A 214,859-nucleotide genomic window follows, 5' to 3' on the forward strand; every position below is an offset into this window, starting at 1 on the left:
ACTGTAAAGTTGCCGTAACTTCAATTCTAAGCGTCGTATGAACAAAACAAGGCCTGTTTTAGAATTACAAAGAATAGGACTTTTTCATAAAAAATAAAGGAAATCCATCATTTCCCAAAATGATGTTTTCGACGTAGTCGGATACCTTAAGGAATTTGAAAGAGAAGGTTTTTTCTCAAAGATTTTCCACTTCCATCTATTTTACCTCCATTTTTTATAGCGTCACAAATAACATGGCGAGTAAGTACTGTACACAGCAAAGTTGCTTAACCTTCTCGAGAGTGCGGGGACTTCTTTGGCTAGGGGAACGTATCGAGGAGCACTTTGTGGGTTTGGAGAGGGTGCCGCAGGTCTCTTAAGTGATCTGTAAATGCACCACGGACTGCTTGAGCGAGCTGGAATTGCTCAGCAGATCGTTAAAGTAATCTAAAATGGATCGGGGGAATCACTTTAGTGTGATCCGTAAATGTTTCATTAGGTAGGAAGTGAAGGCGTCGCCCCGGGATCGGTAGGTGAAGAACCTGTTTCTGATGTTCTTGCCCGGATGATTCGAATCCGTGTACCTTGACGGTAACTAACTTTCTTAGTAGAAGACGAGCATCTTACCACGCACTCAAGCACAGTGGTCTTGAACTGTGCTGTAAGACGCAGTCGCTAAACCGATCTCAAACTGTGTAGCAGGTCGCTAAACGGATCTTAAACTGCGCCACGGGCTGCTTGAATTACCTGGAACTGCGCCGCAAATTGCTCAAATGATCTTATTCGAAGCCGTGGGTCACTAAGTAATACGTAAATGTGTTGTGGTTCCTTTACGTGATCTTTAAATTGTGCCACGGCCCACTTGAGAGACATGGAATTACGACATGAGCCGTTAAAGTTATCTAGAACCGGCATTCATAGTGATATATTTTTTTTTTAAATTACGTGATCCTCACGTATTCCCAAGGGATCAGCATGATCCGTCCAAGGAATTTGTTAGTGTTAGTAAACATCCATGCCCAGACCGGGATTCGAACCCAGACCTGCACAGTGAGAAGCTAGTTCCCTAACCACTCGACAGCTCGACTGCCAGACATTAAAATGTCCCGCCGCCAGGTCCGTCATTTAGGGGGCGGGGGCGGGGGGCGTTGCCCACCACCTCCGGCTTTTGAAAATACACTAAAAAATATATATATATACATACATTGAGTACATATCCTCCCCGGAAAAAGTTGAAATGAGGGCCCTGTCCGCCGCAGAGAGCATCACGCCTACATGGTAAAATCATCAAACATTACACTTCACTCACAGTTCGAAAGAAAAATATGTGGTAGATGGCAGCACTATACCAAACATTACACACACAAACAAGCTTCACGTTAGGTTCACAGCAAGGACACGCGCATTCCAACATCTACCAATTCCTTGGAAGTTCCGTAGAGGAATATGGACGAGGTACATGTGTGGTCTATATTCCGTTTCAGGTTAACTTTGCAGTGAAGGGGAAGCTACGAGGGAACCGCATCACTCGCTGCTATGGGAATGAAAGCCTCTTAACCAATTAGCCTCGGTAAGGTGTACGGCCGATTCTCACTAATCTCACTGAGAAAAATCCTTTTTACGAGTAACGTAATTGCACAGTTAAATTAGTAATAATTATGGAATGAAAAGCAAACAATTGCCGATACTTTCAGAAATTAAAGTGAGGTTTTTGAAATCATTTGTTTTGTTTTATGATTAAAAAGTGTTTTAAAATTTAGAAAAAATAGTTATCTTCTATCAGCGTGTCACTTACTCTTCATTGATGTGCCGTAAGTAACACTAAAAATTTTTATCATATATTTTATCAACAGTCATATTTTTCTGTAATATTTCCCTTCCCTCAAATGAAATTTATTTCCAAAAAAAAATATCCAAACACTATTATATGAAAGCAGCGTATAATTTTAAAATACTGTATATTAACGATGGCTCTCAAAAAAACTTGTTGATTTTTTAATTTTTTTTTCCAATTTATATGGAAAAAATTAATGTTAAATAACATTAAGAAGAAGCAGATCAACTAGTTTTCACGTGTAAATGCAGGAATAGCACCAAATAATAATAATACGGAATAATAATAATGATACGGACACGTTTAGAATATTTTTTACTCACTTTCCTTGCCGAAATTTCCGCCGCTCGGCCTTCCCCCTTCCCCCGAACGGTATACTTCGATGCCACTTGTTTTCACGGCAGTTTTAGTCTTTTGTTAGGGGCCGTTCAAGTATTACGTCATCATCGATGGGAGGGGGGGGGGGTTCCGATTTGCTGACTTTTGATGGTGGGGGGGGGATTTGGATAATGCTTACGTCATCAACCACCCTTTATGAAAATATGAAATATTCTTAATGGCATCTTACTCGGTGCGCCAAAAACTAGAAAAACCTTTCGATAGTTTGTGGGCACTTGAAGTAACAACCCCCACCTATTGTGCCGCAGGTAACTTGAGTGATGTAGAACCGCACTGGAGCCCCTTAAGTGCTTTAAAACTACGTCACTTATCACTCAAGCGATCCGTGACACATTTAGAGATCCTTTAAGTGTTCTGGAACTGTGTCCCGAGTCATTTGAGTGATCTGAAAATGTGCCACGGGCCGCTTAAATGTTCTGGAATTGTACCACGGGACACTTAAGCGATATGTAGATGTGCCGCTTAGTTCATTTTTTTTACAAAATTAGGTTCGGCCGCATCAGATAACCCCTCCGTGGCCATATTTGGTCCACGGGCCAACGGCCTTTATGCGATTTATCATTGTATGGTTTAAAGGGTGGGTCGCAATGAATTTATTAAAGATAAATTTTGAGTTCATAGCCTTCGAATAGCATTTAAATTAAAAGAAGTTGATTATAATAAAATATACAGGTATTTTCTTTCGGAATTTTGATTTAAAAAAAAAATTTTTTTTTGCATTAAAAAAAAAATTTTGATCGTGGGAGGGGGCACGAGAGCCTTCTACGCCCCCCCCCCGTGTACGTCTCTGATCCTACCAATATGGATTCAGAGGGTCAGAGCTGATGACGAAAGTTTGCTAACAAGGGGGGGGGGCTGTCAAAAATGGTTAAAAATTAGCTTACGTAATACTTGAACGGCCCCTATACGACTGATGTGCTGTATCAGGGTTATTACGGTTGATTCTTCTCGAGTTTTGTTTACAGCGAGTATTCAAAAACCAAAAAAATACAGTATTCAGGAATGGAAGACCAGAGAACTTTAGCGTGGCTATCTCTGCTGAAAATAAAGATACAACTGTCACATAAAAAAGATGAAAGCCCAAACCACTGTGGACCCCCCCCCCCCTCTCATTTATTTTATCTGAAGAGACACTAAAAGGCAAGGAGCATCGGGAGAAACAGGTGGGTGGAAGATGGCGTCCGTTCGTGTGAGTGGAAGTCGCGACTCGTGTCAACACTCTCCGTGATCGGAAACTAAAACTATCCCATAAACATGGCAAAAAAAAAAACAAATTAAAAAAAAGGAGGACCTAAAACCAAAACTTCTGCACCCATAGAGGGCCTCGTACAATAGTATCGGCACTGTCGTGGAAAAGAAACACTTCCTGTAATCTATGAGTGAATATCTGAACTCGCTGAAGCCTATTTTTTGGAGAAAATAAAACTGATTGAATGTTCGTGTTTATGTAAGCCTATAACTGCATGTAAAACTGAATGAAAAATTCTATCCTAATGGAAAATTCAACCAAATAAAGAAAAAATATATACTATATACAGTATAAAATTGTGTAACGGAAAAAACACGACAGTGATATTGGGAAAATTTCTAGGATATCGCGCCAGAATGTCGTTGCCGTTGCTATGGATTTTTGATAATGGCAACCAATATTTTTTGTAATTTAAAAAATTTAAACAAGTAAACATCGGTTCAAAACGATAATTTTTTCAGTATTTTTTTCAAAATCATAGAAAAAATTGAAATATTCTGTAGAAAGGATCATCGTAAACCTCCGATATATGGGAACTATATTTTGCAGCGAAGGAATACTCTCTCTACCTTTCTCTTCACTGTAAAGTTAACCTGAAACAGACTATAGCAGTGATACGCTGCAATGTGGATAAGCACTGTTTAACCAAACAGTAATGTGTGAACAATTAGCTCATTTTCACAGAATTAGGTTTGAGCTGGCGGGCCACATCCGACGACTTCGATGACCACAAGTGGCCTTTTGGTCCAATGTTAACATACAAATAGATAAAATTAACTAAAACCAACATCTACCTAATATAAAAGACAATTACTCAGGATTAATATGGTATTATATCAATTTAAAAGTGAAATTTACATGAAATTCTTGAACTGATACGATATCTCTTCCACTCGAGACATTTGCCATATCCACAGCTCTTAAACAGAATAATCATCAATATCTACATATCACCTTGGTTAATGGCGTGGAATTAAAACCCAAACGCCGTTCACAACGTAGAAGAAGCATTTGATCAATTCGATAACCAATTAGGCAGAATAGTAGGAACAAAAGAAAACAAAATCTATAAATCTCTATCAGATCTCTGATTCAACTAATCGTCCAAGAAAAAAAAATACTTCCTAAAACTACTTAGTTGGATCAATATTGAAGATAGTTGCTGAAAATCTACGCTGATTTTCCCCCCTTACTGAAAAAACATAGAATTCGATTAGAGAAAAGAGGAAACACATCCTTGGATAAATTCTTTCCCATCATCATCATGACCTAGGCTCTCTAATCAACGCAATTATCCTTCCTGATGAAACGGAATTAACCCCAACCATTTCCCAAAAACTCCTCCAGGAGAACAACATAGGGGGAGGGGGAGGGGGAAGATTGGGGCGGTACCAACCCCTTTTACACGAACGATTTGCAAGCAAAGCACAAAATTTTCCAGAAACACACAGAGGAACTATCAAGAGGGGAAAGAAAAAAAAAAGCACAGGGTGACGATTTCGTGTATCATTTCTCTATGGTGTGTGTCCGTATAATTGCCAGTTTATTCGCTCTTTGCGTTCCTGTACCCGGTACGTGAGGTCTGTACTTAATGGCCTCCTTGTTACGTGACATATCGTTCCAGCGAATGGCCTAGCATTTAATATTTCCCCTCGATGGAAGAGTCCAGGCTCTTTTATGCTCAGCTTTTCCAAAGAATACAATAAAAAAAAGAAAGATAACATGACTGTAAATTTTAAGGTTAATTCGCGTGAAAATCAGTGTTTCAAAAAGCAAAACGAAAGTAATTGCCGCTGAATTTCCACTAATGTATCTTCTTTTAATATACTCGATGAAATGGTCGCTGAAAACGGTGTTCTGCGCCCATAGGTTTTCGAAGAATAATTCGATATTTTAGCAGTTTTGGGAAATATAAAATAGCACATATATGTATATAAATTGAGTTTGAAATAACTGCTTAGTATTGTAACATCCGAACACTAGCAACTTCACGACCCTTGGCTCTATTTCGGATATAAAAATGCTTAATAAACATTACTTACCAACGAAATGTTTTGTGTGATATACGACCCGTCTCGGAAGCCCGTGCGACCCATAGGTTAAGAACCCCTGCCCTTGGGCTTCAAGTTTCACTCGCACAGTGCATATATGCAATATATACAGGTTGTTCTAAACTGTTTGCACAACCGATATCTCTGCAACTGGTGACTTTAGACATACTTTCAATTAAGAAAAAAGTTTTCAAGTAACGTCCGGGTACTTAAAATTTTCATATTTGTTTCAGGGGTCGTATATATATATATAAAAATAAAAAGTCATTTTTTATGCAGTTCTCCCCCCCCCCACCCCCCTTGCGCTAATCGTCCAATTAGTGAAATGAAAATGCGGCTCTGAAAAATCATTTGCAAAAAAATCCATATTTCAAATGCAATTTTATATATATATATATATATATATATATATATATATATATATCGAGATGTTCAATATATATATATATATATATATATATATATACAATCACTAAATTTTAGTACCCTTTTCAGTCTGTTGGCCGGTTCTCATTAGAAGAAAAATTGCCATTTATACGGACTGTGCACAAATGGTTTACTCACCATTCACATAGCAAAGCCTTTTTCCTGACAAATATTTTGGCAATTGCAGATTTTTTACTACTTTGAATTTTGTTTACGTTTCACAATTTGCGAACCACGCCTCCAATCATTTGCGGCAAATGCTGAAAACTCCATAACTCAAATACTGTATCTCCGTTAATACTGCATTAAAAAAATATTCCAATATGCAAAAAAATATGATTATCAAACTAATTATAGAAAATTAAGGTAATCTTGATGTTTTTACGAATCTCACTTAAACCACGGGCATTGCTGATTCAAGTTTGTACGCCCATGACCTGAACTTATTGTCTCTACCAGCTTTGAATGCTCTCCAGACTCGCCACAGAGAGCAACAGGCCTATAGCGATACAATTATTCAACAATTGCACTTCACTCATAGTTAGAAAAATTGATTTCAAATGGCAGCACACACTACACATAACAAAAATAACACAGAAACTAACTTCACATCAGGTTCACAACACTTACACGCACATCCCAGCATGCACCAATTCGTGAGAAGTTCCGCAGAGGAGTATGGACGAGGTGCATTTGTGGTTTAGTAGTAGTCGTGTGGACTGTATACTTCCATGCAGCTTTTTTTTCCCCCCGTCTGGCCATGCTGTATTGAAAGTGTAACAGAAAACTCCAATCTTCGTGGCTATGTGTATCATAGGGCAGGGGCACACACGGGCGGGAAGGACTCGTCTCTCCGCACAGGACGATAAAAAAATTAAATATTTTTCCAAAAAAGAATTGATCATGACTAATTTATGTAGAGTGTCAGATCAATATTAACTATTATTTTTGATCTACATCTCCACCACCTTTGGGATCATTATTACAAAAAATAAATGGAGTATCAAAAGAAAACTTTTTTTTTTTTTTTAATTTTTTTTAATTTGCTAATTTAAATGCTTTTAGAAGATTGATAACTAAAATTCTCTCTAGAAGACTAGAGGAGAGTAAATTTGTATTTATCCCCCCTCCAAACCTATTGTGACCCCCTCCAAAAGGCCGATCTTGCGTACGCCCCCTGCCGTAGGGCAATTTATTAAAAATTACCACCCGAACGATTATCTATTAAAGCATTACTTAAAAATTAACATAATGCAGCATTAATCTTGCGAAATTCCAAACTGGGTTCCCGTTTGACCATACATGTACAGACTATATATATATATATATATCGAATATTTGAATCGAGCTCTGTCTTTGGTACCCTGTCGTCAACCAGATTAAAATAATTTTTTTTTTATGTTTTTCCAAAATAACGGAAAAACAGAAATAGATGAGTATATAGATAAGTATTTAGAGCTCAAAGTGTGAAAGTAAATTCCGTTTTGAGTTCTAAAAGACAAATTACATCTGGTGTACCTCAAGGATCAGTACTTGGACCTATTTTATTCCTAATATATATATAAATGACCTGTGTAACTTTAATTTGAAAGGAAAAATCACTGCTTTTGCTGATGATTTAGCTCTTTGTTACTCTGAAAGCTCTTCAATTAACTTGAGGAATAACATGCAAAATGATCTTAACTCAATAAATATCTGGTTTAGAAATAATAATTTAAAATTAAATATAGATAAAACTAAATATATGTTATTTGGTTCTGGTACTTTCGATGATTTTGGTGTCCTAAAATATCATAGTATGACAGATGACTGTATCTCGGATTGTACGTGCATTTGTAAATAGAGTAGACACCTTTAAGTATCTAAGGATTTTTTTTAGATTCAAAACTATCCTGGAAAACACATATTAATTATTTGAGTGTAGAATTAAATCGGAACATTAGGAAATTTTATTTTATCAGGAATAAATGTTCCCAATCCATTTTAAAACTTCTTTATTTTGCGTTAGTAGAATCTAGATTGAGTTACGGCATTACATGTTGGGGTGGGACGTACTTCAGTAATCTTTCTTCACTTTTTGTCACACAGAAGTCCTTCATCCGTATCATTCTGAGTAAAAATAGACTCACGCATACATTTACACTTTTCAATCAATTAAAGCTACTCCCTCTGCAACATTTGTACGTTTATAAAAGTTTAAAAATGTTTTATAAAATAAGTGGCCATCTCAATCTGAAATTACATAAGTCTGGAATGCAATTTAGACGTCATACTATACAGGTACCAAGGCCAAATATTTTCCAAAAATTTTTCCTTTATTTAGCTCCCAAAATATTTAATTTACTTCCTCAGTTAATAAAAGAACAATCTTCATGTACATCTTTTTTTATCAATTTAAAATCTTGGTTGTTAACTAAAGAAGATTTAAATTATCTGTTTGATATTGTAATGTAATCTTCTTTTATCTGGCATACGCTGCTAGATGTCAAATTTTTTTGTTTATCAATTCCATTCCTGTTGCCACTTATCTCTTGGTGTTATATATATATGTGTGTTTTTTCTTTCTTTTTTTCTCTTGTTATTATTTATGCCGACAGATATGTATCGGATATTGTTTTGTGGGCTCACAAGCTTGCTTAGCCCCTAAATGTTTTGTAACTGTGTTTAAAAATCTTAAATAAAGGAAATTTGAAATTTGAAGATGAAAACAGCAACACAGATCATATGCACAGGACTGCCACTACAAATACATAACCTTTACATTTATAAGATATAACATGTACCAACGGGACCCGAATAAGACTTTTTACGACATTCCCGTAACAATGATGTAAACGTGATAAGGGGCCATTCAAGTATTACGTAAGCAAATTTTTAGCCATTTTTGACCCCCCCCCCCATCGACTCTGCCCCTCTGAGTCCAACTCATATTTTCATAAAGGGTGGTTGATGACGTAAGCATAATCCGAACCCCCCCCCTTCCCCCCTTGTCATCAAAAGTCAGCAAATCGCGTATATATTTCCCCCACACAATGTTTGTATTTTGTATATTTTCATCAAATCCATCGGAGCGAGTGAACTCAACCCAATAAAACTCATGCTGGCCTCTAGTCCGCTGGCTATGAAACCCATTGGCAAGTGTTAAGCCCATTGGCCTAAGTTAAGTGATATGACTCGCTCTCCGATGGATATTTTATATTTCATATTAACATTCTCATTCAATTTTTTTTTTGGTTTTTTTTTGTATCCTGTATATATAATATGGCAAGTGTAAGATGAGATGACATGGGGGGGCCCTTCTATTGCTTTTAAAACATGTCCCCATCCTAATATGTGTACATTCATCCGTCTTAACGAAACCCCGAAACTTTTCTTCAACTCCCAATCCCATCTCGTCTGAAATCACCTCAAAATTTGTTAATCGCGATGGAACCCAATATTATTGTCCGGGGAAAATGTGTCGTAAAAATTTTGTATGTTTTTTTTTTTTCTTTTTTCTTGATACAAAATAAAATGTACCGGACTCTGCTACGAAGCTGGGCCGGAAGAGGTCTCGGCAACGGGATAAGTCCGATTGCAAAGTTCATTCGTATTGGCGTTCAATCATTCATTCAGTCTTCGGTACCCCAGGTACGATAGGTTGATAAATGTTGGGGGGGGGGGGGAGAGGACACATTGAAGTTGTCGCATGATGAAAGTCAAAACGAGACCTTCGACTTTGCTCTAGTGTGACCAGGATCGTCTTAACGCACAGACCCACCTGGGCCAGAGGCTTTACGTGGCTAGACGAATTTTTGTGATGATGAGATTTCGTAATATGATTCTCATGAGTAAGTCCGTGAAATTGATACGGCAATGACTATATAATTTCCACACTGACTTCACACATGAGCCAACACCACCTATAGAACAAGGCCTTCGCACGAAGCTCGTGACTTCACAGAAGCAGGTCATTTCACCTATTGCCATTGGATATAGCAGGCCGACGCATGCGATATCTTTACCATTTTTTGCAATACTACATCCAATGGCAATAGGAGAAATGGCCTTCTTCACTGACATCACAAGCTTCGTGAAGAGGCCTTGTGCTATACGTGGTGTTGCATGTACACGACACACATCACTATATATATATATATACCACGATTTCTTGTTTTTTAAAAACTAGTTTGGGGCCCGCCAAAGATGTTGGCCAGAGGTGTCTGCTGTAGTATGTGGAGGGGCACGCTGTATATAGAGAAATAAAATTTCGTCCAGGTCAGGGAAGAAATTTTATTCCGCTGATCGTATGCCCAGTAAGTGTTAGAAATGAAATTTAGCTGCGTTTCAAAATTTTTAACTGGTAAAGCAGATGGGTATAAATGTTCTTTTGTGGGGCAAGAACGGTACCTGTTCTGTTTTTGGCCACTTCACAATTGTAGTCATAATCTCAAATAATTTGTAATTCAAGCAATACATAACTAATTGGCAATCATTCGATCGTCACAAGTAAAACATAACTTATGCTCTCTTCCCAACATTTCGAATATACGTTTTTACCTTCAAATTTTATCTAATATTAACTTAATGATAGATCAATCGAAATAAATAAAATTGTGCAAAAAATTAAACAACCATTTACGACAACATGTGAAATTCCGTTCAACAATTTCGGTTTCTAAAATGATTTAGAAAATTTTCAAATGGCATTTTCTACAAAAATTGCTTACGCAGAATTATCGGTATAAAATTCGCAAAATAATTCAATACCCAATGGGCATTGCAGTATAATTACAAAGTAATAGTGTCGACGCTCGTTATAACGACCCCATATTGTCCCATCGGAAAAGGACTTTACACTGGAACATCGTTATATCGAAAGGAAAAATTCGTTATATGAAAGCATTTGGGACTTATCCTACTGGTCGTTGGCCGGTATAACGTGGGATCGTTATAACGAGCGTTGACTGTGTTATTTGTAAAATAAATATTACTTTTGCTCCGTAATTCGAGGCTTCTTTATACAAATACAAATACAAATACACCAATCGTGAAAATAAAAAAGGATCGACGTTGCCTATCGGCTATTCTAAGGAAAATTTCCGGTCAGTTTTAATTTTTCCCGACAGACCATCGGTCAACTCATGTATAGACAATGATGCTGAAATCCAAACCATCGGTCTGGATTCCGCTGTGCGGTAGTGTGGGCATCGTGCCTGACTCTCATTGTGATGATCCAGGATCGTATCCCGTTGACGCGCAATAGGAAGGAGATTCTCAATAGGAAATTATTAAATCATATAACAATTAACTGATGTTTAATTCACATCTGTGTAAGGAGGATGATTCTACATGACCGTCCTCGTCTACAACAAGCACACACATATCTAGACAGAGTAAAAGGAGAAGAAAGAGAGGAACTCTCTATCTCTATCTCTCTCTCTCTCTCTCTCTCTCTCTGAAACTAAAACTAAAGAGGATCCTGAAACGTCGTCGGGGGAGAGAGGCCCCTTCTGGGTGTTCTATCCTTCATCCTCCCCGGTGTTTTGCAGCGAAGTCTTCAAAACAGCTTCGACCTAGTTCAAGACCAATCTTTCAGGAACTTTGAGTACCCGACTGAATCTGGATGTTGGTCCTGCGTCAACGGTGTTATCCATGGGAAGATCAGGATCTGAAAAAGAATTGTCACTACAAGAGAACAAATTAGAAGGTGCATTATCGTGCTTTTCCAATGGAAAAATACTTTGTATTGGACGCACAAATGTTCCGGATTGAGACTTCACTATGACAGTTCTTATTTTTCCATCTCTCCCCGGGATCAGTTGAGTGATTCTCGCCAAAGGCCAATCCATTCCTTTTTGGAATCGTCCCCAACAAGGACGACATCCCCAACTTTCAACTGCGTTGATGATAGTTTCTTCTTTCTTTAGTAGACCCAGATATTCTTACGAAACCGCTGTCGTAAATCGTTTGACACTTCTGTCGGTATCGGACTCCCTTTCTGAGGCTGGTAGCTTGGCACTTACTTTATCAACGTCTTGCACATCGTAAACCATGTTTTGGTTTAGAAACATCGCGGGTGTTATGAGGAGGGGGGGGGTCAAATCTTCAGTACTTTCCGACACATAAGGGGTCTTGAATTGATGACTGACTCACAGTCACACAACACTGTTGACAGCTCTTTTAGAGAAAGAACAGCTCTTCTCAAGGTTTGCCTGAGCAATTCAGTGTGCGTACTAGCCTTTCCCACCAGCCACCCCACCATGCTTCCGTGGGAGGATTGAATTTCCAGCTAATACGTTATGTGGAAGAGTATTTAGCTATTTTCTCCCAGTCTATAGTACTGAAACTATTGTCAGCACCCCGGAAGTTGGTATTATCGGAATATATCACCCGCTGCCTTCTCCTTGCTCTATGAATCGCCACAGTGACAGAAGGAAAGCATCCGTCGATAGAGCAGAAACTAATTCCAGATGTACAGTTTTATATATTGCGCATGTAAACAAAACTATCCAGGCCTTTTCCCCACTTCTTAACATACAAGGGTTGTGCCAAATGCACACCCACAACTTCGAATACCGAAGCATCCTGTACCATACATCATTGGCACTCCCTTTTAATGTTGAAGGAGAGGTTGAAGTGTGAAATTCGCACCCCCCCCCCCCCCCCAGATACGGAGTTTGGGTCACTAGGCCCCTTAATTGGAACCCTCAGGTTTCTCCTTAGTTGTGGCTCTGCCCAGCATAGTTTAAAACACACCTGTTCAAATCACTAAACAGGCAATGAGCAATGTCGACAGCTTGCTGCGACGCCCTTCACAACTGGCAGTGCTCCCTGAGAGCCGCGAAGCATGGTTTTGTGAAACACTGATGTAGTATTTTGGTTCTTTTCTTTTAGGCAACTTCTAAAGAACTGGATTCTATGCATTTCTGCTTTGCTTAGATATGAAAAACAAAACAAAAAAGGATTTTTCATGAAAATGAAAAATTGCGTTTTTTTTATTTAAAATCTTTTGGAGAACAGTAAACTCAAGATTTAAGCAACGACGATACGACGCAAATTACATGTATTTAATTATTAGGAAGAAAGAAAGAAACAAAGGAATCCTTTGTTTAATTCAGGCAAATTATCCAAAATTGTTTTCTATATATATGGACTACTCTGATTATAAATAATTTTAATAAAATCCAACATATCTCAATGCTCCTCCAAAAAATTCATTTTTCGATAAAAACATCATTTGGCGACCATTCGAAAGCATTGGCGTTGAATTAAAAAAGAAAATTGAATGAATGAGTGACTAGTAGGTGGCCTATTCTTTCACAAAGTTGCGGTAGTGATGACTTTCGGAGAAGTCTCTCCTCTCGCCATCATCTTTGTGCGAGGCATCAGATCATTGAACGACCAAAAGAGCAATATTTGTAGAGTGAGAGGGGTGGGGTCCTAGAGCGACCGAAAGAGTGCAAGAATGTGATTGACTAAAACAATGTGCAAGCATGTAAGTGAACAAAAAAAGGTGCAATCATGTAGGTTACTAAGAAAGTGTGCAAGCATGTAGGTGACCAAAAAAAACAAAACAAACGTGCAAGCATGTAGGTGACCAAGAAAATGCGCTATCATGTAAGTAAATAAGAAAGTTTGTAAGCATGTAGGTGACTGAGAAATTGTGCAAGCGGCGCAGAAAGTGGGCTTTGCGAGGGCGGCAAATTTGAGGAATGAGCGGTCAAGAAAATCAGACTAAAATTACAGAAGAGCTGCAAAATTCGTAATAACTCTACCTCACATGCGGCAAAACCGATAATCCAGCTTCTGATTATAAATAATTTTAATAAAAAATCCACGATATATATCTCAATGTTCCTCTATAAAATTAATTTTTTCGATTAAAAAACCATCATTTGGCGACCATTCGAAAGCGTTGGCGTTGAATTAAAAAAGAAAATTGAATGAATGAGTGACTAGAAGGGGGGGGGGAGAGGAGGGGGCCTATTCTTTCACACAGTTGCGGCAGTGATGACTCTCGGAGAAGTCTCTCTCTCTCTCGCCATCATCATCATCATCTTTGGCGCCAGGAGCACCAGAACCAGTGGCAAGAGATGCTCAGAGTGTTCCCGAACATCGCAGTGGCCACAGCTCGACGCGTTCCTTTTTAAAAATTGATTCCAAACAGTGGTTTTATTTTCCTCTCTTCTTCTTCTTCTTTCTCTCAATGTTCTTTCAACCAAGAAACTTACGCCGTCGCCGAACGGAGAAATTTCATCCCTTGAAATTTATATAAAATTGGGGGAAAAAGTAAATCGGTTTTTTTTTTTTCTTTTTCGGATGTATATTCGGATTTTTCGTTTATAATTATCACTTTGATTTTTTTTTTTGTTGATGGAATCTTACATTTTTTTGTGATTTATATGGTCTTTGATTGTTAATACTGTCAGTGTTGTGTGGAACCGACCGGTGAATTTTTGTTGTTTCGTCTATAAAATGAACCGCTTTTGGGAGATTTCGTGAACTTTTACGGAATATTAAAGATTTCTTGATGAGAATTTATTGGAATGGGTGAGTGAAATACTTTTTTTTTTTCCTTTGAATCAACTACAATTTAGAAATTTATTGATGAATTTTGTGAGGATTTATAAATTTTGTATTTTTCATGGTTATTATAATCATAATAAAAAAAAGATATATCTGTTCCGAAGTCGATGGTATATCTATTTATATTCGTTCGATGATTTTGAGTTTGGATAAATTATGGAATTCTACTATTTCGTAATTATCAGTCAATTCATAATTTTTTGTATGATTTATTTTCTGTATCTTCATGTATGGAAAATTTTTAATTTCGTTCTTCGATTTAATAGATATTTAATTTGTTTTTGTTTCATTAAATTTCGGTTTCCTTTTTGATTTTATAAATTTTAATCTCTTTTTGATTTGATGAAAGTTTAATTTGGTTTCGTTATAATAAATTTCAGTTTCTTGTTTGATTAATAAATTTTCAGTCCCTATTTTTCATTTATTAAATTTTAGTCCCTATTTTTCATTTATTAAATTTTAGTCCCTTTTTTTTATTTAATAAATGTTTAATTTGTTTTTGATTTAATAAATGTTTAATTTGTTTTTGATTTAATAAATGTTTAATTTGTTTTTGATTTAATAAATGTTTAATTTGTTTTTGATTTAATAAATGTTTAATTTGTTTTTGATTTAATAAATGTTTAATTTGTTTTTGATTTAATAAATGTTTAATTTGTTTTTGATTTAATAAATGTTTAATTTGTTTTTGATTTAATAAATGTTTAATTTGTTTTTGATTTAATAAATTTCAGTTTCTTGTTTGATTTTATAAATTTTGATCCCTTTTTGATTTAATAGAAGTTTAATTTAGTTTTGTTTTAATAAATTTCTGTTTTCTTCTTGATTTAATAGATGTTTAATTTTTTTTGGTTTAATAAATTTCAATTTCCTTTCGGTTTTAATAAATTTTACACCATTTTTTTTGATTTAATAGATGTTTAACTGCTTTGTTTTTTGTTTTAATAAATTTCAGTTTCTTTTTTGATTTGATAAATTCTTATTTCTTTCTTGATTTGATAACTTTGAACTTCTGTTTGTGATTGTATAAATTTCAGATTTATTTTTTGAACTAAATTTTCAATTTCTTTTTTTGACTGATTAATTACAACCTTTTTTTTATTGTATAATACACAAATTTTTTTTTTTTTTTGTGCAAAATTTTTTATTTTATTTTTGATTGTATCCATGTTGTTGATTTTCGGAATTATTTTTCAAAAAAAATCCTTCGTCTAATTAAGGTTTTAATCGAATTAATTTTTTTTCAATGGAATCTAAAAATTTACGTAATATGTTGATTTTTCTTCTATTTACCAAGTAGAAAATTCCAAAATATATTTGAATCAAATTCCCCACCACGGTTTCGTAAATATGTGTCAAATTTTTCGAGACATAGTTTTAGACATTACGTCATTGTGAGTTGATATATACGCTTTCAAGATCCACACTATTTCGAATCTTTCTTCTCAAATTTATTTCCACTTACTCCAATTTTTGTTAAATCCATTCTTGACGTACATCTGTCAAGAAAAAGAAAATTCCTAGCAGATAATTTATTGAATATCAGAACTATTCAAAGATAAAATTTTTCTCCATATATATATATATATATATTATAAGTAGTTAAACATTACGAATTCCAACATGTCGGGTTCAACTTCAATCGAAATTCAAATTTCGTGAGAATTCCCTCAAGGGAATGTAAAAGATTCCACGCGATCCTATTCAATGTAACACCGGCAATGACCTCAGAACTTGATCCGTAGGCGAATTATTCGATATCGATTCAAAATGATCAATGGAATGAGATTCTTTATTGGTTTTTCGTTTTACGTAACATGATTCGATTTTATGTAAGAGAGATCCGATCGGATTCGATCCAGGAAGTTTCCGATATCCTTTATATTTAGGAGATCAAATTAACAAATAACTTCCGTGCGAAATCATCTAAATTGATCGCATTTCCCCATGTCGATATTTCGTCAATATCTATCATGAAATCGTGTACGTGGGTAGCGGGTATTAAATGGTCAATGTCTATTACGAGAAAGTATGCAATATGCCCAAACTCGGTTACAGCAACCTCTTTTGTAACGACACTTCTGCTATAAGCAGAAGTAATACCTACCTATAAGGTAGGTATTTAGTGGTACAGACTAATGTAGTAGAGATATATCTCTGGTATGGTGTTGGATGTGTGTGGACCAGGCGAACTAACTGCTTGTATAAGAGAGAAGATGCGCATGCACCATTACTCTTGTATGTTCAGGAGATTACAAGGAATAAAACACGCGACAATTAAAAATAAAATGAATAATAAACACGCGATGCATGTATTTTCATTACATGGGCTACTTTCACCAACCAGAATGTCGGTGGTTAGGTTTGAGGAAGTGCCAGTCTGGTCCAACGTGGAATGGCACCAACCTGTCGTGTCGAAATTTAGAGATGAACGTTTCTCTGTTTACGGTGAAAATAATCATTGTGTTCGGGTGGCGTAATTACAATCGCCCTACATTCTTAGTAACACAAGAAGCATTAGCACGCCGGTGATTGGTTACTACGAGCAAGAAAGATTTAAAAAAACGTCACGGTGGGAGGAGCTATTGTCGAAACTGAATTTCGAAGTTCATTAACGAAAAATTAAAGCATTTTTTGATAAATCAATAAATGATAGCAAAAATTTTGGATAGTTTTAAGATGTATTCGAACACACATCCTTTGGTACGTCACTCCAGCGTTGTAGCCCACTGCTCCAACTTCGAATGTCGGATTCAGCTAAAATTAAATATATGTATTGTTAAACGTCGCCAGCAAAAATTTCACCAAGAGTGACGTAATGGTTCATCACTCATTTCGTCCAATCATGACGCGCTGAATTTCTACAATGTAGCTAGGAATGTAGGGTTTGTTTACAAGCGTGGGGAACTTCCTTGGTCAACGGCAGAATATGAACCCGTCTGTCCAATACGACGCATTTTCACCCTTTGGAAATATTAGAATCTGCATAGCCTTTTTTTGTTGGTTGAAGATTTGAGTTGCCATTAGGGGTCATTCAGGTATTTCGTCAGGAACGATGGAGGTGGGAAGGGGTTTCGGATTTGCTGACTTTTGATGATGAGGGGGTGGGGGTTCGGATGATGCTTACATCATCAACCACCCTTTATAGAAATATGAAATACTCTTAGTGGCATCCTACTCGGTGCGCCAAAAACGCGAAAAAACTTTCGCTAGTTTGGGGGCACTTGAACTAACGTTATTCGTAATGATAAATCCCCTACAGAGCCACTTTAGTGATCTCTACATGTTTCGAAACGCGCAACATGAAACGCATTCTTTGATGGCAATTGCTTGTATTGGTGTGTGTGTGTGTACTATCACCTCTTAAAGTGTTCCCCCATCTTTTCTGAATCACCCCGTATTATGATAATTACGACTCTATCATTATTAATTATAGTCATACACATATACTCATCTCACATATTTGTCAATTTTTCTTTTGGTAAATTACGTCTTAATTCATTGCAACTTACATTTAGTTCTTGATGTCCTGCCATTGGGGATTTCTAAGCAATTCAAGACTTTCAGCAACTTCACTTGATTTTGACTTTTTCTTTTTTTTTTTTTTGGCTTTAATCGACAACTTGACTTGCCTTTGGCAGTTTTTTCGGCTGTAATTGACAACTTTACTTGTCTGTGACAATTTTGTGGCGGTAACTTACTATACCTCGTATGATTTCCGATTTCCCGTATTTTTATGAAAGAAATATGCTTGGCCGGGTCATTTACTATGTTGTGTGTACTGGCACTTTTATACCGGAATTTACTTTTATACCCCATTGGTGGGCTGCATTTGGCCTGTGGGCTGGAGGTTGTGCACCTCTGTACTCTGTAGAGTCTTTTCTCTCAATGTGCCTTTTCAGATGATAACGTAACAGAACGGACCAAGCACGACCAGGCTCTGTCGCTCACGCGATATAAGCTCATTGCTCGGAGGGCGTGGTCGTGCTGAAGCAAATTCTGAAAAACAAGAAAGAATAAAAAATAATATGGGTCCCTATCATGTATGCGCATTCATATAAAATAACAAAAGAACATGTGTGAGGTGTCAAACATATTACGAAGAGAATTCGATTATACGATGAATTCTGAAGCCCCAATTTTAAGGGTACCTAGAGGACTTTAGGCAATATGCATTCAAATACGAAATTCAAAATAACATGTACTAGTATAAATAATGTATATATGTTACTGCCGAAGCTCGAAATTGGCCAATTCGTGACGGGGCCGGCCAGTTGTCAAAGTGGCTTGTAACCCCTGGCCAAAGTCCGATAACAAAAGACATGGTCAAATCGGCGTATTTTTTCATCATAATTATGTCCACGTTAATTACGGTCACCCATCAAACAGCAGCCACAATGCGGTAATCATTTTTTTTTCTCAGAAATTTGGTGGAAAAACTATAATTCTATATAATTATTTTTATAATTTTTTCTCTCAAATTTCACTTTTTTTTCTCTCTCTCTCTCTCTCGTCACATGGAGCTAATCCCCTACAGCTGCTGTATACAGACATGTAGCACATGCTGGCGATAAAGCAAAATGAATTTGGCTCCTACCGGGCTATCTTACATCAGCAGACCGAACTTCAGCTAGAGATCTCCGCCCACTTCGCGAAATGGCCTGTCAAAATCCGAATCATTTTGCAATTCGGACTTTGGCCAAATATCTTGGCCAATTCGCGAATTGGTCGCACTTCGGGCTTTGCCAGAAACATAATTATGCACAAAAGCGCAAGACTGTATAAAAAAAATAAGTTAAAATTAAAAATAAATTCCGGGCCGTGGCGTGGGACCTGAAGGACCCAGAGTCATGCATTCAGATATGACTTCAAAACGCACGTGCGACGTCAAGCATAACGAAAGTAATCAGGTTATACAAACAGTTGACGGGAACATTCGGGAACCTCTTTGACTATGTGCATTCCAATAGATGACAACAACATCCAACGATGATAACAACAACAACAACATCCAACGATGATAACAACAACAACAACATCCAACGATGATAACAACAACATTCAACGATGATAACAACAACAATATTCAACGATGATAACAACAACAATATTCAACGATGATAACAGCCACATTCAAAGATGATAACAGCCACATTCAAAGAAGATAACAGCCACATTCAAAGATGATAACAACAACACCCAAAGATGATAACAGACACATTCAAAGATGATAACAACAATAACATTCAAAAAGATGATAACAACAACCACATTCAGAGATGATAACAACAACCACATTCAGAGATGATAACAACAACAACACTCAAAGATGATAACAACAACAACATTAAACGATGATAACAACGACAGCATTCAAAGTTGATAACAATAATGCTGGATCAGAAATAGCATCGGCACACAACGGCACAAATAACGATACCATCGGTTCAATCGGTTTAAAAATCTACAACTGCTGAGAAACAAACAATAACGAAAATAAAAATGCAATATCAATTACAGTCTTACAGAGAATGCCGTGAATTTCATGGAATCAGTATTTATATGGTCCCTCTCGTGAAAGACAGAAAGAGATCTTTGTATTTGCGCAGTTTAAAGACAGACGTAGAGAAAGAGCTTCTCTCTCTCATTAGCGATCTTCTCTCTGTGTGATTTACAGAAGCTTTTAAACAAGAAACAAGAGGAGAGAAAATCCTTTCATTACAACTTTTTTTTTTTATTTCATCCTCATCCATTCCATTCGCTGTTCCAATTCTTTCTTCCATGCTGATTAAAGCGCGCGCCATATATATATCCACGCGTATATCTCTAATAACAGCTCATACAAAATCGCAAACCTCAGGCCACTCTTTCTCTCTCTCTCTGTCTCTCTTACTCATGGTCGAAATCCATGATAATGATAGTCCCGCGTATTGTTTGTATATGATAACTTTTAAGCATTGGGTACACATATACCGTGAACGTTTTTGGCTTTTATTCTCCGTCTGGGGGGAAGACGGGGGTACATTGTGCAAGAGAGCTCCCGTAATTAGGGCTTCCACGTAGACTGCGTATTCGCGATTGTGCCGGGTACAAAACCCTACTAATGAGCACATAACGATTAGTTTTGCTATCTCTCTCTCTCTTTCCTTTGGCTTTCCGATAGCATTTGGGATTACTTGCACCAATCTTCTTTTGCCTGTCTTTTGCTATTGCCGCAGCTCTTTCGCATTTGCCGAGAAAAGAATTCTAGGAATTTATGCGTAAATATTATCTGGCGTTTACTTCGTCGGAATTTGTCTTAATGGGATTCTCAGCAACTCTGTTAGAAAATTTGCCGGGTTAGGGGAAATTAATAAGCTGTCTTTTGTACTAAGACTCAAAAAAAGCTATTAATTAATGAAATATATTATGGTACATTATTTCTCATGTATCATTAGCCACCTGATGAGTTGTGCCATTTGTTTTTGAGTTGGTGAATTCGATGTCAGGACTGGTAAAGAATCTGCCGCGAGGATTTCATCAACCGTTTTTTCCACCGCAAACCTCAAGCCACTCTTTACTCGTGATCGAAATCCATGATAACGATAGTCCCGCGTATTGTTTGTACATGATAACTTTTAAGCATTGGGTACGCATACATCGCGAACGTTTTTGGTTTTTACTCTCTGTTCTAGAGGAAGGCGGAGGTACATTGTGCAAGATCTAACGTAATTAGGGCTTCTATTTAAACTGCGTATTCGATTGTGCCGGGTACAAAACACTACTAATGAGTAGACACCTCTTTCCTCTATCTTTCCGACAGAGTTTGGTTTGCCTGTCTTTTGATATTGCCGAAGCTCTTTCACATTTGCTGAGAAACGAATTGTAGGAATTCATGTGTAGTAAATATTTCTGGCATTTACTCCATCGTAATTTGTCTTAATGGAATTCTCAGAAACTCTGATAGAAAATTTGCTAGGTTAGGGGAAATTAATAAGCTATATTTTCAACTGAGACTCAAAAAAAAATTGCAATTTATGAAATACATTCTAGTGCATTATTTCTTGTGTATCGTTAGCCACCTGATGAGTTGTGTCATTTATTTTTTGAGTTTTGATTTGGAGTATTCAATGTCCTAGTGTGGTGAAAAGAGTCTTTCACGAGGATTTTTGTCCTGATTTTCCTGAAAATCGCGAATTTTAAGTTGAAAAACCGAAGATTTTTTTATGTGCATCGCATACTGGTACAATATATATAAACCCTCTCACCGTCATTGACGAGATATCTCGCTTTCTTAACCCTTAGACTACTAGCAGGTATTCAAAAATTGCTACTGGGTCAAAAACTGTTTGGAAACTAAATGTAACGTGTCTCAGTCAGAGAGCAAGATCAGTTTTCTTTCAGTCAAATTCTTTCGTGAATGTATGGCTTTTAAATTGAGTTGCTGTATTTTGATTATAAACTGAAGGGCCAAAAAAACTGGTACAGGCATGCGTATGCAAATGAAGAGATATGGAACCAATCAGAGTACGGCGCTGGGGTCGGCAACGCCTATATTGAACAAAAAGTGTCTGGCATAGTTGTTAGATCGGTTACTGCTGCTACAATGGCAGGTTATCGAGATTTAAGTAAGTTTGAACGTGGTGTTATATATTCGGCGCACGAGAGATGGGACATAGTATCTCCGAGGTAACGATGAAGTTTGGATTTTCACGTACAACCATTTCACGAGTGTACCGTGAATATCGGGAATCCGGTAAAAAATTAAATCTACGACATCGCTGCGGCCGGAAAAAGATCATGCAAGAACGAGACTGACGAGAATCATTAAACGTGACAGACGTGCAACCCTTCCGCAAATTCATCATCGATATGGGCTTTCGGAGCCGAAGGCCCACTCGTGTACCCTTGATGACTGCACGACACAAAGCTTTACGCCTCGCCTGGGCCCGACAACACCGACATTGGACTGTTGAGGACTGGAAACCCGTTGCCTGGTCTGACGAGTCTCGGTTCCAAGTGCTTCGAGCTGATGGACGTGTACGGGTATGGAGACAACCTCATGAATCCATGGACCCTACATGTCAACAGGGGACTGTTCAAGCTGGTGGAGGCTCTGTGATGGTATGGGGCGTGTGCAGTTGGCGTGATATGGGACCCCTGATACGTCTAGATACGACTCTGACAGGTGACAGGTACGTAAGCATCCTGTCTAATCACCTGCACCCATTCATGTCCATTGTGCATTCCGACGGACTTGGACAATTTCAGCAGGACAATGTGACACCCCACACGTCCAGAATTGGTACAAAGTGGCTCCAGGAACACTCTTCTGACTTTAGACACTTCCGCTGGCCACCTAAATCCCCAGACATGAACATTATTGAACATATCTGGAATGCCTTGCAACGTGCTGTTCAGAAGAGATCTCCACCCCCCCCCCCCTCTTACTCCTACGGATTTATGGACAGCCCTGCAGGATTCATGGTGTCAATTACCTCCAGCACTACTTCAGACATTAGTCGAGTCCATGCCACGTCGTGTTGCGGGCACTTTTGTGGGCTCGCGGGGGCCCTACACGATATTAGGCAGGTGTACAAGTTTTTCTGCCTTTCAGTGTATTTGCCATATATATTTTTTCTGCCACCTCGTTGATCAAAGCGCCCGGTGGAGCCTTTGCGTCTTTGTGTTTGTATTTAGGTATTTGTGGAATAAGTGCCTCCCTAGTGTGTCACACGTTCCTGCATTCTTTCGCACGCTTGGCATTGTACAACGCAGTCAAGACGCAATGGTTTGCTTATATAATCGCCACGTCATGATATACTACAGTACTTTGTTTTACGTTTCTCCGGAGTGAAAAGAACGAAATACGTTTTCAGTCAAGAGAAACGATGCTGATATCAAAACGTTCTCGCACTCGGATTCAAAACATCATCGTGAGGTACGAGGGCATTTTCCTATAAAAGTACTTATTTCTTTTAATAGATTGTGGGTGGAATTGAAGACTTCTTTTTCCTTTGCAATCTTCTGGCTGAGTCCTGTCTTTACTTCTTATCCTAGACCAGTGATTCCCAAAGTGGACGTTAACGTCCCCCCTTCCCGCTTGGGGGCAATGGAAAGTTTCGGGGGGCGGTAGAAGCTACGAGTGTAACAGAGGATCCTATGGGTTAGATTGCTTTGGGGGGGGGGCGATGGGAGAAAAAAATTTTCTGAAGAAGGGGGCGATGGGACAAAAAAGGTTCGGAAACTATGTCCTAGGGGCCATTAAAGTATTATGTTTGCAGATTTTCAGCCATTTTTGACCCCCCTTCCACCCCTTGTTAGAAAAAGTCAGAAAAACACTGACCCCCCCTCCCCTCCCTGTCAGCAAAATTTCGTCAGCAGCTTAGAATATTTCATATCTTCAAAAAGGGGTGGTTGATGACGTAAGCAACCTTCAAACCTCAAACCCCCCTTGTCATCAGAAGTCAGCAAATCCGAAACCCCCCCCCCCCCGATGCTGACGTAATACTTGAATGACCCCTAAGAGGAATGCCTTCGTTAAGTTCATATATACCAATTTGCCATGTTTCTCGCTTTGCGACTACCGTCATACATTCTCTCTTATGTCCCGTTCCCACGTTTGGATGAAGTTCCAGAAATGAGGCATGATGCCTATTGACCAATTAGAAGATAGCATCTCAATGAAAGTTGTACAAATCAGCGCTTTCCGAATTTTAATTCAAATCTCAGATTTCATTTGCGTGATTCGGTCTTTGTCAGACATTTTTGTACAATATAACGCAACTGAACGACATCAACCTTAAAGGGTCCGACGATTTTTCCAAGCACTTTCTTTGTTTTTCTGTGGTTCCCAACTTCAACGCGCAAGTGCGAGCCAATATCTCGCCGTTAAAAATTCTCGACACAGAGAGCAATAGGCCTACAACGCTGTAATTCATCAATCATTACACTTCACTCATGGTTAGAAAAAATGACGGCAGATGGCTGCACCACACATAACAAGCATTACACAGAAACAAACCTCATGTTTAGGTCCACAACACGTACCAATTCCGTAGAGGAATGTGTACGAGGTGCAATACGGTTACTAGTACTACTTTTAAGTTAGTAGAGCAGTCCATCGCCTTAACCACTCGGCCACCTCGTCAAGTTAGTAGAGCACTTTTATTATACAAAATGGTGCTGGAGCATTGTCGGAGATACGGGGGGGCGTGGGGGGCAATGCCCCCCCCAGCACCGAAGGTGGAGTCGACTGATGTAATGTATATATGTATATGTGAACTGACATCATCATCATCGTGCCCCCCCCCCCCCCAGGCTTCCAAGTCTATCTCCCCCTATGCACTCAGAATGGTTGAAAGAATAATGCATTTTGGGCTATCTATGACATTTCCTATGACAGAAGTCACTTCCTGGTCAAATTTTAAGCCTATTTAATGTGTGTACATTCATCTTAACTAAACCCCGTAACTTCTCCAACTCCCAATCCCATCTCGTCTGTAATCACCACAAAATTTGTTAATCGCGACAGTGCCCAATTGTCCGGGGAAAATATGTTGTAAAAATTTTCTATGTTTTTTTTTGTTTTGTTTTTGACACAAAATAAAGTGTTCCAGACTCTGCCATGAAGCTGGGCTGGAAGAGATCTCAGCAACGGGATAAGTCCAGTGGCAAAGTTCTGGCGTTCATTCATTCATTGTGTTCCTCCGTACCCTAATTTTGTGAAAGTGAACTAGCACGTCACTAAAGTGTGACCCGTGGTATACTTACAAATGACTTAAGCGGCCCATGGCACAGTTCCAAATCACATAAGCGTCCCGTGAAACAACTCCAGATCACTTAAGGTATCCGACTACGATGAAAACGTCATTTTGGAAGAAAATATGGATTTTCATTTTTTTTATTATTATTTTTTATAAAAGCCCTATTTGTTGTGATTCCAAAACGGGCCTTGTTTTGTTTATATCATGCTTAGAATCAAAGTTACCTTCACTTTAGTGTTGCGTTTTTACATATAAGTAATACGCGAATAAAGACTTTAAACGTGTTTTACGAAGAATGCTATTTTTGGCATTTTACTTGACTTTGTGACATGATTTGTAAAAATTGATGCATTGCATCCTTACGAAATTTTAATGTGATATTTTGCTATATATTGTTGAGGTTATGAACCAAAATCTAAGGTCTATCACATTAGTGTGATTATTATTATTAGTTATTTTTTGAATTAGTGTTTTATACACAAAATGTAGGATGAAATTTTAAAAAATGCACACGTACTAAAACATATTTTGGTGTAACTTATGAACATATCATGCAATCCTTTAAATTTTGGTTCATAACCCGCAACATTACTAGCTAAATGCACTGTGAAAATCACAAAGCATTTCATTAATAAAATATTTTGCAATCGTGTTTCGAATATCACATGAATTTTACCTAAAATTTGACGTAAAAACGACTTTTTCATAGAAAATATAACAGACAGACCAAAATTTGTCACTGTTTCCACCATTTCGAGACCCTTTCTATCAAAAAATGTATTTAAAGTTCACTCCAGAACCATTTTAAAGAAAAGTGACAAGAATGGTAGTCGGATACCTTAAACAAGAAACCCGCAACGAAGTTACAGATCACGTAAACAAGGGACCCGTGACGAAGTTACAGATCCCTTAATGGTCGGCGGCAAATTTATACAGCACTCAAGGGACCCGCAGCACATTTGTAAATCAATCGAGCCAACCGGCACATTTAAATACAGGCCACTTAATTGAACGGCACACGTTTACAGATCGCTTAAACGGCCCGCGACACATTTCCAAACGAATAAAATGGTCCGTACTCTCCTGCCGTAAGAGGTGTTCTCTGTTGGATGATAAGGATACGCAGTGCTCGCGGCTCGAGAAAGGTTGAGCACCCCCCACCCTTTCGCGAGTTGAAGTCCACCCACGTATTCAAAATTAACCTGGTTCTCGATTATTCTCCAATTTTTACATCTAGGAGAATATTCTCGCGTTCTCCGAGAATATTCTCCGTGCCTCTAAAGTCCTCAACTAATTCAACAAATTTCCCTTACTGGTTTATCATAATCTTATAAAACAACGTTGAAATTTTTTTTTGTTTCCTTTCCTATAAATTTCTCGATTGAATTTAATCGACTTGGAATTTTGAAGAAAAAAAACAAAAATTAAGAAAGTAGATAGAAGATGAAGTAAAAAAAAAATGAGAGAGAAAAGATTCATAGCACCCTGACAATTACTCATTTTGCTGCTCGATTAATTTGGATTCCAATCACATCTTCTCTCCTCTCGCATATCCTTCCTCATTTCTTACCTCATTTTCTTCATTCAGGGCCTGGCTAATTTTTTTGCTCCTCTCTCATTCACGTTTTCATTTTTCTATACTTTCATTTTTTTTTTTAGTAATAATAATAATAAGAAGAAAATAACTGATAAGGTGTTAGGAGAGAAAAAAAAAACGGATAAGAAAGGAATAGAAAGATTTTTTTTTTTTCACGCTCTCTCTCTCTAGGCATCATGGGAAAAAAATTATATTTGATTATGGTAATTTCTTTGAAGGAAACCCCTTAAGGAGATGATACAATAATGAAAGGATAACAGGAAAAAATGGGAGAGGGAGCGAGATAAGGAAAAGAAACAATAAGAATATATAATATTTATGGTGCGAAAAAAAAAAAACAGGAGATAAATTGAAAACAAGGAAACTTGTGAGATCCTGATATTTATTATAAAATTGTATCCGGATTTTTACTTAAAATATGAAAAGAAATTATTTCATGAAAATATTTATAGATTATAAAACATCGAAAATATTATCTGGTTTTTTAATAATATAATGTTACGGAAAATTTGATTAAAAAAAACCCGGTTATTATGCATAATCGTCATTTCGTATATTAAATTGCCGTGATGAGGTTTTTTTAGCTGGATGATCGTACTTGCAAGCGGAGTCTGAATCGGATATAGCGAACTCTGATCTGATGAATTTTTCGGAACCTCCCCGAAATCATTCCTATAATTAACTCCCGTTTGGTGAAATCGGAAATCCGACCTCGATATAACGAACTCCTGTTCAATAAATTTTACGATTGTACCTCGATACAACGAACTCATGTTTAATAAATTGAAAGATCGTACCTCGATATAACGAACGTTTAATAAATTTCACGATCGCACCTCGATACAACAAACGTTTAATAAATTTTATGATCGTACCTTGATATAACGAACTTCTGTTTGATAAATTTGACGATCGTACCTCGATATGACGAACTAACGATCGAACCCCGATATGACAAACTCCTGCTCAAAAAATTTTACGATCGTACCCTAATATAATACATTCTAATTTAACGACTTTTTTTCGTATTTATCAAATTCACCAATTACACTGTAGTACAATGATTCTCAACCTATGGTCCGCGACAATGGTATCGATGGTCCGCAAGCAGACTTGATGAAATTAATTCTAATAAAATTTAATTTTAAATGAATGAAAAATTATTTAACGTTTGTAATTGATGATAGTTCTTTTTTCTCCCATATATAATATAAATTACACCTTCATATTTGGGTTCAGCATACACCCTCGTGGAAAATGTCGGGAATTGCGATTCTGCGGGATGTGATAAATATGAGGTATCACTAAATTTAGTGATGTGATCACAGTAAATTTAGAGTAAAGATGCAATTTATTGCCTTAAATGCAATTCATTGCTTCAAATAAAATTTTCTAATTGGTGGTATAAATAGTAAACAATAATGTATTTCACGAGAGAAAAATATTCAAATGATCAGATGACCATAATTCATTGAGAAAAATGCGTTAAACGGCTAATCTTAAATAGGGGGAAAACCGCCAGAAAAGAATTCAACCGCCCTTGCGTGCGGAATCGACTCCATGTCTCACATGCCGAGTGAACTTCAAATGCCAAAAATATCTGAATCTTTCCTTAGAGCTGTTCATGGACAGTCAGACCTGAGATCAAACTCACGATTGCTGCCGCGAGATGGCGACCAATCAAAGGGTGACGTCACTATCCACTATATAAACAACCGTTCATCAACAGTGCTTTAGGCCGGGATTACACCATAAAAGTTTTCTAAAAGTTCTTTTATGGAACTTCAAAAATGCAACCAATACGCTTATCGGTGGCATTCGCTCGAATGTAACCGGTAAGCTTATTGGTTGCATTTTTCAAGTTTTATCAAAGCGCTTTTACAAAAACGTTTACACTGTAATGCCAGCCTTGTTTACAAATATCAACATCACAATGAAAATTTTCTGTGAGCACCTGTAAAGCCAGCATTACATTATAAAAGTTTGATAAAAGTTATTTTATAAAACTTTGAAAATGCAGCCAATAAGAGTATTGATTGCATTCGCGCGAAATATAGCCGGTACGCTTATTGGTTATATTTTTCAAGTTTTATAGAAGAACTTTTATATTGTAATCCCGGCCTAAAACAGGAAAATTCAGAAATGAGCTGTTAAATGATACACGATTGCTGTTACTGTTAAATGGTAAATCGATATGGGCGCGGTATCCCAGGTCGATAAGATGCTCACCTAAAGTACCAAAGGGTGTTTGGAGGTGTCGCGAGTTCGATACCCGGTTCGTCCTTGACAGAAACTTTCCTGACACAGGGGTGCGAAAAAAACCGCAGGAAAAAATTGCTACCGCAAGGAGTCCCTCATCGAGAGGTTAGCGCACTAACCCCTCTACGAGTATAAAAAACAAACCTGCCGTTCGGAATCGGAAATAAACTGTAGTTCCCGGTCTAATTATCCTTCGTGTGCAGAAAATGACCGTGGTGCGACAAAATTTATCAAATGGGACACCCAGCATTTTAGAGAACTCTCGTTTGCATATCCGATGATTTACAATCGCGCACCGACCTCTACCGACAAATATTCGTACCAAAACCTTTTTCGCCAACAGCATTCAAAAGTATGCAACCTTTATTTATTTATTTTTTTCTACGGCAGGGGATTACACTATGAAATTTTCATAAAAGTTCATTCATAAAACTAACCAATATAATGAACGGCGAGCAAATGCAACCGGTAACCTTATTGGTTACATCACTTCGTTACAACGAAATTTCGTTATAAAGAAACTCCATGTTTTTGCATTGTTCCCGTCTAAACTTATCTGGAGGATTAGAAAAGTCTTCGTTAAAACGAGATTTTCGCTATATCGGTATTCGTTAAAACGGGATTCGACTGTATATCGAAATTATTTCAAAATTAATAAATTATTTCATAATTATTGAAAGATATGATTTCGAGGTATATTGAGAAGAAAATAATTTTTCGGAATCATGCAAATAACTAATTCCAGAATTATCGAAACAAATAATTTCAGATTAAAATTAATCACCATTCAATCAGGAAATTATCCAGAATTATTGAAAAAATTATTTCAGAACTAATTAAAAAATTGGTATAATTAATGGATTAAATAATTTCATAGTGAACGAACGTCTCCAGTATTTTTGCCCCTATTTAACTCGGGGCCCCATTGGCCTTTTCTATTAAAATGTCGCTATGACGTGAGTAAGTGCTTATAAATGGATTCCCAACGATACTCGATATAACGATAAAAAATTCCTCTACAACGATATTTTTTCCTGTCTTGTTTGGAAATCTCTATATGTTACTGCCAAAGTCCGAAATTGGCCATTTCGCGCACGGGCCAATTTCATTAAATATTGACACTGCCAGTTCGAGAAGTGGCCGTGTGATCCCTGTCCAAAGTCTGATATCAAACGACAAGATTCGGGATCACAGTTAAGTTGGCGTATTTTTTCGGGATAATTATGTCCACGTTAGTTACGGCAACCCCTCAAACCGCAGTTATCAGTTTTTTCTCCAAAATTTTGCTGGAAAGATTATCATCATTATCATCAACCATTTTCAGTCCACTGCTGGATGAAGGTCTCCTCTAAATTTTTCCATTTTGCTCTGATGCTTGAAGCCGGGTTTTTCTTAGGAGCAGGTTACCTGCAACGTGTGCAGCGTGAAAACGCTGATTGGTGAAAAAACGTGAATTTCAAGTTTTTAACCAATCAGCGATTTCACGCTGAGCGCACCGTAGAAAACCTTTTCCTAGGAAAATCCGGCTTTAGCCATCCAGTTGACTCCAGCCACTTTCCTGATCTCGTCAATCCATCTTGCGTGGGGACGCCTTCTCGGACATTTAACACTACGGGGGGTACCAATCCAGAATACTTGTGGTCCATCTGTTGTCCTGTCTTCTTGCAATATATGTCCAGCCCATTTCCATTTCAAACGTTTAATTCTTTCCATGGTATCATTCATATACCTTTGTGTGGTTCCTTATCCAAATGATTCATTTTCTGTCTCTCCTTGTGATGCCTAACATACATCTTTCCATGCTCCTTTGTGTTGTCTGTAGCCTTTGTATCGAGTGTATTATTTGCTTGTGAGTGTCCATGTTTCCGCTCCATAAGTCAGTGCTGGTAGAACACACTGGTTAAAAACTTTTCTTTTCAGGCATAATGGCATGTGACTCTTCAGAATTACGCAGTTTTTGCCAAAAGTGCTCCGCCCAATCCTGATCCTTCTGTTTATTTCATTAATGATTCCGTTGTCCATGATAATTTCTTGTCCCAGGTATACATAGCTTTCTACTTCTTCGATCTCTGTGTTGTTGAGCAAGATTGTCCTCTGCAAGGGGTTGAACATAACTTTAGCATTTTGCAGATTCATTTTCAAGCCCACCTCAATACTTGCCTTCGTCAATTCTCGTATCATTTCTTCTAGTTCGTCTGGATTACTGCTGATAACAACAATGCGGTCTGCAAAACGCAAATTGTTGAGAAATTCTCCATTTATTTTGATTTTTTTTTCATCCCAATCCATTTTTCTGAATACTTCTTCTAAAACAGTGGTAAAGAGTTTCGGTGAGATAGTATCATCCTGTCTGACTCCTTTCCCGAGTTTAATCTTTGCTTTTCCTTTACCCAAACGAAGAATCGTTGCTTTGTCATATATTTTCTTGATGATATTGATGCAAGTCTTCTCTACCCCCAATTACATCTAGAGCTTTAACAACAGCAGATGTGAAGACAGAGTCAAACGCTTTCTCAAAATCAACCCTCTAAAAAGAAATATGAAAAGATTATATGTCTATAAATTATTTTTATAGTTTTTTCTATCAAATTTCACTTTTTTTCTCTCGTCACATGGAGCTAATCCAATACAGCTGCTATATATAGATATGTGTGTCACACGTTTTCGATTTAAAAAAGAAGGATTTAGCTCCTATCGGGCATTCTTACATCAGCACATCGAGCTTTGGCCAGTGGTTTTCCAGCCACTTCGCCAAAGAACGAATAATTTCAGCAATTCGGACTTTGGCCAAAATTCTTAGCCAATTCGCAAAGTGGCCGGCCCCATCGCGAATTGACCGCACTTCCTGCTTCACCAGTAACATACACACACTAAATTTAACTGCTGGCTCTACTTTTTTGTTGGTCCCCACAGAGTAACGCTATACCGAAATTTCACTCTACATACAATTTATTATAGATACCTCAGTATGAGCTGGTGTACCGCGGGACCCGGGGGAAATTTCAATTTGGCCGGCTATGCCTGCAAGGTTGAAGGCTTGGCAAAAAATACCGTTGTAGCGAGATTCCACCGTGAGTAATGCGACAAACTTATTTTCATTGGGTTGAAAAATTAAATTCGTAACATACATATAACTTTTCAAGTTAATTACAGAATCGCGCGACTGCACATAAATTTCACAATCTCTTGCGAAATTTCCTTTCCCATAAAGATTATTTTTTTTCCCACAAGTATATATAGAGAGGGAGCCAATTACTATAATAACTTTCTTAGTGGACGAGTTAAAGTTAATTAGTGATTTTTTTTTATTAAAAAATTTATAATGAGGATAATATCTTGAATTTTTCTTTCTTTTAGAAATGCATGCTTAATCACGTTCGTGTAGTGTAATTAAATTTTTCAGTAAATAGTTTTATTAATTAAGCATGATGTGGTTATGGAGTATGAGTTCGTGAAAATTTCATTTTATCTTCTATTTTGTAATTTTGAATCAATTTTTTTGATTTTCTTTTCAATTTCTCTCTCACAATATCTATTTATTAGGGGGGGGGGGGGCATTCAAGTATTACGTTGCAATCAATGGGGAGGGAGGGGGGCTCAGGGTTTGCTGACTTTCGATAACGGGGGAGGGGGTGCGAGAGCTCGAATGAGATGCTTACGTGATCAATTTGTGGGCACCTGAAATAACATCCTCCCTATTGATAAGTCCTCTATAGAGCTTTTTTTAGTGATCTCTAAATGTTCCGCGGATCCTTCAATGGATCTGAGAATGTGCCGCCCGTCACTCAGGTGCTTCGTAAATATGCCGCGGATCAATTAAGGGATCTGAAAATGTGCCGCGGGTAACTTGAGTGACGTAGAACTGCACTGGAGGCCGCTCAAGTGCTCTAAAGTTGTTCTGGAACTGCGTCGTGGGTGATGGTGATTGGTGAATGTGCCACGGGACTGCCTGAGTGTGACCTGAAAATCTGCCACGGGCCGATTAAATGCTCTGGAATTGTGCCACAGAACACTTGACCCATCAGTAAAAATATGCCGCTTATTTCATTTTTACAAAATTATGTTTGTGGTCACGGGCTCAAACATAATTTAATCTAAACATAATTTAATCTAAACATAATTTAATCTAAACATAATTTAATCTAAACATAATTTAATCTAAACATAATTTAATCTAAACATAATTTAATCTAAACATAATTTAATCTAAACATAATTAATCTAGTGACTCCGAGAGCCTCATTTGGCCCGCGGGCCATGAGGTTAACATGCATGATTTAGAAGCTTATTGTCAAGATTTATTTTTTCGAGTTAAAAAGAATTGAAATTTACGCTATTTTTATGTGTTTTCGATTCAAATTTATCGAATCTACACCTAAAAAAGTATTTCTATATACTGCATGTGCACATAAAATTCTCCCATGAAAAAAAATCTAAACAAAATGACACCGAAACTGATGTATTTTATGTCAGTCTTCCTGAATTTTCATCTCCCCAGGGTATGTTGTTTAGTCATGCTTTCCTTAAAGGATACGTTTTTTTAGTGGGAAACTGCCGAGATGTACAATACCTATACGTATACGGCTTCTGGCACATTCCTTGCAAGAAAGAACGAGAGAGAGAGAGAGAGAGAGAGAGAGAGCGGCTAAAATGTACTGTATGTGTCCTTACCGCTAGCCATATCACGTTACTGTTCCTCTTCCAGAAAGTTCCATATAAAAGTCAAAAATGGTGACAGATGCGGATCTAGCATACACACGCATGCATAGTCGAGATCGAGGAGGAATAACTCAGGTATGCAGTATGGCGTACTGTATGCATCCCGATGGATAGGAGGAGAGGAAGGGGAAAATGTATTCCTCGTCGCAGATGGCGTGAAACTTAAGTCGCATGCGGTGAACGTCATCTCTGTACTTTTTTCGCATTTCTCCTCATTGCTATGGACACTTTCCACAACGACTGGGAGCATAAAAATGTAAATGAGCTCCAGAAAAAAAAAAGGCGTCTTGGCATCAACGTTTGGAATCACGAATCGGCGTTGGAATAGTTAAGGGGAGAAACGGATTTCTAGGTCAAACGGAAAAGAATCGATAATCAACCAATGGTTACTTCGATATCGATTCGTCCTTTGGTCGGCAGAGGAGAGGAATGCAATCCACGACTTGGTGACTAAATCGGTTAGTAAGCGGCGTCGGGTCGCTAATCACGCGATTCTGTTTGGGTTCTAATTCGGAAAAGTTAAGCTCAGTTAATCGTTGCGACATCTATGAGGTAAGTGCAGTCGACCGACGGCTCATTATAACGAATCCCTTCGTTCCACGGATAACGGACGTTATATTGGACGTTTTAAAAATGAATCATGAAGTTTTACTTCCTCGGCATATTGCATATTGACGGAATATAAAAATGCTTCCATTTTGTTAGCTTCAACCCTTAGCAGTCCAGAGATTTTCCCTCTGCAGTTCGTTGCGTAACCTCAAAAAAAAGTTGAGGCTGCCGACCCGTCTCGAAGGATATACTGCATAATCTAATGAGGTCGCCTGGGCAAACTCGCTCCAAAAACCTAAAATTGGATGCTACTAGCACCAAAACTGCGAATTCACTCAGGGAGCAGCACCCATTCTAATACATGACTAGAAGTTTTCATTTCTAAAAAAGAAAAGCCGAGTTATACACTTGTTACACAACTCAATACCTCAGATACCATTATTATTACTTTTCACTTTGTCGCAATGCTGTGATGAAAATGTATCTCTGGCTGGGAAAAAATAAATAAAATTTAAATACACATAGAGTACAAAATGTACATTGTAGAGTCGACGCTCGTTATAACGACCGTGCATTTCTGCGACCGAAACATTATGACAGTGACTATGATAGGTCCAATGTTTTCTTATTCAACCAAAGTTGTTTTGAATCCAATGTAACGGCACACAAAGACCGTGGGATCCGATAAAACGTCGGAGTTCCACTCTGTTGCGATTTTTATTTTTTCGGCAAAGATATTAACAAAACCCGTGATTTTCGTTTGCCAGAATTATGTTTGACTTTGGATGTCGGAGAATTTAGTGCGTGAATGCAAATAATTACTATAATTTTATCGTAATTTTGTCACCTGATGCATTTTCATGGCACAAATGCTTAATTGTGCCATTTAAATCAAAACAAAAATAACATTTTCATTCCGTCCGAATTTGGAATTCTAAGCTAATTCTTTCTTGAAACTTATGACGACCCAATAAAACGTATGTTTTTTCGTGGAACGATGAGGGACGTTATGACTAACGTCGACTGTACATACGAAAATATTTTACATGGCAAAAAAACTGACATTTATTCTGGGCCACATGCAGGAAAGTTAATTTTCCTGTATATTAACTAAACCACGGACAAGGAATCAACCACGTGGGAAGTTGGGGTGAACCACTCTGAGATAAAATAAAACATAATGGTAAGAAAAGGGAGGGGATGAGAAACATCAACACAATCAATTGAACCGACTTTTGCTTTGGAATATGCTATTTCCAGTGATGGTGCTAATTACCTACCGGGGCGGCGCCCGAGTAGCGCAGTGGTAAGATGCTCGTCTTCTACTATGAAGATTACCGTCAAGGTCCACGGGTTCGAATCCGGGTATAGAACGTCTGAAGCAATATCTTTACCTACCGAGCCGCCTAGGGCGACCACCGATGGATGGAAACTTCATTCCCCACCTATCTCCACTGGTTGGAAATTGCCGTATGGCGATATCTGACCGGAGTTGGTGTGCGGTAAAGTAGTTATGTAACAAGCGGATTTTTTTCTCGTAGAAGTTGCAATGCTTCATCTTTCTTTAAGCGGTACATGTCTCGTACCTTTTTTTTTCCTCCAAGCAATTTGCCGCTTGGCAGTCGAGTGGTTAGGGAGCTAGACTCTGACTGTGTAGGTCGAACCCCGGTTCTGACATGGATATCTACTAACATTAAAATATTGTCTGGGATGTCTTGGGAATACGCGAGGATCACATTATTGGGGGGAAAAGGTCAAGGTCACACTCAACCATATTTTATCGGGATTCGATCAGATTTTGTCCATAGCTTTGCAAAAAAAATGGATGGGCTTATTTGCAGTCATTTGAATGCATTGACCTAGATTTAACTGCCGTCATATTTGATGAAAAAAATAACATGGAGGAAATGAGAAAATATCTGTCATACCGGTCGCTATAATGGAACGCTCGTTAAAATTTACGGTTGCTATAACGAGCATCGACTATATGAAGCTTACTCGCGAGCTTGTTCTTTTTTCGACGTTTCTAGTATTGATGTGAATCTTTGGGAATCGTGATGACCCTCACGAAGTCGTCATTCAATACTTGCTCATTGTCAGGGGAAATATTCAATTACCTTTGGCGTTGAATACTTGCTCTGGCCAGCGCTTATTTGTTTTCTCTCTTATCTGTCTTATTTTTTGAGTTACCTTTTTTTCCTCTTTTTTTTAGGATTTTAATGTACCTAAAAATTACGTCTTCGAGTTACTACCGCTTTTACTGAATGTCTATCTGCCTAATGGTGGCTATCATTAAAACTCTCTTGTTTCGAGCTGTCAACGGCAGGAGCTTTTCATCAGATATCCATGAAATTTGAGGAGTTTCCAACCCTCTCTGATCTGAACATTTTCGGAAAATTAAAAAAAAAAATTGTGTGCAGTGGAATCTCGTTTATACGACGTTGAATTGCCGGGTCAAAGCGTTGCATAGATGCGCCATTCACATAACTGAGATTTCTTTGAAAAATAACGCCCTTTCCCCCCCCCCCCCAACACACATATAAAACATTACAAAATTCAATGTGTTTAATTGCATCTGCCATTCTGCTTTAAAAATCCGTCAGCTGTGTCAAATCTCACAGGGCAGCATTCCGTGCCATGTTCTGGATATTTCAGCAGACTTACTTAGTTCAGCTGCAGAAAATGTGGCTTTGGGATTAGAGGACATTGTCCAAAATCAGGGGGGGGGGGCATATTGAGCACAAATTTGGTGTACCATATTTAATCATTTGTACGTGTAGGAATATATTCAGTGCTTATGTGTGTGTGCTCCAGAGCACCTAAAAAGCTATGGATTTTTGTGCCATTTTTTTATTTGATAAATGGCAAGTGCATCACTTGAATTATCTGCAGTACGAATTTTCTCCGATTTACAACGGCAATCTAGGCCTGAGAAAAAAACGGGACACTTTTGCAAAAAAGTCGGGACGGCTAGAAAAAGAAAGAAAACCGGGACTGTCCCGGGAAATACGGGACGTACGTTCACCCTAGTCCTCGATTGGTGAGGGACAATGCAAGGTTATGGTGTCGCAGGGAATTTTTCTCTAATAGGGTTGTTAATAAATGAAATAGCTTACCCCCGGAGGTAGTAAATTGTAACACAATTGACACGTTTAAAAAGAAATGCGATAAACATGTTGGGGTAAATCGAGAAGCTCTATCCATACTTAGAATAAGACAACCATAAGTATTCTTTATGGGCATTGTATAATATTTTATCACGTGTATATATTGTTTTTAATTTTTATTAATTGCATTTTTAATTGGGTTGCTGTATTTTTGAAATATATGACATCCATATTTTTTATGGGCATCTTTTTCTCAGCCACCTCGTTGGGCATTTTGCTGTTGTGGCGTTGTATGTGTAAATAAAAGCACGTGTGCGATGCCCGAAATGATTGGTTGAAGAACATTTCACCTTTCTTACTGTACAACACCGCCAAAAATATAGTCCTTTGTCGTTTGCCCATCATATATATCATAAAATACCTCATAATTTATATATATTTTTTAAATATTTATTCGGTGTTATTTTCAAAGTTATCTGGAAGACGGGAAAAAATACTTTTTTAAAGATCGGTCTAAGCATTTTTGCTGCTACGTCTCATTTATTATTATTGTTATTCCTATTCGCAAACAGATTTGGTATTATACACTTGTATACGCTTCTTCAAGAGTTCTTGCAAGAAAAAGAGCTTTCTTCTTTACCGTTTGACGACATAAATGAAATATGCTAGCCGGACCTACTTTTGAGTTGGATATTCATGCAATAACATTGATTTCAACTTTTAATTCATATCTTGTCAAGTATGAAAATTAATGTCTCCGTATTATCTTTTGATATTCAACTGCATGAATTCATATAGTTTAGGATGTTATAAAATTAATTATGGGCCCGTAAAGTACATCGGACAATTTTCACAGCTTTAACTAAGCATTTTTGGAAGCAGAAATAGGCAAATGGATAACTTGAAGTTCAAGGGCGGAATCGAAATACCTAGCGCCCATTAAAAAGAGAAAAAATATTTATTTATTTCTACTTTCACTTTAAATCTAGATTTGTTTCTTTGATGATTCGCGCAGGAAGGCACCGTATTGGTTAATTTAGACACGGTTTGTATGTCCCTCAAAGAAAGAGGGAGATACCACGTGATCCAAAAAGCCTCATTGAAGAAAACCCGGGCAGCGCCGAGTATTATTGCTAGTAACATATAAAGGTATTTTTTCCCAAAATTTCAATATCAAAAAAAATATTTTTTTTGCATTAAAAAAATAAATTTTGGATCGTGGAAAGGGGGGGGGCACGAGCCCCCCATTCCTCCCACCGGTGTAAGTCTCTGATCCCACCAATATGCGTTAGGATTCAGAGCTGATGATGAAATTTTGCTGACAAGGGGGAAGGGGTCAGATTTTTGCTGACCGGGGGTCAAAAATGGATAAAAATTCGCTCACGTAATACTTGAACGGCCCCTTTTTTATGGCACTCCTTGGGTTTTTTTTTTAAGAAAGAAATGGGGTAGGTGCAGCTCTGGTCCGTTCCGTAGATTTTTCGTGAAAACGTCGTCAAGAAATCATAATAACAAGTGTTTGAAATTAATATGTATTTCAAAAGACTTAATATGTATTATTATGAAAAAACTTCTCGACAGACACGAACACTTCATTTCGCAATTTACGGCTGACATTCGTTACGTGAAAGGTTCTGACAATCAGGTTGCGGACGCTCTCCCCCGAATAAATGCAATAAAATTTTCCAGCCAAATCGATTACGAAGCAATTGCTCTAGCCCACATGACCAATCTAGAGTTGCTCGAGTTGCAGACGAATTCCTCATTGCAACTTCAGAGAGAAGCTTCTCCTACCTTTAACTTCAGTTGAAGTTTTAGGAATTTCCGACGGAAGAGCCTGACCATATATGCCAAAGGACTTTCAACAACAAGTATTCAAGGTAACTCACTGACTCTCGCATCCAGGAATGAAAGCAATGCAACGACTCATCACTGAACGCTTCGTCTGGCCGTTGGTCAAGAAAGACTGTAAAACATGGATGACATCTTGCATACCATGTCAACGGACGAAAGTGCAGCGTCACACAGTCAGCCACTCCGGCACATTCTTGCTGCCGAACGCAAAGTTCGACCACGTACACATCGATATCATCGCACCACTTCCACCAAGCCAGGGCAACCGATCGCAATGACGATAACTGAAAGATTCACACGCTGGCCGGAAGTAGAGTCGTAGGTAACCGTTGCAAGATCTTTTGTGTCAACTTGGGATTCCCGATTCGGCGTACTTAGCAGAATCACCACCGACAGAGGTCGACAGTTCAAGGCGGAGTTATTCCAAGAATGGCGCAGCTGCTAGGAATACAAAAACTTCGTTTGACATCATTTCACTCTCAAAGCAACGGCCTAGCCGAGAACTTCAGAGCTGCCTTTAGTGGCCGATAGAAGTGCCAACTCACCGACCGATGGGTGGATGTCTTACCAATTGTTCTCCTTGGCGTCCGTTCAACCTGTCACATGTCCAGAACTACTCTATGGTACCTGCGGTTGCCAGCGGAGTTCTTGGTTCCGAGTACCGAGCAGCCCATCCACTAACATTCGTAGCACAACTAGCAAACACCATGAGTTCATACTGCGCCAGTTCCTACAGCTAACCGCAATAAACTCAAGGTCTTTATTCATCCAGCATTACAGACAACGACTCACGTGTTTTTGCGCGAGATGTCGTGGAGCCTCCGCTCCAGTGCACCTATGATGGCCCGTTTCAAGTCATGCAGCGGAAGCCCAAGTACCTCGTACTACGGAATAAAGGTAAGCACGAACGGTGTCTACACACCGACTAATGCCAGCATTATTTTTGCTGCAGAAAGATGTACTACCAGAAAACTCACAGCCAATCACAACGACCACTGAACGTACCACTCATAGTTGGAGAAGAGTCCGATTCTACAATCGCTATGGGTGGGGGAATATTGTGGGGTATGCCGTCAAGTAAAAACCCGACAGATGGCAGCACGGATGCTGGTAGATGAAAATAATAAAAAGTTCAAAGTTCTCTCTGTGGGGACACAATATATCTTTCGACACCACCAATCTACGAACGTTGATAGGAGTTCGTCTTCTACCGCGGAGTTCGCCATATACCATCGACGCCGTCGATAGTTTTTTTTTTTTTTTTCTGGCCTATGACAGTCACTGACGAAGCTGCGCATTATTCTTTTCTGACTCTCTTCAAATGGGGATAGACCCGGACTGTATAAATTCGGGAAAATGCATTCTACGCTGTATTTCCTCGCCAGTATGTCTCAAATTTTAAAAGTGTTGAAAATGGCCTAAGCATGAGGGTTAAATTAATGGGTGTAGTCTAAAATCAAAGCGATAGCAAAAGCATTAAGCTCTCCGCCCCTAAAGTCATACGCTGTGAATTGAAGCGATAGGGAGTTGGTCCAGGCCAACATAAATAGGATTACAGTATGGGCAAATGAATGGAGCACGACTTTCACAGTGGACAAGTGCATGGTCTCTCATTTTGGTTTCGGAACCAAATACGAGCTGAAAGTTGGAACTGTTCCGAATGCACATCTATGTCGGTAGCGATTTGACAATTCTCACTGAAGAGCGGCATCAGGTTTTCTGAACATTGTTCCGCTTATGTCAAACAAGAAAAAAAAAATAAATGGAATGCTCAGTTTTAATCTTAGAAAAGGTATCTCTCTCTCTGTCCCTCTTCGTGTTTTCCAAGAGTCTTCCTTCCACTTCAAGACTAAGTTCATCCTGGCCTAGACTGTACCGTACGGTTTTAAAGACCATATTTTCAGAAAGATATAGACTTGCAGGTGTGCAAAGAAGAGGCCATAGAATACTGCGGGTATCCATGACTTAAGCTAAACAGAAAGGGTTGACTCATTTAATGCGCTTTCTGTAGAATTAAGTAGGCGTTGTGCAGATATATGATTGAAGTATTTACGATTTTTTCAACAGGATCAATAGCATTGATTAGGAGTCATTCAAGTATTACGTCATCATCGGGGGGGGGGGGTTCCGATTTGCTGATTTTTGATGACAAGGGGGGAGGGGGGGTTTGGATAATGCCTATACGTCATCGACCGCCCTTTATGAAAATATGAGTTAGTATTCAGAGTGGCAGAGCTGATGATGAAATTTTGCTGACAAGTGGGGGGAGGGGGGTCATCGTTTTGCTGACTTTTGTTGACAATGAGGGAGGGGGTCAAAAATGGCTAAAAATTTGCTTACGTAAAACTTGAACGGCCCCTTATGAAATAATCTTAGACCGTAATTCAACCGCTTCCTCTCGGAGATAACAGTTTCAGTTACGGAATAATTCTAAGTTGTTGTGTCGCTGGATATTTTTTCCAACAGGGTTGCAAATGCACGGAATAGCAAACCTTCTGATATGTCATGAATTCCCCCAATCTTCATATCCAACATCCTATCCGAAATAATTGAGAAACTCATATCATGGGTTTTGGCTATCGTACAAGCGCTTTTGATTAGCTACGTTTGCTAATGGATACTGGTATACTTTTTCCTGGATTGGAATCGCTCCAAATTATATGAAGTAAATAGATATTTAAAAAAAAAAAATTGGATGAATCCAGTCATAATGAGCCTCAATTTTCAGTTCATACAATAACTTTAGATGGGAAAAAATATATATATTATTCACTTCGAAAATACATAAAAACGTAAAGCAAAAAAAATCACATTCTGAAAATTTTTATATTTTTGTGAAAAAAGAAAACTTCTTTTGTGTGCGTTCGTTTTGGCATTTTGTTTACACGGAGCGTCAGCTGCAGTTAATGGCTTTTAAGGATAGCGTTGAAAAGAGATCCGTATACGATTAATTTGGAAGAGAAGCCCCCTTTTTTTTTTCGGGAAACGATGTTAAAGCATCTTTTGGTCATTCTGTCTATCTCTCTCTGTCGTATATACGTATGTATTCAGATTGATTCTGTAGAATATAGAATAATAATAATAAATCTATTAACTTGAATTTTTATCGAGAAAAATCCGTTCCACACACACAAGAACATTCGACGTCCGCATTGATCGAGTCATTCAGTGAGTTTAATGACTTCGTATCGGGCATTTTTGAGCGTGTCATCGATTTGTTAATGAGTATCACTCTCCCGTTTCGACTCATAAAAAAATTCGATCGATGTACCTGCCTGAAACTATTTCCATACAATGCCTTTCAGATTTAAATGCACTTTTATTGTTGTGCTGCTGCTCCTTCAGCTTTTATTAGGAAGCCATCTTTTGTGCATCGTTATTTATGCCTATGCGTTGGATTTAAAATTGTCCCACTAGAAAGACATCTAGAGAGCAAGCATTGATCGCACAGTAGAACTTCGGTTAACGAGTAATCCTGTTGGCAAGCGATTCGTTTAACGAGTGATTCTTTTTTTTTTGCAAGTGATTCGGTTAACGAGTGAATCTGTTCACAAGCGATTCGTTTAATAAGTGATTCTCTTTGTAAGCGATTCGTTTAGCGAGTGATTCTTTTTACAAGTGATTCGACTAGGTATTTCGAACAATTTTTTTTTCGATATACGAGCGATAATTCGCATTTACGAGCTAAAAAGTGTACTCTGTTTATTTAGTTTCAACCACACACGTGCTGTAGTATTGTGGGTATTATTTTCCTGTCTACAGTCTAAGTCCAATTGTCCGATTTGCACAATATTAAAGAAGAAAGGGGAATGAAAGGGCTCAGTCCGAGGGTCAGATATGCGATATTTCTGCCGCTCGAGGAATTGACAAGTGAATATAAAGTGTGGTGACCATATGACCCGTATTTTACGGGACATTCTCGTAATTTTCGCCGTCTCGACATGTTTTTTATAAAATGTCCCGTTTTTTCTTTTATTTTCAACGAGGCTTACCTTAAAAATCGCGATTATTTTCTCATTACTTATAAATTAAGGCCTATGAAATAATTTTTCAGTTGCAATTGGCAATTTCACTTGCTTTCGATTTTTTTTTTTTTTTTTTTTTGCCTGTAAACGGCGCCTTACTTGCCTTTTACAATGTTTTTAGCTTAAATTGGCAACCTCCGATGATTCTTTGCTGTAGTTGCCTTAAGACAAGTGAAGTTGTGAATTACAACTTTACTTGCCGCCTTTGACACTGGTTTGGCTCATGGGCGGCGATACGGAGAGGCGTGGGCCCCCCCCCCCCCAATGTCCAAGGTAGAGTCGACTGATTTAATGTGTATATATATATATATATAAGAATTGACATCATCATCATCGTGCCCCCCCCCCAGCAATAATGGCCGCGCCCCCCCCCCAGACTTCCAAGTCTATCTCCACCTATGGTTTGGCTATTATTGGAATATTTACTTTCCCTTGAAATTTTGTTTTTGCCATAAGTTATGGCAACTTTACTGGTCTCGTCAACTTTTTTTTGGCGATATCCCGCATTTTCATGAGAGAAATATAGTCACCTAAGCTGTTCTGTTCTGTTCAAACCGAGCACAACTCAGGTCTATCGCCATAGGCAATTTACTACCTAGTAAGTTTTTTTTGCCGCTGCTCGCCGACTATTTTTAGGAAATATCTGAAAAAAATTTAAAGACGAAAAAAATATATATATATGTGTCATCAAAAAAGTATTTTCACAGAATTACTGAAAGAAATGATTTCAGAACAAATAATTTTAAATTTTGAAGGTCAAATTTAAAATTTTTCCACACCGAGCAGAATGACTTGATGTGGTGGCCCGAGGGAGCTTCATAGGCAGTTCGAATCGGGACCGGAATGTGTTACAGGTTGAAGGCCCACGAAATGCATTGCAATCAAATTCACACAATTTGCATCCTCATGTTTGCCAAAATGGCTGGAAATGCCAACAGACTTGGAATAACAAAAAAAAACTGTCTTTTTTTTTTATTGCCTCTTCCCTTCTTTCACACATTCACACATCCCACCTCACCCAGTGTGTCAAGCCCGTACACAATTCTGGTGGTCAATATGAAATATACTGGTTAGCGATAGATATGCACTGCTTACTGCATTGCTATTAGGTAAGAACGATAGATTTACTACAGCCCGAATCTCCAAATTATCTAGAAATGTTGAGGATGTTTTCCATTTTAATCTGTAGAAGCTAGATTTCAATTCGCAGCATCGGTCGGCACTGCGTCGATCACGCGACTGGCTTTTTTTGACGGTTTTTCTTTGAAAAATCCTCACAATCAGAGGTGCTGAAATGACCGGGCTACCCTATCCATCCCTATTCCATTTATAGCAGTGGCTACCCTAGCCCCCCGTGCTCGCAAGTATCGAATCACTCGCGTCGTTCTCCCCATGAGGACAGTCATCAACTCGATGGAACGTACAAGCCATGACTAAAATGGATAGCTGTACCCAATGACAAGGGAGAAAAAATTTCACGTGCGCCCAGTGGCACATAAGGGCTGCTACTACTACTAAACCAGACATGCACCTCGTCTATATTCCTCTTCGGAACTTCTAACGAATTGGTACATGTTGGAATGTGTGTATATGTATGGTGAACCTTACGTGAAGTTTGTTTCTGTGTAACGCTTGTTATATATGTGTATTGCTGTGCCATCTGCAATCGATTTTTTTTTTTAAATTATTGAGTTTTTTTCTCAACTCATACAGAGTGAAGTGTAATAAATGAATGATTGCAATGTGTTGTAGGCCTGTGTGTTGCTCTCTGCGGCGAGACTTTTTGACGGGGCAATCGGCTCGCATTCGCGCCTCGAAGTTGGGAACCGCAGAAAACCAACTTCAGCCGACCACCGCTGCGGCGATGGTGGGGTTTGAACCCGAGTGCGTAGTATTGAGGGGCACCAGTATCGATTGGTGAAGGACAATGCAAGGTTATGGTGTCGCAGGGAATTTTTCTCTAATAGGGTAGTTAATAAATGGAATAGCTTACCCCCGGAGGAGTAAATTGTAACACAATTGACACGTTTAAAAAGAAATACGATAAACATGTTGCGGTAAATCGAGAAGCTCTATCCATACTTTGTGAATTAGACAACCATAAATACATTATGGACATTGTATAATATTTTATCATGTGATAATTTTAGTTTTTAATTGCTGTATTTTTGAAATATATGACATCCATATTTTTATGGGCATCTTTTTCTCAGCCACCTCGTTGGGCATTTTGTCTGTTGTGGCGTTGTATTTGTATTTATTTGTATTGCATATTCATTAATTATTGGGGGGTGGGGGGTGTGGAAGGAATCTCAAACAGCTTCAAGCCTAGTTTCTGCCGCCTATACTCAGAACTGGCACTTATGAAAATATAAATTGTTGAGATTTTTCTTAGTTCTCTATCTAAACGATTGATTGTAATCCTACAAGACAAAATGTAAAATAATGTTGTGGTAGATATTTGGTGATGTCTTTGAGAAACACGGGTACAACTGAAACGACGACGTGACCGCTGAAAACATTGCTACCGCAGGGAGTCCCCCATCGAGGGATTAGTGTACCAATCTCTCGATGAGTATATAAAAACAAGCCTGCCTTTCGTAATCGGCAATAAACTGTAGGTCTTGGTCTAATTAGCCCTCGTGTGCAGAAAATGGCCGTGGTGCGACAAAAATGATCAAATGATTTGGTGATGTAACACACACGCGCAAAAGCCTACCAGAGCAAGTAGAGGTCTCCGACCTGTGTCGTTTTAACGCATGGCGTGTCCCGGAAGCCTCAAGAGTAAAGGGACCTCATAAAAATTTGAACTCGTTAAAATTTTAAGAGATTACTAAAGTAAATTGGTAGGCAGGCATTTTAAAAAAAATCAGGGTGCTCCCATAATGCTCTTAAGACGGCCCTGCCGCCAAAACTCCTGATTTGCAGCAACGCATGTCGTGATCGAATTACAAAACTTGTGTTTATTTGTGATAATGTCTCGACTTCAACTAACCTGACCTGAATTAAAGTCGGGGCCGATTCCCAGCCCTAAGGGAGGGCCGACTGTCAGCATAAAATCTGGCAGTGAAGGCCTGTGAAGACTTCAGTCTCAAGCTGAGATGAATGATGAGCGTAATTCACTTGTTCCGCGGCACAAATTTTTATGGCCGTTCTATCGGTCTTAGAAGTGTCTGTAATTAATTTAATTTACGGGCAATATCCAATCATAACACTTTACTTATAGTTCAAAAAATAGATCGCAGCATTATAGCAGCCATTACAGAGAAATAAACTACACGTTTGTTTCGCAATACATACACGCATATTCCAGCATGTACCAATTCGTTAGTAGTTCCGAAGAGCAATATGGACGAGGTGCATATATGTTTCAGTAGTTGTAGTACGAAAAGTTTCCCGTACAGTTTATGAATTCAGGCGGTAGACGTAGTCCTTCAAGAGCGACACCACAGAAAGTACTGTATCCGCTTTATTCATAGTAATACTGCTACTACTTAACATTACATGAACCTCGTACACATTCCGCTGAGGGCAGAGGGGTTCCCAAACTGCTTCTTCTACTCGCGGTGCCCCTTACCCCCCAATCAAGGCTTGCCCGTGGCACCCCTGACAAAGGATATGCCGCACACAGTTTTACTACCACAGTTATCAACCATCACTAACCTCCACGTCAGACTTTTCGTTATCTCCCTCACTGACTTCACTGATAGCCTTCAAAACTGCAGATTCCACACACAATCAAGAAACCATATCGCAGCAGTCATTCATCTATCACAGTGATTCCCAACGTGGGCGTTAACGCACTCTGGTGGGCGATAGATTGTTCCAAGGGGGCGGTAGAAGCTACGAGTATTAACGACGAGTAAGTATAACACACACACAACCGGGTTTTCACGCATCTTCAACGAAGACAGCTTGAGTTTTATTCTTCAAATCGACGATTAACATTAGCTTCCCAATTCGGAAATTAAATTACGGTAATTACGACTACAAATGAGAATATTTATTTCACATATAATTTGTCATGGGGTTTTTTTTAATTCACTACAATTTGAAGTGATGCTTCATTTTCCTCGATTAGTGACTTTTCTGCGATTTTTTTAGCATGAGTTGGCGACTTTTCTTACATTTTTGGCATCATTTTTAGCGATTATCGGCAATGTGTCGTATTTTTCCGTATTTCGAGGCCCAATTTCACGTATATTTTTCGAGCAAATTATGGTCAGCCTACTTCTCATCTATATTTCTTGGAATTCTCAAACTATTTCTCGAGAGACCCCTCTGCAGGCGCACTTCCTGCATCGTCATCTATCGGTGATATGTTGAACTAACTCTGCGATTTTGTGTTCGAAACTTCTGTTCTCCAATTAACAGGCATTTTTGTCGCTAACATTTTTTTTTCCGTAGACCCCTTTAGTGTTGTTATTGATTTTTCTGATACCCCTGTATAAATATTATCCCTTATATAGTTTCTATGCAATTCGCTCTCTCAAGGTTCTTACCAATTTCTCTCCCCACATTTCACACATCAACCATTACTAACTCTATCTCAGACTTATCTCCCTCACTGACTTCACTGGTTGGCTTCAGCTGCAGATTTCACACCATCGAGAAACTTAACTCGCAGCAATCATTCATCAAATCACACCGTAAGAAACCACTTAACTCGTGTACCCGAGCATGTTTTTCCAACAGGTTCAAGACATTTCCTCGCATCTCCATCATCACCACCAGCCACACGTTACGTAATCAAAATTAGTAGCTTAATTTAATGAAGTCTTGAGTTGTCTTCTACCTACAGATAAATTAGAAGAAAAAAAATCACTGATTAAAGAGTCTCGTGTCTTGGTTGCGGTTAGCTAAGCGTGAAGTCATTTGTCAAAGTCTCTTCTGTAGGGATTTTCAAGTGGGAAAGCCTTCGTAGGGAATTGGAAAAGCCCTTGGGGCATGGCCACCATTTTCCCGTTTCCTCCTGTTCTTCTTCTTCTGCCTCCATCTAGATTAAGTAACAAACTCAGTCCATTTCTGGAAATTCCCAGGCTATTCCTGGAGAGAGAGAGAGAATCTTCTCTAGGCTCATCCTGCTAATGCGCCAAGCCGTAATCAATGATCACATTCGGGAATACATTTCTCCATCTTCTCTCTCTCTCAGTGCGAATCGCCACCGAAAGTTTAATTACAAGGAAAAGGAGGAGCTCTTCAAGTTTTCGGCTCTAGAGGGAAGCAGATAAAAAAAAAGCCTAACCGGATAGAAATCAACAATGGAAGCATGGGGTACCTACCCATAGAAAAAAATGGCTCATCTACACTCCCGATGGCCGCTTTCCTCCCGTCTAGTGATGGATGGTTAATGTTGTTGAGAGGGACTCAAAAATAAATTATGGACGGAGAGATAGGTTTGGATCCCCCAATTTGTGGCAATCCTGATCTATGGCTGAATATACGAGATGGGCATGGAATTGATCCATTCGGAGCATTCTGTAGCTTTAGTCAATAGTTTGATCCAGCGTTTCTCAAGCTGTGGTCCGCAACGATGGCTCAAGTGGTCCGCAGGAAGACTTGATAAACTAATTTTATGGGTTCCTAACAAAATATTTGGCCCCTCATACTGAGGGTAACAATTTCAGATGGTGAAAAATACGGGAAATTGCTATCCTAAATATATATATATATATATATACTAATTGAACAAAAAAAAAGTTCAATTTTCAAAAACTTGCGAATTACTGCTGAAATTACTAAGGGAATAAAGCACCGTAAACAAACTTGTACTCACGGAAAAAACTTTCATCATGACGACGCCAAAATAAAAAGAAACGAAATAGGATGCTGCGTTTCAAAATGTGGCATACTTGCTAGGTAGTCTGAATGACGTTTATGCCAACCTGTACGGAGGCCTTCTATCTCTATGAGGTGCTGCTTAAATTCCATGCTATAAATATGCGCCAAACAAAAAAAAATCATTAAGAGCCTTAAGTTCCTAAGTGAAAATTGCTTGTCTTGATAAGTACCATTGCCTCTCTTGTTTTGGCGATACATAGCTCTGTGACCACCCTTGAAATATCACGCATTTATAATAAAGAACGCATTTACAATATGGCATGATTTTCTGAAACGTATCATACGACGTATTAGAATGTAAAATAAATATGTCTCTTCCATCATTCTATATCTGCTTTATACACATGTACCTATAAAAGTGCCTTTTATCGGTGTTTTTAATACTATATCTATTGCAGAATCTTTGAATGTGTATTTTGTATCGTGCAGTATTTAACTATTTGGTTAACCCTGTTGAATTTTCCCATACAGACATGCATTTTTATTAATGTGCAAGCGGATTATTCCGTTCCTTATTGCAATAGTACATTAAAACTACAGAAAAGCTCCGGATAAACCAATTTATTTCACATGCAACCCATGCAACACTTCCCACGCACCGGAGATCCTCCTAGCGTTAAATATTTCATAACGTTATTTTCGGAATGTATATTAGTGTCAAAAAATATATCCTTTCCCCCCACATTAATGTACACGATATATCCTCTATACTGACCACACAGTGATAAAAAAAGCAGCGCCTAGTGTTTGTTTCCGGAATCACTTTACCCTGGAAAAAAAACCGAATGCTATCACGTAGGGATAAATAAGAGACGACGAGAGCGGCTTTTGTAACAACCGCAACATTAAATAAATGGTCGATGGGGAAAATATATATATTTTTCCCCCTTTCTCTGTAAATTGTGAAACCTAGTACTCTTTAAAAAAATGTGAGAGACCCGGGGAGAGAGACTTATTGAATTTCATCGACGCCGTATTTGGGGTTGGTTTGTTTTTCCCCCTCCATTTTATTTTATATCATTTGTTTTTTCCCGCTCATAAAAGAAAATTTTCGCGGAATGAACTAGAAATTCCTCAAACCCTAATAAAAAATAATGCGATACTTTTTTTTTTGGGTGGAAGGGACATGCTTTTAGGTATTTAGATTATGATTCTGTGAAAAACTTACGCTATCTTCTTCTTCTACAAGGGCAATATACGATCTTAAAATACGCATAGTAAGAGTACTTGAGTCATACTCAGTTTTTGTCGTAAAACTTTGAGTATATTTTGATGAGATTCCCAACTATGTATGATATATGAGGATATAGTCCAGATTCCTATTACGTTGTAGGGCTGGACAAATCTCCAAAAATTTTCATGGCCTGTAACTTTATAATAATAATAGATGCCTGGATCAATATTTTACATGCACTGGATTTACTTACTTGGAAAAAATATTTAAAAACAAATAGATTTAATCGCATGAAATACATCGGAAGTTATTTAATTTTTTTTTCTAAATCGAAATTTTGGAAGAAATATTAAAGTTCCAAATGAAATAAGGTCACCAATCGAAAATTAGTCGAACAGCTAATTATAATTTTCTGCCCTGACACCACCTATAGAAGGCCTCCGCACGAAGCTCTTGACGTCTCACCTACTACTACTTCAACAAACACCAACTCTGGCCAGATCGCAATTTACTGCCATTAATGAGATGGGTTGGAAATGAAGGCGCTGTCTACCGGTGGTCTCGCCTCGAATTCGTTAGGGAGAAAACATCTTATCTATATCCTCCCTCGTGTCGAACCCGAGACCATGACAGCAACCTTCACGGTGGTAGACGAGCATCTTGCCACCACGCCACTCTGACATTGGGTATAGCAGGCCGACACATACGTCATCTTCACCCTTTTTTGTAGTATTTCCTGTGGCTATAAGTGAGATGGACTTCTTCAGTGACGTCACAAGCTTCGTGTGGAGGCCTTCTTCTTTCTATACGTGGAGTTGGTTGGCTTCGAGAAAGAAGTCACCAAGTTAGAATCCACCTCGTTTATAGAATCATGACAGATTCAGGGTACAGGACCAGACTTGGACAATCGCGGGTCTCGGATAGGCTAGATTATGCGACTGAGAAAACGGGAGAAGGAGCAATATAGACCGGGACATAATGCAAATTCACTGATAAAAACTGTGACATCTCGAAAAAAATTTTGTTTAGAGGGTATTATCATGTCTAATTGTAAAGCGATGCATAGAATTGCCTGTTGGCTCTTAAAGCCTAGGCCTTGTACAATTTTGTCCACTGTTCATCAACTTTTTTACTGCTTGCAGACCGCTGAAACTAAGTGAAAAGTTTAAAGGACCAGCGTAAATGGGAGAAATAATTCGCGAATCGGTGAAAAAAAAATGGAAGAAAATTTCTTAACCATCTGACTTATTATATTTCCATATTTTTATACTTTGCTATTTTGAATACTGTTTAAATAAGAGAAAACGCTTTAAGCAAACAACCCTGCCGCCACCTATCGAATGAAATCAAAACTGTCTGTCATAATTCTCAAAATTAAATGATTGTTGGTTTCAAACCGATGACTGGAATTAATGGGACACACCCTTTATCACAAGTATCATTAATTAAAGGTAATCAAGTATAAATTAATCAAGTATCACAATGTTATTCTCGTTATTGTTATTGAACTTTATAACTACAAAAAAGTAAAGTTTTAGAGAGTAAAGTTAAGTAGAAGTTTCTGAAAAAAATTTTAATTCATCTGCAATCTTCGACAGCTTTTATAGGAGTTTCGGATTCGCTTTCCGGAAAATGGAGGATCATTTGGAGTTGACTGAAACTTCAAGTAATCGGAAACTGTATTCGAATGCTCACATCGACTGAATGATACGATCGACATCTTCGACACAAGTGTAGGGATTATCAGCAAGGCGAGGAGATAAACTCACATATGACATATTCTGGACAGGAAAATGTCAAGAATGTGTTGGGTCTGGAATTTTTCTTTGCCCAATAGAGTCATCGGATTATAACCTTCTATTTCACGGCGTATGCTTGAATATACATGAACAAAAAACCAATTACAGCAGTATATTTTCTTAATTTTTTGGTATATAAGAAAGTGCATCTTTTAGCGTCATTTCAATGCATAATATTACTATACAGGGTGTCTTGTAAGTGCTAATGTGGCCTTTATCTCATCAACCGCCCGTCGTATAGGTATAGTTTCAATTTAACAAATGCTCAAAAGGCATTTAAAAATTATCATGTACCATTATTGGGAGTGAAAATACAGTGTGCCACAAAATAAAGAAACTAAATTTTAATATAGCCCTCTTTGTCCTCTAAATTAGAAACCGTTGTCTCGCTTCTTGACGTCAACAGAAAAATTCCTTGTTTCTAAGTGGACTGTTCGCTGCGATATTTGAATTCAAAAATCGGAGAAAAGTTATGAAAGAACAGCAAAAAAAACATTTATGCTGTTCCTCCCCCCCCCCCAAACTTTTTTTCGATTTTTGAATTTGAATATCTCGGCGAATATTGCACTTAATAACGATGAGTTTTTCTGTTGGCCTCAAGAGATACGGGGCAACATCTTTCTTATTAGAAGTTAGGGGGGACGCATAAAAATTTAGATTTTTTATTTTACGACACATTGTAATTTCAGGGTACAAGGTAATTTTTGCACGCTTTTTGATCATTTTTAAAATTAAAACTATACCTCAACGACGGACGCTTAGTGAGATGAAGGCCGCGTTACAGCAGGACACCCTGTATAAGGGATCATTCAAGTATTACGTCAGCATCGAGGAGGAGGGGGTTACGGATTTGCTGACTTTTGATGACGGGTGGGGGGAGGGGGTTTGAAGGTTGTTTACGTCATCAACCACCCCTTTTCGGAAGATATCAAATATTCTAAGTTGCTGACGAAATTTCGCTGACAGGAGGGGGGGGGAATCAGTGTTTTGCTGACGGGGGGGGGTGTCAAAAATGGCTGAAAATCTGCTTACGTAATACTTGAATGGACCCTAAATAAAATGCTTTTTTTTATTCTAGAGATTTTACGTGTTCACGGATTCATGAAATCGAACCGAAATGGATTGCGGATTAACCCAGTAGCTGCCACGATCCCCATTTGGGGATTTTGGAATTTTACGTGCTTTACGTTTACAACTTTTTGTGCATATATATATATATATATATATATATATAATTTATCCGGCCAAAAATTTCAAAAAAAAAAAAAAATTGGCAGTTAATGGGTTAAATTCAAGATAACAACTATTCACCATTGCTAAGGAAGATTTTATTTGTTCATAACATATTTTCCCAAACCATCGCCCCTCCCCTTTCTTCAGAATTTTTTTCTCCCGTCGCACCCCCCCCCCCCCACAACTCAAGCTGACCCATAGGATCCTATGTTATACCCATAGAGCTTCTAATCGACCCTCTCCTTAGACCATTCCATCGCCCACTTTTGGAAACACTCACGAAAACAGTACAGGGTTTAGAACATGTAAAGAGCCGTTCAAGTATTACGTCATCATCGATAGGGGGGGGGGAAGGGATTTCCGATTTGCTGACTTTTAATGACAAGGGGGTAGGGGGAGTTTGGATAATGCTTACGTCATCAACCACCCTTTATCAAAACATGAAATATTTTTTAATAGCATCTTACTCGGTACTCCCAAAACGAGAAAAACCTTTCGATAGTTTGTGGGCACTTGAAGTAACATCCCCCTATTTATATGTGCCCTACACAGCCACTCTAGTGATCTCTACATTTTTCGCGGATCCAAGTGATCTGAAAATGTGTCCGAGCCGCTTAAGTGCTCTGGAACTGTGCCACGCATCACTCAAGTGATCCGTAACCGCTGATCACTTAAATAGTCTGAGAATGTGCCGCGGGTAACATGAGTGATGTAGAACCGCACTGGGAACCATTTAAATGCTCTAAAACTACGTCGTCACATGTCACTCAAGGGATCTCTAAATGTGCCATGGATCGCTTAAGTGTTCTGGAACTGTGTCCCAGGTCATTTAAGTGATCTGAAAATGTGCCATGGGCCGCTTAAATGTATTGGAATCGTACCACGGGACACACTTAACCGATCTTTAAATGTGCCGCTTAGTTCATTTTTTTACAAAATTAGGTTTGAGGAGGGCAGGCCGCATCAGATAACCCCCTGGGCCATATTTGGTCCGCGGGCCAAGGCCTTTATGCGATTTATCATTATATAGCTTAGATAGGTGGGTCGCAATGAATTTATTAAAGATAAATATTTTGCGTTCATGGCCTTCAAATAACATTGAAATTAACAGAAATTGATTATAATAACATATAAAGGTATTCTCTTCCGAAATTTCAATTTAAAAAATTAATTTATTTGCATTGAAAAAATAAATTTCTGATCGTGGGAGGGGCACACGAGCCCTCCCCCACCCCCCATGAATCCCGTGTACGTCTCTGATCCCACCAATATGCGTTATGATTCAGAGGGGCAGAGCTGATGATGAAATTTTGCTGACAGGGGGGAGTCAGAGTTTTGCTGACAAGAGGGTCAAAAATGGCTAATAATTTGCTTACGTAATACTTGAACGGCCCCTAAAGTGTTCATATAGGATCATGCTGTTGTATGGATGTCAATTCCGAAAATCCGACTGATTCTATCTGTGTAGAAGAAAAAATTACAGATTTGTTTTGTTTTCAAATAAACCTCAAATGTGTTTTGGCTTCTTCTCCATAAAGGAAAATAAAATTAAAGAGTTCAGAAAAATACAAAATTACGTCTCATTAAGTACGGAGAAATCTTATGGTTCGGAATCGGATCTCACACACTTGGCTCTTTTCCTCAAAACAAGGGGGCGGTGGGCGCTCGATTAAGTGAGCCTGTGCCAAAGATTATCTCATTTCCACGAGAAGAATCCTAGAGATTGTTGAGACGTACAATTCAAAGTCCCTCAAGTCGTTCCGGGAGTGAAATATAGAAGAGGAATACCACTGCTTCTGGAGATTGGGGGAAGAACAAGCAAAACACACAAAGCTTACATAGACTCCCAACCGCTAGCCTTACCCTCCAATGGACTCGGAATTTAGGAAAAGAGCGATACATGGAATAGGGGGTTTTTAGGAAGGGGGAATGGGTCGCGCAAACTCACATGGAAGCAAAGAATGGAGAGGAGATCTTCTGGAGCTCAGTTCCCAGGGCATCTAGGGAAATAGTATATCCCCATGGTACTAGGGAGATTGGAGATGCACTGGGTCGTCGTGTGGGGGGGATCGAACGAAGGACGGATACAGGTTGTAGTAGGAGGGAAAAGTGTAGGGGGAATCGTGGAGCAAAGGGGGATTGTACGCGGTGCCAGGCGAGAAAGAATGCACTAATGTCCTAGAGATCGATAGGGTCTTTGATCCGTCTCCCGCTACTGCCATTTGGCACCGTGCCTCCCGATTCCCCATCTTCGTTTTTGGATGTCGCCTGTGGATCAGTCGCGGGTCGGTGGAGTTTTCAAGACATCCCGAGTGAATGTCTATATCAGTGAAAAAGTTTTTGGAAAGTTGGAAGAGAGAGGAGAGAGACCTTTTATCCTAATGCGTACTTGCCCCCCCCCCCCACGAAGTATCGATATCCGATTCAGTTCGATCAATTAGCATTATTATTAGGGCACCCTCCCTTGCATCAATGGGGGGGGACACTGCAAATTGAATTATTACCCACAACCCGAGAGGAACCGAATGTCAAATAATAATCAGGTATCGGCAAATTTCGCGTAATTATATTCGGCTTCTGTTCTGGGTTTCGTTGTATGACAATGTGATTGGTTCTCAAATTAGTTGATGTGACGGACGCCCCCCACGAGAGATTTTTACCAGAATATATTATTTCCCCTTCTCTCTCTCTCTCTCTCTCTCTAACTACACTTCCCCCCCCCCTATTTATGCCGATTTCATTCGATAAAAACCAATAATAATCGGCTCGTTTACCTTTCAAATTGCGTGGTTTTATGGAAATTCTGTGGGGTTTAGGCTCAAAAAAGTCGTTGCAGGGATGTTCAATCCTTAGAAGATCTGTAGATGCGCCTCGGGCCACTCAAATGATGTCTGAAACTGTGCCGCAGGTCACTGAAGTGATCCTTAATGCGTCACTGGAGTGATCTTTTGAAGTCTCTGGACACTTGAGGAATCTGGAATTGCGCCGCAGGTTGTTCGAGTGATCTGTAAATAAGCCGGGAATCACTCAACTGATCTGAAAATGTTTCGCAAGTTGTTCGAGTGGTCTGTAAATGCACCGTAGACCACTTGGGTGATCTGAAATGTGTAGCAGTTAACTCGAATGTTCTTTAGATGTGCGGCGAGCCACTTGAATGATCCGAAGCTATGCCGCAGGTTACGTTACTCAAGTGATCTGGGAATGTGAGATAGGTCACTCAAGTGATCTGGGAATGTGAGATAGGTCACTCAAGTGATCTGGGAATGTGAGATAGGTCACTCAAGTGATCTGGGAATATGAAGTGGGTCACTCAAGTGATCTGGGAATATGAAGTGGGTCACTCAAGTGTGATCTGGGATTATGAAGTGAGTCCCTCAAGTGTGTTGTGTGTGTGATCTGGGAATATGAAATAGGTCACTCAAGTGATCTGGGAATATGAAATAGGTCACTCAAGTGATCTGGGAATATGAAATGGGTCATTCAAGTGATCTTCAAACATACCGCGGGTCATATAAGTGATCTGAAATGTGGCGCACCCCACTTGAGAGATCTGGAACTGTGCCGTGGTTCACTTAAGTGATACATAAATATGCTGTGAGTAGCTTGAGTAATAGGAAACTGTACCACAGGTTACTCAAGCAATCTGTAAATATGAAAAGGGTCCATAGTGCCATCTGTAATTATACCGCGGTTCACGAAAGTGATCTGAAATGTAGTGCGGGCCGTGTTTGAGGAATCTAGAACTGTGGTGCTTGCCGCTTAAAGCGTGTGCTGTGTGCCGTGATTCGCTTCAGTGCTCTGTAAATGTGCCGCGGGTCACTTGAATTATCTGCGAATATGGCACGTGAATGTCATACATATGGGTAGTGCGGGCCACTTGAATGGTCTGGGACCGCACCGCGGGTCACTTAACTCATCTGAAACAGTACCGCGGCTCACTCAACTGATCTGGAAATGTTCCGCTGGTCAATTAACTAATCTGCGAATATTAAGTTATCTGAAAATGTTCCACCCACCGGTCATTTGTGTGATCTGGAACTCTGACGTGGGTCAGTCAAATGATCTTCAATTGTGCCATAAGCCATACAAATGACCTGAAATTGTGGCATAAGCCATACAAATGACCCGCAACTGTGCCGTAGGTTGATAAAGTGATCATTAAATATGCTGCGGGGTCACTCAAGTAATCTGAAAATCTGCCGCGGGCTTCTTGAGTGCTCTGGAACTGTGCCATGCTTCAATTAAGTGACTATGAATGTATTGCGGGACTCTTTGAGTGTGCCCCGTGTTGTGGTCTGTAAAAATGAGTCTGGCCACTTAAATGACCTGGAAATATATCACGTGCCACTGCACCGGGTCACTTAATTGATCTGGGAATTTGTCGCCCAATTCATTTTTACAAAACTATGCCTGAAGCCGCTGGCCACATCAGATGACTCCAAAGGCGACATTTTGACCCCGGGCCATGGGTTAAGCATATAGGGGAAAAAAAATACTCCTTTCAAGAGACGCATCTTCATATTGTCTTCTAAAACCACACTGTTTCCCCATCCCTTAATACTGATTTTTATTCAATAAAAATCTATAATAATCAGCTCATTTAGCTGTCAAATTCCGTATTTTTATGGAAATTCGGTGGTCTCTAGGCTCAAGGAAGTTTCTGTAGGGGAAAAAATTTCTGGTAGGGGCAAGGGACGCCTTCATCTAGATGAAGGGGGGAGGGAAAATGCTCAACGAAGCAAAAATGAAAATTCAGTGCGTGTGTGAGTTTTTCCCCATATAACACCCCAAACGCTTGAATGAGTCCTTAATACGTTTTTCCCTCAATTTTTTCCCCTCTATATGAACCGAACTTTATTTTTTTTTCCCCCAAGTCCGCCATTTTCATTCTCCTCATTCAATATACTACGTACAAGAGATGTGAGAGGCGTTCGTGCCTCATTAACCCTCCAGTGAAGTTAGAACGTATCATTGTGTGTTTCCCGAAACCCCCCCCCCCCCTCCACTAAGTTATGCGGACAAATTTCAAGCAATGAATGGCGAGGAATTTGCACATGAAGAGAACCAAAAAAAAAAAAATAAGAAAATTCCATATTCCTCCCCCCCCCTTCTTTTTATAAAAAATTTTCCGTGAAAGGGAAAACGTGGAGCCAAAGCGAAATTTTTAGGAAGGAGAATATAGAGAGAGAAGAGTGTGAGAATATCCTCTTATGGAAAGAGAAATTCCAGCAAGAGGTTATCCAGTAAAGAATTTTCAATGTGTCAAAAGCGGGCTGTTAAAACCCATTTTATTTATGTGTTACTGCCAAAGCCCGGCCGATTCGCGAATCGGCCAAGATTTTTAGCCAAATTCCGAATTGCAGGAATGATCCTCCGGGCTTTGGCCGGTCATTCCGCTTAGTGACCTGGAGATCCCTGGCCAAAGCTCGATAGGGACATTGCAGGTGAGTCACAAATCCAGCAACATCAGAGCGCAGCAGGTCCAGGTGTATACATGACACCCCTCGGTGGATCGCACGCATCTTTTAGTTCCGACCGATTGGATGGGCCGGATCGATGCACCCGGAATTTCAAAGCTCGTACCAGCACCACCTATCGACAGTTTTGGGTCTTGACCTTGTCAAAAAAAATCTCGTGACCTTGGCGATGCTAACCCTGCAAACCGTTTTTTATTTCGATTATTTTTACGGTTTTTACGCATTTTTAACATTTCTACGGACTTTTTGTCCACCTTGTATTACGCAAGTGACCCGCAGTACGGTTACAGATCCTCTATGTGATCCATTAAGTGTTTGCACGTCACTTGAGCGGATTTCGGCGCATTTCCAGACCACTTCATTGGCCCGTGGCACACTTTCAAATAACTTAAGTGACCTGCGATGCGTTTTCAACTCAATGAAGTGGCCCCGCACTCTCCAAAAGATTGCGAGCACCCTTGTCCTAACACAATCTACTCTATAATATAAAATCACAAACTCGAAAAGGGCTTGTTTCTATGCAACGGAAATCAGTTACGATTTCTAATTTAACGGTCAATTTTTCATTTAACTCCTAAACATATCGGGAAATGTTCGACCTATCGGGACCTAGTTTTGTGCATGTACCGAGAGGTATGTATATATATCACCAGTGCTCCCAACCCACGGGGTCCGGGTACCCAGAGCGAGGTGTTGGACAGATACCCTCATCCATGGGGAAGTTGACAATTTTGATTTCGAGAGGTCATTGATGAATCTCATTGTTTAGTTGCTTTTCATCGCGCATCTCGCTGTATTGTCTATCGTGGCGCATCCAATGTAACTAGTGGTGCATGCGTTGCGTATTGTGTAGGTGCTTTCATTATTGTGTGATGCACTGTTTATTTTGATGCACTGCTCATCGCGCTGTATTGTCTATCGTGGCGCATCCAATGTAACTAGTGGTGCATGCGTTGCGTATTGTGATGTACCATATACAGTGGTGCTTTCATTATTGTGTGCTGCACTGTTTATTTTGATGCACTGCTCATCGTGCTGTATTGCCTATCGTGGCGCATCCAATGTAACTAGTGATGTACCACATACAGTGGTGCTTTCATTATTGTGTGCAGCATTGCTCATTTTGGTGCACTGCTCATCGTGCCGTATTGTCTATCGCGGCGCATCCGATATGCATTGTGGTGCATCGTGTATTGTGCTGTATTGGTGATGGTACATTGCTTAGAGTGGGGAAATGGGAATTGAACAGACTATTTTGCAGGCACTCGCGCTGCCTGGGGAATATTTCGCTTGACGGGAGACAAAGACGATGTGACAAGTTGGTTAGGTTCATTGGAGGAGGTGGAGGGGGGGGGGGAGCGGATTGGAAGCCATAGTAAAAATGTAAATTGCATGACAAGTAATGCGTACATTCAAAATAAATTTGTTTGGGACAAAAAAGGAATAAATGGGATTTTGAAACAATGTAACATGTAAAAGACAGAGAGAACATTAGAATTAGTAGGAAAAATATACATTTTATATGTATTCCTTTTTTTTAATTTTAATTTCCGTGAAATAAATTTATCCAATTTTTCACTGGAAAAAAATCGATAATTTCTTTTTCGATTCGATAATTTTATTTCGTTATTAAACAAAAGCATGATAGCCAACCAACGTTGTATAATTTGTAATCTTCAAAGCTTAAATGGAGAAACGAACAAAAGCTACCGAGATAACTAATAGCAAGAGCTTTCCATATAAAAGTGAAAAAAAAAAACCATTCCATTATATATAAATAAAGTAAAAATATATTTTTTCTACAAAAACAAAACTTTTAAAATATAACTCATAAAACAATTCCTTCTTTTACCACTCGCCATGAAATTAATTCCCTATTTGCATGGAGAAAATAGTAATGCGTGTGCAAAATATGCATATCTTTTCTAAATTCACTCCAAATTCGAAAAATACACGAATACGTTTTTACATTTGAGGGGAAATGATAATAAAAGGGAATTGGAAAGGGAAATTATGTCTCCCGTATTAAAGAGAAATGCATATAGTCTTTAGAGATTGATGTTATTGTGCTATTTTGATAATGGAATATTATTAATAATGATATTTCCCGTTGTTTAGAAAATGAAATAGAAATGAAAACTTTCACTTCATTTTTTTTTTCTTATAAAATGGATGTTACATTCACGCGTTTTGCGTATTATATTATGTGATTTTGTATCAGTTTAATGTCGGTGAATATTCAGATTTCATCGTAATGTTGGTGAATATTTAAATTTTATTTCAATGAGGGTGAATTTTAAATAATACGAATATAATAGGATAAACGAAGAATGTCGTTTTCCGTCATTTCGTTGATTTTATTAACGACTATACCCCGACGTTAGTTTACGCCGATAGATGGGATGGAGGGATTGAATCCGTTTATGGATCATATGGCATCCATATCCAATGGAGTCGAGAGAGATAAGCCATCTACTACTATCGAATGACCGTCCCCTGGACTGTAATTGCAACCTGTACTCTAATCCGGCCCTCTAATATCTCGATCTCTTTCCGAAATTCCGCTTTATAATCCCGTTATCTCGTTGCGCTTCAATGTTATTATGACTTGCGACGTTTCGTTCCGTTTTCGTAAACAAATATTGAAGCCTGAAAGTCATAAAACCGAATGTTATTCAGTCGAAGTCGCTGTTGCTGTGCGGTTTTTAGCTAAAGTTGGTTTTCTGCGGTTTCTCAACTTCGAGTTGTGAATGCGAGATGGTCCCTCTTTTGGGGAAGTCTCCCGAAAAAAAGCAGGCGGACCTTCAGCATATTATCTTACGTGGGAAGAAAATTCAGGCATTTGTCATTTTTACTCCAAGATGTGGAAGTCAGGTGGCGGCACCAGCAAGAACACCACAAGACGGTGCTGCACAAAAGCAAATCACTGGAAATATGTAAATCAGTCATATTAATTCCTGGGTGTCCGTTTAATTGCTCATTTCTGGAATTTCCTGTTACTGACGCTTACATTGGGTTTTCATTGCGATGTTGACATTGGCCGATTGGGGGGGGGGGGGTTACTATTGGTGAAGTTGTTTTGCCTCAGCCACGAATCACCGGCTGAAGCTTTGCGAACGTTTCGGATAGATTGATTGATAGCAATCAATCATTTGCATCGCGGGGAACCGGGTTGAAACCCCACCGCAATGGTGGTCAACTGAAGTTGGTTTTTGCGGTTCCCAACTACGAATGCGAGCCGATCTCGCCGCAGAGAGCAACAGGTTTACAACGGTATAATTATTCATTCATTACACTTCACTTACTATGAGAAAAAAAACTCATAGTTTTAAAAAAAAACTGATTGCAGAGATGGCAGCATTACACATAACAAGCATTACGCAGAAACAAACTTCACACGGAGTGTTCACTATATATATATATACACACACACATTCCAATATGTACCAATTCGTTAGAAGTTCCGCAGAGGAATACGGACGAGGTGCATGTGTCTGGTTTGGTAGTAGTAGTGGTGCCCTCTATCAACAAAAATATTGAACTAAATTAGTTTCCAAAAAAGTATACCCTTCGTGAGAATAACTTTTTAGAAAACCACATTCTCAAATGCATGAATTCTTAAACTAAAGTGATTATTTAGGAATTTACGGGACACCCTGTACATTTTTTTTTAAATAAAAATCCCGTAGTTTTAACTATAACTTTATGGAATGTTTAATCCCAATTAATTAATCTAAAATCGTGAACCTTGCATGGTAGTACCAGGGTCCTAGCTCAGTGGTTATATATTGAAGACAATTTAGATTTTTTCTCGCTCTTTTGATGACATACGTACCCCAATATAGCGATGAGCGACTGAACAAGTCTTTCAATCACGGACTGCCTGTACTTTCAGTGAAATCGTATCGGAAGCGTTTTGTTGGAAGGATTTAAGTCTTTTGTACATTCGATACAAAAGATGAGGGGGGGTTTTCGGGTATAGCGAAAATTTTCCCAAAGCTCAATAGATAACGATTACAACCTTAACGTCAACGAAGAATAATGCACATGAATGAGACAATTCGGTTCTTTGTGAACGTACTTCAAAACCCGAATCGGACTACCATGTTTCACGAAACATCGGGACGCAACAGAGGAATATCGAGTGGCTCATTCGATATTTCTATACGCTTTTAAAATATTCCATCTCGTATTAAAACGCATGTAGAATATTCGAGATATTTCCTAGGGAATTCACAATGGGATTCTTAGATGTGTGTTATCGGGTAATCCGTGAATCTTCGAAAATTCTTGAAAATTTTCATACGAAATAATCACACACAAACCCGAAATACATTACAAAATTCAAATTATAACGTTATATCTTTTACGTAGTCGTGTATTTATTTCACTGATGTGTGCAGGGTGTGTATAAACAAATCTCTCCCCCCACCCCCAAATCATATTCAGATCTGTCCGCGACAACAACTACACTATACGGAATTGCCAAAATGTGCAAGTGCAAAATGTCATGTGTGTCTTTTCTTTTTAGAGAGTTTGGGCATTTTCTCGAATTTCTGTAAAAGTACAGGGCAAATCGTTCTGAAATTTCTCTCACGTGATCACTACGCTTGTATTTTACAATTTTCAGTGAAAATTTAGTCACGGGTACGTTTAGGAGACCGCGAAGAAATTGAGTAAGAAAAAAAAAAGGTTTCAGATCAGCCCTGTGTAATAAACAAGGCAAATTATCTATAACTTTGACAAAGTATTGCCCTATCTACGTGCAATACTTGTGTGCATTTTCACGGGAATAGCACGTATATGAATCACGAAGATATGAATGTTTTCTATCAAAATTCCAAGTTCCATCGCATGTTTTTTGCTTATAACATGCGTAGTTTTCAACCAATTTTTTTCCATGAAATTCACAGAAAATCTAGTTCTATACATAGGACACCACGTATAGAAATTTAGTATTTCGTAATTCCTTATTCAATGAGATATGAGTATTTTTTTTTTTTTTTTTTTTTTTTTTTTGCAGTGAATAATTGTTAATTGCGCATGAGCAAAAAATATCTATTTAATTTCTTTCATAATTTCGATGCCAGATAGGGGTCATTCAAGTATTACGTCAGCATCGGGGGGGGGGGGTTAAGATTTGCTGACTTTTGATGACAAGGGGTGGGGGGGTTTGGAGGTTGCTTACGTCATCAACCACCCCTTTTTGAAGATATGAATTATTCTAAGCTGCTAACGGGAGGGGGGGGGGTCAAAAATGGCTGAAAATCTGCTTACGTAGTAAGAAGTTTATCGCTTCCCATGTCTGGCTCATGCACAGCATTGTAGTGGAATAGCTGACCGGTGACTGTCCTAATAGCCATTGGTTAACATCATAGCTACAACAGGGCGAGATGAAAGCTGCCATGTTATTTTGATTGTATAACACGATAGATAAATGGACTGCAGACAATCATGACAGGTTATTTGAGGTATGCAAAAAAATCTCCAGAATTTGAGAGGATTTTTTTTTTTCAAATCGAGGCGGACTGACCGAATACAAAGCTTAAAATTTGAAAATTTTGAGGAAAAAAGTGCCGTTATTATGAAATGTATTTTAAATAATTCCATTCCATGTGGAAAATTTTTCAGTTTAGATATGATTATCCTGGCATTTCAACTAGCACTATTCTGCACATGCCAGCTAATTACACATTATAAGTATTCTATTGAATCGAACTCTAGCCTGCTAATGTTGATAGACCACAAATACTCTTCCCTTTGGCGTGATAATATCAAGTTAACTTGGCTCTAATAATAATTTTAAAATCTACTATCGAGACGGTAGATTGAGTGAGTGCAGCCAAGATTTTAGTTTTCGGACTTTAATATATATATCGCAGCTTTTAGTTACTTCTTCTTTTAATTAAAATGTCTTTTTAGTGCCTATTTTAGGCATTTTTAGTGCCTTTTGACCATTTTTAGTGCCTAAACTTCCGATCTCTAGTTATGACCATCAGTTTAGTTACACCCTGTATATTAACTTTCTGATGAATAAGTACTACTTTTTAGACATCTCAGAACAAGGAAAACCTAAATTATAGACATCTTGGGATTTCACACACCCCTACCATTAAAATTAGAGCTTGAAACGGTCTTCCTGAAACCAGAACAGATTTTTTTTTGTATCCTCCTTTACGGTACTCGAAAGAAATGTGGAGGGTATTTTTCTGTGACAGTGTATATGTGTATATTCGCTTTATCTAAACGTATGCACGTCTGGCGGGTGATTTATTTCCCAGTTCAAGAAGAGGGCAGGGAATTTATATATATACGGCATTTTTCCCTTTTATACTGTACAGACAAAGGATACAATGGGGGAAAAATCCGGGAGTAGGGGATATATAATGGACGCGTTTGGTGAGAGTGAGAGACAGGGTCTTTCAAAAGAAATATGTCAACGCTAAAGACTGATAGTCACTCTTTTCAAAACTGTGATATAAAACTAGAGTGTCTCGTATGGGGAGGAGGGAATAGTGAAATAGGTTGGAATTTGTTCTCATGGGCTCCCATATTCGGTATCGTATTCATTATATCGACGAAATATTCTCATTTTAAAATGGGAAAGTGTTATATTTTTGAGATTTTCAAACTACTGTTCTTGGGCCTTTGGAAGCCGAACGGGGTAAGTTTTCGATCCCGGTGTCTAAAGAACGCAAGCCATGTTAAAAAATGTCGTGCACACACACACATGTATATATATATATATATATATGCACATGTATATTGAGACGTGGTGGCTTCTATTTGGGTCAACTCTTCCGAATTCGTCCCATCAACATCGACACGCCCCATGCTCGACGTCACAATGACGAGGTTGATCTTTCCGCGTCTCCAGCGAAAGCATCAGTGGGTAGCGGTCATTCAAGGAGATCGTTTTGTCTCGTCGCTTGTCAAAAACATCACTGAAGATGTTCACCGCAGTAGTGGACGAAACTTCTGCTTCGAAAAAGCCTAGAACACGACGTAACAGCCCGAAAAGTATGGAATTCACTATTAACAAATACTTGTGGATGTTTGGCAGGCTGCATCAAGCCCCTGTGACTCCACACAAGTGATTCCAAGCGATAAGGGCTGAAAGGATGATAGTAGACCAGAAATATTTTTTTTTTGGATCCTCCTACCAAAGTACCGTTTTATATTATACGGTATTGTAAGTCGTCTTTAGTTTAATGATAATATAAACGAGAAAGTCCAATGTGAACTCGAAGTGACAAAAATTTCAGCACTAAACAACTGTCTCATGGCTAATTTAGTCCCTTCTTCAGTGGAAAAGTCTGTTATAACGCAGGCTATACTCAAACAAAAACACGTGGTTGAATGGAAACCGACTCCTGATGGTGATGGTAGAAAAATAGACTTGACTTGACTTAATAGTTATGATGATGATGATGATGATGATGATGATACGATTACGATAATTAGACGGATTGTATCGATGATGGAATGCAAGTAAGGGGCAATTTTATGAATTGGGTCCAACTATTGGAGAAATATGGAGTACACTGAAGTAATCATTAAACCAAAGTAAAATAATTTTTATGAATGCGAAGAGCAAAGAAATCTAAGTCGAGAGGTGAAGAGCCTTTAACAGATTCCGAAGTCCTTTTACAGATTCCAGTGGATTAATTAGGTCGGAATCTACAATTACTGCGGATGATTGCAAGCTGCTGAACAGAAATAATCTCTCGATTAGATTCTATTCCAGACATGCAAATCCGAATATTGATGCAATAACCCCTTCCCCCCTTTATACCAAATCTTTAGGGTCGAAATACTCCACTGAAATTTTCGCGACAACGTATTGTCTGGACTTGCGGCCATTAAGTGCGTCTAGACGGTTTCTTATTACATTTTATGATGGGTTTTATGCGTCTGGCTTACATATTATGTATGAGTGGTGATGCTCTTTTTTTTTTGCAGCACATCTTTTACGACGTCGAGTTTAATATTCTACGCTATGTATGCACCTGTGTTCTATAATATTCAAAATTATGTTGTTACCATAAAACTACCATTGAAACAAATTACATTACGTATATCTGCAATTTTCACTGAGAGAAAGGACTTTTTTTGCAGAAGTATGAAGACAGAGAATCCGCTTTCTGTGTTATTCCAATGGTTTTACCGTTCTAACAACATGATGCTGTATTTTCCACCGTATAATCCACGGGATTAAGGCGACTGACTACTTGCGGGGCGCTTTTTTGAAAACACTGTGATTTTCGCAAAGCAAGTGGGGTTCGAATCAAAATACTGTATGAAGTAAGGAAATTCAGTGAAATTTCTGAAAGATCTCTAAAACGTTTTGAGATATTTTAAATTATGTCCTCAAAATTGACTCATTTTCGCTTATATACTAGTGAGAAAAGCTTCAAGAGACTTCTAGCCTATTTTCGTGACATCTTTACACTTGTCTTGGCGCTATGACATCGCCAAAGCATCGCTGTAGCCAAAATTTCGCCATGATTGTCGTCTATTTGGAAAGATTTACAGAGAAAAATTCATTAATGATGATTTACAGGCAAAAAAATGACATAATACATGATAAATAATGACTATTTACTTAATTTTTCGTAACAATATTAACACTAAAATACAAAAAGTTCTTGGGCTGAGTGAAAATTTCGACTTGAACTGATTATTCGAGTTATGGGAGTTCGACTCATCACTAATTGACTGTATTTCATTGTCAAAATCGCAGTTTTAATCCAAATCCGATCCCGTCACTACTTTTCCTGAATTTTCATACGGTAGAAAATATTTGAATTATTCCACTCCACTATTTTACCGAAAGCATTATAAATAGCTCAATGAAAGAAAAAGGAGAAAAGCTATTACGGCCTCCATAATAAAAACACAATTCCAATTCCTTGATAACGTAAGTCAATGTATCTTCTTGTTCATTGATGACCTAATCCAAAAACACAACAGGACGGAAAATATCTAAAAAAAGAGTCACATCGGACCGGAAATCATCAACGGACCTATAATACCTCCCCCCACCCATCCCCACTCCAAACCAAAAAAAAAAAAGTCACACACAAAGGACGGGATCGTCGATCGATCAATCGATCGATCTTCTCTCCTGATCTCCCCGCCATACAACAACAACAATCCTTCCTCTTATAATAACCATCAACTTTTATTTCCAATACTTCCATTCTCCAAAAAAAGAGAGCCCAAATTACCTTCAGTCACTAATCCTTTCGGAAAAAAAGAGGGGGGGGGTGGAAGAGGAAATAAGCTGAACGTATATATACGTCCTTAAGTACCGAACAGGGAAGAAAATCCTATTGATCCAGGATTATTATTATATATATTTAGGGGGGGGGAGGGAAAAAAGGAAGAATTTTAATGGGGATTTTCTCAACTTTAATTCCCTATAAAATAAAAGGGGGATTTTCGAGAATACTCAAAGTCTTAAAATTAGCTTCCTTAGATACTCTTACAGAAGTTTGGTTCTTCCTTTTTAGGAGTTTTCATTGATTGAATTAACAAATTAATTAATTGGACATGTGTGACGTCATTTACCAAATGTTAAGAAACTAATAATGATTAATAATGTTTTCCTGTGTGTGTGTTGCTGTTTTTTTTTTTTTTTTTTTTTGGCTTTTACTATGATATTAATGGATCTAAAGGGAGGTTTTGAAGATGGATGGTTATAAACTTTGGAGCTACAAACCGAATGTCCTAGTTCTCTTGTGTACTTTTGTGTATGTTTGTGCTTGTGTGTTTGTATATATATATAAGAAAGTGGACGTTGAAAGACCATTTTTCTCCAGTGTCCATGTGTTTTTTTCTGGTTATTTTTTGTCTTTCTTGGAGAAGGTTTTATTTGTTGTCTTGACTTTGAGCTAATTAATGAAAGTGTTTGTTTTGGCAGTTGCTACAGCCGAGGGAATTTCTGTTGTTTTTGTTCGTATTTATATAAAGACAATTATTTTTTCCTGTTCTTTTATATGTAATTTGGTAATGTCTAACATGTGTGTATGTGTGTGTGTGGTTCTTTTTCCCGCGATTGGTTTCTAATGTTAGGATCTCCGATTTCTATCGTGATTAATGAGGTTTGAGTTGGAAAAGAATGTCACGCATCTGCTGTTCTGAACTCGGTTAATTTTTTTTGCGGTCGTGGTAACTGCACCATCTTTTGGATATTTATCGTATCAGATACTATGAAAGTGGTTTTTAAGCCTATAAATGTTTGCATTTCGAGATAAGTGATTGCCATTAAATCTTCTTGCGATTTTTCCATAGACTAGGTTTTGTAAGATGTACGATTATCTACCCTTCAACGCTCAATGTACAGACAGCAGAGGTTGACCATTTCTCATCGAAACTGAAGCAGGAAGTCACATCTAATCACAGCCCTCCCCCCCTCCCCAGTTCAGCATCATAATTATAATTCGAGCCCGGAAGTTCAGGAAAAATGTCATAAATGCCTTTTTTTTTTTTTTTTTTTTTATCTTCAAACTTATTATGTAAAAATTCCTTTTTTGTACTTTTCCTGCGTCAATGGATGAACTTTTCATGCCTGTTTCGACATTATTTCATGTTTATTCATAAATTTTAGAGGCCAAATTCTGTAGAATTGAGCATGAAGTCTTTAGCATTTTCGCAAATATGTTCGGAAGCTGAAAATAAATTTTGTTTTGAATCCCTCTTTCTGTTAGAGTGCAGACTCTTTTACTATTTGGAATCTGATTAGATGAAAAGCAATAGCCTTTTTTGATAAGAGAACCTTCTTTTCTTGAGTTAATTTGGGAGTTCTTTCGTTGATAACAATAGCACCCTCGCATTGATTGCAGCGATGGTGAGTAATGCAAAAGATATTATCATAGACCATCTATTAGAAATTTTAGCAGTAGAATATGGGAACGATCGTATCATCTCCAACTTCCATGGTATCCCCGCAAGACTTTTTTCAGAAGATCTTGTATACGTTCGTAGTACGTATGTAGTACTTGTAGATACGTATCATAGAAACGTATACCAATCTAACTCATTTATAGATTTTTCATTCGTAGAAACATCTTCGAACATTTTTGTAAGTGTTCGATCTTATTTTCGTTGCTGAAATTGAGAAAGATTTCCATGCAAGTAAAGTTGCACCAAGACGCGCAAGAAGGTGTTAAACACCCCAGTAGCTGCATTCATTTCAAATCTCATTTTGTATGGCCAGCAGCCTATTTTTTTCTGGATTGACAGTTTCTACTTGTTTTGCTCTGTGTTAGAGGAACCTCAGATTTCCGGACACTCAGTTAGCAGACACCATTCCTTAATGGACGCTTTTTCCAATCACGTGACATTGTATTTTACAACTGATAACCCCAGAAGCTACGGAAGTGTTAAGAAGCATAATTGATTTCGTTGGTGCTCAAAGAGTCGTGCTGAAAACCGCATCTTTCTTTCGTTAACACTTTAGCTGTTCTCATTTTTTTCGTAATTCCACACTCTAACAAGTTTGTTTGTGCACTACCCTTCCCCCCATTTCCCCCCTTTTCAATTCTATTGATTAGCGTCCTCTATAGTTCCAAAAAGAAAACTGAAAAAAAAAAATTTCTTCGCGCAGAAGGACGAGTATATTTCCGTCTAGTTTTGCGCAGCCAAAGGGTTAAATCTACTGGAACATTTTGCACAATGTGTAAGAACATACAATAAAAATTGCAATTTTTTTATTAATGTAATAGTTTTTATGATTATTTACGTTTTATTAATTTGCACCTATCTCAAACCGATCGAAGCTTTATTAACGGTCCTTTATGGCCCTTTGTGGTGGTCGAGTGTTTATAGTGACGGACTCGCGATGTGAGGATCCGGGTTCGAACCCCACAGTGGTGGTCGGCTGAAGTTGGTTTTCTGTGGTTCCCAACTTCAAGGCACAAATGCGAGCCGATCTCCCCGTTAAAAAGTCTCGCCACAGAGAGCAACAGCCCTACAACGATAAATCATTCAATCATAACACTTCACTCATAGTTAGAAAAACTGGTGGCAGATGGCAGCACTACACATAACAAGCATTACAGAGAAACAAAAAAACTTCACGTCAGGTTTCACTACACGTACACGCACATTCCCGCATGTACCGATTCGTTGGGGGTTCCGCGGGGGGGATGTGGGCGGGGTGCATGTGTGGTGTAGGTAGGGCCTCCAAAAAAAATGGCTCGGGGATCCACGATGTTCTTAAGTCAGCCACCTCGTTGGGCAATTCGCCTGTTGTGGCGTTGTATTTGTATTTGTGGTATGGGGGCTGATGAACAATCTGTTAAAGACAACCGTGCCCGTCTCCAGGAACACTTTCACCCCGTGAAGTCAAGCTCGCCCCCAAAAAGATAAACAAGCTCAAATATTTATGGTCTCTTATTATCTTGCACGGTAAAAGGGTTAAAGGCAATTAGACCTATTTAGGGTCTCATCCCCCTCTGTAGTCGAAGGGCTTATACATACCCTGTTAAACACACTGTACACAGCTGGGTTCGTATTTGAAGTCCCTGTCCTGGTTATTAGATCGAGCAACACACGACTCTGAGTAGTGCCAGTTTGATTACAAACACCCTGTACATTCACTAGTCGCAACAACGAGGGAAAAAAAACCCTTAATCAAAAAAAGTAATAATAATAAAATATTCACGGGTATAGCCAGGATGAGAGTCAATGGGGCAATTGAAAAGTGTTACGGTCCTGTTGCAGTCTAGGGGGCTGATAAAGACAACCGCGCTTGTGGAGATAAATTTCTTTTTGAGTGAGGCAATAGACAGAAGTAGATCATCTTCTATAACCATGCTCGCGTGCAGGGTATCTTTGCCCCCTTGAAGTGAAGCTCACCTCCACCAATGACAACCAAGCCCTCATTGATGATCTCGTGTTTATGTATGTACTACGCTTGTCCTTAGGGTCTCTTTGCCCCCGTGAAGCCAAGGGGGCTCACACCCCCTCCACCAAAGACAACCACCAGACCAACCGTGACCCCCCGCTCTGTCCCACTAGGGGATAGAAGCTGGTCTGTCTCAGGAGACGTAGGCCACGGTGGAAAAATCCAATGACATCCAAGACCAACAAACCACCGACACCAAGCCACAAGCCAACCAGCAGCAGGATCCCTCATACAACTTCACCCCCCCCCCCACACACACACACACACACACACACTTCCCCACTTGGTGTACATGAGATGATATATCAATAGAAAGATATGCGGGAACATGGACAGGTGCAGAGACGCACATCGCGTGCAGACAACGAGTGGGGCCCACGAAAACTAGTTATACAAGTTATATATTTATACATATATGGGCATGTAGACAGCAATGCAATTATGAAAAGATACAAAAGAATTGTGAATGATACATGGTGATCATACTGTAGATGCAACAAATACGTTGTACAAAATCAAAAATTAAAAAAAGAAGTCGTCTAAAAAGTCAAAAACATTTGATTTGTGCAAACAAAAATACAAATATTACGAAGGATTGACCGAACATCAATATACGCCAAAAAACTCAGTATACAAAATTCGGTCTAAAATTTGAGAATTACAATTGCTACATGATCACATTCAAATCACTTTCCAATAAAACTTTGAAAAATATTACTCGTGATACAACAACAGAACACTGACACAACGGAATGTTTTCAAATTAATGTATCGAAAGATGTTCGGAACAAGAATCATTTCGCAGAAGGTTGAAAGATCGAAAAAACGTAAATGTGGAAGAGAAACTCTGTATAAAAGATTCGGTTGACAATTCAGAAATGACATATTCGAACGAGAAAGGGTATGGGACCAAAAATAGAGTTGCCAGTGTTCATGACAAATCGCACAAGTATAGAGCACGTAAACGATGGAAATCGCCCGAATGTCAGTGTCCGTGTGGGTACCGACTGTTTATGACAAGAAATCTTCAGCAGAATTTGACGAGGAATCAGCATCCGGATCTGTCGGTTGACACCTCAGATATGTGGGAATTATGGAGCCATGATTGTCTTCAATGAAACGAACTAGTTTGGCAATTTGCTGACAGCAGGACTTCTTCTGAAGAAGATGTTGTCTCCAAAGAGTTTTGTTTGCCTCAGAGAATTTCCCAAAGTGAATTCTTTTGGTAAATTTGCACTCCGTGGTGTAATGTGTAACATTCCCTTCACCTCCGCGTTTACAGGTACTCTGGTCACGCTTACCAAATCGGTGAAGGTACGAGAGAAATGACCCGTGCTCTGTGAAGAAGTAGACCATTTCCCTAGTCCATCCGAGACATCGGAAGGCCACTGCTAGGACGATTTCGTGAACTTTTCTCTCGGAACGAACTGTAGCGTCTCAGTAATGTTGCCATCTAGAGGAGCTATTGAATAGCTCCTGCTTCAACAGCTTTTTGGCCCACGAAACTGGTGAAGGCAGTGAAACACCGATCTCTTCATTCTTTGGCCAGTCGATCTGCTGCCTCATTTCCCCAGTTTTGTGTGGATGTGCCTTGACCCATGATAGGGATATGTGGGAATGTTCAAAGCAAAACATACGAATATCCCTGGCCATGGAGTGGGATGACTGGGGTTTCAGAATAGATATAGCGAAGAAAGAGAGTCCGTATAGATGTTTTTGACTTCTCTTGTCCTGGCAGCATATTTAGTGGCCTCCCAGAGCGCCAGGAGCTCGGCCTGGAATATGCTATTGGAAATTGACATCTTTCTAGACCATTGAAATAGTTCTGTCTTGTCCCACCAAGAAAGCAGCAGCGGTACCGTCAACGGTTTTGAACCAGTCTGTGAAGATGTTCGTTCTTTGAGATGGTGGTCGTTCCTCCTTTTGGGTCAAAGAGATTTGATCTTGAATCGAATTTGCGGGATGATGAGCCCATCCAAAAACCTTAGATTGAAACTCTTCGGGTCGGAATATATTGCCATTGCCCAAGGTTATTGGCGTCTGTAGTCTGGTCAGTACAGCCCTCTTGGCCTCGAATCACCAAAGACAACCAAGCCCGAATTTATGATCTCTTATGTTCCTGTATGTTCAAAAGGCTCACACGCAATCCCCCCGCCCTCATTAAAGACAACTAGGCCGCCCGTATTTATTGTCTCTTATGCCCCTATTCCGTCCAGGGGCTTGTACAAACTCTCCTAAACACAACTGGACCGGTATTTAAAGTTCCTTACGCCCAATGTGCCGACTATTATATCGAACAACAGATGACGCTGAGTGAAACTGTTTAATTGCAAACACCTCGTACATTCATTCACTAGTTACAACAACAAGCAACCAAAAAAAAACAATCTCCCAATACCAATATAATGAGACAAGTAATGAGCAAGAAGTAATGAGACAAGAAGCGGTGTTGTATAATGTGATTTTTTAAATCATAAAACGATTCCCATAAATGATCGCGTAACCCACGCGCGCGAATGATTGAAACTCTGACGGATCACTAAATGAAGCATCCTACCCAACGGGATATTGGAGATTGAAGATTTTCGTCGATGATGCGAGCAGATGCTTCAGACCCAGATGAGATACCATTTCGTATACACCCCAATAAGCAAATCCACACGATCTGGTTGCAGTTAATACATGGTATTCATCTCGTGAAAATTAGTCGATTTCCCTCTCTCTCTCTCTCTTTCTCTCTATAATCCTCTCTTTTGACGGAGAGAGAGAGAGAGAGTGCGTATGAGAGATATTCCAATCTCTTGTTTGGGAACCGAATATAGTAACTACCACGCAGAGTGAGAAATTGCTTTTGATGGCAGTTTCGGGACGACAAGTCGAATCGGTTCAATTCACGAGTCGATATCTTCAACGTTCTCTCTCTCGTGTCTTTTCCCACGTCTCTGACTCTCTGAATGCTAATTTATGGTTCTTAGGTTTGAGGTGCATATGCATGTACACGCGTATGTATGTATAGTAATGAGTTCGACACGACGATCTGGCAGCAACGGCTCCCATGGAGGGGTGGAGGGCCTCTCTCATAACGCTTTCCTAAACCTCCACTCTGAGTCTCACGCTTCTCAGTAATAATTGGCAATCTGTGTTAGATTAATGCACCGGTGTCGTTCAATGATTGCTGTAATTATGGGATGGCGGTGATGATGACTGCGGAATCAACTGCCCGAGAGGGACACATACGTGCGTGCGTATACACGCATGCACACGTTAGTTTGGAGTCTCTGTGGAGTCCTTTCAATTATCATTGGCAACTGACTTTTCATAATTTTCCACTGGCCATTTTGTGAGTCAAACGATTAGTCAGTCGTCGCAGTCATCCCCTCCCCGTCTATGAATGGATGTTGAGTATTTAATTGAATCGATGCTTGGGGACGAGTGCGACATGAATCATCATGCGTGTGCGAATAAACATGTATATGTTCTCCTAAAATTTCATTTAGACTTCAATGAGAGAGATTTTAATGATTTTTAATGCCCTTTGGATATATATCACATTAACTATTTCCAGTGCCCATATCTATTCGGTGTTGTGTTTCGGTAAATGTGAAAATGGTTGTTATTGATGATAGGTAATTATGCATAATCACTAATCATCTCAGTAAGTTCGATAAATTTATCTCTTTTACCAGCGATTACGCATAATACCAGAGTTTTATTGGTAAAGTTGATAAATGCCAAAAAAATTATCACTATCGTCGGTGATTATACATAATACCCAAGCGTACCTGCTAAACTAACTATTAACTATTTCCATTGCCCCATATCTATTTGGTGTGGTGTTTCGGTAAATGTAATAGATCGGTATCTCGCTCAACAACACAGAGATAGAAGAAGTAGAAATCTATGTATACCTGGGACAAGAAATTCCCATGGACAACGGAATCATTAATGAAATAAACAGAAGGATCAGGATTGGGTGGAGCACTTCTGGCAAAAACTGGGTAATTCTGAAGAGTCACATGCCGTTACGGCTGAAAAGAAAAGTGTTTAACCAGTGTGTGCTACCAGCACTGACTTATGGAGCTGAAACATGGACACTCACAAGCAAGACGATACAAAGGCTTCAGACAACGCAAAGGAGCATGGGAAGATGTATGCTAAGCATCACAAGGAGAGACAGAAAATGAATCATTTGGATAAGGAACCACACAAAGGTGTATGATATCATGGAAAGAATTAAACGTCCAAAATGGAAATGGGCAGGACATACTGCAAGAAGACGGGACAACAGATGGACTACAAGTATTCTGGATTGGTACCCCCGTGGTGTTAAACGTCCAAGAAGGCGTCCACCCATGCAAAATGGATTGACGAGATCAGGAAAGTGGCTGGAATCAACTGGATGGCTAAAGTATCAGACAGAGCAAAATGGAAAAATTCAGAAGATCTTCATCCAGCAGATATGCTGATTAAAAATAATAAACATTGATAGTCATTTCACTAATTAACAATTGATAACTGTATTCAAGCAGGTATTTTCAATTGCCAGAATTTTCTGTGTAATCCACGATTTCAAGAGATGGCCTATGAAGGTTAATAGAGCAATGAGCAAATACGTTTGACTGAAGGGTATTGTAGCATGAGTGTATATAGAATTAACTACCGGCTGGACCAGAGGTGATGAAATTGTCGAGGGTAGTGATTCCTCTCAACGGATGTTTGTTTGTCTATATCGAACGCAGCATTGGATTTGTTGGTGTGATTCTTGAATAATACCACGACTGTGGCAAGATACTAAGTTGAATAACAACTGCTAAAACTTTTAACCGTGTATGCACCTCGTGCACATTTCTCTGCGGAATGTCGAACGAATCGGTACATACCTGAATTCGGGTTAAATAACGACTGCACAATCATTTTTCAAATCTTTTCTAGTGACCGGTAAACTTCAGTAGAGCAATAATTGACAAATACATGTGCAATAAGTAAATACCGTTTCCGCCAAAGGTGTGAAAGTACAATATTTGAGTTTTATTTTTCATATTTATGTTTTTACTGCATGCACACACGCACTCGCGCGCGTGATATTTGATATTCTTGTTTTGTTTTACGCATTATATTTTATCATACTGATGAACATATAGTCTACATTTTATGCATCTAAAGTATATACAGCAAAACACCACCCTTTACAAACACCGGCGGAACAAAAATTTCGTCCCTAAAAGAGGTTGTGACCGTTAATCAGGGATTTGAAATGCATACTTTATTAAAACAAGAAAAATTATTTTTTGTCCATTAAAGAGGTGTGACGTTAAGAGGGTTTGACTGAGTAAATTATTAGGATGAGGACCCTACAAGGGGAGAAATTGGATACCCGTGTAGTCAGGCCAATGGTGCCCTGCACATGAAGGAGAAAGAGTCCCGCGTGGACTGGCCACAGGGGCCCTGTACGTGAAGAAGACGAATAACTGTGTAGCCACGCCATAAGGGCCCTACACCACTACCTCCTATATACATATGTATATAGGAGGTAGTGCCTACACGCAATGCAATGAATTTCTGAGTCAAAGTATCTTTCAAATTTTGGTAAAAAGTTAGCCATGAATTTTCTTTCGCAAATTCCATGACTTTTGCGGGAACAGAATTTCGTGACTTTGATCGTATTCAGTTTCTTCATTCGTCAAACAAAATGAATTCAATGAAAATTAAATACGATTCGTAGAATTTTTCAGGCTTTTCTGATATTGGACAATTAGTTGTTCAGAGATGGCTTTTTAATGTAAAGGATAATATTGAAATAAGGAAGGCAGGGTCATGTATCCAGTGGTGTAGATGGTAGCATGCTTGCCCGGTATGCAAGAGGGCCTGGGTTTGAGTCCCGGCGCAGACGTGATGTCTTTTTTTTTTCGAGTTCACCTCAGCATAATATCCGGAAAATAACTGTTTCCTTGCAAATTGTTCATATATTGCTAATTTTAAAAGTCCGTGTACAGATCTCGCTTCTCAATATCTAGTAATTCAGTTTCAGCTGGTGCTAATGAAAAGCTTGTTTCACTTTTTTACATCATGAAACATGACTAGGAAGAGAGGGAAAAAAACGAATGAGAAAGTCTTAAAAAAAATAAATAAAGTTTATTCTTTTGCTCAAGCAATTTTAATACCATTCGACGATAACTATTTTGTAAAGCAGCAGATGGTATCAGTGAAAACTTCTGCAAAATTTTAAACTATTTTGTTACCACAAAGACTTTCACTGCAATTCTAATCTATGTTTTGAACCATGTCATCCTGATTCAACCCTTTGAAGAGCAATCGATCGATATAAAACAAATATTGCTGAAGTATTTGCTCTTCTCTTAACACAGTAGAACTTATTTGAAGTTCAATTAATTCAAAGTTCAAAGTCACTGAAAAAAGTTAGAATAATCCAATTAATCTATCCCAGATGTGCAAAATGAGTCGTCGTCGCCATTCATATAGGGTAATAATGATCATTTATTAAACTTTTATATGTTGCAAAATTGTTCCAAAAATTTTAATTATTTATAATTATAGATAGAACCGCTCACAACCCCGGACTGATGCAAAGCACCTTACTTCCGTTACCTCAAAAAGAGGCAGAGTTGCGTTGGAAAAGTTAGCAAAGAGTTATAGCGGTGGCTCTCCTTGCCCCATGGTCGCAAGTATCGAATCACTCGCGTCGTTCTCCCCATGAAAACAGTCATCAACTCGATGCAACGTACAAGCCATTTGACTAAAATGTATAGCTGAACCCAATGACTGGGAGAAAAATTGCACGTGCGCCCAGTGGCACATAAGGACCGGAGACCGCAGCCTGGGATTTCGAAAGAAGTGTGGAAAAGACTCGTGGAGCAAGTAAGAAAAAGTTGGCATGTTGAAGTGGAAGAGATTTGAGATGGTCTAAATACACAATGTATACAAAAAATATATACAGCGCCCCCACTGTGACGGGAAACGAAGAAACAGAACCTCCGTCCACACAGTGCTGGGCAGTTTTGTTTCCCTTTCCTTTAACGGAATATGCAATATACACACAGAGAGCGTCAACTGAGACGGTAATAATCAAACAGAGCCTCCGCTGACAATGACCAGCACTGGCATTTATAATTTTAATAATTGATCTTAGCTGCTGCATCGTTCCACTGTTCCGAAATCCGCATCAGTGTAGAATTTATTGGCCATGCTCAAAGTTGGTCTACGAAAACAGTTCATGATCATTCGTTACGAAATTGTTATCCACATTTTGTTTATCATTTTAATGCTATCAAGGGCGTATCCGACCTATTCTGTCAAATGAAAGGGTGTGACAGACGAACCCAAGTGGACCATTAAACAACCTACCGAACTTGCCTTATCTCGAAGCATTTTTGAGTTATGATGAAAAAAAATGTGTGAAGTCTGAAAAAAACCGGATTTGTGAAGTTTCCGAGAGACCTTCGCACAAAATAAGCACATTTTGGAGATCGCAGAAAAAAACCTACAAAGCCACGCCAATTTCACTGAAATATCTGCATTTAATAGCGAGCTACAGGCGCTGAAAAATTGGCGAAGTTCAAAATCGAGTTGCCAAAAATTTTCAATTGCCAATTTCGCAAACACCCTTCTAGCTGCAATCTGTCAACTTCGCCAAAAACCTGTCCATTACACCAGCTTTCGAAAGAGCTTCCAACAAACCAAATTAGTCATTAGTTCAGGATAAAATGTAATCGTTTGTTTTCAATACATCAGTGAAATATACTAAACTGATCTCTACATTACAGAGATCAGTTCTCTCTAACCTTAAAATGTTCAAAGCAAGAATTTGAAATCACAACCACTGTCTAGTAAACACTGAAGTCTGCCAATCTTGGATGAATAGTCCGTGGTGAATTGTAGTTACGGACGTATTGATGGTTGGATTTGATTGATGGTTTGGACCCATCGTATCTGAAACTAGGCGTATTAGTTTTAACCCCATTGTTCTTAACTTTTCGCAGCCGCGAACCCAAAATCAGCTTCGCATCCTGTGGGACTGTTTGTCTGTCGAAAGATTTCAGTGATGTATTTAAACATGGTCGGCGGGCCACGGCAAAAAGCGCCAAATGTTGCCTGCAGGCTTATACGTTGACGACCTCAGCTCTAAGCCCATACCTGATGCCAATTTCTTGTAAAATCACGCAGGTTGTTAGTTAAACATCAAAAATCCAAAGTATTTGACCCACTAACTTTTTAACCATAATCTGTTTGATGGAATTTCGGAAGTGGAATATCCCACACTGTATCGAGATAAGCTAAATTGACCATCGACTTATAATATCTAGAAATTGCAATCCATAACAAAATTTAAACGGTGTTTCCTTTTTTGATTTATTCTCATTTTTTGAGCAACTAGTTACTTTCTCTCGCACGTTTTCAAAAAAAAACTCTTATACTAGTAAACGAGGTGTGTATGTGTCTGCTTTGGTAGTATTAGAGCCACAGCCATTGCTCCTCAGCTATCTTCAGTGTTTTCAAACAAATGGGTTCGATCAATGGCACAGGGGGTCATTTACCCGGGGCAGATAGGTTTAACAATATCCATGAAGTGTTGTTTACCGGGTATAAAAAGGGCGGAGAGGACACTCAGGACGTTCTGAAAGCCAACTACCTACCTCACGTATCAAAACAGTATTTAACCACTTTAGGATCAAAGGATGTAATATTGCGTCCAAACGCTAGTGGAATGAAGTCAAGCAATTCACTCTGTTTTCTTTCCTGTCTCCTGATCATCACAAAGCTTTGTTGCAAACTTACAATTTTTTTCCTTTTGGTTATTTGTATACCCTGATAGTGATTTTTCCCTCATATATGACGTATCTTATAATAGTGAAGAACAGGTAGGGTGAATGTGAAAAGAAATCTAACTTTGTACCTATACATTCCCTTGCCCCTTTTTTACTCTTTCACTTGTTTTTTCCCTTCCCTTTGACTAACATGCGGTTAGGTTAGGACACAAGGTTACTATATTTATTGCCGATCGTCAAATACGGAGCATCCCAATTTCTTGCCAATTCACTTGTAAGCGAAGGGTTTAAGATTTTAGGGGAACGATTTTGTTTTCTCTTAAAAGTGAAAAAACTGCCAACATTTTAAGTAATTTTCTTATTCATCTTCTGAAAGCAAATCATTTCATCAACGAAATAAGTAATTAACTAAATTTATAACAATAATAACAACAACAACAAAAACAGAGGAAGCGATTATAAAAATTATACATAATTTTTTTTAGGGGAGCATTAATTATTATGTAAACTGCTCCTACGTGACTAATTTTCTAGATTAATTTCTTTTGCCTCGTATTAAGCTGCTTACAAGAGGCGGAGTAAGTTAATTGCACGAAGTCATAGTTAAATACTGTTCTAACGAGGCAGGACTTCGTTAAAAATTATGGTCGTAATTACAGAAATTTAATAGAAAGTCCTTTTAAAAACAAAAAAGGCCGAAGAAAAACTGCGTATTAAGATGCAAGAAGAAGTTGTTTTCCAAAGAAAGAAAACATATAAAAGCCGTTTTACTGTGGAAAGTTTTGTAATTAAAGCAACGCGGCTAGGAATTAGAAAATTCCACAACTTTCCATTAAAATCCCTCAGAGAAATTAATAACAACTAAACAAATTTTTATACAATAAAATCCGCCATTTTAATAACTGAATGGTTTTTTTTTAAAGTTAATGTTCAGTCGCATTCGCTTCTTCGGTATACTGAAATATGATGCAGGCGCGTATCTAAGTCGATGGGAGGGGAAATTACTCCCCCTTCCCATCGCCCCCCCCCCCGCGAATCGGCGCACGAGCCGAGGCAGACATCATCAGCTGTGAATAAAGCCTAGGAGAACATTTTCAGCTACGAATGGATCCGAAGCAGACACTATAAGCTGCAAATAAAACAGACATCTCCAGCTGCGAATGTAGCTGAGGCAGACATCTCCAGCTGCGAATGTAGCTGAGGCAGACATCTCCAGCTCCAAAAAATGGAGCTGAGGCAGGCATATTCAGCTTCGTATCGAGTGGAGACTCACATCATCAGCTGTGAGTGAAAACGAGAAAGATACAATCAGCAGCGAATGTAGTGGAGGCAGAAGCCGCATTAGGTCCGTATTTTACGGGACAGATAAATTTTTCCCCTCACATTTTTTTTGATTTTGGGAAGGACTTTTGTCCTCCCGGAATCCGCTCATAGTATGATGATTGTGTTAACAACTCCGGGTGTAATGCTTTGATTTTTCTTATATAGGAACTACTAAAATTTAGTGAATTAGATCCGTGTATTTCAAGCATATGCGAAGGGCAGATAAATTTGAGGGCTGCATCCCTTGAAGCGATCAATTCACTTATCTTCTGAAGTGAAATCTCACCCCACTAAGGCCTTATACCAAATTGGTTATGGAACCGTAGAAATTTGGATCCCTCACAGGCTGCTTCAGTGTTGGTACACCTATTTTAAACCCGCATGTGCTTCTTCCCGAATACAAAAGAAAACTGATTATTTCTTCATTTTCTCTAATTTTTCTGAGCCAGCGCTTCCTACACTTTAAAAACAGATTCAAACAAAAAAGCACACTTACTGGCTATCGTAAAATATGCCTAATTTGCACGGCTATACGCAAAAGTAATCGGGGAGAAAAAGCTTGTTTTCAGTAAGTCGACTCAAATTTAACATATAGATGACAGCACTGAATTCATACTCGACTTCAGATACGCAATCAGACTATTTAGGTACAAGCACTTGCAGCACAACTCATTTCACAAAGAAAGGATAGACAGGAATAGAAACAGATACACTGGAGTCTCGTTTATCCGACCTTCGCTTATCCGACGTCCCACTGCAAAAACAAAAAAAAACACCGCATCAATCGGCAACAACTGAAAGTTGTGAGCGTGAGTATATTCTATCTTTTGTTGCTCTCAACTGTACAATGGCGTGCCCGTCTACACTATGACTCATATCTCTGTCATTCACCCCCCCCCCCCCCACTGTCACATCTCACTATTCAGTGCAGTGCAGTTCATCATTGTATGCGGATCAGTTTATCATCGGTTACATGTGCGCATGTGTGTGTGTGTGTGTTAGTTTGACAAACGTGGTTGTGTTGTTTAAAAGTTTAAATTTAAGCAGGTAAAGGGCGATGAAAAGAAAGTTGTAAAACATAACATAGTTTGACGTTTAATAGGCTTTTTCTTAACCTCCCTATTATCCGACATATTCGCTTATCCGATGTTCTGCAGGCCCATTTACAGTGGTGACCATTTGGTGGAGTGATACAAAATCGGGTCGCAATCCATAGCTTACGATCCCCTGGCTGACTATAGAGACCATTACTGACTTCTCTAATTGAAGAAAACTAAATATGCATTCAAAATCCGGTCGTATTAATTAACAATAAATCATATGTGGGGAAACCTCATCACAAAGCATTTGGGATCGAAAATCGGTCAAGAATTTTCATGCCTTTGAGTCATTTATAAAAGATTACAGTTCGGAATAGTTGGAGATTTCTTTTCAATGACTTTGACATTTCCCAGGCCAAAAAAACAATTGATAAAAAAAAAATGAAAGCAAAATTTCCGAATTTCTTTCGTTTTGTTAAATGTTGCTACAGCCAATAAAGGAAAAAGGGGGCAAAGAAATCTCAGTGTTTTTCGGGAAGGAGGAGAAAGGAAAACAAAGCATCCCGAAGAAAGGTCCCCGGCAATTGATGAATCGTGATACGAAGGGTATTTTCTAAAAGCGCTGAAACAAAAAAGTAAATGAAATTCTTTCACGTGAGAAAAGAAACGGTTAAGAAATTTTCTTTACGTCATCCATCATATTCTTAGGACTTTCTTTCCCACTCTTTTGCCATTTTTTTTCAAGGATTTTCGCTTCGTACAGTTTACTTCTGAGAGATAGGAGCTGATTTAGCTCTTCTTTGATACCAAGGATCGTAAATAGAGACATCACGGCACACACACACACCGCCATCAGTAGACACTATTCTCTTAGATTTTGAGATGACTAAAAATTGTTGACAGCACTTTTGACTTTATAAGACCCGTTTTCCTCCTTCTCCTTTCATTTTCTTTTCGGCTTTCTGTCGTTGAGATGAATCATTTCTTTCTCCTTTTACTTTGTCAATGGTCATAAAGCCATCATCGGATACATACAGAATATAAATTCGAAAAGTCCCGAAACGTTTTCAAAGTCATTTCTAGGTGGAAGAAAATCAGGTTTTTTTTTTACTCTAAAATAAATCTTGAAAAAATCACACCAGAAATTTTGAAAGATTTTTGAACGTACGTTTCAAGTTTATTTTGAATGTTCATGTTGTTCTCCTCGATGGATATTGAAACGAAAAGAATAAGGTTCTTAAATTGCATATAGAGATTTGCTAGTGATGGAATTTGTAAAGGTGGAGTAGAAAAAGATCAAGTGGTGAAGAAATTGTAGATTACGCACGTGGGTGTTATGCTCTGTCCGACCGTTCTTCGACCCGTGCTCTGGGCGGCCAAGGGAAATCTCGTCGTGCTCTGAGCGACCAAATTCTTCTTCATTCTTTACTCGGAAGAATTTTTTCTAGGGATATTTCTTCCATAATAGAGAAATCTTGTGGTATGCAAACTCGAGAATTTTTCTCTATACAGTATTTAGATACTCCTTCCCACTGTGCATCAAAAGCAGAATGTTCGCAGTTCAACTCTTAATTTAGTTTTTTTTTTTGGATACCAGAATGTAAGTGAAGACTCCACATTAAGGCAGTACTATCTTTAGGCATATGCAAGTGCCACGCGACACACCGTTGGAAATTACTGACCAAATTAGTATTTTTAATGCAATGCTAAAGATGTCCCGCGACACATCCATCTGCTTAATCTCATGGCACCATGACATGTAGCCGCACACTGTTTTGAAATCCCTGTGCTGGACGCTTATTGGCTATAATTAGTTGGATGTCTCCGTTAAAACGACTACTCGCCGTACATGCATCTCGTACACATTCTTGTACGGAATTTCTGACGGATTGGGGCATACCGGAATATGCGTACATGTGTTGTGAACCTAACGTGAAGTCCTGGATAGTGCTGCCATCTGCCATTAATTTTTATAACTATGATTGAATAATTTTACCGTTGTTAAAGAAGAATAATTTTTGAAAGATGAATTTTGAAAAAATCTTTAAAAGGCACAAATTTTTAAAAATGAAAAAGTGAATGTAAATTTCAAACAAAATCAATTTTCAATCAAATTTCAAATTAAAAAAAAATAAATTCATAAAAAAAGCAAGCAAATTAAAATTCACAAAAAAAAAAGCAAAGTGAAATTCACAATAAAGATGCGTATTGAAAATTCACAAAAAAAGGAATTTAGAAAATTCATAAAAGGAAAATTTTAATCACAAAAAAAAGAAGCAAATCAAAAACCAACAAAAAAAAAACAAAGTTAACGAAAATACACATCTTTATTGTGTAAAATTTACAACAAAGATGCATATTGAAAATTCACAAAAATGAAATTAGAAAATTTACAAAAATGAAATTAGAAAATTCACAAAAATGAAATTAGAAAATTCACAAAAATGAAATTAGAAAATTCACAAAAGAAAGAAAAATTTTAATCACAAAAAAGAAGGAAACTGAAATTTCACAAAAAGAATAAAATTAAAATTTCATAAAAAAGAAAACAAATTGAAAATTCACAACGAAATCAGATTGGGAATTCGAAAAAACGAGCGATCTAAAGATAAAAAATCTAAAAATTAAAAGAAAATAAAAAAAGTAGCAAAATAAAACTTCAAACAAACACACCAAAAATTATTCACAAAAGAAAGTACGATACCAAATTCAAAGGTGGGAAGAGCGTTTTCATTTGTTAGACACCTTTGTGAATTTTCTATTAGAAAAATTCATTAAAAAAAAAGATGTGGAACACGAAATTCATAAAAAAAAATTGCATGTGCGGGGGAATTCGCAAAAGAGATAGAGAAGAACATATTATTCACAAAAGTCAGAAACAAAATGTGCAAGCGGAGTAAAAAAATTGCAAAATCAGGGGAACGGTATACGAGATTTATTTTTAGAGAGCAAAAATATGTGTAGCGTGTGTATTACAAAGTTCAAGAAGGTAGAAGCAGAATACGAAATTCACTAAAATGGAAAAACTGAACACAAAAATTCCCAAACAAAAAAGCTGAATGCGCAAAATCGCAAAATCCCCAAAAAGATATACAGTCGAATTCCGGTATAACGAACTCCAAGAGACCGGGAAATCACTTCGTTATAAAGAAAAAAATTTCGTTATAAAGGAATTCCAGGTATTTGCATTGTTCCTATATAACCATATGTTCCTATATGGTTAAAACGAGATTTTTTTCGCTATTATGGTATTCGTTAAAACGAGATTCGACTGTAATACGAAAGAAGAACGAAAGCTGCAACGCGCAATGAATAAAACTGGAGGAAAACATTGGTGGCAAGAAATATAATACAGTCGAATCCAGTTTTAACGAATACCGTTATAGCGAAAATCTCGTTGTAACGAACACTTTTCTAATCCCTAAAATAGGTTTACATAGGAACAATGCTAGGTAATCTGAAATTCCTTTATAACGAAGTGATTCCTTCGGTCTCTTGCCGTTCGTTATAACGGGATTCGACTGTATCATGGTTCAACATGGCCAATTAACTCTTGTAGCGTTTACACGAGACTCGTTGAATTGGATAGAATAGTGGTTAAATGATTGGTCACAAAGGGTTGTGGTGAACGAGGAATACTCTGCACAGGCGTCATAAGTGGAGTCCCTCAAGGAAGTGTCCTTGGCCCCATACGTTTTTCAATTTTTATCGATAAACTCAATTAAGTTATCGATGGGATCGTTAGCGAATTCACAGATGACTCATGGGGATAGTCGGGGAATCAAAGCGATAGGGAGTTTCACCGGTCCAACTTGAACAGGATTGAAGCATGAGCGTGAATAGAACATGAATAGCGTTGGCAAGTGCATGGTCGCTCATTTTGGTTCGAAAAAACCCACGTTTCACTCAACGAGATGAATGGTGTTACTATTCCGAATGCAACTAGGATCACCGATTCCGGTATTCTTATTGACGTGCGGCTTGGGTTTTGTGAACATCGTTCGACGGTGATCAAAAAATCGAACAGAAAGCTCGGTTTTTTAACTTGAATAACATGAAACTTTTTCAAAAATTAAAATTTACCCATATTTTGTGTGAATAATTTGTTTTTAATAATTTTAATAAAAAAAATACTAGTATTAAAGTATGTAACACCATAGTGTTGAGACGCACACAAAGTTTCAAGACATTCGAATGAGTGGTGTTTCTTATCTAACAAAAAACTTAGTTTTGAGAAAAAAACATTTTAGTGAAAAACATTAGCATGTGTAATGCTTGGGGGCCATTCAAGTATTACGTCATCATCGATAAGGGGGAGGGGGTTTCCGATTTGCTGACTTTTGATGACAAGGGGGGAGGGGGGGTTGAATAATGCTTACGTTATCAACCACCCTTTATGAAAATATGAGAGGATTCTGAGGGGCAGAGCTGATGACGAAATTTTGCTGACAGGGGGGGGGGGGGGGGGGGGTAAGCGTTTTGCTGACAAGGGGGGGGGTCAAAAATGGGTAAAAATTTGCTTACGTAATACTTGAACGGCCCCTTGCCAGCAGTTTATATTAGAATATTTTAAAAATATTTATGGTACAGGTAGAACAAAAACTTGAACACAGTTTGATGCAGAAAAATTTTATGGTATTTTATAATTGAAAAAATTCGAAAACGCGGTTTTTTGTTTTTTTTTAATTTGCGTGCACCAACCCTTAAAGAGGGACATAGACTTGGTTGAGGGGAGTGCAGAAAAAATGTTACGCGTGCTCTGGTAGGTACACAAAGCTTGAGCTATGAAGATAGACTTGATTTCTTCAATATGTTTCCATTAGAAGAACGCGGGTGACGGGGAAGCATGATCCTCCCCAGCGCGACCCAACCCGCAAGGGACAGAGCCTGGGTCGTGACTGGTCTGTCGGAGGAGCATGATCAAAGTTTTTAAAATTTTCAACGGGATGGATATTGAATGTAAAGGTATAATGCATTATTAATACGCTGTCAATCGACTGCTTCGTCAAGACACCAGTATCGATTGTTAAGGAACAACTCAAGGTTGTGGTGTCGCGGGGAATATTTCTCTCTAATAGGGATGCAGATAAGTGGACTAGCTTATCCCCGGGGTAGGGAATTCCAACACAATTTGCATGTTCAAAAAAAAATACGATAAACATATTAGGGTAAATCGAAAAGCTATAAATTCTTGGATAAGACAGCCATAAATATTTTTTATGGGCAGTGTGTTATATTTGATCATGTATATATAGTAGTTTTCAATTTTTATAATTGCACTTTTAATTGGAGGTTGCTGTATTTTAGAAATATATGACATCCATATTTGTTATAGGCATCTTTTTCTCAGCCACCTCGTTTGGAATTGCGCCTGTTGTGGCTTTGTATTTGTATACACATGAATGAACGTGTATTTGTATACACACACAAGAAGCAGGAATGCAAACTAAATTATTGATCTCTGAAAAAAAACCAAGACTATAAATTTGAAATGGGATAAAGGCTAGGAGGCAGAAACAAAGAGTTCAGCGTATTTACTTACGCTTCTTTGAGAATCAAATCAATATTTGCGTGAATGCTTCTTGAATCCAAGTGAAAACGTGAATGGATTACAATTTGGTCCAGCCTCGGATCAAAACAGAATCGTAATGTCCTAACCCAAGAAAACCAAAAATGTAAAAGATATAAATACATCAAGCTGAGAATTGCAAGATAGACCATGATTCAAAAAAAAAAAAAAACGATATATGTCTAATGTCTGTAGGAAGAAGAGAATCTATAGAAACTTTGACCATGTGCCCATGCAGAACATTAATAATCATTCCATATACTGCTTACAATGGTGCCATTCAGTACTAGAAAATCCTCTGGAAACACTCGGAAAATAATTATCAAGACACATCATCATTCACCTCAAAAATCTCTCTTTCTTCGAAACTCTTCTGAGAAAAATAAATAGCATTTTGAATAAGAAATTCGTTCTTCGAATCGAAAGCAAAGCGTTCGCAAGGACAAAAAAAAACTAGAAATAAATCTTGTAATTCTATTTCATTCTTTCATTTTCTCACGTCAGTTCCCATTTTGTTATGTTGAGTTTTCAATCATTATCAGCATTTGGAAATAAAATGAAACAATCCAGTGCACTCAACATACAAGGCTAATCAAAATACGGTAAGTACTTTGCGTAAAAAAACGGGATACGAATCACTTCCGATCATCCGTCTCCCAAGTGTTGGATATAAACACCTGGACTGTTTTATTATTATTTTAGAAAAAGGATATCTATTTCTTCGATTGCAGGTATCTGATAAAAAGTATAGATCTTACCATTTACACCAACAGCAGCCTATATTCGTACAGATTTGCGTATCTTTTGAGAGAAGAAGTATTTTATGGTTCAATAACGTAAAAGATTTCTGTTCAAAATATATATGTATTATAGTTCGATAAAGCTTTAGATTATAATAGTATCATGTATTTCTTATAGAGGAAACCGAAAAAATGTGAAAGATAACCATACATCAAGCTAAGAACCTCGAGATAGACCGTAACCCAAAAAACACGATCTACGCCTAATGTCTGCATCAAGAAAAAAGAACCCATCAAAACTGTTCTCTGACCACGCGTCCGTGCAGAACATTAATAACCATTCCATACTGCCCTACAATGGCACGATTCAAGTACTCGAAACTCCTCCGAATACTCGAAAAAATAATTATCACGACACATCATCATTCACCCCTCAATAAATTTCTCTCTATTTCTTTAGAGCCGTTCTGGGGAAGAAAAATAAATCCTTATTTATAAGAAACTCGTTTTTTGAATCGAAAGCAAAACGTTCGAAATGAGCAAAAAAAATAGTTCAGAAATAAATCTTGTAATTTTATTTTATTCTTCACGTCAGTTCCCGTTTTGTATGTTGAGTTTTCAATCATTATCAGGATTTGGGAAAAAGAGAAATAAAACGGAACAATCCGGGTGCTCTCTACGTACAAGGCTGTTCAAAATACGGTACGTACTGTACATAAAAAATAAGATACGGATCCTTTCCTTCGATCATCCGTCTTCCAAGTCATGGAAATAAAAACCCCTGGATTTTTTTTATCATTATTTTCGATTCCAGAGATAAGGATATATATATTTTCGATTCGAGGAATCTGATAAAAAGGATAGACCTTACGTTTTTACACCAACAGCAGACCATCTTCGTACAGATTTACAGGCACTGACACGTTGCAAGGCGTATCTTTCAAGAGAAGGAGTATTTTATGGTTCAATAACGTAAAGTGTTTCTGTTCAAAAAAAAAAAATTTATGGTCTCGAGTGTTGTGAAGTGAAACGTTGGATTTACAACCCCCCCCCCTCTTTTTCGTTCCTGGAATCGTATAATTTTTAAGGAGCGTTGCTTAACACTTCTCTTTTGTATACTACTCTGTGTAACGCACGTTCCGTGCAGTGCCTGCGTAAGTTTTAAGTTTTCGCGTGAGGATCGTGTGTTTAGAGAACCCATGCGAATCGTATCAGGCTGGGTGTCGTAATTCAGTCTGAGGAATTGTTCTGGAATGTTATGTATTCTGTCTGTAGAAGGGACCGTAAATCCGTCGGAAAACAACTTCTCCCATTCATTTCTAAATAAATTCGCGACTACAATATATCGGTATATACGTGTTACTAAATGAATGTGCGTCATGCTGAATTTTTAGTTTGTTATTGTTATTTTAGGATACACAAACATGTGTTCGTGAGATTTCATATTCTATCGGAAAATTGAGAAATTTGTGCCATTGGCAGTCATTTCAAAATAGCATTAAGCCGGGTTTTCCTAGGAGCAGAACTTTTGCACCGTGGTGTAGCGTGAAAATGCTGATTGGTTAAAACCCTGAAATTCAGGCTTTTTTTACCAATGAGCGTTTTCACGCTGCGCGCGCTGTTGAAACCTGCTCCTAGGAAAACCCGGCTTTATTGCCGATCCATGATCAGCTGGACAAAAGGAACACTAATTCAGCAGCCATACTATCTAAGTAAGAATCAAAGTTACATCTTCCAGATGTAACTAATCTAAGACCAGCCGTGGATCCAAAAGCAGGATGGGGAGTAATCACCCCTCCCAAAATCCGGATAATATGGTAAAACTTGGACTGTCCCGTAAAATACGGGAGAATCCTACAATCATACACAATTGCCGTCCCCTCCTGACTCATTTCTGTGGATCCGTGACTGTGTCTAAGGTTGAATATATGATCTAGATATTTCTGAGCACTCACTTTATTTATCTAAAATCTTTCCGCTGCCTTTTTTCTAGCTCAAAGTCTTTGATAATATCTTTAAAACTAATGCTACTTACCACCATGGCCCCGGCCTCCACAAAAGGGGGGGGGGCTGACAGGGCTGTAGCCCTGGGACCCAGGACAGTTCCCATCATTTTCTGCTTTTTCACACTATAAATTAACTACAGAAGGGGCCCGTGAAAAGTCTGACCGGGGAGCCCCGCAAAAGATTCCGGCCTACGGGCCCCGCTCTATTATGTCGGGACCATGCTTACCACATTTGTGTCTATACTTAGTAGAGATGAGCCATCATATATTTTTACATACTTTAATCGAGGAAATGTACCCTCAATCAAAAAGGGTTTTTTCCGCATTATTTGCTTCTTAACTCAACGCATCTTAAATTTTCCTTTTAGTGTTTTGATACTGGCTTTGAAATTGCAATGTCAAATTTTATTGCTTTCTCCATCCCCAAATTCAACGCTTGATCTCTCTATGCTGCTTTTCTTGATCAAAAAGTCTTATGAAAAATTTGATAAAAGATTAATTTTTAAAATTATGCACAAGATAGAGACATTCATGTCAATTTTACCGCTTTTTTTGGAATTGCCAAAAGCCATGTTTTCGAACTTTTTTTTTTACGTAGACCATGGATTTACTATATAAGGTGGCCTCTGTTAATTCGCCCTTCATCTCATCAACTATTCGACGTAGAGGTAAGGTTCCAATTTGAAAAATGCTAAAAATGTGTCCAGAAACCAATCCGATTCAGTTTTGAAAATACAGTGTGTCGCAAAATAAAATAAAAATTATTTTACATGGACACTCCCATAGGCTCCTTCCCACAAGCAAGGTCGCGCATCAGGGTCGATGCTTGGTCAGCCGGGCAAGATCACATTTTGGCGCCCTTTGTAATGTTTGGTGCCCTTTCTGGTCCGGTGCCCGGCCGGACCCGCTTCTGTCTCAGCTTCTTTCCCAGCTGAATATTTCTGCCTCGGCTCCATTCGCAGCAGCTGAAGATGTCTGCCTTTGCTCTGGAACGGATCTGAGGGTGGAGGCGACAGGTAGGAACCGAATAATATTGGAAAACTTTCCTGTCCGGTAAAATACAAGACGATCCAACTAACTTGCACAATTCGCTTCTCCTACCACCAGACCAACGGTGACCCCCGTTCTGTCCCACTAGGGGATATAAGCTGGTCCGTCTCAGCCAACCAGCTGCAGGACACCCTCATACAGCTTCATCCCCCTCCCCACACACACACACACTTCCCCACTTGTACATGAAATGATACATCAATAGAAAGATGTGGGGGAACATGGACAGGTGCAGAGACACACATCGCCTGCAGGCCACGAGTGGGGCCCACGAAAATTCGCTTCTCCCGACACATCGGCCTAGATCCGCACCTGGCGGTGTCCCATACAGCCACTCAGGTCGCACGGCCAAAGAACCGGCAATAAGAACACCGATTATGGTTTCTTTTCTGAATCGTGTCCAACTCTGCTTCAACATTACAAGAGGGTGCCAAAATGCTTGCTTGACACAGCTGGCCAAACCTCTAGTTGTGGCTCCGGGTCTACGATGGTCTTAAGGTGGCCTTGATATGCAAATGGGCAATGGCAGAAAAAAGAAAGAAATCTCTGCCCATGCGGGATCTATTTTTGGAGCCTCCCGATCACGTTTCTCAGCTCAACAATTTTTTTTTTATCTTCCAATTCGGATTAGGCACCCTTTTCTAGAGAGGTGCCCCATGTGGCTACATAGGTCGCGTGGCCTCTATGGGGGCTGAAAGGCTTTAGCCTAGTTTCTTATAATTCTTGTTTTTTCATACTATAAATTCTTTATCGAGGGACCAGTGAAAAATCTATCCTCTAAGGCCCCAACAAAAATCCCAGCCTAGCGACCCCCTGCTGCAGGAGGAATCCGGAAATTTCGCACCCGACTTTTCGCCCCTGAAACGCTTCTTCCCCGGAAATTTCGCCCCTGACATTTGGCTCCTGGGATGTTTTTCCCCCGAAATTTTCGCACCTGATATTTCACCTGCCCTGAACGCATGAGCGACTGTATGAGTGACTGACTGTGTGAGTATCCATATAAGTGGATGAGTAACCAAGTGGCTGCGAAATCAGCCTTAAGAGTGAGTTAGTGACCGTACAAATGAGTGATAATGACTGACCACGTGAGCGACAATATTTATGAGCGTGGCATTGACTGTACGAGTGACGGTATGTGAGTGATTGAGTGATTGACCATATGAATAACCGAGTAGTTGACCGTACGGGTGACCGAGTGAGTGAGCGACTGAATTCTTGTATGAGTTTCCGAGTGAGTAACTGATTTATTGAGCGTATGAGTGAGTAACCAAGAGAGTGACTAAGTGATTGATCGTATGTGTGACCAAGTGATTGATCGTATGTGTGACCAAGTGATTGACCACATGAGTGACCAAGGGATTTACTGTATGAGTGACCGAGTGATTGCTTGTATGAATTCCAAAGTGAGTGACTGAGTGATTGACCTGTATCAGTGACAAAGTGATTGACCGTATCAGTGACAAAGTGATTGACCGTATCAGTGACAAAGTGATTAACCACATGAGTGAACGAGTGCTTTACTGCATGAGTGATTAACCACATGAGTGACCGAGTGATTTACTGCATGAGTGACCAAGTGAGTAACCGAATGATTGACCATGTAAGTGTCAAAGTGTGTGAGCGAGTGATTGACCATATGTATAATTGTATGATTCACCAAGTGAGTGACTGTAAGAGTGACCAAGTGATTGACCATATGAATGATTGTATGAGTGACGAGGTGAGTGACGGTATGAGTGTCCAAGGGAGTTACTGAGAGATTGACCATATGGGTGACCGAATGAGTGACCGAGTGATTGTTTATTTGAGTTTCCAAGTGAGTGATGTGGTTCACTGTATGAGTGATATAGTGAGTGACCATATGAGTGATGTAGTGAGTGACCATATGAGTGATGTAGTGAGTGACCATATGAGTGATGTGGTGAGTGACCATATGAGTGACCGTAATAATGACCAAGTGAGTGGCCAAGCAAGTGCACGTTTGAGTGACCGTATGATTGACCGGGTGAGTGTCTGCAAAGATTATCCCCCTCCCCTCTTCTAGGTGGTTATGTAGTACTTTAATGGGCTCTAAAATTTTGAAATTTGCTGTGAAGCATAAAATAATTGTTTCCAAATTTACGTTGCAACGAAATTTTTCGACATAAGCTGTAAAACAACACTCCTAAAGAAAAGCATTAAAATCCCCCCCAAACTACCCCTTCCCCGTCATGCTTAATACGTACGCCAATGCATTTATGTTTTGTGGTCGGCTGAAGTTGGTTTTCTGTGGTTCCCAACTTCAAGGCGCAAATGCGAGCCGATCTCCCCGTTAAAAAGTCTCGCCACAGAGAGCAACAGTCCTACAACGGTAAATCATTCAACCATAACACTTCACTCATAGTTAGAAAAAACTGGGGGCAGATGACAGCACTACACATAACAAGCATTACACAGTAACAAACTTTACGTCAGGTTGCACTACACATACACGCACATTCACGCATGTACCGATTCGTTGGGGGGTTCCGCGAGGGGGGGGGTGCATGTGTGGTGTAGCAGTAGTAGGTAGGGCCTCCAAAAAATGGCTCGGGGATCCATGATGTTCTTAAGTCAGCCACCTCGTTGGGCAATTTGCCTGTTGTGGCGTTGTATTTGTATTTTTATTTGAAAGCAAAAGACATTATATTATGCTTTGTGCAAATTTCTGCCGCATACTCACCTAACATTTACCAAAGGGACGACATTTCGGGTTTGAAATGAGATATCCGGTCCAACTCACGTAGTCGCGCACTTAGTCACTCATACGGTCACTTGTACCATTCATATATCCTTTCATACAGTCAGGGCAGGCGAAATATCAGGGAAAATGTTCACCTCACTTGATTACTAATAGGGTCACTCAATTGGTCACTCACCGGGTCGCTCATATGAAAAGGGCAGGTGAATTGTCAGGGGTGAAATTTGCAAAACAAAGGACCTCCACACAAGCAGATGACAGGTAAGATCGTAAAAAGTGCATTTTTCCAGGCTCCACTTTATAGTAATGTGCTGCCATCTAATGGCAAATTCAAAAGCGACTCATGAGGTGATGAGGAAGTTTAAATTAAAAAAACTATATTCTTTATTCCACTCAGTTCCTTGTAAACAGAGCTCATAAACTGAACTGGAAGTTTAAACTGAAAGTTCGGTTATTTTATTAGAGCATAAGTAGGCATCCAAAACGAAGAACCTCTTAATGAGCAGACGACAGACGATTTGTTCTGTTCCCTACAAGCTAAGCTCACAAACAGAACTGGAAGTTCGAATTGCCAGTTCAGTAATTTTTTCAGGACACAAGGAGACGTCCAAAACAAGTAACCTGGAGAGAAGCAGACGACAGAGATTCTGAGGATTGCATCGAGCATATATTACCGAAACGTCGGGTCCTCGCTTACATCGAGATTATATTACCGGAACTTATATTACTGGAGGGAGCATCCAGCCGGCGCGATCGCAGCGACATCAAATGCAAGGAAATCACGTGACTCGGGGAAAACAAAGTTCCCGCCTGGCAATTTGTCCATAGAAATGTACAGTTCTAAATATTGGGTTTTAAAGATTAGAAAAAAAGGATCGAGAACTCATCTAAAGGTGAAAATTATTTATTTCATTAATACTGGAATCATTTCATTCATTAATTTGGAATAATTTTCCTTCATCAATTCTGGATTTTCCTTCATTAACTCTGGTATTTTCTTTCACTATTTCTTGAATTTTCTTTCACTATTTCTTGAATTTTCTTTCATTATTTCTTGAATTATTTCCTTTATTAATTATTATTTCTTTCATTGCTTCTGGAATAATTGTTTTCATCAACTATGGATTTGTATCTTTCATTAATGCTGAAATTATTTCTTTTATTAATGCTGGAATTACTTCTTTCATTGATTCTGAAATTATATCTCATTAATTCTGAAATTATATCTCATTAATTCTGAAATTATATCTCATTAATTCTGAAATTATATCTCATTAATTCTGAAATTATATCTCATTAATTCTGAAATTGTTTCTTTAATTAATTTTGGAATTATCTCTTTCTTCATTCTGGAATTATCTTTCATTAATGCTAAAATTATCTCTTTCATTAATGCTGAAATTATCTCTTTCATTAATGCTGAAATTATCTCTTTCATTAATGCTGAAATTCTCTCTTACATTAATTCTAGAATATTTTCTCTCATTAATTCTGGAATTATCTCTTTCATTGAGGCGCGGTAGCCCAGGTCGATAAGATGCTCGCCTAAAGTACCAAAGGATGTTTAGAGGTGTCGCGAGTTCGATACCCGGTTCGTCCTTGTCCGAAAACTTTCTTGATACAACAGAAACGGCGACATGACCACAGAAAAAATTGCTACCACAAGGAGTCCCCCATCGAGGGGTTAGCGCACCAACCTCTCGATGAATATAAAAAACGAAGTTATCGAATTGCAACGTATATTTGATAAAGAGATGATGAAGCGCTTTAAAAGAATGACAAAAATTCATGACTGTTCAATATCATTCGAGGCACGATGAAGTGTCAGCACGTGGACCCACGCTAATTATTATTAATAATTTATGAATTTGGTGAAATTAATTTAAATGCCATCCCCTCTCAATGGATCGTGTTTCATTACGATCCGGACTATCAACGCGTTCCTGAAATAATGAAAAAAAAATTAGTGTGATAAAATGCGTTCTTTTTCTGAAAAAAAATTTCCCCTTCAAGATTTAAGTTCGTAACTCGAAAAGTTTGTAAATCGGGAAGCAACTACATAAATTTTTTTCAGAGCGGGCCGCAAAAATTTTTTCGTTGCATTGGGCCGCGAAATTCTCCTAAGCCCGGGCCTGTCTCCGATTTTGAATTTAAATATCTCAGGGAATAATGCAATTAAAAACATGTAATTAGTTTGTTGCGGGGTCAGAAGAGAAAGCGCAACAAGTGTTTAATTGGATGTTAGAGGACGGGGAGGGGGAATCGTATGAAAATTTACATTTTTTATTTTGTGTACACTGTATTTTCATCCCCAAAACTTGTTCAGGGTGATTTCTGGTCCCATTTTGAGAATTTTTGAAATTAGAACCACTACGACGAACGGTTGATGAGATAAAGGCTGTAACGACACTCTAAGGACAAACCATTGAATCTTAGAATGGCCATAATATTACCAATAGGTACGGCCGCAAGTAGTTGGGGGAGGGAGCAGGTGGGTCTGGTGTCCCGGGCGCATCACAAAAGGGGGCGCAAATTTCACCATTCAACCTATTCTTCAGCATTACGAGGGGGTGCCTAAATGAGTGGTTGCCCGGCTAACCAAGTATCCAGTTGCGGCCCTGGCTGTAGGTATCTTATTTCTGACGAATCACCCTTTGATACATTCTTAAGTTTGTAATTTAGATGCCTTTCACACAGAGCGGACGCGGAAGAAGTTTTAACAATTGGAATATACTGCGCCTTTCAGACGAGCCGAAAAATCTCCGCACCTAGGAAATGTTCATGCGGGTCCGGACGTCGTCCGCATGCGTCAAAACCTAAGTGCGGGCTCCGCATCCGCACATAGAAGTTTTGACAATAAGTTTATTCGGAGCTATTCACACGATGCGGATGCGGAGCGAATTCGTCCGCATCTTTGGCTACTTTTTAACGGAATTTTGCACGGAATTTGTTTAATTATTTTGCCATAAATACCCTTAAAAACACCATATGAGGGTCCCTGTTCATCAATATGATGTACCCTCATATACGTCACCTCGAATGCAACCGATAAATTTATTAGTTGCTTTTTTTAAAAGAATTATTATAAAATTTTTATACTGTAATCCGGACTTAAGGCCGGGATTATACTATAAAGTTTTATAAAATAACTTTTATAAAAGTTGAAAAATTCAACCAATAGGCGCATCGGTTGCTGCATTCAAGCAAATGCAACCGGTGATCTTATTGGTTGAATTTTTCACGTTTTATCAAAGGGCTTTTACAAAACTTTTATAGTGTAATCCCGGCTAAGGCTGGTATTGCACTATAAAACTCTGATAAAAATAATTTTATAAAACTTGAAAAATGTAACCAATAAACGCATCTGTTATATTCGAGCGAAATTAACTGATCCGCCTATTGGTTGCATTTTTCAAGTTTTATAAAGGAACTTTGATAAAACTTTTATAGTGTAATCCCGGCCTAAGACAGAATAGTGATGTGAATATTTCTAAGCTCAGACATTTTGAAAGTCTCCACCCGTCCCCTTTTTTTCTACTTGCAAATTCTTTGATATCTCCTGAATTTTTTTTTTTTTTTTTTTGGAACATCGAATGTTTTGGATGTTTTTGGATTGGATTTTTCTTTCATATTTTTCCGAAAAGACAGATTTTTTTTCAATATCTTTTGAAAATATTTTAAGACATTTTCTCCCATCGACTACTTGTGAGGATCGGAAAGAAGACATCTTTAGACCCATATTCTATGGGGTTCTAGACTAAACCATCAAAGAATGCCTCTAGGCTGCCTATGGGCGCTGAATTGGTGAAGGAGAAAAATAATTACAAAAATTGCGAAAAAATAGTTTTTATGCACGAATTTCAACCTTCAGTGCTCGTGTGAAAGTGTATGCGGACCCGCATCCGCGCCGTGTGAAAGGGGCCTTACACCTGGTGGCATTTGTTTCACTTCTATAGATCAAACTACACAGTTGATACACCAATGACCCACAAAAATCATGTCCTTATTCTGTAGAACTTGGTTTACTGCATGGGCCAATCTGGGCACTTCTTGCACCGGGGTGTCAAGTGACAATTAGATCTGGTTCCGATTTTCAAGAGTAAATATGCAAATAGGTAGGTAGGTAGGAATATTTAGCTAGGTAATAGTGCCTCTCTCAGAAAAATCGCTTCGTATGTGGGCGTAGGATAATAATAAGACAGCCCTGAGCGTACTTTATGAAAATTGTGAAAAGCTAATCGGAAAACTCAGCAATAATATGAAGTCTAGTTTGCAATATTATTAGTTTCTCGTCTTTTGTGCCATCCTTGTGATAATGATCTTCAACTAGTTATAATACAATCAAGTGTTCTTAAAATTTTAGGATCTTCTATTGGATGATCGATGTTGAAAAAAAAAATTTGCATTAAAAAAAAACCCATTTGATATCTTTTTGTGGTGCCCCTTTGGTAGTGATGCCCTAAGCACGTGCTTATTTTGTTTAATGTTTAATCCGGCCCTGTGTACTCACTCTTGTCCGCACACAAGGCTTGAGCTTATATTTCCAATTTAAATATACGAAATCAAGTCTTTCTTGATTTCGTATATTTAAATTGGAGGAACGCATGTGTCGTGGGATCGAAGTGTTCAAAATTTTCAACGGGATGGTCAGGATGGACCACGAGTTATTAATGCGCCGTCAGTCAACCGCTTCGACAATAGGACACTAGTATCTATTGGTATGGTTCCCAACTTCAAGGCGCGAATGCTACAGCCGATCTGCCCGTTAAAAAGTCTCGCCGCCGAGAGCAACCTACAACCGTATATTATTCAATGATTTCACTTCACGCATAGTTAGAAAACATAAATGGCAGGTGGCAGCACTACACATAAGAAACATTACACCGAAACAAATTTCACCGAAAGTTCACTATACGTACACTTTCCAATATCTACCAATTCATTAGAAGGTCCGCAGAGGAATATGGTCGAGGTGCAAGTCTGGTTCAGTAGTATCTATTGGTAAGGGGGCAATTCAAGATTGAGGTGTCATAGGCAGTTTTTCTTCTAATAAGGTTTTGGATAAATTGAAAATGGCATAACTCTGGCGGTCGTTAGTTTAAGTACGATAATCACGTTGGGATAAATCTAGAAGTTACCTTATTATTATCTGGTGGATTTCCTTAAATAAGATAACCATAACCCTTTTCATGGGCAGTGTATATGTTTTTGCGATATAAGTTGATTGTGATATTAAGCTGGTGTATTTTGGTTATAATCGGCATCCATATTCTTTATGGGCATAATTTTTCCATCGATCTCGTTGGGCGATTTGCCAGTTGTGGCCTTATTTGCATTTGTACATTCGATAACACATCCGTAAACTTATATATATTTTTTTATTCGCAGGTTAATGTAACCCCACGGAAATCGGAAAGGATACGTTAAACACTGACCGGTTGGTGATTAAATACCAGAAGTGGCCAGTTGGCAAGTAAGTACCATATATATGTATCAAACATCAATAGCTAATAATCGTCAAGATAAGTACATTTTTGGTATTATTCCTGATTTTAAAATCGATAAAAAAAAAACACTCGGAACAAACAATTCATTATAAATAATTAATTTTTAAGAGCTCCAAATCAAGTTGTTTTTAATCTAAAATACATTTACGATAATAGAAAGAATTTCAGATAAAAACAAAAATGCAATATTAAATAAGTTGTGTATGTGTTTGACAGAAGTTTTAAGAAGCAAAAGCCAATCTCGAGATTCTATTTTATTCTGTTGTGTTTTTCTCTCTCTTTTCAAAGGAATGCAATTGGGAGAATCTTTTCTATTCTTTTTCATCCTTTTTTCTTTTTCTTTTTTTGAAAAAATAATAATAATAAATAAATATTTCTTTTACATTTTTTCTCTTTTAAGAGATAAACGTTCTCTAAAAATCGTTATTCTGGAAAAAAAATCCTATTTCTTTTCTCAGTAATATTAGAGACTGACGGGAAGAGAAAAAAAAAGGAGGAGAGGAAACATTCTTTTTAAGACTTTTAGATTCCCTAAAGATGTCTTGGATTTAATATTTTAATCTCCTGATTGATTTTGGGTATTTAACTTTTAGTAGAAAAGAGATTATAACAATTTTATTCTTTGCTTGATCCTCTCGAAAACGATGAAAAATTTATTCGTTCCTTAATTTTTAATGATACGGATTCCAATTTTCTTTCCCTTTTTTTGGATAATTTTTGTAATATCGTAAAAGATATTATGTATTAAAGTTGTTGTTTTTTTTTTTATGGTATTGGGAATCGCTTGAATTGGGTTTTTGTACAGTTCTGATGAATAATTATTTGGAAGGATATAAATGATAAGCTTTTTATATATATACATATATATATATAGTTATATTCTTATGTAATTTATTATAATTATTTATGCATATGATCTTTTTTTTGTTTTTTAAAAAAAAAACTTTTCTTTTATGAATGAATTTACTTTTTTTTAGAAAATTGAATGGTTTTGGATTGATTATAATTTTGTGCTTGTCCGATTAATCGGGTCGTTAATCGATTAATTGTTGATCGCAGTTAAGAAATTTTAGTTGAGTTTATCGACTCAATCAATCCGATTAGGATGAAATTTTTATTAAAAAGTTTATAATTTAACTTGATTTGTTCAACTAAGCCAATTAGATGTCTTGTGAATTATATTTCTATGCATAACATTTCAGATAAGGATGGGTCCGATTAATCAGGTTGGTAAATCGATCAAATGTTAATCACAGTTAAAAATTTAAGTAGCGTTAATCGGCCCGATCAATTCGATTAAATTTTTTATTAAAAGCTCATATAATGTAACTTTGTTTATTCAATTAAACCGATTAGATGTCTTGGAATTATGTTCCAACACATGTCATTTCAGATAAGGGCCCATATTTATAATTATTTGGATAGATATTTTGATCAAATTTTATGGATTCAACGAAAACTGGTGTTTATTTTAGTTTTTAATCGGGTTTGGTGGAAGTTTTAGAAGACAAGATCAAAATTTATTGTCCCCACTGTAAATAGCATTTTTCTTATTTGGAAAACATCAGCTCCTTTTCCCCACAAGTACCATTTCAAGGAGAAAACTAAAAGAATATACGAAAATCGAAAATAGTTTCAGATCAGTTAAAATAACTGATTTTAAAATAGACAAGATCTTAGTCAAGAAACTTCAGGATTTGACGATTAAACCACCATATTAAACTGCTTCACGCTAGCGGCTTTTGTTTCTTCATCATATTTCTATATTTGTTTATATCACATCCATTCAATAGGTAAATGCGCAAAATGAATAGCATCTACGTGCGTTTTTCGGGCGCTCTTTTCGGGTACGCATATTTTCAAATGTTTATCATTTGAAAATATTCGATTAATCAGACGATTAATAGACAAAAAAAAATTTGATTAATCTGTTAAAAATTTCAATTTATTCCCAGCCCTAATTATAATCCGAAATTCTGACTAATATGAAATTAATGTAATCAGGCATCATCAACCTGTTACTATTTTTATGATATACTATTGAAAAAATTCCAAAAATATTTAAAACCTGTATGAGATAAAATTGTATAAATTAACTTATTTAAAATCTGTATGAAAATTTGGAGAACTAAATATTTTTAGAGAAATTTCTTGAATTCGTTATTTTCTCATTATTGCCCAATTTCAAACTGGCAAGCATTGACATTAACAGAGCTATGTCCTCTAGGGCAAGAGCCGGGTTTTGAGCCCCGGCTTTTCAGATCTGGAATTTTCCTTATTTTGAAAAGGCATGATTTAGATCAGTGTTTCTCAATTTTTCTAAACCTTAATAACCAGTAAAATATGTGAAACAGTTCGACGGGCCTCTAATTTACGGCATAATTGAAGTGGCCATATGCTATGGATTTTAGGGGACATTCCTTATGCATTTCGATTTATACCATTATCCCTTTTTTTTTCAACAAAGATAATTTGAATTTGTAATTTTTACTAAAATCGTGAATGAATATAGTTTTCATATGTTATACAATTACGGTTGTAAATATTATTTAAATATTCATCTCACATGTTTGTCATGTTAAACGTTTTTTTTCATGAATTACATTTCAATTAGCTCCCAGTTTTTGTTGGTAGCTAGCTCTTCATTCTCCGCTGACTTGTAATTTTCCGCCAAACTTGGTTTGTTTAAGTTTTGCCGACTTATGAAAACGTTTTTTTATGGCAATTGGTGATGTATATCAGATCACTGTTTCTCGCATTTGTCTCAATGAAACATCTCAATACCTAGTCATATGAAAAAATTGGTTTTTTTCTTTTGAAATACATTTTTTTATTGTCGTTTATTGCGATTTGTTGCACTCTTTTATTTCCTCACGCTTCAGCAATTTTAGCAATAATTAGCAAATTTTTCGTAAATTGCATTTTTTTTTACTACTACTGTATTAGCAATACATAGGATCGCAAGGTGACCGCATCTTTCTCGATGATATATGATTATCCCAAAAGTGTAAAGGTGCAATTTATATTCCAAACCCATACGGATATTGCTAATATCAATTAAAGAGTAAAAATAATTTTTCATCCCCAGTTTGAATTAAACTTATTCAAGTCTGCCTGTGGACTACCTGCGCCATCGTTGCGAACCATAGGTTAGGAAGCACTAACTTAAGATTCCGAATAAACTTATAGAAATTTAAATTTAAGATTCTTTTCAGAAATAATTCCCTTGCTTTAACCGATTTTCAGATGATTCATGATAGGATATTTAAAATTTTTCGCAATTGCAAGTTACCTCCAAGGCTAACGGTTTGAGAATAAGCTATTGGAAAATATAATAAAAGTAGACACCCTATATATAAAACATATGCTTCTCCAGTTTCCTCGTATATGGCGGATTTATATTTTTCCACGGCGGCGACCACGACTTTCATCTTGTATAGTATAACGATGGCATTTGGCCTCCCAATGAGACCTCCCTTTTATTTTTTTTTCTCCCGAGGTGCACCCACGCTTAATGGAATATACTGCAACAACATACCCTCAGTAGTAGAAGATGACGACGGCGAGCGAGGGGAACGAATCCATTTGATGCATCTCTGCGTAATCGACCGACAGATGTCGCTCTTCCCTCTTAGCTTTTAGGACAAGATTCTCTTACTTTTCTTTCCATTTTATTTTGCGTTCGGAGTCTTCTTCTCTTCTTGCGCTCATCTTTGAAAGATCACTTGGGATTAAGCCAGGGGAAGAAAAAAAACAAGATATATACGTATAAGTATTTGGTGGAATGGAAACGAAACTCGCCAAAAAGAAAGATTACTTCTTTTTGGGGTTTTTTTTTCTTATTATTATTATTTATTCTCTTACGATAGCAAAGTATAACGTGGTTATGTTCTACAACCACAGATAAGAAATAAACACATAAATTTATATGGGAGAAGAAACAAAGAATTTTCTATTTATTTTTTTCGAGGTAGAAAACAACAACTTTTTCATTCTTGTTTTCACGAAGCCGAGAAAATTGACCGTGTATTTGTTTTATCGGGCAACGTGCTACCGATGTAGGCAGTTTCCTATGTGTTATACGATGTGTTTTTTTTCTTTTGTGGAACGATTTCTGATGGGAATACTGTTCGCATCTCAATGATGTCTTTCTTGGTCTACAGTACCGTACAGTGATTCTTCTCTGTTGAGAAGTGGTATATACATAGTCTCAATGCACAACCTCTGGCCCACAGGCGTGAGTGTTCCTGCCGACGCACGAAACGTGTTACATTAGAAAAGTATCAGAGACACACACAAAAAGATAAATGCCTAAGCTGTCAATCATTTCCTCACGGAAAAAGCGTAATTCATACGCGTTATCGCCAACAATCGCCAAAAAATTGTCAAGTGAAAGTAAAGTTGTCAAATTGCAGACAAGAAAAATTTCAAAATCAAGTGAAGTTACAAATTAGTCAAAATTTTTGTTTTTTCAGAGGCAAGTTACCAATTACTGCCAACAAATTTTTAAAGGCAATTAAGTTGCCAATTACAGCCGAAAAAAATCATCAAAGGCAATAGTCACTATAATAATCTTAATTTTTGATATCGAGAGGTCCTCAAATTATTTCTCCTATTTCTCTATTTTTTTTTTTTATCTGCCAACTATCACTCCTATTTGTTGTATTTTCTTTTTGCCGGTCCTCCTATCCAGATCATGACCTGCCATTCTGTCTCAATGAATGGATATAAGCAAGTGTCAATGAATGGATATAAGCAAGTGCTCGAAGAAGATCTGGGCCATGCTGGAAGCTCAGCATGTATGTGTTGTGGGCCTGCCGTGAATTTTTTTTTTAATGTGATGCTTGTTATAGTGCTGCCATCTGCCATCAATTTTTCTAACTATGAGTGAAGTGTAATGACCGAATAATGGTACTGTTGTAGAGAGGCCTGTTGCTCTCGGTGGCGAGAATTTTTTAACGCGGAGAATGGCTCGCGTTCGCGCCTAGAAGTTGGGAATCGGAGGGGGAAACCAACTTCAACAGACCACCAATGTGGCGATGGTGGGGGATTCGAATTTTTGCCGGCTCTCATTCGTGGTATGTATTTGTTTGCAATTACTGTTCGCAAATTATTCCTCAGATTAATTTATTTTTCGCGAATTATTTCTTCTATTTGCGGTATTTTTTTTTTTTTCACCGGTCCGCAAGTTAATTATTCTATTTGTTGTGGTTTATCTTCTGCCGGTCCGCGAATTACTTTCGTCCCATTAATTTATTTTGTGCAGGTCCTAAAAAATTACTCCTTCCATTTATTTATTTTCACCGGTCGGAAAATTACTGCTCCTGTTTTTTTGCCTTTCAGAAAATTATTTCTCCTATTTGTGGCGTTTTTATTGTTTGTCGCTTTTCGCAAATTTTATTCCTTCCATGTATTTTTTTTTTTTTTTTTCATTTCTGCAAATTATTTCTCTTATTTTCGTTATGTTTCGCGTCAGTCCAAAAATTATTTCTCGTATTTGTCCTATTTTTTGCCAGTCCGCCAATTACTCGTCCCATTCATTTATTCTGTACTGGTCCTAAGATTATTACTTCCATTCATTTCTTTTCACCAGTCTCAAAATTTAAGTTTCTTACTTCTCCTGTTTAGTTATTTTTTGTCGGATCGTAGGTGTAAAAGGTTAAAGAGAGAGAGAGCACTGTTTTAGATTTCCTAAGATTGGAGGCGTCAAAAGTAAAAGTAATTAAAAGAAATGAATGGTGATTTATGAAAAAAAAATGTAGCTTGCATGCGAATAATTTCAGAGAGAATTTTAGAATAGATGCCAATATAAAATGCATGAAGCGAATTTATATGTGAATTAGACTGTTCCATGAAATGGATGGATGCAAGTGTAGTCATCATTAGATGACGGCAGTCTTATTAATGCAACGTTCTTCATTTTTTGCATATTAGCGTCATCTATTGGCAGTTTCTAAAACAATTTTAGAAATTTAAAATGTGATTCTTCTGTTCGTAAACTGAAAAGCACAGTACTAAATTGATAATAAAAAAACAAAATGTAAGTACAATTTTTTTTTTTTAATGAAATTTTGAGGTTTTAATAAACTTTTAATATATTATGAAGAAAATTTTATACGTACAAAATCACAATTAAGTAATTTTGTTGGCCATAATGCAGGAACTGCATGAAATTCGGACATACAAGTTATTTTTGCCATAATCAAGCCATATGCGCATTTTGTTCAGAAGGACACAGTACTAGAAGCTGCTTGGTTAAGGGAGATCTGAACAAGATAAAGTGTTACTTCTGTGGAGGCCCTCATACAGGAACGTATTCTAAGTGCCCTGCCAGACCTGCTTCCACAGGTGAATCTGGAAGAACCTTCATCTCCAAGCTTCCACCTTCGCTTCGAGATTTCCCCCTTCTAGGCAGCGTAGGAAATAACGTAGTTTTAGAACGAGGAAGAGATAGAAATGGGGAAAACAACTTTTCTGAAAATGAGTTGTCTACTAAAACGGAGTCAAATCCTTGGGTCAAGGCTAGTACAATCCCGTTGGTATTACAACGTTCTGTAGACGAAGTCTTAAAGGGACCACATATTCTTGGAATAGGCAAAGTGCATCTCACGGAAGCCGAACTGGTCGAGGAGCTGAACAGAAAGTATAACGAAGCCGAGCAAGTGAAAATATTAGATTACAAAAATAATCAATTTGGAATTAATTTCACAGATGTAATTCATGAATTCAACAAACATCTTAATAATCGTGATGATTCTTTCGGCGATCACATAGTTAAGCCGTCTGAACTTTCCAAATCTTATAATAATTCTGTAAACAGGCAAATGCCAGTACCTTACCTTGTCATTGATGAAACTGATGTCACTGATGCGTCTGTACATTCAGTTTGTATGTCTTCAACTACTAATGAAACAGTGGAGAATTCACAGAAGAACAACATCGAGAACTTTTCCAATGTTGTGCGAGAACTTTTGGTCAATATGGGCATTTCTGAAGATAAGGCTCATAACCTTATTCAAATTCTGATTGGTTTTATTTCAGCGCTCAAAAATTAATACACCAGTGTCAACTATCAGCAAACCGCTGAAAATTCTGGCATGGAATGCCACTGGGCTTAAACAGGAACTACAAGAATTCAAACAATTACTCTATGACCTACAAATTGATGTAGCACTGGTTTGTGAAAGTTTTTTAAAACCTTCTCATACTTCCAATATCTCTAATTTTGTCTGTTTACGTGAAGACCGTCTACATGGAAGGGGTGGTGGAATTGCGGTGTTCGTTAAAAAGGACATTCCTCACCAAAAACTTTCGATTCCTTCTTCAACTGAAATGGAAGCTTTGGCAGTAAACATCTTCATCAACAGATCACCAATAACCATTTGTGCAATTTACAAACCACCTAATAACCATGTTGATATCAATCTCCTAAACTATCTCGTTAATATCAACAATCCGGTACTAATTGCTGGCGACTGGAACTGTAAAAGCCCTACATTCTTCAGCCATTCCACAAATAGACAAGGTAGAGTTCTAGAAAGATTTTGTAGGAATAATTGCTTGTGCATTCATTCATCGAACATTCCAACCAATTATCCTACTAGTCGATTTTATCGACCCGATGTTCTGGACTATGGAATCTCCAAAAACTTCAGGCACAACATCTTTTTCGAAACAACTGCCAAACTTAATTCAACTCACAACCCTATTATTTTCACCATCGATATAACTAGACCAAAGGATATTCCATATCAACTGGTTACCAACTGGGAAATCTTCCGCTCTACGCTGGAAACATTACCAGTGTGGAACTCAGCGGAATTGACGACGAACTGTATTGAAAATGCAGTAGTTGATGTGACTGAACAAATTAAAACAGCTATTCAAGCCTCTACCAGGAAGATTAAGGCAAAAGAAAACAGATTTGGCATTTCGGAAGAATTACGGGACAAAATCAGACTAAAAAACCGGGTCCGAAAGCTCTGGCAAAGATTTAGAAGACGGTCTGACAAAACCACTCTAAACAGACTAGAAAAGGAAATAAGACAAGAAACAACTGAATATGTCAATGAGAGATTCACCCACTTCATTGAGGAGGCCACAGCATCCGATGGCTCACTTTGGAATTCGTGGAAAATCTGTAAACGAAAATCTCCAGCGGTGGACAAAATTACAAACGAACAAGGTCAACTGTTGTATACAAATGAAGAGATTGTTGAAACGTTAGCTGATAACTATGAAAAGCAATTCATGCCAAACAGTCTGCAATCTCGAAGTATTGCTTCAGCTCATCATGGAAAAGTTCAAGAATTCCTGGATAGAGTTCGCTCGGATGCCTTGCGCGGAATGGGTGCTGCCGGTTTGACCAATGTTGACGAAATCAGGGGCATGATTAACAAACTCAAAACTAAAAAAGCTTCTGGTCATGATGAAATTTCAAATCTCGCTCTTAAAAATCTTCCTCTTTCTATCCTCAAATCATTCACTAATATATTTAATAGCATGCTTCAGACAAGCTATTTTCCTAATGTCTGGAAACTTTCTATTGTCAAACCTCTTCATAAATCTGGAACTGACCCACTTTTCTCTCAAAACTTCAGACCTATCAGCTTACTCAGTAACATTTCTAAAGTCTTTGAACGTATCTATATTTCACGTCTTGACGCTTTCCTGTCCTTCAACAGCATTCTTCGAAGTGAGCAGCACGGATTCAGGCGGGGGCATTCTTGCGTTACTCAGCTGCACAGAGTTACCGAGTTCGTGATGACTGCGTTCAACTACAAGGAACATGTCTGTGCTCTCTGTCTGGATATATGTAAGGCCTTCGACAAAACGAATCACACGACCTTATTATCCAAACTAATTGACCTGGGTTTGCCTGACTATTTCATCATCTTTTTAAACAGTTACCTTTCCAATCGAAGATTCCAAGTCAAAAATGGCAACTGTCTCTCAACTGTTAGACCAATAAGAGCGTCTGTCCCGCAGGGTTCTTGTTTGGGACCACTGCTCTTTGCGCTATACATCAATGACTTCCCAGCTCCTCAGCGCGGAATGCTTGGTCTATTTGCTGACGATGCCATCCTGTTGACCAATCACAAAAAAAGGGAAAAAATGTATTGAAAATTTACAAGAATCAACTGAAGACGTTGAGGACTGGTGCCAAGACAACGATATAAAGTTGAATCATCAAAAATGTCAATATATTCTCTTCACAAGACGGTACAAGTTTCCAAGAACTCCCATATACATCGGCAATACGGTGTTGACAAGAAAACTCCAAGTCAAGTATCTAGGTTGTATACTAGATAAGTCGCTCTCATGTTCTCCTCAGGTGATGTACGTAAGAAATAAGGCCTCACAAGCAGTTGGGATGCTATCCAGAATCACATTCCCACAGGCCAGGCTAACGTTGAGGAATAAAGTAATTCTTTTTAAAACTATTATTCGTCCTATTCTGACATATGCTGCCCCAGTGTGGGCTCATGCCAGTCTTGCAAATATGAAACGTTTACAGACACAGCAGAACATCATTCTTCGTCAGTTTACCAGAGCCCCCTGGTATGTGAGAGGAAAAAACATCCGTAAAGATCTTGACTTACCACTAATCTTGGACTATATCAAGGAGCTTGCCAATGCTCATTTTGACAGGCTACGATCTTCTGAACACCCGCATCTTAGAGAAATTGTCTATTATGACCCTAGAATACCCACAGTACACTCTAGGCCAATGGACTTGCTGAGCGTGGATTGGGTGACGAATTGATGTAATTAATTTTCAGAACATTTTCATGATTTTGATTTTTTTTTTTTTTTCAAAACAATTTATCAATCTAATGTCAGTTTTGTTTGATATTGCGGATGCTGTGATCGCAATTCAGAGGCATTTATATGTTGTTGTTTTTTTCGCAATTAATAATTTTTCTCATTTATTCATAATTTGCGCTTGCATAAAATGGTGCATTGGGTTCGTGTCGTGTTGAAACTGATGTTATTACAATACAGAGATGGTATGTGTCATGTCTTCATTATAACTTTTTCTTTGACGTTCTTGATTATGGTTATATGACTGATGAGGGTTCAACAGTACCTCAGACATCTCTGGTTAGTGTCTCTCGATTATGTAAATATTTATAATGTTGGGGTTTTTGGGTAGCATATCATCAGCTGCTTCCCTTAAGGCATTTCCCCGTTGTTCTTCGATTGTGTTGTGTTTTATCTCGATGAGCATTCATTTCGCGAAGATTTGTAAACAATACTCTCCTGGCTCATTCATTCTCTACACACACACATACACTACATACCTTACACACATGCACAAACTTGTCTTTTTCCTTCTCATACCACCCCTGGTGATCTGTAAGTCGCCAGACAGCCTGCAAAGGCTGGGCAGCGACGGAAACGTTCAATTCTGGTCTGGTAATTTTGTTGGCCAAGTTACTGCAGAATCTACATCAGGCTCTGGTGTAATCGCACCTAGGCAGTAAGATACTAGTGTATTAAGTTCCGTAAAGCCAGAATAAAATACCTTCGCTGCGTAAATTTAATCAAGGCATGAATTTATAATCTAACATGTACAAGTCGTCCATGATTAAAAGACCCTATTTTAAAGTAGCCTACAGGCGAAACCAGTCATCAGAAAATTGTGAAATTTTGTGGAGAACTTCATGAAGTGATGGGAATTAGTTTCGGGGGGGAGGGAAGAAATTAGTTGCACATGTCGCCACCAGAGAGCGTTTTATTAAGAAATGAGACATTTAAGTAAACGTTTACAATTGTTAAAAACTTTTGCAATTGTTATTTCAACAAAACATGTTCCACGTGATGGCCATCATTTTCAGATACCATGTGAAATCGCAAGATGGCATGTTCCACAACTGCCCGAAGTGTGTGCGCGGAAATGTCCAACACGTGGCGTGAAGTCTTGCCTTTAAGGTCAGGTAAAGTTCTTGGATTATCACGACTTACCAGATGTTTCAAATGCCCCCAAAGACAAAAATCGCATGGATTAAGGTCTAAAGTCCGGTGAGGCCATAAATTAGGGAAGTGCCGGCTGATGACACGTTCTTCTGTAAAATGTGTTTTAAGAACATTCTTAACACACACGCTGCAATGTGTGGAAGAGCTCTGTCTTGCATAAACATTGTGCCTGCAAGGCAATGACGTGCTTGCAGAGCCGGAACAATTTCGTTCTGTAACAACAATGCATATCGCTTCCCGGTGATCGAACATGTCACTGCACCTGTAGAACGTAACTCCTCGTTGAAGTAGGGACCGAGAATAAATGATGCAATAAAACCACACCATACCGTCACTTTTGGTGCATGCAATGGAACCTTTAAGATAGCGTGCGGGCGGATTTTCTGGTTCCCAATTTCAGCAGTTGTGAGTACAGGATGGTATGACTGCACCATCCGAGTAAAAATGCGCTTCGTCTGCCCTGAGGATATTCCAAGGCATCTACCTCAATACCCTGAATCTACCTCAACGCGACCTAGAAACTGCAGTGAGAACCAGAGTCGAGCGTCATAATCATGCAGAAGCAACCGCTGCACAAGTGAAAGTTTTTACGGATAATATCGGAAGATATTCCGCATGATTTTATGGACAGTTGAACGTGGTCTATCAAACGCCTGTGCTACACGCCTGGCACTAATGCTGCTGCTGCTGCTACCACTAGAATTTGAAGCTCTGTCCTCTTCCACCTGAAGCGAAACCTCCTGTACTGCGTCTATAGAAACGGGGTTTCTTTCTCTTCCAGGGCGAACAGCCAACGATCCTGTAGTTTAAAATTTCGTTATCATAATCCGAATGTTTTCAACAATTATAGGACCTTTTTGAATCCTCCTAAAAGTCAGATATATTTCCGATATAGCAGTTACTGCGGAAATGCTGTTTTGGTAAAATAGTTTGACCCAGAAAGCACGATCTCGTAAACTTATCGTCACTGTGAGCAGCAAACACATTGAGAAACAAGATCTACGCGAATGTTTCTGGGTTTTATAACAGCTGCTGCGTTACATCACATAAATTTACATGTTTACTATAGGTATTCAAAGTGAAACACCCTCTGGTGGTGGCATGTGCAACTAATTTTTTTCCGCCGAAACAAATTCACATCACTACATGAAGAGTGCTGCTCCTTAAAGTTTCACACTTTTCTGATGGCTGGTTTCACCTGTACGCTGCTTTAAAATAGGTTCTTTTATTTATGGACGCCCTGTACATTCACATTATACCTATATCCAGGGTGCTTGATGACTAGAGAACTCCAGTGAGTTCTCTAGTTGATTGACAATTAACTCTTAACGACGAGAGAAAGGAGGACAGTTTAATTATTACAGACACAAGTTATTTAGGACAATTTACAGACCCCTTGTTGTTTGCAAACTAATTTTTTTTGCATGACTTTCAAAAGTTATCCAATGTCACTTGCTTTTACCTCCTTTTTGGGATTTCTAGGGAAGGAGAAATTGCAATGTTCGTTGGGCAGATTCATTGCTCGCACACTTCTACAGCTTTATTTGGGTGGTTTTGCACAGATTCCCACATTCTACACGTCTTTCTAATCTCATTTTATGTGGGGGGAGGGGGGGACATCTCCTTGCTTCTCTCTTCTTCAGACGAAATACCATCCATAAACTCTTGCTGGTGCGGGCAAAAGAGATCCATCTCACTTCATCTACCGTCAACTCCTTGACATTTTTCGCCACTAGTTCTTGAATGCCATCCTCATGCACCCTCAGTCCATAGCCCACAATCTCTTCGACAATTAAATTCTCAGGTTCATGAGCTAGCCCTTCAATGTCACGTTCAATAATTCAAATCATTCCCACAGTTTTTTCCAAGTAGAATGTAAAAAAAAACCTTCAAGCGCATAGTATGCATAGCTGCAATGCTGCATCTAATATTGTATCGTAAATATTTACACTCGCACGAGTTAATTTTCCGAGTGAGGCAGGCTTAATGGAGAATTTAGGAGAGAATATCATTCGCAATTCTATAACACATGTGTGGGTGATAGCAAAAAATCATCAGCTGAGTTGTGATAACGTGAAAATAAATGAACAAAGCGCATTTTGCTCGTAATGCGAAACCGAGTCAAAATTTGCCCTCTTTTTATGCGTATTGCTCGTTAAGTGAAGTTCCACTGTATGCCTTGAAATTTTGAAAATATGCTCTATCACGTAAAAATAGCAAAACATGCAAAAAAATATATGCAAAGAGAGAAATCCGAGCTGTAGTTATGAGCATTCTAAGATGGTTTGTGAATTTCTGATTGCGACGTTTTCAAAATATTTATGACACTATAAATTAGTGTATCCCAATTCAAATTTTGGTTGGAAAACATGATAAATTTCTAATATAATAGTAAACAGGAGAAAAAAAAATCGGAAACACTAATATTCATGACCACTCGAAAAAAAGCGAAAAAAAAAAAACCGTAGCGAAAATTAATCTTGGATTCCAAAAACACCGAGGGAAAGAAAAATACTTTAAGAACCCATAAAAACTTATTCAAGCTAAAACATTAGAAAGAAAAGGGCAATAAATTGCTTGAATGACGGAGAAAAAAAGAAAATTGAAGTAGGAAAAAAAGCAATGTCTGGGATCTGTAATAAAAGCTCTCAATATCCAGGACAAAAAAAAACGGGACTTGGAAAACAAAACAAGAACTTTGTGCAAACTAAGCTCTTTTTTCCGCGGGAAAAAAAAATTTTTTTTTTTTCTTTTCTTGAAAAAATATATATATTTTTTTTTTGAAGTCTCGAGAGTGATCCGGGAAAATGAAGTACCGTTAGATACTCTTCTTCAGTGCAAATGAACAATCTTCTACTTTCTTCTTATAAATGTCTTCTTTTAATCTTACGGTCCTTTTTTGATTTTATTCGGTTTTGGTTTGTTTTGTTTTTCATCTTTAATTTGAAAGAAAAATTAGTTTGTTTTTTTCTTGTTTTAATTTGTTTTTTCTTTTGTATTTGGCGATTTTTGAGTGGATTTCTAATGGAAATAGAATTTGAAGTGGGATTGAGAAATTCCGGATTTTTAAATAAATATTTGATTTTTTTCCTTCATGTAATTACACATTGAGTTAATTCGATTTTAGAATTTTTTAATGAAATATTAAAAAAAATGTTTTTTTAATGTAAATCATGATTTTTCTTTTGATGTTTCGATTTTTTTTTTAAATTAAATAGCAATGAATATTGATGTTCAAAGAAAAACTGATTAGAAATTCAATTCACTTATGTAAACATTATTTAAATTTTTGTTTGTTTTACTTGATAATGATTAAATATTAAATTTTGAATAGTCGAGTTTTTCGTTAAATATTATAATAGTTTTGGGCATCAAGGAAATTACTTTAGCATATTTAAAAGCAATTTAGAAACATCTCGCGCTTGATTCTTTGTCTTCCTCGTTCAAATCTCTGTCGTCGAAATTTCAATCGTTCAAATTTCTAACAGCATCAATATATTTGAATTTGAAAAATTCCTGGAGAGAAAATTTATAAAATAACTTCTTTGCATTTTCATTATATTTTTACTTGCGTATACATTCAGAATTTAGATCAAGATTCACTTAAACTTTCGAAAATTCAATTTTTTTCAGAAATATCTTCTTTTTTACCTCACTGTCCTTTTGATTTTATCCGGTTTTTTTTCAAATATTTCATTTTCAATTTGAAAGAAAAATTGAATTATTTTTTTCTTTTTCGATTTTTTTTTCTATTTGTGATTTTTAGTGGATTTCTTACAAAAATGGAATTGGTTTTGAGAAATTCCAGGATTTTAAATAAATATTTTATTTTTTTTCCATGTACAATGTACATTGACTTGATTTCATTTTCAATTTTTTCATGAAAGATAAAAAAAAATTATGTTAATTAAAATATGTTTTTTAAGTTTCTTTTTTTTTTTTAATTTAGAGCCTATTCAAGTTAAAATAAATGCTTAGCAATTCGATTTAGTGAAGTAGTTTTTTTTACGGTAATGATTAAATATTAAATACATGATAGCCTGTTTTTTTTTTTTTAAATATTATAATGTTTTTGAACATCTACGAAATTACTCTTGATTTTCTAACTGTGTTTAAAAAATTCAAATATCTATGACCAGTAAATTATTTAAATTCCTGGAATTTAGAAATCTACCTTTTTTTGCTCTTCTATTGCATTTTGAAGTAACATATAGATTCGAAATTTAGATCCAGATTCATTCAAAAATTTAAAACAATATAAATACAGCATAAACTTAAAATATTTCGAAACTTTCAAGTTCATAAAATCTAAAAGTATTTCTACGTAAAAGAATTCCAATTTAAAGGTTTTTCTTCCTATTGGACGCTTATCAACCGCTTGGATTTCTGAAAAAAATTAATGAATTAATAAAAGTAATGAATATTTTTAAAAATATATTTAATTTTATTCGCATTTTAAACATTCCAATTTAATTGCATTACTTTATCTGAAAGAATTTATTTATTTATTGAATTCATACAATTTGAATTTTTTTTGAAAACTAAACTTTTTTCACATTTTTAAAAATTCAGATTCAAATTAAAATAATAATTAAATATCTAAACTTTCGAAACTTTAAAAAAAATTAAAATTCTTAAAATTCAAAAGAAATCACACTCTCAGATTGGAAAAGTTTGAAATCGCTGCAGAATTGAAAAATTCCTTCAAAAAAATAGATACAGAAATAACAAGATTTAAAAAAAAATTATAGGAATAAAATTCGAGTAATTAAAGAAAAATATAATTTTTCAATTTTTAAATACTTAAATATCCTTCTTTGCTCTTTTTAAAAAAAAAACCGCATCAATATAAATGGAAAACAGCATGAAAATTTTCAAAATTCACGACAATTATATAATTTTAAAAAAAAACTCAAATTTGCAGTTTTTTGTTGTTGTTTTTTTGCAAAACTTAGATTCACACGTTCGTAAAAAAAAAAATACAAAATTTTCAATTTTTTGAAATATTTCGATTTTGAAATCAACACCTGTTGGAAAAAAACATTATCAAATTCTTTCAGACAAATTTTGAAAACACAATGGAAATTACCGGAAACTAAAATTTCATTCGCGAGAAATACATCTGATGTAAAACATTTAAAAATCAATAAGATAAGAATATTTTTACAGATATTTCTCGCACATTAACCAAAAGCAAACAAACCCTTTATGTATTTTCTCTCATGCATTGTTTCCGGATACATTCCATCCGGATTAATGGCGTAGAAAAAAAAAAAAAACTCCAAGCAAACAGTAAACAGGAAAAGCTCAATAGATAAAACATGGATATTAATGTATACACGGTATGTGTTTTTACCCGCGTTCACTTTTTAAATCTCCCTTAAGCATTAAACAAAAAAAAAAATGGATATATTCCGACACTTGATACCTATCGGATTTCTGATATCACGGGTAAAGAATTAGTAGAACAAAAAGTAGGAAAAAAAAACCATGTATAATTCCTGTATAAAGAATAGTAAAAAAAGAGGTTTTTACCGATATCTTTGGCGTGTTTACCACAAGGGGAGGGGGAGGTGAAATGATGGTACGCAAATCGGTTTCCGATTCCTGTTTTCGCGCCCTCTATCGATCGATTGCCTCGCTTATATAACACCCGGAATTTTTCCATCAATACCAATGCCCAAATTTGTATGTAAATGTGAAAATTGGAATATTGGGTTTTTAGTTCCCCCCCCCCCTCTTCTGATCCAACAATAAGCGCCATTACCTACACAACATTGTGTTTCCCTCTGAGAATGTTCTATTTTCTGGTATTCCGGGGGAGGGGGAGGTGTTTGATGTGTGTATTCTAGTGGTTTCGGGTATTTGGTGAGCGGCATTTTTTTTCTGCGTCCGGTGTACAATGAGGACCGAAATTAGAGCTCCTTTCTAGTATAGAATTGTGATCTCTCTCTTTAAAAGCTTGTGAGTATCGGTAAAAAGGTTATTACAAGTGTACAGGGTGTCCATAAATTCGTTAATAATTTGGGAATTCCTAAACATTAAAGGGATATTTCAATGCGGTTTGCGGGAAAAGTTGTTATCCCGAAAGGGGAATTTTTTGGTACAGAAAAAATATTTATTCACATTTTCGTCGGTAGAGGCGCTGTATGAAAGCTAAACAGAATTTTAGTTTTCAACCTTTCTTCTTCTGTGTCCAAAACGTTCATAAAGCATAAGCCTGCTATTCGTGTGGCTAAAGTAAAACAACTTCACCATCAGTGCTTTAAACCTCATATAAGCTTCAGTAACAGTAAAATTCAGAAATCAGCTGTTAATCGTACTGTATGGAAACAAACTCCTTTCGTGAGGTTAACTTTTTAGCATTTCGCATTAACAACAAATTCCTTCAATTTTCATGAATTTTCAAACTATTTACAGCTTTATGGGACACCCTGTAGTTTCTTCATTCACGCATCCACGTAAAAGTCATTCATGATCGATATTAATCAAACTAATTCTTTGAGAAATAACTCTCTCAACAATATTCATTTTTACCAGTTCAAACTAATTTTACTTTCTGATAAAACAATTAACCAAAAAATTTTGCACAATTTCATACCAATACAAAAAAAAAATTATTTTTCTAGTTTACTAAACCACACATGCACCTAGTCCATATTCCTCTGCGGAACGTATACGAATTGGTACATGTTGGAATGTGCGTGTTCGTGTTGTGAACCTAACGTAGTTTGTTTCTGTGTAATGCTTTTTTATGTTATATAGTGCTGCCATCAATTTTTCGAACCATGAGTGAAGTGTGTAATGATTGAATAATTGTACCGTTGTGGGCTTGTCGCTCTCCGTGGCGAGACTTTTTAACAAAGAGATCGCCTCGAAGAACCTTAGGAAGCGCAAAATACCAATTACAGCCGACCACCATAGCGGCTGCGTTCGAAGTCCGTCGCTTTGACCACTCGACCACCACAGCGGCAGTTTTTCCAGATTCTGATTGCAGGAAACATATCTGAAAATCATCTTCACTTTTTCCGATAATAAAACCAACAATCATTAAGCCCAGGAATAATAATAGCAATAAATTAAGAAATTAATCCTCTGTGTTTTGATATCAAACGATAACTTTTGCGACCACATCAAAACTCTCGTCAGAAAAAGCACATCCAGAAAATCAACATCTTCACCGACGAAGAGAGACGAAAAAAATGACAATTTCTTTTGTTTTCCAGAGAAATCTCCAGAGCTTCCGGATGCCGATTTCTATTCCCTCTCGAACAAATTACATTAGTTAGTTTTACTCATCGGCTAATTAATCCAATTAAGCTTTTTCTTTCACTAATACATGATTCTTATCGACTAGAAACAATCATCTCATGCAAAAACACACAATAATTATATTAATAATGCTTGTTTACTATCACAAAAGCAACTTTTTCTATTCTGTTCGGGATTATTACAATTTTTGTCTGAACTTGATTATCATTAACCATATGTTTCTTTTGGAAACAAAAGAAACATATGGTTCAATAACATACAACTCGGATTGTTAGTTAAAATACATGTTTTTTTTTATTATCAATCATTTTTCTTTTCCATGGATTTGGAGGATTTTTGTACTTGGTTTTTGTTTTTTTTTGTTCTAAACATATTATTATGCGTTGGATAATTATTGCGATGCCTCTTGGGAGTCAATTTACTCGAGATATAATTGGGGGAATTTAATTGTTTTTTTCTTTAGTTATTGTTTTTTTTTTTTTTTTTTTGTATTTATCAATTATTGTTGTATATATCTACTAATATTACGTTGGGGTCCTTTTTTTTGGCGGGAATTTTTCGACTAATATGAGTGAGGAATTCCGGTGGAAACTGGATTTTCTATTTGGAAGAATGTTTTTGCAAGAAATTAATAATTGAGTTATGAGAAGTTTTCTTGATCGGAATTATTTGGGAAAGAATTCTAGAATTATATTTAGTAATTATAAGTATTGGCCAATATCAAAATTCATGTTAGATGATATAATGAAATAGGGGGGTACCCAATTTTCTCTCCACATGATATCTTGTATATTTGGTCGCACTCCCTCAGACTGATATGGAAAGTGGCATGAATTTCACAATGTTAAAGCAACAAAAACCAATGAGATTCACCAAGTACCTCCCGCCTCCCGAAATGAAACCTGACATCCTCTCCATGGGGGGCCTCCAAAGCCGGCCAGCACTTCTTCCCCGTGATTTGCCACAGAAAGTTTTCATTTGTATTCATTTTGCCAACGAATAAAATCCAAGACCTTCACATCTAGTAGCCGGGTCTAAATGAGCAGATATTTAGTGGGACCAAGATTGAAATTTATCGGGGGCTCCCTCTATAGTCAATTTATGGTGTTAAAGCAGCAAGAATCAATCATATTCTGTCAAGTGGACTTCCGTCAACTTGTCAATTTCCCCACAGTGACATCATGAGTAAAAACTTATTTGCAAGGGCTAAACGTACGGATTACACCGGGGCAATCGTATACTTGAGATGTGGCCCGAAGATGGACACCCTCACATGCATGCATTCCAATGCGACTCATTCCGAGTAAATTAATAATTCAATTATTAGACGTTTAAAACCTTGTCGGACTTGGATATGAGAGCCATGAACAAAATTGAACTTGTCCCAATGGATAAAACCCAGGGACCATGCAGGAGCCAAACCAAGCATAGTTCTATGCCTGTAATTAATAAAGTCAGGTATTCTCAATATCCCTCTGTCAACATTTTTCCTCAGGTTTATGATCAGTTTCTCTCGAACATCCGTTACTGATATTTCGTTGATGGGGGGAAAAACAAACATTCAGAAACGCATCCCTAATAAGGAATACCATATCGGATATTCATTTTCTTTACGAGCAAATGAAATCAATGGAACACGTCCAGTGACAAGGGAGTGAGGAATATAAAAGTGTCTTCACTTTCTCTATTCCACCCATATCGACTCTTATCACATTAACAACAGAATACACTCCATGAAGCGTGAGAGCAAAAGAAAGCAGATGGAAAAAAACAGGGACTGGATCATACAAGTGTGCGTTTCTTGTGTATAAGAATGGTCTTGTAGCATTCATTTCATTTACCCACCTCCTCCCGCCCAACTCCTATAAAGAAACGTGCACTGCTCTGATCCGATAGTTTTTTTTTTAGGAATGTATCCAGCACCTCTATCACCTCTTACTCCAGCACCTATATTTCTAGGAGATGCTGATGTATCCCGGTAGTCGCTATAGGAGGGAAAAATAACTTTTCTCACAAATTTTGTGAAATATTTTACTTTTCTGCACAATATCTGTACGCCGGAGTCAAAGGACACCACGTCACAAAAAGGAAATTTTACAGAAGAGCCGTTTAAAGATTTCTTTTGTATGGGTTTCTATCGGGCTCGTGTTTTGTGAAGTGAACATCTGTTTGTTTATTAAAATAGGACTTATGTCCTATACGTACATGTAGCAAGACTGCAAATCAATAGCGTTATCTCAATAATGACGAAAATGTGCATAGTGCCCTTTACCTCCGGAATACAGATATAATCTAGATACAGCTGTATGACTTGTCCTTCGAGCTTTATGGAAATTCTATTTTGGCCAGAAATGTCTGAAAGGTTGAAGACTTCTACTTTATGGAAATTATAAACAACCGTAAAATATGGCAAAAAAAAACAGAATCTATTCATCTTTATAATTATGATGTCAGCATTTTCGTTACCGCCATCTATCTTTTAAATTGTCAGAGTCAACATAATTTTTCTACACATGCAATTTTTTTTACGTCGTGCGTCGGGCAGCCCTCAATATCTATGTATTAACATTTTTCCTCACGTTTATTATCTGTTTCTCTCAAATACCCGTCATCAATATTGCGTTGAGGAGGGGGAAAACCAAACATTCAGGAACGTATCCCCCTAATAAGGAATAACATATCGGATATTTATTTTCTTTACGAGCAAATGAAATCAATGGAACACGTCCGGCGAGAAGGGAGCGAGGAATATAAAAGTGTCTTCACACTTTCTCTATATAGCGAATGCTTTCTCTATTCCACCCATAGCGACTATCACATTACCAACAGAATACACTCCATGACGCGTGAGAGCAAAAGAAAGCAGATAAAAAAAAACAGCGACTGGATCATAGAAGAGCGCGTTTCTTATGTGTATGTAAGAAACGGTTGGTACCATCCATTTCATTTATCGCCCTACCCTTCTTTCCTATTTCTTATATAAAGGAACGTGCACTGCTATGATCCAGTCCCTGATCCGATAGTTTTCTTTTCTTGGGACTGTATCCCGATAGTCGCTATGGGAGGAAAAGAAAAATAACTTTTTTTCTCGGGGCTTTTGTGAAAATCTCTTACTTTTCTCCCCAGTATATATATATATACATAATAGTGCATGCAAGAATTTAAGATGGGGGAAAAAAAAAATAAGGGAACGGGAAATGTTCCGGGACCGGAGAGCAGTAAAGAAATGGATTCGGAGGAAGAGAGGAAAAAGAATCAAACACGTGTTTGGAATACTGATGTGTAGCTTCAACTCATCCTCGCCCCATTGTTAAAGAAAGATGTGTGTGTTTGGCTTTGAATGAGATCATTCCAAACGATGGGCGATAGTCGTTCTGAATGTTTACTTTGAATTTCCTCGAGGAATGTGAAAAGAAAGATGTCTTGTTGCTTTTTGTTGGCTTCGCTCTCTTTCTGTGAGAATCTCCTTCGAATCTGTATTGGCTGGCTCCGACGGGAGATTCCCATAATTTTAGTATTTTCCTTCGAATAAATAGGCTATAAGTGGATTCAGTCGTCTTCCTGATGTCCTATTTCGAATGTCATGTTGTTGTGGGATGATGATTTTATCTGGGGTGTCTCAATTAGGTTTTATTGCTTTTTTTTTTTTTTTTTGGTCTGGAAACTATAAAGATCAGTGATTAGCGTTGAGTATTAGTTGTTATTTGTGATTCGACTGTCGACATATGATTCATGAGGAGATAAAATATATATTTTTTTCAAGATTTAGGGCCAGAAATGAATTTGAATTCAGTTCAGAGCCGTCCTTAGGGATGTGCAGCAGGTGCGGTAGCACCGGGCCCCGCACTCACGGAAAATTCTTGGGGGCTCTCACCAGTTTTGAAATTATTTCTTGTATCAATTCTGAATTTTCATCAGTTCCGGTTTTTTTATGTACCGTTAATTTTGTATTTTGTATGTGTGTGTGTTGGGATTAATTATTTCTTCCACATTAATTCTGAATGTTCATCAATTCTGAAACTTCCTCAAGGAATGTGAAAAAAAAAAAAAGAGAAGTGCCTTCTTGCTTTTGTTGGCTTTCCTCTCTTTCCATTGAGGTTCTTCTGCAAGTATATTGACTCTCTTTGATGGCAGATTCCATAACTTAAGCATTTTCCCTGGATAAACAGGCTATAAGAGGATTCAGTAGTCTTCTCGATGTCGTATTTTTTGGTGTTATGTTGTCTGAGGAATATGATTTAAACTAGTGTTTCAATTAGGTTCTATTGCTTAGTTTTACACCGAGGTATTAACAGCTGGTTGATGCAAAGGTGAATTAAGGAAAAAGAATTCCACTAGCTCTTACGTGGAATCGAACCTACGAACCCCCTCTCTTATGCTGGGCACGTGCGCTAGAACCCCCCCCCCCCCCACCAACGCTGCAGAAGCAACGAACTCCTTTTTTGACCGAATTTGGTCTAACTGTTCATGCACGGTCGTGTTAAGCGCATATAAGCCCAAATAAGGAAGTCCGTTTCTTCTGTAGCGCTCGCCCGGCATGCGAGAGGACGTGGGTTAATTATCCGTAGGGGAGAATAATTTTTTTCTGAATTCCCTTTTCTTTTCTTAAGTTCATTTTCCCAATAGCCAGCTGTTAAAACCTTCGAAAAGATAACTGAGAGTGACGTCATCTTCATATAAGTCGCCATCTGGTGGCAAAAATATTAGTGTATGTGAGCTATTAGCTGACTCGTGGTGCAATTAAGCGACTTCAAACTGGTCACTTAGGTGAAGTCGACTGCACTTAAGTGCACATTTATATCACTTGAGTATCGTGCTGCACAATTCTGGAGCACTTAAGAGGCCCGCTGCACATTTTCAGATCACTTTAGTGACCTGCGGCACATTTAGAAATCACTTAAATGGCCCACGGCACAGTTCCAGAGCACTCGAGTGGTTCGCGGAACATTCACGGATCACTAAAGTGACCGGTGGTGCTGTTCCAGATCACTGAATTGTCCAACGGCACATTTCCGGATAACTTGAGTGGCCCCTGGAACATTCCCATCTTACTCAAGTGACATGCGACATATTCACGGATCACTTGAGTTACCCGCGACACAGTATTGGAGCACTTTAGCGGCACATTTCAGAGATCACTCAAGTGACCTTCAGCATTGTCCCAAGTCACTTAATCAAGTAGCCCGTTTTCAAACCAATAAAGTGGCCCGCACTCTCGCAAAGGTTGAGCGATCACCCTTGGTAAATGGTATCGTTTGATGATCTGCCGTATTAATACGTATATTAACGTTTTGTCCTTAGGTCATCAAACCTTACAATAAAGGTTGAATTTGGAATTTTCATACACGGGAAAACAAAAATTCGGGACTTTGAATATGACTTATTTAAGCCGGGTCTATTGCATGATACAGTAAAACCCCCTCTTAACGGGCAGCCCCCCCCCCCCCTCAGATGCGGTCACCCCTCTTTTACGGGTAAATAGAAATTTCACCCTTGCATGATAAAAGTATGCATTTCAAACCCCGGATTTATGGTCATCCCTCTTTTACGGACGAACTTTTTCGTCCCGTCCGTGTCCGCAAAAGGGAGATTTCACTGCACAGCTAACGCAGTTCCCACAACAATGAATGCTTTATAACCGAACGGAATTACAGGACGACTAAATAACAAATTCTCATGCACATATAAATTAATGTAACCCATCAAGTAATCGAGTGCTATTTCCGAATTTTCATAAAACACCGAATTTCTCAATACATAAGCTTTTTCGCTCTTCGCTACAACACCCCCTCCCCCCCGTAGTAGTAATTTGTATTACATATTATTCATTCGATAAAATATGCGAGAAAATACGTCTCGTAAATACTCATGTGAAATATCCGGGGCGCGTGAGAGCACGGGAATAAAAAAATTTGAAAAAAATATATTTGTATATAGAAAAGCATATTCCGAGATAATGCTCGCGATATGTATGTATATGCAAATCATTCGCGTGGAAGAAAAAATATATGTATCGCCATTCGAGACTCTCGCGATACATTTTATGCGTCCCGCAATAACTCTTAAAAATACTGGAATCTATGCGATTTCATAAGCAAAAACAAGCCTGGGAAAAATAACAGGGAAACGGCGGATTTTTATCTGTGTTCACGCAATAAAATATTCCTGGAAATAAAATATAGGACGTTTTTCTTATTGCAACGTCATTTGAATACTCAGGAATTACATTTTTTTTTTTAAGGAAATTGATGTTGTTTCTTTACTGCTGTTAATGTTGTAAAATACAGACGGAATATTTTTAATATTGAAAAATTGAATTTACATTCATCATACATTAGATTCAAAAGTAAGAGTCTTTGAGGCGGAACTTTTGAATGTCGTACTTCGAAAATGAACAGAAATTAATCCACATTAGTATTATTATTTAGATTGAATTCATAATTGATCGGTCTTATGTTTTCTTTGAATTTCACATCAATGCTGATGTTTGAAAATTCGATATCGATGATCTATTTGGAATTTATCTTGTCTTTTCTTGGCTCTTCCGTATTTTTCAGAGACTCGCATTTTTTGTTATTCTTCTATCCTTGATCTTAAATTCTGTATTTACACACACGCGCTTGTTCTTATCTTTTAGTTTAACCATTCATTTATTTATCTTTTTTTTTTTTTTTTTGTAGGTACCGTTATGAAAATTTCTATATTTTTTAAAAGATAGAAGGTTATATATAGAAGAATATGTGTGTAGAAATGCATATATTCCGGGATAATGCCCTCGATATGTATGTACTGTATATGCAAACATTCATATGGGGAAAAAATCGCCATTCGAGACTCGTGACAAATTTTATGCGTTCGGCGATGACTCTTAAAAATACTAGAATCCGTGCGATTTCATAAGCAAAAACAAGCCTGGAAAAATAAAATGGAAAACAGAGAAAAGGCGGGTTTTCATCTGTGTTCACGCAATAAAATATTCCTAGAAATAAAATATAGAACCTTTTTATTTTATATTTGCAAACGTCATTTAAATACTCAGAAATTACAATTTTTTAAGTTCTTAGAAATTTTTGTTTCTTTACTGCTGTTGGAAATACAGACGGAATATTTTTAATATTGAAAAATTGAATTTACATTTATCATAGATTCAAAAGTGAGAGTCTGTGAGGCGGAATTTTTAAATGTTATACTTCTGAAACGAACAGAAATTAATCCATATTAGTATTATTATTTAGATTGAATTCATAATTGATCGGTCTAGTTCTAATACTTTCTTTAAATTTCACGGGTATTGTAATCGATATCAGTGTTGATGTTTGGAAATTCGATATCGATGATCGATAATTTCTCGCGAATATTTGGGATTTATTTTGTTTTCTCTTGGCTCTTCGGTATCTTTCAGACGTATATTTCTTTGTTACTCTTCTATCTTTTGAGTTTAGATTCTGTATGACTATATATTTGTGCATTTGTTCTTATCTCTTAGTTTAACCATTCATTTTATTTTTTTAAAGGTACCTTTCTGAAAATTTATATATATATATATATATATATATTTATTTATTTATTTATTTATTTATTTATTTATTTATTTATTTTTTCCCCCAAAAGATGAAAAGATAGAAAACTTTGTCTGTAGAAAAGCATATTCCAGGATAATGCTCTTGATATGTATGTATACACGGTGGATACTATCGACCGCCTAATAATTACACACGTGATTCCTTGTGAAAAACTAATGTGGAAGGTTTTTTTTTTCAGTTTTTTGATTCGATCAGTAATTATGGAGTTATACCGCATTAAAAATTGATGACGTCACTTCCGAATCCTGCCAAATTCACCGAACGTGCACCAATCGTATAACTTAGCGTTTTTAAGCTGATAGCAATGCTACAACCCTGAGTGTAATCAAGAAAGCTAAAGCTGTGCAAACTAGTTTTTTTTTCCTTGTCGTTTCTCACAAAAAAACTTCAATTAATAGTGAATGAAATAAAAAATTACCACGGAAAAATGTTGATTTTCGGAAAAAAAATACCAATTGATCTCGTTTGGCTAACGCTTTACAGAGGATGAATTTGCCAATATAGTGGGGTGAAGGGCACATATAATAACAAGATTAACATCACTCTACACGAAGAGGAAAAATCGCCAATCGTGAAAGAAAATAACTGAACTTGGTTTCTAAGGGGATTGAATATATTTTATTTCATTTTCAATTAGCGGCAACCCGCTGCATCAGGGAAAAAATTATATCCGTTGGGCATTTGGCGCGTAAGTGACCGTTAGAAAATTGAGACGTCGCAAAATTTCAAAACGTTATTCAAAACTCCCTTAATATTCGTCCGATTCTAGAATGGGAAACATTTCTATATTAATTTTTCACAACGAATCGCGTGTGTGACTTTTGGGCGGTCGACAGTATCCCTCCTGTATACAAATATTCACATGGAAAAACAAAGTATCGCCATTCAAGTCTCGAGATACATTTTATGCGTTTGGTAATAACTCCTGCAATACTAGAGTTATTACCAAACGCATAAAATGTAAATGTTGATTATGAAAGTGCACTGATTCTAGTGCACTTTCATAATCAAAATAGATGTGGAAAAATAACAGGAAATGACGGATTTTTATCTGTATTCACGCAATAAAATTATTCTGTTGGTGAGTGATGGAGGAGTTGAGGAAATTAATGGTTTTGCCAGTTAAAAAATAAAATATTTATTACTTTAAAATTTATAAACTTAACATTTTCAGGACAGCTGTTATTGCGTGTTCATTCCACGGTGACTGCCAGCGGAAGTGTGTGTTTCTCGCTAAGTGAGATCAAATCTTGCCAAACATCGGCGACTTGGCGGGATATATAGAACATTTCTTATTGCAGCGTCATTTGAATACTCAGACATTATATTTTCTGAAGTCTTAGAAATTTATGTTTTTCACTGCTATTAATTCTACAATACAGATGGAATATTTTTAATATTGAAAAATTGAATTTACATTAATCATGTATTCAAAAATTGTAGCTTTTGAGGAGGTATTTTTGAATCTTCTACCGTTAAAATGAACAGAAATGAATCTATATTATTATTTAGATTGAATTCGTAATTGATCGCTCCCTTTTTATATCTTTAGATGTTGCGCGTAGGGGTATCGATATCGTAATAGGGGTACGCGTAGGGGTATCGTAATTCGGTATCGATAATTTCTTGGGAATATTTATGATTTACGTATCGATATTACGTATCTTGTTTTCTTTCGGCCTTTTTCTTTTAACTCTTGTATTCTCAAGTTTAAATTCTGTATGACTGTTTGTATGTTTAATCTTATCTTTTAGTTTAACCTTCTTTTTCTGTCCCTACATTTATAAAAATTACTCTTTTTTTCACACAAAATTGGTAATTGATAATTGTTTGGAGATCATGCAATTGTTAAATAGTCGTTATCGAGGGGGACCCCCCCCCCCCCCATGCATGGTTCGAAAAGATTAAGAATTTCTGAAGGTTGGTTATGCCTGATTGCATTAATTTTTTTAGTTTGTAGTTATAGTTTAGCTCATTGCATTTCAGAAACGCCTACTCTTTTCGAACCATGCATGGGGTTCCCCCTTTTTTCCTTGAAATAATTACCAATTGTGTATATATATTTTTTGAATGAACAAGTGAGAAGCACTAGCGCTTTTGTCATTTAAAAAGCTATTTTTGCTTTTTCTTCATTTTCTATCTCCGTATCTCTAGATTTTTTCACACCAAACAAGTTTTGTTCCTCTATATAAATATATACATAGTTCATTAAATTCATTTTCAGTGACTGTTTTCTGTATAAAACATCATATCAATTTTAAATTACTTTTTTTTTTTACTGCAATCATGAAATATAGTTTTGAAAATTCATTCACACTTTCCTTTCGTACTCTATCAATCATTCTTTTCTTTCTCATTCGATCACACACTCTCTATTTTGTAACTCGATCACCGAATCTTTTCTTTCTCCTTCGATCACTCAATCTTTCTTTTTTCATTTGATCACTCACTCTTTCCTTTCTCCTTCGATCACGCACTCTTTCATTTCTCTCATTTCACTCATTCTTTTCTTTCCCATTCAATCACTCACACTTTCATTTCTCTCATTGGATCACTCACACTTTCATTTCTCTCATTGAATCACTCACACTTTCATTTCTCTCATTGGATCACTCACACTTTCATTTCTCTCATTGGATCACTCACACTTTCATTTCTCTCATTGGATCACTCACACTTTCATTTCTCTCATTGGATCACTCATTCTTTTTTTCCCTTCCCATTCAATCACTCACTCTTTCCTTTCTCGTTCGATCGTTCACTTTTTCCTTTCACACTCGATCACTCACTCTTTTCTTTCTCATTTGATCACTCTCACTTTTTTCTTTTTCATTCAATCACTCACTCTATGCTTTTCAATTCAAGATCTCACCTCCTGTTTCCCAATATATAATCTTCATAATCTCTTCTTCCTTCTTCTCCGATATATTTCTCCTTTCTCTTTTTACCTTTCTACTTTTTTTTTTCATTCTATACCTCTCTCATTAAGAGTAACAATTATCTTTTGGAATTCTAAAGAAGCATCCATGTATCAATCGAATCGTATTATATTCGGCACACCCACAATAGGAAAGTGCTTTGTCATTAACATCTTAAAATCAAAAGAACTGAAATTAATCAACATGTATATCTTGATAACAAATAACAAACTTGATTCTAATAAAATATTAAGTAACAGAATTCTCTTCTCAATTCGATTTCGGGAGAGAAAAAAATTACAAGCACTCAATGAACATTAATTTCAACATACCTGGCTTGCATCATACGCTGATTATTGCAATTTACCCGAACATGGTACAAACTAATCTCGGTTTCTCATTCCAATTAAAATAATAATAATAATAATGAATCAATACGATATATCATTAGCATGTCGTTAGTGACGTCACTCCTTCCTTTCTCCATGTGAATACTTTAAATGAAGAGAACGCCTTTCCTATATAATTTCCCAAAGAACACATCATCAATATTCATTAGCTTTGAAGCAAAAACAACGAAACATCCGGAAAACATTCTATACGTAATTAGAGAATGACCGCCACTAAATTAGTTCCATATTTGACTAATTTCTTTCAATTTCTGGAAAATATTTTCATCTTTGAAATGAAATAAATATTAATACCGAGGGAAATATTCATTCGCGTGAAACTTAATTGATTTCAAAATTTTCTTGGAAATAAAATTTGATTTTCTTATCGAAATTTTTTTTTTCATATTTTAAAATGAAGTATAAGATAAATGAATTCATATAATCCCACGCAATAATTTTCTTTGAACAAATAGGATAACTAATTATTCCCCCTTTACATGTGGAAAAATATCAAACATGAAATTTATTTCAGAAATTCATTTGCGAAATGTTTTGTTGTTGCTTACGTTTTCAAATTCGTTTTATTCTAAAATAATTTATTGATGGATAATTGATTTCTTGCTACTAACTAGTCCAATCCGTGAGTTCACTTTTACTAATACTGATTCGTGAGAAAAAGTTAATACTGTATATTACGCACAGGCCATAGTGAAATTCAGACTTATTAAAACTAATTTTATTCAGAAGAGTAAATTTCTTGTTTTTATAAATTTATTTTCCAATTGAAATTTATTTATTTATATTGTCCAATTCACAACATCCCGTGGTTCGCATGTCTTCGAGAAGAATCATGAAATCCGCCCTAGAGCTGTTTAAGTTTTTTTGTAATTTGTGTATCTGGAGTAACGGTATCGATGAGATATTTCGGCTAAAATAAATTTTGAGCGTAGGGATCATGTCCCAGATCCTTTTACATTAGAGGCATGCGATCAGTGGTTCGTGGATCATATCTGACAGACCAAGCGACTGCCTGCTCTAAAATTATGAATTTTGCCAAAAATGTTTTTAAGAAGGTATTCGACAGCTCATATATTTAGAAAAGGGAGAAAATTAAACTGCCTATATATGCGGGGAATCGGACCCACGTCCTCTGTTTTGCCGGGAGAGCGTCCTAGAATACTAGACTACAGGGGGAACGAATATCTCGATCTTTCCTTGGAGCTCTAGTGCACTGAACGGGACCGTACATGGATGGTCGGACCTTATTCAGGTCAAAGCTCGCAATTGCTGACCCTCACACCAGATGGCGACTTATCCGATGATGATGTTTTTTATTTGTTTATTTAAATGGGTGTTTTTCATCAAGCTATGGATCAGAAAAGTATGTTAAGCTGTGTTTTCCTAGGAGCCTGAATTGCAGGTTTTTAACCAATCAGCGTTTTCGCGCTGCACACAGCGCAGAAATTCTACTCCTAGGAAAACCCAGCTTTACGGGAAGGTTTCACTGTACTACGAAGGCAGGCAGGCGCTATAATAACGAGGAATTTCTGAGCAACATAAACAAATATTTTACTTATATTTGCTACTACTTCGGCTTGGCTTACTTGCCGCTAAAAAGAAGAAAGAATTAGGATAGTTTTCCCGACTTTCAAGTGGTCTCTGGCTATCGTTTTTCCTTTTAGCGTGGCCCAAAAACAATTTTTATCCTTTAAATGAAGCCCCAAAAAAAAATTAATAAATGCTTCAAGATTTAATAAACAGTAATAAATAAATAAAAAGTTTTAGATTAATAAATAATCTTTAAGTTTCCTCTAACAACTCTCCAAACATCGAGAAAGAGCTCGAAATTACATCGATAAAATACTCATTGAATTCCAATCCCAGCATTTTAATCTCTCCAACTCCCGTATTCGGAACGCATAATGAATTCATTCATTACGGTATCGTTGAAATGACTCTCATCAACTCTCAACGTTGTACACGAGACAAGAATTTTTCCACTTCGATGGAAGTACATCAAAAATATTTCATCCATTTCCTCCTTCCCCCCCTTTTTTTTTTTTTATCCAGGACATTCTTCTTAATGGTGCAATGATGATCCAGGAGAGAGGAATGAGGATTCTCCCAATGTAAAAACCAAACACGCGACCAATAAGAGAACGGCAAAAGATATAGAAAACTAGCTTCCAAAAATTATTATCATTACGCGGAAATTCATTAATTCATCAACTCTGTATCTGCAATCTTTTAGATTTTTTTTTTCACAATTATATTATTTAATGAGAATATTGTAATAGAGTAGAAAAAAAATTTATAATCAAGTAATTATTTTCCCCCCTCCCAAGGAAAAAACGAATATGTCATTTGCTGATCTCATGGGAAATCTTTTGAGAGTTCTTCGTTAATCAGATAAATATTTTTCTGAATGGAGATTATTATATTTCTTTTCAATATGTATTCTTTCATATTCGATAGTTCTCTTTTGTTCTAGTTAATATAATCAATCGAAATCCGAGTTGTTTCGCGAAGGATCTTAATTAGCTCATCTCGTAAAGTACTAAAAACAAACTGGGGTTTTTTTTTTAATGATAACTCTCATCACTTTGATTATTGTCTCATTTTATTTTTTTATTTCAGTATTAATATGAGTTTGATTGGATTTATCCGCATTGTTAATTAACCGAACTAATATATTCGTTGATGTTGCAAACTTCATACAAATAAGATTTTATTCAATATATATATGTTATATATATATATATATATATATATACAACTGTACTAATATTGTAAACTAACAATACTGTAAAGTAAACTTAATACCGTAAAGTAAATTTTCTTTTTGATTTTTGTTCACTTCATTCTGTTTTCATTCAGTTTCATGTTTTGACTAGTTTTTATTTCATTTTTTATTAATTTCTGCGTTATTTCTTATTGTTATGATTAAGAATCTCTTACATATTTATTCGTTTGTATTAATATCATTTAGTTTCATCAGTTTTTTGTTGAATATTTTTTCTATCATTTTTTCATTAAATACTCTCACTAATTTTTATAATTTGATGCAATTTATCCCTTTTTATTTAATTCATGGTTTTTTTTATTATGTTTTTGTTCTTTTTTTTTTGTTCGTGGTTTTTTTTAATATATACTGCGAGAATAATTTTTGTTTCTATTTTTTTTATTTCTTTTCACATTTTATTGATAAGGAAAATATTATTATAAGTTAAAAAAAAACCAGGTTTTTCCTTAGAAATGATTTTTTTTGCTATAGCTTTCGTGAGTAACCTTTTTATTTTTTTTATAGTTTGATACGATTTTAGATGCTGACGTCTCATATAAAAAGGATAGTTTTCTTTCATAGTTAACGATGTTCACTATTTGTCTGAAGTTTTGGCAATGATTTTTTATTTTATTTTGATTAATAATATTATTTTTTTCGTTTTCACTAAAATAATATTAGTTTTCATTTTTTTAATTTTCATAAATATAACTTATGTGTATATATATATTTTTTTTCGTTAATAGTCTTTAGAAATGGTTTTCTAATTTTTTTTATATAAACAGGGTGGGCAAGAAAGTCCGTAGGAACTTTAAAAATTCATAAAAACCAGAAAAATAACCGAAATAAAAAACGGTTTGCATGGTTAGCATCGCTAGACCACGGGAATTTTTTTGTAAGACAGGAAAAAAAACATCCGATAGGTAGCGCTGACGTACACAACTCAAAGATTAGATACGCAAATAACGAACAGAATGCCTCCAAATCGTTTGTTACAGCAGTATGGGTTCCACATGACAGATAGGGGATAAAACATTTCAAGCGAGTCACAAATCCAGCAACGTCAGAGTGCAGCAGGTCCAGATGTATACATGACGCCTCTCAGAAGAGCGCATTTTTCAGTTCCGACAGATTAGATGGGCCGGACCGATACAACGCGGGATTTCAAATATTCCCATAACCAGAAGTCTGCCGGTTTCAAATCTGGAGACCGAGGAGGCCATGGGATCATACAACGCCTGCTAATGATTTTGTTTTCCCCGAACGTCTGTATCAGAAATTCCTTGACCGGAGTAGCACTGTGACTAGTTGCTCCATCTTGCATCAAAGATGCGATCCGCCGAGAGGTGTCATGTATGCATCCGGACCTGCTGCACTCTGCCGTTGCTGGATTTGTGACTCGCCTGCAATGTGTTATTCCCCTGTGGTGGTGGTCATGTGCTACACATACTGCTGTAATAAACGATTTAAAGGCATTCTGTTCGTTATTTGCGTATCTTTTCTTTGACTTGTGTGCGTCAGCGCAACCTATCGGCTGTTTTAAAGCTCCCGTGACTTAACGATGCTAACCCTGTAAACCGTTTTAATTTCGGTCATTTTTCCGGTTTTCAAGAATTTTGAAAATTTCTACGCACTTTTTGCCCACCGTGTAGTTTTTCTTATACTTTCACATTATTATTTTTTCCTTTTACATTAATTGTACTTCACATTTTCATCAGCTTCTTTCAATCTCTTTCAAATTCTTTCAAAAAATTTTCGTTATTTGTTTTTGGATTCATTTTCATGTCTTTGAATATTTTTGAATTTACTTTTTCAATTTTTATCTTTTATTCTAAAAAACATTTTGAATTATAAATGTTTATTTCAATTTTTTCATGTTACGGTATTGTGTGATAAATTGATTAATAACCGGGTGATTTTGATCAGTTATTATTCGCACGGGTGATTATGCATAATTAAAGGAGTTATAGCATTTTCTATAACATACATATTATCACCTTAGTAATATTTATTAAATTGTTTTTCGATAAGTTTGTAATATTGTTTCATGTTTATTTTTTTTTACATTAACCCACCACCCCATTATTTTATTTCCCTAATTCGATAAATTTATTTATTCTCTTTTTCTTATTTTGTATCATATATTTTTTTTATATTAACTATTCATATTTTATCTTTTTATCCATGCAGAGCCAGTGTATCAGTCAGATTTTATTAGTCTCTTCAATAGAATCCACCTTCAACACATCGGGATGAAGGAATTTCAAGGAGACACAAAACCACTCAATTACCCGTAATTCCTAAAAATTTGAAACACACAATTGGACTGAAAATCCCTCCCCATAGCTCCATGCAAATTTCTAGTTCGAAATTGAGATTCAGTAGTACAGCCCTATAAATCTGAATTTCAAAATATGCGTATATTAACACGTGAATGACTCCCTCTAAGGATATATAACGGAAAATTTAATTTCTGAAGAGTGTATTTCGTGAGTTCCAGTTCGGTTCGCCAAAAGCGTCACTGAGATAATTAGCATTCCATATAGAAGCATTTCAGAATTGTAAAAACATCTCTTCAAATGCATTTGATCGTCAATATTTTTAAGTGCTTAAGACTGATATGCGCCGCTGTTATGCACTGAGCGGCAACTTTATTACGACCATCTCGCTTTTGACATCATACACGTGTCATACTCAAGTATTTCTCTTATATAGTATCAGGCACGGATCGTGGTTTATTCTCATAATGCTTATTCCCGAAATAACCAAATGACAGAAAATAATCGAAATATCAATTTGCCGAAAATTTCTTATCATCCAACTATTTTCAGCAAGTAACTTAGATTACCATTCACTGTATCGCCGAAATAATTTTGAATTTTTTTGACATTCAACTGGAATTTTTAAATAAGTTGCACTATATATCTGACAAAAAAATTATGAAAAAAATAAAATTGTTATTTCTTGTACATACATAATTATTAATATTTTACTTAAAATGTTGATATTTGATCGAACACTGAATTACAGCAAAACCTCTCTACATCTACTACTACTCGCTATAACGATATACCTCGCTACTAAACGATATAACGATAAATCTCTCTACAAACGATATATTTTATCTTTTTTGTATAATTGCCTATAGTCTAATCTTAGACCACCTCTCGATACAACGATATCCTCTACTACGATAAATCCCTCTATAACGATATTTTTTAAAATTTTGAAACGATTTTTTTAAAATATATTTCGCTCAAAATCGTCTTGAATTTAATTTCAACTTAATCACTTGTCTTCATCCTTCCAAGAACGTCTGATAACATCAGCGTTTTTGCACCACATAATCACCGCAAATTTTGATAAACCTGTTGGTATTGTCATTTTCCCTGTAAGACACAAAATTTCAATACTGTAAACTTTCTGACAGGGGCAATGCATTTGAATGAATTTCATTATTCAACTAATTAACTATATTATCACAAAAAATTAAAAACTTTGCCTGGTTTTAATTTATACAAAAATTGCCACGTTTTCAAGACAAATAAAATTTAATTGGTCGAATGGTCGACACGTTTCGGCTCTTCAATGGAGAGCGGTCATCAGGACCTCGTGGTCAGAATTCACACGAATGAGTCTCATATTCGAGTGATCCACACTCATTCGTGCAAATTCTGACCACGAGATCCTGATGACGGCTCTCCATCGAAGAGCCGAAACGCGTCGACCATTCGACCAATTAAATTTTATTTGTCTTGAAAACGTGGCAATTTTTGTATAGATTAATTAATTATAGTTTCGCAACGGATAAATACTTTAAAGCACGTTTCCTGATAGTACTAACAACGTAGATTCAGAAAAGGTGCCATCAGTGCCATAAATTTGGCGCGTGACGACTATGTCACCTCCCGATATAACGATAATTCCTCTACAACGATATTTTTTCTTGGCTCACAGAATATCGTTGTACAGAAGTTCCACTGTACTTCATTTTAAATTTCTTAGCAGTGTGTTTCATGTACAGTATCAGATTTTTGTAAGTTTCGTGAAAATTAGTGAAAACTTCGTATGTTATTAGCAAAAAAAAAAACAGGCGATGAAACTTGGAATTTTTATAAAAAACATTTATATCTTCACCAATATACGCGCTTTACTCACGCAAACGCATACATGTTTTGCACAAAGCTTGCTTAATGCTCCGTGAAAGTTGCATACCATTTGCAGCTTTTTCTGATAGGTTGATCACAAATATATTTCTTCTAATTTTTTGTTGATCCCCTGAAAGCATCCGTTACCGGATCTGTGCACTGGAAAGTGTGAGCTAAAGTATTATGTTTACATGCCCAAAATTACTGAACAGTGTGGTGCCATAGCTCATTTGCTTAAAACTGTCAGGTGCTCGTGATAAAGTGGCTACTCAGTGTAGAAATGTACTCGTACTTTATAAATCTTAAGTATGGAAATAGAGAAAAAAATAAATACTCCACTGCATACACAGCAAACCAGAACGTCCAAGAGATCTTTCCATCTTTTTCCAAGTACTCTGAATGCATTCTTGAAATATTATCTAGAATCGAAAAAAAAAATAACCAATGCTTTTCGAATGGCAACGAGAAAATATTTGGGAATTTGCAGTAAAAGGACGTTCCGGGAATACAACCACTGGAATTCACGGGCCGAGTGGACTCTATATATATATATACACACAGTAGATGAAGTCCACCAAACATATATATTTTTTATTATTATTCTTCAGAAGAGACCACATTATTCCTCTCGTCGAGGATTTCTCATCTTCTATACGGCAAGGAGTCCATTCTATCGATGTATATGTATTGAACACACAATCCTCTCGGGTGGAATGGCGCACCTGTTCCATTTTCCAACTCCCGGTTTAACAATATCGTATTCCTTGTGACATATCACCAACTTATTTTTTTTTATCTTACATATATCTATCTATACGAGTATGTGGTTGGCCAACATATAAAAGCTGATACACAATCCACATCTTTTTAAGTCCCTGGAGTAAGAAGTCAGCGTATGGATTAGAAAATGGACGCCGGAAAAAATTGGAGGCTTTGCGTCCTGTAAGAGTACGTTATTTTTTGTCGTGTTCTGTTCGATATTGTTGTTTCGCTTAAAGACTTTTTACCGATAGCATTGGTTTTCTTCTATTTATTTTGTGATGGATTCTGCGTTTTATGGGAAGATACTTGGATATTCAAAAAGTATACAAATACGAAGGCCACAATAGGAAAAATGCCCAACTAGGTGGCTGAAAAAAAGATGTAAAAAATGTCCTGTTTTTGATAAATTAGGAATGGTATTTAGATTTTATTTTGCGATTTTGGAAAGTACTAATGAAAAATTTATAAAAAAACAAACAAATTACGCAGTTTGAATTTTTAATCAGAAATCCTATAACTCCCTTTGAAATTCCAATTTTTTTTTTTTTCTTTGAGGTTGATTTTTAAATTTCCAGCAAGTACCAAATAAAGGAGAAGGAAAATGTGTATCGCACATTAAGAAATCAGTTTGTTTAATATCTATGCTTTTCAATGCTAAAGTAAAAGACTTTCAAGAGGCGTGATAACTCGTCAGTGCCGGGATGACGGTTGAATTCCTAATAACTTTCAATATACATATATATATTTTTTTAAGAATCCAAAAATGTCCTAAAATGACAAAAGAAAAAAAAGTTATTTTGGAACCGAAAACGATTTTTTTTTTTTTTGGTTTGCCTAATTATAAATATGTGTTCATCTTTCTAAAATTACAAGATGGTATCTAAATAACTCTTATTTCTTGACATATCACCAACGTATATTTTTCTTAGATATATCTGCACGAGTTGGCCGGTTATAACCGATCAATAAGATCGATTGTGGTTTACCCTCGAACAGCTTAACATCTGCTGTACGGTTTTTTGTTTTGTTTTTTTTTTCTTTTTTTGCCTCAGACGAACTCTGGTCTGAGAATTTTTATCCTGAAGACGCATTAAAAGATCGGGTTTTCCTAATTCCGTAGTTTCGTTTTCTTGGTTGAAGAGAGCTTCCTCTCAATTCCCCGCCTTCCTGCTTTGTCGCCAATTTTTGCCACAACCTGAAATGTTCATTGTTTTCTTAGTGCTTAACACTGACTGAGGCGAGTAATTTATAACTCGAATTAATTCAAAATTTTATCAACACACACACCTCTTATACAGTATCATACACACGCTATACATTCTACCAAACACGTATTACTTTCTCTTCATCCAGCCCTCAAGGGGCCACTTACCGAAGAACTGAGAAGAACAATGGTCCTGGCACTACCTGAAAAAATGTTGTCAGCTAGTCAGTGTGGTTGGCCAATCTCGATAAAAGCAGATGCAATCAAAAATTCCTCCCCCCCCCCGTCTTTTTAAGTCTCTAGAGCATAGTTTCCCAACCTTTTTTTTGTCCCCCCCCCCATCGCCCTCTTCTTCAGAAATTTTTTTCTCCCAGCGCCTCCCAACGCAATCTAACCCATCGAATCCTGTGCTATACCCGTAGCTTCTGCCACCCCCTTGGAACATTCCATCGCCCACGTTGGGAATCACTGTTCTTGAGTAAGAGGTCAGGATATGGATTATAAAATAGACACTGGAAAAAAAAACGAGGTTTTGCGTTCTGTAAGAGTACGTTGTTTTTATTTTCCCGTGTCCGGTTCGATATTATGGTTTCGCTTGGGGACTTCTTACCGATAGCAATGGATTTTCTTCTATTTATTTCGCGATGGTTTCTGCGTTTGATGAAAAGCAACTTAGATATTTAGATAATATACAAATATACAAATACAAAGATCACAACACAGCCAAAATAACCGACTAGGTGGCTGAAACTGATGTCCGTAAAAACTGCCCTGTTTTCAATAAATTAGGAATGTATTCAGATTTTGTGAGTTTGAAAAGATATTTATTTTAAAACCTTTTAACCGGCAAAGCAGAAATCACAAAATTCTGTCTAAAATATCATTTTCTTTCATGAAGTAGGCATTCCTCCGTATTCCAGGAAGTGAAAAATGAAAAATGTATTCCATTGAGAAATCCACTTTACATCATATCTGAGCTTGGCACACTACTAATTTTAGGAAGACGAGATTACTCGTCAATGATGGTAGGGCGGTTAAATTACGAATAAATTAATTTAAAAAAATCATCCTATATATATAAAAATTTTCTAAAATTACGAAATAATATTAATGATATATTTTTTATTTTATTATAATTAAATATTTTTTCTCACTTTACCATGCGTATGTTATCCTTCTAAAATTGCAATACAATATTTAAACTATAGGGACCTATCTAAATTACGGAGTCCTATCTGAAAAATAATGAAGACAGCATCTAAATAATTTTCCGAACCGAAAACCATAATTGGTGAATCGGGGTTCCAATGGGTTGCCATAATCTATCAAACCCCCTTTATCATGACTCTGCCAATTCCTGTTGCAGTAGTGCTAAATCCGTCTGGGATGGACAAATACAAGTCATGCACAACAGTCACAAGGATGCGTAGCCACTCCTCCTGCAAAAAGGCCACTAATTCAAAACGTGTCTTTGGAGGTGGAAACCTACTACGCAGTTTGGCCTCCAACATACCCCACAAATGTTCAATTATATTAACATAAGGGGACCGAGGGCGAATTATCTTCTTGGGTCACACGAGGTGTTGCAGTTCATCATGGTGTTTATCAAGTCAGTCTCCAACAATTCCAGCAGTGTGAACGGGCGAATTATCTTCTTGGAACACACGTTGAGAACCAGGGAACAAATATTGCACCACTGGATGAAGATGGTCGGCCAGAATACTGACATAAACCGATGCTTTAACCCTCCCATCCAGGACAACAAGTGGGCCGAGACCACGGTGAGACATCGAGCCCCACAGCATTACTGATCCCCCTCCATGCTTAACAGTAGAAAGTAGACAGTCAACATCATAAGCTTGTGCTGGAGGTTCTCCAAACGTAAACACGTCCGTTAATCCGGAATAATGTGACCTAAGATTCGTCTGACCAGATGACATTCTCCCATTGTTGTTGAGTCCAATTCTTATGTTCGTCGTTTCAAGGCATTGCATGGTGTCACCAATGGTTTTGGAATAGCCGCTCTACCTTGTATGTTTGCTGCATGCAGTTCACGGCGGATAGTTTTTGCTGATACACCTTCTCCTGTAGATGTGTGTTCATCTCAGATGTTATCTGGGATGCTGTTGTCTTGTGCTTTCTGGCCACAATCCGCTTAAAACCCCTTCTGGGTCTATTAGCCATCTTCGACTTTCGGCCACTTTCATGCTTGGTAGATGATGTCTTCCCCCTGTTTGCTATAGGCTGTCATTACCATCGGTACGGTACTTCTCCCGATTACTGTGGCCACGGCAAGACGGACTCCAACAATCATGCCTCTTTCGAAATCTGTGAGGTCAGCCATAACGAAGTTTTAACGCCCCAATATACATCGCATCCGAACGCTATCACTGCTACGACTAGACTGATGTGTGCACATTATCGCCCACTAAGTGGAACTCTTCCACATTAGAGGGCGGGCGTATATGACAGGTTCCCTCGAGTGTTGTTTTTTGCATAGGTGTTCACATTATTTTGTCCAACCCCTGTACATGTCTCAAACTCATTAGTAGGGAACCACAAAGACCAAAGTAAACATTCTGAAAGTGATTGTTGTGGCCGAGAAACCATTGTTGCCCGTCAGTTTTTCGCCCATTTCGGACATTTGCCCAAGTCTGACAAACTTTTAAAGTAGCAAGTAGTTCAAGTCAGGTCCCGTTTGGTATATATGCAAAATTTGGCGACGACCGATCTACACTCATGTCCATAAATTGAGGATAATGCCAGCTCCGGCAAATAAAGGTTCAGAAACAAAACAAACGTTACTTATTCATAAAGCCCATTTATTAAACAAAAGATAAAGAACAAAAACGATGGTGTATGTATGATACCATTCATAAAAACTACGATTTTTGCTCCCTGGAGCAATTTAAAAATATCTCCTTTACAAAAACTTACTGTTACATGATTGGTATGATGGTTAATACATTGTATGTCTCCCATGCGATGAAATACAGTCCGTACAACGCCTAGGCATGCTGAGTATCGAATTATCGATCTGATCTTGGGAAAGATCACTCCACTCAGCAAGCAATGCTCTCCGAAGTTCCGGTACACATGTAGGAGGTGGTTGACGGGCTGCAACTCGTCGGCCAAGCATGTCCCACACACGCTCTATCGGATTCAAGTCAGGTGAGAATGCTGGCCATTCCATACGGGTTATATCCTCAGATTCAAGGCATTCGTTTACGATGTTTGCTCGGTGAGGACGGTCGTTGCCATCCATAAACACAAATTCTGCGCCCATGGCACCCCTAAACAAACGTACATATTGTTCCAGAATGATGTCCCGATAAATTTGGGCTTTCATGGTTCCGGTTTGAACATGCAGATCTGTTCTGGAACCCAGTATAATTCCATCCCAAACGAGCAATGCTGCACCACCGTAACGGTGTCGTTCAATGATGTTGTCTTGGTGGTAACGAGTACCTGGCGTTCTCCATATGAAAGTCCGACGTGAATCAGACTGCAAGCTAAATCTGGACTCGTCGGAAAACATCACACAAGCCCACTGTGACGATGTCCATATTGCATGTTCTCTACTCCAGGCTAATCGCTGCCGACAGTGAATTGCCGTGAGCGGAACACATCTGACAGGCCTGCGAGCATATAGACCAATATCTCCCAAACGTCTGTACACGGTTTGCCTTGAAACTGTGGTACCCGTGGCTGCAGATAGCTGACGAGAGAGGTCGGATGCTGTGCTCCGTCTGCTTCTTTTGGCAGTTACTGCCAAATACCGGTCTTCATTCAGCGTTGTAACTCGGGGGCGACCTGTACTGTAACGTCTACTGGCATTTCCGTTATCTTGGAATCGTTGCCAAAGCATAGAGATGACACTTTGGGCAATTCCAAGTTCTTCGGATACTTCCATCTGAGTACGCCTACATGCCAGGCGGCCGATAATTCTACCACGTAAAAAATCATCCACATGCGTCCTCTGTGTCATAACTATTCGCTTATGGCACTGAGCGCTTTACAGAACTCTTGTGAACAATTTTACTACTTTGCCTTCATTCCTTATATACCCCCCCCCTTACACTCTCGTCATTGTGACGTACTATCGGCATCATCTGGTGGCTTCCTGAAATTTGCATATCATTCTTGCAGATGTGTGTGATAATTCTACTGGTGAAATTTTTACTTTAGATTTCGATTTCCGTGTGATTCTGAATTATCCTTAATTTATGGACATGGGTGTAAAATTGTATAGAAAACACGCACACAAAATCAGTTTTATGTATATAGATAATTTTTAATGAAGGTTTGATAATAACATCAACTCCATCAGACACGAAACTAACAAACGCGACGTAGATATTTAAATTTCACCCTCAGAAACCGGATCCCCTCGCTTACAAGAGCGTGAGAGATACTTAATCATTTTAACCAGTAAAACAAGCAATGCTATTCATTTTATTTATTTATTCATAAAAGATTAACGTGTGTCATTATTAATCAACAATATAGGGTGAGCTTAACATCGACATATTCAAAAAAATAGAAAAAAAGAACAACAACCAATTGACTAGAGAAATGCAGTTTGCTGAAAACATAATTATGTACTTCTGATAGCTTACACATTTTTGTTTTTCATCGATTTGAAGAAGACCAGTTTGAAATTTCACTCACAGATGACGCTGTCTAAAAAAAACAAATAATATAGATTACGATATTGATCATTGCTAATCAAACCTTACTTTCAGAGATCCAGGAATAAGTTGTTTTAGATTTTGACATGCTCTTTCTTGCAGCTAGTAGCTACGCACAGTGGAATGCAATCTAAAAATACCGTTTGTATCCCGAGCTACAAAAGGACGGTCATATTGAAATGTGGCAGCTTTAGGTAACGCCAATCGTAATAAACATCAATTATTGTCTATTTGTGTCCCATTTTGGTGGACTGAGATTACAAATTATATGATGATGATAATTATCACTCTAATTATCATGATTAATTTTTGTGTTAGATAAATATATACATTCCACATACAAGTCAAGCAAACGATAGTTGACAACTTCACTCACCTTTGGCAGTTTCTTAGCTACAATTACCAACTTTACTTCCTTTAACAATTTTTTCTGGCAAAAAATTGACAATTTGTCTTAAATTTCGCAATTTCTTCAATGATAATTGGTAATGGCCTTTATGGATCTCCGGTTTCGCGTACTTTCATGTGAAAGAAATAATGTCAGCTTTTCAGCCTTTTTTACTACTGATCCTTTTCTTAGCGAAAAACCTTGCGCGGGCCACATTTGGTACCGCGGGCAGGAGGTTGTGCACCCCTAGTTTAATTCCATTACGACATAGACTCAAAGCATACATTAAGTAGAATTTTCCAATATTTGTTTGGAGAATACAGCGAAACACAGTAATTATATCAGAATTAATTCATTATATAAGAATTAATTCATTATATCAGAATTATCCGCACACAGTAATTACATCAGAATTAAGTTCCATCTTGAGACGGATACGAGGGTGTGTGGAGCTTAGGTTAACTCACAAATATATTTTTGCATTTTTTCCGCACCGTATCGCATACGCCCACTGTTGCTTACTCCGAGAAATACGGTTATTATCGGATTTATCGAACCGATTGAGAACAATGCCAAAACGGATCGCGTTATAATCATTTAGAAGAATGGCGGCGCCTTGGAAAAGGGACCTGGTATAATCTCACTATAAATTCATTAAAACAAACACAACCGTTTTCTACAATTTGCAAATAAATCCCATTGTTTCTCAGCTCCACATACACGAATAATTCTTCTTTTCCCCCTGATGTTGATCGTTAAATATGGAAATTTTTCTTAGAGACTCGAATTTTCCCTCAGAAAATGATACCACGATATGTATTTCAAAGACCAGGCAATGGATTCGACGCCACATTTGTCACATTCTCCCTGGAACGTCCACTAAAAATCTCTACATGCGCCGAGCTAATTCAGTCGGAAGAGAATGAAATCCGAAGGAACATTTGTATAAGGCGATGGAAAATTTCTACATCATTCATATGAAAGTCATGATTTATTGTTATTATTCAAAAATACCTATAGTTATTTTTTTTCCAAATTTACTGGGGTTTTTTTTTCTTTTTTTTTTGTATTTTTCTCGAGCTGCCGCTTAGCCCCTGGGGAGTTCACACGGACCCTCAGGGGCTCCGCGGAGCACCGGTTGAGAACCGCTGGTCTATATATATATTTATCTATGGTAAATATCGCCCTTTTCTACTCATTTTTCGGTCTGGAATTGGTAACAAATTTTCCGCTGGCGGCAATTGGTGCAAACTGGTGATAGTTGGATGGATGTCTCGATTTCGTTTCAAGGTATATATATATGTTCAGAAATAGATATATCCGTAATTAGAGTTTAAAAACCGGCTAAACATACCATTATCGTCATTATCATTTTTTCGAAGGCGCACTTCTTAAGCCTTCGTGGCGCAAACCAACGTGTCCTTGCAAAAACCAGTTTAAATCCACTGCCAGGGGACAATTTATAAAGCTAGGGCCCACACTCATGCACAGCCAGCTGTTTTTTCGGCTGTAAATAGCAACTTTAATTGCCTTCGGTAATTTTTTTCTGGCTGTAACTGGCAAGACCGCTTATCTTCGGAAAAGTTTCGGCTCTAAATGGCAACTTTACTTGCATGTGACAATTTTGTTTTGGTGATATATTTTATTTTTACCTATTACCTATATACCCTATATACCCTATACACCCTATATACCTATTTTTACGATGGAAGTATGGTCGGTATTTATCGTGTTATATATATATATGTATGTATTGATAGTTTCTTTTCAAGAACTTTCACGGGCTGGATGGAATCACTTGAACAACCGTGTTTGGTCAGCGGGACGGAGGTTGTGAGTCCCTGTCTTATACCAACCATGGTTTCAATGCAGTTTCATTTATATCGCAGAGCGATGATGGAAGGGGTATGAGCTGATATGGTCTCATCTACGGCACCCGATATGCGATTGAAGGTTCAAAAAATGGGCCGTGAATGCATACACTCAGTGCAATTTCTCAATTAGTGTTTGTTTGCAGAGCAAAAGAAAAATATTATACTGTATTAAAATTAACTTTCTTCATCCAAGAAAAGTTCAGCGTATGCAAGGGCGAGACGCTTAGATTAACGCACAAATGTGTTTTTTTACAATTTTTTCAATGCCGTGGCGTGGATTCGGAAATTTCGTCCCCGACATTTCGCCTATGGTACGTTACATCCCCTGTACATTGCGCCCGCAGTCACTTCACCTGCCCTGACCGTAAGTGTGACCGACCACGTGGACACGTGACTGCCTGTGAGTGACCAAGTGATTCGGTGAGCGACCGCATAAGTTTGTGAGTGACCGTATGAGTAAGTGAGTGTGGGTGACTGTGTGGTAACGTGAATGACAAGATGACTTGCCATATGAGTAGGTGAGTGGCCGTATGAGTTACCAAGTGCGTGATCTTACCAGTGACCAAGTGAGTGTGTGAGTGACCATATCAGTGACCAAGTGAGTGTATGAGTGACCATATCAGTGACCAAGTGAGTGACCATATCACTGATTAAGTGAGTGACCGTATAAATAGCAAAGGAAGTGTGACAGTGCCAGTCATCAAGTTCGTGACCGTATGAACGGTCATATTCACTTGTTCTCTCATTAGGTTATATATAATGGTTATATATATACTGCACACACTCACTCATGCGGTCAAATTCAATTGTCAACTGATATGGTCACTCACTCACTTATCACTCAGCCATTCATATCATCAGTGAGACAGTCAGGGCAAGCAGATTTTCCGGGGGCGAAATGTAAGAGGTGAAATTTCCGTAAACCCCGTGGCGCATACGTCCACTGGAGCTAATTCCGAGAAATGCGCTAATCATCAAATTTATCCAACCGATTGAGACAAATACAAAACAGATAACGCAATACCATTTAGAAGAATTCACGGCGCCTTGCGAAATAGACCTACTATATATATAATCTCACTATCAATTCATTAAAACAAATATTCAACCATTTCCTTAAATTTGCAAATAAATTCCATTGTTTCCTCTCCTCCTACAGGAATAATTCTCCATGTATAATTCTCCTCTCTCTCTTCTCTCTCCCGACGTTTATCGTTAAATATGGAAATTTTTCTAAGAAATTCGAATTTTCTCTCTCCGAAAATGATACGATAATACGGATTTTTCAAAGACCTGGAAAACGGATTCGGCTCCGTTACTTATTTGTCACATTCTCTCCGGAACGCTCGGTAAAAATCTCTACATGTGCCTTACGAATCCAGCCGAAAAGAGAATAGAACCTTCTAGAAAAGAATCTGAAGGAGAATCTGTAAAGGAGATAGTTTGATTCTCATTTTTATTTATTTTTTTTTTTCAAAGGAGAGGAAAATTTCTACGAGACATCAAAATTTACATTCGGTTCCTTCACTTCACATGCACTTCATATCGCTCGTCGGTTGTTAATATACGAGCACAGAGAGAGAGAAGATATATACTAGCACTAGTACGACTACACAGTACGTATATATACATATGAATTTGCAATTCAAATAGACTTTTATTCAAATTTTAGAACTTATTTCCGAGAGAAATGAGGAATGGTATCTTCTTCCGCGAGTTACATGGTGGAAACTAAAAGTCATTTTAATATTCAGAAACAAGCAAAAGAAAAAAAAACTATCTGGTATATAGTGAAGGAGTGTGTTACAGTATCTCCACTCTGAAGAATATTTACTTCATCATATCTTATCATGCATGTTCATGTTGTCAATTCTGACACGGAGAATGCACCCAACGGTGAAATGTCTTGCTCTGGGATCCCATGAAAATAAGCATTATTCATGAGAATTTTTATCATTATTATTGTTATTATCGTCATTGTCCGATGGTGCACTTCAATTATTCGTTATATATCTTTATTGAATAATGTGATGTCTTTTAAGAGCTGTATATACGCTGTTTATGATTAATGGTTTTTTTACTTGGTAACCATAAAAACAAATTGGATTTATTTTTTCCTAAAATTTATCAAATTTATTCGTCTTATGATCGAAAATTATTGCGCTTTGGAGTTTTGGCAGAGAGCAGTTTTTTGTCTGAATCGTGTCGCAATCTAAAGCCAATCTAAACTTTGGCGTAGAAAAAATTGTCTTGTAGCTCTAAAAAAGGAATAATTACGTTGAGAGGCCTGCGCGTGCGTGTGGAGAAACAACGTGGTGACAAAAGCTAATTCACGCCAAGAATAGCATCCATTCTTGGTTTCGTTGGTAATTTATTTCTCCAAAGCTTAGGGTTACACTCTCATGTCCAGTCGTTCGCAAATATTTCATCCGGGAATTCGCCTCTCCCCCCCACTCCTGCTGCAATAAAGCACCAACGGCATAGGCTGGCCCCAGCCTGCCGAATGCTCCTCGGCGAATATTCGTTTTCTGGACGCTCTCCGTGTTGTGACTTTTTGGTATTCTTCGACGAATGTGTGGCGAGGCTGATAGGCAGATCTGGAAGGAAGCTTGGTAGTTCCACCAGCCTTCCATTATTTAGCTACAATTACCAATGGTGGAACCATGACCAACCTTGGAACATATAAGTCAGGCTGGACACGAGTGTGGTCCGAGCTTTAATAGTACATGCACCTCGTATACATTCCTTTTCGGAATTTCTAACGAATCGGTACATGCTGGAAAAATGTTCGTCCGGAGTATACATACAGGTGTGTGGCTCCTAACGTAAATGTGTTGTAAGAAATACGTGCTTATTTCGAATTCTGCTAGTGCTGCCATCACGTGATATACACTGCAGCTAAGGATAGAAATTTCATAATCGATTCGAATAACGTCTCTATCAGAAAATAGTTATTTAAAATGATCTTATAAACATAAAATTCGACAGAATAGAACTGCGAATTAATCGGTTAGAGAATCACTGGTCTAAATCAGTTACTCACTCTATTAATGCTAGTTCTCAACGCGCAGTCGGACCGCATCTCGCCGCAGATGAGCGACGGGCCTCTGCAAAGATACAATTATTAAATCATTACACTTTACTCAAATTCAGAAAAATTGATGGTGATGGCAGCACTTCACATAATAAACATTACGCTGAAACAAACTTCACGGTAGATTCACAACGCGTACATGCAAATTCCAACACGTACCAATTCGAAAGAAATTCCGCGGAGGAAGGTGGGTAGGCGAGGTGTATGTGCGTTTTAGTAGTAATACAATCGAATCCCGTTTTAACGCATACCGTTATAGCGACAATCTCGTTTTAACGAAAACTTTTCTAATCCATCACATAAGTTTACATAGGAGCAATGCAAAAACCTAGAATTCCTTTATAACGAAATTTCTTCTTAAATAAAGTGATGTCTCCGATCTCTTGGACTTCGTTATAGAGGGATCCGACCGTAATAGTCGGACCGCACAAACAGTCATTAAGTAAAGCGTGAAACTAAAGAATTTTATCTCAGTTGCACCCCCGTCAAATTTGATAACCTCTAAATATTTTTCTTTACCTCCAGAAGCAATGGCAGATCGCTTGGAAATCAACATTTTGCAGACTATTCCGTGTTTGGTGGCGAAAGACAACAAAAATGCGCAGAATATTCCACTTGCGTACGCAAATGAGTTAAACATATCTCAGCTGTATATTCGACACGCACGCAGCAGAGATATCACCATTTTTCTCAAGAGCAAAATTACAGGTTTAACCAGGCTTGAACCATCTGCTACGCCGAGAGATACGCACGTATAATGACTTGCAATAGTTTTGAAGATGAAGGAACGAAAGAACGAACTCTCAAATATTCTATTTAAAACTAATTTAACACCAAGTTGAAACTTGAAAGTACAAGGTGTCCCGTAAATTTGTGAATAGTTTTACAAAAATTTTGTAAACATTGAAGGAATCTGTAAATTTGAATGTGGTTTGGGGAAAAGTTATTCTCACGAAGATAATTTTTTTCTTACAAAAAAAATTAGTTCAAATTTCTTGTCGAAAACAAATCACTGAAAATAATCAAATCCAGTCCTATGAAATGCAAGGCAGCTCATTTCTGAATTTTTCTGTTATTGGCTCTCACAAGGTTTTCATTTGTGGTGTTGAAATTGGTAGATAAAGCACTATTGTTGTCAATTTGTTTTACCTCTACCACGAATAGCGCGCTGAAGCATCTCGAACGTTTCATACACAGAAGAGATTGAAAAAAAGTTCGAGCAGGACTTTATTAAGGGTTCAGAGCCAATCACTACTGCCAGACAGACGTACAGCGCCCTCCATCGACAAATATTTGAACGAACTTGTTTTTCTGTTCAAAGAGATCCCCTCCCCTTCCGTGAGAATGAATTTTTTTGCGATATAACCGCATTCAAATATACTAATTCCTTCAATTTTTATTGTCTTAAACTATTTAGGAATTTAGGGAACACCCTGTACTTAGACCTCCAGACCAACCATGGCCCCCGCTCTGTCCCCCTATGGGATAGATAGATAGAACTGCTCACAGCCCCGGACTGATTACTTCAAAGCACCTTACTTCCGTTACCTCAAAAGAGGCAGAGTTGTGTCGGAAAAGTTAGCAAAGATTTATAGTGGTGGCTCCCCTTGCCTCGTGCTCGCAAGTTTCGAATTACTCGCGTCGTTCTCCCCATGAAGACAGCCATCAACTCAACTCAACATATAAGCCAATTTGACAAAAATGGGTGACTGAATCCAATGTCTAGGGAGAAAAATTGCACGTGCGCCCAGTGGCACATAAGGTGATCTGGGTTCGAACCCCACCATCGCCATGGTGGGGGTCGGCTGAAGTTGGTTTCCTGTGGTTCCCAACTTCGAGGCGCAAATGCGAGCCGATCTCCCCATTAAAAAGTCTCGCCACAGAGAGCAACAGGCCTACAACGATTAATTATTCAATCATTACACTTCACTCATAGTTAGAAAAACTGGTGACAGATGGCAGCACTACACATAACAAGCATTACACAGAAACAAACTTCACGTCAGGTTTCACTACACGTACACACACATTCCCGCATGTACCAATTCGCTAGAGGTTCCGCAAAGGAATATGGACGAGGTACATGTGTGGTTTAGTAGTAGTGGCACATAAGGGCCGGAGACCACAGCCTGAGATTTCGAAAGAAGTGTGGAAAAGACTTGTATGCAAGAAAGACGAAAAAGAAGCTGTCATGTTGAAATGGGAGAGATTTGAGAATGGTCTAAATACACAATGTATACAAATTACATATATACAGCGCCTCGACTGTCACGGGAAACGAAGAAACAAAGCCTTCGTCCACAGTGCTGAGCAGTTTTGTCTGCCTTTCTTTTTACAGAATATGCAATATATACACACACAGAGCCTGCACTGCGACGGGAATAATCAAACAGAGCCTCCGTTGACAGTGCTGGGCATTCACCCTAGGGGATATCTGTACTTAGACCAGTGATTCCCAACGTGGGACCCACGCCCCACAAGGGGGCAATTTGAGTTTTCCTATGAAGGCTTTTTCTCATCCAAGATCACTGACCCCTGAAGTCTCTCCGAGGACCCGTGACTGAAAACCACTGCTTTTGACAAGTAAAAATAGACAGATGAGGGCAGGCAAAACAAAAAATTCATGATGGCGGGGCCATGGCCCGAAATCATGGCCGACGAAAGTCCGGAGGGGGTCATCAGAATTCCCGAGATGCTTTGGTGGGGTATGGCCTAAAAAATGTTGGGAACCACTGACCCGGACTGAATTCAGCTTTTTGCGAATCTTCTATATCAGCGTTTCCCAAAACCTTTCTGATCCTAAGGACCAGTAAAATGTCTAAAACAATTCGGCGGGCCACTTGCGTCCCGCATTACGAGACCTTCCTGTATTTTTAGTTGCTCTGAACTGTTTCATACAGTAAGTAAAACACCACCCAGTTTTTTTCAAACAATGCTTGTTTAAATTTATAATGTTTACGAAAATCGCGAATAAACAGCGTTTTCATAATTATTATGATAATTATGGATGCAAATATTCATCTCGCGTATATGACAGGTTCAACGTTCCTTTCCCCCGTCATTCTTAACTGCAATTTACTGCGATTTGCAGCAGCTCCTTATTTTCTCCACCCTTCAACCATTTTTGCAGTAATTAGCAAAATTCGTTACAAATTAAATCTTTCGGCAACAAACAGTGACATCCGCGATTCCTCGCATTTTCTTTTATGAGGTATGAGAACCTAAGAGGTATAGTGAACCTAAGTATTAAGGTACAATTATTATTTCATCCCATATGGATGTTGGTCATATCAATTAGTTAGAATGGAATTATCAAGTCTGCCTGGGGGCAACTTATGCCATAGTCGTGGACTAGAGGTGGTCGGCGGAGCATAGGTTGAGAAACGCTATTCTATATGGTCGAAACTGGCACTCCCCTCTCCACATCACTACATCATTCATCTAACAAAGGAAATATCCCAGAAACATTGGAATTGTGACAATTTCCCACGAAACTCAGTTATGTCTCTCACCAATTAAAATCGTTCCTGCATTGTCCTTTAATCTAATAATTATGAAGTAAACTGGTGCGCGGCCAGCAATGACCGAATGGACGTCCCTCGACGTAATCTCATTACTGGACTCACCCCCCCCCCGCCTATTTTCTCGAAGATGGATAAGTTGGATAAAGGGACCCTTCACACACTCCCCCCCCCCCATCATCATCATCATCATCGTCGTATCTTTCCTGTTTGAAATCGTGCCGAGTTGCCATATGGAGTGGGATCATCTCCATACACACACACAGAAGAGGACTCCCACTTTTCTCTCCCTTGTGTCCAAAGAACGCCAAGCACATGGGGACTCGTAGCCGTCGTCGTCATACACAGGCAAAATCATTAAGGATATTAAAGGGAAAGGCCATGGCCCAACTGCAGACAGAATGAGGCCGCCATCTCTTGCAAACGTCTCGTTTATAGCCCCGGCAGTTTATTATTTACTCGCAAGGAAGGAACATCAATTACGTTGGCGCATAACACATACCACCACCCCCCAGAAGACGCGTTTCAGCCACGGCTGGATTCGCATTTGAGTGTTGTACCACGTGATTTATGCCGGGCTGTATGTTTTCTGTGCTCGTTTGGGGAGGAGGTCGCTGATTTTCGCCGGGGATATCCAAAGATTATATGACCAGAGAGTTTCCGGTTGGCGGACTCCAGAAACATGGAGTACACAGAGACGAAATATTCTTCAACGAATGTCTCTTGGTGAGTTTCACATGATCAACTGAAACTGGAGCCTGGGGGAGCGTTTGCGGGAAGTTGTATACTTCACGTGACAGCACGTTGTGGGACTCAAATTATATCTTAATGGTCTCTCTCTGAGAATGAATTCCGTAAAGGAATTCCGCAGGGAGGTACGATTTTCTGGTAATAACGTGCGTGATATTCACATTATGATATTCCATTACCACTATTACTATAATCTCTAACGCAGATCTTAAATATTCATAGTATTGTTCCATCATCGCTAGAGAATGGAGAAATGACAGATTAGATTGTTCTTTAGTCCACCGAATCGAAAAAGATTTGATTCAGGACCTGAAAGTCCAAGATACGACGATGAATGGCCCGCACATTTCTTGATTACGTGGCAAATAAACTGATCCTGAACTAGATAATGAGGATCAGTTTTCATGTGAGTTCGTGCAGCAATAACGTTCATTTGGAAACATTTCTTGCAGCTTTTAATGAATGAACCTCTTTCGTGAATGTCCAATACAACTATCGTCTTCACTGAACGTCAACAACTCCGATCTTTCATACCTGTTCGGCTGCACTCGCCTCAACCATTTCTAGAGGATTGCGGAGGGCTCTCTAATGGTCCAAACCATACATGCGCAACCCCCATGGCTCTCGGAATCATCTGGTGTGGCCCTTGACTTGAAATCTAATTTTGTGACAATGTTTGAACACGTTTCTTGATCACTCAAGTGATCCGAGGCATCTTAATAGATCACCACGTCACAGTTAGTTGCAAAGCACTTTAGTAACCCGCGGGGAGTTTACTTCTAACTTTAGTGACACCCGACGCATTTACAGATCGCTCAAATGACCAATGATGTAGTTACAGATCGCTCAAATGACCAATGACACATTTACAAATCATTTTAGTGACCCGCGACGCATTTATAGATCATTTTAGTGACCCGCTACGCATTTACAGATCACTTGAATTGCCAGTGGCCAATTCCCGATCCCTTAAATATTTCGTGGTACAATTCCTGATCACTTAGGTATTCCGTGGCACATTTTCTGATCATTTTAGGGATCTATGGCAGTAGTTCCAAATGATTCAAGTTTCCCCCGGCGTATTATTAGAGCACTTAAGTGAACCCCGGCATATTTCACAGTTCTAGAACACATGAGTTACCCTCGCCACATTTACACATCACTTAATAGAGTGACCCGCGGAAACTTTTTAAAATCAGTGAAGTGGCCCGCATTCTCCTGAAGATTGAACGCACTTGGTCCAAATGAAACCAAATTCGAACAGCACACATTTCGGGGGATAATGTGCTCATCATTGACTTATTTTTAAAAAATATATAATAAAGAAATTATAGTCGACAGATGGTGCTTCTACTAGACGCGAACCCTTCTATAATTGTTAGCCAGTTAAAACCACGCTGCCGAGGGGAAGTTTATTACATTATTATAAACGTCGAAACATTTAATAATGAGTCTGTCTCGCTATGTTCGGAGCGGCACCTGCTAGAGATAGAAGAGCCCCCCGCACGCTGCTTGTGACGTCAGCAAGTAGTGCATTTTCCCTCAGAATATTCGGGGGGAAAAATCCCTGCCCGTGCCGGCATCATCGTTGTGTGAAAAATAAATGATCGGGCTCAGAATTGGCGATTTCTATGCCCCACATCCAATCACCATGCGGTATTTGTGAGCCAACCAGGAAGATTCCACGCCAAAATAAAGAGAAACGAAATAGGATGCTGCGGGTTCAAAATGTGGCAAACTTGCTAGGCAGTCTTAATGACGTTACAGATGAACTTAGCAACCCGTGCGAAGGCAGCACCTTCTAGAGGTAGAGGGCCTCTGCACTGTTTGCCATAAACATCATTCAGACTACCTAACACGTTTGCCACATTTTGAAACACAGCAACCTATTTCGTTTCTTCTTATTTTGGCGTGGAATCTTCCTGGTTGGCTCACAAATACCGCATGGTGATTGGATGTGGGGCATAGAAATCGCCAATTCTGAGCCCGATCATTTCTTTTCCTCACAACGATGACACTAGTTCGAAATATGTATGCATACATATTTTCAATATGTTTTTAATATCTTTTCAACCAACACTGTATATGTAACATCTTTTTTTTTCCATAGTAATGTCAGCAGCTCGTATTCGAACTTCTAAGAAACCGCGGAAACTCACCTTCAGTCGACTAAACACTGCACACGATTCAGCAGTCACGAGTCATAGAATCCCTAAAATATTAAAAATGATTCTTCCGTTTATTCTAGAATCGGGTTCGATTCCCGTACGTTCCGTTAACAGCCTACGGGGTTTTTTCGAAGAAGAATAACGAACACCATTCTTTTCGGAAACTGAAAAAAAAAATAACGTTGTGTACACACATGTAACATAGGAGGCTCATGAAAAATGAGGGAACCAATCACGAGTCCAAAATAAAGTTCGGTGCCTACTCGAAAATTTACACTCGAGAATGAGAATTTCTCATCTTTCCGCGTAAGAAAAATTCTTCGGATTCTTATCGTGTAAAGTTTGTTTTTTCCCACTTCCTCGGATATATATATATCTTTGAATATTGATGGATTTAAAGATAGAGATCATCGCACACAATATATCGACTTCTTCTTCCTTTGGCTTATCTTCTAGGAAGGGATATATATAAGAAGCATATAATCTATGCATCACGTATCTGAAAACCCGTTGGGAATGTTGCTTGTACCAACACGGACACGAGAAATATATATATACGTTCTTATTATTAATATTTCCATATATATTCAGGGCGAATGAATTTCTCTTCCTCATATATACGTGAGTATGCATCAATGTATGACGTTCGAAATACCCATACCGACTAACATAGATGTGCGTGGCGATTTCTGTGGGAGAGGCGAGTTGCGAAAAGTGCTCCGGGATACGAAAGAAATGATCGACTCTTGAAAGTGCGGGGTTGGGATCGATTCCTCTTTTGTCAGGATGTATGTTGAGAATTGCTGAGACGTTGTGTGCCACCGGAAAGTTTTCCTGCGTTGGATCAACCTCGGTTTGTTCGGAATCAACATCAAGGTATGGGGGGGGGGGCTCGATTGTACCTCGCATGCTAACATCCCCAAAATAGCTTCTTGGTAGTACCAGAGTTTTTAAAAATCATTATCATTATCTGAAACATTGAGCTAACGCTCAACATGAGTATTTCTGTACCTCGACTGGATGAATTTTCTTTTAAATCCTTACTAAGGGGTTCTCAACTTTTTTTCAGCGGCAACACAAAATCCCATGAGGCTGTTTGTTTTTCGAAATTAGTGAAACAAGTGACGCAATAAGAGCATTTTTAACAGGGCTGTAAGTAGATTTATACAACTCGTATTTCTCCCTGCGAATCAAGTTTGGGTTGTGACCACTAGCTGAAGAGAAGCTGGCTATAAGTGGATTTGAATGACCGGTTTCGGAAGCCTTAGCGACCCAAGTTTTTGTCATGGTTTAGGAACCTTTGTCTTAACTGATTATACTGTAGGCCTCCAACAGTTTTCTCATTCTTTTACGCAGACGAAAAATACAGTCGCTATCAATGAAAGAATTAAGGTTTCATAGTCAGTGAAGTAATTAAATTCTGGCTAAGTGGCAGTGGTCCAATGGAATTGGATCTTCCAGGCGCGTTTTTGACTTCACCTGTAAGAAAAATTTTGATTGGGAGCAAGAACTTCGGTGATCTCCTTGACTGATTCCTTAGCGGTCTATGGACAGCCAAGATCACGTAACAACTCTCCTGCTGCTACCACCAACCTCTTCCCAGTATAAGGTCGATATACCTCGTACCAAATAGGCTGGCAGAAATACTTTAGAGCTTTCGCTCAACTCCTTTTCGCCCCCTCTCTCACCATCGCTATGTTTCGTTGGTAGTCCCAGAATGAACAGAATTCGTTTTTTTCCCATTACCTCAGCGTTATTTTTCTTATCTTTTCTCCCTTGCTACGGTTTGGCGGGTAAAGAGATAAATAAATACACTGACTGAAAATGAAAATCCCAACACCAAGAAGAAATTGTGCTGGATAAACCAAAATTAGGAAACACGTTCGCACATTTGAAAGATGCCGTCCATTTAAAATTGCTAATTTTCAGAACAAGCGTGGCGCTGGTAGAGGAGCGTTGAACATGTAACTCAATTTTGCTTTAGTTGCAAAAGCGGTGCACGCAAATTTTCCAAAAAACACATTTTTCAATTTGTCAATACTATGAAATTTTCTGCATTTATAACTGTGTCTTATTTTTTGTTCTACCTGTAATAAAAATATTGTAATATAAACTGCTGGCAGGCATTAAACACGTGCTAATGTTTTTCACTATAAAATGCGTTTTTCTCAAAACTAAGTTTTTTGTTAGATAAGAAACATATTTTTCTACACCACTTATTCAAACGTTTTCAAACTTTGTGTGTGTATCTCTTAACACACACTATGCTTTTAAATACTTGAACATGATTTTTATATTACTTAAAAAAAATTTTTATATGGCACAAAACGTGGGTAAATTTTGATGATTTTTGAAAAAATTGCATGTTGTTGGAGTTAAAATTGGACAAATTTTAAAAAATTACAAAATCCTAAAAGCTCGTGTTAAAGTATGTAACACTATAGTGTTGAGAGAGACACAAAGTTTCAAGACATTTGAACGAGTGGTGTTCGAAAAAATGTTCCTTATCTAACAAAACACTCAGTTTTGAGAAAAAGCCATTTTGTTAGACGCAGAAAATTTCATAGTATTTAAAAATTTAAAAATGTGTTTTTTGTGGAAAATTTGCGGGCACTAATCCCCTTAAATATACACGCGAGAAAATTCAAGAACCTTCTTTTTCTCTTTCAGATTCAGCTGTTTACGTCAGGAGTGAGGAGTGCTCCCTAGGACCGTGATTCTCAACCTTTTCAAGCTCGCGGTCCAGTTTCATTCAATTTTGTGAGTGGAAGGCTCGGTCAAACACACGACCAACAGAAAATTAATGAGGAAATATGAAACGGCTAATCACTCAGGACCCGGTATCGGACCGTGGCCCGGCGGTTGAGAAACATTGCCCTAGGAGAAGTCAGTATCAACATCTAATTCAGTTTGAACGAGGCCATAGAATATGACATCGAGAAAGTGAATTTTCTCACCCCGAAATTGCAGAAATGTTTGGGAGAGATGATTCTACAGTGCATAATAGTTAGTAGCAAGGGTTTAGAAGAAGTAAACTGCAACAAGGCAGACCCAAGCGACTAGTTCGAAAGAACATCGACGTGTTCACAGGATGGGTTCTGATGCATTGGACTATACATACGGCAGAAATTATAACTTATGTCACAATGTGTTTGCTTGTCGCAACAAACTGTATCGAATCTCGATCACCTAAAAATTATGCCCGTGGCATTGGTGCCCGCATCATTTATCTTCACCACTCTCAGATACGAAGGTCTTAATGGAGGCGAGCATTCGCTTTCGTCAACTTTTCCCAGATGCGATGATCGTAATAGGTGTGAGCACTTGCTTCCAGGATCTGATCGAGTCAGATGTTATATCAGTCGTGATCAGCCTTAGGCAAAAGAGAAGCCGAAATAAGAACAAGTGATTGCTTCCGTGATCAGGCCGGACGCTAAGATTGAAAGGAAGAGCAGCACTTGCACTCGTTTCCGTGATCAATCCCGATGTGCGATCATCCATAAGCGTAAGGTTGAAGTGAGGGCGAGCACTCACTTTCACGATCAACAAAGGTTATAAGATTGAAATAATTGGGTGAGCATCTACTTATGATCTTATCGTCCAACGGATTGTTTGTGTGGATGTCATTGTTGTAGTGTTACGGCTAAGGGAAAAAAAAAACCAGATCACAAGTGTAGGCGGTCACACCCTCATTTCGACCTTAACCTCTGGCTCGTGATTAAACGTACTCTAATTCCGTCCGTTGAGTCAAACTGTGAAGAAGTGTGTGGTAGTCATGGACCATAAATATTACATATAAATTAATCGATATTTAAGTACCGTATTTTTAAATCCTTTTGAAAAAGACACAGAGATACACAAATTTTGATGTAGAATTTTAAACTTTATCATTTTTCCGTTAGTTTTGTGCCAACTTTGGCTTACCTTAATTAAGGGCGCATGTAACGACTTCTAGGAACGAACATATCAGAGAGTTACGCTATTGCTGCATAAAAATGACTCCATCAACTTCCAGTTGTTAATTATATAGAAAAAGATAGACACAGATTATAAAATGGGTAGAACACAATATTCGAGACTCATTCAATACTATATTAATAGAACGAACTGGCAGTCGTACAGATAACGAGATTTACAATCGGTAAACAAAAACACAATGAAACCACCTTATCATTCATATCCCAAAATCCCTTTTGATCAATCTTCGAACTCCCTCGGTCCATGAAACTTTATCCAAAACAGCACCACTTGTAACTCTTTCTGTGTTTCCTCTTGATTAGCTGTTCTTTGATCCTCTAATTATCGCCCAATAAGCATTCCTTTCTCATTAAGTTCAATTATTTTTAATCAGTGTAATAACCTCACCCTCCCTCTACGCTACTTCACGCTAAACCAAACTCGAATCCATGCTTCTCTGTTAAAGAAGCAAGTGCACATCCATGGAAAATTTCTCTTCCAATTTCATCAAAATTCAGAGTAGTAAGGTTGAGGGGGGGGGGGGGGGTTCTTCTTGTCGGAACGACGAGAATGGCTCATCGGATTGGCTGTTGAAAAGCGTATCTCCCACAAGTCCCTTCTCTCCTTCGAATCTTCGAGAAACAATCTTTTATTTAAATTAGTAATTAGACTTCCATCCACTTCCTCAAAAGAGGGAGAGGAGAATTCTTTTTTCCCTCCGACCGAAAAATCACAATGTTTTGGCATTAGTCCTTAATTATGGCCGAGATGATCGTGTTGAGCCCTTTTGGACGGAATATTCCTCTACATATACGAGGTATCTTGGTATGGAATAGAGGAGAGAGTCGTGGTGTGGCACAAAGTTTTGAAGACGAGAAGGGGGGTACACGAGGACACACATATACACTTAATGACAAAAGCCGACCTCCCGCCTTTGTGACTCAATTGCTTATCATTGGTCGGACTACACAAGAAAACAAACGTCGATTAACCGATGACAGGCGATAAAATTAATAGTTTGAAGGCTTTTGCCGATGGCGTCGGAACAACCGGGAGGAAACTGTCGAGTTTGGCAGCAAAAGTGGGGAAAAGGGTTTTATCTCGGTTGTTCTTTCCAGAGGCGGGGTGAAGATAAGTTAGGGTTGTCCGATGAAGGGGGAGGGGATCGATTTTTTGGAAGCTTAACATCGATTACAATCGATTGTTAGTAGGGCTTGTTCTTCACGTCAGCTCTCGCTCTTTCACTCTCATATCTAACACTTAGGCTTCCTAATGATTTGTTAATATTGAAAAGCACTGTATAATCATTAAAATTTGTGTGCGTGGAAGAGGGAATGGATAAAGATTTTTCGGGATCTAGATTAAGGTGACGTCTTTTTCGCATCCGTGTATTTCGTGCCGAAAGAATGTCTACCAAATATATTGCCTTTACCGATTGGGTTCAATCGGAAAGAGCTTTTTCAAGTTCGAATTCTTCTAACTCAGTGGTTCTAGTGATCATTTTTAACATTCAAAATATTAATTGATTCGACCTGCGTCGCAATGACTATCACTGAACGGAATAAACCTTCGCAACGGCAGAAATGAGCTGTTACAAACTTCAACTTATGACTGAAACATTTGTTATACTACGGTTATAGAAATTGACCAAGGAAATAGACGTGGCATAGCTGGTAGAACGCCTAATTTTACTTTTTCCGCGTTTACTTGGTTTCATCCCATCAAGCATTGACATGTCACACTTGTATATGTATTCACTGTACCTCAGCGTTGTTTTATTTTATTTGATATTTTAAATATTATTATTGTTATTCTCATTTAATTAAGTCCGCCACGGTCCAGCCCCATTGGCGGAATGGCTAAATTGCACAACGGCGATAGAGCACGGACCCTGTTAGGTTTGAAAGGAAGAAAGAAAGGAAGACCAAGAAGATACAGCCAATGCTCCTCTGAGACTTGTCAATTCTTATGCTCAATCAAGGTCGAGTATTCGGACTACTACTACCAGCTCACTCTCAGATGTCTGAGGAGCACCTAGTATTGCCTAGGATTAGCATAGTATGTGATGGTGGAAATTTGTCTCAGATAACCAAAGCTAAGCAGATATTGCGCAGTGCATTCGATCTTGGCTTAATTACCGTCGAAAACAGCATTAAATGCCGGTAAACCGACATTATTATATATTTACCGTATTTAATGCTTCCCCCCCCCCAAACTTCACTCGGTTTGTCAGATACTTATCTTAGCGATTGCTGCACTTGGAAACGTGGAAGTTTTTTGGCATCAGGACAGACAGGGCAACAAATTTCTAATTCGGTTTTTGAGCACAGGGTGTCCGTATAAAAAGTTAATTTTTATATTTTGATAACTATACAACCCCTTGCAACATGAATCGCATATCCGAGTACTGCACGTTATTTGGATACTTTTTCTAATTAAAAATATGCTTCCTAGTATCAACGGTTTGCCAGTAAAATGTCGTGTTGCCTCCATGTTCACTAGTAAATGCCGTCTGTTACCTATGCAACCTGTATATAATTGGCGATAGGCAAATTGTTTTGAATACTTATTTTTCGCCGGTCTGAAAAAAATTTTCTTATTCATTTCTTATTATTTCATTTTTACCGGTCCGCAAATTGTTTCGATATTTGTTCATTTTTTGTTCTTCCGCCAATGATACCGTCTTAAAAATTATTTTTCTTATTGTTTTCTTGTTTTGTTAGTCCACAAATTATTTTACCTATTCATTTTTTCCCATCTCCGCAAAACATTCCTCTTATTTCTGCCTGTCCGCAATTTTTTTTTTTTTTTACTTTCTTCCCCCGTGTCTCTCCTCAAATTATGCATGTTATGCCTAATTATGCATGTTATGCCTGCCTGACCACAAATTGTTATTACTCTTATTTCTGCCTGTTTCCAAGTATTCCCCCTTATTTCAGTATGTCCGCGAATTTTTACGCCTAGTCCTGCCTGTCCGCAATTATTCCTCTTATTTCTGCCTGCCCGCTAACTACTCCTACTGATTCCTGTCAGTCCGATAATTACTACTCTTATTCTTTCCTGTATACAAATTATTCCTCTTATTTTTTCCTTTCTTCAAATTATAGCTCTTATTTCTGCATGTCCACAAATTATTCCTCTCATGTCTACCTGTTCACAAATTTTTACTTTTCCCATGCCTGTTCACGAATTGTTCTTATTATTTCTGCCTATCCGCAATTTTTTACTCCTGTTTCTACCTGTCGGCAAATTCTTCCACTTATTTCTGCCGGCCCGCAAATTTTTAACCTTGTACCTACACTTCCACAAATTATCCCTCTCATTCTTGCCTGTCCACAAAGTATTCCTCTTATTTCTGCCTGTCCTTAAATTATTCCCATCTATTTCCCCCGGTCCGCGAAATTATTACTCTTATTCCTGTCTGTCCGCAAATTGTTTCTCTTATTTCTGCCGGTCCGCAAATCATTTCCCTCAATTCCACCGATGTAAAATGGTTGGTGAACATTGTTCTAGCTCACAAAGTAGTGCGATTGCCATCACGATAGATATCACGACCACCATTTAAACAGAGATCAAAGGCCATGATCGCGAACACGAATTACAAGAACAGATCAATCGAATCTTACTTTTTAAGAAGGAAACATAAAAAAAGTTTCTAAAATGAATAGAAAAGTAAGAAAAAGAGATTCCATTCATCAACAACAATGAAACATAAAAATTTCTGTCATTTATCATTGTCATCGATGTCCGTAATCAATATTTTTTTGGGGGGAAAAAATAGCGGAAAAATTAATCTTGAGATAAGACAGTGATGGCTGCTATTAATGGGAGCAGGCAAATTTTCTTTCTTCAATAGTTTTTTGTATCAGAAATAATTTTAGCAACAATATCCCGATTAATTCTTACAACAATTTATTTCTTGATAATTAATTTTCAAACATTTTTTTTTTCCTTCTTTCAGTAGCAACTTGGAAATGATGTTTCCAATTGTGATTTCACTGCAAATGCTTTTTTTTGTTAATGAAATTTTTTATTTCAACAATGATTTATCTGAATGAATGACTATTTCTTTGGCAATGGTTGTCCTGAAAGAATAACAATTTTTTGCAAATGGGCTTTCCTGAATGAATGATTTTCGTAACATTGGGTTTTGTTGAATAATGGTTTCCTAGAAAATGATTATCGTGTACTGATGGATTATGTTCCTGAACAATGGATTTTATGGATGAATCATGATTGTCTGAATGAATCATGATTGTCTGAATGAATCATGATTGTCTGAATGAATTAGATTGTTGAATGAATTAGATTGTTGAATGAATTAGATTGTTGAATGAATCATGATTGTGTGAATGAATTATGATTTTCTGAATGAATCATGATTGTTTGAATGAATCATGATTGTTTGAATGAATCATGATTGTCTGAATGAATTAGATTGTTGAATGAATCATGATTGCCTGAATGAATTAGATTGTTGAATGCATCATGATTGTCTGAATGAATCATGATCGTCTGAATGAATCATGATCGTCTGAATGAATCATGATTGTCTGAATGAATTAGATCGTTGAATGAATTAGATTGTTGAATGAATCATGATTTTCTTAATGAATCATGTTTGTCTGAATGAATCATGATTTTCTGAATGAATCACGTTGTTGAATGATTTGGAATCCTTCCCTCATGTCAGGTTTGCTTCTACAAATCTACTATAATTATTTTTAAACGGCAATTTACTTTGCCTATTCAACAGTTCCCGTTTCTCAAATAGATTGAGAAACAATATATACTCGCTATCACTTATTCACAAAACTCTTCTATAGAAGCATTTTACTTACCTCATCCCAAAATTTTGCAAATCTTTGCCACCTGATATCCTTAATATTACTAATTTATTACCTTTCAAAAGAGACACATGAAACAATAACTTTTTTTCAATCAGTGACATTATGAGGTTCTTTTCAACTTTCATATGAGCTTCTTACTCAGTTAAATTATGAATATATTCGATCTTAAGCATTGCAACATTATATTGATTCTGGGTATTTGTACTCATCTGAAAACCCGTTGTATATAAAACCCAATGTATATTTTATATAGTTGCACTCTTTGCTGTTGCCAAAAATACTGCAAATCATGCGAAAGTTTGCTTTGATATTTTATTTTTTTCCCTCATATTAACCACTAGAAAACAGGAAAAATAAGGAAATTTTAATTTTTAAATCCCCCCATTTGGCGTTTTTTTTTAACATAATAATTCTTTTTTCCGTTATAGTTTATTGATATTGTCCACTAGTAAGTAAGTGTTCATTAGTATTCATTATAGGAATCAAAATTCAATTTTATTCCTCCAAATTTCGTTAAGGAGTGAAAATATTCCTCCAAATCTTAGGTAACTTTTTTGAACATAGTTATTTCTTTGTTTTTCATTTTTAAAAAAATCCCCTCTTTTTACAAAAATTCTTGAAATTTTCGAGAGGAGTGAAAAGTCACTCTTCAAAATTATTTTTTCGGACACAATGTGTGCATTATATGTGTGCGCATGTTAAGTATTTATATTTGAGGTGCTGCCATCTACCATTTACATTCGAAAGTAACAAATCACTAAATATTTGGATTTTTAAATTGCGTGTATCGTTTTCTATTCTTTGACTCAAAATTGGCTTATGATGTGTAATCCTATGTTGTGATAACTCAATGTGTTCATTCCATGTCATTATAATTACACCAATGACAATCCTTTGCAAAAAAAGGTACATTTTTATTTTCTTCTTTCTTATTTTGCCAGGTGTTAAGACATGAGATATGAAATGCCAATTTGTACACTTCCTTGGTCGGATCACCGCCCGGGTGCTGTTCGCATCAAGTGTTCTGCTCTTCGCCGCCGTAAAATCAAACGAGATGCCAAACTCTTCGCAGGACTCCGTGAGGAACGCTGGCGACATCGAAGACGGTTGTCCGAAGTGGGACGAAAGTCCCTGGTGCACGTGTTACCAGTACGAAGGAGGACTATTCTTAGAATGCCCTAGCACCGGGCTAGAGCAAATAAGGACTACGCTTTCCTTAATCAGTTCGCCAATCAAATCACTCGGTATATATCATCTGGACAGTAACATCACGGTGTTACCGTCGAAAATCTTCGCGAACGCGTCCATATCTCATTTGCTCATGTCGTACACGAACCTGATGTCGTTGACGGAAGATGCCTTAAGTGGCCTGGAAGAGACCCTCGAAAGCCTGTCGATAGTGAACAGCAAACTCAAGGACATACCCAAGAAGTCGCTGAGCGACATGAAGGTCTTGGTGAACGTCGACTTCGACTCCAACGTCATTGCTCAAGTCGACAGTTACGCTTTCTACGGTCTTCCCCTCAAGTCGATCAACCTCCAGAACAATCAGATCGCTTCGCTGTCCGAATACGCTTTCGGCGGCCTGGAGAACGTTCTGGAAGAACTCAACCTGATCAACAACAGGCTTGGTGCGTTCCCTCTGAACGCTCTAAGGCGACTCAGAATTCTCAGGACGTTGAGACTCGTCAAGAATAACGTAGATGAAATTTTAGATGACGGTTTCACTCGCTTTACCGAATTGCAAAGGCTCGACATGAACTACAACAGGCTGAGAGAGCTCCACGACCGCAGTTTCATCACCATGCCGCGACTCACTGCTCTCTCCCTGCACATGAACCAGTTGGTGAGTCTAGACGATCACGTGTTCATTCATCTGAGTGAGCTCGAGAACCTCGACCTCAGTCATAACAGTATAACCTCACTCAACCCGAAAGTGTTCAGTCCCCTGCACAAGCTCAGGACGATAGAGTTGAGTTTCAACCACCTTCATTCTCTGGAAGGAGGTGTTTTCCACAATCTGACCCTTCTGAGAGAAGTCTTCTTGTCGAACAACAACATCCTGAAGATAACTAACGACACTCTCTACAACTGCTCCCAGATATCCGTGCTCTTCCTACCCAACAACGCCCTGATTTCGATAGAGGTCGGGGCTTTCCACTCCCTTCACCATCTATACCAGCTGCAGCTATCCTTCAACCAGCTGCGTTCTATACACCCGACGCTATTCAAACACAACCGGGAGCTGCGCTCGCTGTCGATGGACAACAATCTCATCACGGAAATACAGCCCGGGACATTCCAGGAACTCATAGAACTACAAGACCTCAGGCTCCAAAACAATCTCCTGAAGAGGATCCGCAAAGGGAGTTTCTACTCGTTGCCCAACCTGCAGGAGCTCCACCTGCAATACAACAGGATAGAAGTCATCGAGACGGAGGCTCTGCAGAGCTTGGCGAACCTACAGCACCTGAACATCCAAGGTAACAGGCTCATAGAGGTCGGCGACATTCTCAGCAGGTACCCGTCCAGCCTCCGCTCTCTACAGATCAACCACAATCAGATTGCTGCCCTGCAAGACAAGAGTCTCGAGGGTCTCAACAAGATGGAGATCCTGTGGCTGGACTGCAATAAAATAAAGAAACTCCGGAGGGAAGTCTTCCGGGATCTGACGGAGGTTCAAAAGCTCTACCTCGACAAGAACTCCATATCCGTCATAGAGGATAATACGTTCTCCGAAATGAAAAGGTTGGAATATCTGAATCTAGAAAGCAACAACCTGAACCACCTGAGTTCGAACATTCTGAACGGGGCCGAGAACCTGGAAGAGCTCTACTTATCCAACAACCAAATAATGGACATTGAGCCGATGACTTTCGGGAACCTGAAGAGCCTGCGTATCCTTCACCTGGCTAATAACCAGATATACGTCATACGAAAGTACATGTTCGAAGGAAGTGACAGCCTCGAAGAACTGGTCCTATCGAACGTGATGATCGAAACGATCGAAGACAACTCTTTTTCACACCTCCCCATGGTCAGAGAGTTGGACCTCAGTGACAACAGAATCCTGGAATTCAAGATTGGACCAATATTCAGCTTGAGGACATTGAAACTAAACGGTAACAATTTGACTAACATGGACAGAATCGATTTTACGGGATTTTCATCGCTGACCGCTCTGCATCTAGATAACACGGGCGTTAACACGTTCCCAGCAAGATTTTTCGGCGATTTGACCGGTCTGGAAAAACTGAGCATATCTGGTAACTCCATAAAGTCTGTAGATCCCGGACAGATATACAACTTCAAATCCATACGTGAGCTCCATCTGGATTTTAACGACCTGACCAGCATACCCACTCTGGCCCTGAGGATACTGAACAAACTGGAAACGATATCCTTATCGGGGAACAAAATCAAATTGGTTCCGAATCTATCGTTCTCCGAGAATCTCCACATGAGAAAGTTGAATCTTTCTTGGAATGCCGTGTCTTATATAGAGAAAGCCGCTTTCTTGAACCTGACCAATTTAGAAAGCTTGGATCTGACCGGGAACTTCCTGACTACGTTACCAGCTGGGATTTTCAGTACATTGCAGTCGCTAGAGGTACTGGTCCTCGACAAGAACCAATTCACTTTCATCACGAACTCTCTGCTTTTTCCTCCCTTGGCTAGCCTCAAGCGTGTCTCGTTCGGTGAAAATCCGATCATCAGGATACGCGAGGACATGTCCGTGATAGGAGTCCTCCACCAGCTCCAAGAACTCAATCTGAACAATTGCAACGTGTCTCTCATAGCGTCGCCGGATTTTCTAGTTTTCCCGAATTTGAAAAAATTGACAATGAGGTCCAACAACCTCGCGAAAATATCACCCGGAGCTTTTAAACCGTTACAGAAGCTGGTACAGTTAGACCTCGCGCATAATATGCTGGACATATTGCCCGAGGAGAGATTCCACGGACTGATACGCCTGGAGACGTTGAATTTGACGCACAATCACCTTTCGGATTTCCCGTCTCTCAAGGAGGACATGGGCAGTTTGACTCATTTGGACCTGTCTCACAACCGCATCACGAAGCTCGGGAGTCACGCGTTCGGTTCGATGTACAACGTCAAGACGCTCAACCTCAAGAAAAACCTCATCGGGTGGATACACTCCGATGCTTTCAGAAACCTCACCTCGCTCGTCGAGCTGGACGTCAGCAGCAACAGGCTGGCTCACTTGCCGAGCACTGTACTCACTCCGGTCGAAGTTAGGATGACGTCATTGAGGATATATGGTGAGTGAAATTATCCCAAGCTTATTATTGCGCATTTCGAGACATGTGTGACCAGGGCTGCACAGAAGTTCCAACCGACGCATATTGATTTTGTTCAGGCTACAATAAAAATGGTTAAGATTAAGGCATTAGGGGTCCCCCCGGGATAATGTGCTTGCATCACTTATAGTGTTCCTATCACTATCAATGCGCGGCTCATTACATTTGCAATTAATTTTAAAATAATCTCGTCTCAAAGAGATTACTTTATCAAACATTCTACGTATATGAGATGAATATTTATAGTCATATCACTATAATCATCGTAGTTTGGCAAGCTTCCACGCAGTATTCCTGGCACCACGACGAGCCATTGAATAGTACGTCTGAGAGCCGCCAGTTCGCTAGTCCCAATATCGGTCAAAATTGCTTTCTACAATATCGGTCGTACGTGACCTGAAAACTGAAACTAAAGTTCAAAATTCAAGTTACATAAGTTGAAAATATACGGGACATTTTCGCGAAGTAGTTAGGATGACCAAGATTGAGGATTATGTTCCATAAGATGCACGGATCGTATAGTCACTCCTTTATTAGACTTTCTGACCCGCTAGAGAGGCAACCATATCACAAATCTGGGGCAAGGACTGAAAATTCTGTGCATCCCTGCGTATGACGAACGCTGCGTCAGTTTATATTTTAATTTTCTTTGAAATTTCTCCTCATCGTTTTTTTTTTTTTTTTCAGGAAATCCAATAGTATGCGACTGCGCCATGTTGAGTCTCTGGGAATGGCTCCAAGACCACGGACGTCTCCTGCAAGAATCGGATCCCCTCAACTGTTTCCACCCGGACAAGTTACGGGACCACGCCGTAGTGACCCTCCACCCAGCGGAGCTGTGCTCGACGCCGATGCTCTCAGAACTGGACGCGCAGCGACTGGATTCGGACCACATGACCGTCACCTGGGACATCCAGAACGGCACCCTGATCGGAGGCTTCACGGTCACCTACCACATGACAACGGCCAGGTCTCCGGTCATCCTCGCGAACCTCCAACCTACAGCGAGGCTGCACGAGATATCGGGCCTCGTCCCGGAGACCTGGTACACCATCTGCGTCACCGCCACCGGGAAATACCTGAAGATGCTGAGCAACAAGCCGACCGCTTACGTGACCGAGACGGAGAAGAATACCGAGATGGCTGCGAAGAACAGGAAGTGCCTGCAGATACGCACCCTAGCGAAAACAGACAAGACCAAGATAACGCTGTCGACCCTGGGCATCATCCTGGGGAGCAGCGTCAGCGCGGCGCTAGTTCTCACGCTGTCCATCCTGCTGACCGCTCTGAAGTTCCGGAGGCGGAGGCGCAGGAGGCCCGTGAAGAACGACGTGCCTCAGGAGTACATATCGTACAGGCACTTTTCTATACAGTCTTCGGAAGGAGTGTACTCGTGAGTTCGTACATATATACATAGATATAAACACGTGTATGTATATATTTGTATACTGGAGTTGGGGTCTCGGTGTAGTGTTTAAAGTCGGTTCTCGGATACAAGTGAGAGAGAGATCAATGGGAGTATCAACAGTGGATCATATTCCACGGATTCCAAGAGTGTTCTCGGTGATGGCAAAGGTGTTATAGGGTATAAAGTCGCACATATTTCCTGTGATAATATTAACATAAAACGAAAGAGAAAAAAAAAGAAACCAAAAAACACATTTCAGTCACTATTCGTAGTCACTAATTGCGTGTCTGAAGCCCATTCACAAACTTTATAATCATGTAGATAACTAAGTGTACATGTGTATGCGCTTCGCAGTGTTGCAAATTCATCGCACTCGTATTCAACACGTGAGGAAGCAAACAAACTGCAACACTCTCTTCGATGTCAACACTCATACCTACCGTTAATACGCCAAATAATTCCGAGGAATATTACGGAGCAAAGTTTTGAATCCTTTTACGCCACTGGACATAAACAAAATCTTATGTACATAATAGAAGCAATACGAATTTTTTGTGGGTTTTTTTTTCAAATTCTTTGGACACCGCATTGACGTCGTGTGTACATACATATATACATAAAGAGTGTTATGATTTACCTCCTCTCCCACTCGGATACCAAAGAGACACGTGTTTATCAAAAAAAAAATCAAATCCGACGTCACTTGATGACGTCACCGAAGAATTTTTTTTTTCTCATATTGGCTGCCACTCATATTCAAAATATTCAAGGGCATATATTTGCCTTTTTTTCCCGAAGAATTTGTGGATTTAGGACATCGGATTAATTTCGTTTCACATTCCAAATGCATCTTCGAAGGATTCGGTTTGATGGTTTGATGTAGATTCCGTTTCTCGGATCTAATTGGTGATCGATCATATAATAGTTTTCATATCATATAGACATTTCTTATATGTGTATGAAGAAGGAGAAAGCGTGTGTCAGAAACATCTGAGGATTATGTATGCATATCGATTTATGTATGCCTCTAAGAAGATGGACGCGCCCCCCCCCCCCTCAACATCTCTCCGTGGGCGCGTGACTTTTCTGGATAAAAGATGAGAGAAGGTTCAGCTCCAAGGAAAATAAATTCTCCACTTATGATGATGGATACATGGAGTGCTTTAAAAACGTGAGTATCGATTTTATGTTGATCATACCTTAATCGTGTACAGTAGTAAGTACCACACACTGACTCCGATCATGTAAACATATTTAGTACGGATCGAATTGGGTCGGAAATTATTCTCTCCAATTATGGTCATGATATATTTCCGTGCTCGTCTTCAGCATGGAGCATGGCGCTTTATGAGGGTATATTGATAAGTTGCAATCTATGTCCTTTCCCGAATAATAAGCACTCGGTAATCCGAGCTAATATGGACCGGAATCACGTCGTAAAACCAAACATTCGGACAACACGGTTCTAAAATTAATTAATTGCTTTTTACACTTTGTGCTGAATATTACTCTGTAAAGGAGTCTGCGGCCTTTATCTTACAGACAAAGGGAACTCTAGGCCTTCGTCTCATTGCAGTGTTCCCACTAACCTGGAAAGTCAGCGAAAAATTTCTCTGAAGGGGGAAAGAAACATGAACTCCGAAAACAAAAATTCAAAATGTCAAGATTTCTAATTATATTTCTTTTTTTTTTCCAGAGTTTGGTCAGGGAAACGATGAAGCAGGTTTTGCTGGGAAACCTGCATTGTCACAAGTAGCCTTTTATCAGGGTCTTATTCTTCATGACATATATGATTATTCACGCGGGTCCAAACAAAACAACCTTCATTTCAAGATTCATCGAAAGACTGGTTATTTGTGGAGATGAAGATTACAAGGAAGAAAATTCATCACTGCCCCCACGGGGACTTGAACCCCGGTCTCTCGCTTGCCGGACGAGTGCTCTACCATGTAAGCTATGAAAGCAGATAGAATATTTCAACCTTGGAGCGTATATATATGTTGAAAGGTTGAAATATTCTATCTGCTTCCATAGCTTACATGGTAGAGCACTCGTCCGGCAAGCGAGAGACCGGGGTTCGAGTCCCCGTGGGGCCAGTGATGAATTTTCTTCCTTGTAATCTTCATCTCCACAAATAACCAGTCTTGCGATGAATCTTGTATTGACAAGTGGAGAGGACGTTTCTATATGCAACCTTCATTTATTCTAAAAGTCAACTTTCTTATAAGTACTACCATATATAAACGTTAAAAATTCCCTCTTAGCCCCCTTGAAGTCAACTCGATCGTGGAGTAAAGTTTGAAGCCCCCATCCTCCGTAAATAGAGTAGAAAATTCCGTGATTTTTCGGGAAATTTTTCGAAAGAATTACCGCTAATTACGACCTTATCATCATTCATCAGAGCAGCACACCTCGTCGTAGCGAGATGTCCCAATATGAGTCAACCGCGAGATTGATAGTTGCTGGAAACTCTGTCTCACAGCGTGGTATATTTCGTGGAAAATATGTTTCCTCCGACCAAAAAGGAAGAGAAGTAATCGTTTCTCTAGGGAATTAATTTTAAAGGGGGTTATATATACCACACACAGAGAGAGAGAGATACCGAGAGAGTTACGGTTGTGCACAGACAGATTAACATCTCTGGTCTATGGCTCTGTGTCCGGGTGTAAAGCGCGAGGAACTCCCCATTTGTACTGTACTCCCTCGCCCATAAATCGTCCAGCGCCACCCATTCTGTTCTCAGGTTTCCTCTCCTTGTGTGTGTGTGTGTGTCGTCAAGACCCGTTGTGAATGGTCCTTATAATCTACACCCCTTTTCCTAAACGATACGGGAACTGGCTATGAATCAAAAGTGAAGGAAGGACCACGAATCATTCGCAGTTCTCCTGGCGATTATACGCCACTGGCTTCCAGCGGAGAAAAATTGTGTTTCCTTGGCAAATAAATCGAGGGAGAAGAGCACAAAAAAAAAATTCGCCAAGAACATGTGAAAGAATTTCTATTTTATCAAATTTCCTCGAAGTTATTGGGTTTCATTCAATTTTATGCGGTTTATTTTCTATTGCAATGCAATAATACTTGAAATACATCAAAATTTATTTTCCCGTGGGTAATATTAAGCGGTGACTCAAAAGGTTATTTGGAAAATTCAAACATAATTCGAATTTGAGTCATATTAGAATATAATTTTTTTTATCTTTTAACACATCTGCAGTGGAGAGGAAAAAGCAGAAAGGTGACGATGATTACGATTTTTTTTAAACGATTCAATACATCTACCTTTTCCCTTCTGTTTTGCAATTAAATAAATTTCCAGATGCTCCCATCCTTTGGGATCGCTTCGATATCTCTCTCCGAGATGGCAGGCGGGTTGTGTCCGGTCCTTCAATGATCGATGTAGGTCTGCCTGCTCCCTGCGGAGAGATTTTTTGAAATGGGAGACAGGAGCTCGCATTCACAGACAAAGCATTACATACTTTCATATCTACTCCGAAAGCATGAAACGAGACAGGCCGTGGACCATCAATCCAAATAGAAGAAACGCAAAAGAAAAGGGAATCATTGAAAGAAATTAAAAATTCTCTAGAAGAAAATAAAGCTCTAATGACAAAAATCAAGATTTCCAATCATCGATATCTCACAAGACTTTCATTTAACTTTTAAAGGTTAAATTTCTTTCGCTGTAATAGAAAGAGGGACAAATTATCCCAATTCATAACTTTGTTCATTCGAATGAAAATTTCGTTGCTATATTTCGCCTTTTTATGAGGTTCAACCATCGCAGAGAATTTTTTTTTTTTCTTTTCTCGCTGAGTGATATTTTTCTACATTTTCCTTAAATTTTAAAATGAACCGTAAAGTTTTGATTGATCTCGGAAGTTTCTGGTGAAACAGCCTGCGTAACAGTGCGTCTGGCCATAGAAAACGGTGACACAGGATCGTGAAACTTGAAGAGACGATGTCCAGGGGATATTTCACCTTCAATGATTCCGGGTGAATTTAAAATAATACTGAAAGCATGAGCGTACCGCAGGAAAAGCCTCCAAACTATGAATTCAGAAATAAGGCTTTTACTGAAATGTGACTTCTTTGCAAGAAGCCTTTTATTGCAGTGAATTGGATTTCAAGTGTTTACAGTATTAATCGTCGCGGTTGTTTCCGATTACATTACTACATGTGAAATATACAATCGGCCTATATATAGTCGGATATCAACGACTTCAATACACAGTATCCGATTATGCGGAGAACAATTCAATGACCATTTTACATCGTTAGTATAGTTTGTATATTCAAGACTGATGAAGTATCGACATTAATAAAGCTTCTCGAATAAATCAGACATCAAAAACGAAGTGGAAATTACATTCAATTACAAGATTATTACTTTTCATTAGGAAAGTTAGCTCCCTCTATTGTATTCGCAAAAAAAAAAATTCCAACCTAATTTTTTGTAAGTACTCAGAACATTTACATAAACCACAGAGATATAAAATTGATATTCCATCAAATTCATCAAAGTTCATTAAAATAAATTTTATATCATTCTTATAAATACACATTCTATTCGCTTCCATAATAATTGGAAAAATGATAAATTTCAAAATACACGTTGGGTAAAATCATTAAACTAAAAAAAGCATACATTATACATTTATATTCGCCTGTGAGATAATTTACAACCAAAATATCATAACGGACCCAATTTTTCGATTAAGAAACTTTGAATTCTTTTGGAAAATTAATTGAAGTAAAATTCGAAAGTTTTGTATTGTAATGAGAATTTGTTTCCCCTCCTTATAACTTTCTTTTCCTTTTCTCTGTATTTATTAATAACCACGGTTGCGATCAAACATTTCTAAATTACTCTCTCATTCACGGATAGATACTCATACATAATCAAAGCTTCAAAAATGGAAGTTTCACTTGTTATTAAGTAAAGCCCCCTTCGCTCCTGGAATTGATTGCCTTTGACTGAGTTTAAAAAAAAGAATTCCTCACATCCTTAATGACACTAGGCATAGTAAAAGCTTAGAAAAGAATTACGCGAGAGTTCGCCATTCTCCCGGACGGCACCGAATTCTTCTGATGTCTAAGAATTCTTTTACCCCTCGTCACCATATACTTATTATTTTTTTTTCTTCTAGGAACTACCCACACTCTTCTATTCTGTAAAGGCGTTATCCAGGACATTTTCCTGCCCGCTCGCGAGACACTAGCGCCACCTACTCTCAGTCCCTTCTATTCTTGGTCTTGCCTCTTTTTTTTTTTTTTTTTTTTTTTTTTGTTAAGGGGCTTTACGAAAGTAATTTTCCTTTCGGTTTTTGATCTACTTTTCTTGATTCATTTTTGTGAAGGAATATCCTGTCTGTTTTACTCATCCTTATAATTAGAAGATCTTTCTACACGATGTCATTTGGACCGGGGGCGAATTTATGGTTTTGCAGCGTGTGGGATACACGGATTTTGCAGCACTTCTCCCATTACAGTCTGATTTTCTTGACCAATCATTTCCTGAATTTGCCTCAGTGTGATATAACGCAACTCATTCCGACCCCTGTAGCAACTTCTGTGTCTCCAAGTCACTCCTTCCTCGCACGCTTACGTACTCTTTTGGTCATCTCATGATCACAAACACTCTAGCTCATTCTCTTGGTCATTCACGTGACTGCACGCACTCCAGATCACCCCGTGTAATCATTCACATGATTACATACGCTTTCGGTCATTCACATGGTCTCACACGATGCTCTAAGTAGCTCTTTTTGTCATTCGTATGCTTATGTATGGGGCACTCTCTAGGGCACTCTTTTGTTCACTTTCTGAACTTGTCCTTCGATCTCTAGGTCACTCTCTTCGACATTTACAAGCTTGCAAACACTGTAGGTCACAATTTTGTTCACTCACAAAATTCTCCTGATGTCTAAGAATTATTTTATCCTCGTCACCCATACTTATATTTTTTTTTCTAGGAGCTACACCCACTCTCCTTCTATTCTCAAAAGGCGTTATCCGGGACATTTTCGTACCCACTTGCGAGACACTGGTGCCACCTACTCTCAGTAATTCTCTTGTATTCTTAGTCTTACCTTTTTTGTTTTTAATAAGGAGCTTTACGAAAGTAATTTTCTTTTTGGTTTTTGATCAATTTTTCGGGATTCATTTTGGTGAAGAAATATCCTCTTTTATTCACCCTAATAATTAGAAGATCTTTTCCGCAAGATGTCATTTCTACCCTCCGTAGTTGGCTCTAAAATTACGGTGACCAATCACTGTCAAGAACATTCCTTTTGCTCTACAAAAGGATGATGAATTGAAAAGATCTTATTATCGTGAAATGGTAGTGTGAGGGGAAAACGTTTTTTTGCTTCTTACCAAAATGATCTTGAAAGAGGAAATTTTTGATCTTTTACCGTCATTTTTTTTGTCGGTGTCATTCCCGATAAGTTTTGTCTCGAGTAATAATACCTTGTTGTGCTTCGGTTAAATACCGGGAGAATTGCGGCGCGTTTAATTCCTCGTGTTGATTAGTTATTACGGTGTCTCTCGTTGGGGTTTTTTTTCGGGAATTAATTATTATCCCGTCAAATGAAATCTTGTTAATTTCTTACGAAGAGGAGAAATCGTGATTATATGGGGATGTCGAGAGAGTTATTATTTTTCTTTAAAGTTATCAAACTACATATTTATATGAATCATTTATTTTCGTTTTTCAATCCCAGTAATACGAGATAAGTTTATCTCTTTTTTGTTTGTTTTGTGGATAAACTCATTCTTCTTAATTATCTTTCAGTTGCTGCTGCTGCTGCTATCTCTCGAGGTTATTTTCTCCGTCATCTTGCTCTTGACTTTCCTCCGTTTTCTGTAGTTCTTCTTTTTAATGTTCTTGTATATTTCCCTTGAAGTTAGTTCACTTATTCCCCCCCCCCACTCTGAAATACTTTTCCTTTTTCATGATTGTTTCATTTTCTAGGAATTTCTTCATCTTTCTAATATTTGTTTGTTTGTTTTTTGTTTTTTTTTCATACGAATTTCCCCAATCGTGTTATCATCTCTGTAGCATTTTCTTTTATGTACACTTCACTTTTCTAACATCTTTGAAACTGGTTTCTCCATCTCTTAATTTCTTCTTTTCATATTTATGTCGGATTTTAGGTCATAGAAATCCTAGTCCTATTCAAATATCAATTACAGCGAGTGAATAATTTTATCGAGTCTGCATGCGTACCACCTATGCCATCGTCACGGACCACCTTTGAGCCGCTGACCATAGATTGAGGAACGCTGTTTCAGAGTATTCGTGGACCAACTGTCCCATGGTAATAATAAATTGAATGCACTGGCTGCGGTCGGATAAAGTTTCTTCAGGTTCTTTCTTGAAGAAGATCTACAAACTCCTCCTCTTCCCTTTTTTTCTTTTCCCGTTCCCTTATCTTTCACTAAGCACAACAAATGCCTACATAAGTCTTTGGATCTTTCTCTATAGAACAGGAGGTATTGACACCTCGAACAGAAGACTCGATGGCAGCTTTTCTGCCCATTCTTCGACCGTCTTCCAGATAAATGACTCTCCTTATTGACTGCACAATCGATATCCTTAACACGCCGTAGGATAACCCGGAGCGCGAAATTGCTACCCCCCATTATAACACTTCGGATAGGGAAAAAAAGGAAAAGATTGCCGGATCGTAAGTCATATCGACCAACGAAAATATATTTTTAGGACTCAATTTTGGGAATTTCACGGAATTGCGTATCCACGTAAAGAATAATATATTTTCTGATTTTATGAATTACGGGTATTTTAAACAAAGCAAATACATTTTATAATACATTCTTTTCTTTTTAAAAAAAGTAGTGTACGTACAATAGTTAAAAGTAGTAAATGATAATAGTAGTATGTACAATAATTGATGGGACAATCAATAGTCCCATTTATATTAACTAATCGAAAACTCAATCTATTTCTAGTATATTACCATTTGAAATGAACCAAATAAAGAAACTATTATAAATCTTGGAATAATAATGATATGTAAATTCTCAGTAATAATTTGAAAAATATAGTTTAAAGCTTCTCGAAGGGAAAATACAGTCGACGGGGTAAAAAAGAACTAGAAAAAAGTATGAAATAATCGAGAAATTGTGAAATAAATGAACATAAAAATTTGTAAAATAAAACTATAAAATTTTTAAAATAATCCAGAAATAATCTAGAAATTATAAAACAATCTACAAATAATAACAATCAGAAATAATAATAAAGACATAGAAATAAGAATCATCTAGAAATTAGGGAATAATCTAGTAATTGTGAATATAATTATTTTATTTTGCATATAATTACAATCAATTGAATAACTTAAAATCTTGTAAATAAAATTACGAAAGATCTTTAAAAAAATTCGAACAAATCCTAGAGTTATTTCGAAGCAGATCTGAAATAATTAGGAATCATGAAATAAAATTTTCGAGGAATATAAAAATTATCTTGAAAATCGCGAAGGAACATTTTGAGGAACCTGTAAAATAATCCAAACGTAATGATATGAAGTATTAAAATGAAAATAAGTATTAAAAAAATACCGAAATAAAATTCTAAAAAATGCCGTAAGATAAAATTCCTAAGAACATAAAACAGTCACGTAATAACGAAATAAAATTCCAAAAACAGCAAGAAAAATAGCCTAGAATTTGCGAAATATTCAATTTAAAAACATCTGAAATAATCTGAGAAAATCAAATTTATATTCGCTACAAAGGAAAGAAAATATCTATTGACAAATCGAATATTTAACACGTAACAACTTGAAATAAAACTTGAAGAATCGCAAAATAAAATTCTAAACAAATAGTAAGCAAAAATCTACGATAAATTTGAGCCAAATTATAATAAAATAAATGTAAAAAATACTCTTTTTTTGATAAAAATAAAAAATTTCATACCAATAATATCATTAAAATAATAACAAAGACTTTAATATTCATGCAAATTATTGATATCGTACGTGTCAACTGAAATCTTTCTCTACACCCATCGAGTCATATTCACAGATGTCTCGTAAAGGTATTATTCAAAATGAACCGATAAGAGATGATAATTTTATCCGAACATTTATGTTTTATATATAATCTCGTTACACATTTCCCATCTCGACGAGAATATACAATCACTCCTGAATATTTTCCTTGAGGGAACGCCTCAATCAATCCCATCATCCCTCTAGATAAATCCACATTTGTGAAATACAAATTTTCCGAAATCATTCTCTCCTTGATCTTGGTTCAATTCGTATAATGTAAATCCTTGAGAAATATCAAATATTCTAAATGCAATAAAATTTATGAATTTGTACCATTAAAAAAACAAGTACTAAAATAAAATTCTGAAGAATGAGACTTTTCGAATAGACGTCATAATCATCATCAGACTGAATGACAAACACTAGATTATCCCCATAGAGATCAATGTTAAAATTCCCGATTTTAGCCTAGAAATGTGGAAATTCAGTGGAGTTTTCCGCCACACCAATAATTTTAAAAATTGAATTGAATCTTTGGTTTTCGAAATATTGAGCTCGCTTAGAGATACGAAACCCGGAAAATTGAATATAAAATAATGAGCCGGACCCACTTTTGAGGTGGATATCCATGTAATAACGGGCGCGGTAGCCCAGGTCGATAAGATGCTCGCCTAAAGTACCAAAGGACGTTTAGAGGTGTCGCGAGTTGAATACCCGGTTCGTCCTTGTCAGAAAAAGGTTCCTGACACAGGGGTACAACGCAAACGGCGACAAGACCTCAGGAAAAAATTGCTACTGCAAGGAGTCCCCTATCGAGGGGATTAACGCACCAACCCCCCGACGAGTTTAAAAATCAAGTCTGCCGTTTGGAATCGGCAATGGATTGACCGTGGTGCGACAAAATTGATCAAATGATCCATGTAATAACATTGATTTCATCTTTTTATTTATATCTTCTCAAGCGCGAAAATGAGAATTAATGCCTCCGTATTGTTTTATATTATCCAATTGCATCTCAATTCAAATAGTTTAGGATGTTTTGAAATTAATTATGGGCTCATATATAAATTACATTGAAGAAATTCCGCTGCTTTAATCCAGCATTTTTTGAAGCAAAAACATTCAGATCGATAACTTGAAGTTTAAAAAAGAAATTCGAAATATATCTAGCTCCCATTAAAAAGAAAAAAAAACCGACTCATTTCTATATGTGTTTCTTCAATCTAGATTTCATTCTTTCATGAGTCGCCATATTGGTTACTTTGTATGTCCCTCAACAAAGAAGGAAATATCACGTGAACAAAAAGGTTCTGGTAAACGTGAAATAAAATTCTAAAAATACTTTCTAACTGCAAAATGCCGTGTCCTGATAACTTTGTAAATCGCTTAAAAATTCATGAAAATTGAAAAGATTGGTTATTTTTGAAATTAATGCAAACTTTTTGTATTGGACAGAAAAAATAGTTCCGATTTTCGTCAATAAAGAGCGCTACACACACATGAATTAAGAGCCTGTCTTCAATCACTTTCGAATTCGAAACGTACATAGAGCTTCAGCCGGCGATTCGCGTCCGAGCTAAAACAAATTCACCAACACTGATTTAACCACCAATATCAACATCGCAATGTTTTCGTTATGCAAGCGCCAGTTACAGGAAAATTCAGGTATGACATGTTAAGCTTACACGCTGCATTTTATATGATTTTTTTTTTTTTTTTTTTTTTTTTTTTGAGCAATGCCCTTTATCGACAAAAGTTTGGGGAATAAATACATTTGCACAAACTGCGTTCAAATTTTTTTGAATCCTTAATATTTTATGGATTTTCAAACTGTTGGTGGAATTTATGGGGGAAGAAATTTATTAAAGTTCAAAGTAGCGCAAAATAATCGAATAAAATCAAATTTATTTGCTACAGAAATGAAATAGACATTGTTGAATCCAACAGTAAACGTGTAACATCTTGAAATTCAACTTCAAACACCGGAAAATAAAATTCAAAAAAAAAATAGTTACTAAAATCAACGATATCAGAGCAAAATACCCCAAATTCTCTCAAAATCAGAAATGTGTGGGAAAAGTAATTTCTTCATAAATAAAAGTCATCAACAATTAATTTAAAATATTCAACATTCATGAGAGAAAATTATTGATATCATACGTGTAGATTGAAATCTTTCTCTGCTCCCTTTAAAAGTCATGTTCAGAGATGTCTCGAAAGGATATGTATTCAAAATGAACCGATAAGAAGACAAAGAATAATCCCATTACGCATTTTCCATGTCGACGCAAAATACAATTACTGTTGAATACTTTCCTTGAGGAGACGTCTCAATCCCATCATGCCTCCAGATAAAGCCACATTTGCGATATACAAATGTCTCGAAATCATTCCCTCCTTGATCTTGGTTCATAGCCCTTGGGAAATCTCACTGACAATCTGGTTACTCTCCGCCATCAAATGACTTTCCTCCCTTTCTCCTGACGAAGTTTCCAGAAAGGTCATGGTTGGGAAATACAAACTGTGGAAAGTGTGTGTGTGGGTGAACATCAAGCCATGGCTTGCATAGCAAGTACATTATCGCCGATTCAGGACGCATCCGATAGCCTAAAACGCGATTAGCATAACTATGATCCTCTCTCTCTCTCTCTCTCTTCGAAATCCTTCGAACAATTTCCAAGGGACGATACTGAAAGAGGGGACGGACGAGTTTGTGATGCCGGCCGGACAGACAGACAGACATCCGAAAAGGTCTGATGATGGTGATGGTAGTGATAATGCCGGACGCGCTAATGTGTGGTCGATTATACGTACACACACACGTATATATATATATATCTGCTTACTCCCTGGGAAGTGTAATTTAGCTGCATGCATATGTATGCCGGAGTGTTCATGGACGTGCATATTTTGGTGGTGGTGCATTTGTGTGTACATATATACTGTGTTTGTTGTGGGATGTGCGTATGCACGTCGTATATATCCGGTGGATATCACGGTCGCTGATGGTGTTGGTGATGTTTGCGCTGACACTTTATGCAAATCACGGCGGTGCATGAAGAGAGAGAGTCGGATATTGGAATCGCAATTCGATTTGTTCTCTGATGGAAAATATTGAGGCTAAACCTGATGGGCTGATGCTGCTTTTGGTGGTATGAAATGTGAAAACAACTCGATATTAACCGGATTTAGAGTTATCTGTGGTATTTTTTATAGATTGATTTCAGAGGAAAGAGGGTGCACCAAAATAAAGTTCAAAAAGGCTCTGCGACGTGACTACTGCATAACACATCCACGACATGATCTGACGTTAGAAGATCCACAGAGGAATATTTAATATTTACGAGCAGAAACGGATTGATGGTTATGCCGCCAGTGGGGCCTACACGAATTATAAACCCTACTTTCATTCTAGTACAGTTCTCTTAGCCACAGATTCCTCATATGCGCTGCCGTAGACCCGAGCCCATTGTAAATACGCTTCTGTCTGTATGTCACTATTTTGGTCACTCACATGCTTCCAAACTTTCTGTCAGGATCCTTGCGATCAGGAAGACTTACGTATATCCTATGCTTTGGATCGAAAGGAAGAAGAACGTCTTAAGCGAGTTCCACCACGCATTTCACTGTCAATTCCCTAAAGAACGTTCACAAGACAGGAAAAAAAACCGCAGTATATATAAAAGAAAAAAAAATAATTAAACCAGAGAAAAACAGGACTTGGTGTCAAACAACCACTGGTCCAAGGACAAAATAGAGGGAAAAACCAAAAAAACAACGAAGGATAAAAGATGAAGAGACGGGAAAAAAAAAGGGACATCGCTCAGGGAAATTAATCACAAGGGGCAAAAAAAAGAGGGGGGGCTTTTTCTTCTCCCCCCTAGGCGGGGGGTCTCTCCAGACACACACCGGAAGCCAAACTGATAGACGACAACGAAGCAGCACTTGAAATCGAATGGTATCCCCGGAATGAAAGGGGGGGGGACTCCCCACATCCCGTTTCTCATTCCCATCTGTATCCTGGGAAAAGAAAGGAAACGAAGTGGCGTGGGTGACACATTCTCTCCCAAAAAAAGGAAGAAGAGTGAGAGCCACCACGAGCTCGTCTTTGAAGCCGAAAATAATAAGAAAAAATTCTTGGGATAGGGAAAATGGATAGCAAGATAGGGGAAAAAAAACGGGGTAAAGTGAACTGAGGTTTGCTGGTTGATTGCTTTCCAGAAGCTATCCTTGTAAAAGTAACCGTAAAAAATTTCATTTTTTTTTTTACTAGGAGTTAGAAAAGTTGTATACGGGCCCTTGGGCGATCATTTCACATTGTTTTCCCGTTGAAGAATTTGAATATTTATACAAAAATTGCCACGTTTTCAAGACAAATAAATTCAATTGGTCGAATGGTCGACGCGTTTCGGCTCTTCAATGGAGAGCCGTCATCAGGACCTCGTGGTCAGAATTCACACGAATCAGTCGTGGAGGGGTGATGTTTATGTCTGGTCGTCCGAAGAGTTCGCCTTTGTATTTGCTGCGTCCGAGTGGTCTTTGGATGCGAATTGGGGAGCCATCTGTGGCAAAGTGATGAAAGTTTTGTGACGACTGAGGTTAATAAAGCCTGTCCAAGCTGACGAAATAGGTGGCGTGTTTCTTCCATCAATAACGAGGAAATTCTGGCATGTTCTGATGAAGTAGCCCTCGAGAAAATTCAATTCAGAATTGTGTGCTGCTTTTTTAAAAACAAACGCTTTATCAAAATCAAAATAATGTGAACGTTGCCAACAGTGTTGGGCAATAGCCGAACTATCCGTCCGTCCCTTCTCGACATGCTTTCGGTGTTCGAGAACTCGAATATTCAGATTTCTCCTAGTTTGGCCAATATATCCATTTTCGCAATTCTTGCATGGGATGAAGTAGATACCAGATTCTTTGGAGGGTGAGATAGGATCTTTCAGATGGCAAAATGTGAGTATATTTGTTGGCTGGAATATTGTATGGAAGTCAAATTTCTTTAAGATAGAAGAGATCATGAAACTTGAAGAACCGAATGGAAGAACAACGGTATTAGAAAACTGTTTTGAGTCAGCTGGGAGTAGGTTCGTGATGCATGTCTGGGTCATTTTTTTGAGGATCTTGTCGATGATAAAAGGTGAAAACCCACGATTAGAAGCGATGTCACGAAGGATATTGAGTTCATTCTGGAGGGAGGCTGAATCACTGCAAAGTTTTAGTGCTCGATGAACAAAAGAAGAAAATGCCGAAAGTTTCTGATTGGGAGGATGAAAGGATTTTGCATGAGGTGGCATGGAGATAGCGAATGGCTTACGGTACACAGATGTATGAAATTCAGTGTCTGTGTCTTGTGCATCCAAAGACCACTCGGACGCAGCAAATACAAAGGCGAACTCTTCGGACGACCAGACATAAACATCACCCCTCCACGACTGATTCGTGTGAATTCTGACCACGAGGTCCTGATGACGGCTCTCCATTGAAGAGCCGAAACGCGTCGACCATTCGACCAATTGAATTTATTTGTCTTGAAAACGTGGCAATTTTTGTATAAATTAAAACCAGGCGAAGTTTCTAATTTTTGTGATAATTTGAATATTCAACGTGAATTTTTCAAGAGTTGTAAAAATAATAGTCAAACCTCTTTTCAAAGTAACAAAACGCGGAATTTGTCTTTGTCATAACAAACCCTCTTGTCCGAAATTTCAAAATGATTGAAACAAGAACAAGGGTTTATTGCAAAAATAAGTCAGAGACTGAATAGATACTGTTTCGAGAAGTTTCCGTGAAAAACTAAATTGTTAATTTTTTTCCTTCAGCGGTCGAAATGATCGGTACCATCGTTCTAGTCTTAAATTTAAGAGCAAATTCCATGCACCCATACTTTTGCGATGCATCGTAAAAGACTGCTAAAATCAATGATCACTTACATTTAAAAAAAAAAGGAAACGATGCAAGGTTAATCCACTATTATGCCTGAAATTTCAAACATGAAAACAAATTTCTTCATTAAACACAATAATTGAGAAATTTTTTGATAACCTCCCGACAACGTATCAGCGATTCCATCGCAAGCAAAACAAAATCCATGAAAAAAAAAAACTCATGTAACATAGTGTAACAAAGTAAGGGGAAAAAAACGACATTAAAGAGATTAAGCTATTCCAAGAAAAAAACTTTTTTCATATACATTTAAGAAAGACATCAGAAGATATCTTTCTTAAATATCCTCTTCTTTTTATTCTTGTTCGAATTCGAGCTAATCTTTAAAGCCAACGCGAAGTAAGGGGGGGGGGGGAAATCTTGACGAACAATGAAAGGAAGTAAGAAAAAGAGTTGGAATGAGGACGGCAAAAAAGGAAGTTTCCGAAAGAAGAAGAAAAAACGTGGGATTTTGTGGAGACGAAGAGTTGCATCCGAAGATCATTGGCCCAAGCCTCAAAGAAATAGACGTCGTCTTTTATATATTTTATTTTATTTTTTTAGGATGTCTTTTGGATCGCATCCAACAAACCATCATTAATTCCAAGGGTAACTTCTTCGTGGACAGGAAAAGTGATACGATGGGTATTACAGAAAAAGCTGTAAAGAATGGTCTGATTTTTCTTCTGAGAAATGGTACGGCACGCGCTCGCACACACCCCGTTCACTTGTGGTTGTACCATATATATCTTCAACCCCTTCCTAATGTACCAAAGACTTTAGCGTCCATTCAATGGTATGACCAGTGATTAAGGCAAAGATAAGGAACCAAAATCTTCAAGACATTCGGATATATAGAGCGTTTCTTCCTCGTTCTTTTTTTTATTGGACGAAATGGTCGATTACCTTCGGTAAAGTATCCTCGATACCACATACAGTATATATTGCGTTATTATACCAAGGTAATGTACGCAGTTTTTTTCCTTTGGTTTCCTTTTGTGTCTAATCTTCGCTTGACTTGTGTGATGAGATGCGGATACGTTAGCCGAATTGATTCGACTAAGGAAAACGTGTAGAAATGGCACTGTCTATATTGTCTGTGAGTTATCGTGTCTGATAAAAGGACGAGTCTAGACCTGATCTTGAGGTGCAATAAAAGACGGTGTGAATCGCGCAAACGTAATCGACAAATAGACAGTCTTGCTGTGACGTTGTTCGGGCAGTCATTCGGTGTGGCCCCGGCTAATCAACAAGTCAAAGTGATTTGTCTGATTAAGGTATATAAGGTTGAGGTATGGAGACTACATATAAAACGTTCTTTTGAAGGAAAATATAAACGTTTTTTTAATTACATTTTTTTATGAAAGCCCTATTCCTTGCGATTCCAAAATACGCCTTGTTTTGTTTACGTGACGCTTGCAACCGAAGTTACGCTTACTTTAGTGTTGCGTTTTGACGTGAATGAAAACTTTAAACGCGTTCTAAGAAAAATGCTATTTTTTGCATTTTACTTGAGTTTGGAAAATCTAAAATCTATTCGTTGTATCATTACAAAATTTTGATATGATATTTTGCCATATATTGCTAATATTTTGAATCAAAATCTATCACATTATATATTTGTCTATTTACATCGTTTTATACAAATACAACACCGCAACGGGCAAAATGCCCAACGAGGTGGCTGCGATATTTTAAATAAAATTCCAAAAAATTCCCAGGTATGTCAACAGGTTTGGGTGTAACTTTTGATCAATGCTCATAATTCGTTGCACAGTCAGCTCACATTGAGCATCCTTCGATCCCTTGATGAAAATACAAATACACAAGATAGTGACCCAAGTCATCTCAATCATCTGTCCAGGGTGCTCAAGCCACAAAACAATTTTCAGCGTTAGCAAACTCATACTGTTTCAACCCAATTTTATAAATATTCATTAATCCTTTCATTTCTGACGGTACTTTAAGGCAACTTATTCCAAGTTGTTTGTAATTTTATTTGGTATTTATTTGCATCCGAAAAAAAATTATGATGAATAGATTAATTAATAAAAGTTAATTGCAGTTACCGTAAAATGTTTAATGCATTACACTCTTGTGTACTACATCCCCACAAAGTGTCCTCTTGCAAATGTAATGAAACAAATTATGGTTTTCTTCGCGGGAAAAAAAAAAGAATCGACATGTTATTTATTTTTCTATTATGTCTAATTTCAGGTGCCGATGGATGTTCTGGTGATGAAGGACTCTGGTGTGATTTTATAATTTCTGAACCCCTGCCATATTTTCCAGCCTCGCTTTCAACAGTGTTAAAATTGGTTTCGGTTCTCAAAAATCTTCATTTCCAACCAACAATGGATCTCGTTTGGATGCGATATAAATGGAAACTACGTGCAGAAAATAGTGTTGTATGTCTGCATGGTATTGAATAAAATTGAAATGTTATAAATGCCGGGGAAGGGGGACATTACACTTCCCGTGTGCAGACGCACCATATACATGCGTATACAACATAACCTATGTTTACAACCGTCGCATAACTGACGTTAAACCTCCATTTTCACGTCATAAAAAGAAATGGCCAATCGACTGCAGTGACCCTTTCCGTGACGTCATCAAAAGATCTGAATATAAGAGAAATATAAAAACTTGCTCTCATATACAAGCGACGTAAAAAAGAAACTTTAAATGTGTTCCTGGAAGGCGACGGATTTCATGGATTCTAAGCCCGGGTGTTCTTTTCATTGATCATCCTTTCATTACCCATAAGGCGTCCGATAAATTCGTAAATAGTTTGAAAATTCATAAAAATTGAAAGAATTGGTATATTTGAATGCGGTTCGCAGAAAAGTTATTCCCACGAATGGGAAGTTTTTTTTTTTGTTTAGGGAAAAAAAAAAAAAAAGAGTTCAAATTTTCGTCAATAGAAGGCGGTACAAATCACAAAATTAAAGCTGCTTCAACTGGTGATTCGTGGCTGAGGTAAAAAAAAACAACCTCACCAATATTACTTTATCCACCAATAGCAATCTTATGTGAGAGCTAGTAACGGGGTAATTCAGAAATGTGCACCCTGCATTTTATTGGGCTCGGATTTGCATATGTTCCGTTATTTGCTTTCGTGATGCGCCCTCTATCGGCAAAAGTGTGAACACTTTTATTCTGTGCTAAAAAAATCACCTTCTGTTGGAATTATTTTTTCGCAAACCGCATTCAAATCAATCATTATAATTTATTTTTTGCGAATTTATGGGACACCCTTGTACTTAGGAAAATAAATCCCCATACATACAGACACACGCATCTCTCCTAACTAAATTCCGTGTAGCACGTTAGTCGTGCCCGGCTTATAAACAGAACTAGTTTTGGCGCAGCTTGCCCAATAGGGTCCTTGCGCCAATAAAATCAAATCAAATGTAAACAGAACCTTCCTTCGCCATGGGTCACTGCAGTCGCTTCATCGAGTTGAATTGGCAAGAAATTTTTGAACATCCGGTTTTAGGAACATTGAAATTCGTCGATTTCCAGGTACACATATTCGCGCAAACATGGCAAGAAATGGCAAATATATTAGATCATATAGTAACGATCACACGAAGTATTTTTCTCTCATCATAAATACATGTTTGATACCGGCGTCAGTTATCGATCACGCAATCGCATACATACGCTGTACACCATGTTCAAGTACCCACACATGATCACAGTTCCCCTTCCCGCTAAATTTGATGATGGGTTTTCCTGCATCATCCAATCATGTTTGAGAGTAATTGTCCAGTGATTGATGTGCATCTACGACACTCCATCGTCTAGCTTGCACTGTAAGAATTTCGTCGCAAGCATGTTTAAGCTTCGTTTAATTCAACATGAGTGATCGTTTGCAATAATAATAAGAAAGAAGACCCTTTAGTTTCCATGATACGAATGTGGATTCTTCTTAATTTACTGAGTATTCGCAAAAATAATTGAAGTAATTTCGAAAATTCTTGTTGTATTCTGTCAATCGATTTCTGTGTAAGAAAATCATTTATTGTATAATGGAAAGACTGCATAAATGAACCACGTGCAGTGAGTATTGTATGAAAACGTGTAAGAAAACGTCATTTAAAAACCGTTGTTACAGTGTTTCATTTCCCGATACCCTCGAAGAAATTTGAATAAAAATTAATTATAAAAGAAACTATGTGTTATTTTTCGTTTCTTAAAGTTTTTTGATCAGTAAGACGGGCATTTGAATCCATCGTTTTAGGCCGGGATTACACTATAAAAGTTTGATAAATAATCTTTTACAAAAATTCGCTCGAATGTAACCTATTAGTTACATTTTTCAAGTTTTATAAATAATCTTTTGTAAAACTTTTATAGTGTAATTCCGGCCTTATACAGGCTGATTCTAATTATTCGTCCACGGGACTATCTCTGCAACAGTTGACATTAGAAAAGTATAGTACTTCCAATTGCAAAAAAGTTTCTAAATGACAAGCGGTTCCTTAAAATTTCCCAGTTTTTGTATAGGCAGGGATCACACTATAAAATTTCGTAAAATTGCTTTCGTAAAACTTGAAAAATGCAGCCAATAAACGCATTGATTACATTCAAGTGAATGTAACCAATTGCCTCATTGGTTGTTTTTTTTCCAAGTTTTGTAAATATTTTTTGATACAAAAATGCATTTAAATTTTTTTTTGTCGATAGAGACCGCAACAAGAAAGCAAATCAGAGTTCTGTAAAATAAAGGGTGTACGATATACAGTTCATTTTCCTGTTGCTGTTTTCATTACTATGTTAATTGGCGCATGAAACGCAATTGATGAAGCTGTTTTTCCTCAGTCACTAACTACCTGCTGAAGCATTGCGAACGTTTCGAAAGCGGGAGATCGAAGAAAGGTTCAGGTCATCTCTCTTGATTTGCTTTTGTGTAGCGCCCTCTGTCGACATATATTTGATTTTTTTTTCTACAGAAAATACAAATGTTCCTTCGTAAAAACTTTTTTTTAATTTTATTTAAATTTAACTTTAAATTTAGTTTAATTAACATTTTTGAACTTGAGTCATCATTTAACTTTTTCAAAAAGAAAAATTATATGAAAATAATAACATACCATAAATGAATTTGAAAAAGTATATTTAAAAAAAGTTTTGTTAAGTTAAGATTATTAATTCACACATTATTTTAATTTAATGAAATTTAAAATTTAGAGCATTTTTATGCAGTTTGTAGTGTTAATAATAGTCAGTTTCAAATTTAGGTATAATCGTTAAAATTAATCATTCTACTACTGCCTAATTAGATTTCACGAATAATTAAAAACGAAGGTCCGGACGGAATACAAATTCCTTCGATTTTAATAAACTTTTAAAGTATTTACGAACTTATGGGACACCCTGTATACTTCTAACGTTAACGATATCAGTATCGAATCATCTTGAATCACAGTGTATAGTCAGCACCTATCAACTATTCAATGATCAACGAACTGTATAATATACTGAAATATACACGATAACCATTCGCATACAAAATTAAAAACGGCAGATTAGGAATCGGATATTAATTACTAACTAATTTATTTATTCCGCTCTGAATGGTTACACGTATATACTTTATATATTCAAAGAACGTACAGAGGAAATTGTAAATTCCTTAATGGAAACAACTTCGTTTGGGAATTTCCTGAAGGATCGTCCAAAGTTAAATCGCCGTGAAGAGAGAGATCCCTTTCCAAAATCAGCCGATAAGCCAGTTTCAAAAGTAACTTTAGTGTTTAATCTCCCCCCTTGCGCTTCTCTGGGTTCGAGAATTTTCCTTATCCCCCCACTAAATGTATATGCATTTTCCTCTCCGGGAAATAATTCATTTCAATATTTTTCTCGCGTGAAATTGCTTCTCCGGGTAAATCCTTGTGTGAGTTTAGGGAAATATTTTCCTAAAAGGGGGCAAAAGAGAGATTTCCTAATGCTATTAAAATTATAGGAAAGGCAAAGACACGAAAATTTCGTCAGGGTGGAGCAGAATGTTTACCAGAGGTCGTATTTGAGCCATGACTCGAGACTCTTTTCGTAAAGGGTGACCGTACGTAGTAGTATTTGCTTGGAATATCAACACAGATTAGCTGTTAGTCGTAAACGGTGCGTTGAGACATTTAGACTCGGATATATTCTTGTATTTACTGAAAGACTTTAAAGTCTGTCGTTTCCACCCCCTAAAAGTCTGTCTTCTTCTCTCTCCCGACTGGCGTTTATCTCTGGAGATTTTCAATTAGAATGATCACGTTTTATATGATTCACTTTTAGTGTGTTCGAGAAAGAGAAGTGCGATCTCTCTATACAATATATTAATTATAATCGTTAAAATAGTTCATTTTGCTATAACTTTTGCAAAGTTATTTCGAATTAGTTTACATTTCGAAAAATTATTACTAGAATCATATTTTCATTTCGAAAAATTATTACTAGAATCATATTTTCATTTCGAAAAATTATTACTAGAATCATAGTTTCAATTCAAATTTTGTAAGGAAATTGTAAATTTCAATGCATATTATACGAGAATATTATGAAGAATTCAGGAATTTTCCCGAATCCCAAAATTTCAATAAATTTGCCTCCAAAATTAAGTACGTATTTTAATATTTATTTTCAATTTCATAACTCGCCGTTTCTCTCATTATCAAATTCCGTATTTGCCATTACAAAAATTTCCGTAATTGGAAATTTTTTCCTCTCTCTCTCTCTACCCTGTTTTCTTCTTATTTCAGCAAGTTTTCTCCGGAATTTTTATCCCAGAGAGAGAGAGAGAGGGAACGCCAGTTTTCAGCTGGTATTTGCAGCCTTCGGATACTTATGAGTTCGATGACACACGGGGAAAATCTTTTCTCCCGTCGAACCATTTCCCCCTCCAAAGTTAAAACTTTATTCAGGATTCCACGAAATTCGATTCAGTTCCTGAATATTCCGATGAAAAGAAGTAGAAAAAATGTAATTTTCGTCGGAGACATTTTAGAAACTTCTAGAGAAGAATAAGAAATGCTGTCGAAATGTGTTTTGGGTGCTGGAACATATCCAGTGTAAGGAGTCAATTGACTACGAAACTGGGACGCGAATACTATTTTTTAAAATATTTTATTTAAAAAATATATATGTATTAAATACATATGTATTATACATATTATCAATACATATGTATTCTCTTCACACATGATACAGCAGGAGGTGCACAACCGACCGAAGGACTACGTCGGTGAGTGACCTAGAGAGTTCGCAAGCACGTCAGAGTCAGAAATACAGCATATCTGGACGACTGGTAAGGTCGCGCATGTGCACCCGCTGTTATACAGTATTAAATCTTCCGCACAAATGTATGAAACTTATCGTGACCGAGACTCGGTGATGCGGTTTTTATGGTCTTGGATAAGAAATCTTTCAAAAAAAAAAAATCCGTAGAAAGATCTTCCCGTGCAATCGGGAATCAATATCATGTCGGTTCGGACGGAACGACGTTTGCGCCGCCTGGTGTTTCGGAATGCATAAAAAGTTAGACAAGGGTATTGAAGAGAGAATATCCTGTGCCCGTGAAAATGTATGGCTTTGTTACGTGATTTGAAATTTCAATACGCCTTTGCCCGAGGTTTTTTTCCTCCCGAATTTGAGTTTTTTTTTTAGTTGTCCAATTTCTATTCCAGACTTGATGTTTCAGGGAAAATCCAGTAGACGGAGAAATTGATAGAGTCAAGTTTGTGAGTTGGATCTATTGTCTGGTTACCCAATGTGCCAGATGGTCCTTTCTTTTCTCCCCATTGATATATTCGCTAACTATTACTTCTTGAATAAGAATGAGTTCGCGTCGTCTTCCTGTGGATCCCGCACATAGGAAATAAATAAAATTTATGTGTTTAGACTAGCCTTTTTCCCGAATATTTCCCTGGATATGAATCGAATTGTCTGCTGCAACTATCTAGCACAGCGGTGTCGACCTTTCTGATATCGAGGACGAGTAAAATGAATGAAACAATTGATGGATAATTTTCATCTTATACTGTATACGGCTCTTGATACAGTCGGCCGCGCTTTCTAGCGCATAATATCCGGTTAAACGGAGTATTCGATTATGCAGGGAACAATTCAATTGCTATCCAACATCGTTAGTATAGTTTGTATATTAAAGACTGATGAAGGAACAGAATTAATGCGGGCGTGGTAGAGCCAAGGTTGATAAAATACCAAATGATGTTTAGAGGTATCGGGGAGATCGATACCCGGTTCGTTCTTGTTAGCCCCGTTCGGATGTTGACTCCTCGACAAATTCTGATGATTTCTTCATCCCCCCCCCCCCCGAGAAAATTCTGCGTACGTCTATGGGCGTACGGGAACTATTTGTCGATTCAACGCGCGACAATCTGCCCAACACAACAAAAGGCTGGGCGCTGCCGCTACTCGTGACATCATGATCTCGAATCGTGTCTTTTGTTATCGTACTTTGGCCAGGGATCACCGGCCACTTTACAAACTGCGTCGTGCCAAAGCCCGAAATTTGCACATTGACCGGGCCAATATTCAACGAAATTGACCAATTCGACTTCGAGCTTCGGCAGTAAAATGTATAATTTTAAAAGAAAGGAGAAGATAGAACATGCTTTGCGAGAGTTTCCGTAGTCGTTACAGCGAATGTTTCCTGATTTTCATGATCATAAATAACTCGCTGTAAGTGGATATTTTTCTTTTTCTTTTTTTTTTTTGTATCTTTACCATTAGCTCTTTGACAATCAACTTCCGAATTACACATGCCATTCCCGTTATAACGGACTTTTGCTGCGTATAAACAAAGTCCGAAGTTTTTCTTTACAGAAAGAAGAATTCACAAGAGGAAATACAATATCCACATCCAGAACGAAAATAAGAGAAATCTTATTGTTTTTCTTTTTTCTGGGGGAAAAAAGAAGAAAATCGCGAAATAGTTAAACTAGTTTCGGTCAAAACTGGAAACAGTGCCAGGAAAAAAAAAATACATTCCGAAGAAAAAAGAAATCACTTTTTTTTTTGTGTGAAATTTCTGTTTCGTATTCCGTGTCAATATTTGAGAACTGGGTTCGAATTTTCAAGGGACCTCGCGGCTCTCTTCTTCTTTCTCAACCTCTTTTCTTAGAACTCACAGCGTTAGATTCTCAAGTCGAAAATCTCGATTCCTACTTCCCAATAAGAAATAAAACAGAAATAAACTTTTCTTTTTAATATATTGGAGTGGGCGATGGCAAACGGTGTATTTTTTTTCGAGACCGCGATCCTTATCCGAAGTCACAAGACTCAATGACCAAAGTACAGCAATGTTTGTGCTTCCACTTCTAGTCACGATGACACTTTCATATACATTTTATTTTTAGTCTCATTCAGTTTCTCGCTTTTTTATCTTTCTTTTCATACGAGAAGAAGAAGAAAACACTGTGTAAATACTCTTTGGGAAAAATAAGAAAGATTTATTCCTAGATTTTATTCAAGTAAACGATAATGTGTGTTTTTTACTAATAAGAGATCAAAGACATTTTCTTTAGAAATGTCTTTTCCATGAATCGAGTTTACATTTTACTGTTCTTGTATTTATCCATAATGAAAAAAATGCGAGAGAGAGAATTTAAGAATTTCGAATATAGGTATACATTCAGTATATTTTCAGTATATATTCAGTTATAAACTTTCAGCATATATTCAGTACATTTTCAGTTATATATTTTCAGCATATATTCAGTTATTTATATTCAGTAAATATTCAGCATATATTCAGTATATTTTCACCACATTTTCAGTTATATATTTTCAGTGTAAATTCAGTATATATTCAGTATAAAATATTTTTGCGATTTTCTCCGACTGAACGTGGGGTCTTTGCGATAACATGTTCTATGTCAATTTTTGTTCCTCGTGACGCCTAATCAGCCCCGTCATTTAGGGATATCGAGGAGGGCCGTTGCCCCCTCCCAGCTTTTGAAAATACACTAAAAATGGTATATATATGTACATACATTGAGTACATGTTCTTTGCCCCCCCCCCTCCCCTGGAAGGCTGTAGAAACTACGGATATAACATAGGGTCATATTGTGTTAGATTGCGGGGGGAGAAAAAAATTTATGAAGAAGGGGGCGATGGGACAAAAAAGGTTGGGAAACTATGAACTAGAGCAGTGACACCCAACCGGTGTGCCCCGGCACCCTAGGGAACCGCGAGATATTATGGAGATAAATCAAAAAATATCACGGTCCACTTAAGGTCTTAAAATAAATTAAGTCGAATTAATTACTGTCATGCGTTGCAGACTTATCGGATAAGTCGCCATCTGGTGGCAGTGTCAGCAATGTGAACTTTGGTTGTCCATGTACGTCCCCGTTCAGTGCAGACGAGCTCTAAGAAGAGAGGATTCATTGGCTTTGTAGTTTAGTGGTCTAGGTTGCTCACCCGAAGAATGAGAGGACGTGGGTTCGATTCCCCGCAAGGCCAGTTGAGTTTTCTTTCTCGGATTTATCTTTATATCAGCCAGCTGCTGAAACTTCGGTAGTAATAGCGGAGAGTGACATCACAGTTTCGGATAAGCTGAAAGGCCTCATTTGTCAACACTTGCAAATAGCTATGTACTTTACATATTTTTCCTCTGAGAATCTCGACCGGGTTGTCTCACCATATGATTTCGCAGACAGTGCGGAGGAAATAGATTTCACTCCTTGCGCCAACGTGATGAATTTATTTATCTTTGCGCTGATTCCAACACTCAAAAGCATTCAGTTCACCAAGAGTTAGGCGTCGGTGGCTGTTTTTCGGCTTGGACTGAGAGAGGAGTATCGTAATCTAACGGAGAAAGCAATTAACACATTTTTGCTCTTTCGATATCATATCTATGCGAGCAAGCCTTCTCTGCTATGGCGACAATAAAATACAAAGCAAGAAATAGACTGCAAGACCTTGAGGACAAATTACGTGTTTCGTTGCCAACTGTAAGGCCTGATATCAAGTACCTGTGCTCTAAGCATAAATCTTCATTCACATTAATGATTAATCGATCAAAACTCTATTGATGTATTTTTACTGTGATTTTTGCTGTGGTAAACTGTATTCAGCATTCAATGAAGGGTGCCCCAGGTTTTTAATATTATACCCAAGGGTGCCGCGAACTTCAAAATGGTTGAGGAAACGCTGAATAAGAGCACAGTTTTCGTAGGATGTTTAAAGAACGGAGGTTCCCCCTCTAAATTATGAAAATTGATTAACTATTGATGCAATAATCTAAACACAAATCTATTTTTTCGTTAAAAAACTCTCTTCAAATCGGAAAATTTGTTTGTATTGAGAGGGAGCGAGATAATCTTCTCGTATTCACGTCATGCATTTTTCATGAAGATGTTTGTCAACTGGAAATTATAGACCAGCGGTTCTCAACCTTTTTTTGACTCGCGGAGCCCTTACAAGTAAAAAAATTCTATGGAGGAGCCCCGTAGGTCAATTTTTCAATTATTCATCAAGTTAGTGATTTATTTTTACTATTTAAAAATATTTATAATTGTTTTTTTTTTTTTATTTTACTGTTTCTTTTAATTTTCCTACGAGCTTCCGCGGAGCCCCTGGAGAGCACACCGGTTGAGAACCACTGTTATAGACACTGATGAGACTTAATAACTCTAATATCAAATTTAAAATTTAATTTACTTTCAATCTCACCGTAGTTGTTTTTTTTTCACTTTCATTAGTCGTTTAACACTTTTTTCTCCATAGATTTTATTAAAAAAAATTAAATATTTTTACATTTACGCACATGAGAGAGAGAAAGTACTGCCATCTAGTGATAAAATGTATGGGGTCATAATCAGTTTTTTTTTTGTTTTTCCCTTTTGAGATTAAATTGTATCTTATAGATGGCAGCACCAACTTAATCTCAAATGTCGTGACATAGGGTAACGGGTAACCAACCGTTATTTTTTCGTTGGGGAAGAAGCGTTTGCACTCCACAAACATCCACCAAGACCGTGTGGTGGATCAAACCTTTCGTAAGGGGAGAAAAAGTGTTCAACTACCGTGTGAGTAGGGCAAGAAGATATGTTGAGTGCGCGTTTGGCATTCTAAGTAACAAATGTAGAATATTGCACCCCGAGCAATGAACGTTGAATTCGCAGTTGACATTGTCAAGGCTTGCATTGTTTTGCATAATTTTGTACGAGAGAGGGATGGCATACAGTTTGAGGACACAACGATAACATTCAGGGACGCAACTAGATGTTTGGTCACCTAGGGCAAGCGCGCATTGTGTCACCCCCTTGTAATGTTGAAGGAGAGGTTTGAGAATGAAATTTGAGTCCCCCTCTGGTTCAGCGCCCGGGGCACGAGACCCGCCTGCTCCCCACTAGTTGCGGCCCTGATAACAGGGTTGGAAGATTCGCAACCAGAACATTCATCACGCGGAGGTTTGTCAGCAAACAGCATGAGGCAAATATTATGTGACTACTTTGTTACAGTGGGAGCAGTTCCATGTCAAAAATCTGAATATTTCGACCAGATGTTAAATATCCCATAATTACCAATACAGTCGAATCCCATTATAAGGAACGCCAAGAGACCGGAGGAATCACTTCGTTAAAACGAACTTCCGTTATAAAGGAATTCCAAATAAGGAAACTTATTTGGGGAATTAGAAAAGCGTTCGTTAAAACGAGATTTTCGCTATAACGGTATTCGTTAAAACGGAATTCCACTGTATTAGACAAACAGGCGAGGTATAGGTAAATCTTATGTGACTTACGAATACCAATTTCATGGATGTCATTATTTTCATTTCAGTTTGAAGACTTCGAAGAATATTCCGATGAATTAATTGTTTTTCGTAAAAGAATATTCAGTATAATGAATAAAAAATTGGAAAAAAATTACTCACCAAATTCCTTGTTAAGCTGATAGTCGTGGCGTGTGAATGCATATACTGAGTCACGTACTCGACCACCAACATGGCGGCGACACGGCTTCGTCCATTTTCAGTCGTTGGGACGACAGCTTCAGCGCCATCGGACGACAAAAAGTCGTCTGCCGTGCTTTGTGAGAAAGGACCCTGACTTGACTGCTGCTCTCCCACCACGACAAAATGGCTGCCGGCACTTTTCTCGGACGACCAAAATCGTGGCGTGTGAAAGGGGCCTTAGGGATACGTAAATAACCGCAATAAATGCATAATTTACGAAATAAAATCGAAATTTGACGAATAAATGCTGAAATTTGATTTTTTTTTACTACTTTTTCGCGAAATCTAGGTAATTTACATTTTTTGAAGTGGAAAACTAATTTTTCTCAGTACTTGTGAGCGTGCTTGAAAGGGAAACCACAAGCACTTTACCCTTTGACGTTGTGTAATATATAGGGTGACCATACGTCCCGTATTTCCCGGGACAGTCCCGGTATTTTCTCTTTTTTTGGCCGTCCCGACTTTTTGGCAAAAGTGTCCCGGTTTTTCCCGTATTTCACGGGGGGCAAAATGATGATGATGACAATTCATACATGCATATATACATTAGATCAGTCGACTCCACCTTTGACGCTAGGGGGAGGGGGCGTCAAAGGAGCCCCGTTCTCCACCCCGTATCTCCGCCCATGAGGAAGGTGTTGAAATTAGATTACGTAGAATGACATATATGCATTATTGAGATTGTCGTGGAAAAAATAAGCTTATGCCTCACATAATTGAAATATAATACAGTATAGCATGAATATAGTTTTTGATTGGTATCTGAAAATTTTGGAAATTTATTTAGAAAACGAGATAAAATATATACACAACATGCAGACGTTAACAGTATTGTATATACAATTTTAAAAAATTCAAAAAAAAATAATTCCACTGATGTTGTGTTTTGATATGAGTGTTTTTGCGGGGGTTTTTTTCCGCACACGCATTCACCAATAGCCGTCGAAATTTCCAGAATTTTTTCCTATTTCCGTGTTTTTTCTAGCAGCTTTGTTTTTGTGATTTGGGAAAAATTATTGTATCGCCGGTTTTTTATTCATCGGGATAGTGACGCCATCTATTGGGGAAATTGTGATAGGTTACGTCACTGAGGCTGCGTGAACAGATGTCCACCTTTCAATTTTTTGAAAAGATTTTGGCAATTTTTTACAAAAGATGGCGCCACTGCATCAACAAAAACCCGCCGTCACAATGGTTTTTCTAACAAAACACAACCTTGCTTTGAATGAATTGTTCGCAAAGTATGCTCAGATTTATTATTTCGCCTTAGGCAAGGCGAGACGTTGTTTTCTTTCCTACCCGCCGAAGGTTTTTTCTATATTTCGGGAGCTTTGCTTTTTTTTTTTGCCAAAGGCGATTTCTCCACCAAAATCAGATTGTGTTGTTCGTGCATCCGATTTTTTCAACTTCTAAATAGCAGAGGCAACTCCCCACCCCCCTCCCACTTCAGTATACGGCATCAACTGTTGGGATCCAGCATACAAATAGGGCAAATTTTCTAAAATGTAGGAAAACGTAGTAGGCCGCTGTGGTGGTCGAGTGGTTATAGTGACGGACTCGCGATGCGAGGATCCGGGTTCGAACCCCACAAAGGGGGTGAAGTTGGTTTTCTGTGGTTCCCAACTTCAGATCTCCCCGTTAAAAAGTCTCGCCACAGAGAGCAACAGTCCTACAACGATAAATCATTCAATCATAACACTTCACTCATAGTTAGAAAAACTGGTGGCAGATGGCAGCACTACACATAACAAGCATTATAGAGAAACAAAAAACTTCACGTCAGGTTTCACTACACGCACATTCCCGCATGTACCGATTCGTTGGGGGTTCCGCGGAGGGGGAGGGGTGCATGTGTGGTGTAGCAGTAGTAGGTAGGGCCTCCAAAAAATGGCTCCGGGATCCATGATGTTCTTAAGTCAGCCACCTCGTTGGGCAATTTGCCTGTTTTGCTGCTGTATTTGTATTTGAAAATGCTTGCAACGTCAAAAAAGTAGGATGTCGTGAACCCCCCCCCCCCCAGAACAAGTTTCAGAAAAGAAACATCGCATTTTCAGATAATTCATTTGAATTTCCGATCAAACTTTCCCCCCCCAATTTGCACAAACTTATTCATGAGAGAATGAACCACCCGAAATTTTGATGTAAAATAAAAAACAAATCACCAAAATAATTCTCAGAAAAAAAAACTCAGAGTTTCAGAATTTTGTGATACTTTTCTTTTCTTTGAATAGACATCGAGCTAGGGTTACCAACCGTCCTCCTTTTCGATGTCATTTCAAGCATCCTCCTATGTTTTGGAAAATTCGCCCTTTCGTCCTCCTTTTCAGGTTTCCGAATTTTTTTCCTCCCAGGATAATTTTTATATATCTCCACTTTGAAACATATATTTCTCCATTGATACGAGTGTTTTTTGTGGTTCCCCACTCGCCGTCGAAATTCCCAGAATTTTTTGTTTCTGCCCTTTTTTAGCGGTTCTGTTTTAGAGTTGACAAAAATTATTGTTGTGGAAGGTTTTATTGATCGGTATAGTGGCACCATCTGTTGTTGAAATTGTGATGAAAGACATCATCAAGGGTGCTGACGCAGGCGTCCTCTTTTTTCGTTTTTAGAATATAGTGACCCTACATCAAGCGTTTATAACACATTTGCTGCCATCTCTTAGCATTTTATTTAACGTGTTATTCTTCCGGTTCGCCAATCGTTGAGAGATGGCAGCACCGACAGTATAACATCAATCCTGTAATGTCTGTTGGTTTCCAACATTGGGGGCTCCGCATATCTTTCACCACGGGCCCTAAAAAATCCCGGAACAGGAAAATCTTACGTTCTTTATTTTGATTTTTGACGGAATAGTGTCATCCAAATCGAAACAATGGGCGGAGATACGCCCCCTCCCCCCAACATCGAAGGTGAAGTCGACTGATCTAATGCATATAGATCAGTGATTCCCAACGTGGGCGTTAACGCTCCCTGGGGGGGCGGTAGAAGCTACGGGTTTAACATAGGATCCTATGGGTTAGATTGCGTTGGGGGCGATGGGAGAAAAAAATATCTGAAGAAGGGGGCGATGGGACAAAAAGGTTGGGAAACTATGATATAGATGAATTGGCATCATCATCATCATCATCGTGCGCCGCCCCCCCCCCCAGACTTCCACGCCTTTCTCCACCTATGTACTGATCTAATGTATTTGCGTATATTTGAATTGACATCATCATCATCATCCCCCTTCCCAGCAATCGTCATCTTTCCCCCCCCCCCAGACTTTCAAGTGTAGCTCTGACTCCTCATATTACTGATTTTCAAGAATATTTGGATACATTGAAAAAGTATGAGATATGAGACTAATTTCCCAGAGCAGTGGCATCTTAACGCATGAGCCCACCGGGGCACGACCAGGGTGCCTCAAGAGCAGAGAGGTCTCGGGAAAATTCAGTCTGGTTAAAATTTTCGAGATTTAGAATGCAAATTGGTAAGCAGGCATTTTTTACAGAGTAGGGCCTCAAAAAAAATCACTTTGCTTGGGACCTTTAACGCTCCTTATTAGACGGTCCTGCCCAGAGCCGTGTCAGTCTGAGCTGACAGGGTCGGTCCCCCAAATTGACCGCCACCCGTCTCCCCAGTCTTGTCAACATGAGGCTCTCTATGATCTTTGCGGGATTCTAAAATTCATTCTTGACCTCTATTGGCGTTCAAAATATTAATATTTACATTTTTCTTAGTGACCCATAATAATTTTTCCGGATATATATATATATATATATATATATATATTTTATGATATATAATATTATATATAATATGAATTTTCTTCCTAAAATCATCAACTCCAAATAAGATCAGTCTCAGTCTCTAGATGAGGGATGAAACGCCATGGATATAACTCTCCACGTTTTTCCTAGTAATTATAAATCATAAAAAAAAATGGTTCTTATTGGAACTATTTATCAGCTAAGAGTGTGTGTGTGTGAGGATTCCTGAACGGCAGAACTTCCGTAAACTTTACAGGACACCCTCTACATTAAAGAAAGACAGTGAAACCTCACTACAATGATACTCGATATAACGACAAATCCCTCTACAACAATATATATACATTTTAAATCTTGCTTAGAATCGCATATAGTCTACTGTTAAACTCTTCTGGATACAACGATATCTACTTGCTAATATAAATCCCCGATGAGGGCATTCTCTTTTCCCAAGAGCCCACTGATAAGGAAAAAATTTGTCTACCCCGTAGAATACTAGATTATTCCATGCATCTATGCAATATATCTTTTCTCCGACATATTGCGACATACTCCGACATCATCATAGATCTGCCTGCCTCCGCTATATTGGCAGCTGCCTCGACTCTATTTGAAGATGAAGATGCCTGCCCTCGTTCTTTTCACAGCTGCAGGTATATGCCATGGCTCAAATTCGCATCTTAAGATGTCTGACTTCCTTCAGGCGTGGAGAGGAGGGGGGACGATAGGAGCGATTACGCATCCCAAGTGCCGCGCACGCTAAAATATGGGACGAGAAAGCAAACTTGCACAATTCGCTCCTCTATTCACATCGTCCTGGATCAAAGCTGCATTAAGAGTGGCTTAAGCCTTTCAAGCGGCTTTGTCCTGGATCCACGCCTTGGTGCGTGTGCTGTGCACAACCAAAATCGTATTGCTGTGAGAAGTCATTCACGGCCGGAAGAACTTTCTTATTTGTTTTGTTTCTATCGAACATTTGTTTACATTTTTAACTGTTTCAACCCGCAGAATATGAATCAACATACTTTCGGTCAACATACCAGTCATTCTGAGAAACCCCTGGTTTAAATTAATTTCAATTTATTTGCAATATAATACATGAATCTGGCGTACCAATGGACGCCATCTTTGTCGATCGTATTCGTGCGTAATACACTGTACAAAGTTTCCATGGGCTTCATAAACATGTGTAGAATTCGTACGGGAAGAAAAACTGAATGACCGAGGTCGTGTGAATCGACCATGGCGTAGCAGGAGACCATTACGCCGCCGACTATTAAATTACCTTCCTCCGTCAAGGGAGCGTAAACACCTCTCCTCCTAGAGTGACGGAGACTTCTGACTCTGTCGCAATTTCCGACTGTAGCGTCGACATCTTCGACAGCTAATAACGCGTCACCGATGCACAGGTCTTTGGCCTTGATGGACTTCATCGATTGCATGCCGTCGCCATCACAGCCGTCGGTGACGACGAATATCAAGTGATCCGACGTCATGGTGAGCGTCCTATTTGCTTCAGTCACGACGGTTAAAAAATCAGCCCATAGGTTGACGTCCCGGTGGATGAAAAGAAGGACTTCGCTGTACACGAGATTTCCGGATGAGTACATCGACAGGAGCTTGTCCCCTTTTCTCACTTCGGACATCGTCCTCTTGGAGCCATCGTGTGAAGACACCTCGGAATCGGAACTGAAGCATCCGCCAAATCCATCTCGAGGACTCGGTTCTGGAAAGATCATAAAAAGCACATGTTAGCACATGTTTCGGAAACTGCAAATGTCGGACCACTACTGCTACTCATCAACCATACATGCATCACATAAACATTCCTCTAGGAAATTTCTAACCAATTTGTTAACATGCAGGAACGCGTTGCGTGTGCGCGTGGCCCTAAAGCAGCGTTTCTCAAATTGTGTGTCGCGACTCCTAAGGTCATCGCCAACCTTTATCAGGGCAGTCGCGTTAAGATGAAATATTGATTTTTGATTTTTGTGCGTATTCATGGTTTGAAGTGGTTCTCTTTAATGGGAAAATATCTGTCAAATTATTCTGGGGATCCCTATATAAACCATTGGACCATGGGCAAGGGAGCCGTGGGTGAAAAACGTTTGAGAACCACTGCCCTAGCAAATTTATGCTGCCACAGTTATGTTTGTTTCGTGTTATACTTGTGCTGCCATCTGTTTCTTATGTTTTGAAATTGAAATGTCGAATGCGTGAATTTTTATGTTATCAAAGTACCGACCGTGTTGAATGTTTACTACAACTTAACTACACATGTGCACCTCGTACACTCCTCTGCGGAATTTCTAATGAATTGGTAAATGCCGGAATGTGTTTTTCTGTGTTTCTCTAAGAGTCTATGTGTGCCCCGAACGTACTATTTATGTTGTCAGAGTAGAGCTACTTTCGTGTTCTTACGTGAGTTTCCATCTGTCGTCCATATTTTGAAGTGAAGATGACAAATGCTTGAATTTCCATGTCAATGTTAAAGGTATGTTTGTTCTTTGCGTTTTTCTGAAAGACCAGTTCTCGCTTTCATGCACAGAAGTTGGAAGTCCGCAGGAAACCAAATTCAGCCGGCATCTACTGTGCCTTGAACGGGGTCCGAACCTGAAGCCTCACTACAGCCCCGTTCACATGTGCAAGATTCGAGGTCGCTTTGGTCATAATTACCGGCATGACAACTTTTTTCCCGTCGTGGGGAAAAAAAAGGTGGGAGAGAAGCTTATCACACACAAAAAAACCCCATCTTTCTTGGGGTGGATTGGTGGTCGACACCGACCTTCTCTCCCATAATCCTTTGCGCCGCGAAAACTACTGTAAGCTCCTTCGTCAGCCATCTTGAATCAACCACTTCCGTTCAATCCACGTAACCAGTGACGACTTCCGGAAAGAAGACGGGGGGATTACCGGCATAAACTAAACGTCATGTGAATGGTTTGTAGCGAAAATCCCCGTTACCGGGAACTTCCCGGGATGTTTTGTTGCACATGTGATCGGGGCTTATGAGAGTCCAGCGCGATGGCCGCACGACAGAACAGCGGCTTTCTTTCCTTCATACCGAGCGCAGCCCATCTACCGCTATGAACAATTTAACACCGAATGAGTTGTGCCAGAAACACATGTGTGCATGTGCACCTAACAGTCTGAATGGGCATCTATAGTGTCCTGGGCGAATGTAATATTGCTGTCATTTATTTTTCAAACTATGAGTAAATTGTAGGAATATTAATATTCTATTAATTGAACATTAATAATAACACCTCTGCATAATATCCAGAAAATATATTTCCTTGATGTATTGGGTTGAGAAAAAAGCCGTCTAATAATAACATAATGACAATATAAAAATAAATAATAACATAATGACAATATAAATAATGAAAGTAATAATAACATTCCTAACAATTGAATATTTGCACTGTTGTAGAGTCTGTTGCGGTCTGTGGCGAGAACACCACTGTATTGCCGGTGGGATTGGAACCCGAGTCCTCGCGGTGCGAGTCCGTCAATATGACCATATGACCATATGACGGCACAGCGGCCTGCACAGCAGCTAAATGTCACACTGAAACAGAAATAGATTTTCCAGACTAAAAACGAAAACTCACCGTCTCTGACGGAGCAGTGGACGTGGGCTCTGCTCTCATAAAAGACCCAGTCGAATCCAGCCTCGACGGCCAGCCGGGCAAGAAGTCCGTACTTGGCCCTGTCCCTGTCCGAAGTGGTGACGTCAACGGCCCTTCCGAGGTAATGAAGTGACTTGGGCCCGTGATAGCCGTCGCCGTCGTCCCAACTGTCGGTGACTCGCAATCTCAGTCCCGGAAACTGATTCATCACCGATATCGCCAAAGTGTCCAACTTCTCTTTGCAACGCTTCCGATAAAAACAACAATGAAAAATAAAAGAAATTAATCAATTTTATTGAAATTAGCGCAAGTACAGAAAGTCCATAAATTTGAAAACATTTAAAAAAATTCATAAAAATTGAAGGAATTGGAATAGTTCGGCGTTTCTCAAGCTATGGTCCTAGGACCATAGGCGGTCCGCTGGCAGACTTGATAACTAACTTCAAAAAATCAATTGCAAAATTGTGCATTTGGCTAATTGATATTAGTAATATACTTTTGGAGATTCAAATAAAAACTAATTTTATAGTTCGTGTCGACATGTCCCATCGAGGAAAATGTGGGAAATAGCGACCTCTTAAATACGGGATATCACTAATTGTAGCCAAAAAAAATGCAGTTTAAGACAAATCTGCTAAATATTACAAAAACTTTGCATAAATAAAACAGTTGCAAGTCGCAGCACGCAAAGATGCATTTCTTGAAGGAAAAAAAAAAAACATTCTCCGTGACCATATTTCATTAAGTAAAGTACCGGACGCTAGGATCCTAAATACGGCATGATACGGGACATCGCCGATTGTCAACAAAAACGTTGCCAAAAAAACGTGGTCGTAAATCAACAATAGTTGCTAAAATTGCTCAAAAACTACAAATGTTTAGGAAATGAAGGACTACTGGAGGAATCGCTGTTAATTTCAATGTTGCCATAACTATCATAATATGATTTATAAGCAATAAAAGTTACCATCACTCTGTCTCTCTGACGAGTTTGGTAAAAACTACACATTCAAAAAGGCTTAGTTGAGGATAAACGAGACTATTATAGTGTATAACATAGTTGGATTAGCCAAAAATCTGGCCATTTTGACAGTCCCGTAAAATACGGGCACCATCATGTAAGTTTGTGATACGTGGAATTGTTTCAGATATTTTACTGGTCCTTATATTCAGGAAGGTATTGTTCCGGATAATTTTTCACAAAACTTCGGGATTGCAAAACAAGAAGCGGTTCGACGGACAAACACAGATTTATTTACAGAACAGCAATTTACACGTATTTACAGGCTAATCAGAGAGCTAACAACTTTCTCTCAACGTGCAAACACATCTGACTGAATCTTCTTGTGCATGTCCAGCCTGTCTAGCCTGCCATCTTGTGAGCGCCACGGTATTTATAGCCCGGATAGAAACTTCGAGAAAAAGAACATTCCACAAAATTCTGTTTCACAGTTTCCTAGTCGGCGGCGCTACCGTATGGAGTGGCGGGACTTTCTAGATTTTTCTCTACACGCCCTGCCAGTTTTCCACCAAAATCGTGTCTTCGTGCGCTTAACCGAAACCGGTATCATCGATATTTCTGAACGCTATCGGACAAATTGCGCCATCTATCGTCGAAGTTCGTAACAGTATGAAAATGCGGTTAAAAAAAATAATAATAATAATTCTCACGAAAGGGGATTTTTTTTTTTTTCAGTACAGACAAAAAGTTCAAATGTTTGTCGATAGAGGGGGGCTGCATAAAAGTTTTGATTGGTTTGATTGGACCTGGCTTCAGGGGCGGTCTTAGGGCAGTGCGACTGGTGCAAAAAAAAAATAGTGCATATACGTATCGCGAGAGACTGTTCACACTTCAAAATCTTGAGTGGGGGATGGGGGGATAACATTTTCAAGGGGATATTTTGGTGACAGCCCTGCTTTGGAGTGGTTGGTCAACCAATGAAGGATGCAGGAAGGTCGTAATCACAAATCAATGTCGAGATTGCTCGACAAGATATGCTTTCAACGGCCAGAAAGCTCAATATAAATTCGATCGAAATGAAAACTTGGTGATCTTAGCAAAATTTTCGATTCTAATTTTTGTTATATTAGTGTTCTATAAGTGTTTTGTAAGACTTTTAATCATCTTAAAGAAAGTCATTTATTTGTTTTCCCCGGTCCTCTACGTTAATCTTGAATAAGAATTAAACAAAATCTATCGAATTTTGCTGCTTATAATCCGCAGATGCAAACTTCGCTAATGTGAGGAAAAAAAGGCACCATTTAGTCTGCAGGGGTATATAAGAAACATGAGAAAATTTCATTTATCAATATAAAATCTCTCTCAAGGAGGAGGAGGAGGGGGGGTTGTTTAACACGGTTTTGTACAGAAAATGTCAATTTTTGTGTGTACTGGCATCTACCCATCTATAAATATTTAAAAAATATGTTTTTGTAAATAAATTTTTATAACGTAATTATAACTAATGAAACCTCTCTCAGAGAAAAAGTTGTAAATAAGATGTGCAGTGGTTTATCCACACTAAAGCCGCATCAAAGTTAAAACTCTTCACGCAGCTTTGATCCACACTAAGAAATTCATTTCCGACGTTGTTTTTATTTCAACGTAATTTTTTTAAATGTATAATCCACGGGCTATAAGCAGCAGAATAGGGTAGGTTAATTGCGACTTCCACGGAAATATAGAAATAAAGTAGTATTATCTAAAACAAAGACGGGGGCAGCGGCAAATCCATTTCGAATAAGAGAAATTTCGGATATGTATTTATGTATATTTGAAATGAGGTTTTTTTGAAGCTGATGAAATATAAGAAATGTTACGGTAAATGCGTTGAATATCGGTAAAGTATATCAGTAATGCATAATCACCAATCGTCTCGGTAAGTTTGATAAATTTCGCAAGATTTATCACTTTTACCGGCGATTATGCATAATCCTTTTAGACTCTGTATGCACAAACGTGCGGGTTGGTAATTTTCACTTTAGATATTTTTTTTAACCTCAGGGATGTTCAGCCCAAACTTCAAGAATTGTGCGTTAAATTGAAGTACGTCAGCAATGGAGATGCTGAAGTAGATCGACTATATATGGGGAAATCGGTACATTCCTTTGCCGGAGAGTACGATATTTATGCAGGGTGTGCATTGCAAACGGGGGCTGGGTATGGAATTTTGATCCTACATGTATACTTCCAATTAAAAACACTTCCCAAATAGCGTGTAGTACTCACATAACAAAACCGCGTTGAATGCGGGTAAAACGGTTTTCCCGCATTTAGAGCTGTTTTTCCCCAAAAATTACCTCCGGTTTTTTTGTTTTTTTTTTCGAATTACAATATATCAGTGAATATTGCACTTGGAAACGCGGATTTTTTGTTGTTGTTGTTGTTTTGTTGGCATCAGGAGAGACAAGGCAACAACTTTCCAATTGTGTTTTAGGGCACACGTGGACTGTATTAAAAAGGGAATTTTCTTATTTTGATAACTTAACAACCCCTTGAAACATGAAAGACATATCTAAGTACTACACGTTATTTGGGGTCTTTGCTATGCACCTTGTATACAGGGTGATTCAGAAAAGATGGTAAAAACTTTAAGAGGTGATAGTACACACCAATACATACAACTGTCATCAAAGAATGCATGGTGTAACATGAAACGCAAACGTGCTAGCGCGTTTCGAAACGGCCGCTCCGCAAGCGTTAAAGAGGCATTCCTGTTGAAATTTATCTGGAGAAAAAGAACACCATGCATGCAATCTGGGAAAGAAGAAAATACCGCATGCAAATCTGCGTCACAGTGAACAAAAGGCGTGGACGCTAGCCCCGTGAAGTTATTCCAGCTTGCAAAACCGTTCTAACAGTTGTAACGTACGGGATAGTGGCGTACTTTGGTAATACTGAGTCCACGCCTTTTATTCACTGCGACGCAGATTTGCATACGGATTCTTCTTCTTCTTCCCCATGTCACATTTGCATGCATGGTGTTCTTTTCTCCCGATAAATTTCAACAGGAATGCCTTTTTAACGTTTGCGGAGCGGCTGTTTGGAAACGCGCTAGCACGTTTGCGCATCATTCTTTGATGACAATTGTTTGTATTGGTGTGTACTATCACCTCTTAAAGTTTTTCCATCGTTTCTGAATCACCCTGTATGCAGTATATATGTTTGAATATCTATACCAAGGTATAAAACCTCAATCTAACTGTTCGCCGCATATTCTGATATTATGAGCCGGAATCGTTAATATCCGTCCTCTCTCTCTCTATTTAGCAGTTTTTCATAATACGTGTAAAAATAAAGAGGTAGTAGAAAATAAAGCAATTCAATACCATCTACTGGCCGTGAAAATAGTGCCTGGACCATCAGCACATAATATCGGACGCGCTCATGTTACTCGAGGAAGAGGCCATTGTTAATTTGTTGACGTCATTTCCTCTGTCTACTAGAGAGTGTTGAGGGCTGCACAATATAGTGTTACGCCGAGCAGTGACAGGTTCTCTGAGACAGAAGACCCAATTTAAGCCCGAGCATCTGCTGTAATACAAGAAGCCTTCCGTCTTCCCTTTGCTTGCGTCTTTTAACTCAATAATTATGTAACCTCCTCAGTCCTTCTCCTCATGCATTGCATGGTATGTGTCTTGAAGTAAAGTAAGGCAGACACGGCAATCATTTGCACACAATGGGAATTAAAAATCCTCTTAAATTGAATCATACCATATTTTTCGATTATCTGATATATTTGTGGAAACGATGGATTTATGAATTTTTTTTTTTCATCTGCTATTATAAAGAGAGATTTTTTTATAGAGTAATAAATTTTTAAAACGTTCAGTACAATACGTAACAAGCATTTGCATTATGTATACATTTATGTATGAAGTAAACTGTATTTGTGTATAAAGTGTTACTGACCGAAGGAACAAAATATGAATAATAGCGGTTTTTGGTGTGGTGTTTCTTATGGTACGGATGGGAGGGTAGGAAGTGAGTATTCATAGTACTCTCCGGCTTTTCTGTTATACGTACTGCCGTTCCGCCATATCAGGCCGGAAAGTCCGAAATTTTACTATATATGCTATCCTATGCCATTACAAAGTTTTACGCATCTTCAATACGTAATTTTTTTCTAAATTTTCAGAAAAATGCATTATTAACAGCTTGATAGCATGATAAAATAGCAGGGCATCAATGTGATTCGATAAAAATTTTGTTCAAAATAATGGAAAAAAACTGTTGTAAAATGATAAAAACAAATTGAAATCGACTCAATCTCATTTAAGGGGTGCTTGTTTGTCCATTGTTCAGAGCAGGTCAAAAAATAGAATAAAATGCTCGGTTTCATTCTCAGAAAAAAGGTGTCCTCGCGTTCTCCGTAAAGTGACCCTTCCACTTTTCCTGAGCTTAGTTCATCCTGGATTGGAATATGCCGTCACGTTTTGGGAGACCATACTTACAGAGAGGCATTGATATGGTCGAGGAGTTGCAGAGAAGAGCCATTCGTGCTCTTGATGGCACACGGGGCGTAAGCTATGATCAGAGACTTGATTTTTTGAAATATTTACATTGAAAATCGTAGATGTCGGAGGAATATGATTGGAATGTTTAAAATTTTCAACAGGATAGAAAAATGAATGAGTCATTTATGCATCGTCAATCAACTGCTTTGACAAGGGGACACCAGTTTCGATTGGTAAGGGACAATTCTAGGTTGTGGTTTCGCAGGGAATTTTTCTTTAATGGGGTTGTTTATAAATGGAATAGCTTACCCACGGGGAAAGTAAATTCTAACACAATTGACACGTTTAGAAAGAAATACGATAAGCATGTTGGGGTAAATCGAGAAGCTATCCATACTTAGAATAAGACAACCATAAGTATTCTTTATGGGCATTGTATAATACATATTTCATCATGTATATTACTTGTAATTCATTTGTAATTGGGTTGCTGTATTTTTGAGAAATACAATGGCATCCATATTTGTTATGAGCATCTTTTTCTCAACCACCTCGTTGAGCATTTTACCTGTTGTGGCCTTGTATTTGTATTTATACAATAAATAATGGTAAAATGAATGGAAATTTAAAAAAAATTCATAACTTATTGATATTATTGCTGTTGTGCCAATAAACTTTTTAATTGGATTTGGGGAATTTTTTTTCTTTTTTTCATATGTCTACTTGCAGAAAATTCTGGGTGGTCTCGGAGACTGGACTTGTTTTGACAAAAAAAACTGTTAATTATAGAGGCAAAATGTTTAAAGCATTTGAAACAGAATGTTTCAAAGTTTTATTTTACTTCCATTCTTTGTAACACTCATGTTATGAACAATGTGGCAACAAATACTAATATAGTTTTTTGACATCCTCCGCGTTACTAAAAGTATGCATGCAGCAGAAATTTTGTAGTAGATAGAAAAAACTCTTAAACCTTCAAATGCTTTAAACCAGTTGTCTCTATTTTTACGGGGTTTTTTCAACATCATATCCGAGCTTCTGGACTACCCTGTATTTTATTGAAAGTAGAAGAGAGGACAAAAGAATTCAAGAGGTCAAAACCCCTTAGTAATGAGAGACATTTTTTGGGTTCTCACCTTGGTCATAAGACGATCCACACCAGTACCTTCCTCGTCTTTGAAAACGATGTCGGTGTTATAGTTGGGGACAAGCTGCAGAAACGACGAGTCATTGCGACGAATCCTACCTGCACTCGGACCACTAGCACCAAGACTCAGCTCCGGTACGTTCGGTACGTGCTGCTTGTACACCAACGGAGTCAACTTCCTATCCCTCCGGCGACGCACACCTGCCCTGCCCGGGGAACAGCAACCGCAGATCGAAGCCAACAACAACCACGAGGCAATCACCAAACCGAACAATGCCGAACGGAAACATCTTTCATGGCATCGTCTATCCCGGAACATCAAGATAATCCTGGAATGGTCTCATTACACCTGTTTTTTTTTTTTGTTTTTTTTTCCTGTTCAAGGGATTATCATCCTGTACAACTTTGCGTGATTTAGATAAATGTCATTATTACCAAAAACGCGCGGTAGCAGCTGTGTTGATGCCTCTTATACCCTGAATCTGTACCCCGCGAGTCTCTCGGATTATGTGTATGTTACTCAGGTTTCACGAAATGTATCAGGTATCGCTCTCGCCATTGTTTCGAATGTTCTCGATCTTATTGGCCGAGACAATCGCTCGGACACACCTTCAACTTGCTCTTGAAGGCTATTATATGCTTATTATTCACGCCACAGGGTGCACAACCTTCGGCCCACGGGCCAAATGCGGCCAGCAAAGAAGCTCCATCCGGCCCCCGTGAAAAGTGTTCTGATGGAACACATACTACACGATAAATATTTGCATGACCATATTTCCTTCGTAAAAATACGAGAAATCCGGATTTATACGGGATTTCGCTAGTTATCACCAAAAAATTGTCGAACGCAAGTTGTTTATTATACCCAAAGATATGTGAAAGGCAACTAAAGTTGCAAATTACAGCCGAAAAATGTCGAAGGCAATTAAAGTTCTATATCACAGCCAAGAAAAATTGTCATAGGCAAATAAATCACAGCAAAAGAAAGTTGTCAAAGGCGAGTAAAGTAGCCTACACAGCAAAAAAAAAAATTATCAAAGGAGAGTAAGGTTTACAATTATAGCCAAGAAAAATGGTCTAAGACACGTAAAGTAACCGATTACAGACAAAAAATTGCCTAAAGACAAGTAAAGGTAGCTTAGTAAAGCCAAAAAAAAAAAAAATTGCCAAATGCAAGCAATATTTCCAGTTGCAGCCAAAAAAAAATTTTTTTTTTGGATCCTGTGTATATAATATGGCAAGTGTAAGATAACAGATGAGATGGCATGAGGGGAGGGCCCTCAATTGCTTTCAAAACATACCTCCATCCTAATATGTGTACATTCATCCGTCTTAACGAAACCCCGAAACTTTTCTCCAACTATCAACCCTATCTCGTCTGTAATCACCACAAAATTTTTTAATCGCGACGGAACCCAATTGTCCGGGGAAAATATGTTGTAAAAATTTTGTATGTTTTTTTTTTCTTTTTTGACACAACTAAAGTGTTCCAGACTCTACCCATATAGTACATACACAATCTGCATCGCGATAATCGCATTTATGACTCAAAAATAAAACCAATTCAGAAGTAAAGAGTGACAAACGTAGCATTTTTACGAAAATAAGAGGATAGCCGAACAATATTGTGAAGGAACTGCTAGAATGCTCGTGTCCCGTAAAACGGGGTGCATAGTCTACTCGTCAAAATACGCCGAGTGGAACGCACACCAAAATAATCTTGATTGTGGCACGGTTCGGAAAAAGGTTGGCCACCCCTTTTCCAGAGCATGAGAATGAGAATCATGCAATCATCTATATCTAATCCGTAGTTTACATTAAAATTTTCTGGATAGAATTCTGGAATGAGCGAAACAAAGTATATATATTTGTTTATTCATTCGTTCTTTTTTCTTTTGCTTTTAATAAAATACACATGACATGAAAAGTTTCAAAATGAAGCGAATATTGCATATGTCTATGTTATTGAAAAATAAAGGATATTATATAGTTAAATTGGTCTCGAGAGATTTTCTTTTGGTATTCAATGGATATTCTTTTTTCTTTTTGGTTAAAATCAACAGAAAAATTAAATTCCTAAAAATTAATTCTCTTGGGGAAATTTTTATGTCAAAGGGTAATTTTTTCACACATTGTCAAGTTTTAATTAAAAACTCTGGCCCAAATTGATACTTGAAAATAATGTTGAATTATAAGTATAAACTCGTCTATTCGAGTGCTCGATTCTTTGCTAATTCAATAGCATTAATTAAATAGTATAATAGCAGCGTGGGTCAAATATATAACATATTGACGTTACAGTGTGTGGTGCTGCTGGAAAACAATCTTACAGGGAAGGCTGGATTCGAGGACGGATCTCGATGACGTCACGAATCTCGGGTTTTCTGCTCTACAAGGTGCTGCCTGAGGGCAACTTTATTCAATTTAATCGGATACTAAATATGCATGTTTAACAGATCGCCACGATTGTTTTCAGGAGTACAAATCAAAACAACGTGGGCCTCAGAACCTGTCTTCTCCTACCCTGCCTTGTGTGAGTTTTGACATCAATTCAAAGACCTCTTGGGACAATAATCGGTCCGCTATGCACATACAACGCGGTCCAGTGCCTGAGCGAGGTATATTAAGTGCAGCCTGTGCGGATACAAATTTCTCATTTTTCTCTGCTTCCCAAACACAAGCTGTGTTCGTCTGAAACAAAATCACTCTAGTCTAACACCATCCGGTCAAAACAAAGTTTATTCATGCCATCACTAATCTCTCAGATCACTTGGTTGCGTAAAATTCGGGCTGGAAGGGGGGGTTGATTGATCATTAATACTCAGTGTTGGAAAATTTTAAAAAAGCAATTCTTTTGGAGTTCTCAATACCCAACGAACATATCCAAGTTTTACAGATTGTGGTCTCTGAAATTCACTAATAAACTTGAAACTATATTAAAATGGGCATTTCTGGCACGAAAATTAAAAAAAAATCATTTTTACCAAAAAAAAAGAAATTGAAAATAGGAAAAAAGGCATTTATGGCATTTGTATGAACTTCCGGGCTCTAGGGATGACTAATACAGAACCAGGGAAGAAGCAGACTATAAATAGTGTGGATTTCCACTGTTTTTGCTGCCATCTACTGTCCACCGCCGTGACGTCGTCTACATCTAATGCATATGCAAGGATACCACGTGACTCGGTGCAAACAAACACGATCCACCATAGAGATCAATGTCAAAATTGCCGATTTTATCATTGAAATGCGGGAATTTAGTAGGTTTTTCCGTCGCATCAATAATTTTAAAAATTGAATTGAATTTTCGATTTTCGAAATATTGAGTTCGCTTTGAG

The 214,859-nt window shown here is 38.0% G+C and overlaps 2 protein-coding genes across 2 annotated transcripts; one reads left to right on the forward strand and one right to left on the reverse strand.

Moving 5' to 3' along the window:
• The first annotated feature begins 14,012 nt into the window (after positions 1 to 14,012).
• LOC149074998 (uncharacterized) lies at positions 14,013 to 188,720 on the forward strand. Its single transcript, XM_089245978.1, has 5 exons — positions 14,013 to 14,470; positions 100,417 to 100,501; positions 164,811 to 168,152; positions 168,879 to 170,770; positions 186,765 to 188,720. The coding sequence occupies exons 3-4, from the start codon at positions 164,828 to 164,830 to the stop codon at positions 169,586 to 169,588; spliced, it is 4,035 nt and encodes a 1,344-aa protein (XP_089102104.1). The 5' UTR covers positions 14,013 to 14,470; positions 100,417 to 100,501; positions 164,811 to 164,827; the 3' UTR covers positions 169,589 to 170,770; positions 186,765 to 188,720.
• A 13,628-nt stretch (positions 188,721 to 202,348) lies between these two features.
• Positions 202,349 to 211,965, reverse strand: LOC149074999 (desert hedgehog protein B-like). Its single transcript, XM_089245744.1, has 3 exons — positions 211,511 to 211,965; positions 204,900 to 205,164; positions 202,349 to 203,011 (listed from the first exon to the last, which is right to left on the reverse strand). Exons 1-3 carry the CDS (start codon positions 211,838 to 211,840, stop codon positions 202,350 to 202,352), a joined length of 1,257 nt encoding a protein of 418 aa, XP_089101870.1. The 5' UTR covers positions 211,841 to 211,965; the 3' UTR covers position 202,349.
• Positions 211,966 to 214,859: the final 2,894 nt, after the last annotated feature.

Source organism: Pholcus phalangioides, unplaced genomic scaffold (genome assembly GCF_987345545.1).
Source record: "Pholcus phalangioides strain wild (caught in Gottingen) unplaced genomic scaffold, Ppha-v1.0 ptg000016l_1, whole genome shotgun sequence".
Classification (NCBI taxonomy): Eukaryota; Metazoa; Arthropoda; class Arachnida; order Araneae; family Pholcidae; genus Pholcus; species Pholcus phalangioides.

What these genes read in the sequence shown, in the direction of transcription:
- LOC149074999 (XM_089245744.1), bottom strand. Translation starts at nt 211,840, where the DNA reads ATGTTCCGGGATAGACGATGCCATGAAAGATGTTTCCGTTCGGCATTG. An exon ending in TGGATCGTCTTATGACCAAG is followed by an intron (nt 205,165 to 211,510) that starts GTGAGAACCCAA and finishes TTTTATCGGAAG; the next exon opens with CGTTGCAAAGAGAAGTTGGA. An exon ending in CCACTGCTCCGTCAGAGACG is followed by an intron (nt 203,012 to 204,899) that starts GTGAGTTTTCGT and finishes TGATCTTTCCAG; the next exon opens with AACCGAGTCCTCGAGATGGA.
- LOC149074998 (XM_089245978.1), top strand. Translation starts at nt 164,828, where the DNA reads ATGAAATGCCAATTTGTACACTTCCTTGGTCGGATCACCGCCCGGGTG. An exon ending in GACGTCATTGAGGATATATG is followed by an intron (nt 168,153 to 168,878) that starts GTGAGTGAAATT and finishes TTTTTTTTTCAG; the next exon opens with GAAATCCAATAGTATGCGAC.